The sequence below is a fragment of the Drosophila takahashii genome, chromosome 3R (assembly GCF_030179915.1).
Source record: "Drosophila takahashii strain IR98-3 E-12201 chromosome 3R, DtakHiC1v2, whole genome shotgun sequence".
Classification (NCBI taxonomy): domain Eukaryota; kingdom Metazoa; phylum Arthropoda; class Insecta; order Diptera; family Drosophilidae; genus Drosophila; species Drosophila takahashii.
Window position 1 is genome coordinate 4435052 of NC_091681.1, and position 288064 is coordinate 4723115.

General features: G+C 39.3%; 4 protein-coding genes and 3 long non-coding RNA genes across 10 annotated transcripts; 4 read left to right on the forward strand and 3 right to left on the reverse strand.

Moving 5' to 3' along the window:
* The first annotated feature begins 7209 nt into the window (after positions 1-7209).
* Positions 7210-7548, forward strand: LOC138913611 (uncharacterized). Its single transcript, XR_011419404.1, has 2 exons — positions 7210-7434; positions 7487-7548. It is a non-coding gene; the product is annotated as an uncharacterized lncRNA (long non-coding RNA).
* Positions 7549-11821: 4273 nt separating this feature from the next.
* LOC138913606 (uncharacterized) lies at positions 11822-12160 on the forward strand. The gene is made up of 2 exons (XR_011419401.1): positions 11822-12046; positions 12099-12160. It is a non-coding gene; the product is annotated as an uncharacterized lncRNA (long non-coding RNA).
* Positions 12161-21143: 8983 nt separating this feature from the next.
* Positions 21144-214150, reverse strand: lovit (loss of visual transmission). 4 transcript variants are annotated; one of them, XM_070216226.1, is made up of 8 exons: positions 214127-214143; positions 213833-214036; positions 200009-200271; positions 117249-117596; positions 116995-117194; positions 88521-88945; positions 88274-88448; positions 21144-21409 (listed from the first exon to the last, which is right to left on the reverse strand). In XM_070216226.1, the coding sequence occupies exons 2-8, from the start codon at positions 214006-214008 to the stop codon at positions 21179-21181; spliced, it is 1818 nt and encodes a 605-aa protein (XP_070072327.1). In that variant the 5' UTR covers positions 214009-214036; positions 214127-214143; the 3' UTR covers positions 21144-21178. The 4 variants fall into 4 exon arrangements, with proteins under 4 accessions (XP_070072327.1, XP_070072326.1, XP_070072328.1 ...); XM_070216225.1 differs by having other exon boundaries at positions 213833-214150; XM_070216227.1 differs by lacking the exons at positions 88274-88448; positions 88521-88945 and having other exon boundaries at positions 213833-214150.
* Positions 128192-130196, reverse strand: LOC138913649 (uncharacterized). The gene is made up of 2 exons (XM_070217811.1): positions 128789-130196; positions 128192-128724 (listed from the first exon to the last, which is right to left on the reverse strand). Exons 1-2 carry the CDS (start codon positions 129923-129925, stop codon positions 128707-128709), a joined length of 1155 nt encoding a protein of 384 aa, XP_070073912.1. The 5' UTR covers positions 129926-130196; the 3' UTR covers positions 128192-128706.
* LOC138913599 (uncharacterized) lies at positions 138413-140501 on the reverse strand. The gene is made up of 2 exons (XR_011419394.1): positions 139823-140501; positions 138413-139757 (listed from the first exon to the last, which is right to left on the reverse strand). It is a non-coding gene; the product is annotated as an uncharacterized lncRNA (long non-coding RNA).
* Positions 214151-227068: 12918 nt separating the features above from the next.
* On the forward strand, positions 227069-227799 carry LOC138913240 (uncharacterized). The gene is made up of 2 exons (XM_070216090.1): positions 227069-227416; positions 227545-227799. The coding sequence occupies exons 1-2, from the start codon at positions 227069-227071 to the stop codon at positions 227797-227799; spliced, it is 603 nt and encodes a 200-aa protein (XP_070072191.1).
* A 1114-nt stretch (positions 227800-228913) lies between these two features.
* Positions 228914-229591, forward strand: LOC138913241 (uncharacterized). The gene has a single exon (XM_070216091.1). The coding sequence runs from the start codon at positions 228914-228916 to the stop codon at positions 229589-229591; it is 678 nt and encodes a 225-aa protein (XP_070072192.1).
* Positions 229592-288064: the final 58473 nt, after the last annotated feature.

Genomic DNA, 288064 nt, shown 5'->3' on the forward strand with positions numbered 1-288064 from the left:
AAACCCGGGAATGCTTCAGGCATTAAAAATGTTTTATTCCAATGCTTCGATTGTAAATATTATCAATAAATTCACAAACAAATATTACAAAAAAAAGATTTTTATTGTGGAAAATCAGATACTGCAAAGCAGTACAAAACCAAAACTGCGAGGGTCTGGAAAAACCAAAACTGAGAGGGTGCGGAAAAGCAGACATTGCAAGTAGAGGAAAACCATAACTGGGTACGTGTGGAAAATCTATAATGCGGGAAGTCGAAAAACCAGTGGATTTTGTCCTGCATTCTTCTGCCAGAGATCCAGATAGAAACCTCATTTCCCCCTTACTTTTTGTGTCACCCCATCTATTTTGAAACCAGAGATGGAAGACATGTAAGGGGTGAATGAGGTTTTGTCCCTTCCGCTTGTATGGAGAAACCTCATGAAAATATGTTATTTTCCAGAGGAATTTTCCCGGTGGGAGCCTTGTGCTTTCTTGGACAACTGCGTTCCATATACATATACATACGTGCAAGGGCTATTTCTGGAAATTTAACTAATCCAAGAATATGAATTGTATAAAGACATTAATACTATTAAATTTATAACTATACTAAAATACTTGTTTTACTAAAATAATGTGCACATTTTTGTATGTACAGTACATTGTACTCACATACATATTCTAATCGAGTCAAATAAAATTATATTAACAGATCAAAGTTCTGTTACTGCCGAGCAAATGTTAACTTTTACAAGGGCTTCTATTCAAAATTGTTTTAATCTATGTTAAACATATGAGGATTTTCTTAGAATCTTGACCAAATTCCATTTGAGGTGTAAACTCGAAATGAAAAATGAAATAGAAAATGGAATCTATTCCCAGGGTTTGAAAATGCTGTGAATGCTTCCTATGTTTTGCTTTTACTGTGCTACTGCTATGAAAGTTTTTGGAAGTCGGAAGCAAAGCCGAAGCAAAATCAACGACAGCCAAAGTCGACTGTTAAAATTTCGTCGGAAGCAATGTTATAGCAGCATTTACATTTGAAAGCAGCAGTTTTACATTTGAAAGCTGGAGCTTACATTTGAAAGCAGGGACCGTAATCATTATAAGTTAAATAATAAAAATTAATTTGTAAAATTAAAATTCACTTTTTATATTTTTCTTAGAGCATAACATTTATTTTTGATCAACAAAAATAAGACTCAAAAATAATGATTAAACTCATCCGATTCGAGGCGTTGAAAAAAGTACTTTACGGCGAGTGTGTGTGCGCTGCACATTTTATCGACTGAATGGGATCAATATTAATATTCATTAACAGCCTTTCATCTTCAAAATCGTCAGCAAAACCGTCATCGTCCTCGGCTAGGTATCCACTGCCTTGATCATGTTACGACCGTTGGACTCAATTTGTGGGCATACATTTTGGGATGTGTTCGACTTTTTTAGCTCTATCAGGCCTAATGTTTTAATGTATATTTTTCCTTCCGCTATGAATTGGACATTTCTATTATAAGTGGCCGATTTCTTTGTTTAAAGGAATAATAATAATGATTATTTTCGGACCCTATTTGAAAGCATTTGAAACAAAACATAAAATGTACACTTGAAAAATTTTCATTTACATTTATATATCAAGCTTGATACATAAATGCAAATGAAAATTTTTCAAGTGTACATTTTGAGTATTGTTTATTTTGATATGCGTAAACTTAAATTTCGTCGCTAAACATATAGAGTTCGCAAATTGCTTTGTCCAAATAATCTGAGTTCAAATTTACAATTTATATGTTTTCTAATGCTTCAGAAGACAGCCGGTTGCGGTTTTCGGTTAATATGAGCTTTAACTGCGAAATAGCTCTATCTATTGTAACCTGAAAAAGAGTATTTAATATTGGTACTTTTAATTAAATAATACAATTTTTCGTTACCTGCGTTGGTGGTATCGCGAATATATTGCTAATATTTCTAAGCAAATAAAGCTCTGGTTCGGAATGTTTTCGCTCAGACCAAAATTTCAAAATATCATTATTACTCCTTATAAAGGGAAGGTGAAGATTTTGAATTTTCGCGTTAACATCTGTATTATTGAAATTTTCAATGCACTGGATTTGGTTTGTCAGGAACGCATCTAACATTTCCTCTGCTTCATCTGAAATGGACGCATTTGTTTCAGAAGAACTGCTATCAGGTCCAACCGGTAGGTGAATAGGAGACTCTATTTGTAACTTTTTCCAAAGATTCACAAGGTAAACTAATGCATCATCTCCTTTTTGCCCAGTAATGATGTGGTGAAATATTGGATCCAAAAATAGGCACACATTTAGGCCCTCATTGTTTAGCAAATTTTTTGATCGTTTCTCAATACTTTCCAACAAAACAGTTCCAATTTTCTGTACAACAATTTTCCTAGAATTTCAATTCACAATTTCTCCGACAACCATTTTACATTTAAGCCACTGGGCATAAAAATTCCCATAATGTAGGCTCTCTGACTGAAACTTTATTATGGTTTCTTGAAGAGGTGCAAACACTTCCATGAATTCCCAAAGATTTTTATTGATGTCAAAGTTTTCATCCGAGCTTTTGTTTTTTATAGACTCTATTGCAATTAAGGCATCTTTTGCATCCAGTACGGATTTGATCATATTATAAGTTGATCCCCATCTAGTGAAACAGTCCAGTTGAGGCACCTTAGCATTTCTTAATACAAATCCGTCCCTGAATCCATTTGATGGTTTTCTAATAAATTTAGTTAGATTTCGGCAGCTTAGTAAGAACCGCTTAATTTCCGCATCCTTGGTAACGTCCAGTGCACATAGCTGAGCAGTATGTGCAGCGCACCGGCAAATCTGGATATTTCCGACCCTTATGTTGGGCTCCCTTTCGAAATTGGTAATATTGTTTAAATACTCGTCATTTAGTTCTTCTTCTTGGCTTTCTTCATTGGAACATACTGTTGATAAAAATTTTTGCCTTAATCATGTTTGCACCGTTATCTGAAGTAATTGTTAAAATCCGGGATAATTTAATGTCATATTTTTCTAGTGTTTGTACTGTATTTCCAAAGCAAAATTTTTGGAGTTACTTGACCCAACTCCTTTCAGCTCAATAAATTGAGCACTGATACCAAATATGTTACGGCAGAGCCTTGTTCCGCTATCAATTTTGAGGGATAGGAGCCGTTGGGATAACTCCAATTTGTTATCATTTCTTATATTATCAGCCACTTTGCATACCGCCGCTCGAACATTACTTGCGTTAAGCACAAAGCGTTTGCCTGTTTTTTCTTGAAATCCACAGCAGATGGGATCAATAATATTTCTTAAATTACTTGAATTTAATACATTAAATGGAATATTGTCCTCTGTTACCAAACCGATATACGAACGAATTAATTGATTTTTATTCAATTTTACCTGAATAGACTGGGTTTTTGTGGAAAACGCCTTTTTCACCCATCCATCTTCGATTTTAATTGTTTCGTCTTCGATTCCGTGTACTTTCCATAGGTGGCTTTTCAAATTGTAGGTCCGGCATTCTTCATTAAAACTTTGCACAATGTGCAAATAGCTTTTTCGAGGTCACTTGTATTTTCAAAGTATTTCCAGACAAAAGAAAATTTTGTGTTTCTGGCAGCCATTTCGATCAGGTGATTTTTATACCCTTGTAGAGGGTATTATAATTTCAGTCAGATGTTTGCAACGCAGTGAAGGAGACGTTTCCGACCACATAAAGTATATATATTCTTGATCAGCACCAATAGCCGAGTCTATCTAGCCATGTCCGTCTGTCCGTCTATACGAACTCCGTTTCTATGCGAACTAGTCTCTCAGTTTTAAAGCTATCGCGATTCTTTCTATTGCAGGTAGTACATATGTCGGAGCGATCCGGATCGGACCACTATATCTTAAGGCTCCCATAGGAATATTCAAACAAATATAAGAAAATTCATTGTAACTTTTTAGGAAGTAGGCGTTTTTTTGATTCTTGACTACTTAAAAACAAAATTTAAATAAATAGAACCGTTGAATCTGGGATCCCTGGAACTGCACCGAGTGAGTGTTCTTTTATCTGCGAGGGTAAATAAGCTTCGGCTGGCCGAAGGTAGCTTCCTTTCTTGTTTTGAATGATAAAGTTGCTTTCAGAGTGCTGACAGCAACACGAAAGCAATGCTTTTTGCTTTTAGAAGTCTGTAGTACTGTTAATGTTGCTGTGCTTCCAAAAGCCAAAACAAAGCAAATGTTAAACTATTTTGACATTTCATATTTTTGCTTTTGCTTTGCTTTCCTATAAAAATTTGTTTGATCTCACAGTAACAGCAAAGCATAAATATAAGTGCTTTTGCTTCTCAGCTCACAGTTTTTGAAACCCTGTCTATTCCATCTCCGATTTTGAAATTTGATTCGATTCCATGTCACATTCCATCTGAATTGTAAAGAGGCCTTTACATAGGAAATTCCTTTGTAAAAAGACAAGGGAAATTCAGGGGGTCGCATTCGGGCATGAAAAAAGTTGATAATCTAACTAGAGAACTTAGAACTGGAAACTGGAAATACATAAACGAAAAACACAAATTATAGAATTCTTATAAGTTTACTTACTCGTGCGCATTATGTATATACTGAGCACTTTCAGAATTTAAGAATAAGATAAGTTAAGAATTTAACTGCTGTTTAAGTGACAGGAATTGTTCCCCTGAAACATTCCTATGGAATTTCCCCTGAAAACCACCTGAAAAAGTTCAGAAAAGTTCACATGGTGAAAACCCCTGAAATTTTACGTAGAAATTTATTGTGGAATGTATTTGTATTGTATTTGTTGTTTTTCTTCGTTGTTAGGGTGTTCCACTTGAGTGTTTAATTGTTGGCCGCCTGGTCGTTCTGCACATGCAGTTTAAGTTTAAGTATTGGTGGGCTCGTGGAGAGAACTCTTCTGCCTGTAACGGTTCTTCGAGGTACAAGTTTGAATCTGGTCTGAGTTTTTGCAGACTTCGAAATAAGCGGATCGTGCGATTGCGGTGCATAAGCCGCCTATTATGGAAATTAGATTATCCATATTCGTGGTTTCATATATATATAGTCTCCCTCCATGAAATTTACTGGGAGCGGTACTCGCATTTTGGTATATTGTGGCAGGGTATGTCCTTGGGTTAGCCCTTGTGAGGATTGGGATGGCGGTTTCTGGTGTTTCTAATTTGGAGTCGGCCAAGTTTATTTTTAGCATTTAGGGCAGATAGGAAATCCATGCCTAGGAGACCATTGAGGTGGGGGTGGAAATTGAACAGTAAGAACTTAAAATTGGGCATTTTATCGAATTGTTTAAAATTTACTCTATCTGTATATTCCACAATTTGGAATATACTGACTACAGTGTGGATATTAATATCGGAGGTTAGTTTTTTGATGTTTTTGTGGCAGTGTAAAGCGACCATTATTGTCATTGCTGGTGTTGTTGGCGTTGTTGCCATTATTATAGTTCTGTTGTCGTGGTACGTAGCGGCTATTAAAGTCACTATTGGTTGGTTTCGCGTATGGGTGATTCCTGTATATCGAGCTGTGGCGTCGTAGGTTTTCTTGATTTTTATTCAAGTTTCTAGAAAAGCCCGATCTGCCCGTACTCGTAGCCTATGCGATTGTCCCTGGCCTTTGGTTTCTAATGGGTGACCTAAGGGGTCATTAATTCCAACAAAGAATATATTCAGGCAGAATCTGTCATATTGGTCAAGTTTGGCCGTAAGGGAGTGTCCACTAGGGTCTGCATCTCTGGCCAGTGATTAATTCCCTTCACACAAAAAAATTTGCCTGGTAAAATTGACCAACAAAAATAAATACGTAACTATTAAAATATTTACGTGTACTTTGTTTTTGCTTTGGGTTTGTGTCTTTGCTAATTGTGTGTATTTTGTTGTTGTGAAATGACTATTTATTATTGACTAGTAGAATTGACAATTTTGCTGGTTGGGGCCTGTTTGACAATTATTACAGTTGATTTTACCAAGTTTCCTCTGGAAAATAACATATTCTCATCAGGTTTCTCCATACAAGCGAAAGGGACAAAACCTTATTCACCCCTTATATTTCTTCCATTTCTGGTTTCAAAATACACGGGGGTGACACAAAAAGTATGGGGGAAATGAGGTTCTTATCTGGATCTCTGGCAGTAGAATGAAGGCCAAAATCCACTGGTTTTTCGACCTCCCTCATTATAGATTTTCCACACGTAGATTTTCCTACCCTCGCAGTTTTAGTTTTCCACTGTTTTGCAGTATCTGATTTCCCACAATAGTCCCTCAGTTTTAAAGCTATCGCGATAGAACTTTATCAAAAGTCTTCTTTCTATTGCAGGTAGTACATATGTCGAACGAGCCGGATCGGACCACTATATCGTATGGCTCCCATAGAAATAATCAAAAAAATAATAGAAAAACCATTGTTACTTTGTAGAAAGTAGGCGTTTTGATTTTTGACAATGTAAAAACAACATTTTAAGTAGGCATACCTGCAAGGGTATATAAACTTCGGCTGGCCGAAGCTAACTTCCTTGCTTGTTTCCCCTATAATAACCGAAAGTTCTCTCTTAAGAGATTTAACAACAACAACGCCAACTTATTCTCCCGGTCCGGATGGACTTCCTGGGTGTGTGCTAAAGTTTAGTGCATCAACCATTTGCAAACCTATTCTTAAAATCTTTCATTTGTCTATTTCATCATCAGTTTTTGTAACTATCTGGAAGGACTCTTTCATTATTCCACTTCACAAAAAGGGTGCGAAGGCGGATGCCCATAATTATAGCGGTATTTCTAAATTGTCGGCAATTCCAAAAGTCTTTGAACGTATCATCACATCTCATTTGCAACATTTATGTTCCTCACTAATATCAGTATCATATCAGTATCATATCAGTCAAGCTTTTGACTTTGTTAACCACTCTCTTCTTTTATTCAAACTAGACTTGCTTGGGTTTCCATGTAATCTTTTAACTTGGATTTCAAGTTATTTGAATGGGAGGACTCAGAGGGTTATATTTAAGAACGCTGTTTCTAAAATGATCCACGTGACATCTGGAGTGCCCCAGGGTAGTCATCTGGGCCCTTTTCTGTTTACTTTGTTTATTAACGATCTTCCCTGTAACAAATTCTCGTGTACTAATGTATGCTGATGATGTTAAGCTTTGTTTGACATACAATAATATAGAGTCTGGTTTCTGGATTGTAATCTGACTGTTGCCGAAATCGACGACGGCTGAAGCACCCCAGTGAGAACATGTTCGCGGAGTTGCCAACTCTATTCATTTTTATCCTATTCCCCTTTGCTCACGGCTCGTCCAGCTGTTAATCGCTGAGTCGCTCTTACTCACCACGCTTGCAGAGCTTACATACATACACACAAGTGGGGTGAGATTGCCGATTCTATTTTGTGGTTCAGTTGTGAATAGAAAAGCGAAGGGCTAGGGTAAGAAAATCTACGTAAATTTAAGATCACATGTAAAACCTTGCATTTGCAGAAATTTTAAGCGTCACAGCGTCACCACGAAGAGGGACAGCTGAAATAAATACTAGACTTGCATTGGAGTTTAATTTATTGTACGGCGCTGTAAAAACCAGCTTATTTTCGCAACACTGACATTGATAATTTTCAAGTATGGTGTGAGTATAACCTCTTAAATTTGAACTGCCTCAAATGTAACGTGATGACCTTTCATAGGGGAACTCCTACGTTTATAAGTTATTTGCTTCAGAATTTGCCACTTGACCGTATATATTCAGTAAATGATTTAGGCGTTCTTCTGGACCCGAAGCTTAAACTTGACTGATACTTGAAAGCTATGAGTGTTTTTGTCTTTATAAAGCGTTGGTCAAAAGAATTTGACGACCCTTATATAACCGAATTACTATTTACCTCCCTTGTCCGTCCTATATTGGAATATTGTTCTTCAGTTTGGAGCCCACATTACCAAGTGCACATTAACCGTACATTAAACGTAAGGCTACCTTCCTTCCCGTTAGACTAACACGTAATTATTATCCTCTTAGTTTGCCCCGATGTACATAAAATTTTGGTCTGCACGAGCCGTTTCGCGCTCTATGTAATAATTAGAAACAAATATTTCAGCTCATTTACTTCGCACCTAATTGTTTCTTTATTTTCATTATGTGTCCCGTCTTTATTTGTTTTATGTATTCTACCTCGCGAACTCGCATTCTTGTCCAAATTTATAAAACGGTCCCGTGCGTAACAAGCACGTGCTTGGTATCGTTGGGTCACTTGTTTGTACTGTCTATCCAGCCAGTTCTTAGAAATAAAATAAAATAAGTGAAATACGGACGCGACAAAAATAGAACTGCAATATTGAAAACTTTAGAAAAGCCTTAAATTCTGCGAAACTGGAGGGAGTATTATTCTGGTTTTTTTTTTCAGAATACTTGCTGAGTAATAGAACACATCAAAGCAAGTTCGGTGGCAAAACATTCAGCGGTCTTTTTATACCCTTGCAGAGGGTATTATGATTTCAGTCAGAAGTTTGCAACGCAGTGAAGGAGACGTTTCCGACCCCATAAAGTATATATATTCTTGATCAGCATCACAAGACGAGTCGATCTAGCCATGTCCGTCTGTCCGTCTGTCTGTTTCTACGCAAACTAGTCTCTCAGTTTTTGAGCTATCGGTACAAAACTTTCGCAAAAGTCTTCTTTCTATTGCAGGTAGTATATATGTCGGAGCCGACCGGATCGGACAACTATATCTTATAGCTCCCATAGGAACAATCGGAAAAAAAAAACTTTAAAAAATTCTAGCTTCGGTGTTTTTTGAAATATTACCTTCTACTTTTGGGGATGTTATTTTTTAAATATTTCTGAATTTCGAATTAATTATTTTAAAAATCGGACTACTATATCATATAGCTGCCATAGGAACGATCGGAAAATTAATGGAAAAGTAATAGGAAATAAATTCTAGCTTCTTTGGTTTTTATTGTATTATCTTCTACTCTAGGATATGACTCTTTTTAAATATTTCCGAATTTCAATTTTAATTTGATCTAAATCGGACGACTATATCATATAGCTGCCATAGGAACGATCGGAAAATTAATGAGAAATATTAGAAAATTAAACATTTTTGCGATTTGTTAATTAATAGGAATGATCTGCAAGGGTATATAAGCTTCGACTGGCCGAAGCTAGCTTCCTTTCTTGTTTTTAATGCTAGTGCAAGAATACGGACGCGACATTTACGGACGCAACATGTTGTTACTTAACAAAATATTACAACTTTTTATTTTGTTAAAATGTTGCAAAGCTATTATACGTGTTACTAAAGTTCGTACTGTAAAGTTTGGTTAAATTATTTTAGCCTTATTCACCTCTTTTTATAAAAACATAGTTTTTATATAGCTCGTTCTATGAAAATTATATGACAAAGTGGTTAGAGTTTAATTAAAATTCAGCAGTAAGTGCAGAAATTTAGCCAAAGTACAACTGTTAAAAAATATATCCCTTTTTAAAAAAAGTTAATCTTAGAAATATGTTGCACGAATAGAGTATTTTATAAAATTATGGTTTTAGTTGGAAAGGCTGTAAGGCCCATACAAATTTCGAATTGTCTGGTAATGGATGCATGGTGTTTAAATTGTATTTAAATTGTAGTGGTAATAAAAATTCCACCACTTCATTGGCGCGGAATGTAAAGAAGCTTTATTATCGAGCATATGGGCCGTTCTTTTACAAACCAAACAGATTTGGCAAAAAAAAAAATTTCACATTTTTGATTTGCCTGAAACTTTTTTTACACGCACTATTCGGAAAATAAGTAAACACGTGTATCAGGATTTGACCGAAAAAAAAATTATTTTTTAGTTAGAATTTTTTTAATTTTGCCAAAAATTGTCAAATTTGAAAAAGTACCCTCTCATTGAAAATCGGTATCTCCGGATATATGAATCTGATTGACTTCATGTCTTTTGCATTAATTCCTCTAAAAACAAATTAAGATTTAAAAAAACTTTTAAACCATTGCCCCCACAAAAAAAATAATTTTTTTTCTTTTAATACTTGCGCCATGTTGTTAGAATTTGTTTTAACAAGGCCTCGGCTTTTTTCAATGAAAAAACGTCGCAGCATGTAGGTCTACTCTCTCACTCTAATCGGATCCTTATGGAATTCAGGTTTCCTCATTGTTCACTAGTCCTTTAACAATTCTTAATGATTAAAAGTTAACTTTTAAGTTTTTTGACAATTTCTGAATGACAAAAAGTAAAAAGTCATTTTTTAATCTATTGAAAACTTAAAATTATTTATTTAACCGTCCATTTAATAAACAAAAATTTTAAAATTTTGTTTTGTATTATTTTTTTGTATTATGTAATTTATTAAACATTTTTAAATATTTTTTTTTAATTTTTTAATAAAAATAAAAATTATAAAATGTAATAATTTTTTTGTAAAAAATGAATAAAAAAATTTAATAAATTACGTAATACAGAAAAATAATAAATAAAAAAATTATAAAATTATTGTTGTCCATGGGGATTTAACTCATTGGACAGGTCCTTTCAAGCAGTGGTCACAAGAATGCGGACGCCCTGAGTAAATCCTTTGGCAATGTCGATATTATCGCGAATGAATCGGAAGAATATGGTGTCTTGCGCTGGTGACCTATGTTTACACCTGAAAATTAGCAACGCTTATTAGTTTAAATTAATAATAAACAACAATTTTGTACTTTTTTACTTACGTGGGTTCTTTTTCTTCACAGCCGGCGTTTTATCTGGCAAAAATAGAGCATTTTCACGACAGTGATGCCAACTTTTTGCAAAGGCGTCCTTTTTTTACTAATTTCTCAATAACTACAACTTATTTTACCATGAAATGTTTAGCAGAAATAAGTTTCATTCTTAACTACAATACTAAGTACCTTTGAATAAATGATTCGTTAACACAACATTTCGATAACACTGTGCAGTAGGGTGGGTCGATTTGGAGGTCAAAAAATCGTAGGGGGGGAACGTATTCTATAGACTATTCTAAGCAACATTGCCAAAGAAACTATGCCTTGGAAACCACGTTTAACCCTCCGCATTTGCAAGAGAACAATACTGGTTTTTTGATGAAAAATATCTCAGTAGCCTTGACTTTGGAACATTTGTATGGACGCGAAAAAAGATATAAATCGTTTGGGGGGAATATAATCAATGGACCATTCTAAGACATATTGGCCAAGAAACTATATGCCTAAAACCACGTTTGACCCTCCGCATTTTTAAAAGAAAAATACTGATATTTCACTTAATTTTTGAGAAAAGTATCATAGTAGCCGTTATTAATATACAAAATAACAGTATTAAAAAAATGCTTTAAAGAGAACAACACATTTTTAACAAAGGGGAGAATTTAAAATTGACAAATATTTCACGGCTACTATGATATTTTACTCAAAAGTAAAACGAAATACCAGTATTTTTCTCTTGCAAATGCGGAGGGCCAAACGTGGTTTATGGCATATAGTTTCTTGGGCAATATGGCTTAGAAATGCCCAGAGATTGTTTTCCGCCCAAACGATTAGACTTGCTTGGGTTTCCATGTAATCTTTTAACTTGGATTTCAAGTTATTTGAATGGGAGGACTCAGAGGGTTATATTTAAGAACGCTGTTTCTAAAATGATCCACGTGACATCTGGAGTGCCCCAGGGTAGTCATCTGGGCCCTTTTCTGTTTACTTTGTTTATTAACGATCTTCCCTGTAACAAATTCTCGTGTACTAATGTATGCTGATGATGTTAAGCTTTGTTTGACATACAATAATATAGAGTCTGGTTTCTGGATTGTAATCTGACTGTTGCCGAAATCGACGACGGCTGAAGCACCCCAGTGAGAACATGTTCGCGGAGTTGCCAACTCTATTCATTTTTATCCTATTCCCCTTTGCTCACGGCTCGTCCAGCTGTTAATCGCTGAGTCGCTCTTACTCACCACGCTTGCAGAGCTTACATACATACACACAAGTGGGGTGAGATTGCCGATTCTATTTTGTGGTTCAGTTGTGAATAGAAAAGCGAAGGGCTAGGGTAAGAAAATCTACGTAAATTTAAGATCACATGTAAAACCTTGCATTTGCAGAAATTTTAAGCGTCACAGCGTCACCACGAAGAGGGACAGCTGAAATAAATACTAGACTTGCATTGGAGTTTAATTTATTGTACGGCGCTGTAAAAACCAGCTTATTTTCGCAACACTGACATTGATAATTTTCAAGTAACGGTGTGAGTATAACCTCTTAAATTTGAACTGCCTCAAATGTAACGTGATGACCTTTCATAGGGGAACTCCTACGTTTATAAGTTATTTGCTTCAGAATTTGCCACTTGACCGTATATATTCAGTAAATGATTTAGGCGTTCTTCTGGACCCGAAGCTTAAACTTGACTGATACTTGAAAGCTATGAGTGTTTTTGTCTTTATAAAGCGTTGGTCAAAAGAATTTGACGACCCTTATATAACCGAATTACTATTTACCTCCCTTGTCCGTCCTATATTGGAATATTGTTCTTCAGTTTGGAGCCCACATTACCAAGTGCACATTAACCGTACATTAAACGTAAGGCTACCTTCCTTCCCGTTAGACTAACACGTAATTATTATCCTCTTAGTTTGCCCCGATGTACATAAAATTTTGGTCTGCACGAGCCGTTTCGCGCTCTATGTAATAATTAGAAACAAATATTTCAGCTCATTTACTTCGCACCTAATTGTTTCTTTATTTTCATTATGTGTCCCGTCTTTATTTGTTTTATGCTTGCACGCACGGTCCCGTGCGTAACAAGCACGTGCTTGGTATCGTTGGGTCACTTGTTTGTACTGTCTATCCAGCCAGTTCTTAGAAATAAAATAAAATAAGTGAAATACGGACGCGACAAAAATAGAACTGCAATATTGAAAACTTTAGAAAAGCCTTAAATTCTGCGAAACTGGAGGGAGTATTATTCTGGTTTTTTTTTTCAGAATACTTGCTGAGTAATAGAACACATCAAAGCAAGTTCGGTGGCAAAACATTCAGCGGTCTTTTTATACCCTTGCAGAGGGTATTATGATTTCAGTCAGAAGTTTGCAACGCAGTGAAGGAGACGTTTCCGACCCCATAAAGTATATATATTCTTGATCAGCATCACAAGACGAGTCGATCTAGCCATGTCCGTCTGTCCGTCTGTCTGTTTCTACGCAAACTAGTCTCTCAGTTTTTGAGCTATCGGTACAAAACTTTCGCAAAAGTCTTCTTTCTATTGCAGGTAGTATATATGTCGGAGCCGACCGGATCGGACAACTATATCTTATAGCTCCCATAGGAACAATCGGAAAAAAAAAACTTTAAAAAATTCTAGCTTCGGTGTTTTTTGAAATATTACCTTCTACTTTTGGGGATGTTATTTTTTAAATATTTCTGAATTTCGAATTAATTATTTTAAAAATCGGACTACTATATCATATAGCTGCCATAGGAACGATCGGAAAATTAATGGAAAAGTAATAGGAAATAAATTCTAGCTTCTTTGGTTTTTATTGTATTATCTTCTACTCTAGGATATGACTCTTTTTAAATATTTCCGAATTTCAATTTTAATTTGATCTAAATCGGACGACTATATCATATAGCTGCCATAGGAACGATCGGAAAATTAATGAGAAATATTAGAAAATTAAACATTTTTGCGATTTGTTAATTAATAGGAATGATCTGCAAGGGTATATAAGCTTCGACTGGCCGAAGCTAGCTTCCTTTCTTGTTTTTAATGCTAGTGCAAGAATACGGACGCGACATTTACGGACGCAACATGTTGTTACTTAACAAAATATTACAACTTTTTATTTTGTTAAAATGTTGCAAAGCTATTATACGTGTTACTAAAGTTCGTACTGTAAAGTTTGGTTAAATTATTTTAGCCTTATTCACCTCTTTTTATAAAAACATAGTTTTTATATAGCTCGTTCTATGAAAATTATATGACAAAGTGGTTAGAGTTTAATTAAAATTCAGCAGTAAGTGCAGAAATTTAGCCAAAGTACAACTGTTAAAAAATATATCCCTTTTTAAAAAAAGTTAATCTTAGAAATATGTTGCACGAATAGAGTATTTTATAAAATTATGGTTTTAGTTGGAAAGGCTGTAAGGCCCATACAAATTTCGAATTGTCTGGTAATGGATGCATGGTGTATTTTGGATTCTGTGCAACACTTTTACATTTAAATTGTAGTGGTAATAAAAATTCCACCACTTCATTGGCGCGGAATGTAAAGAAGCTTTATTATCGAGCATATGGGCCGTTCTTTTACAAACCAAACAGATTTGGCAAAAAAAAAAATTTCACATTTTTGATTTGCCTGAAACTTTTTTTACACGCACTATTCGGAAAATAAGTAAACACGTGTATCAGGATTTGACCGAAAAAAAAATTATTTTTTAGTTAGAATTTTTTTAATTTTGCCAAAAATCGTCAAATTTGAAAAAGTACCCTCTCATTGAAAATCGGTATCTCCGGATATATGAATCTGATTGACTTCATGTCTTTTGCATTAATTCCTCTAAAAACAAATTAAGATTTAAAAAAACTTTTAAACCATTGCCCCCACAAAAAAAATTATTTTTTTTCTTTTAATACTTGCGCCATGTTGTTAGAATTTGTTTTAACAAGGCCTCGGCTTTTTTCAATGAAAAAACGTCGCAGCATGTAGGTCTACTCTCTCACTCTAATCGGATCCTTATGGAATTCAGGTTTCCTCATTGTTCACTAGTCCTTTAACAATTCTTAATGATTAAAAGTTAACTTTTAAGTTTTTTGACAATTTCTGAATGACAAAAAGTAAAAAGTCATTTTTTAATCTATTGAAAACTTAAAATTATTTATTTAACCGGCCATTTAATAAACAAAAATTTTAAAATTTTGTTTTGTATTATTTTTTTGTATTATGTAATTTATTAAACATTTTTAAATATTTTTTTTTAATTTTTTAATAAAAATAAAAATTATAAAATGTAATAATTTTTTTGTAAAAAATGAATAAAAAAATTTAATAAATTACGTAATACAGAAAAATAATAAATAAAAAAATTATAAAATTATTGTTGTCCATGGGGATTTAACTCATTGGACAGGTTCTTTCAAGCAGTGGTCACAAGAATGCGGACGCCCTGAGTAAATCCTTTGGCAATGTCGATATTATCGCGAATGAATCGGAAGAATATGGTGTCTTGCGCTGGTGACCTATGTTTACACCTGAAAATTAGCAACGCTTATTAGTTTAAATTAATAATAAACAACAATTTTGTACTTTTTTACTTACGTGGGTTCTTTTTCTTCACAGCCGGCGTTTTATCTGGCAAAAATAGAGCATTTTCACGACAGTGATGCCAACTTTTTGCAAAGGCGTCCTTTTTTTACTAATTTCTCAATAACTACAACTTATTTTACCATGAAATGTTTAGCAGAAATAAGTTTCATTCTTAACTACAATACTAAGTACCTTTGAATAAATGATTCGTTAACACAACATTTCGATAACACTGTGCAGTAGGGTGGGTCGATTTGGAGGTCAAAAAATCGTAGGGGGGGAACGTATTCTATAGACTATTCTAAGCAACATTGCCAAAGAAACTATGCCTTGGAAACCACGTTTAACCCTCCGCATTTGCAAGAGAACAATACTGGTTTTTTGATGAAAAATATCTCAGTAGCCTTGACTTTGGAACATTTGTATGGACGCGAAAAAAGATATAAATCGTTTGGGGGGAATATAATCAATGGACCATTCTAAGACATATTGGCCAAGAAACTATATGCCTAAAACCACGTTTGACCCTCCGCATTTTTAAAAGAAAAATACTGATATTTCACTTAATTTTTGAGAAAAGTATCATAGTAGCCGTTATTAATATACAAAATAACAGTATTAAAAAAATGCTTTAAAGAGAACAACACATTTTTAACAAAGGGGAGAATTTAAAATTGACAAATATTTCACGGCTACTATGATATTTTACTCAAAAGTAAAACGAAATACCAGTATTTTTCTCTTGCAAATGCGGAGGGCCAAACGTGGTTTATGGCATATAGTTTCTTGGGCAATATGGCTTAGAAATGCCCAGAGATTGTTTTCCGCCCAAACGATTTTTTACGTTGTTAGAATTTGTTTTAACAAGGCCTCGGCTTTTTTCAATGAAAAAACGTCGCAGCATGTAGGTCTACTCTCTCACTCTAATCGGATCCTTATGGAATTCAGGTTTCCTCATTGTTCACTTGTCCTTTAACAATTCTTAATGATTAAAAGTTAACTTTTAAGTTTTTTGACAATTTCTGAATGACAAAAAGTAAAAAGTCATTTTTTAATCTATTGAAAACTTAAAATTATTTATTTAACCGTCCATTTAATAAACAAAAATTTTAAAATTTTGTTTTGTATTATTTTTTTGTATTATGTAATTTATTAAACATTTTTAAATATTTTTTTTTAATTTTTTAATAAAAATAAAAATTATAAAATGTAATAATTTTTTTGTAAAAAATGAATAAAAAAATTTAATAAATTACGTAATACAGAAAAATAATAAATAAAAAAATTATAAAACAAGAGAGAACGCTATAGTCGGGTTGGTGTCCCGACTATCTAATACCCGTCACTCAGCTAAAGGGAATGCGAACGCTGTGTCGGGTTGGTGTCCCGACTAATAATCGTAACTCAGCTAAAGGGAGTGCGAGGGAGATAGATATATGTTGACATTTTATAAAGCGTATAACTTTTTAATGAATGGTCCGATTTGAAAAATGTCTTCTACATTTCGATAGGTATAAATATACACAATAAAATTGCATTTATACTTCTCGAAAATCTTTAAAGATGTGGGCGCAGGACCCATTTTAAAATCGTTAGTGGGCGATTGTGGGCGTTAGAGGGGGCGTGGCGCTCGGCTAAAATAAACTTGCGCTGCGTAGGAAGCCAAAGAATATGTGTGGGAAATCTCAACCTTCTAGCTTTTGTAGTTTCCGAGATCTCAGCGTTCATACAGACAGACAGACGGACAGACAGACGGACAGACGGACAGACGGACAGACGGACAGACGGACAGACGGACAGACGGACATGGCTAGATCGACTCGGCTAGTGACCCTGATCAAGAATATATATACTTTATGGGGTCGGAAACGCTTCCTTCTAGCTGTTACATACTTTTGCACGAATCTAGTATACCCTTTTACTCTACGAGTAACGGGTATAATTATTGTTGTCCATGGGGATTTAACTCATTGGACAGGTCCTTTCAAGCAGTGGTCACAAGAATGCGGACGCCCTGAGTAAATCCTTTGGCAATGTCGATATTATCGCGAATGAATCGGAAGAATATGGTGTCTTGCGCTGGTGACCTATGTTTACACCTGAAAATTAGCAACGCTTATTAGTTTAAATTAATAATAAACAACAATTTTGTACTTTTTTACTTACGTGGGTTCTTTTTCTTCACAGCCGGCGTTTTATCTGGCAAAAATAGAGCATTTTCACGACAGTGATGCCAACTTTTTGCAAAGGCGTCCTTTTTTTACTAATTTCTCAATAACTACAACTTATTTTACCATGAAATGTTTAGCAGAAATAAGTTTCATTCTTAACTACAATACTAAGTACCTTTGAATAAATGATTCGTTAACACAACATTTCGATAACACTGTGCAGTAGGGTGGGTCGATTTGGAGGTCAAAAAATCGTAGGGGGGGAACGTATTCTATAGACTATTCTAAGCAACATTGCCAAAGAAACTATGCCTTGGAAACCACGTTTAACCCTCCGCATTTGCAAGAGAACAATACTGGTTTTTTGATGAAAAATATCTCAGTAGCCTTGACTTTGGAACATTTGTATGGACGCGAAAAAAGATATAAATCGTTTGGGGGGAATATAATCAATGGACCATTCTAAGACATATTGGCCAAGAAACTATATGCCTAAAACCACGTTTGACCCTCCGCATTTTTAAAAGAAAAATACTGATATTTCACTTAATTTTTGAGAAAAGTATCATAGTAGCCGTTATTAATATACAAAATAACAGTATTAAAAAAATGCTTTAAAGAGAACAACACATTTTTAACAAAGGGGAGAATTTAAAATTGACAAATATTTCACGGCTACTATGATATTTTACTCAAAAGTAAAACGAAATACCAGTATTTTTCTCTTGCAAATGCGGAGGGCCAAACGTGGTTTATGGCATATAGTTTCTTGGGCAATATGGCTTAGAAATGCCCAGAGATTGTTTTCCGCCCAAACGATTTTTTACGTTTTTCAGGCCCATTCTAGTGTAGAAATTGTAGGGCTACTGTGATATTTTTCATCAAATACTGGGTTTTTATACCCTTGCAGAGGGTATTATGATTTCAGTCAGAAGTTTGCAACGCAGTGAAGGAGACGATTCCGACCCCATAAAGTATATATATTCTTGATCAGCATCACTAGACGAGTCGATCTAGCCATGTCCGTCTGTCCGTCTGTCTGTTTCTACGCAAACTAGTCTCTCAGTTTTTGAGCTATCGGGATGAAACTTTCCCAAAAGTCTTCTTTCTGATGCAGGTAGTATATATGTCGGAACCGACCGGATCGGACAACTATATCTTATAGCTCCCATAGGAACAATCGGAAAAGAAAACGTTAAAAAAATTCTAGCTTCGGTGTTTTTTGAAATATTACCTTCTACTTTTGGGGATGTTATTTTTTAAATATTTCTGAATTTCGAATTAAATATTCAAAAAATCGGACTAATATATCATATAGCTGCCATAGGAACAATCGGAAAATAATGGAAAAGTAATAGGAAATAAATTCTAGCTTCTTTGGTTTTTATTGTATTATCTTCTACTCTAGGATATGAATCTTTTTAAATATTTCCGAATTTCAATTTTAATTTGATAAAAATCGGACGACTATATCATATAGCTGCCATAGGAACGATCGGAAAATTAATGAGATTAATGAAATTAATTGAACATTTTTGCGATTTGTTAATTAATAGGAATGATCTGCAAGGGTATTTAAGCTTCGGCTGGCCGAAGCTAGCTTCCTTTCTTGTTTTCATTTGCAAATGCGGAGGGTCAAACGTGGTTTTCAAGATATAGTTTCTATTGCAATATTGCTTAGAATTCTTCCTAGATTGCGTTCCCCCCCTACGATTTATCACTTTTTTTTCCCATACAAATCGACCCAGTCTACTGTGCAGCATTTTTAGCGCTTTTTAAATTTACCTCGATGGATGCTATATTTTTGGATTCGTTACGAATTCCCAAGTTAAACTGCATTTTCCAAAAAGTTCCCCGACGCAAGGATTCTTAGCCAAAGGACTTCAAAGTTTGAAAAATGCTGAAATTGGACAACTTTCCAGAGCTCTCAGAGACAAACGGATGCGTTGTTTGATTCGATGTTAAAGTTTTTTAAAAGACACACCCTTTATCTTTCAAACCCCATACTTAGAATAATTTTAGGATTTGTATTAAGGGAGAAACAAATTTTAGAAAACATAGTCAAAAAACACAACAGCATACAGCTGCGGTCAAAATAGTAGTAGTGTTCCCGCCCTGTGTTTTTAAAGGTTTGTTGTTGTAATTTATCTTCTCCTGGTAATATTGTATTGATTATAATTGTACTAATAGACTAATTGGATAAGAAAAGTGACAACAAAAAACTTTTAAAAACACAGGGCGGCAACACTACTACTATTTTTACCCCAGCTGTAAGTTTTTTAGTTTTTTGACTATGTTTTCTGGAATTTATTTCTGCCTTAAAAAAAATCCTAAAATTATTCTAAGTATGGGGTTTGAAAGATAAAGAGTGTATCTTTTAAAAAACTTTAACATCGAATCAAACCTTGCATCCATTTGCCTCTGAGAGCACTGGAAAGTAGGCCAATTTCACCATTTTTTCGAACTTTGAGGTCCTTTTGCTAAGAATCCTTGCGTCGGGGAACTTTTTGGAAAACGCAGTTTAACTTGGGAATTCGTAACGAATCCAAAAATATAGCATCCATCGAGGTCAATTTTTGATGCTGCATAGTATAATTAACTCCGAAATTTTGACAAATTTTGTATTTTAAAGTTCTAGGTAATTGGTAACACTGTCAGGTAGACGGTTTGCCGACGGATTTTTATACCCGTTACTCGTAGAGTAAAAGGGTATACTAGATTCGTGCAAAAGTATGTAACAGCTAGAAGGAAGCGTTTCCGACCCCATAAAGTATATATATTCTTGATCAGGGTCACTAGCCGAGTCGATCTAGCCATGTCCGTCTGTCCGTCTGTCTGTCTGTCCGTCTGTCCGTCTGTCCGTCTGTATGAACGCTGAGATCTCAGAAACTACAAAAGCTAGAAGGTTGAGATTTCCCCCACATATTCTTTGGCTTCCTACGCAGCGCAAGTTTATTTTAGCCGAGCGCCACGCCCCCTCTAACGCCCACAATCGCCCACTAACGATTTTAAAATGGGTCCTGCGCCCACATCTTTAAAGATTTCCGAAAAGTATAAATGCAATTTTGTTGTGTATATTTATACCTATCGAAATGTAGAAGACATTTTTCAAATCGGACCATTCATTAAAAAGTTATACGCAATCAAAAATTATATATCTATCTCCCTCGCACTCCCTTTAGCTGAGTTACGCTTATTAGTCGGGACACCAACCCGACACAGCGTTCGCACTCCCTTTAGCTGAGTGACGGGTATTAGATAGTCGGGACAACAACCCGACTATAGCGTTCTCTCTTGTTTTAGCTAATTTTTTTCGAGAGGTTTTTTAAAAAGCATATTTTTTAATATAAATATATTATATATTTTTTTTTCATAAAATTCATTAGAGTTGTCTTAAATAAAGTTATATTTTTGGGAAACATTTGTAAGTTGGGTAATTTTATCAAAACGTCCGGCAAATTACGGGGGACTTAGAAACCATCAAAAATGACGTCTGTGACACCGAGATTTGCTATTCGGGGAAAATTCGGTTGGAATGGTTTTCTGTGACACCCTCAAATGACCTTTTTGCGGCTTAGCTCGCAGTTGGATTTTATAGCGAAAGCCAATGAATTAAAATCGAAGAAAATGCTTTTGCACAATTCATAAACCACATAATTTAAGTTCATTTCTTAACATAATATTTTATTTATTTTTTTTAAAAGCTTATAGATCTAAATACATTATCCTGGTTGCTGACAAAGCTCCACAAAAACTCAAAAAACTGGCGGTACTTATAACAGCTGTAGTGGTTCCAGACATTTTTATAATTGTGCCCATACACAAAGATAATATGAATTGGGCTAAAAAGACCATACTACTTATGATAGCAATATCAGTTCCCAATCCTCGTAGTCCTGATCCAAGTTTTGGAGCACCATTTTCATCTAATTCAAACTGAAAGAAAAGATAATAAGGAATTTTAAACAGGTAAACTTTAATAAGAAGAAACACTACAGTCGAGTGTCTCGACTATCAGATACAAGATATATTAGATACGATATAGGCAGATACCCCGACTATCAGATACCCGTTACTTAGCGAAGGAAAGTGTGAGGGAGACGGAGGTATGCATGCAGCAGAGCGACTGCCTGTATACTTGCTTAAAGATTCTACATTTCAATAGGTATAAATCTCCAAAAATGTGGGCGCCAGACACCTTTTAAAATCGTTTATGGGGTATTGTGGGCGTTACCTCAAACGGGCGGGGCGCAAGGGTGAAATACACTTGCACTGCGTAGAAATCTCAAGGATATGTGTAAGAAATCCCTATTTTCTAGCTTTTTAGTTTCCGAGATCTTAGCGTTCATCCATGGACATGGCTATATCGACTAGGCTAGTGACCCTGATCAAGAATATATACACTTTAACCCTGCAAGCAAACGGGCGATATATCTATCGCCTATCGTCCAGAAGTCACTTCTTAGTAACTTCTGGAAGATCGAAACACGACAGAACACATTTTACAAAAACAAAATATACATCTATCGCGAAGAAGTCACTTCTTGGTTACTTCTGGACGATTAAAATACGATAGAACACATTTTACAAAAACAAAAAGGTTCACTATCGTGGAGAAGTAACTTCTAAGACACTTCTAGGCGATAGAAAGACGATAGAACACATTTTACAAAAACAAAAAGGGTTCAAATCGCAAGGAAGTAACTTCTGAGGCACTTCTGGGCGATAGAATGGCGATAAAACACATTTGACTACCTAAAAAGGGTTCAAATCGCGAAGAAGTAACTTCTGAGGCCTTCTGGACGATAGAATGGCGATAGATCACATTTGACTACCTAAAAAGGCTTGCGATCGCGAAGAAGTAACTTCTGAGACACTTTTGGGCGATGAAAAGGAGATAGAACACATTTTACAAAAACAAAACCAATGGGAAAAAACATCTTCCAATTCACTTCTGGAAGATAAATTGAAGATAGAAAGGAATTTGGTTTTATTTTTTTGAAGTCATTTGGGGTACAGTCCGCTATTGGCTCTCTCTTTATACCTGAAAACTACCCTTTTTTCTCTTTGACCTACGCACTTTGTATTTTGAATTCGAGCGTCAGTTCGTTACGAGATTTTTTTGTGATCAGTGCGATTTATTCTAAATTTCTGTGTTTGTGATGAAATGCGGAGTGAACCCGTTATTTTTTAAATATTACATACCGGTGGAATATAAATAAAATACAATATTTATTTACATCAAAAATTAAAGTGATTGGAAAAATCGAGATTTAAGCGTGTACAAGGTTGTCCTGCGAAAGCAAAAGGAATTACTTGGCGTGAAACTCTAGGCAAACCGAAAACTTAACTATACTCCACTTATTTAATTATAAAAGGTAAATACCTCCTCCGATTTTTTTATGACACAATATTAATTATTTTTTTGTTGTTTTAAGCATTTTCATAGACGGAACACGGAACTGGAATTAAATAAAATAATACAACACCATTTCCTACAAGCTTATGGACCGTGCTTACATGCCGCAATGCTTTTGTAACTATATATTTCAATAAATGTGTTGAAAGAATAAACATGAAGAATGAGCACAAAAAACATATTTTCCAATTGGGAAAGAGTCTTCTAGGTATCGTCTACAAGTGTCTTCTGAGTAACTTCCAGAAGTGACTTCGGCGACACTTCTACAAGTGACTTGCACGATATCGCATTCGGATCGCCGAAGTCACCCCCGTCGGGAAGAACTGTTCCACCAAGGCGGCACTTCTAGAAGTGTCGCCTAAGTCACTTCTGGAAGTGACTTCCGCGATATCGCATTCGGATCGCCGAAGTCACCCCCGTCGGGAAGAAATGTTCCACTACGGCGACACTTCTAGAAGCGTCGCCGAAGTCACTTCTAGAAAATGCTTGCAGGGTGATGGTGTATACAAATTTAACAAGCCAAGCGGGTAGAAAATATTCCAAATATTCTCCTTTCCCATCTGATTCACTTAATATTTTAAGTATATTTTGAATATTTTAAGTATAAACATAAATGCCAACGAAAATAACATTCCAAACTAATTCCAAATATTCAATTTTTTATTCGAGGTGTTTCACTAAAATTTAGATTGCAGTTTATGCAATGGTACGAACCATCCAGCCAAAGATAGGCATATCTTACCTATGTCGGAAAAGGAGACGGACACAAATAAAATAATGTGTATGACAAAAATGGCGAGGAAAGAAGTGCGTTCGAACCAACTTTCCAGGCTTAAAGAAAAATGAAAAATAATGGTTCTGAAGTGTCAAATTTCTCACAATATACAAATAACATAAATAATACAAATCAGGGAATAAAACCAGAACCGGAACCGAAATAAACCGATTCCTAATAGGGATCCGGAACCGGTACCGAGACCGAAATAAAAATTTAATTTCGAACCGATTACCGTATTGCTGGTACCGGTACGGTTTTGGTACTCATTTACTAAATTCTTTAAAAATCCTGAATAAAAAAATACCCATATGTATGTATGTATCAGCTCCCATTTTCCGATAATCGACTTCTTCCTTTTCGTCCCTTTTTAGCAGATGTATTGCTCATGTAAAAAAATATCGCTGTAGCAAAAACATTCTTTGTCTAAACAAGTTAAAAATCTGTCATTTTTGGCACCATTCTACGCGTCTTTTTAAGAAGCTAATAACCCTATTTCTTCTTAGAAATAAAAAAGTTAAAAATTTAATTAAAATCATACTTTGTATTAAAGTTGAAAGTTTTTTTCAAAATAACACTCACATAAATCATTTCAAAGTATTAATTAAAATTTTTCTTACTGTACCGGTACCAGAACCGGAACCAAAACATCAATACCAAAATGGAACATAACATTCAGTCAACTTAATATAATAAGAATCATCATGAATTCTTTCTTAACAATAAAATACCAAACATTACATCTTTGCCTGAAGTGTTTTCACATGACTTATCCCTTAGAAGCTAGCTAACTAAAATCTTATTAAGCATGGAGATGGTGTTGTAGCAATTGCGTACAATAATTATATTAAAGTTAAAAAATACAAATAAGAAACGGACATGTCCGGACAGTGATATAATCATAGGGAGTAGATCCAAAATTAATACTAGCATGAGGAGAATTGAGATCATCAAACTAATCGAAAAACTTGATATTTTTTACAAAAACAAACTTTTGAAAACACAGAGCGGCAACACTACTACAGTTTTGACCGCAGCTGTATACTTTTATATTTTTTGACTACACCCAGAAAATAATATGGACTTAAAACTCAAAAAATGGACTTAAACTAAGGTAATATGGACTAATTTTGGAAGTAAGGATTCTTAGACTTGTTTTAAGTCCATTGTTGGACTTAACACACTGTCTTGTTTTAAAGCCATGATGGTCTTAAAAAAGTTTATATTACCAAAAAATGTTAGAATTTAGATATCCATCTAGCATCTAAGCCTTCAAAGACAACGATTTTAGTTCATAAAACTTGCTGCTGTCCATATATTAGATAATTACCAAATGATAACTGTAGTGCAAAAAAAAAATGTTGTGTGAAGAATTGAAAGCAAATATTAAAAAAACTTAAACGAGTTTCAAATGCTGCGTGAATTTCCAAATCAGAGCTTAATTCTAAAATGATTTATGATTAATGATTTATGATTAAGACAAATTGTCTTGAAAATATAAAAATAAAAGTATTTTTGTCTATATACCCATACATGGGTAATTTATTAATAAGTACCAAGATCGTAACATTCCTCCAAAAATAAAAAATTATTAGTTTTTAGTTTTTTTTATTAAAAAAAAATGTTTTTTTGGGATTTTTTATGGGCATGGACTATTTTTTAGGTAGTGTACTATTTTTCACGCTATTAATTCCCTAAAATTTACGGGCTTAAATTGAAATTATTGAAATGATATGGCCATTTTTACTATTTTTAAGTCCAAAATAAATATAGGAATTATTTTTCTAAGTGTATGTTTTCTTGTTTGTTTTTCCTTAAAAAAATCCTATTCTATGTATGGGGTTGAAAGATAAAGAGTGTATCTTAAAAAAAATTTTAACATCAAAACAAACCATGAATTTGTTTGCCTCTGAGACCTCCGGAAAGTTGGCCAATTTCAGCAGTTTTCGAACTTTGGAGTCTTTGTGCTAAGAATCCTTGCGTCGGGAAACTTTTTGGAAAGCACAGTTTAATGGGGGATATACATATAAAACTTAAATTTTTAATTTTTTACCAATAAGGAATTGTGCTGGGATTTCGTAACTTGGCATGTTGATTACATTGTTCTTATATAATTTTAACCAATTTTTATTTTGCTTTTATCTTTCAAAATCGCGGCCGTGGGAATTTTTATGTCAGGCTATATTAAAAAACAAGAGAGAACGCTATAGTCGGGTTGTTGTCCCGACTATCTAATACCCGTCACTCAGCTAAAGGGAGTGCGAACGCTGTGTCGGGTTGGTGTCCCGACTAATAATCGTAACTCAGCTAAAGGGAGTGCGAGGGAGATAGATATATAATTTTGATTGCGTATAACTTTTTAATGAATGGTCCGATTTGAAAAATGTCTTCTACATTTCGATAGGTATAAATATACACAACAAAATTGCATTTATACTTCTCGGAAATCTTTAAAGATGTGGGCGCAGGACCCATTTTAAAATCGTTAGTGGGCGATTGTGGGCGTTAGAGGGGGCGTGGCGCTCGGCTAAAATAAACTTGCGCTGCGTATGAAGCCAAAGAATATGTGTGGGAAATCTCAACCTTCTAGCTTTTGTAGTTTCTGAGATCTCAGCGTTCATACAGACGGACAGACAGACAGACAGACAGACAGACAGACGGACAGACGGACAGACGGACAGACGGACAGACGGACAGACGGACATGGCTAGATCGACTCGGCTAGTGACCCTGATCAAGAATATATATACTTTATGGGGTCGGAAACGCTTCCTTTTAGCTGTTACATACTTTTGCACGAATCTAGTATACCCTTTTACTCTACGAGTAACGGGTATAAAAAGTAGGCCAGCTGCGGATTGTCCACAGGTCGCTGTGTAGATCCGATTTTTATGAAACTAAGTTTATTTTGTTAGGAAATAATGTAGAAACTGTCTGAACCTAACTTACAAAGAATATCTCAAAAACTATGGTTGTGGCACTCTTTCAAAGTTAAAAATCTATTTTTAAACCCTTGCAGACGGTATTATGATTTCATTCAGAAGTTTGCAACGCAGTGAAGAAGACCTTTCCGACTCTACAAAGTATATATAAATTATACTTTTAGTATGCGGCCCAGTGGCGGTATAGTTCCTGCACGGGCCGGGGTTGGAAGGGCACCAGTAAGGTGGTTGCTGGATATAGATCGAGGGGGCACCGAAGGGGTGCTTGCTGGATGTAGATCGAGGGAGCACCGACCGTGCGCTCGCTGGATGCAGGGGGTACCGGCAGGGTACTTGTTGGAGGCTGCTGCTGAAGCCCGCTCGGTAGTGCGGGGGAAGAAGGTGCCTTAATTTGATTCTCGTAGAGATTGGTGATCCCCCACTGCAGTCAGAGCCGGATGGCTGTACCTTTTACAATTGATGATTAGGTTGATTTACGTTGGGAGGTAACTGCCTCCTTCGCCTGCTGGCCTAGAGACTCAGACAGTGCAAAAATAACAAGAGATATTGACGGCGATGGCCGGAGTAATGTTCACGAGCAGTGTGCTCTTTATTCAAGATATCAAACAGAACTGAACTTAAGGGCTAAACTTAAAGCTAACAAAGCTCACAGCGGCCACGCAAATATGCAGTCACTTCCAGAAGTGACTTCGGCGACGCTTCTAGAAGTGCCGCCGTCGTGGAACAGTTCTTCCCGACGGGGGTGACTTCGGCGATCCGAATGCGATATCGCGGAAGTCACTTCCAGAAGTGACTTAGGCGACACATCTAGAAGTGCCGCCGTCGTGGAACAGTTCTTCCCGACGGGGGTGACTTCGGCGATCCGAATGCGATATCGTGCAAGTCACTTGTAGAAGTGTCGCCGAAGTCACTTCTGGAAGTTACTCAGAAGACACTTGTAGAAGATACCTAGAAGACCCTTTCCCAATTGGAAAATATGTTTTTTGTGCTCATTCTTCATGTTTATTCTTTCAACACATTTATTGAAATATATAGTTGCAAAAGCATTGCGGCATGTAAGCACGGTCCATAAGCTTGTAGGAAATGGTGTTGTATTATTTTATTTAATTCCAGTTCCGTCTATGAAAATGCTTAAAACAACAAAAAAATAATTAATATTGTGCCATATAAAAATCGGAGGAGGTATTTACCTTTTACAATTAAATCACTTTAATTTTTGATGTAAATAAATATTGTATTTTAGGTATGTAATATTTAAAAAATAACGGGTTCACTCCGCATTTCATCACAAACACAGAAACTTAGAATAAATCACACTGATCACAAAGAAATCTCGAAACGAACTGACGCTCGAATTCAAAATACAAAGTGCGTAGGTCGAAGAGAAAAAAACTTCAAAAAAATAAAACCAAATTCCTTTCTATCTTCAATTTAACTTCCAGAAGTGAATTGGAAGATGTTTTTTTCCCATTGGTTTTGTTTTTGTAAAATGTGCTCTATCGCCTTTTCATCGCCCAAAAGTGTCTCAGAAGTTACTTCTTCGCGATCGCAAGCCTTTTTAGGTAGTCAAATGTGATCTATCGCCATTCTATCGTCCAGAAGTGCCTCAGAAGTTACTTCTTCGCGATTTGAACCCTTTTTAGGTAGTCAAATGTGTTCTATCGCCATTTTATCGCCCAGAAGTGCCTCAGAAGTTACTTCCTCGCGATTTGAACCCTTTTTGTTTTTGTAAAATGTGTTCTATCGTCTTTCTATCGCCTAGAAGTGTCTTAGAAGTTACTTCTCCACGATCATGACCCTTTTTGTTTTTGTAAAATGTGTTCTATCGTATTTTAATCGTCCAGAAGTGACTTTTTCGACTTTTGTAAAATGTGTTCTGTCGTGTCTCGATCTTCCAGAAGTTACTAAGAAGTGACTTGTGGACGATAGGCGATAGAAATATCGCCCGTTTGCTTGCAGGGTTTTTACGGAAAAGGATGTTAAGTGCTGGGTATATGAAAGCTAATAATGGTAGCAACCCCTCCAAAATTAAAATTGATTTGGCAGATGGATCTGTTCTATATATGACAAGCAATAAACAGGCTATTTAAAAATCTAAAAATCATAGAGTTAAGTAGAAACCAGGGACCGTAAATACCAGTTATTTGAGAGTTTTATTTTGAAAGGCCTACTGAGATTTGTTCAATTTTTTATCAACAATTTTACTGGTTTTTATGCACTATATAGACATGGACAAATAACAGTTAATTTGCTTTCCAGATTTGTTGAAGTGCATATGCTTTGTGGACAAGAGTAAAAAGAGTGTTATTTTTGACGTTTAAAACAAAATATCACAGTAGTCTTTTTAAAATAAAAGTCTCAAATGACTGTTATTTACGGTCCCTGGTAGAAACATTGAGAACTTAATCAAAAAGATAACAGACGAGAATGCGTTCAACGAATATGTCAAAAATAAAAAAAAAACTTGTACAAAACTATCGTATCAAAAAAGAGGCTGTAAATCTAAAGATCAAGTGGAAAAAGGCTGTAAAAATGGCTAAGAAAACGAGCTACTTAAGAACCGGTTTCTCGAGTCCCTGTCAAAGTCCCTGATAGCTATCTGTTCGAAAAACTTAAATACCAGATAAACTGTTCGTCAAAGCAAATCCGCTTTCTCGACTACTTTAATTTATCTGAACGAGAAACAATTACAGAGTGCTGTTAACGCACAGCAATGTGCTGTGAAGCGCAAATAATGGCTTGCTTCGATTATTTCATCAGCTGTTTGGGTATAATTCAAAGGAAAAGTCAGCTGTGATTTCGTTTCTTCTTCATAGTTGGCTTTGGGAAATCAGCTGTCATTCTATTGAGCCGAAAACGCTTAACAGGGACTCCGAGTCCCTGTCAAAGGTAGCTCTCACATTTATGCTCGAGAAAGCCAAAATGCCTTAGCAGGGACTTTATCTGTTCGAGAAATGTTAGCGAAACCGGCCCTAAGTAAGATAGATCAAGGCCAACACAAATAAAGCGTGGAGATTTCTACAAAATCTGAAAAACCGCCAGAAAGGAGAAGTAGACGGCAAAAGAGTGATGATAGTGCTAAAATAGGTATGAGGATAAATATTGGAAGCAATGTACTTTGCAATCAAGTTGGTACTGTGCACTTAAAAAACTTAAAAAAATAATTGGGGTGGCCGTGTTGTAGAAAATGTCCCACAAAACTACTTGAAATCTAGTTTTTCCTTTCTTTGACACTGTTGCACCACCTATAAAATTATGATTTTTTTTATAAATTCGATGGTTAAAAGACACAGGAACTGTAAAAAATTGGTGAGGTTGCCAAAACTTGAAAGTGGTCCAACATTTTTTTTAATTTTAATCGCGGTTTTCTGCACTTTTAAAAAGTCTTAAAAATGCAAAGCTTCTTTAGCGAGGATCTATTTCTTATCCCTTTGATTTCTCATCACAAATTTTCAGTTAAGCGTTTCCGTTGGTCAGATATAAGCTTAAATACATTTTTGGATTGCAGACGATTACTCCTCAGCCAAATGTCCAATAGCTTTGAAAATTGGTTTCCATATTCTTCTTCTAATTATCTACCATCGCTGATTCAAAATTTTTAAAAATCGCTGGGGCCGTTTTCCCTAGGTAAGTCTGCTATGCCCTTTGATTTAGGCACGTTTTCTCGTCCTTTTGTTTAATTTAAGGAAGGTTTAAACTCCGATATCTCAACAAAATTTTAAGGTTTAACCCGTACTTTAAACTTAACAAATTTACCAGAAAGCGGGCCTTAGACAGATCAAGCTTGTAACTTGAATATCTTAAGGTTCAGACTCCAGCTATAAACAGAGCTGCGGATGATGAATTGTTTGCCTTAAAAGAGAATTATAATCCTGTTTTCAGTTTGAATGATTTAGACAGAGTTCTTGGTCGAAACAAGATAACTATTGGGGGCGTAGATAAAATTACTAAACAAATGCTAGAATCGTTTAAAACAACTGCAAAACAGGAATTAGTCGCTTTCTACAATGATAAAGTGTCCAAATGGAGAACAAAGACCTAAGTGACATCCATTTATGTCATATGCATATTGAAAGAACAACTCAGCAGCGATGTAAACAATTTTACGCTTTACGGAAAAAGGAAAAAAAAATCAATTTTAATGGCTGTTGTTGATCGTAACAATGCCTATAATTGTGGTAATCTGAAATTTTGTAAGTGAGTAGAACACGTCAAAGGAGAATTAAAAAAATGAAAAAAGGTTTGTTTACAACAACAATTAGGTACGGCTTTATAAACCTTTGTAAGATCCAAGCAAGAATATGCCCTCACTAGCTTTGCTGACTTACCTATGTCAGTTGCCAGCGAGGACATGGAAATTGAGAAAGCATGGACTTTAAGGAGGTGTGTAGGTGTTCCACCTGGTACAAGCAAATATGAAATATTTGTTCTGGCAGGAGTTATGCCACCTGCTTTCCGTGCGAAAATCAGAATCCCACACTCTTTGAAGAGTTCAATTGCTTTCAAGCAATAACTAGCTATACAAATGTAATTAAAAAGTTTCAACACTTATTTGATAGTACTACGATATGTCAAACCTTTTTATTAGAGCCCTGCACAAGTAACCTGACTACTTTGTCAGACCTTAAATCCAATCGATCTACTTGAAACCCATTTGATTTGGGTCGTTTGGGTTTGGGTATTTGGGTAAATGAGTCAATTTTTACCCAAGCCCAAATACCCAAACCCAAATAACCCAAGTCAACTGGATTTCAAGTAGATCAGTACAGGTTTAGGGTTACCCAAAAAAAAAAAAAATTTTTTAATAAGACGATGATCACAATTATCACAGTTCATCGACCCGTCGCGAATTCTTAAGGTCAAGATGGTTATTTGTGTATAATATTTAAAACTTAAGGATATGATATATCGACATTTTTTTCCCCGAGCAGGGTAATGCATTGTCGCTTGTTCTGCCCGGGGCAATGCAGTGTCTAGCTAAGGCAAGTGGTTCAACGCCCCTGAATCAGTAGACATGGTTGGAGGTGCCTGGCGGTAGGCATAAAACGCAAGTGGGTGGTTCTCCGGAAAAACAAACCAGTATGGACGGAGATAAGGAGCAAATCAGGGCTGGGATGTCAGCCCAAACGTCGGCGGAAAGTACGATTGCTACCATCGGCGGGCACGGCTGCGTGTCGCCATCGGTTGAACCCCTGGGATGACGGGAGAAGGTCATTCCAGCGGCAATGTTACTGGCATAACATCTCAGGCAAAGTTAAGCCGCACGGGTGCCGAAGTTGTAGTAGACTCGGACTCGGAGAGCGTGCTACACGAAGCCAAAACAAGCCGTATCAAGAGCCGGCTCCAGCACAAGGCGGACCTTTCCCAGGAGGAGAGGGAAAAGCTAGCCTGTGCAGAGCAAAGGATTGAGGAAGAAAGGCTGCACTTCGCAAGCAAACCCGCGATGCCCACAAAAGGCAACGCTCACGCGAAAGTGCCGCCAAGGACATTTCGGTGAGCAAGTGGAATCGCGGGCCCAATGTGACAGGCCCTCCGCCACCTAAAGCAGCACAGAAGCCCAATAAGAGGGTTAAAATCAGTGATGTAGTCAACCGACACTTGATCGTGGCACTCATTGACAGGACCGACGAAAATGGGAAGATGACGGAGGCGCGCTGGAAGATCGTCCATGCGTGACTGATCGAGTCTCTCTTTGCACGGATAGAAGAATCACCCACAGCCCCCATGCCCACATTCGATGGTGCAGGGTTGTTAAACGGCGTAAAAATCCTGAAGTGCAACGATGATCCGACCAGGAAGTGGCTGACGCAAACGGTCTGCCGACTGGAAACGCTGTGGGAGGGCGCCAAGATGGAAGTTGTGGACAGGGATTTAATCCCATCCATACCAAAGGCGAAAGAGCTCTTCCACGTCGCAATCCAAGGGGATCTGGCGCTGAAGCTGCTTCAGCGGCAGAATCCAGACGTCCCAACGGCGAATTGGAAGATTCTGCACATGGCCAGCCCTCTACCCAACGAGGGGGGGCCAAAGTGTGGTTCTCCAAATCAACAAGGAGGCGGAGGATCTGCTGTACCCAAGATTCGGGAAGATGGCGTGGGGCATGGGTAGTGTCTACCTGCGCCTCAAGAAGCGACACCCCGACGACAAAGGCAGACACATCCTGTAGGCAGGCGAGGTGGAGTAGGACCAGGAACTTGCTCTGAACGACTCGGAAGACGAAGAGGACGATGACCTGACTGTAATAGCCAACCCGTCGAGCGGAGATGAGCCTGCCATCCATGACACTGAGGGTACTGCAGCTCAATCTTCATAAAAGCAGACTTGCATCGGCGGACGCGCCTTGGTTCAAGAGCCATAAATTGCCTTAGTGGAGCTAGGCTCGAAGGATGACCAACTCCAATGCACACCACTGCGTGTGTGGAAGCTCAGACATCAACGACAGAGGTGAGTCACTCTTAGACTTTATTCTATCTACTAATCTAAATATAGCAAACGTTGGGGAGGAGCACACCTTCGTAGGTCCCACCTCGTCAAACGTGCTAGATATAACACTTGTAAAGGGACAGAGTACTTTGGTCTCCGAATGGAGGGTCCTAAAAACGCCATCCTTTTCGGACCATAGCACAGTGGGCGATTTGGTCTCGCTAGCGGCATTTAATTCAAATTTTCAAAGTTAAAAAAGCGTTAGTATTTTCTCACAAGCCGATAACAGATACATTGATTAGATTTATGGAAGCTTTTTAAAAAATCTACGATCAGCTGATCATCAGCTGTGAACGGTCAAACACACCATATGATTTTGCAAAAAGCTTTACAAAATTCTTTCTTTTTGCGCGCATTAATTTCAAATTCCTCGGAAATTTACAATTTTTATTGAATTTATCAAAGGTTTGGCTTTTTATTATCTTCAAGGTATGTACTACAAATAAAATCTATGTTTGTGACCGGTCTATAAATGTGTAGCTCATAAAACGTAGTGGTAATTCAGTGTATTAACAACGAGCCCGGATAAGCGTACACCTGTCTTTCGTGGAGTCGAACTTACCGGATTCAAGTGGATTCAGTCTAACTCTTTTATTAGCCGAAAGTGTGAATCAGTGGCGTCCAAAATGTGTAATATCAACTGCTATTACCTGCTAGCCTTTAAACTATGGTACTTTTTAGGAACAATGTCAGTAGCAAAAAGGGATCTTTTTTTAGTATGGCACTCAGAAGTAATCCCAACCAAGAAGTTTGTTGCCATGGAAAACTTTGTATTTAATACTGTTGTAAAAAACATTACATATACTTTGGAGGAGCAGTGCGAGATTGGCAAAAAGTTGCGAAATTTTACTAGTAGGCTGATAGTAAAGTGGAAAGAATGTGGAAGAAATAAGGATTTTTTCGAGACCAAAAACGAGGAGTGGCTAGATACGCCGCTGGTATTAATGACAATCTCATCTTCAAAAAATGTTGGACGTCCACAAAAAGTTTTTTCGGATTGTTGCAAAAAAACGCAAGTGAACAAATTGTCAGACCTAACTGAAGATGTCCCATCAGATGCATTGTTGGTAGCTGCAAGCTGCAGCTTGTATAAAGCTGGAAAACGCAGTGCTTCACAATTGGTCTCAATGATAAACGACGCCGACGAAGAGTTTTGCGGTAATATAACAAAAACGATGACTACCCCACAGCCTCTACCGTCAAAATTTTCTGATGAAAAGCACTGGCCCTATTTGTAGATGTTGGACATACCAAGTACACATGGAATTTGTCAAAGAGAGCCGCCAAAGGACAAAACGCTGATATATATCCATGCTACGATAAACTGCGTTGTGCGAAAAAAAAATGCTATCCCAGTGTCATCACGGTCACAGATCATTTCGCTGAAGTAGCATTACAAAGCTTAGTGGACCATACGATTGCTAGGATTATTGAAGCACACCCAGAAAGTTTTCCAACCCATATTGAAAACAATAATAACACCCAATTAACTGCTACATACAAATGGGGCTGTGATGGCAGCAGCGGCCATTCAACGTACAGGCAAAAATTTGATGATTTTGATGGAAACATGATAGATCAATATTTATTTTCAATTTGTATGGTGCCATTAACAGTGCAGAACGAACCAATAGTTTTATGGAAAAACAATAGACCTTCTTCTTCTCGATATTGTCGACCCATTAAGATACTTTGCGAGAAAGAATCGGCAGACTTAATTCGCAGAGAAAGTGAAAATATTAAAAGCCAAATATCAAATATTTTACCAACATTAGTGAGTGGCTTTAGAATTGATACCCAATTTCATATGACCATGCTTGATGGCAAAACGTTCAGTGTCATGTCGGAATCTTCTTCGCAAACTTGCGGAATCTGTAACGCAACTCCAAGGAATATGAACGATCTGAATTTGGTGAAGAGCTTGTCTATTAATGAAAAGCTCTTTGAATATGGCTTATCAAGTCTTCACGCCTGGATTAGGTTTTTCGAGTGTGTTTTGCACATTGCATATAGAATTCCTATACAAAAGTGGCAAGCTCGAGGTGTTGACAAGGTTGTTGTTGAAGAAAATAAAAAAAGTATTCAGCAGAAGCTGAGGGAAGAAATGCATTTGCTGGTAGATATACCAATTGCTACTCCTGGCAGTACGAACAACGGAAACACTGCAAGGAGGTTTTTCGAACAACCAAATTTGGCTGCTCGTATAACAGGAGTAGGCTATAATTTAATACATCGATTCAGCGTAGTCTTACAAGCACTGGCATGTTGCTACGAAATAAATTCGGAGGCATTCCGGTCTTACGCATTGGAAACAGCTGAATTGTCTGTGAATTCATATCCCTGGTTTTATATGCCATCGTCTGTTCACAGAATTTTAATTCATGGAGCATACATTATAAACCATATTTGCCTTCCAATTGGTATGATGTCCGAGGAAGCTCTTGAAGCCAGAAACAAGGACTTCCGAAACGTACGCGAGAGCAATACAAGAAAAAATTGCAGGAAAAATACCATGGAAGATGTGATAAATGCCCTATTAGTTTCTTCCGACCCTTTGATAACTTCATTGTCAAATGGGTCTGCAATTACGTCTACAGAAACAATTATTATGGACGATGATGTTAAGAGTTTGCTTCTAATAACGCATCTGGATATGCCTCTCTCAGATTCCGATGATTCCGAATAACATTCTAGCCTTTTTTGTATAAAGTTTATTTATGAAATATATTAATTAAAATAAAAAAAAATTAAAAGTAAAAAAAAATGTATTTCTAAAAAATTGTTGTTTTTTTAAAATAAAAAAAAATTTTTTTACTTTTAAAATTCTATGATTTTTTTCTGATCAGTGGAAAAAAACCGATTGAAGACATCTATTTTCGTTTAGAAGTTATTAATTTAATGCCGCTAGCGAGACCAAATCGCCCACTGTGCATAGGTATATTCAGTTCAGATATGATTTTAAAAGCACTCGAAAGGTAGCTGTCTATAGAAACCCCCGGAACACGAACTGGGAAAAGTTTACAAGGACAGTGACCTCGAAACTCGTGACTAGCCCAGGCGTAGTAAAATCTGAGAGAGACATTGAAAGGTCCCTAGAGACCCTGTCCAAGAAATTACCGGATGCGTATCACGCATCATGCCCGACTTCAAAAACATGGAAGAAGACCAGGCCACCATGGTAGAACGGGAACTAACACTCCAAAGAGTCAAAAAGGCAGACGATGAGATCATCAACGAGGAAACCAAAAAACCTACTTAGGGGTTACAAGAAGAAAACTCGCAGGGCACAAAAAAGCACGTGGAGAAACTTCTGCTCTAGCATCGAGAATGTCCCGGAAACAGCTAGACTCCGGAAGCTGCTTTCAAAGCAATCTACCATACAGTGGACTGAGGGCAGCACGCACCAAGACATAGCAACTGGCAAAGAACGCCCCCCAAACGATCTAATAACAACTACGAAAATCAACTGGGCCATAGACTCCTTTGAGGGCTACAAGGCATCAGAACTAGATGGAGTATATTCAGCTATGTTACAGGCGGCAAAGGAAAGGAAATATACTCTGCATGTCTAAGCACGGGCTATACCCCGGTAGGATGATGTAGGGAGGCTCATGTCATCCTACCAGCACGCCTACACCAAGGGGAAATCTGTGGAAACGGCACTACACTCGCTAGTAGAGAGAGAGAGAGAGAGAGCCCTACACATTAAGGAATAAGCTCTTGGAGTATTCGTAGATATATCCGGACCATCCAACAATGTCAAGACGGATGCTATCATGGATCGCCTAGAAGCAACCAACACGCATCCCGCAATAAGCCTGTGGATAAGAAACCTGCTTAGCTGCAGGCGAGTGCATTCCGAGTGGGGCACTGCTTCCATGGTAAAGGGGGCACACAGAGGCACACCACAAGGTGGGGTCCTCTCGCCTCTCCTATGGAATTTGGTGGTCGACGATCTAATTAAGAGATTCGAGAGTAGAGCCCCAAAAATAACAGCCTACGACATAGGCATAATTATTACTGGGGTTTGTCCATCGACTCTCAGCTCTATAATGGAATCAACACTCAGGGAGATATGTGAGTGGGCGAAAAAGGTGGAACTCAGTATCAATGCGGACAAGACGGACCTCATTCTTTTACTCAGAGATACAAGGAACCAAAATGGACCCTCCCTGAAAATCAGAGCAACCAGGCTGACCCCAAAAACACAGGTCAAGGTCCTAGGCACAGTACTGGACTGCAAGCTGGCATGGGGACCCAATGTAGTGGAAAGGGAGAAAAAGGCCACCATTGCGCTATATGCATCCAAGAAGATGCTTAGCAGCACATGGGGCCTGTCACCTGCTCTGATGCACTGGATCTACATCTCGGTGGTGCGTCCGACTCTGCTGTGTGGAGCCTTAGTGTGGTGGCAAGCCACTGAAAAGACGACGTACACCGAGCTTATAGAGAGAATTTAGCGGCAGGCATTGGTCTGCATAACGGGGGCGCTGAAATCAACCCCAACTAAAGCTCTAGAAACGATCCTCGGAGTCGACCCCATAGACAACTGACTGTAGGAAAGGCAGCACAACGTCTAGTTGCATCAGGTAACATGACGGCGCAAAGCTTCGGGCATAGTTCAATCGGCCGAAGCATGATCAACAAAACGGACCATATGACCCCAGAACATGCCCGGAGGTTAAAACAACCTCGTTCATGTACTCGTACGGACCCTGAAGGAAGGCTGTCCTTTAAGCTACCCAACGACTGCAGCATATTCCAGGCGGAAGTCTCCGTCTCCAGTCGTCAACAGTCAGTTCAAAAAATGTGATGGCGAGCAGGGAGGCATTAGACAACCTTAGCACGACAAAGTCAGTGCGGGTCTATTGGGTTCCCAGTCACCAGGGCATCGATGGCAACGAAACAGCTGACGTTCTTGCAAAGGAGGGCGTTGAGCTGGCGATCGACAGAACGGAGAACGTGCCTGGCGGACAGGCAAGCAAAAAGCAGGTGGAGGAATACCAAGACTTGCCGAATCTCAAGAACTATGTGCAAAGAGCGCAACGACAAACTCAGCCAGTATGTACTGCGTCTACCACGGTAAGACTGCAGACTGTTAGTGGGAATCCTTACAGGCCACTGTCTGGCCGCATAACACGCAACAACACTCGTAATACTCAACAGTCGCACCTGCAGGAAATGTGAGGAATCGGGGCTATCGAAACCCTGGAACATCTTAACTGCAACTGCCCGGCTCTCTCAAGAGCGAGAAGAAGATACCTCGGTGCCCCAGTACTGGCATCACTAGAATACTCCTCCAGCAGGGAACCAGGAGAACTACTGGTCTTCGCCAAAAACACCTCGATCCTTATGGACATAAAAACCTCTTAACTTGTCTCAAGGTTCATAAGTATCAACCGGACAACTAAGGTCCATATTGGCCTCTGCGTGGTCCCGTGAGGGCCCTCCGGGATAACCTAACCTAATCTCCAACCGGCGAGTTCTTAAGAACAGGAGGATCTTCAGATTGGTTGGACCGTTTTCGTCTAAGCTAAAGCACTATTGCTTATACTTGCCTCTATAATTATTGATTCTCCTAAAACCGCGAATTCTTAGGATTAAGAGGGTATAGTTGTGTGGATCATACATAACTTAACTAAAGAAACCTAATGATATATTCTCTATCGATTTTTCAAAGACCGCGAATTCTTAGGAACAAGAGGATTTATTTGTGTGGATCATACATAACTTAACTATGAAACCTTATGATATATTTATTATTTTTCAAAACCCGTGAATTCTTTAGAGCAAGAGAATAAATTTTTGTGGATCATGCATCTGTAATATTTGAAGACCACAAGAATTCGCATGGGCGGAAGAAGTGGAAACAAATGTCGATATATCGTATCCTTTAATTTTAAATATTATACAAAAATAACCATCTTGACCTTAAGAATTCGCGACGGGTCGATGAGCTGTGAAAATTGTGATCATCGTCTTATTTAAAAATTATTTTTATACCCTTGCAGAGGGTATTATAATTTCAGTCAGATGTTTGCAACGCAGTGAAGGAGACGTTTCCGACCACATAAAGTATATATATTCTTGATCAGCATCAATATCCGAGTCTATCTAGCCATGTCCGTCTGTCCGTTTCTATGCGAACTAGTCCCTCAGTGTTTAAGTTATCGCGATGAAACTTTCTTAAAAGTCTTCTTTCTATTGCAGGTAGTACCTGTGCCGGATCGGACCACTAGAAAGAAGGTTTTTGATTTTTGACATTGTAAAAACAACATTTTAAGTAGCCATACCTGGAAGGGTAAATAAACTTCAGCAGGCCAAAGCTAACTTCCTTTCTTGTTTTTCTTTGGGTAACCTTAAACCTGAACTGATCTACTTGAAACCCATTTTAATTGGGGAATTTGGTACAATTTTACCCAAGCCCAAACGACCCGAAAATTTTGGGGTCAGGTTGGGTAGGTAATATTTTAAAAGAAAGCCTGACCTACTTGACCTGAAATTTGGTTTGGGTACCCAAATAATCCATTTTGTATACCCATGCAGGGCTTTTCTTGAATTTTTGTTGTATCATAGTATGCCATGAAATTTTTGATTTGTTTAATTCAATTCTATGTGAAATAAATTTAATGTTTTTCTAATTCATTTCGAATTGAATGAATGAATAAATAATTTTAATGAATTTTTTGAACTTGCCAGTTTTTTTTGTTCCTTGTTTTAAGAACTAGAAGTGGAGAATTTTTAACAAATCTATGTTAACTGCACAGTAAATAAAATTCAGGCAAATTAAATCACAAAACAAAAGATAACGCTATAGTCGGGTTGGTGTCCCGACTATCTAATACCCGTCACTCAGCTAAAGGGATTGTGTGGGAGATTTTTTTGATTGCGCATAACCTTTTAATGAATGGTCCGATTTGAAAAAATGCCTTCTACATTTCGATAGGTATAAATATACACAACAAAGTTTCATTTATAGAATATGTGGGCGGTTCTTTTACAAACCGAACACCTTTTCTTGGGTCACATTTTTGATTTGCCTGAAACATTTAATACGTGTACTATTCGGAAAATAAGTAAACACGTGTACCAGGATTTGGCCGAAAAAAAATGATTTTTTTAGAATTTTTTTAGTTTGCCAAAAAACGTGAATTTTGAAAAAGTACGCTCTCATTAAATATGATGGACTTTGATGCACTACGAGCAGTACAAACAAGTGTCCCAACGATACCAAGCACGTGCTTGTTACGCGCGGGACCCTTTATCAATTAGGGCAAAAATGCGAGTTCGCGGGAAAAATACATGAAACAAATTGAGACAGGATACATTAAGATTATAATGGCTAAAGCTAAGATTTTGGTTTTTAATATAGCGTTAGATGTTGAAGTGCAAATTAAATGATAAAGATTGTTATAATTTGTACATAGAACGTGAAAGGGCTATGCAGAGTACAATTTGATGAACATCGAGGCAAATTAAGAGGGTAATAATTTGGTGTTAGTCTAACGGGAATACTAAAAGTTAAACGGTTTACCAGTTCTACAGAATCGATATCACCTGTTATAAGATTGTGCATAAAAATAAACGAAGGGCAAAAAGAAGAAATTTTTTTTGCACCGACTCAATACGGTCGATGTGCACTTGATATTGTGGACTCCAAACTGAAGAACAATATTCCAAAATAGGACGGACAAGGGAGGTATATAATAATCTGGTTGTATAAGGGTCATAAAATTCCTTTAACCAACGCTTTATAAACCCAAAAACACTCATAGCTTTATTGACAGTGGCCATAAATCATCTTAGAAACAGCGCTCTTAAATATAACCCTCTGAGTCCTACCATTCAAGTTAAATTAAATTAAATCCAAGTTAATAGATTACATGGAAACCCCAGCTGATCTAATTTGAATAAAAGGTTAACAGAGTGGTTAACAGAGTGGTTAACGGAGTCAAAGGTCTACTAAAATCTGTATATATTACGTCAGTCTGCATTTTATTCTTAAAACCATTTATTACAATAGATGACAATTCAATAAGATTGGTGGCGGTCGATCTTCGCTTAACAAAACCATGCTGACACGGTGATATAAGCGAGGAACAGAAATGTTGCACATGAGAAGTAATAATACGTTCGAATGCTTTAGGAATTGCCGACAATTTAGAAATACCTCTATAATTATGGGCATCCACCTTCGCACCCTTTTTGTGGAGTGGAATAATGAAAGAGTCCTTCCAGATAGTTGGAAAAACTGATGATGAAATAGACAAATGAAAAAGTTTAAGAATCGGTTTACAAATGGTTGAAGCACAAAACTTAAGCACACACCCAGGGAGTCCATCTGGACCGGGAGAATACGTTGGCGTTGTTGTTGCTAAATCCTTTAAGAGAGAACTTTCTGTAATTACAGGGGTGAAAATACAATTTGTTCTATTTAAGGGGTTAGGATAGATAGAATTTGACCAGCCGCCGAACTATAAGTAGTTTGGTTTTCGGCAAATAAATCCGCAATTTTAGAATCCGACGATGCTGTTTATACCCGTTACTCGTAGAGTAAAAGGGTATATTAGATTCGTGCAAAAGTATGTAACAGAAGCGTTTCCGACCCTATAACCTATATATATTCTTGATCAGGATCACTAGCCGAGTCGATCTAGCCATGTCCGTCTGTCCGTCTGTCTGTCTGTATGAACGCTGAGATCTCGGAAACTATAAAAGCTAGAAGATTGACATTTTGCATGCAGATTCTAGGAGTTCCTACGCAGCGCAAGTTTGTTTCAAAAGGGTGCCACGCCCCCTCTAACGCCCACAATCGCATATATACGATTTTAGAAATTTCAATATTTCGGAAAACTTAAAATGCAGTTTTATTGTGTTTATGAATACCTACCGAAATGTAGAAGAAATTTTTTAAATCGGAGCTGAGTAACGGGTATCTGATAATCGGGGCACCCGACTATAGCGTTCTCTCTTGTTTTGAGTTTAAACGTACCGATGAAGGCAAAGACGAAGACTTACGCTTGGCATTAACAAAGTTATAAAACTGCTTCGGATCATTTGAAAATTCGAATTTACATTTATTTAAATACATAGAATAGCAATGACTGTTAAGAACATTAAAATCTGAACGAGCCACCACATATTTCGAAAAATCAGATGGCTTACCCGATTTTTTATACTTTTTATAAGTGTTGGATTTAAGATTTTTAAGTCTTTGAAGCGCATTGTTAAACCAAGAAGGCCTGTTAAGCTGTGGAGGAAGCCTGTCAGGAACGCATTCGTCAAGAAAAGTGTTTAAAACGCTATAGAAAACTTCAATTGCACTTTCAATATCCATGCAATTGTACAAATCAGTCCAATTATATTGCGAAATCATGTAATTTAATTTATTAAAGTCACATTTTCGAAAGCATCTCGTTTTAGTTTGAGGAACTAAAGGAGAAAGGGTATCAGTATAGGGAAGGCCAATTGTCAATTCCAATGTTGGAGGATATCGGTCTTCAGGTACAACAAATTCTAGATACCATAACTTCATGCGGATCTAAAACAAATACTAGATCTAATTGTCTATTTAAAGAATTTCGTATAAAGCTTACTTGCTGTAACGATAATTCTAAAAGGACATCCACAAAGTCATGGGAAGATAAAGGTGTAGCTACAAGTGAGTCAGAGGGAAGAGACCAAGACATATTAGGGAGATTAAAGTCAACCAAAACAATCAAAAGGTCTCTGTTGGAGAGGAAGGATAGAACAGATTTTATAGCAGACAGATGGTGTTCATAAATGATTAAATCAGAGCCAGGAGGAATATAAGAGCAGGTTACAAAAATAGATAAGGATTGCAGGGAAACTTTGACACTAACAAATTCAATTTCGTTAGGGATATAAAAGTTAAGTCTCTCCGATGTTAAAGTAGAGGTAACGGCAATCAGTACGCCACCCCCCCTACGCGAGGAGCGATCGGTCCTGTAGGTGTTAAAGTTATTTGACAGAACTTCAGAGTCAGATATCTCTGGTTTCAGCCAAGTTTCCGTAAAAGCCAAAATATCTTCAGTAAATGCAGAGGAGTCAGCAAAAAGCTTTGGTAGCTTCATATTTAGTCCTCTAACATTTTGATAAGCCAAAAATAAACTTATTAGTTTTTTGGCACAGTGGAAGGCCTGTTATTTGGCACAGTAGAAAGCCGTTTATTAGGCACAGTGGGAGGCTTGTAATTTGTTCTCGGTTTATTGGGAACAAATTCATTGATTACCAAATCATCATTAAGCCAAAAGCTTTCAGAAAGTAGTACATTAAACACATCAGGCGGAGCGAATATTTTAAAAGACGATATCCTGCGGTCGTACGAAAATCGAAATTGTTCCACTGCAATGTCCTCGGATGGGAATTTTTCTCGTATAAATTCCAAAACATCCTCAGATTTGGTATCTGGGGTGAACCCAGGAAGAAATAATTGCTTCCTATGTGGAAAAAGCAGCAGTCTGAACCTCACTCGGCTGCGAACCAGAAACGGTACCTACTGTACCTATGGGTACGGTCGGCCCCGAATTTGGTAACTCCGCCGGCTCTGAAGATTTTTTCACAACATGACTTCCGGAAACAGGGACACCACCGGACCCAGCGGTATCCATGGACCCAGTTGCTGAGTCAACAGAAATTGCTGCAGTTACTAAGCTCGGATTTGGGGTAGGTGCCACAACTTTATTTACTGCCGTTGCGCTTGCCTTTTTGCGTTTGGGCGACTCGCTTAGTAATTTTTTATTACTAAATTGGGAACAAACGGAATCAAACCCTTCATTGAGCTTTTTAATAGCTCCCGAAAGATTTAAAAGGCCGCCTCGAGTCTGCCTCATAAAGCTGGTCAACACACTTACCAATTTCCTGCAGGACTCACATGCCCACATGAGACCGGCACGCTGCTCAAAAAAGTCTCTAATTCTGCCATTAAATCCTGCACATTTAACATGCATGATCGTTTCGCAGAACCAGCAGAAGATAAAATCTTCATTAGGTGAAGAAGAAAGAATACACTTTTTCATTGAACAGATAAGAACCATTAAATGAAAATTAAAGAAAATAAAATAAAATATGAAAAACACCTCATGTAAATTTGGCACTGGGATCTAATTCCAAAACCGCAAAGACACAAAGCACAAAAAATAAATGGGAAAAGTATGCTAGGGACGAGTCACCTTCGGGTCTCCATTAAGAATTCACTATACTTTCCCAAAATTGTAATGCAAAATGTAGACAGACTAGAGAAAATTCAACATACATTTTAAAAAACGTATGCTGAGTTGTAATGCTGTTCATTTAGGAAAACAAAAAATATTCTTTCCTCATGTAGGAATTGAACATGGGTATTATTGTATAATGGATGGAAAGGCTAACCGCTCGGCTATTGTCTGTGCTTTTTTAGTTCGTTAAACTATACTTAGAATGGATGCTGTTGTTATTAAAGTTCCGAAGCTCAAACGTGACGGAGGGGAAACGAAAACCGAACACATAGGCAATAATTTGTAGATGTGTTTGTGATTTTTGATAAAAGGAAATCGTTAACGAACAAAAATACGAAGTCATAGGAGCTCTGATTACAACTTCACTGTCGAAAAACAGCGATCGTAATCGATTACAATGTCTACACTTGTAATGCATTTTTTCTCCAGACCCCATTCACATGTTCGCCGAGTTTCGGCAAATAAGGAGAGTGCAAATTACACTAACAAAGCAACGATATTAATCAAATCTAATGGAAAAGTTAAAATAAACTATAACCACGTACCCGTTAAATGGGGGATCTATTTAAAAACACTAACACGATTGTTAGGCTAAACTTTGTTGATAAACAAACACAAGACACTTGCAAAAAGATCACGAAATAAACAGAAACTCAGAGCACAATGGTAAACACAACCGTTCACAAGCGACGCTTCTGTCAATATATATATATACTAGCAATACCCGAAGCGTTGTTGCTGATTAAACCCGTTACTCGTAGAGTAAAAGGGTATATTGTATTCGTGCAAAAGTATGTAACAGCTAGAAGGAAGCATTTGCGACCCTATAAAGTGTATATATTCTTGATCAGGGTCACTAGCCGAGTCGATATAGCCATGTCCGTCTGTCTGTCCGTATGAACGCTGAGATCTCGGAAACTATAAAAGCTAGAAGATTGACATTTTGCATTCAGATTCTAGGAGTTCCTACGCAGCGAAAGTTTGTTTCAAAGGGGTGCCACGCCTCCTCTAATGCCCACAATCGCTAATATACGATTTGAAACATTTCAATATTTTGGAAAATGTAGAAGAAATTTTTTAAATCGGACCATTCGTTAAAAAGTTACGGCGGATCAAAGTTTTTATCTCCATCTCCTTCGCAATCCCTTTAGCTGAGTAACGGGTATCTGATTGTCTGGGCACCCGACTATGGCGTTCTCTCTTGTTTTTACATATATTCAAATTCAAATTAATATCAAAGTAAAATCCCGCGTAACCTTAGCTAACCCACCTAAAGCGCACTAATATTCTAATCCTTCTAACCATAACATACATACCTTACCTTAAAACCGCATTAACCCTAATATTACCTCACTTATACCCCACCTATTTTACACACTTTTTTAGCACCTTAATGCTGTTTTCACTATTTCCTCGTCTTAGCCCACCTTAGCACCAGTTTTTCCTCTTCTTAGTTAACCTAACTTTAGTCTCACCTGAAAAAAATTTTCCTTACTATACTTACTCACTTTTTCTTAGTAAAACTTTTTTGTCACCTTGACCTTATCCTCACTAAAGTCTAAACGAACCTTACCTTTCTCACCTTCACCCTTCCCTTGCATTACTTTTACCCTAACCTATGTAACACCTCCTTAATCGCAACTTAACCCCTAACCTCACCTTATTCCCACCTTAACTCCACCGTTCTGGTAGCCTAATTATATCATTTAGGTTACCTAAGCGAATGCAGAGAAAAACTCTTACCCTTTTTTACCGTTTACTTCGAACAGATCTAAACCCCAAAAACCTTAAAAACTTAAAAAAGAATATATAAAATATAACACACAAATACCTATGAAAGGGTACGGCCAAAATGCTTTGAACGAAAAACGGATCCGCTCGCAAGATCGGTAGGTAAACAAAAAAAGAAGTGCCCCAATGTCGGCTGGGGATCAACAGCTGGAGTTAAATATTTCCGGAAATTAGGTGTTGCGAGATTTGAATTTGTACTTGAAGTTTGAAGTTTAGTGTAAGTTAGTTTAGGACGAAGGCGGGTGCACAATAAAGGTCTCTCTCGCTCTCTGCGAATTCGCCCCGTCTTCGTCAACTGTCGTTAAGCTAGGCTCTAAGAACTTTGTTAAAATATAGTCGGGCATTCGTTGAAATTGATTTAGATCGACCACACGTATTTCTCATTCTCGTTTTTCGCTTTGCCTAAAATTAAAGTTTATCGCCACCAAAGTATTTTTCGGTTTTCTTATTTGGAAAAACTATTCTAAATTTTCATGGCGCTCCCGAGTGGACTTTAAACTATTAATAATTAAAGGCAACAAGTGACAGTGACACAGTGAAAACACAACAAGTGATAGCAAACTTGATTTGCATTTAAAATTAATAACAAAACCCACAAAATCGTTGCCCGCGGCGAGTAAAAAGTTAAATACATACATAGCAGCTTTGCTCAATTTATCGTGCCGGTCGCGAAATACCCTGTTAATCCGCCAGTACTGCCGCTGCCAAGGGATGCCCTGTGATTGCTCGATGTGTAAAAGGAAAGTGGAAGCTGGATTAAAAGACCCCAACGCAGAACCCGAGGGATTTGTGCAAAAAATTGAAAGCTAGAGTTGTTAACAAAACAATTTATTTGTTTCTTGTCTTGTGCTGAAAAATTGCACCTCGCTTTCAATTCTTGGCACAGACGTATCGATATAGTAGAGCTAGTTGTGCATGCATTATTTAATTAAATTAAATAAAAAGGAAAAATTGCAAACTTACACATATACAGAAAAAATAAATAAAATTTATATTATATTTATTATATACATATACACATATACACATACACATTACATAACCCATTTGAACCGCCCTTGGATGCAACATTTAATTTGTGTTTTCTTACGAAAATTATTGCAATCACTGTCGCCCCCCCCCACTACATTGTGTTAAAACTCGAAAAATTAATAGTTGGGAAAATTCATCCCAGCCGCTATACATAACCAATACATAGGCCCTCATATACAAGCAGCTGCAGCGGTGAATTTTTTCGTTTTCGCTTTCGCTTGTCCGCCGCTAGCAAAGTTGTTATTGTTGTAGGATTTGGTTTGGCGCGCTGACGATTAGCTGACCGTTAAGTGACGCGCTACCCTGCATTCGGTCGGGTATACTGATTTGCCGTCACCACTATTAATTTGATACTACGTGGTTTGATTTAATTAAATATTTTCGTCGCTTTTGTTGTGAATAATACAACATTTGGTAACAACATTTTTCGAACAAATTTAATAATTATAAACAAAAATTATTAACTCTCGTTGTTTGTTTCGAAATTTATTTTCATCACTTATACTTTTTAAATTAAATTTATTCAATTTAATAAATTGTTGCTGGATATAATTTATTCTACATAATTATTTATATATAATTTTTTCGTGGCCTATATATATTTAAATTAATATAAAAATGAGTCCAGATAAGCCAAAAAGTATTGAACTTCTTGCTGACCTTAAAAACAAGCTCAAAAAGCCAGTAAATAGCATCCGCCGATTAAATAATCGGCTAGAAGCCGGCCAGATTCCGATTCTGGAAGACGAATTAAAATGTAGGCTAGAAAATTTAAATGATGTAATTAACAAGGCAAATCAATTACAAGAAAAGATAGAAGATTTAGATGATGGCGATGAGTTTGGAGAAGAGTTGGAAGAGCTTTCCATAACAACCAAGGCAAAAGTATTGTCCCTTATCTCGGCCTTGAAGACAGCTAGCGATACCAAAACTCTTGGGTCAGCTTCTGTAGTCCCAACTCGAGCTCGACTTCCGAATTTGGCATTGCCGAAATTCAGCGGCAAATACTCGGAGTTTAAAAATTTCATGAGCCTTTTTGAAACTCTAGTTCATCAAGACGATAACATTCCCGTTATTGAAAAATTTAATCACTTAATCTCTTGCCTTTCTGGTGAAGCTTTGGGGACTATCAAGGCCTACCAAGTTACAGAGAGCAATTATGAGAAAGCTTTGGTCAGCTTGAAAAAAGTGTATGATAACGAATGTTTAATTTTTATGAATAATATTTCAACATTGTTTAGTCTTCCGAAAATATCGCAACAGTCTGCGTCGTCTCTAAGGAATCTTATCGATACCGTGTCATCGATATACGGTTCATTGTTATCGATAGGAGACGATACCAAGATTTCAAATGCAATGTTGATCTATCTCGTCTTGAACAGAGTCGACCCAGTGACCAAACAAAAATGGGAAGAACAGTTAGATTATGAAAGATTACCTCTTTGGTCCGATTTTGAAAAAATGTTAAATCGCAGATATCAGCATTTATCTGCTGAAGAATCGACGAAACCAAAGCTAGATAAAGTTACGTCGAGCAAGCCACATAATCGTAGCTCATTTACATGTTCTTCGTCCAACAGTAAATCCCAGCAAGGTTGTAGCTATTGCAATGCAGACGACCATATCCTAGCGAACTGTGGTCCGTTTGGTCGTCTTTCCGTTATGCAAAGGTTTGACTTTGTAAAATCTGCTTCATTATGCATCAATTGTATGCGAAAGGGTCACACTGTCTCGAAATGCAAATTTAACAAATGTCGAGTTTGTGGACGCTCGCATCACGTTTTACTGCATAGATATACAGTTTCCGAGAACAGTTTAGCGTTGCCACCACCCCAAGAGATTCTTACTCCTCCTTTAAATCAAGATCAGCCTTCCACGTCACATGTTATGCATGCGACATCATCGGAGAGGGTGATTTTGGCCACGTCGATCGTAAGTGTACGAACCAAAAACGGTGAATATATTTTGGCCCGAGCACTTCTTGACTCTGGGTCCCAAACTAACTTTATAACAGAGGACCTTGCTCACCGCTTACAGATCCGTAAAGAGGAGTCGTGTATCAACTTACTTGGTATTGGCGAGTCCAATTCTCAAGTTAAGAAAAAGGTACATACAGTGGTGAAGTCGCGTATAAATGGTAGTGAGTTCTCATTCGATTTTTGGATTTTAAAATCAATATCAGGATACCATCCTGACCAGTCTGTTAATATCAATGACTGGAAAATTCCAAAGAACCTACCCTTAGCGGACCCATATTTCTACAAGCCACAAAGAATAGATATGTTAATAGGAGCAGAATCTTTTTTCGAATTATTAGCTGTTGGACAAATTAGACAAGGTCCCGACTTTCCAACTTTGCAGAAAACCCTCCTAGGATGGGTTGTATCAGGAAGATATAAGGCATCTTCCCCTACAGAAGTTGTGAAAAGTTTTAGTTGTAGTGAAGAGCTGTTAGTATCTATTGACAGCACACTACAGAAGTTTTGGTCACTGGAAGAAATGACATCTCTAAAGAAAATTCTGTCGCCTGAGCAAAAGTTATGTGAAGAACACTACCGGAAGACTACTCAGGTTTTGCCATCAGGTCGGTTTGAAGTAAGGCTGCCGTTTAAATCTGATCCAAATGGGTTGGGCAACTCCTTTGAAGTTGCAAAACGGCGGTTTTTGTCGCTTGAAAGAAGGTTGTCTCGAGACCCTGACATGAAGAAAATGTATTTAGAATTTATGGAAGAGTACCTTTCCTTAGGTCATATGTCTCCTACAGATAAAATTCCTTCTGCTCCACATTATGTTATCCCACACCAATGCGTTCTGAGACCCCAAAGTACGTCAACCAAGTTACGTGTCGTTTTCGATGCCTCTTGTAAATCGTCAACTCAGATCTCTCTAAATGATATTTTGATGGTTGGGCCGACAATCCAAGATGAGTTGTACTCAACGCTACTTCGCTTCCGGCTGCATAGGTTCGCCTTGACCGCCGATGTAAAGAAAATGTATCGCCAAGTGATGGTAAATGAAGCGGATAGGCAGTTTCAACTTATAGTGTGGAGAAGAGACCCCTCTGAGTCCTTGAGATTATATAAGCTCAACACCGTAACATATGGGACTGGACCAGCCCCATTTCTGGCAATTCGGTGTTTAAAAAGGTTAAGCGAGTCTGCCAAACTTTCTTTTCCTAGAGCTGCTGAAGTTATTGGATCCGACTTTTATGTCGATGACATGTTAACTGGTGCTGCATGCGTAGAGGAGTTAAAGACTATTAAGTCTGAAGTGTCTCAGGTTCTTCAAACTGCAGGTTTTGAATTGACAAAGTGGTTTTCAAACTCACCTGACGTCACCGCATCTGAGAGCACAGCTAAATCCATACCCATCTCGGACTCAGAGTCTACAAAGGCGTTAGGAATATCGTGGTTGCCCAACGAAGATGCCTTTAAGTTCCAAATTGACAATGCTGTCATGGGTCTCCGAGCGACAAAACGGAACATACTATCGGTGACATCGAAGCTGTTTGACCCCCTCGGCTTATTAAGTCCAATAGTAATTAGAGGAAAGATCCTGTTGCAGGAACTCTGGCTCAATAAGTTAGATTGGGATGAGTCGATTCCAATGCATTTGGAAACAGAATGGAATATGATAAAAAATACACTGTCTAATTTAGAAGAAATATCAATTCCTCGGTTTGTGCATACCGATCCGATGTCACCGGTCCAATTACATGCCTTTGCCGACGCATCCTTAAGAGCTTACGGAGCTTGCGTCTACATTCGTAGCAAAACTGCAGAAGGTTATAAAGTATCCTTGTTGACGTCAAAGTCAAAAGTAGCGCCGCTCAAGACTAAGACTCTTCCAAGACTTGAGTTATGTGCCGCTCACCTTCTCGCAGATCTCTGTCACAGAATCAAGCCCCTATTAAAGGTACCTATCGAACAAATTGTTTATTGGTCGGACTCTGAAGTTACGCTTCATTGGATCCGGTCTCATCCGTCTTCGTTGTCCACATTTGTATCGAATAGAGTTGCGGAGATTCAAGAGTGGTCAGGTGAAGCTACATGGCGGCATGTCCCCACGAAACAGAACCCAGCAGATATCGTATCAAGAGGTTGTGACGTCGACGAAATCATACAGTCGATATGGTTTACTGGACCAGCGTATCTAACGGAAGAAGAAGAAAACTGGCCCCAAAATGCACACTTTGACCTAGATGAACAAGTCCTACTGCAAGAATCGAGGAAGACTGTGGTCGGGCTGACCGCTGCTGTACAAAATTCGGACTTGATAGATGTCATCGAGGGATTTTCGTCACACCTTAAACTGCTTAGGGTATTCGTTTATATATTCCGCTTCATTAGAAAATGCAAAGACAAAAGTAAAGTATTTGAAAAAACTTTGTCACCCACTGAATATAATGAAGCCTTTTTAAAAATTGTCGAGGTATTACAAAAACACGAGTATCACGAAGAAAGGGAAAAAGTCCGTAAAGGCTCCAGAGTTGGCCCAAGTCTTCAGCGATTGAATCCATTCATTCATGAAGAAAAGGGGACTTGGTGTCACTTTTCGTTGTTGCGAGTTGGGGGGCGACTAGCTAACGCTCCTATATCATACGATGCCAAGTTTCCATTGTTGTTGACGAAACGCTCCCAATTTGTGCAGAGCTATGTCCGGCATCTGCACCATTCTAATTTTCATGTTGGTCCACGAGCACTTGTGAGTCTCCTTCGACAGCGAATTTGGATCGTAAACGCTCAGGAGGTCTGCAGTCAGACAGTTCGATCGTGTATCCGCTGCTTCAAGTGCAAGCCTCGACTGATGACGCAAATTATGGGAAATTTACCCGCAGATCGTCTCCGTGCTCTCCGCCCATTTGCTATATGTGGCGTTGATTTTTGTGGCCCTGTCTATACAACACTGAAAATTCGTGGTAGGCCTCCGTATAAGTCCTACATTGCGCTCTTTGTTTGTTTCGCGTCCAAGGCGGTTCATCTAGAAGTTGTTTCAGATTTAACCACAGATTCCTTTTTATTGGCTTTTCAAAGGTTCGTTGGGCGCCGAGGATGTCCCCAAGTCGTCCATTGCGACAACGGGACGAACTTCGTCGGAGCCAGTCGCCACTTCCAGGCCCTTCGAGAGCGGATCGAGGAGGAAGCCGACGCGATACGCGAATTCGCATCAAGAAGCGGATGCGAGTTTGCGTTCACACCGCCTCGGGCTCCGCACATGGGCGGACTATGGGAGGCAAGTGTCAAAACTGCCAAGAACCTACTCCTACGGGCGGTGGGCAGCGCGCTCCTAAGCGCAGAAGAGCTGGCGACAGTGCTCGTGGGAATCGAGGCGGTGATGAACTCCCGCCCGCTCGGAGCGATCAGCCAGGACCCAAGCGACGGAGAGGCGCTAACTCCCGGGCACCTGCTGACAGGCGGGCCGCTGCTCGCCACACCAGCACTCCGGACCCCGGACCAGGAGGGTCTCAGCTGCTTACGGCGATGGCGGCTTGTCTCGTCAGTCAGGCAAATGTTCTGGCGGCGATGGTCCCGGGAATATGTCCTGGGCCTACAAATTCGGGGCAAGTGGCACCAGGAGCAGCCGAACATCAGCGAGGGAGATCTCGTCGTCGTGGCCGAGGACAACCTTCCGCCCCAACAATGGCTCCTGGGGAGAATCATCGCCAGGCACGCAGGGGAGGACGGCATGGTCAGGGTCGTCGACGTTAGGACGGGCGCAGGAGGCGTTTTTCGGCGAGCCATCCATAAATTGGCGCCGCTTCCCATTTGTTGAAGCCTGAAGCGTTCAACGGGGCCGGTGTTGCGAGATTTGAATTTGTACTTGAAGTTTGAAGTTTAGTGTAAGTTAGTTTAGGACGAAGGCGGGTGCACAATAAAGGTCTCTCTCGCTCTCTGCGAATTCGCCCCGTCTTCGTCAACTGTCGTTAAGCTAGGCTCTAAGAACTTTGTTAAAATATAGTCGGGCATTCGTTGAAATTGATTTAGATCGACCACACGTATTTCTCATTCTCGTTTTTCGCTTTGCCTAAAATTAAAGTTTATCGCCACCAAAGTATTTTTCGGTTTTCTTATTTGGAAAAAATATTCTAAATTTTCATTAGGAAAATTAAAAAAAGCATCTAAAGCTCCAACACTTTTGGGTGAAAATAGTAGGTGTAACTTTGGAGACGAAATTTACCAACAATTTTCTTCGTGCGCCCCTCGTCTTTAACATAGTTTAAATTTTTGCAAAGTATATGATTTAGAATGGCATGCATTGGGTGATCCGTTCTTTATCCTAATTTAATCATTACATACTTATGTACATGCCAATTTATCGATGTGTGTGTGTGTCATTGCATGCTTGTACGCACATGCAAATGTGACGACTGAAAGTTTTTCCCTGCTCTCCCCTTGAAACCCAATCCAACATTTTTTTAAGATCAAAACAAAAATTCTTTATGCATTTAATGGGTTGGCTACACACTTTGGCTTAGAATTGCATCCATAAGATAATCCGTTCTGGTATCCAAATAGTACACATTTTATCAGGTGTTTCTAAGGGCCGGTTTCTCGAGTGCCGGCTAACTTTTCTCGAACAGATAAAGTCCCTGCTAAGGCATTTTGACTTTCTCGAGCACCAATGTGAGAGCTAACTTTGACAGGGACTCGAAGTCCCAGTTAAGCGTTTTCGGCTCGATAGAATGACAGCTGATTTCCCAAAGCCAACTATGAAGAAGAAACGAAATCACAGCTGACTTTTCCTTTGAATTATACCCAAACAGCTGATGAAATAATCGAAGCACGCCATTTTTTGTGCTTCACAGCACAATTCTGTGCGTTAACAGCACTCTGTAATTGTTTCTCGTTCAGATAAATTAAAGTAGTCGAGAAAGCGAATTTGCTTTTACGAACAGTTTATCTGGTATTTAAGTTTTTCGAACAGATAGCTATCAGGGACTTTGACAGGGACTCGAGAAACCGGCCCTTAGCCAGAAAAAAAACATTGGCCGCCTCTCTTTCGCTTTAAATGACTCTCTCTCTGCTCACTACTCTCTAGCTCTGCCTTTGCTGACGTTCGTGAGTGCTGCGAAAAACAAAAACAACGTGCTGCCAAAGAGGGCCCCCGCAACCCCCGCAAACAAAAAAATCTTACAAAAATCAACCGTGGGTCCAAAAAAAAATAAAAATACCTTACTAATTGTATGGCATAGCTCCGTACTGTAAACCAAAAACGGATCCGATCGCATAATCGGTGCGGAAAAATTAATTAAGTGCCCCAACCGGAAGTCGGTGGGGGTTCATCTTCTGGGCTTTCAAAGATTTCCACACATAAAGCTTAAAAAAAAAACAAAAAGGAAGTTAACTTCGGTCAGCCGAAGTTTATATACCCTTGCAGGTATGCCTTGTAACGCCCTAAACCAAGGGCGTACAAATCTTGTAAATCGTGCCGAGGATTATCGGAGTCACCCCTAGTAGTATTTAGTTTTGTAAGTAGCTATAAGTGTAAGTAGCTATAAGTTTGGACACGAAGTCCCCATGTCATGAATGGAAATAATAGTAATTAAGGAAACTAAGTCAGCTGGTGGTTAAATTTGAAGCCAAGACACACACCATGGACGGAACCCCCTTAACCCGTTATCGCACTCGCGGGGGCGGCGATCGATAACACCATCGATAACAGGGAACTAGTTCAGGGAACACGACGCCAGCTGTAGTGCGATCTCTAGGAATCTGACTCGCTCTCTTTCGTTTCGACCTTTCGCCGCGAGTGGACGTGTGCTGGAGAACCTCTCCGACACACGAGTACCGAGACATAGAGATAGCCTTACAAGCCGAGAATCTACGCCAGACGCTGTACCCCCTCATTCGCAGTGCCCCGCATCTCCACTACACTGCCACCAGCGTTACACGTAAGCAAGAAACAGTGATTGTGAGGGCTGCAGCCATAATAACTATCAAATATAGCACTGAAATCGAAGAACTACAACTCCGCGTGTTATTTCTTAATTGGTACACTCTTCCTCTTTCTATAAAGTTTTTTCTATTACTTTGTTAATTATTCCTATGGCAGCCATCACTATGGACGGCAGTCCATGTAGTGACGAAGCGCACCAGGAGAGTGTGCAAAGGCGACTACTATTATATAGCCGCAAAATTGAAAATCTGCTGTGATAGTCCGATCGTAATGTGTAATACATCAATCGAAAGGTATTGCAAAAACTTAAAGGATTGCATACCAAGACTTTAAGAAAATCAATTGGCTTGGGAGAGAGAGTAGTGAAAGTGAAAATTTCGAATTTTGGAGCTGTTGGGGCCGGTGGGGATAAAAGCCCCCTCGCAATGTTTTAGTTGTATTCCTTTTGAAAATACCCGTCGAATGAGGGGTCATATGTCAAAATCCGACGCTCCGTTCAAAAGTTATAGCCAAAATAAGATTTTCTTCTTCTTCCCAAAATGAAAATTTAATTCTGTTTGTCAGTTTGTCAGTTTGTCCAAAACATGTTTTTTAAGTTTTGAAAATTTGATATGACGTTCATCACATCGATATAAAAAACTTTTGTTCTACCACTTTTGGAAAAACTAGCTAGTTTAGCGGGAAAACAGCTATAAATAGCTAAAATTCGGAAAGCCGTAACTTCTATACTACTAAAGCTACCGACTTGTGCTGCATCTCGTTTGAAAGGTATTTTTAAATGCTGTATACGCCTTCTGTGTGCAATTTGTGTAAATGTAATAGTTAAAAAGATATGAACAAAAGAAAATTTGTTTAAACTTTTTTTTTAGCTTTTTTTTAATTTTCTCAAAAACGGCTCTAACGATTTTCCTTACAACTCTAAACTGTATAGCCCTTGAGATTCCTTAAATTTTGGTATATATCATGTTTATGTAAAAAATCGCGTTTAAAAGTTATTCAGAAACGAAAATAGCCACTTTTGCCAGCTCAGAACAACTAACGCTTCCTGAGTGTTTAATTTTGTGCGTGGGTATCCAAACTGTATTTTAGGCTCATAGAATCATTTCAATTGTTTTAAGGAGTTCCAAATAGGAAACTTTTGTTTTACGACTTTTGGAAAAACCCGCTGCTTTAGCGGAAAAAAAGCTAGAAATAGCTAAATTTCGTTAGTTTGTAAGTTCTACACTACTGAAGCTACAGACATGTGCTATACCTCGTTTAAAAGGTATTTTGAAATACTTAAACGGTTTTTAACTTAATTTGTTTAAATACAATGGTTTACAAATTATGATTGACCAATTTAAATTTAAATGTATATACCAGCTCCTATGAGAGCAAATATAAACAAATAAAAACTTCTGATATCAAATAAAAACACCTCTTAACGAGGTAAAAAACTAGTGACGATCGCACCTTCAACATACAAAAGTTCTGATATCAACATTTGTGACGAAAAATTATTACACTCGTCATTAAATACACTTTCTAAGATTTTCTCATTCGGCACGCAGCAATAGAAAATGCCTATGAAGGTAAAAAGGCTAAAATAGTATGCTAGGGCGGGCCGAATGAGAAAATATTAGAAAGTGTATTTAATGACGAGTGTAATAATTTTTCGTCACAAATGTTGATATCAGAACTTTTGTATGTTGAAGGTGCGATCGTCACTAGTTTTTTACCTCGTTAAGAGGTGTTTTTATTTGATAAGATATAGTGGTCCGATCCGGCTCGTTCCGATATGTACTACCTGCAAAAGAAATAAGACTTTTGGGAAAGTTTCATCGCGATAGCTTTAAAACTGAAAGACTAGTTCACATAGAAACGGACAGACGGACATGGCTAGATGGACTCGGCTATTGATGCTGATCAAGAATATATATACTTTATGTGGTCGGAAACGTCTCCTTCACTGCGTTGCAAACATCTGACTGAAATTATAATACCCTCTGCAAGGGTATAAAAATTAAAAATGACCAAAAACGTTTTTACAATTTAAATAAAATTTACACCATACAAAAACGCTTTGCCTCTAAAGCAATCCGAAATGTCTGTCTGTCCGTATGAACGCTGAGATCTCGGAAACTATAAAAGCTAGAAGATTGACATTTTGCATTCAGATTCTAGGAGTTCCTACGCAGCGAAAGTTTGTTTCAAAGGGGTGCCACGCCTCCTCTAATGCCCACAATCGCTAATATACGATTTGAAACATTTCAATATTTTGGAAAATGTAGAAGAAATTTTTTAAATCGGACCATTCGTTAAAAAGTTACGGCGGATCAAAGTTTTTATCTCCATCTCCTTCGCAATCCCTTTAGCTGAGTAACGGGTATCTGATAGTCTGGGCACCCGACTATGGCGTTCTCTCTTGTTTTTACATATATTCAAATTCAAATTAATATCAAAGTAAAATCCCGCGTAACCTTAGCTAACCCACCTAAAGCGCACTAATATTCTAATCCTTCTAACCATAACATACATACCTTACCTTAACACCGCATTAACCCTAATATTACCTCACTTTTACTCCACCTATTTTACACACTTTTTTAGCACCTTAATGCTGTTTTCACTATTTCCTCGTCTTAGCCCGCCTTAGCACCAGTTTTTCCTCTTCTTAGCTAACCTAACTTTAGTCTCACCTGAAAAAAATTTTCCTTACTATACTTACTCACTTTTTCTTAGTAACACTTTTTTGTCACCTTGACCTTATCCTCACTAAAGTCTAAACGAACCTTACCTTTCTCACATTCACCCTTCCCTTGCATTACTTTTACCCTAACCTATGTAATACCTCCTTAATCGCAACTTAACCCCTAACCTCACCTTATTCCCACCTTAACTCCACCGTTCTGGTAGCCTAATTATATCATTTAGGTTACCTAAGCGAATGCAGAGAAAAACTCTTACCCTTTTTTACCGTTTACTTCGAACAGATCTAAACCCCAAAAACCTTAAAAACTTAAAAAAGAATATATAAAATATAACACACAAATACCTATGAAAGGGTACGGCCAAAATGCTTTGAACGAAAAACGGATCCGCTCGCAAGATCGGTAGGTAAACAAAAAAAGAAGTGCCCCAATGTCGGCTGGGATCAACAGCTGGAGTTAAATATTTCCGGAAATTAGGAAAATTAAAAAAAGCATCTAAAGCTCCAACTCTTTTGGGTGAAAATAGTAGGTGTAACTTTGGAGACGAAATTTGCCAACAATTTTCTTCGTGCGCCCCTCGTCTTTAACATAGTTTAAATTTTTGCAAAGTATTTGATTTAGAATGGCATGCATTGGGTGATCCGTTCTTTATCCTAATTTAATCATTACATACTTATGTACATGCCAATTTATCGATGTGTGTGTGTGTCATTGCATGCTTGTACGCACATGCAAATGTGACGACTGAAAGTTTTTCCCTGCTCTCCCCTTGAAACCCAATCCAACATTTTTTAAGATCAAAACAAAAATTCTTTATGCATTTAATGGGTTGGCTACACACTTTGGCTTAGAATTGCATCCATAAGATAATCCGTTCTGGTATCCAAATAGTACAAATTTTATCAGGTGTTTCTAAGGGCCGGTTTCTCGAGTGCCGGCTAACTTTTCTCGAACAGATAAAGTCCCTGCTAAGGCATTTTGACTTTCTCGAGCACCAATGTGAGAGCTAACTTTGACAGGGACTCGAAGTCCCAGTTAAGCGTTTTCGGCTCGATAGAATGACAGCTGATTTCCCAAAGCCAACTATGAAGAAGAAACGAAATCACAGCTGACTTTTCCTTTGAATTATACCCAAACAGCTGATGAAATAATCGAAGCACGCCATTTTTTGTGCCTCACAGCACAATTCTGTGCGTTAACAGCACTCTGTAATTGTTTCTCGTTCAGATAAATTAAAGTAGTCGAGAAAGCGAATTTGCTTTTACGAACAGTTTATCTGGTATTTAAGTTTTTCGAACAGATAGCTATCAGGGACTTTGACAGGGACTCGAGAAACCGGCCCTTAGCCAGAAAAAAAACATTGGCCGCCTCTCTTTCGCTTTAAATGACTCTCTCTCTGCTCACTACTCTCTAGCTCTGCCTTTGCTGACGTTCGTGAGTGCTGCGAAAAACAAAAACAACGTGCTGCCAAAGAGGGCCCCCGCAACCCCCGCAAACAAAAAAATCTTACAAAAATCAACCGTGGGTCCAAAAAAAAATAAAAATACCTTACTAATTGTATGGCATAGCTCCGTACTGTAAACCAAAAACGGATCCGATCGCATAATCGGTGCGGAAAAATTAATTAAGTGCCCCAACCGGAAGTCGGTGGGGGTTCATCTTCTGGGCTTTCAAAGATTTCCACACATAAAGCCTAAAAAAAAACAAAAAGGAAGTTAACTTCGGTCAGCCGAAGTTTATATACCCTTGCAGGTATGCCTACCTAAAATGTTGTTTTTACATTGTTAAAAATAAAAAAGCCTACTTTCTATAAAGTTTTTTCTATTACTTTGTTAATTATTCCTATGGCAGCCATAAGATATAGTGGTCCGATCCGGCTCGTTCCGACATCTACTACCTGCAATAGAAATAAGACTTTTGGGAAAGTTTCATCGCGATAGCTTTAAAACTGAGGGACTAGTTCGCATTGAAAACGGACAGACGGACATGGCTAGATGGACTCGGCTATTGATGCTGATCAAGAATATATATACTTTATGTGGTCGGAAACGTCTCCATCACTGCGTTGCAAACATCTGACTGAAATTATAATACCCTCTGCAAGGGTATAAAAATTAAAAATGACCAAAAACGTTTTTACAATTTAAATAAAATTTACACCATACAAAAACGCTTTGCCTCTAAAGCAATCCGAAATGATATCGGTGTCCTCGACAGCCTTCTCGGCGGAGGCATTGGTTCCGACCAATTCGTTATCATCGGACTTGCTAGTGATAAGCTTCTCTGGGATTTTCAAAGAATTTAATATTCATTATTTATTTATAATATCTAACTGAACGTACTGCGATTTACGCACAGCATGTGTTAAAATACAGCTCACCTTATAATTTTAAACACAATTTTTCTTAAAATTTAACCGCAATTAGTTTAATAAATCATAATTAACAATACAATTATTACACAGGCCGACAAAATGTGACATGGGTCGGTGTCCAGGCCTGCCACCATTTTATTTCGATAAATGAGGCATTTCTAAGCATAAGTTTCCACTACGTCTATAGTCCATCAGCTCTGGTATTTGCGGTATCTTTAAAATAAGAAAATCACAAATTTTCATCGTCTTTTGGGATATATTTTCAAGAGTGGTCAACCAATTTTGGTAATCTTTTCGGAATTAAATAGTTACATGTCTCTTTTATACGGTCGTTTTGGAAAATTCAATCTAACTCAACCACACGTGGACGTGGGCGCATTCAAAATTTTAAAGTCACAGCAAAGTTTAAAAATCTTCATTTGTGAACAGCGTTTAAAAATTAAATAAAAATATTTTCTTCTACAATGCATTTTTGATCCAAAGACACCTTATGTCCTTAATTTTTAAGACACTCATCAGGTTTTTGTGAATTGTTTTGGAGTTTTTAAAATTGCTTTTCTTTACAAATATTTATACATGGGCGTAAGTTAAAAGCTGGAGGGGGATTACGCTTCAAGCATTTCAGCCCCCAAAGATTAGTAGGCTACGCTCATGTGGTTATACTCAAAGCAAAACTACTTAGATCGTTTAGAATTATGAAATATAAAATTGTGACAGGTTTGGGCACTGTTTGTGAATCGTCACTGTGAAGGAAGTAAGAAAAACAATTTTAAAAACTCCAAAACAATTCACAAAAACCTGATGAGTGTCTTAAAAATTAAGGACATAAGGTGTCTTTGGATCAAAAATGCATTGTAGAAGAAAATATTTTTATTTAATTTTTAAACGCTGTTCACAAATGAAGATTTTTAAACTTTGCTGTGACTTTAAAATTTTGAATGCGCCCACGTCCACGTGTGGTTGAGTTAGATTGAATTTTCCAAAACGACCGTATAAAAGAGACATGTAACTATTTAATTCCGAAAAGATTACCAAAATTGGTTAACCACTCTTGAAAATATATCCCAAAAGACGATGAAAATTTGTGATTTTCTTATTTTAAAGATACCGCAAATACCAGAGCTGATGGACTATAGACGTAGTGAAAACTTATGCTTAGAAATGCCTCATTTATCGAAATAAAATGGTGGCAGGCCTGGACACCGACCCATGTCACATTTTGTCGGCCTGTGTTATTTGTTTGGGTTTCACCATAAATATTAAACAGATATATTTAGATTAAAAGGGTTTTAAACTTTCAAATTTAATTAGAACCTAAAAAGTAGGGCAAATGTTGCAAAAATTTACATTTTTAGGCAGTAAATGCCCTAAAAAAGAAGATTATGAAGGACCTGAAATGTTGTTCATAATTTTTCTGGGTGTAGTAGCTCAAGATTTACCCAATGTGATATTCAGGACAGTGTTTCATTATTTTTAAGCTTCGAACAGGGAGACGCTAATCACTGGCTTTCTGAATTCGATGTCGTTGCAATTACCCTTAGCTGGAATAATTTGCAGAAATTTATTTATGCCAAGCAACTTCTGATTGGAGCAGCAAAGCTTTACATCAAAAGTACAAAAGAAGTTAGGGTTGGATTGAGCTGAAAAACGCGTTGAAGGAAGAATTAGTTAAAAAAAAATATGTTCAGCAGAGATACACAAGATTTTGTGCCAAAGGCAAGAACAATCAAAAGAGCCATGCATCGAGTATCTCGATCAGCAAGCCAATAAATCTTGATAACGAAAGTCTAGTATCTTACTTCGTAGATGGCATTCCAGATAGCAAGGTCAGCAAGGCAGGGTTGTATCGAGCGAAACCCATTAGGGAACTCAAAGCAGAAGTATGCATTTACGAAAAGATTAAGGGTAAGGGGAATACTAAAGACAATTTTATTATTATTATTTATTATTATGGACGTTGATGCACTACGAGCAGTACAAACAAGTGGCCAAACGATACCAAGCACGTGCTTGTTACGCGCGGGACCCTTTTATAAATTTGGGTAAGATAGTTGGAAAAACTGATGATGAAATAGACAAATGAAAGAATTTAAGAATAGGTTTGCAAATGGTTGATGCACAAAACTTAAGCACACACCCAGGAAGTCCATCCGGACCGGAAGAATAAGTTGGCGTTGTTATTGTTAAATCTCTTAAGAGAGAATTTCCGGTTATTATAGGGGAAAAATAAAATTTTCCCTATTTAAGAAATTAGGGTAGTTTGATTTAGACCATGAAGAGGACCTATAAGTAGTTTGCATAAAGTCGGCAAATAAATCAGCAATTTCAGATTCAGTCGATGCCTCCATTGAGTTAAAACGAACCGATGAAGGCAAAGCTGATGACTTACGCTTGGCGTTGACAAAGTTATAAAACTGCTTCGGATCATTTGTAAATTTAAATTTACAACGATTTAAATACATGGAATAGCAATGACTGTAAAGAACATTAAAATCAGATAAAAATATCATTAAAATTTTATAAGGGCCTGTTTAAAGATTTTTTAGTCTTTGAAGCGCATTTGTAAACCAGGGGGGTCTGTTCGGCTGTGGAGGAAGCCTATCAGGAACGCATTCATTAAAAAAAGTGTTTAGAACGCTATAGAAAAGTTCAGTTGCACTTTTGATGTCCACACAGTTATAAAGGTCTGTCCAATTATATTGCGAAATCATTAAGTTAAGTTTATTATAGTCACATTTCCGAAAGCATCTCATTTTAGTTGGAGAAACTAAAGGAAAGGTGGTATCAAGGTAGGGGAGGCAAAGTGTCAATTCCATAGTTGGGTGGTATCGGTCTTCTGGTACCACAAGAGCGTCAATTTTAGATACTGTGACTTTAGACGGCTCTGAAACAAACACGAGATCTAATTGTCTATTTAATGAATTTCGTATAAAGCTAACTTGCTGTAACGATAATACAGAAAGGCCATCCACAAAAGCATGAGAGGATAGTAGGAGGAGACCAAAAAATATCAGGGAGATTGAAGTCACCCAAAACAATCAACAGGTCTCGGTTGGAAAGAGAGGATAGAATAGTTTTGATAGCAGATAGATGTTGCTCATAAACTTTTAAGTCAGAGCCAGGTGGAATGTAAGAACATGTAACAAAAATAGACAAGGATTGGAGGGAAACTTTTACGCTAACAAATTCTATGTCGTTAGGGACATGAGAGTGAATTCTCTCAGAATTTAGTAGAGGTAACGGCGATAAGAACACCCCCTCCCCTACGGGGAAGGCGATCGGTTCTGTAGGGATTAAAATGGTTTTGTTTCTGTAAAAGCCAAAATATCGTCTGTAAATGCCGAGGAGTCAGCATAAAGCTTGGGTAGCTTCATGTTAAGTCCTCTAACATTTTGGTAAGCCAAGAATAAACTTTTCAGTTTTTTGGCACCATGAAGGACCTGTTATTTGTTCTCGGTTTATTTGGAACAAATTCTTTTATAACCAAATCATCATTAAGCCAAATGCTTTCAGAAAGCAGTACTTTAAGCACATCAGGCGGGTCAAATTTTTTAAAAGACGATATCCTACAAGCGTAAGAAAAACGAAATTGTTCAACAGCGATGTCCTCAAATGGGAATTTTTAGCGAATAAATTCCAAGACATCCTCGGATGTGGTATCAGGGGTAAATCTAGAAACGAATAGTTGCTTCCTTTGTGGAACAACCGACAGTCTATTTCGTCCACCAGCAGGAATCTGAACCCCGCTCGGCTGGTATCCAGAAGCGGTTCCTACTGTATATAGGGTCAGCACCGAATTCTGTGCCTCAGGTTGGCATCCAGAAACAGGGTCACCTCCGGTACTGCCTGTTTCCATAGGCACAGGTGGCTCGCTTACCCCTGTGCCGACAGGAACTGCTGCAGCTACCGAGTTCAGTATTTTGTTTTGTTTCACGGTCTTATTAACTGCCCCTGAGCTGGCTTTTTTGCGTTTAGGCGATTCGGTTAATAATAATTTTTATACCCTTGCAGATGGTATTATGATTTCAGTCAGAAGTTTGCAACGCAGTGAAGGAGACGTTTCCGACCCCATAAAGTATATATATTCTTGATCAGCATCACAAGACGAGTCGATCTAGCCATGTCCGTCTGTCCGTCTGTCCGTCCGTCTGTCCATCTGTCCGTCTGTCCGTCTGTCTGTTTCTACGCAAACTAGTCTCTCAGTTTTTGAGCTATCGGGATAAAACTTTTCCAAAAGTCTTCTTTCTATTGCAGGTAGTATATATGTCGGAGCCGACCGGATCGGACAACTATATCTTATAGCTCCCATAGGAAGGATCGGAAAAAAAAACTTTAAAAAATTCTAGCTTCGGTGTTTTTTGAAATATTACCTTCTACTTTTGGGGATGTTATTTTTTAAATATTTCTGAATTTCGAATTAATTATTTAAAAAATCGGACTACTATATCATATAGCTGCCATAGGAACGATCGGAAAATTAATGGAAAAGTAATAGGAAATAAATTCTAGCTTCTTAGGTTTTTATTGTATTATCTTCTACTCTAGGATATGACTCTTTTTAAATATTTCCGAATTTCAATTTTAATTGGATCAAAATCGGACGACTATATCATATAGCTGCCATAGGAACGATCGGAAAATTAATGAGAAATATTAGAAAATTGAACATTTTTGCAATTTGTTAATTAATAGGAATGATCTGCAAGGGTATATAAGCTTCGGCTGGCCGAAGCTAGCTTCCTTTCTTGTTTATTATTAAATTGGTCACAAACGGAGTTGAACCCGTCATTGAGCTGTTTAAAAACTCGTGAAAGGTTCAATAAGCCGTCTCGAGTCTGCCTCATAAAGCCGCTCATTTCGACTGTCATTTCCTTGCAGGACTCACATGCCCACATGAGACCGGTATGCATTTCAATGAAGTCTTTAACTCTGCCAGTTAATCCCGCACATTTGACGTGCACGACCGATTTGCAGAGCCAACAGATTATAAAAGAATCTTTAGTGGAAAATATACCTCAAGTAAATTTGGCGCTGGGATCAAAATCGCAAAATCGCAAAGACACAAAACATCGAAAAGTATAAGAGCGCAAGATCGCGAGTTTAATTAGAAACAAAAGAGCGCGAGAGAAAAAAGTACTATCGACTAAGCGTGGCTTGTGGGGCACCAACAACTATACACACGAGCAGTAACAAATGTCAAGCAAGAAAGTGAGAGAGAAATTAGAAGTACTGCAAGTTCAGAGAGAGTGAGAGTGGGAGAGTAGAAGAGAGACTACAAGAGTTTTAGCAAGTTTAGAGCGTGTAAATTACACTAACAAAGACAATCGATTAAACAAATCAAAATTGAAATGTAAAAAAACTAAAACAATGCACCCGGTTATTGGGAGATTTGGTTAGAAATACTAACACAATTGTAAGGCTACGCTTTCTTTAAAATCAAACCCAAAACACTCGCAAGAATCACTAAAAAACACAAATAACTCAGAGCACAAAAGTAAACACAAACGTTCACAAGCGACGCTAAATCGATTGATGAACGATCAAGTGTAAGAGGAAGGGCCATATTCCTGAGGATTGCCAAGGCGAAGTATATGACATATCTATAACAAGAAGGGAAGCTACCTTCGGCCAGCCGAAGCTTATATACCCTTGTAGATTAAAGAACGCTTACTCGGTGCAGTTTTAGGGATTCCAGATTCAGCGTTTCTATTTATTTAAATTTTGTTTTTAAGTAGTCAAGAATCAAAACGCCTAAGTTACAATGAATTTTCTTATATTTGTTTGAATATTCCTATGAGAGCCTTAAGATATAGTGGTCCGGTCCGGCTCGCTCCGACATATGTACAACCTGCAATAGAAAGAAGACTTTTGGGAAAGTTTCATCGCGATAGCTTTAAAACTGGGAGACTAGTTCGCATAGAAACGGACAGACGGACAGGCGGACATGGCTAGATGGACTCGGCTATTGGTGCTGATTAAGAATATATATATTCTTTATGTGGTCGGAAACGTCTCCTTCACTGCGTTGCAAACATCTGACTGAAATTATAATACCCTCTACAAGGGTATAAAAATTGTGATGAGAATAAAGTAACTATTTTCGTTAGGAAAGAGCTTGCAAACGTACTGGAAGTGAAAGCTGTGAAGGGACTCAATATAAAAAGATGAAAGCTGAGGGAGTGACATTCATAGCTATGATTGATTTGGGATTGATTTCGACTTCGATCTTGAAGCTTATGGTGTATGCTTCTCGGTTACTTTCCTTGTCGCCAAACAGAATTAACTCAAGTACGCTGCGATTGTTGGAAACGATGTTCTACAACAAATCGAAGTAATGTTCAGGGAAAAAGAGAACGACTTTGCATTGACAACAAAGGTAATGTGTGGCACGGAGATAGTAGATGAAAGTTCTGCCCTTGATACAATTAATTTATTTGAAATGGACAACAACCAAATGCATAAGGTACATCATCTTGTTGCAGATTACAAGCCAATAATATTAATAGAGTCACCAGTAAGCATGAGAAGGGCAGTTCGCATTTACCCATGTACGGTTCGGTATCTCAAATTCTCCTGCTGCGTTCTGCCGATATGTCACGTCTCTTTGAGGGACTCAATCAAACGTCATGGATCGTGGTCTATATTGACGATGTAATCGTGCCAAGCAAGTTAAAAAGGAAGGACTGAAGACGTTGGAGAAAGGAATGAGCTTAGCTTCAAGGGCTGGATTACGAATCAAGTGGGAAAAAAAACAATTTCTCAAGAGCAAAATCGATTTTTTAGGCTACATGATTGAGAACGGAACCATAGCACCCACCAACAAGAAGATTAAAGCAGTAGTCAATTTTCCAACTCGTCAAAAAAGACAAGCTTTGCAGCGATACTTGGGTCTGACTTCTTGGCTTCAGCACTACTCAAACTGTTCGATCCGTTAGCTATAGCCGAAGTGCATACAGAAGCAAGCAAGTATGGCTTCGGAGGCGTTTTAATGCAGGGGTGCTCAAAATTGGCTTACGGCAGTGCCCTTACCAACACAATTAAAAGAAAATCACACGCACGCAAGTAACGACTCAGACACAGTCATGAAAAAGACAACAACACTTTGCACTGTGAGTTGAGGAGAAAATAAAAGTTCAATGAAATTTGTTGTTGGCTTGGCTCGCTCTTATCTATTGCGGACAGCGACACAAAGAGGACTCGGGGCGTGCATAGGCAAGCATGTCGAGTGCACTACCGTATGCTTAGTGCTATTACAAAAACAATTGTGCTCGTGTGCCATAGGACTGAGCACCCCTGTTTTAATGCATAGGGACTCGGTGGATCAGCAGTTTTATCCTGTTGAGTTCATGAGCAGGAAATCAAACGGTTGTGAAAAAAGTACAGTTCCTACGAGCTCGAGGTTATAGCAAACATAAATGCGTTGAAAAAGTGGCGGGTTTACCTCCTTGGTAAGCCTTGGTAGCCTGAGAGTTCTGGACCGGATTTCTGGATACAAAAGTGGAAGGGGAAGTTAATAATTATGCTAATTAGGGTAATAAATCCGGTCAAGGTGACAGGTGTGGGGTAAATAAAGTTAATGGGTGCGTGACGAGTGATCGTTAATTATATCCAAAAATCATATCCAGAAATCCTCTTAGAAATCAAATCCAGAAATCCGGGATTCTGCTTAAGTGGTTGACGAGTAGGTTGTCGGGATCGAACGTGGGAGAAGTTAGAAAAATAGGGTGAAACGAGGGGAGGGTATCCTAATTAAGCGGGGGAGAAATTACTGGGATGTGACGGGTGTCCTTTGCTTATCTAGGATAATATAATTAATCGCGGGAGAAGTTAGTGGGTTGTGACAGGTGATCATAGCGTATTAAGCGGAGGAGTAGTAACTGGGGTGAGACGGGTGTCCTTTGCTTATATCTACAAATGGGGTGAAACGAGGGGGAAGAAAGTGTGACGGGTGTCTTTGCTTATCTAGGATGTTCTAATTAATCGGGGGAGAAGTAAGTGGGGTGGGACAGGTGACCGTTGCTTATATCTACAAATGGGGTGAAGCGAGGGGGATGAAAGTGCGGTGTGGCATTCATTTAATAAGCATAACCTCTAAATGTCACGGGCTCCTGACACGATTACATGTTGACGATCACTTAATTACTATACTGGAATGGGATATTGGGTTCAGACAGACAAACAAGTTGTTGAGAGCAACCGACACAAGCATCCTTTAATAGGGGATCCCTTAGCTTGCCATTGAGAAACAAACACCCTTGGGGGTGGAATATGTAAATTTAAATTTAACTCATGTTTATTTGGAATTTTGTAACAGGCTTTTCTTATACACTAAATATGAAGACATTAGTTTTAAGGCTGTATCTAAAATATATGAAAGAGTTCTTAATATAGTCCCCAAATTAGCAACATTAATTAGGGAAATGGGTTATGAGAGTTGGCAGGTGATGTTTACTTACTTACTTACTTAGATTAAAAAAATACGACGGGAGGGAAATCGATTCTTGTTAGCAAGCGACCCTTTTAGTGGATGAGTGACCTTTTAATTAGCATAAGCACTAGAAAATGTCACGGGCTGTTTACACGTTCAAACGTGGTCACTTAATTGGTATAAACAAGAACAACCTTGAACAGGGGTCCCTTTGCTTGGCACTGAAAACATATTTAGAATTTTTTTTAACTGAAAAGAATCAGATTAAAACAAACACCCATCCCCCAAACAAAAGAAGATATAAATTTGAATTTAAAATATATTTTTATTTTATTATTTTTTTAATTTGCTTTTACAAATATATATATATACCAATATATAGATTTTTTTAAAATTATTTCTTTTTCAAATTTAAGGTTAAGTTTACAATATTTGTTTATTAATTCATTAGCTTTTAGTTTAAGGTATGGTGCCTGGTGAAATTGGCAACTAACCGGGCCCTCTCTCACATCATCGTCGCACAGTGGCGCCTATTTACTTTTTTTGGTAATAAATCATTACTTTTGAAGAAGAAGATAATTGAATGATGTAAATGGCAAATGATAGATAATTGATCCACCTTTCAAATTATTGCTTAAGACAGGGAGTGGGCGTGGCAGAGGCGTACTTACAAATCGGTAAAGTCAGAATTTAAAAACAAATCCATTTTTTTCCAAAAAAAAAAAAAAAACTTTTTCTTTTTTGTTATTTTTAGTTTCTGTTTTTATGTTGTAATTTTTAAAAATTATTAAAAAAAAAAAATGGGGTTTAAAAAAAAAAATTTATTATACCCTTGCAGAGGGTATTATAATTTCAGTCAGATGTTTGCAACGCAGTGAAGGAGACGTTTCCGACCACATAATGTATATATATTCTTGATCAGCATCAATAGCCGAGTCGATCTAGCCATGTCCGTCTGTCCGTCTGTCAGTCTGTCCGTCTGTCCGTTTCTATGCGAACTAGTCCCTCAGTTTTAAAGCTATCGCGATGAAACTTTACCAAAAGTCTTCCTTCTATTGCAGGTAGTACATATGTCGGAACGAGCCGGAACGGACCACTATATCTTATGGCTCCCATAGGAATAATCAAAAAATAATAGAAAAACTATTGTAACTTTGTAGAAAGTAGGCGTTTTGATTTTTGACAATGTAAAAACAACATTTTAAGTAGGCATACCTGAAAGGGTATATAAACTTCGGGTGGCCGAAGTTACCTTCCTTTCTTATTTTTTTTAATGTTGTTTTGTTTAGTTTCTTTTTTTATGTTTTAATTTTTAAAAACTAAAAAACAAAAAAAAAATTAAAGTTTTTTAAAAAAATTTTTTTGTTTATATTTCATGTTTTTTGAAATAATGGTCACAATTTAGTAAACTTGGTAAATCCAATAGACCTAACATTTCTGGACTATAATTACTAGATTCTAACTCTGTGACAAGGTTGTAATTCCATGGCCTTAAAATACAGTTTGGATTTGGACATACCTTTCAAACGAGATACAGCTCAAGTCTGTAGCTTCAGTAGTTTAGAAGTTACGGCCTTCCGTATTTTAGCTATTTATAGCTGTTTTTCCGCTAAACTAGCGGGTATTTTCGAAAAGTGGTAGAACTAAAGTTTCTTATATCGAGCTGTTGAACATAATATCAAATTTTCACTTTGTAATAGTGGATCAATTACCTGTCGATTGGTATGGGTCGCAACTTTTTAGGACAAAGTCGAAAAAGTGATTTATTGCACCTTTTTTTGCCCAAGGCGCCACTGTGCGTCGGCCCAGAGACATGATAGCATATGAATGCCATATCTCTGGCATCTGTTGAAGATTGGAGAAAATCATCTCCAGGGGTTTCAGGAAAGGGATAGTGGGTGGGCCCTAGTCCGCATAATTCGATTGGAAATGAATTTCAATCAGTATAAACCGCTTTCTGGCTCCTCATATATCACAACACCAGACAAGCTTGCTTCGAAAAAAGAAATAATAAATGTCCAAAATAAGAATGACTCATACTGTTTTAAATGGACTTGGATTTCGGCACTTATAAATACAACAGGCAACGTTAGTATGTGCTACACATATATAGTTGATATAAGGGCCGACAGAATTGTATTACCATCTGGAGTAAATTTCGATTTCAGTGTGTTGACATTCCCACTAAAAATAAAGGACATAAACATTTTCATCCAAAAAACGTTACATTACGTTTTTTGATACGACGAGGAAAGTGAAAGTATAATTGGACCGCTTTATCAATCTGGAGTTGAAAGGCCGACGTACATAAATATACTCTTCCTGGAAGAAAACGGATTCGGTCACTACACATGCATAAAAAATATTTTAAGGTATGAATTTTACTCGTTATAGATCTACTTTTACTTATTATGTTACATTACTTGTTTTATGTTCTTTTATTTAATAGACTAATGACTTCACAAAGAGGATCACATAATGGACGGAAATGGTTTTGCAATACTTACCTAAATTTTTCATCAAGTTCAAGTCGCGCCCTTCGTCACAAGGAGCTTTGCAGTGGAAAGGTGGCCACTCTCCCAACCCCGTATAAATCGACATTGAAGTATACGGCACTGCGTCATCAACTAAAATTTCCGTTTGCAGTGTATGCAGATTTCGAGTGCATACTTCGTTGTAAAAATATTAATGTAAGTCCTAAACTACTTAATGTAAATAAACATGTAACAATTTCATATGCTACTATGCATATGATTCTAGTTTAGATAAATTCATAATGGAAACGGGAGGTAATTCAACTATAAATTTTGTTAATTCCCTTGTAAATAACCTAACTATTCATACATAATATTTGAGTAAAGTTGTTCCCATAGTAATGAGTCTGTGGCGGTCCAGACTAAGAAGCCACCCAGCGGATGGAAGCGATACTAATCCAAAATCCTAAATTGTATGGAACTCGAATATTTGCCTACACACTAAAACAGTCACTTTCTCTTTGCCGACTCCAAGCTTCTACGACAAAGGGGTGTAGTTGTGAAACTCTGTCAACTGATCAAAAACGAATACAACTTTTAAATCAAATCAGTGGTAACTGACCTATGTTACCATAGTGGTGACCAAGAACTTGAACAGACTGCCAATACTCCTTAATTGCGCCAAAATTAGGCAAAATTAAAAGTTGCACAGAACTTCAGTCTTTCAGTCACACACACACAAAGCCGGGCGACGCCACCAACACATTAAAAAGTGTATGCCCGCCGAACACCGATACAATCTGCGCTCGCTTGTTCCTCGAAGGTTAATCTTTGACAACGACGCCACCCTCAACACGACCGACGAGTCGCAACAATTGCAGGACACGATCAGAGATCTGCAAGCCCAATCAGAGGCATTTCAGGCTAATTCCTCTTTAGCGCAGACGGCTAATACGGCTCCAACGGCACGAGCAACAATTCGCCTACCAAAATTCACAAGCAACAATCCGCAATTATGGTTCGCCCAAGTTGAGCGATCTTTTCGCTTGCACGGCATCAACAAGGATGACGACAAATTCGACTACATTACCGTCAACTTGGATCCAGACGTTGTTTTGACCGTAGAGGATTTAGTTACTCACCCGCCGGCGGCTAACAAATACGATACTCTAAAGGACCGGTTGCTCGATAAGTTGGCAGAGTCAGCCGAGGAGGAACTGCTGTCTGAAGCCTTCACAAATTCTGGCTCATATGAGTCGTCTGGCTCCTGAGTCAAGCAGCGACTCAATAATCCGCACACTGTTCCTCGCCGAGATGCCCCAAAACATTCGCCCTATTTTATTGATATGGGAAGAAAATGATATCGAGAAACTTGCAAAAGGAGCAGACAAAATGCCAGAAACCATGGGTTCTGTCAGCAACTTTGCCATTGACTCAAGCAACGTAACCGCTGGCGGTGACGCCGCCGTCAAGAGTATCACCGAATCTTTACGTCAACTGGCCAAAAAGGTCGACACAATCCAAGGGGAGCTCAAACGTCAAGCCAGAGACCGATCTGTCAGCCAGACAGCGACGCACTTAATCTCCGAATGACAACTGTTCCCAGTCACAGCAGGTCAGTCACAGCTGGTCATCTAGCAAGAGATTTGTTATTACCATCGTCGCTTTGGAAGTGAAATCCGTCTTCACATTACCGATCGCGTCTCACACCGCAGATTCCTCCTAGACTCGGGCTCTGTGGTCTCAGTCATGCCACGCTCACGAGCTAAGCAAAATGTTAAACAAAGCGATCTCACATTGTATGCAGCAAATGGGACTGTCATCCACACCTACGGCAGCGTGATGGTTGACCTAAACATTGGCCTTCGCCATTCCTTCATGTGGCCTTTTATCGTAGCTGACACCAAGATAGCTATTATAGGCGCTGATTTCTTTCAAGCTGCTCATCGACGTCAAAGGAATAAAATTGATTGATGCAATTTGTCGAGCCCGGCTTTGCTTTCGAACGCGAAACATCACTCTGTGTCCACCGTTAATGGTAAATGCAGATTTCAAAGCCTACTGCAGGAATTCGTGGTCGTCACCATACCAGCACATAGGACAAGCAACCGACACGATGTAATTTTTAACTGGAAACGACCACAGCCCAAACTGTAGAGCTAGAGCAGCCAAATTTTGAGTTTGTAGAGTACAAGGAGAGAGAGTACAAAACCAAAAAGAGTTTGGAGAGATTGCGTGAGAACGTCAGAACGAGAGCGCAGGCGTGCCATGAGCGAGGAAAGAATGGTACAGCGCCGCTCTTTGCACTTTAGTGTGGTGCTGTGCGCAGGGGTCGAAAGGTAAAACCGCGGACTTTGGACCGTGGATTGGAAAGAAGAAAAGGAGAGGCCGAGGATTAACGGGACCCGAAGGCCTATATAAGCGGTCCCAGCGCTAAAGTCGGGACCAGTCATCGAGCATCAAATCGAGAGTGAGCAACGTCTAGTAAAAATCAAAGTCAAGGATATACAACCGTGAAACCCAGCCAGGATCAAGATCGCTACGTCGAGACGTTCGGGACCAAGCAAGTCACCGAATTAAGACACAGAAAGCTGAGGTCCTAAAAGGCAATACATGGATAAGTCTGCAGAACGTCAAAGTTATCTGTAACACCGACCATCCCGACTACATTGGGGGCTGTCCATATATTACATAATCACCTAGGGGGGGAGGGGGTCATTGAAATGATTATGTTTGATTACATAGGGAGGGGGGGTCTTGCACAATGATTACGTAATCATTTTATATGTATTTTTTTATTTAAAGAATTTTTTTTAAAAACTTTTTTTCTTTAAATATATTTGCAAACTTAGATAGGAAAGCAGAGAAAAATTTTTTTTTAGGGGCTGGGCGGCGAGAAAGGGAAGGTTTAGTGGTTCAATCACACGAAGAATGCGAAGACCTGGAATGGCTTGACGAAGAGTATGTTGGAGATAATTTCAGCGTATACGAACCGAATGTGTCATACCAAACTCCATTTATAAACATTATTAAAGATTGGGTTGCATCTCTGTTTGAATCCACATATTAAAACAAAAAAATTTTATTCTTAGGATTACGTAATCATTGGGGGGGGGGGGTTTCTATTGAAAGATTACGTTTGATCACCAAGGGGGGGAGGGGGTCAAAAATCAGCAAAAACGTGATTACGTAATATATGGACAGCCCCTTGGCTGCAATACCGATTAGTCCGGCTACGTTGGCTATGATATTTATTACATTAAAAGTTAGCAAATATCTGCCAACATAAACATAGTACCCAACTCACGTCAAGTGGACAGGCAAGTTAGGATGTTTGTTACAATTAAATTAACAGAGCATTCAGAAAATATCAAAAAATACAGTTCATAATATTGCGAACATAAAACGCGAAATGGATCATGTAACTGAAAGTGCGTTTTACAAAGATCGAGGGCAATAGGTCGAAAGTGCCGAGTAGCCCTTACAGAGATTGAGATCTGTATTTGACCAAATAGATAGCTTTAATTTACAAGTCCAGTCATTAATTTGTGCAAGAGCATAACACCATGGCAGGTCCGACGATCTTTGAGGGAGGGCAGGTTAAGTAGACGCAGTCTATCCACGTACGATGGCAGGTGACGATGTGTTTCCCAGTTTAAACCACGTAGAGCAAACAAAAGGAACTGTTTCTGTACTGATTCGATAAGGTCCTGATAATTGGTATATTCAAGAATTGTTCGAACCAAGGAAATATAAAAATGTGTTGTGGTGTAGGGGTCCTCAAATTAATTCGACCAACATTTAACAAAGGCAAAAACCCCTTTTGCTTTACTTACTATAATACCAATCAGATTAGAGAAATTTAAGTTGTGATTGAATAACACTCCAAAGTCTGTAACGGAATTTATGCGTTCAAGTTCCTTCGACCCAATACAATATCTAGCGATAAGAAGCTTCTTCCGATAAAAGGACTTAAAGTTATATTTAGAGTTGTTCAAATACAACAAATTCTAGATGCACCAACAATACAGATTGTTCAGATCAGCTTGCAAAAATGGCGGGGAATCGGGATTCGATAACGGCAAACAGAGTTTTACGTCTTCAGCATACATCATAACATGAGCAGAGATAACAACTTGGGGCAAGTCATTTATGAAAATTCCAAACAGTTGGTCACGTGAACAAGGCTAGAGACTGTGCTTTAAAAAGGAATTTTCTGAGTACGGTTCGTCAGGTAAGCTGAGATCCACTTAGTCAGAGTGATCAGGAATTCAAATAGTATTAGTTTTTTCAGTAATAATTGATGGTTCACGGAATCTAAAGCTTTACTGAAGTCCGTAAAATTAACATCGGATTGATTATTATTTCAAAAATGTTTAAACTCAAGAAGATTTGTTGTCGTTGATCTTCGTTTCATAAAGCCATGCTGAGTTGGGGACATTACTGAGCTGCATTGGTGCTGTAGCTGTTAGCTGTTAGTTTTGCAATAACACGGTAGTTTTTAATGTCCGACTTGCTTCCCTTTTTATGAAGTGGAATGATAAAAGATTCCTTCCAAACTTAAGGAAAATATCAGTGAAGAAGGTATATCTGAAAAAGTTTAGATAACGGCTTGCACAAAGCATCGTCACATTTTTGTATGATACAGCTCGGTACAAGATCAGACGTCTTGATTGTTTGCAAATTTTGTAAAACATCATCCTCACTAATTAGGGGTGTGAAAAAACAGTTGAAGGGAGGAAGAGGGAAAGGGAAGGAAGAGGTGTTATCGTAACTAAAAGACGAGTACTTGGGCTGAAAAAATCTTGCGAATAAGCAGTAACACGCGTTTCCAGTGGGAAATGAGGGAACGAACGTATCGAAAGCAGAATATAGTAAACCATAAAACTGTTCTACAATATGCGAGGGATCATCATTTGAATCCATAAAAGACCAATCGATTTCGGATAAATGCCTTTTCATTTCATCAAATTTACCTCTTCGAAAACAGCGAAAAGTTTCTGGTTCGATTTTGGGACATGACAGTAATAGAGCTGATGTACTAATACCGTGCAGTTTAGCTGCGTTGGCTGTAAATACCGCTGTGCCGGCTGTAATACCGACTAGTCCGTCTACATTGGCTGTAATACCGATTAGTCTAACTGCGTTCAACTAAGTGGGCTGTAATACCGACCAGTCCTGCCACATTGGCTGTAATACCGATTAGTCTAACTGAGTTAGACTAAGTTGGCTGTCATACCGACTGGATCGGATACATTAGATGTAATACCGAATAGTCCAGCTACTTAGAAACGTTCGAACGTTCGTCTCCGCAAGAGACGGAAGGCTGTGGCTAGCAGGACGAATGTCTTGGAAGCGTGGTGCCTGCTCAGCCTACGGTCCAACTTCACGCCCTCGTCTACGAGTGGCAGCGAAAGTACGCGGAGCGGCCAGTCCACCAGCAGCGAGGAATCACCGAGCGGCGTCGCAGGAGTATCACCAGCACGAGTCACATATAATCATAGTAAATCAGAATAATCCATGAACCGAATTCTTAAATGTGGTCACTGTTAACCGGGCAGTCACGTTTATATAAATTTGGTAGGACGAACACACAATCTACTGAGCTAGCCTAACGATCTTCGTAGCTACCAAACGGTAAAAATCAGTTGGTTACAGCTGGCGTCTAAAACGTGATTGTCCCGGCAGTAAAAACACAAAATACCAGAATGAGGAGAAGTTGGATCTACCGCCTCAAGAAGGAGGATTTCACCTACGTAGCAAAAAGGCTGCGCATTTGCCTGACGGGTAGATCCGAAGACATGCGAAAAGCATTGGTGGAATACTACAACGCAGGGACCGTAAATAATCATTATTTATTTTTTAAAACAAAAAAATAAAGGTCATAGAAAAATCCAAGAAAAAAAACCTATATCAGTACAAAACAAGAGAGAACGCTATAGTCGAGTTCTTCGACTATTAAATACTGTAACGAACTGTTTTCAACTGTTGGATCGCTACGTAAACGCCGCGACTAGCTCAGAGATATTGCGTGTTCGTGCCACCAAATTTTTATTGCGTGACTGCCCGTGACCCAAGAAAACGCAGGGATATCCGATTGGGACAAATCGGAAAACTTTATTAAGTTTTTCTTTTCGCTGGAATTGGTTTCTTCGTCAGCTGGCTGTTGCGACTTGCCGGGTCGGCGACGTGCCTTCCTCGGCTCAGGATTCACTCTGTGCGTTTCTCGGCGGCGCTCCTCGACGGCGTCGCTGCTCTCGTCTCCCTTCGTGGTGCTTGTGGACTCCTGCGGCGTCGTTCTCCAACGGCGTCTCTCCCGTTCCGCCCGGCCTGTAGGACTCAAGAAGTCTGCACAACCTTCCTTTCGGGTCCGACCAGAATGATCCTGGGATCACCTGCTTCGTCGTGTTCCCTGGGGTCGGTCTGGCTCTAGCCTGAGAAACAAATGTCCCGACAGGTCAAATCCGAGGATTCAGCCTTATCGTCAGTCCACCGTAACCCCGACGCCTGGCACAAACTCTTGATCCGCGCTTACCCTGCCGGTAGCTCGACCTTCTCTCGACTCTGCTCCTGTCCTGCACTCGTCTCCACTCCAATCTTTGTGTCCTGCAGATCTCGCCGTTGCAGTCTCAGCCTTGGCTTAGCGTCTTGACTCTGGTATCTTGATCTGGGTGTTGAGCACTCGGTTTCTACGGTACTCTCACGGCCACGCAATCGATAGAATCCTCGCACTTGTATCTTGATCTTGATCTCTGGTTCGTTGGTTGCACTTGTACTTTCGCTCGCGTATCTTGGTTGTCTGTCTCCTGTACTCCGGCTGCCAGCGTCGCGTCTTCCGACCGACACGTCCCGTGCCTCCTGGCTGCATGAACTGCGGCGCTTACTGCACTGACTGTCGCGCGAACTCCAACTGACTGCCTCGGCGGGGTCCCGTTATTTCCCTTTTTGCACACGGCTCGCTAGGGTCCAATGTTCAAGTGTGTCCCGTTAGTTCCCTTTGCACTCGGCACGCATCGGGTCCAAGGTCCAAGATGCCCCGTTAGTTCACGGTGCATCCTCTTTGTGCTGGTCCGAAGTCCACGGATTCACCATTCGACCTCATTGCCCTCTGGCGGCGTGGGTCCAAGGTCCAGCGCGGTACCGTTACTTCACGGTCTCTCCGCTTTAGCCGGGTCCAAGGTCCAGTATTTACCAGTGGACATGGATGCCCTCGGATTCTGCCGCATTCTCGCTGCCTTCGCTGTTGCTAGGGGCTCTCCTGCCTCGAGATTTGTGGGTAGTTTTACGACTCCTCACAATACCCGTTACGCAACTTAACAACTTTAATATAAATATGCCTTCTTGTATGTTTTTTTGCGCGCCTCATTTCAAATAATTTACGCGAATGCAAAATGTATTCCAAATTAGAGTGACCAGCTTTTATCCAGCACCAGCTGGAGTGTTGAACACGCGGCGACTGCGCCATCTATGGCACGGAATATGTACTGTTTATACAGAAAACTGCGGGTGCCACGGCTTTTTGCGGTTTGTAGGCGTTAGAGTGGGCGTGGCAGGGAGCCCAAGAATATCTGTGGGAACTCCCAACCTTCTAGTTTTTGTAGTTGCCGAGATCTCAGCGTTCATCCAGACAGACAGACAGACAGACAGACGGACAGACGGACATGGCTAGATCGACTCGGCTAGTGATCCTGATCAAGAATATATATACTTTATTGGATCGGAAACGCTTCCTTTTAGCTGTTACATACTTTTGCACGAATATAATATACCCTTTTACTCTACGAGTAACGGGTATAACAACGAAGCAATAATTTTTATCGTATTAATTTGCATTTAATTTTCCGATCGTTCCTTTGGCAGCTATATGATATAGTGTCCCGATTTTTTAAATATTTTATTCGAAATTCATAAATATTTAAAAAATAACTATTCCAAGAGTAGAAGTTAATATTTCAAAAAACACCGAAGCTAGACTTTTTTTACGTTTCTTTTTTTCGATCTTTCCTATGGGAGCTATAAGATATAGTTGTCGGATCCGGCCGGTTCCGACTTATATACTACCTGCAATAGAAAGAAGACTTTTGGGAAAGTTTCATCCCGATAGTTTAAAAACTAAGAGACTAGTTTGCGTAGAAACAGACAGACGGATGGACAGACGGACAGACGGACATGGCTAGATAGACTCGTCTAGTGATGCTGATCAAGAATCCAATACTTTATGGGGTCGGAAACATCTCCTTCACTGCGTTGCAAACTTCTGACTGAAATCATAATACCCTTTGCAAGGGTATAAAAATTATCAGGGACCGTAAATAATGATTATTGATCTTTCTTTGAACCAAAAAATCAAGCACTTAGGATCGACGTACCCAAAAAATGAAAACACCATTTTAATCCTCTTTGGTTAATCTATCCATTTTCACCATGACTTTTATCTAAAAAATAATGAAATAATTCGAGTCTCAGAAATATTTAAAACTTAATATCCCCAAGAGTAGAAGGTTATATTTTTAAAAACACCGTGCACATCAGCGATCTAAAACAGCAAGGAACGGCGGACGAAGCAAGCTAAACGACGAAGCACAGCTGATAGAACAGAGCGAGACAAAACGGTCCGGAAATACACACAGCAATGGCCAACCGTTTAATCGTCAGGACAAAGCCGGAAAGCCGGAGTTGGGCGAACAGGAAACCAATCGCTTAATCGTCAAGCGAATACAGAACAACCATTTTCCAAGACCACATGAGTACATCCGTTTAATCTTCAGACAAAAAGTCGGAGTCAACGAAGCTCGCCACACAGAAAAACGCTAATCATTCTAGCAAATACCCGAGTCAACGACGAACAAACAAACAGGATTACAAGAAGCCGTTTAATCGTCAGGACAAGGCCGGACACAACGGAAAGTGGATAGGGGCAGACAGGAAAGCTATCGTTTAATCGTCAAGCGAATCCAGAACCACCAGTTTCCAAGACCGCACTAGACTGTAGCAACAGTCGTAAAAACGGGCAATCCAGATTTTGAACCACAACTCTGTGCCAAAAGCTACGATACAAGGACTCACTCGTCATCCGAAGAAAGGAAAAAATCTTGCCGAAAGCTGAAAGAAAAGCAGTGTGAAACAGGTTAACCGCGAGTACCAACTCACCACTGCCAAACAAACTTACGGGCAGAGTAACAACCAACCAGATAAACAAGACTACAACCAGCAAAGGCCTTGACTCAAAGGATACACAGGATAAGAGACCAACAACGAGAATTTCTACGGCAATGGGAAAAACTTCTAAGAATGGAACCGGGGAATGTGAGGAGTTAAATAACTCCTCACAAATAACGCCAGGAATAACGGCAACAAAACCAGCCAGCATAAAAATCAGTTCGTTACAGTCGCTAGTTTCTTACCTGGCACCTGGGACGCAAAACACAAAAATCTGCCCTAATTCAGCAGAGCCCTAATGTGACCATCTTTTGATAAGATAGATAGATTTGTTAAGAGCAAAAAACTTCATTAGGAAACCTTTTTTAATAAAATGTTGTTTTTAATTAAAAATACTAAACTTATTCTAGATTTCGTAATACTGTTTTTAATTTAACTTGATTTAAAAAAAAGTATTCAAATCGGTCAACTATATCTTATAGCTGTCATATAGAAAGGTAATTAAACGGTTAATTTTCAATAAATCGGTATAATTTTTAGTGTATACCTGTTTAAGAATTAATGCAGTAATTGCAAACTTTGTTGTTTTTATTTCCATCCGATATTTCCCGCTAATGAATAGGGAATACCTGTAATGCTTTGTATCGATATATCGTAAGTTAAGTAGGCGATAACTATGTATCTCTACTGCTCATCCCTAAGAACACACACACATACTTTGAAACCATTGAAATATACACGTGAGGTTAAGCGCCGAAACTTTGGAGGTTTTACCAGTCCAAATAAAAGATTAAATACAGTCCACTCTTTGTCTTATTCGCAAACATTTTGGTCCTTCGAGCCGGATGCATCGGTCTCGTTTAGTTTTCTAACAAATTAGTGGTAAAATTCTCGTTCCTAAACTTCACATTTTGGTGAAATCGGGCTTAACCTCAATCATTGAAATGTCGCTGCAAGCAGTGAAAACACAACTTGGGTTTTGCAAGTCGCAAATCACACGTGCACATGGTCGGGCCTCGGAGTTCATATCGACCGTAACAGCTTTGGACACTTTGGAACATCATCTTCGCCGTATCATGGTCACGTTCGATCAACTTCTAAAGCTGTCGGCGGAAACTTACTCCCTCTCTGAAGACGAGGATTTGGCCGAACCCGATGATCTACTCGAGTACGAAACCAAGTACTACGAATTGCACGCTTTGTTATCAGATGCCATAGCAGAAAGGAAAAAGACAAACCCACATTCATCTACCCTAATCGCCAACGGGGAGGACCCACTTGAACGACTGGCTACCTCGCAGGCACAGCTGGTGGCTTCGCAGACACAGTTCTTGGAGCAGGTTCGGGAATCACATACACACACGGACTTGAGGTTTGAAAAGATCAAGATTCCAACTTTTAGAGGCAACTACGAAGATTGGCCTCAATTTTGTGATCTCTTTCTGGGATCGGTTGATCGACGAGAAAACCTAACAAGCTGCCAGAAATTCCACTACTTGAAGTCTTATTTGGATGGAGATGCTCTCAACTTGGTGAAACACATTGCCGTCACCGAGGAGAACTATGCGGAAGCCTGGGATAAACTCGTCCATCGGTACGACAAAAAGGCACTTATAACGCGCTCGTTTATTGCGGGATTTTTGTCGTTACCCAACGTTGCAGCTTCGGGAGTGGCTGCCCTGCGCAAGCTGGCCGATACAGCAGACGAATCTATTCGAGGACTACACGCACTTGGATGTGATCAGCGGGACCCATGGCTAATCCACATACTACTAGGCAAATTGGATATGGACACACGCCAATCATGGGCGGAACGGCAAGAAGGCTGCTCGAACGACGTGAAGATCGGGACCTTCTTGGAATTCTTGTTCTCCAGATGCGACGCTCTGGAATCTTGTCAATCAACTCCCAAGGCATACGGGAGGCGCACCGCCAACGTACACATCGCTGGCGAAGCTTCAAAACCATCACAAAAACTTTGTATTGTCTGCACCCAACCACACTCGATAATGGCTTGCACTCAATTTCTATCAATGGAAATACCGGATCGGCGATCATTCGTAAAGCTTCACAAATTGTGCTTTAATTGTTTGAGTCGCAACCATGTCGCTAGGCAGTGCACTTCGAAATTCAGATGTCGGCTCTGCAAAGGATCACATCATACATTGGTACATCAAGAATCACACGGGGAACGTGAGCCCCCAGCCGCTAACTCATCGGACAGCAGCGGCACAAGAACCGAAGCTCTACCAACCGGAATATCGAACTTCTCCGTAGAGACTGCATTTCTTGCTCGAGCGCAGACCATGATGCCCACCATACTAGCTTATGTGGTGGACAGATGTGGTACACGGACGCTGTGCCGAATTCTTTTGGATTCGGGATCAACCATTACATTGGCCACGGAGGCATTCATTCAACGCATTGGCGCACCTCGTACCCACGCGCGCATTTCGGTAATGGGTCTTTCTGCTCAAGCCGCAGGTACAACTCGAGGATGTGCAACAATTCAACTGCAATCAAGAGTCTCGCAGGACGTCCAGGAGATTAAAGTTCTAATTATGAGTTCTTTAACTGCATCTGTACCAGCCGAAGAGGTACAAATACACAATTGGCGAGACATACAAGGATTAGATTTGGCTGACCCCACGTTCGCCACCCCTGGAGACATTGATGTCATTATCGGATCGGACCAGCTATGGAGCTTCTTTACGGGCCAACGAAAACTGTTAAGTAAACCTAATTTATTCGCACTTAACACGTTCTTTGGTTGGGTAATTGCAGGTTCCGGGGACTTACAACAGGTAACTGAAAAACCGGAACAGACGCATCATGCTCAGGTCGATTTGGACGAGGCGGTGAGGGCATTCATGGAAATGGACACTATTCAGCCCAGTCAGGCAACTATCGATGCATGTGATCCCGTGGAGCAGCTCTTTGTCGACACCCACAAACGAGATCAGGACGGCGTATACATTGTGGAGTACCCGTTCAAGAAGGACATGCCGACAATTCAGGACCCTTCCCTGCGTCAGGCTTTGAATCGATTTGCAATGCTGGAAATCAAATTTCGCCGGAACCCAGCATTGAAAAATCAATATTGTGAATTTATGAAGGATTATTTACAACGGGGCCACATGGAAGTGCTGGATAAACCCCAGCTCAACGTGCCAGAGAAAAATTGCTTTTATCTAGCTCACCATGCCGTCCTCAAAGCGGAAAGTTCCACAACCAAATGTCGTGTGGTATTTGATGGATCCGGTAAGGATATCACCGGCCATTCTCTCAACGATCGCTTACACATCGGCCCGCCGATTCAACGAGATCTCTTCGGAGTTTGTTTGAGATTCCGACAATATCGATATGTGGTTTGTACGGACATTGAGAAAATGTTCCGGGGCATAAAGATAGCTCCCGAACATTCTGATTATCAACGGATTGTTTGGCGAGAGGAGGAAAAGGACCCGCTTCAGCACTATCGGCTGCTAACTGTAACTTACGGGCTAGCACCATCACCTTTTCTGGCAGTAAGAGTTCTCAAACAATTGGCAGACGACTATCATCACCGATATCCACTGGCAGCTTCCTCACTATTAACGGATGCATACGTTGACGATATATCAACAGGTGCGGATACAGAGGACGGACTCATAAAGCTGCAGAAGGAACTTGTCGGGCTGCTGGCGGAGGCCAAATTCAACTTGCGAAAGTGGAGTTCCAATTGCAAAACACTTATGGATTCCTTACCAAAGGAGGATTGCGCTTTCCAAGCAGGCACCACTCAATCGAACAATGTGAAAATATTGGGTCTACTTTGGAATCCCGATACGGACACATTTTCTACGTCTCCACGATCAATAATTGTCACCCAATTGCCCACCAAGCGGACCTTACTATCAGAGCTCTCCAAGATATATGATCCATTGGGTATTGTATCCCCAGCTACAGTTATGATGAAGATACTCTTTCAAGAATGTTGGCTCTGTTCTCTAAGCTGGGATGAACCTTTGACTGAAAACATTGCCAGGAGATGGAGCATATTAGCAGGCGAGCTGTCAATGTTGGCACAATGTCCAATCCCTCGATACTTGGCCAGGCCCTCGCAAGCTATCGAGCTGCATGGATTTGCGGATGCCTCTTCACAAGCAGTCGGAGCCGTTGTATACAGTCGAGTTACAACAGGGATGGAAACGATTGTCACGCTAATCGCAGCCAAGACTCGGGTAGCTCCTATCAAAGCTATTTCGATACCGCGACTGGAACTCACAGCAGCTCATCTACTAGCGAAACTACTAACGCTCGTCAAGTCGTCTTTGTCAATCCCGATTACCGGAACCTTTTGTTGGACGGACTCTGAAGTCGTTCTTCACTGGCTGTCAGCCCCACCTCGACTATGGAACACCTTCGTATGCAACCGGACGGCTGAAATATTGACAGAGTATCCCAGAAGCTGCTGGAACCATGCACGTTCGGAGGACAACCCAGCGGATTGCGCGTCCCGCGGTCTGCTCCCCTCCACATTGCGGGATCATACTCTATGGTGGACAGGACCTACCTGGTTAGCAGAATCGCCGTCTTTGTGGCCCACTGGCAAAAAAGGGCAGAATCGAAAGCTGCCTGTAGAGGCACTTTGTGAAGAAAAACCGGACAAGCAACTCAATTTCTCACTGGAAGCTACTCATCAGGATATTCTCGATGGTTTAAGTCACAAACTTTCGAGTTGGATTCAGCTTTTGCGAGTTGTTAGTTACGTTTTCCGCTTCATAAGCAAAGTGCGCTCCAAGGTGAATGCACGTCTTACCAAAAACTCGGATCTCTAGAGGTCATCGCAACAAGCTGTTTCACATAGCGGATTCTTGACAACTAAAGACTTGCAGTACGCTCGGAAGAAATTGTTAAAACACATGCAAATCACTTCATTTCCGTTGGACTACGACGCAGTCAAGCATGGTCAATGCCTGCCCAGAAAATCAAAGTTGTTGAGGCTCAAACCGTTTTTAGATGAGTCTGGATTGTTACGCATCGGTGGACGTATCGACCGATCAGTATTGCCGTTCAACGCAAAACACCCGATTATCGTATCAAAGGAATCTCCGCTGGCACTACTCATCATACGCTATTTTCACAAGGCTAATTTACACACGGGAGTAGATGCCACCTTCCACCACGTTCGTCAGCAATTCTGGATTTTGGGAGCCAGAAACCTGACTCGTAAAGTAGTTTTCCGCTGTAAATCCTGCTTTATGAACCGACGCTTGACGCAACACCAGATCTTGGCCGATTTACCGATACCACGAATCCAACAAAATCCTTGCTTCAGTCACACTGGCCTTGACTACGCTGGACCCATCGCTATTAAGGAAACGAAAGGTCGCTCTCCTCGCATCGGCAAAGCTTGGTTCGCCATATTTGTTTGCCTGGCCACCAAGGCGATGCACCTAGAAGTCGTCAGCGATCTCACCACAAAAGCGTTCATTGCTGCGTTCAAACGGTTTTGTGCACGTCGGAAAACCCCCACCGATTTGTATTCCGACAATGGAACTACGTTTCATGGAGCAAGACGAGAGCTGGAGGAGATGCGGAAGTTAGTTCAAGATCATGCTAAGGACGAGGAGTTGGCTGATTTTTTCTCGACTGAAGGCTTGAATTGGCATTTCATACCCCCCTCCGCGCCCCACTTTGGCGGATTGTGGGAATCGGGAGTGCGGTCGGTAAAGCTGCACCTACGCCGAGTTGTGGGAGCAGCCGCCCTAACCTTTGAAGAATTGTCAACAGTGCTCGCACAAATCGAAGCTATTCTCAACTCGCGACCACTGGCCCAGGTCAGCGATCACACTGTCGATCCACTTACGCCAGCTCATTTTTTGATTGGCCAGCCATATACAGCGGTACCTGAGCCTTCTTTACTGGACACGCAGATGAATCGATTGGACCGGTGGAATCAACTTCAAGCCATGGTGCAGGGATTTTGGAAGCGATGGCACACCGAATACCTGACTTCTCTACAGTCACGCGGCAAGTGGCAAGAAGGGACGACTAATTTAGAAGTAGGCACTCTTGTTGTACTCAAGGAGCCCAACCTACCACCGGCGAAATGGATACTTGGTCGCATCCAGGAAGTACACCCAGGACAGGACTCAAAGGTCAGAGTGGTCACCGTCAAGACAGCACATACAACCTACAAACGCCCTATCACCAAGATCGCAGTACTTCCCCTTAACTGAACGCGTCGTTCAGGGGGGCCGGTATGTTTAAGAATTAATGCAGTAATTGCAAACTTTGTTGTTTTTATTTCCATCCGATATTTGCCGCTAAGGAATAGGGAATACCTGTAATGCTTTGTATCGATATATCGTAAGTTAAGTAGGCGATAACTATGTATCTCTACTGCTCATCCCTAAGAACACACACACATACTTTGAAACCATTGAAATATACACGTGAGGTTAAGCGCCGAAACTTTGGAGGTTTTACCAGTCCAAATAAAAGATTAAATACAGTCCACTCTTTGTCTTATTCGCAAACAATACCTATATTTCATTACGTCGGTGTATTAGCGCCCAGTCCTGAGATGGGGGCGAGGGAGTTGCGGAAAGTTCTGAAGGTTCAAGCGATGCTAAGCTCCAGCTAACTGCTGAAAACCATTAATGGCCAATGGTCAACCGAACAACAAAGGGAAGTTTGATTCCGCATAATTCTTTAACGAATGGTCCGAATGGAAAATGAAAAGGGAATGGTAACATTGATGACCAAAATAAAACTGCATTTTTAATTTTCCGTAATCTTTAAAGGTGTGGGCGCCAGACACCTTTTAAAAATCCTTCAAAAACAGTCATTGGAGTAGACTCATTCCAAGGTTTCACATTGTCTTCAAATTGTTGGGAAGTGACCTATCAAATAGTGTGTTTAGACTACTAAAATCATTTTCGACTATTCAAAAATATTGCCAGGCAATTGCGGCATTTAGCATTAACTATGCAGCATCAAAAATTAACCTCGATGAATGCTATATTTTTGGATTCGTTACGAATTCCCAAGTGAAACTGCGTTTTCCAAAGAGTTCCCCGACGCAAGGATTCTTAGCAAAAGGACCTCAAAGTTCGAAAAATGCTGAAATTGACCAACTTGGCGGAGCTCTCAGAGGCAAATGGATGCATGGCTTGGTTCGAAGTTAAAGTTTTTTAAAAGATACACCCATTATCTTTCAAACCCCATACATAAAATAATTTTAGGATTTTTTTTAAGGCAGAAATAAATTCCAAAAAACATAGTCAAAAAACTGAAAAACATACATACATACTGCGGTCAAAATAGTAGCAGTGTTGCCGCCTTGTGTTTTTAAAAGTTTGATGTTGTAATTTTTTCTTATCCAATTAGTCTAATAGTAAAATTATGATCAATACAATATTACCAGGAAAAGATCAATTACAACAACAAACTTTTAAATACACAGGGCGGCAACACTACTACCATTTTGACCGCTGCTGTATACTTTTATGTTTTTTGACTATGTTTTCTAGAATTTGTTTCTGCCTTAAAAAAAATCTAAACAATTTTTTAAGTATGGGGTTTAAAAGATAAGGGGTATATCTTTTAAAAAACTTTAACATCGAATCAAACCATGCATCCATTTGCCTCTGAGAGCTCCGCAAAGTTGGCCAATTTCAGAATTTTTGGAACTTTGAGGTCCTTTTGCTAAGAATCCTTGCGTCGGGGAACTTTTTGGAAAACGCAGTTTAACTTGGGAATTCGTAACGAATCCAAAAATATAGCATCCATCGAGGTAAATTTAAAAAGCACTAAAAATGCTGCACAGTGTAATTGTTATTTTTCTATATTGCTTAAAATTGCCCCAAGATTGTGTCCGCTTCGGGGGTAGTCAAGTCGTACGGAGAGTCAGTGAGACGCCGACTCGCCCGTTAACACTGACATTGATAATGTTTGATATGTAGGGTGTGCCGGTGTGTTGAGCAAAATTGGGTGCAAACAATATTATAGATTATATTTAAAATTGGCAAAATAAATTTATTATTGCAAATATAGTTAGTATGCAATAGAAAATAGGTTTGCTGCGTACACAAATTTATTTGCAATACTTACTGTTGAAACATTATGGTAGTGAGCAATCAGAAGATATGGCATAGTGAATAACGTAGAGTACATAATACCTGCTGTCCAACTAAATACTAAGACGCTTAGCTTTGCTCGAGTTAATGCCATTAAGGCCATTCCTGTACAATAAAATAAAAGTCCTCCAACGTATACCGACTTAGCCCTTTAAAAATATAAAAAGAATTAACAAATATTTAGGGTACATTTTCTCAAGTTGTAAAATTAAAAGGCTTACTTAAAACGTTGAATTAATTTTTCAATAATAAGGGAATAAACGGAGCATGATAGGGAGTACATTGCCATGCCCCAACATCCAAATCGTACACCTTCTTCATATCGCAGCTGGAGCACAGATCCTAGGGTAGCCTTGGGGTCACCTTTAAAAACTGCCTCTCCCACAAAATCAGTAAAATATAGCGAGTAACAGACATGCGCCATCCAGCAAAAAAGGTTTGTCACGCAAATCATCCTCAAAGATAACGGCATGTATACAATAGAAAGCAAATAGTGATGAAGGGATTCTATTTTTTTAGTAGGCATTAAGTCTTCATTTTGTGCATCTGAATTTTCTTGTACGATGTCAGGACTTTCGATAAAACAGGTTTCATTAACCATACTGTCAGTTAAGGTGATGTTTGTTGGTTGCTCCCCAGTTTGTACCTACCGAAAAAAGACAAATTTTAATTTATAACAATTTATAAAGGTTATTATTAGATATGTGCGAGCTATATATCTAATTACATTTATTGTAATATAATGTTGATGAATAGTGTGTACAAGGAATGAATGTGATTTGCGAGATCGATCAGAACAACCCGTTGACTGCTGACGTGTGACTGACGAATGCAGTGTGTATATGCTGCTGGCATACACAACACCCCTTAACACCTGGATGATTGGTAAAATTGTGTCGCCACTCTATGACGACTTGATCGGCGTAGATCCGGTGAATTCAAGGCCAGAGCAGATGGCAGTGGTGGTTCGCATAGGTCAGTGGTAACCATTGGTACTGGATCTTCTTGTAATTCAACGATATTAGGGTTCACGATAATCGGTTCGGCTTCGTCATCCGATGAACTCGCACCTAGTGATTCTGCTTCGCCCTCCATTGAAGAAGCTGGTTCGCGACTTCGCAACTGGTCGAGATGTCTCCTGATCACTCTTGCGTCGTTTAAACGGGCATTATATGAAATTGGTCCCGTTTGGGCAGTTATCAAACCTTCCACCCACTTGGGTCCAGCCGCGTAATTACGGGCCCACACTGTACTGCCTGTAATGAAAGGTTTAATAGTTGCCGGATTTTCGACCGTACCAAACGACATCTCTTGAGGTTGAAGCTTATGAAAATTGTTTTCAATTCTCGGATAAACATTAATTCAGATGGCGAACGATTAGTAATTGCATGTTGCGTCGTGTGTTGGCTAAAAAGGAATCTTGATAGGTTGAGGTCGATATTTGTATTGCTGCCCATTTTCTTGAGATAGTTCTTTGTATTTTGAACCATTCTCTCGGCCTGTCCATTTGTGGCCGGGTGAATAGGCGCAGACTTTATGTGACCAGTTCCATTATCCGACGCCAGCTCGTCTGGTAGACCATGAGTCGACCACCAAGCAGAAGATTTTGCCCTGGAACGGTCCAGCGAATTCGATGTGGATACGAGACCAAGGGTACTTGGCAGACTCCCATCGGTGTGTTGCAGTCGGATCTCGGACTGCTTGAGGAATTACAGCTCGATTTCCCCAAACCAATACGCCTCTGTTGGCGGATAGCTCCTCCCGTCGTGAATAGTATGGAAATAGCTCATTTGACCTCTCTATTTTGGTGCAACACCCAGTTGAAAATTTTCGACAGTACTGCATCTTTAGAAGTAAGGAGTGCTAGCCGTTGAGCACTCACAGCTGGGACACCAGCCAGTTCGATCATCATTATTTCTTCGGCAGGTTTAACTTCTCCGGATGATGAAATTGGGCAACGTCTAAGAAAATCTGCGTTGCTAATCTTTGATCCAGCAAGATGAATCAAATCGTAGCATTTGATTCGAAATAACATAATGCGGTTATTCCACTACATCGTTCGGATCATTCATTAGTACAATTTTTTCTCAGCCCATACGATTTTACGTAGGTGCGAGCAAGATCCGATTTACAGTAGCTCTAATAAATGAGCAAAATTGTACTTTTTAGATTCAATTTTGCTCATACAAAAAAAAATAAAATGGTGGCCTTCGGTTTTTAAAATTTTGCTCATTAATTGCTCATTGCAGCTGACATATATCTGTCTTGCTCGCACCTACGTAAAATCGTATAGGCTGAGAAAAAATTGTTCTAATGAATGAGCCGACCAATGTAGTGGAATAACCGCATTAGGGACTGGTTTTGCAGCAGAAAGAATTCCTAATAACGGGCGATGATCCGTAACCAGTGTGAAAACATTGCCATACAAGTAGTCGTGGAACTTTTTAACTCCGGCCACCAGGGCGACGGCTTCTCGATCGATCTGGGCATAGTTACGTTCAGCTTTTGACAATGTGCGCGAGTAAAATGCAATGGGCCTCTCCGATCCATTCGGCATCTTGTGGCTAAGTACTGCCCCGAGCCCATATGGAGAAGCATCACATGTCAATACTAATGGCAATCGTGCGTCATAATGAATTAAAAGGTCGTCTGAAGTAATAAGTTGCTTTAACAAGATGAAAGCCTTTTCATGTTTTTGATTCCAAGACCAGTGCGCGCTTTTGTCTAAAAGTCTGTGTAACGGCTCTGCTACCGTGGCCTTGTGTGGTAGAAATGCATGGTAGAAATTGACCAGTCCGAGAAATCCTTGTAATACTTTTTTATCTTTCGGTTTTGGTGCGTTTTGAATCGCCTCGACTTTAGAAATTGACGGTCGAATCCCCAAGGCATCGATCTTGAAACTCAAAGACTCCACAGATGGTACGCCGAATTCGCATTTGTCTTTTCGGAGGCGCAGTCCAGCCTGATCCAAGTACGGCAGCACTCCAGGAATATTTTGCAGAATACTTTCAATTAGACTTTGAAAAATTCCCGGTGCTGATGAGATTCCGAACTGAAGTCGTGTGACCTTAAACGCTGCTTTATGAGTGGATATTGTTTGGAGTAACGCTGAATCATCATCAACTACGAGTTGTTGGTAGGCTTGTGCGAGGTCAATTTATGCAAATATCGATCAGCCTTCGATCGAAGCTAGTAATTGGTTAGTAGCTGGGATCTGATGACAGTGTGGCTGAATTGCTTTATTTACAGTTGATTTGTAGACTCCGCAGATTCGAATTGACCCGTCTTTTTTTATGACGAGAACTGTTGGCGTTGCCCATTTCGAATATTGTACTGGTTGTAGAATGCCTTGACTGCATAGACGATTAATTTCTTCTTCGTAAAGATTTTTAATGGCGAAAGGAATTCTTCGTGGGGGAAGTCTTTTGGGCGGAACAGTTGTGTCTATGCGTAGGGACACAGGCGGTCCTGTATAACAACCCAGTTCGTTTGAAAATAGATGTTCGAATTTGTCTAACACGACCTTGATACTGATGTGTCTGTTAAGGGTATGGATACCCTCTAAACGAATTCCCATAGGTTCAAAACAGTTAAATTTGCCCCGCCGCACAGTGTAAGATTTTGCCAATCTAGGGGGACTTAAATCAGTAGGAGTCGTATTTTTAAAGATATCGGCTTCAAATTTTGAGTGAATATTCTAGTAAGCCCAACGATTATGTTGGACATAAAAAAATTGGGCGTGGCACTTTTAGGGGCGTTAAAAATTGAAAAAAAACTGTTTTTTTTTAAGATAAAAACCTCAAAAAAAATATTTAAAAAAATGTTCGACATTTTTAACTATTTTCTTATTTTTTGTTATAATTTTCGCCAACTTAAAAAATTTTGTTTTTAATTTTTGGAGACCACTTTTTTTTCTTTTTTTTTGAAAAATGTTGAATTTTGGTTATATGCTCATGTTTTTAGCTGTAACTTCGATGTTATAAGCTGAGCAGCTGCAAATAAGGTTTTATATTAAAGATAATTGATAACAAAAACAAAAAAACTTTGGTCTATATTTTTAAGATTTTTTTTTATTAAATGGCAACAATTCAAACTTCATGTGTACATCGTCTAGTGGAGACAGTGACTCAAAAATGTCTTCTTGAGCACTTATCAGCCGTTTTACGGTATGATCAATAAGGGATTGTAAACTTATTTCAGCATAGGATTCTCTTACTTTTATACCAGTAGGATAGCATAACATTTTTGGCTCCTTAACGGGATCAGAACATGGATATAATTTTGGACAGACAATTTTTGTGGTATTGTACTTCTATTTCTACAGAAGGGCAAGTGCTTGATCTGCTGAAAGGTGTTTTGCAGTGCTATTAGAAGATAATTTAGCTTTCTTAATTATAGTCCCCGTGGACGGGGGAGCATTTGGTAATTCATTAATTAATTTAGGTGAATCCCGTTTTCCTTCTGCCCGCAAAGCCTGCTCTGCAGCTGATAGCAATTGATCCTCATCTATCGTAGGCAACAATTCTTGGCTTTTTCTTTTTTGTGTTTTAGGAAATCACTCAAAAAGACTTTTTGTGACCTCCCTCTTGTACTTGAGGTGGAAGCAATGACATCAATGCGACAGTCTTCGCCATTTAATGTGACCTGAAGGCCACTTGCATTATGAGCAAAAAACCTGGCTTTACCTCTCCTAGATTTCTCAAATCGGTTTTGAAACTCAAAAGACAGTGTAATTTCAATTTGGAGTGGTCAATGTCATTGCCAAACACCATCACTGCGTGCTTTACAAGAGCGTCTCGCGGAGTGGTTTTTATGTTTTTCGACCAAACCTCGAAAAATGCAGCACGGCTTATTTCACTCGTTTCTAAATAGAAGGTCTTTGGGCAAAATATGGGCAAGATTTTATTTTAGATTCTGAATCAGAATGAATGCATGCGAATGATGTATGTTCTGGTTGGATAGAATACGATAGAATAATATAATATTTTTTCCACCAAAAACCAGAAATATGAAAAAATACACTTACTTTTTGGCACTTTTTTCAAAAAATGGAAAAAAAAATTTTTGGTCCCAAAAAAATTTGTTTGTTTTTAAAAGTGGAATAAGAATTGTCTAAAGTTTCTGGGAAAAATAATTTTTGGCTGATCACGCGATGCAATTGATAAGACTAAACTTTGTCAACTGTTGCTCGCTTCCCAGTGCAATTTTGCATGCATTTCTAAAGTCCAGCTTTAAAAACCGTTATCTCCCAAAAAAAATTATTTGTTTTGTTTTGTGCCTGTTTTTGTAATAGTTGAACATTTCTAAAAGTGTTGCTAAAAGCTCATCGACCTCAAAAATAGTTCAACTTTTGCTAAAAGTCCCGCTAGATTGCACACTGGGCCAGAAAGTTAATTTTTTGGCCAAAAATCTGTAATTTCTTTCCTAGGACAGTTAGAAGGATGCAGTTTTTTGCGTTTTTTTCTTAAAAGATTGAACTTTCCAACGAACTAAAAGTAAAATTTCTTGGAATTTTATATGATATAGATAATCCAGACCAAAGTCGGAAAATTTTACGTACTTTTCGGTTTTTTATTTTTAAAAAAATAACTAGAAGACGCACTTCTTCCATTTTCGAAAACAATAAAGTATGAGATAAAACAAACTAAAAAAAATTAACATCACTAAAAAATATTATGTCATTTAAGATTTATGAACCGTTAAAAAGTGCAACTTTCGGAGGCTCCCACATCAACGTTTATCAAACAATCGATTTAAAAAAAATTTCTATTTTTTTGTTCTTGTTACCTTTTAAGTTTTATATAATCAAATTATGTAAAAAAAATTGTTTAAAAATATTGTTTTTTGATTTGTTTAATGTTAATTTGACATATTCTGAAGTCATCACAAAAGTATGCTACATTTTTATTTACATAGTCCTGATTAAATAGGTTTGGAAAATACCATAATCGATTAGTGTACGTAAAAAGTAGATTTTAGATGTTAGTCACACTAAAATCAAATTTTTGAGCGCAAAATGTTCACCAAAACCGGAAGAAATAAAGTATGGCATACTCTTGGGCTCTCTTAGCTAAGCTCTTCAAAATAGCTCGACTTCGAGTTAAGCCTTCAATTAAAACTTAAATTACCAAAAACTAAGGCAAAACCGCATCGAGTCGGTGGGCTACGCTTTTAGTAAATTGATCAACGAATTTTTTTTTGAAGGAATGAACTAATTTGGGGATGGCACTCGAAGGCACTCGAAAAGCAAAGTACTCATTTGCTGAAAAAAAGCGTAAAAATTAACAATTACATTTATTTTAGCAAACAAGTAAGACTTACGAGCTATATTATATTTTTTACTTGTTGAAAATAATCCCTTCTGCAAGTTTCGGAAAGAAGTCGAACAGCAACATCAGCATCTTTGACTTCTAAATTTTTTTTCATTTCCATCAATATTTTATGAATTTTTCACTTTGAAAATATGGTAAAAGAAAACTACTTGCCCGAATTCTTTGAAACTTTGGCATAAATTAGTTTAATGTATTATAAAAAGGATCCCAAACTCAATTTGGTCATTTTCTTAAAAAAGAAAAACGTATTTTTGGCCAAAAATCTGATCGGCTGGCCCAGTGTGGATTGGCAAAATCTTACACTGTGCGCCGCCAGATGTAATTATTAATGGCAGATTACACAGGTACACAGCCAAAAATTTCCACGAACCATTTCTAGTTTTCCATGATAATTGGGTGCTCCTGAGTAAAAGTCCCATACAAACTTATGTCCTATCACCTACAGGTTCCGCGGTATAGCTAAGAATACAAAAAACCGATGTTTGCCGACATATTGAATTACGTGGCCTATATAATTGGACTAACCTTTATTATTTTCGGTAGGACCTACTCTCAATACATCACGGCATTCCTAAAAAATAGTCCCCATTGTGAACCATTGCCCATGTCTTTGGAATTCGACGCCAAAGTTGAAAATCCCAAAATTGTAGAGATTTTTCTGATGGAAAAACAATTCTGAGGATTAAATCTTGAATGGAAGTAATTTTAACTATTCCTTATATCTATTGTTCATTGTATGCTTTAATTTCGGTTTAAAGCATTTTTATGAGGACATTTTATTGGATTTCTTATACTAATAAAACCAATTTTTTGATTTCATTATCTACTCCTAAATGTTGTCAAATTTTGAATAAGTCATGGCAACCTCTAGAACTAAGAAACTAAGATACGTTCACTGAACATTAGGGTGGACTTCTTTAAGGTCAACTGAGCTCAGCATCTTAAATGGTAGGTTTCTGTGTCCAATAAATTTATGCGAAAACAGAAAAATTGTATTTCATCGTTTAGGCGGTGCGCAATGGCCCTAAAGTTTCGCTGAAAATTAAGTGTAAAACTAGGAATTTACCCCATTCCATTTCTTGTCAGATTTTATCATGTCAACTTTTTGGTTTCGCTCGAATAAAAGAATCAAGTAGAAATTTATTTCATGAATATTAACAGTTGGACGTAGCCTAGCCAGTAGAGCTTCTGTCTCCGGACAAAAAAAACCGAGTTCGATCCCCGACTCATCATTTTTTTTTGTGACTCACAATAAAATAGAGATTCTATTTTACAATTTTGAAGATTAACTATCACTTTTGCGTTCGCCAATAAAAATTTTCGTCAAAAAAGAAAACCAGCATTTAGGATACAACGATATTGACTCTTATTTTTCAGAGACCGTAATATTTATAAGTTTTACTCTAAAAGTCCTTGATTATTCGTTATTAATGTTATTTTTAAGTTGTAATTGTCTCCCAGGGACTCGAATTTTATCAACGACTTCATCCCTTGTTAAAAAGCTCGGGAATGTGATTAAGATACTTTTTAAAATACTGTCAAAGTATAAAATTAAGTCTACGGCATCTAGATGAATCTGAAATATGCGTAATAAACTTTAAAGCCGTTGCGCACCGCCTAAAACTAATTATTTTTTACTTTTTCTTTCTTTAATGGATTAAGGATACAAAAATGCTATATATGAAGGGGTGAGAGCATGGCCTTAGAAATTTCATACAAAATAAGTCCACCCTACTGAACATACATAGAGAAATGTAAATGTTTACTCCCATTCTGTAGGATGCCTTGACTTTTTTAAAATTTGACAACATTTAGGACTGCCGTATAGCCAAAGCGCTGTTTGAGGCGGCTTCACTGGTAATAGCACGCTCTAAAACCTTTTGAACGGTAAGATCAACTTCAGCTAGGAAACTTTTTTGCAAGGACGCATCCCTCATTCCGTACACAAATCGATCGCGTAGCATGCGATCCAAGGATGAGCCAAAATTGCAGTCCAACGCCAGGGTGCGTAGTGCATGTAGTTGTTGACTGACTCGTCCACTTGTTGGTCACGTTTATGAAAATGGAAAAATGAGGCAATCTCCGACGGGCGTGGAGACAAATGATCAGTCAACAATTTAAAAATGTCTGATAACTCCAATGTACTGACCTTCGTTGGAGATGCCAATGATGTCAAGAGTTCGAAGAGTGGCGCACCGGCCAGTGTGAGAAAAACGGCTTTTTTCCGTCCTTCCTCTTTGACATTATTGGCCACTAAGTATATGTCGCAACGCTCTTTATACGAAGTCCATTTGTGTGGTTCATCCAAATCAAACGGCTCCAAACTGCCCACCGTTGACATAATTTTAATTTTTGCACTCGATTTTGTAGTTTTGTCCGTGGCTGCTGGAGCAGCGGCGCTGTATGTAGCTTGATCGCAGTCCACTCAATTTTTGGTCGTTTTCGTTTTGACCTTTCATTCGCAAGGAGAACTAATCGTTTAACTGGAGCTGCGGTGCTATGTATGTATGTCTAGCTTAATCGCACTCCCTTTTGCTCTGAACTTTCTGCCTCTGCGGCAATTCCACGTGCATTTGTCGCTTTACTTCTATGCGTACGCAGAACAGAAGGAGTCACGATTAACGGCAACTATGTATGTACGAGTACACATACGCGTCTGGCGCGACTGTTGTTTATTGTTTTAACTTCTTAACTTTTTACAGAATTGCTCGCGAACTTAGTATCCCATCCTCGTCGCCAATATTAGATATGTGCGAGCTATATATCTAATTACATTTATTGTAATATAATGTTGATGAACAGTGTGTACAAGGAATGAATGTGATTTGCGAGATCGATGTTGTTCTCCGTTGACTGCTGACGTGTGACTGACGAATGCAGTGTGTATATGCTGCTGGCATACACAACAGTTATACTTGTCTGGGCGATATGAGTGCTGATTAACATTAAAATGGCATACAATTTGTATGTACGACTCTTAAAATAATTCTCCTACTTTCTTAATTCCCGTCATTTCTATTCAGTCGATATTTTTTAAAATTCTGACTGACCAAGAAAGCTTAATATTGCAAGTTACGCTTTCAAGAAAGAACGTTATAGGCGTGTGCTCCGACTATCAACCCCGTTACTCAGCTTAAGTAGTTCGAGTGAAATGGAGATTTTCAAGCATCAAGGTGACAAAAAGGCAAAAAGACACCTAGCGCCAAAAACTTTGATTGCTTAAAATAAATGCTTACTACTAACTTACTATGTTCATGCTATGAAAGGTTTTAAAAACTTATTGAATTTATACCATAAAAATTATGTTTTTTCTTTTTTATCCGTTAAAAACAAGAACGAAGCTAGCTTCGGCCAGCCGACAACAATCAAAATTTTAGCGGCTTTCGTAATATTTTCGCATTAATTTTGTGATCCTTCCTATGGCAGCTATTAATATAGACGTCCGAATTTTGTATAATTTAATTTGAATTTTGAAATGTTAAAGAAAATGTATATCACAGAGAAACAGATTTTGTAAAAAAAGGGTCGTTCCACGTGAAACGTGACAGGCAAATTAAGGTCAAATCTCAAAAATGATTGAAACTTTTTTTCGATAGAGGATTAAAATATAAGGATGGGTTTTTGTTTTTTATCTCTTACCGTTTATTTTTAAACATTATTTTTAGAATTACGCTCCGTTTTTTAATTTATGCAGCACTTGAGACTCGTTTGAGTTATTTTAATATCTGGTATGCAACTTTGTGGGACATCTTTATATCTTTTAGAAAAATATCTTTAAAAAATTTTAATTTTTAAATTAAGAATTTTTTAAAAGATTTTAAAATTAAAAAAATTTTGTACTCGGTACACGCGGTTTTCGAATGAAAAAATTTTCCTCATATTAACAAAGTGGTAAAATAAAATTTTTGTCGTCGGTGATTAGAGCTGCCCAGTCCGTCGGCGAAGGGATCGAAGATCCAGCCGTCGGTCTCCTTTGCCGAGATCACCGATGATCGGGTCCAACTTGGACAGGGGAAATCCGGAGGCCAGGATCCCCAGAAACAAATGGAAGGCGGTTGAGTCCCAGCTGTCTTTTATATGCCTGCGTATGGTACGCGAGAAGCCCGGTTCATCGCCTTGCTGTATGGACGCGGGCTGGTACCAGGGCAGTGGTGGCCTGCGACAATCAGCGATCAGCTTACCTATATAAACAGGCGACGGCAAAACTCGGAGCGGTGTACGAAGGGGCGAACATAGTCGCACTAGATTGGTGTGACGTTCCCAGTAGACCCCGAGCCAGAATTTGGCTCCCAGCAGCAAGTAAATCACAGGAGGACATCCAATACATGTTGCAAGAATGCAACCAACATCTCCCCACAAAAGACTGGAAAGTCGTAAGGGTAGAGGAGCATGCTGGTGACGTGAATCAAGCGATCGTGGTGCTGAATAAGGAATCGCTCGCTCCAATAGACTCTGCTCGGGGAGTACTTAATTTCGGAGTCAGCGCAATACACATCAAAATGTATAAAGGGGACTCTAATTCCACGGAAAGCCCTGCCGGCAACCCAGCTGAGAAGGTGCTTGCGGAGGAATTGGAGGCCCCTGGTGTGCCGAAGGACGGCTACTCAACCGACTCGTCGCTGAGCAGAGAGATGCGAGCGCTGGGACCGGCAATCGATGAAGTGGATCTGTGCGATTCAAAGGCCGACGTTACTGTGGTGGAGGTTGCAGCTGGAGATGTCGCTAGGACTCCTGCAGATCAACCTACACCACAGTAAAGCAGCGTCCGCTGCCCTATTGCTTCGCCTGGCCAAAGGCGAAGCCGACGTGATCTTAGTTCAGGAACCTTGGATAGCAGGAGGCAAGGTTGCTGGACTAGGAACAAAAGAATAAAGCTTATACTTGACCCCAAAGAAGGTAAAATTCGAACCTGCATTTTAGCCAAACGGCACCTTAGTACATTTCTGCTTCGCAATTACAGCAACGGAGACAACACTGCAATAAGCCTGGAGCTGCAAAACGGCTCTATAAGTTTGCTATCGGCCTACTTGGCTTTTAAAAAGGTAGACCACCAGACGCGTTAGTCAGAGGTTTGGTACAGGAATGCGAATAGCTTAAGAAAGGTTAACGCCCATCATACTCAGTGGGGTTGCCCTATTAACAACGACAGAAGTGAGTCTTTATTTGATTTCATTATAAATTCGAACTTATTTCTTTGTAATAGGGGTAATACCCCTACCTTTATAACAAAAACGTGCCAAACGATCCTAGATCTAACCTTGGTATCAGATTCACTCATAAGCAAAGTTGCAAACTGGGCTGACTCCGACGAGCACTCTTTCTCAGATCACAGGTTCATAAAGACAACTTTGTCCCTAGAGTCACCTACGCCGGTCAACTTCGCCAGCCCCAGGCGGGCAAACTGGAATAAGTACAAAGAAATACTGTCGAGCTTCCTCCCCATGGAGCCGCCAGAAAACACTTTTTGTCCTCAGGAGCTATATAATATAAAAAAATAAAATAAATTCACAGAAGCATGCAACGCGGCATTTACAGCTGCATGCCCTTTAGGAAAACCAAGAGGAGAGAAAAATCCCCTTGGTGGACCCAGCAATTCTCAATCCTCAGAACCAAATGCAGAAGCCTGATCAACAGAAGCCTGATCAAATGAGGACATAAACTGGAAAAGCTACAAAAAGCTTTTCCACATAGAAACAGGCCATCAGGAAGGAGAAGAGAACTGTATGACAGAACTTCTGCTCAGATATTGAAAAGGCAACTGATGCCGCAAGGCTCAGAAAGATACTTTCTAAGACAATACGGCTGTAAGACATTAGGCTATCTTCAAAAGGCTGACGGATCATGGTCAGACTCTAGAGAAAAGTCCCTAAATCTACTCCTAGACGCTCACTTCCCAGGGAGCCTGCAAACAGGACATCCCCCAGGAAGACACATTGGAGAAGGAATAAACTTAAATCTCCTGCTATCAATCCGAAATATATATACTGGTCCATTCATAGTTTCAAACCATACAAATCGCCGGGACCGGAAAATATAACACCGGCACATATTCATCAAGCAGGACAGCTAGCTATAAACTGTCTCACAGTGGGTCGAAAAAGCCAAAAGTCTGTCTTAAATCAGCGGAGCCCTATAGCTTTTGATGAGGTATTGTTAAAGGCAAGTAAGTATATAAAAAAACATCATTAACTTTTTTAGTGAAAATTTTTTCTTGTAGGAAATTTTTAAGAAAAAAAAAATTGTTTTTCTAAGAAAACAAATACAAAAAAATTACTTACAGGGTTCTAAGTTTCGCAAAATTTTTTTAAATTTAACTTGATTTTTGAAAAAAAAAAAATTTTTTAAATTGGTCAACTATTTTTATAGCTGCCATATAAACGCTTATTGCAAACGGGAATATCTCGGTTCTTTTTCAATATTGGTTCATATAAATCGGGATTAAGTCATTAGTTATCATTTTAACTCTAAGCTTAACTTTTTTTTATTAAATTGGTCAATGATATCTTATAGGTGTCATAGAATCAATCAAGGAAATACAGCATATTTTCAAAAAAAATCTGGTAGAAATCGGTTTTTATTTCATATCTATATTTTTAGTAAAATAACATAATTTTAATTTTAAAACCGAAATTTGTGTATTAATTTATCATTATCTTCATCAAAACCTTCATATAAGTAAAATATCTTTATGATGTTAGGACGCGCGGATGAACCAGGGCTGACGATATTTCAAATTATGAACATTTCTTGCTTTTTTCTTTTTTTCTTTTTTTTTCAAAAATCAAGTTAAATTTAAAAAAATTTTGCGAAACTTAGAACCCTGTAAGTAATTTTTTTGTATTTGTTTTCTTAGAAAAACAATTTTTTTTTCTTAAAAATTTCCTACAACAAAAAATTTTCACTAAAAAAGTTAATGATGTTTTTTATATACTTAATTGCCTTTAACAATACCTCATCAAAAGCTATAGGGCTCCGCTGATTTAAGACAGACTTTTGGCTTTTTCGACCCACTGTGAGACAGTTTATAGCTAGCTGTCCTGCTTGATGAATATGTGCCGGTGTTATATTTTCCGGTCCCGGCGATTTGTATGGTTTGAAACTATGAATGGACCAGTATATATATTTCGGATTGATAGCAGGAGATTTAAGTTTATTCCTTCTCCAATGTGTCTTCCTGGGGGATGTCCTGTTTGCAGGCTCCCTGGGAAGTGAGCGTCTAGGAGTAGATTTAGGGACTTTTCTCTAGAGTCTGACCATGATCCGTCAGCCTTTTGAAGATAGCCTAATGTCTTACAGCCGTATTGTCTTAGAAAGTATCTTTCTGAGCCTTGCGGCATCAGTTGCCTTTTCAATATCTGAGCAGAAGTTCTGCCATACAGTTCTCTTCTCCTTCCTGATGGCCTGTTTCTATGTGGAAAAGCTTTTTGTAGCTTTTCCAGTTTATGTCCTCATTTGATCAGGCTTCTGCGGTTAAACTGCGGTTTTTCAGAAGAGGCACAAAAGGGCAGGCTAATTTTCTCAGAATTTCTAGTTAAATATATAAACTTCTTTTAAAAAAGAATTAAACGGGAATCTAGGGTATAACACTACTTTACGTCCAAGAATAGGCAAAAAAAACCCCACTTTTTTGGACCACAAAAAAATAAAAAAAATAGTAATTATGCACTTAAAATTTATATCTTTTTTTTTAATATTCTAAGAATTGGTTGCTCTTAAAATTTTAATCGTTACATATACAACTTAGGCCCTGAGGCGCTTTCAGGAAAATTTCGAAAATGTATAAAAATACTTTTTTTCTTATTGGCTACAATTCTATTTCGAAAAATCAACTTTAAAAATCTTTAGTGGAAAAACCATTCATGACAGATCACATTTTCTTTTTGATTTGTATAGAGAATTCAATTGTTTTTAAAGTTGCATTGAAACATTTTGGAAAATCTTACAAAAAAAAACCATTTTGGCAGGCTTTTTTTTCTAGACGCCCCACAGTGTGTCTGAGAGAAATTTTCCAGTCTATTCTTGCAGTAGGAGAACTACCAACAGCGTAGAGGGAAACGAAAGTCGTTGTCATCCCCAAGGCAGGGAAGGCCACCCATACTACAGCGAAGGATTTTAGACCGATAAGTCTGACATCATTCCTGCTAAAGATCTTAGAAAGACTGATAGGTCTACACATAAGAGACATAATTGACCCGACGCAGATATCAGAGGCGCAACACGCATACACCAAAGGTAAGTCGACTGAATCGGCGCTACACTTGGTAGTAAGCAACATCGAGAAATCACTCAAAATACAGGAATACACTTTGACCTTTCTTGACATAGAAGGAGCCTTCAACAACGTGCTTCCCACGACAATAACAGAATCCCTCACAGAACTAGGGGTTGAGTCACCGTTGGTGGGGCTGATCCACAAATTGCTGATAAGCAGACTGGTCACGGCCACACTAGGGACCTCAACCCAGACTAGACTAGTGAACAAAGGCACTCTGCAAGGAAGTGTACTATCACCTCTCCTGTGGAATATTGCGGTAAATAAACTACTTCGGATTCTTAAAGGAGGAGGCTGTAAAATAGTGGCATACGCAGACGATGTCGCTATCATCTTTAATGGTAAGTATCCACAAACGCTATGCAATCTTATGACCGCAAAACTAAAAACACTATCGGTATGGACGATAAAAAACGGTCTTGGGGTAAATCCCTCAAAAACGGAACTAGTCCTTTTTACAAATAGATACAAAGTCCAAAACTCAACCCACGAACTCTAAACAAATCGATCCCGCCAAAAACGGATCTATGTAAAATCCGTGAATACGGTCGCACACCCTTCGAAGCTCTGAACCCATGTAGGGAAGAATGGGATCAGGGCCGACCGGGCTCAATAGACGAAATCTGTTTATATACAGACGGACCCGAACTAGACTAACACGTAGGTGGAGGTATATACTCCGAACAATTAGAGTTCAGGCAGTTTTTCAGACTTCCTGACCACTGCAGTGTCTTCCAAGCGGAAGTGCATGCTATAAGAGAAGCACTCGTCTGTTTAAGGGACATAAACACCCAAGACAGACACATAAACATATAGTGATAGCCAAGCGGCTATTAAATCAATCTAATCGACTAATACAAACCCTTAAACAATAGCAGGATGTCGCAAATCTCTCCACGAGATGGCTAGTCAGTTTACTGTCAGCCTTATATGGGTTCCGGGTCACCGGGATATCGTAGGTAACTGCATAGCGGACGAGCTAGCTAGGCAAGGCACCACCATACCTCTCCTTCCAGGAAAGGAAAATGTTGGCATGCCTATGGCTACGTGCTAGCTAATAATTAAAAGCCAATGTAACAAATTACTGAACACACATTGGCAAAATACACCACAGTTCCGAATCTCTCACCAGACATGGCCTGCAATAAACAATAAAAAACATCGGAACTACTTAAATTCAGCCGCACGGAGTGTGGCATGCTTATTCGAGTTCTCGTTGGCTCGTTGGCGCACACGCCGGCAGGCTAAAAGCCCCAAAAAATGATTTCTGTAGAAGCTGCAGGGATGAGGAAGAAGAGGAAACGGTGGAACACCTACTCTGTTCTTGCCCAGCCCTATGCAGGCTTAGACTGAAACACTTAGGGACCCAAAAAAGGAGATCATACGGTACCACAATGGACCCACAGAGGTCTAAGTGTGCCAGGCTGTAGTCTGGCAGCCGTTCTAACCTAAACCTGAACCTTACCGCGTGTATTCCGGCGTACAGAATTTTTTTAATTGAAAATTCCCTTAAGAAATATTTAATTAATAAATATTTTTCTGAAAGATATTAGGATGTCCCACAAAGTTGCATACCAGATATTAAAATAACTCAAATGAGTCTCAAGCGCTGCATAAATTTAAATACGGATCTTAATTCTAAAAAAAAAAGTTTAAAAATAAACGGTAAGAGATAAAAAAAAGACAAAAGCCCATCCTTATATTTCGATCATTTCTGAGATTTGACCTTAATTGGCCTGTCACGTTTCACGTGGAATTTGCCAAAAACAAAAATAAAAATGGGTGTGTCCAATATCGTCAAAAAGCTAAAAATTTATTTGGAAAAGATTTTTTTAAATTACACAGACCGACAGAGTTTTTGGTGCAGCCCTATGAGCATTAAATTGTGTTAATATAGACTTATATAAGCATATCTGCGTACTTAGTTTTCGCGTTTAACGGGTGGTATTTGTGCAATCGCGGTTTGAAAAAATAGCAACATTTTATGTTTTGATTTTAGATATCTTCTAGGGTGTGTGCTCAATTGTATTAACACCAAAAATGGGTTAGATGTCCTTCTATATAATTGCATTTAAGGTTCCATCATTATTTGAGTCAATCAAAGCCCATGAGCCATTGAAGTAATTTGTTCACCTCTATTTACAACCAACTTGATGCGGTAAACAGGCTTGAAAAAATACAAGGAAAAAGAAGAAAGGAAGCTAGCCTCGGCCAGCCGAAGCTTGTATTCCCTTGCCGATCATTCCTATTAACTTACTAATCGCAAAAATATTAAATTTCGTATTATTTTGACATTATTATAACCTTGTAGAGGGTATTATAATTTCAGTCAGATGTTTGCAACGCAGTGAAGGAGACGTTTCCGACCACATAATGGATATATATTCTTGATCAGCACCAATAGCCGAGTCTATCTAGCCATGTCTGTCTGTCCGTCTGTCCGTTTCTATGCGAACTAGTCTCTCAGTTTTAAAGCTATCGCGATGAAACTTTCCCGAAAGTCTTCTTTCTATTGCAGGTAGTACATATGTCGGAGCGAGCCGGATCGGACCACTATATCTTAAGGCTTCCATAGGAATATTCAAACAAATATAAGAAAATTCATTGTAACTTTGTAGAAAGTGGGCGTTTTGATTCTTGACTACTTAAAAACAAACTTGAAATAGAAACGCTAAATCTGGAATCCCTGGAATTGCACCGAGTGAGCATTACTTTATCTGCAAGGGTATATAAGCTTCGACTGGCCGAAGGTAGCTTACTTTCTTGTTTTTTCTATCCTTCCCTATGGCATCTATATAATATAGTCGTCCGATTTTTGTTAAATTTAATTCGAAACTCGGAAATATTAAAAAAAATGCGTGTGTCAAGCATACGCACGACAGAAGTGAAACTTGTAGTATTCCCTCGTTTATCATTTCATAATCTCTTTTTTTCTGTCTAAGGTTAGTTTGAAGATTATAGGTTAAATAATTCAAGGACGTACATGGATTTGGTTTATTTCATATTTATTTACAAGTATACAATATTACATAAATAACAATATTACAATTAAAAATTACCAGGGACCGTAAATAATGATTATTGATCTTTCTTTGAACCAAAAAATCAAGCACTTAGGATCGACGTACGCAAAAAAAAGAAAACACCATAGTAATCCTCTTTGGTTAATCTATCCATTTTTACCATTATTTTTATTTTTTAAGTTTTTTTTTAATATTCCTCCAAAATAATGATTATTTCATCAAAATAATCATTATTTTTGATCGGAAAAAATAAAACTCAAAAATAATGATTGTTGTTGATTTTTTGATCAAAAATAAAACTCACTTGGACGCCACAGGTTTTCTATACCGATTTTGGGCGTTCTTTTTACATACATAGTCCTATGAACAGAATGCAGACGTACCACTGTCAAAAAGAAGCTTGAACTTGGCCTCTGCATCCCGTTAAATGGTCTTTTAATTTTAGTCAGTAAAGGAGAGTCTTCCAGCCTTTGTTTTTGTTTATGTATTAAAACATGGATTTCAGTCGAAATGCTCTTTATATATATATACTTATTTCTCTTCGCTCTGAGCCCGCTCGCACATGGTGCAATATATACATATATACACATAAATACACATACAATTTAAATATATATATATATATATATCTTCTTTCCTGATTTCGCTTTGAGCGCTCAACAACAACAACAATTTGGTACCAAGGACTATACAAAAATTAGACGTCTCAACGCCAAGTCACCACAGAGGAACGGAGGTGTGAAGAAGACTTTCGTCAAGACTATCGACAGCCCAACGGGAAATTTATAGTCCGCTTACCACTGAAATCCTAGTTGGACCCGTCAGAAGTTCTAGGCCGATCAAAACAAAGACGAAAATAGTCTCTTGCAAATCAACATAAATGGGAAGCTCGGCGTCTTCTGCAGCTCGATCCCACACCATTCAGTCCTAAAGAAGGACAGTCTGACTACTTAACTTAGGATATTATCCTTGAAATGGATAATAAAGACAGTATAAAAACTGATAGCCAAACTCTGACGTCTACGGATTCAAAATCAATTTCGCGATCAATCTCACACTTTCGAAATGGTCTCTTTAATCAATAGTGGCGCGGCTCTTCAATCCATTACAATTTTTAGCACCCGTGATAGTCATGTTTAAGATTCTCCTTAAGGACGTATGGAGGTTCCGTATGCAGAAAACAGATGGCACTTACTGTGCATTCGATTGGGATGACATGTTACCTGAGTCCTTGGCCGATCGTTGGTAGCGAATAGCTTGGCCCAAGGTAACTCCTTCATCTCCAAGTCCGATCACAATCTGTGAAGAACAGGCAGCAAAGGTTATACACGCTCAGACTTGTTCATCCACTGACTCATTCGTCGAGTCATTTTCGTTATACTACTGTGGTCAAAAAGTAAGGTACTTTTTTTGAAAAATGAAAAATCTTTATTTATTCTCAAAAATCCCCCATCGATCAGTTTTGGATCATTAATGGCAAGCAAGTGGTAAAAAGAGTTTTCGGATAGTGTGTGGCTTGCTTTCAGCATCGGCCTAAACCCTCTCGACAGTTAATGGGAGATTTTCTATATCATCGTTCGTACGCATTGCAGGTGAAACAAGAGAGAACGCTATAGTCGGGTGCCCCGACTATCAGATACAAATTACTCTGCTAAAGGGAGTGCGAGAAGAAGATGGAGATATAAAACTTTAATCCAGCATAATTTTTTATCGAATGAAAAATGTCTGCTACATTTCCCTAGCTATAAATAAACACAAAAAATTGCATTTATGTTTTTCCAAAATATTTAAAAATGTGGGCGCCAGACACATTTTTAAATCGTTTGTGGGCGATTATGGGCGAAAGAGGGGGCGTGCCGCTCGGCTGAAATAAACTTGCTCTGCGTAGGAAGCCCAATAATATGTGTGGGTTATCCTGAGATCTCAGTGTTCATACAGACAGACAAATAGACAGACGGACAGACAGACATGGCTATATCGAGTCGATAATGAAATATTTTTCACTAGCATTACTTTTCTCAAAAGTAATGTATTGAATATTCATTAGCATTATATTTGTCAAAAATAGTGAATTGAAAAAACTGGTTTCACTAACATTACATTGCTTTAATGCTAATGAAATTGCTAATTCATTACAAATTTAATGCATTAGTCACAACTCTGATATCGACGAATATATATAGGGGAGTGTAGGGTAAGGTGACGAACGATTCGTTTTTTGAATGTAACTTTTGTAAAAATCAATATTTTTGAAAAGTGTAAACGCAGAAAGTTGCTTACATCTTCTGAGCATATCCCTGTAAAATTCGAAATTCCAATGCAGCTAAATCCCACAGCGTTTGGCGTGAACCCTACTTTTTTTGCACTTTCAAAAGTTGTAGGGTAAGGTGACGAACGATTTGTTCTTTAATGTAACTTCTCCAAAAATCAATATTTTTTAAAAGTGTAAAAGCAGAAAGTTGCTTACATTTACTGAGCATATTTCTAAAAAAATTGGGATTTGAAATTTCAACGTAGCCAAATCCCACAGCGTTTGGTGTAAACCATCCTTTTTACAAACAAAAAAATACATTTTTTTAAATATTATTTACGGAAAGGTTATTTTCGATACGGAAAAGAAAAAAGTAATAAGATAATACCGAAACTTACAAAAAAAAAAATGGTCAAAGTGTAAATTTTTTTTTAAATTCAATAAACTGACGTCACTATTAAAAACAACAATAAAACTGCAGCAGTAAATGTTATCTGGTATTATTATATTTTTTTTACAAATAATCAACGATAACAGTTAAAATTCTTGAATAAAAAAAGTTCGTCACAATACCCTACAAAAAGTTCGTCACGATACCCTACAAGGTAGACTTGGAGCAAAAACGGTGTCACTCTCAAACGGCGCAAAAGAAAAAAACGCGATGTACCAAAAACTGTTGATAAAGATCTCATGTATACGTGCATATATTTGCCTGATTTTATTTTCCACTCATCTTTGCTCTGGCACTGCTGAAACACAAGTAAATTGAATGGGTTTGCTAGTTTGCGCACCACATTTTTAGCGAAAATTACCTCACGAACAAATTACGGGACTTCTTATTAATGTTACTGTAAATACATTGTCGACACGATAAGGGGAGACGACTACATTTATTTGAAATTTTTGGCGTGACGTCATATATGAGATTCGACGAGTTCGTCACATTACCCTACTCGTCAAATTACCCTACACTCCCCTACTTTATAGCGTCGGAAACCCTTCCTTCTTCCTGTTACATACCTTTGCACGAATGCAATATACCCTTTTCCTCTGCAAGTAACGGGTATTAAAACCATCTTCCAGGGTTTCTTGTCTTCTGACACCAGGCTCAAATTAAAGCTCTTGATTAGCACTAAAATACGTGATAGGGCTGACTTTAAACCACTAATCGTTTTTAAGATATATAAAAAAACCAAGACTTTCGCACGCGACACCTATAGAAATGAATTTTTTGATTACCAGCTCAACTTTCGACTGTAGCGAAACGTAAAGGAATGTTTTTATGCAGTTAATTCTCTAGTGTTCCTAATTTTTTTTTCTTAAAATGTATTTGGTTTGGTTGAAAAATATGTAGGGGAGTATAGGGTAATTTGACGAGTAGGGTAATGTGACGTACTCGTCGAATCTCACATATGACGTCACGTTAAAAATTCCAAATAAATGTAGTCGTCTCCTCTCATCGTGTCGACAATGTTTTTACAGTAATATTATTAAGAAGTCCCGTAATTTGTTTGTGTGGTAATTTTTTCTAAAAAGATGGTGCACAAACTAGCAAACCTATTCAATTTATTTGTGTTTCAGCAGTGCCAGAGCGAAGATAAGTGAATAATAAAATCAGATAAATATATGTACAAATGAGATCTTAGTCAACAGTTTTTGGTACTTGGCGTTTTTTTTGTTTGCGCCGTTTGAGAGTGACACCGTTTTTGCACCAAGTCTACCTGGTAGGGTATCGTGACGAATCTTTTATATTGTATGGTGACAAATATTTTTTATTCACAAATTTTAATTGTTATTGTTGATTTTGTGTAAAAAACTCTAATATTACCTGATAACATTAAATGCTGCAGTTTTATTGTAGTTTTGTATTGATTTTAGTCGTGCCGTACGTTGCTTTTACTTTTTTGAAAAATATTGATTTTTGTAAAAATTACATTAAAAAATCGAATCGGTCGTCACCTTACCCTAGTGGTTATTTTTTTATTTGCATTGAAGTGACTGTCACACGCTATATGTCGCACGCAACAGTTTTTTTCGTGGTTTTCTCGTTAACGTTAAAAAAAAAACGTTTAAAAGCAACTTTAAAAATTGCCGAAAAAATACTAAAAAATGGCTTTTTGTCCATATTATAGGTATTAACCTGCAAAATTATCCAGGGATACTGAAATTACCTAGCTTAGTTGAGGATCCATCAAGTTTCAAGCTTTCTGGCTTGGTTGACATCCTCACAGAATTACAATTTGGTCCAAAAGAACATATTTTAATTTGGTCAAAATTACCATATAACAATTTGGACCCATACACCATATTACAATTACGTCCCAAGGCCCACATTACATTACATTAGGACACAAAGACCATATTGCAATATTGCCCCATAGAACATTTTTCAATTTGTTCAAAAATACCATATTAAAATTTGGACCCAATGACCATATTACAATTTAGTCCCGAAGACCACATTGCAATTTTTCCAAAGACCATATTACAATAAGGTCCCAAAGACAATGTTAGAATTAGGACCCAAGGACCACATGACATTTTGGTCCCAAAGACCAATTTACACTTAGGTCACAAAATTCCGACAGACAGACCAATGGAAAAATGTACATGGTTACATCGACTTGGCTAGTGATCCTGATAAAGAATATATCCGGCCTGTTCCAGTTTTCACTCGGAAGCATAGCTCGCAAATAACTGTTGACCGATTCGTGCGGTCCCCAAATAACTGTTTTTGTTTGAGACTTTGAGCAAACAATTAGAGAGCAACCGATTGAATTGTTCGTACAGAAATTTTGCTCGCACTCAGCCGACGAGCAGTTTTTTCGGCTTTCTTTTGCTCGGCTCGCTTACAGACCGATTGCTCCTGAACGACGTTTCAAAAAGTCTTTTGCGCATGTGTTAACGTTAACGTGCTTGGGCGATATTGCTCTCCCTTTCACTCGCACTTACTTTCAAAGGGAATACATTGTATAGTTGTATTAGTGAAAAGACTTTTTGCGATGACTTTTTCAGTCAATCGGTCTTTTAATAAGTCTCCCTGTGCGAGCGACATTCGTATCTCTCATTGAACGAGGTTCGTAACAGAGCGTCTCACGAACAGCTCAACGTAAAAGGCTCAACCGAAAACCAAATCGAAAGGAAACGAAGTGTGCTGCGCAGAGAGAGAACGAGGGGCATGCTATTTTTCGGTTGTTCTCGGGAGTAGAGCGTAAGGAAAAAAACGGTTAACAGTTATTTGCATGCTTTGCTCGGAAGTGAATTTGTTAACATTATCGGATTTCCCGTTAACAGTACTAAATTTCCCTTATTTGTTAGGGTCATTACATATTATTTCCCTTTGCAGTTTTGCAAGGCTCCCGACAGAATAGTATTAAAAATCAGTATGGGGAAACACAGTGTTGCAAACTGCTAGAGCATACAGAGATGCCAAAGTCGAAAAACAAAGTCCCTATCAAATGTCCCCGTTCAAATTTCACACGAAATAATGTGGTATTCCGAGCCAAAACACTTATTTCGTTAATTAGGATAAATTATCTTTCTTATAAATAAACCATGAACCTTATCGGATAAGTTTAGAATAAGTCCCAACAAAATACTTACTTATATCCGTACCGTGACAACTCTAGGCCATTTTTACCAAATCCGAGCGAAATTTAGAACAAGGGCGGCGGATTTCATTAATTGTCAAGGCTAGAGTTTACCGGGTTTTAAGGTGCAACCACAAAATAATTATTAATAAGTCATATATGCAAATAATTTCGATTCCGATGATGCAATTAGGAACATAAAACATCAAGGAATATCATAAAAATATTATTGACTTATAAAGTTATCGCGGAGTTTATTTAAAAATTTAATTTTTATACTGCCGAATTTAAATCCGCCTGTCATATGCTTGGCGGAAAGTTTCCGTGTGAATTTTTCGGAAGTTAACCGAGTAACAACAGAGGGAAATTCGATTTCATGCAGTTCTTTCGGAAGTGAGTCTTGGAACAGGTCTGGGAAATTCGAATCCGTGTGAATCTTTCGGAAGTGAAAACTAGAACAGGGCCGTATATACTTTACTTTATTTTATATATACAGTATACCCTTGTACTCGATGAGTAACGGGTATAAATAAACCCTATTGTAATCCATTGCTCAAACTATAAATGGTTTGCGCAAATTTTAGACTGTGTAAGTGTGTAATAGATTCCGGCTTGTGATTTATCATCATGACACAACTATTTTATTCAAATTAGAAAAATGAACAGGAATATTGCATTGCATAAAAAATTGTGGACATAGCTAAGTATTTTTATTTCCTATGTATACACAAGTTATATTATAAATTAATTATCGGCTACCTTTTACCTTATTTAGGTACAGATTTTACTGTGCCTTTAGGAGTACTGAGGTATTTTCATATGTAAGTATTAAAAAATAATTGTTGAATTTGTTTAAATACTTATCTCCTCAATGCCCTTTTAGGAAATAGCTATGTCCGACTGCAACATTAATAAAAGCAACTTCAAACAATTTTCCTTCAGCGAGAGTTTAAAAAAGTGCGAGTGAGACAGGTATAATATGAAATCACGCCTTTATTAGCACTCTCCCAAATTAATTGACGTTAAAAGTTGAATGTGTCATCTCACCCTAAATAAAGAGAATTCATTTAAGGAATTACAATGGATTTAAAAAACTTTATTACCTTATTACATTACATTATTGTATTAATATACCTATTATATTATTATACCCGTTGCTCGTAGAGTAAAATGGTATATTCGGGGATGTCACAGAAACCGTCGACGGATTTAGGGACGGTTGGTTTAGAAACCAACCGACCAAAACCGTTGGTGTCACAGGAATTCGAGAGATTTCCTTTTCTCGGAAAATTTACCGAAAAACGTCCAGGGCTGGATTGTTACACTAAATATCGAATATTTAGTAATTATCGAATTTAAACTTAATTTATGTTTTTCTTGCAAAATTACAAAAAGAATATATGTTTAAAGCGCATATTGTACACAATAAAAGAAAAACATTAAAAATTTGAATTACCCGCCAGGCTACACATTGCAGCCCTGAACAACGGTTTGCCGCGGCTGCGTTGGTTTATTTTCATTTCTAAGTCTCGCATAAACTGCGAGAGGCTAGGACGCAGAGGAGATCCTTACAAACGGTTTTACATGGTAGTCCATGGAGATTTAACTCATTGGCCATGTCCTTTCACAAGAATGCGGCCGCCCTGAGTAAATCCTTTGGCAATGTTGATATTATCGCGAATGAATCGGAAGAATATGTTGTCTTGCGCTGGTGACCTATGTTTACCCCTGAAAATTAGCAAAGCTTATTAGTTTAAATTAATAATAAAAAAAATGTTGTACTTTTTTACATGTATGGGTTCTTCTTCTTCACAGCCGGCGTTTTACCCGGCAAAAATAGGACATTTTTCACGACAGTAATGCCAAATTTTTCAATGGCGGCCTGTTTTTATTAATTTCTCAATGACTACAACTTCTTTTACCCTGAAATTTTTACCAGAAATAAGTTTCATTTTTAACTACAATACTAAGTACCCTTAAATACTCCGAAATTTGGACAAATTAGGTATTTTAAAGTTCTAGCTAATTGTCAGCTAGACGGTTTGCCGACGGATTTTTTTTAGCTAATTTTTTCGAGTGGTTTTTTAAAAAGCATATTTTTAAGTATAACCGAAGTAGGTATAAAGATCGTAGTATGCAGGTAGTTCATAAAATTCATTAGAGTTGTTTTAAATATAGTTATATTTTTGGGAAACATTTGTAATTTGGGTAATTTTAACAAAACGTCTGGCAAAATACGGGAGATTTATAAACCGTCAAAAATGACGTCTGAGACACCGAGATTTGCTATTGGGGGGAAATTCGGTTGGAATGGTTTTCTGTGACACCCCCGATTGTATTCGTGCTAAAGTATGTAACAGGGAGAAGGAAGCGTTTCCGACCCTATAAAGTATATATATTCTAGCCATGTCCGTCTGTCTGTCTGCCCGTCTCTCTGTCTATCCGTCTGTCTGTCTGTCTGTCTGTCCGTCCGTATGAACGCTGGGATCTCAGAAACAACAAAAGCTAGAAGGTAGATATTTTCGCGCCCCCCCCTCTCTAACGCCCACAATCGCCCTCAAAAGATTTTAAGATGTGTCTGGCGCCCACATTTTTAAAGATTTCGGAGAAGTATAAATGAAATTTTGTTGTGTTTGTTTGAACCTATCGAAATTTTTCAAATCGGACCATTTGTTCAAATTTGATCAAAGTTTTATATATCTATCTCCCGCGCACTTCCTTTAGCTGAGTAACGTGTATCTGATAGTCGGGGCACCCGACTATAGCGTTCTCTCTTGTTTTAGTCTGAAGTTGGTACCGTACTGAAAGATACGTTTTCGTCTAGAGCTAGAGGTGATGGACTATAGGTGTAGTGGCAAAATATGCATAGAAAAGCCTCTTTTATCGAAATAAAATGGTGACAAGCCTGGACAAAACTTCTGTTAGCCTGTACAATTAATAAGGTTCACTAAACATAGAAAAACATACATGTGTGCAAGCATTCTTTAGGTTGCCTGGACAACATTTGCGAATTATTATAAAATAGCGGCTTTTTGGTATAATTATAATTATGTTTCTTTATGTTCAGTGAACGTTATTCATTTATTATAAATGGTTGTAACGAACTGATTTTGAATGTCTGCTCGCTACGATATTCGTGCGGCTAGCATAGAGAAGTTGTGTGTTCGTCCCACCAAATTTATATAAACGTGAAAGCACAGAACTCAATTGGGTTTATTGCGGGTGCAACTTTACAGCGGGCCTTATGGCTTGGTTGGCCTTGGTATCGCCACTCGTGGGCTTGGGTGTCTCCGACTCCTCCTTGTGATGCTCGTCTCTGCACGATAATGCATCGCCTCGGGGATCGTCTGCCTCGCTGATTCCGTGCTCCTGTCCTGTAGCTCCTTGAAAATGCGATGCTCGTCTCTGCTGCGTGGACTCGACTACTACTAGTAGCGCCTTGGACTCGCAAGGGAAGCGTCACCGTTCTCAGGCTATGGTGAACAGGTGCTGCGTTTTACAGGACAACGCCTGTCGACACGCAACCGCCTGTCCCTTGCTCTGTCCCGGATGGTCCCACTAGGGTCTTGCTCGAATCGCGCTGACAGTTCAGGTGACACCTGGAAGCTGCCTCACCCTCTTGCTCGTTGACCTTGTCGTTTCCGCGTTGTCCTTTGGGGCTGGTGTTGTATCTAACGACGTCCTGCACTCTGCTCCTATATGTCCTCGTTGTGAGGTTGGACGTAGCGTGGATTCTGGTACTCGGAGTTCCGGTTATACGGCGATCCGGGCGCGTACAACCCTTGGGTCTCTTCAGGACAAAGCGTTTTAAAAACAACAGTCCTTCTGGCTCGTCGCGCCAGGACCTGTTCAATTTCCACTTAACGGACTGGGCTCACGCCGGGACACGCCAAAGTAGTGTTTGCAACAAGGTAACAGGAGTAGAAACAGTTCGCCTTGACTTAACCGTGGTATGCCCTTAGGACCTCAGCTACCTGTGTCTCAATTCGGAGATTCCTGATGATCCAATCCCGAACGTCGCGACATAACGACTTGTGTTTAACTTGTAGATTAGTTGGCACTGGTTGATTAACTTGTTCACTTTGATATCTTGACTGATCTTGACGGATTGAATTCTCGTGATCGACTGATATAAAGCCTTGTGGCTTTATATGGGGCCTCCGGGAACCGTTAATAAATTTTTTGCATTCATCCACTTTAGGTCCAAAGTCCGTTTGAGCCTGTTGTTTTTCCTCGCACGGCTTCGATCTGGGGTCCATGTGTTGCTGCCGTCCCGCTAATTCTCCTGGTGCCTGTGGTACGACTGTATGCCGCTCCGTTGCTGAAATGTGGCACTTAACCTCCTGGTCAAAAGTTCACGGCAAAGTCCAAAGTCCGGTGCAGTTCTGTTATTTCCATTTGCACACTCCACTCTCTCATTCTCCGCCATAACTCTCCTACCTCTCATTGTCAGAGTTCTCTCTCTCAACCTCGTAGTTTCCACTCTCTCACACTACACTTCTTGGTCTCTAAACTCTCTTCGACTGGTAAGCGGCCGGACATCCGTTAGTCTTGCTGCTGCTCTTTGTGGAGAGTATCCTTTTAAAGTTGCAATGATTTATTTTAAATTTGACAACATTTAAGAGCTATTAATAAAACCAAAAAAGTTTTGATTGGTAAAATAAATCAAATAAAATATCCTCGTGAAAACGCCTTAAACCGAAAATAAAGCATATATTGGACAGTACATTCCATGAATAATAAAAATTAGTTCTATTTAAGATTCAATAATTCCAAGTGTCGGTAAACACAGATGTTTTGTATTCTTAGCTAAACTGAAGAACCTGTAATCGATGGAACATATGTTTGTATGGGACTTTTACCCACGGAGCACTTAAATATCCTGACAAACAAGATTTGCTTCGTGGAAAATTCACAAAGTTTAATCTTGTGTTCATTTGTTTAATTTTAAGATTTGTACAAAAACAACAACAAATATTTTTCGAATTTAGAAAAAAGGTTGTAAAAATTAAAATTACCCGTATGGTCCATACGAAATTTTCTGGTATAAGTATTTATTATATATAATTATTTTCAGTTCCTGCCAAGAACATAATAAACACTAAAATATTCACATTTATATTTGTCAGGTCCAACACAAAAAATAACAGAATTTTAGCTCGATAAAAAAAGTTTATCATGTAGCTTATTATAATATTAATTAATTAATAATTATTTTAAATATTACCTGCTCATCATCACCTTCACAAGCACCGTATGATTTGAATTTTGCCGGTAACGTTTCGCCCGTACAATTATTTGAATCCACGTTTGCTAGTACCCAAAGAGGAATTTCTGCAAAACTGGTTATTGTAAATGCCACACATGTTATAAAAATAATTGTTATTATTGAAAAAACGGCCTTCACGTGTCCACCCAATCGCCGTCCTATAATAATAATATTAGTAAAACCAAGAGGAATTTAAATTGAAATCATCTTACCGATTTCGGTTTCGTCCCAGTTTAGGCCTCCCATTGAATATCCAAAAAATCCTCCTAAGCCTGCCATAATAGTAAATGTCGAAAGACCTCTCGCATGATCTTCTGGCAAACATACGTCTAAAAGATATGCTCTAGCTGGACTTTGACAAGCATCAGCGTCAAAGTCAAGAAGCACGGTTCCCAAAACAGTAAAAAATATACCCCAGGTGTGGGATGTCTTCGGAGCCGTTGTATGATTATATGTGATATTTTTTAAATTGTTTATCTGTGTAAATGCATCTGGAGGGTCTGCACTTTCATCTCCAAACCAATTTCCTAACGTCTCGCCGTTTGGAACCAAAAGTAATCCTTGAAAATAAATAGAGGTCAAAGTTAGCAGATCGCTTGTAAATAGCACCGGTTTACAAAATAAAATAGGCTTATGCCGCATCGAAGACAACCTTGGTTTTCCGGTAAGGTACATCTCCCGGATTAAGAAATGGACGCTTAAAATTTTTTGTATGGTGTTAATTTGTTTTTAAATGTAAAAAACGTTTTTGGGCCATTTTTATTTTCTATCTTGAGTTCTGGTAAACCGATTTCGGTCATCAAAGACTCATAAAACTCTCCTATACACAGCATCCAATCAGGGATCGTAATGATTACACTAGCTTACAGACAATATGCTCCAAAGCAATTGGTGGCTGTTAGTGTTGGAGCCCTGGATCACGAAAATACCACTAATTTTTATACCCTTGCAGAGGGTATTATAATTTCAGTCAGAAGTTTGCAACGCAGTGAAGGAGACGTTTCCGACACCATTAAGTATATATATTCTTGATCAGCATCACTAGACGAGCCGACCTAGCCATGTCCGTCTGTCCGTCCTTTTGTCTGTTTCTACGCAAACTAGTCTCTCAGTTTTTGAGCAATCGGGATAAAACTTTCCCAAAAGTCTTCTTTCTATTGCAGGTAGTATATATGTCGAAACTGACCGGATCGGACAACTATATCTTATAGCTCCCATAGGAAGGATCGGAAAAAAAAATTCTAGCTGGTCGACGCCTGGGATAAATCCTAAATTTGAACTCTGTCGACCTCTGTAAATTCAATTTTCTATGGATTTGGGCCGTACCGGGCTTGTTTAATTTGGTAGGATGTAAACTTAAAGATTGTACCCATTTTGATTTTTCAACAGATTTATTTCGAGTTTTCACAATATATACAGACGACTTACAGTGGACCAAAAAACACATTTTCCATCTTTGTCGAGCTGCTACGCTGCCATTTATTATACAATCATATTGATCTGTATGGAAAAGTTAAGCTCTGATCTATTGACTTTAAAATGAAACGATGACTGGTCCAATTGGGTGGATATGTGCCAGGATATAGGAAGAAATTTAAAAAAAGGCCAAACATTTAACATTTTAAAAAAAATCTTTAAAAAAAACTGTGCCATCTAAAAACGAGGACGGAAGCTAACTTCGGCAAGCCGAAGTTTTAATACCCTTGCAGATTTTAAGAATTAAAACTTGACTAGACTAGCAACATGAATTAATAAACAACAAAATATTTTATAATTGAAAAAATAAAATTTTAAAATTTTTCACCCTATTGTTCCTATGGAAGCTATAGGATATAGACGTCCGATCGGCACGCGCTTTTACCCTGATCAAGGTACGCACAAAAAAATACGATTTGAAAAGATTCATGTCAATAGCTCTTACACTGAGCGAAATATCTTCATTTTGTGAAAGCTATATTCGATTGTTCCTATGGGAGCTATAGGATGTTGACGTCCGATCGGGTCGGCTTTCAAACTTGATCTACACATGTTTTAGGACGACTGTGAATGTTTCAAGGCGCTAGCTTTTAAACTGAGCTCGCAAACGGTATTGAAACAGACATACAGACGGACAGACGGACATGGCTATATCGACTCCCCTATTGATCCTGATCAAGAATATATATACTTTATGGGGTCGGAAACGTCTCCTTCACTGCGTTACAAACTTCTGACCAAAATTATAATACCCTCTGCAAGGGTATAAAAATGTGTTGTATTTTCGTGATCTACGGCCCTTACATTAAACAATAATCCATAAATTAACTGATTTTAATGGGTTTAGAATCTAGAATCTAAACTTTAGATGTCATAAAAAGGTCACGATCATGTTCCAACAATATTGATCATGTATCCTTTTTCCTGATTATGATCAACTATAGTCAACAGGTAAGAAAAGGTTGCTTCCCTTCCGACACCCACACATCCCCATGTAATAATACTGATCACGTTAAACTCACCTCATTATGAGTAATTAATATTTAACTTGGCTTTCTATGTACGTGAGAAAGGCCGCACACCCAAAGTATCCAAAGATTGTTATCTAAGACAAACATGTTTGATCATATTGGGAAGGATGTATCCCATGATAATAAAATAAATTTCACAAGTAAATGATTCACAGATATGGAAATATTTTCAAACAACGATTTTTCTTTCCGCCCCAGAACGTGTTAAACTGATTCCAAGATTCTTTCCTTTCCACAAATGGCCCATAAACATGTCATAAAAGGGACTCGCACAAGAGGTAATCGAAACCGCACACCTGTTCCAGAACCCGACCGCAATAAAAGGGACATGCACAAGCCTCGAGTCGCGCGAGTTAAGTCGCGTCTTATCAATGAGATCGTGAAACTCACGCCAATGCCCAAGCTAACACGTGCCATTATAGGGGTTGAAACTATGATCCCCCAAATAAAACATTCTCCGTACCTGCAATCTTAACTCCAAATTAAAAGTTAGTGTTTAATTTGTAACGCAATAATATATTTAGGGTCGCTTTCTCGTCCGTACTTTAAAGTAAAAGGCATCCAATTTTTTCTAAAATTGAATTCCCGAGCTATTTATCTTCAAACTCTGTAGGATATTGTCGAATTGTCTAAAAGGCGAACCTATCGGCGCAGATATCAAGGCCAAAGAAATTACTTCGAGTATTACAGTGATGAAAAATTTGTTAACAGGTTTCGCTTTTGTAAAAGTAAAGTAAAGAAAGTAACTGCATTCATTTGGTGTGAGATTTCAATCTCCCGGTGGCGATTCCAAAGACACCAGTTCTACAAGAATTGTCTCCTGTTCATCGGTATAATTTTTACGCCGACTTTTTATGTGAGGTTGCCATCTAGTCTCAAATTAGTGCGCCTTTTATTTGAATTTTTAAACGACCGACGAGAAAACGAAAACCGTTTTACCGCCTGGATAAATTTAATCTTCCATTAGCTAAATTCTACTTTGCAGGACGGACAAGAAAACGGCCCTTATTCATTTATTTTGATAGTCTGAACATGTTTCATTATATATTGAAATTAGTTTTCTGTCTCTATACCGACGATTTGCAGGCTCATGTTGCTGGTGTCAATTTGGGATTATGTAAAGTGTTCACCATAATTCGTAGTTCCAAAAATTTCTGAAGAAATCGTTCCTTTTCCACACCTTTACAAATAATGTGTTTTTCGTTTTTAATTGACCTTAGATACTTTCGAGTTTGAGGAAAACTATTTTCTCCATCGTTCCAAAAAGTGTATGATGTTTATTGGTTAACCAAATTGTACTCTTTCGATATTTTGTGTTTAGTAAAGTGAGATCATATGGTGGTTCTATTACAAAACTATTATTTAAATTAGGACTTTGTCCAAATACTATTCCCATTTCCTTTAGGCTTAGTACTCAACCCAACAAAAAGTCGTCCAAAACAAAAAACTTCATATGAAAGACAACGTCAAAAAATTTTGTTTCATATGAAGTTTTTGTTTTGGACGACTTTTTGTTGGGTTGAGTACTAGCCCTTAGAATAAAGTTATTGTTATTATCAAAGAAGCCTTGCACATCAACTGAAACCATTGGGGTATTCAATTGCATTGCAAAAGTGCAACATTTGTAAGTTTGCCGGACAAAAATTTTGAACGACCTTTTGTCAAAAGTCTGCAAGATATTGATGTTCAAGAAAAGGCTAACTTTTTTTATATTGCTTGAGGAAAAAATAAATGCAAGGGAGGCTTTGCCTAAAATAAGATTGACATTTGTAAATAACAAGAAAGGAAGCTAGCTTCGGCCAGCCGAAGCTTATATACCCTTGCAGATCATTCCTATTAATTAACAAATCGCAAAAATGTTCAATTTTCTAATATTTCTCATTAATTTTCCGATCGTTCCTATGGCAGCTATATGATATAGTCGTCCGATTTTGATCAAATTAAAATTGAAATTCGGAAATATTTAAAAAGAGTCATATCCTAGAGTAGAAGATAATACAATAAAAACCAAAGAAGCTAGAATTTATTTCCTATTACTTTTCCATTAATTTTCCGATCGTTCCTATGGCAGCTATATGATATAGTCGTCCGATTTTGATTAAATTAAAATTGAAATTCGGAAATATTTAAAAAGAGTCATATCCTAGAGTAGAAGATAATACAATAAAAACCAAAGAAGCTTGAATTTATTTCCTATTACTTTTCCATTAATATTCCGATCGTTCCTATGGCAGCTATATGATATAGTAGTCTGATTTTTAAAATAATTAATTTGAAATTCAGAAATATTTAAAAAATAACATCCCCAAAAGTAGAAGGTAATATTTCAAAAAACACCGAAGCTAGAATTTTTTTAAGTTTTTTTTTTCCGATTGTTCCTATGGGAGCTATAAGATATAGTTGTCCGATCCGGTCGGCTCCGACATATATACTACCTGTATACTACCTTTTTTCTATTGCAGGTAGTATATATGTCGGATCCAACCGGATCGGACAACTATATCTTATAGCTCCCATAGGAAGGATCGGAAAAGAAAACGTTAAAAAAATTCTAGCTTCGGTGTTTTTTGAAATATTACCTTCTACTTTTGGGGATGTTATTTTTTAAATATTTCTGAATTTCGAATCAAATATTTAAAAAATCGGACTACTATATCATATAGCTGCCATAGGAACGATCGGTAAATTAATGGAAAAGTAATAGGAAATAAATTCTAGCTTCTTTGGTTTTTATTGTATTATCTTCTACTCTAGGATATGACTCTTTTTAAATATTTCCGAATTTCCATTTTAATTAGATCAAAATCGAACGACTATATCATATAGCTGCCATAGGAACGATCGGAAAATTAATGAGAAATATTAGAAAATTTAACATTTTTGCGATTTGTTAATTAATAGGAATGATCTGCAAGGGTATATAAGCTTCGTCTGGCCGAAGCTAGCTTCCTTTCTTGTTTTATATTGCTTGAGGAAAAAATAAATGCAAGGGAGGCTTTGCCTAAAATAAGATTGACATTTGTAAATAAAAATGTCCCCCTCTTAACTTTATAGTAGAAGTCCGCGTCTTCTTAGGCGTTAAATGTCTAGAGACGGACATTTAAGTTGATTACATGTGTTGAATTCATTCTTATTTGGTTTCACTAAAAAGTTGGTTAAAGCGCGAGTTCTTCAGCTGATTGGGTGACCAACTTCTTGGTCAAGAAGGTCATTTAAATATCCAAAAAACCGAAAATAAAACCGCGAACTCTTTGTCATATGGGTGCTATATATGCATGGTTTAACAATAGCATTTACCAAATAAACAAACATTGGTCGCCAAAGGGAGAGCAACAAAATCTATACCCGAATTCTGAAGTGTTAATCAGCTTTTAGGTTGACATTACCATAGACTCAAACACGTCTTTTTAGTATTTTTGTAGTATTTTAAACCTCTATTTTAAACCCAATATTTCTACACAAGTAAAGCAGATTTGTATACATAGGCTGGGGTGTTGTAGGCCTTGAAAACTATTTTGTATAGAAATTGTTGTTGGAACTGCTTACACTTTTCAACATTTTCCTAATTTTAAGCAACTCTTTGGACTAGTCCGTTTGAAGGGTTATATTCATCTAAACGATCATGTATGACGAGACAATAAGCTTGGGTATTTTCATGACTTGGTGTCCTCAATTCTGTTGAAATTCTCACATTTTGATATGAAAGATCAATAAAAATGATAGGGGCTTTCAATTTAAATTTATTTGGTGTCAAAAATGGTTCTGATTCACGGTTATACAAACTAGCTTGAAATCTTGTATACATTTCGTATAGTTGAGCATACTGATTCTTACTAAAATCGACATTTATATAACACTAGTTTACAAAATTATATTCTTGGAGTGCTCCACAGCAATTTAAAATTTTGTTAGTGCTAGAGCCCTAGGTCACGTTTTTATACCCTTGCAGAGGGTATTATAATTTCATTCAGAAGTTTGCAACGCAGTGAAGGAGACGTTTCCGACCCTATAAAATATATATATTCTTGATCAGCATCACAAGTCGAGTCGATCTAGCCATGTCCGTCTGTCTGTTTCTACGCAAACTAGTCTCTCAGTTTTTGAGCTATCGGGATAAAACTTTCCCAAAAGTGTTTTTTCTATTGCAGGTAGTATATAAGTCGGAACCAACCGGATCGGACAACTATATCTTATAGCTCCCATAGGAAGGATAAAAAAAAACGTAAAAAAATTCTAGCTCCGGTGTTTTTTGAAATTTTACCTTCTACTCTTAAAAATATTTTTTTTCATATATTTCTGAATTTTGGTTTTTTTGTTTTTTAAATCGGATCACTATATCATATAGCTGCCATAGGAACGGTCGAAAAATTATATCTTTGTTGGTTTTTATTACATTCCCTTCTTCTCTGGGATATGACTATTTTGAAATATTTCCTAATTTCGATTTTAATTTTTAAAAGATCGAACTACTATATCATATAGCTGTGATAGAAACGATCGAAAAACAAGAGAGAACGCTATAGTCGGGTTGTTGTCCCGACTATCTAATACCCGTCACTCGGCTAAAGGGAGTGCGAACTCTGTGTCGGGTTGGTGTCCCGACTAATAATCGTAACTAAGCTAAAAGGAGTGCGAGGGAGATAGATATATAATTTTTGATTGCGTATAACTTTTTAATGAATGGTCCGATTTGAAAAATGTCTTCTACATTTCGATAGGTATAAATATACACAACAAAATTGCATTTATACTTCTCGGAAATCTTTAAAGATGTGGGCGCAGGACCCATTTTAAAATCGTTAGTGGGCGATTGTGGGCGTTAGAGGGGGCGTGGCGCTCGGCCAAAATAAACTTGCGCTGCGTAGGAAGCCAAAGAATATGTGTGGGAAATCTCAACCTTCTAGCTTTTGTAGTTTCTGAGATCTCAGCGTTCATACAGACGGACAGACGGACAGAAGGACATGGCTAGATCGACTCGGCTAGTGACCCTGATCAAGAATATATATACTTTATGGGGTCGGAAACGCTTCCTTCTAGCTGTTACATACTTTTGCACGAATCTAGTATACCCTTTTACTCTACGAGTAACGGGTATAATTAATGTGAAATAATAAGAAATTTAACATTTTTACGATTTGTAAATTAATATAATGATCTGCAAGGGTATATAAGCTTCGGCTTGCCGAAGCTAGCTTCCTTTCTTGTTAAAGATATTTTAAAGTTGAAAATCTTAAATTTCAAATTTGTTCGAATTTCTTCCTATATCCCGACACATATCCACCCATTTGGACCAGTTTTCATTTAATTTTAAAGTCAATAGATCAGAGCTTAACTTTGCCATACAGATCAAAATGATCAATATGCGCTGCCATTGGCAGCGCAGCCGCACGACAAATATGAAAAATGTGTTTATTGGTCGACTGTCGGCTGTATATATCTTAAAAACACGAAATAAATGCGTTGAAAAATCATAATGGTGTAATCACCTTTATTTATTCGATTTTAAAAAGCCACTAGGATGGGCTTCGTTTTATTTAATTAGTTTTTCGCTCTACAAAGCGTGTTCTCTTTTTAGAAACCGGTCAAAAAGTGACCGTTCTCTTATTTCCTTTTAAATCCTAAAAAGTGACATTTATGTGTGACCATTTATCACATCATTTATCGATTATAAATATATACACAATTCACACTTAAAGCTAATATTAACTAGATGTTTACATTCGGGCAACCTGACATTTGATCGGCCTCGATCATCACACACACAATCCTATAGTCTTAGTACACACTTGCATCCACGGTTTCAGTCTAGCAGCTTCAAGGATTCCTTTATAAGGCAGTTGTGTGAGCTGACAATCCTCAATATCGGTTACTTCGTAGCGATCGTTGGGGAGTACTCGGCTAACTTGGTATGGCCCACGGTATTTGGGTGCGAATTTCTTACAATGTCCAGGCCTCACATCAACATTGCGAATAGCAACAAAGTCATTAACATTATAGGTCATAGGAGCTTTGTGTCTTAGCTTATATATGGATTCATTACGAGTTTGTGACCGTTTTATTCTGTCGTTAGCTTCGTCTCTCTCACTCCTAAGGCAACGCGGCTTTTCGGAACTAAATTTGTCTTCAAGATACTCCGTAAGCTCATCCACAACTGGGCCACGCTGATTGCAACCAAACAGCAGCATACTGGGTGTCTTGCCTGTACTGCACTGAACTGAGTTATTTATAGCGAATTCCACTCGATTTAGTAACTTATACCAGTCTGCTTGATTTAGGGGCTCGGATAACTTCCCTAACATAGGAGTTAAAACACGGTTGACACGCTCGACTTGCCCGTTAGCCTGCGGGGCAGCAGTAGCTACCTTGATGTGATCAATATTTCTTGCTTCGAGGAATGCAGAAAATTCAAAGGACGTGAAGCAAGTACCCCTGTCCGATATGATTCTACGGGGACGACTGTAATATTCAAAGTATTTTTCTAAGGAAGAGTTCACTTCCTTGGTGCTGGTGGAGTTAACGGGGTATAATTTTACAAATTTTGTAAATGCATCAATTGTTACTAGTAAGTGTTTTCTCTTCGAATTTATAGAAGGAAGGGGACCTAGGTGATCTATGTGAATTGTATCGAAGGGAACCGGTATTTTGGGTATGCTATGGAGAGCCCTATCATGAATACTCTTCGGCACAGAATGTAGAATGCACGGCAAACAGTTCTTTATAAATAAATCCACTTTACTTTTCATTGCAGGAAACCAATATTTTTCTTTCAACTTATTTACGCATTTATCTGAGGCAAAATGACCCAATTTCTCGTGGCATTTTCTTATTAATTCCTCTTGCATTCGGTTTGGAGCATACATACACAGTTTATCATTATCATTCAACCTATACACTACACCATCCATTAAAACAAAACGCCCTACCTCTCCTTTCTCCAATTTCTGTCGCAAAGATCGCACCTCATCATCCCTCATCTGCTCCGTCTGCAAAAGCAAATCAATGTCGCACGGGTCTGCTCCAACAATTCCAACAAGTTTATCAACTTCGGGAAGTACTTTCACGGATTCAATCGGGTTTTCAGGTGTACAAGGTTCAATCGGTTTTTCAGATCCACAAGGTACCTTAGGTTCAATCGGGTTTTCAGGTGTACAAGGTTCAATCGGTTTTTCAGGTCCACAAGGTACCTTAGGTTCAATCGGGTTTTCAGGTGTACAAGGTTCAAACGGTTTTTTAATCATAGAGGTTGTCACACACGGATCGGAAACTTCTTCAACCAAGTCATTAGATAACAACTCCGTCTGCCTACTCAGCGCATCGACATGAGCCATACTTGAACCCGGTCTATGGGCTATAGAATAATTAAAACTTTCTAACTCAAGGGACCAACGGGCAATACGAGGATTGATGGATTTTTTACTCAAGGTTTGAACCAAGGAACTGCAGTCTGTTACAATTAGAAAAGGCTTGTGTTCCAAGTATATACGGAAGCGACGTAAAGCATATATAATTGCCAATGTTTCAAGTTCGAAGCTGTGGTAACGAGACTCGGCTGCGGTGGCTTTTCTTGAGTAAAAGAAAACGGGGTGAAGCTTTTTATCTAACTGTTTCTGCAATAATACCGCCCCAAACCCATGAGAGCTTGCATCCGTATGCAATTCCGTTTCGTAATGGGGGTTGAAAATTGACAGGACTGGCGGATTCGACAATGCTGTTCTTAACTCCAGAAAAGCATTTCTTTCGGCATCTGGCATTGGAAAGGGCCCTCCTTTTTTTAATAGGTCGGTTAAGGGCTTTGCCACGCGCGAGAAATTAGGGACAAACTTACGAAAATACGAAAATAAACCGAGACAAGAATGCAACGCTTTGCTGTTGAGTGGTTCCGGATATAGTTTGATCGCTCTCAAATGAGTATCGTTAGGCAAAATTCCCTGAGCGCTAACATCGTAACCTAAGTAATCAATACGTTTTTGCATGAAGCTACTTTTTTTAAAATTTATTTCGAGGCTAAACTTAACAAGAATACTCAGCAATGTAGCTAGTACCTTTTGATGCTCATCTACGGTATTCGATGCCAGAATTATATCATCCATATACACAACAATTTGACGACTTCTAACCAGATCGATTAATACGTCAGATATAAACCTTTGAAATACAGCCGGACCATTTTTGAGCCCGAAAGGCATCCTTAAATACTCAAACTGCCCGTCCGGAGTCACAAAGGCAGTATATTTCACGGATTCTTCTTCAACACCTATGTGGTGGAAACCACTCTTAAGATCTATAACGGAAAAGACAGATTTACCTTCGAGGTATTCTAAGCAATCTTCTATAAGCGGTAAAGGAAAATTGTCACGAACTGTCTTCTTATTCAACCCACGGTAGTCAACACACATTCTTATATTTCCATCTTTCTTTTTAACTAGTACCACAGCCGAAGCATATGGGGAATTACTTGGGCGAATTATTTTGTCGGCCAATAAATTATTAACTGTATTAGAAACAATCTCCCTTTCATGATATGACAATCTTCTAGGGGCACAGTGAAACGGGGTTGTTTCAGTAAGACGAATGGACATTTTGAATCTTGGCGAGCTACAACCTTTCGAAAACTTATTAACGTAATGGCTTGCTATAATATCCCGGCACTCCTGCATTCGAACACAACCAAACTCATCGCCTACGATTGCAACACTATCAGTTGACACCACCAAGTTCGCAAATTCGTTCATCCATTCATGAAACACCTCAGTCTTCACCGGGGATGCAATTGTGTTTACAACTAAACATTTATCTTTTTGCTTATTTAAACTATTGCAAGGTATGTTTTTAAAGTTTGACTTCTTAGTAAATAGGGATGCACAGTATAAATTGGAAGCCACCGCAACAGTATTGCTTAGTGAGTTATTATTTTCATAATTTGGTACAGTTTTACGTATTACTAACTTAAGTGACAATAGTTTCAATACATCTCTGCCTAATAACAACGGCGTCGGTAATATAAGACTAGGAATAACAAAAGCTTCAATTCTGTAGTATTTTTCTTTAAACATAAGTATCAATTTAACTTTTCCAATTATCATAATGTTTTGTCCGCTAAGGCCACGGAAACGACTATCCTCTAGGTTTTCATAATCAGTAGCTTGCGGGATAACTTCTTTACTTATAAAACTTCCGGTATCTAGTAATGCAAAAATTTTATCAATATCAATGCATCCCTGTTTACTAGGTAATTTAATGCTTACTAGTTGAATAAACGAAGTTCCGCCGACAGAATCGTCTTCCTCTTCCTTCTCGTCACTGGTACACAACGCAGCTGTTCGTATACGCTTCGGGCACTCCCGGAACTGGTGCCCAGTCTCAAAGCAATGGAAGCATCCTCCCTCTGGCCGCCTTGGTTTCTTGCATTGATTGCTGAAATGTCCCATTGAGCGGCAATTAAAGCACCTTATGTTGGCGTCTGCATTTCGAGCATCGGAAATGTTTGCGGAAGATGACTGCCGCAAAGGTACAGCCGTGCGTGAGACTTGTGGTTTTCGTTTAAACTCGGCCTGTACGATCTGATAACGCATCATTTTCTCACGCAGCTCATCGAGAGAAACACAGTAATACAACGGTGCTGCGCAGCCGGTGTGATCCTGCAAGCCATCCACAATGTATTTTATAACGTCCATGTCCTCGAACGTCCCTTGTCCAGCAATATTACGCATAGCAATAAAATATTGTAGCAGCGATTCGCCTTTAAGGATTGAGCGACTCTGCAACTGCTTTGCAACCTCATGGTTCGTCATTTGGAACCCAAAAACTTTTAGTAGGCACTCGCTCAGTTCCTTCCAGGTGGTGGTTTTTTCGTACATCGTGTATGAACGGGCCGACCCCTGCAGCTTGCGATTACCCAGTAGCCAACGCTGGGAGTCGCTCAAACCGTGTGTGGCAGCAGCCAAGTCCATCTCACGGATCCATGCATGAACGCCAACGTGATCATCTCCAGAGAAATTTTGCAAGGTTGATTCTATGTCCTTTATGTCAATGGTGAGTTTTCGGTCCACGGTGCCGCTCTCCAAAGCGGCCACTTGCACTTTCAACTCGGCAAGTTCTTTCCGGGCTTTGTACAGGGTCATCTGGTTCAGAATTTCGGCCATTTCTTCCATTTCGTCGGGATTGCGGTCGTCCCCTCCTGGCACACTCTCAGCTGCATTATCGGCATCCTCATCCGATTTCTCAGTAACATTGTCCAACTCCATGGTAGATGATGGCTGTAAGGCTTTTACCATCGCCCGCAGCTGCTGTATGGCCTCTGTGCCGGTCACTGGTACATTTTTTGCAATTAGCACGCTCATTAGTTCATCCTTTGTCAGGATCAATATATCCGAATATTTCATCTCGATAAGATCTGGGGCAAACCCCACACCTGATTTGTAATCACCTTTATTTATTCGATTTTAAAAAGCCACTAGGATGGGCTTCGTTTTATTTAATTAGTTTTTCGCTCTACAAAGCGTGTTCTCTTTTTAGAAACCGGTCAAAAAGTGACCGTTCTCTTATTTCCTTTTAAATCCTAAAAAGTGACATTTATGTGTGACCATTTATCACATCATTTATCGATTATAAATATATACACAATTCACACTTAAAGCTAATATTAACTAGATGTTTACAATGGGTACAAACTTAAAGTTTACGTTCTACCGAATGAAATAAGCCGGATATAACCCAAACTTTTTTCGGTTGACAGAGTCCAAATTTAAGTTTTATCATAGGCGACGAGAGGTAAACAAAAATAAGTGGTGATGGCAATTGGGTCAAAAATAACTAGCTTTAGGAGCTAGAAAATTATAAAAATCAATTTAGTTTCTAAAAATTCCTTGAAAAATATAAAATTGATTGCGCTATGACTCTCAGTATTTTTTAATAAGTAATATCCATATACATAACCCATTTTTATAAAAAAGTTAACCTTAATTTCAAAAAATACATTCACTTTTATAATTTTCTAGCTTTTAAATATCTGATAAGAGTATTTTTGACCCGGATGCCATTACCACTCATTTTTGTTTACATGTCGCCGCCTATAATAAAACAATTTAGACTCTGTCAACCGAAAAAAGTTGAAAAATCCGTACTTTAAAATGATTCTAGTAAAATCCATTGTAGCTAAAGAAGTAGAGGTCGCCCAACTTGGTGATTGGAAACTGTTGAAGTTAAAGGTTCAAAGTACCATTTCCGCTAAATTGTGATTCTGGGCTACCTAAAAATAAACAAGAAAGGAAACTAGCTTCGGCCAGCCGAATCTTATATACCCTTGCAGATCATTCCAATTAATTTACAATTCGCAAAATTGTTCAATTTCCTATTATTATACCCTTGAAGAGGGTATTATATTTTCAGTCAGATGTTTGTAGTATAGTATATATATTCTTGATCAGCATCAATAGCCGAGTCCATCTAGCCATGTCCCTCTGTCCGTCTGTCCGTTTCTATGCGAACTAGTCCCTCATTTTTAAAGCTATGAAACTATGAAACTTTCCCAAAAGTCTTCTTTCTATTGCAGGTAGTACATATGTCGGAACGATTCGGACCACTATATCTTATGGCTCCCATAGCCAAAAAATAATAGAAAAACTATTGTAACTTTGTAGAAAGTAGGTGTTTTGATTTTTGACAATGTAAAAACAATATTTTAAGTAGGCATACCTGCAAGGGTATGCCAGCCGAAGTTAACTTTCTTTCTTGTTTCTCATTAATTTTCCGATCGTTCCTATGGCAGCTATATGATATACACTCATAAACTCGGCCCGACAGTTGTGAAAAAAATTCGTAAGTGATGGACGTGATTCTCAAGCGGATAAGAGGTGAAGCCTTTTTCCAAATATTCAAAGGTATGTACATATGCATATAAATACCCTTGCAGAGGGTATTATAATTTTGGTCAGAAGTTTGTAACGCAGTGAAGGAGACGTTTCCGACCCCATAAAGTATATATATTCTTGATCAGGATCAATAGGGGAGTCGATATAGCCATGTCCGTCTTTCCGTCTGTTTTAATACCGTTTGCGAGCTCAGTTTAAAAGCTAGCGCCTTGAAACATTCACAGTCGTCCTAAAACATGTGTACGCAGATCAAGTTTGAAAGCCGACCCGATCGGACGTCTATATCCTATAGCTCCCATAGGAACAATCGGATATAGCTTTCACAAAATGAAGATATTTCGCTCAGTGTAAGAGCTATTGACAACAATCTTTCTAAATCTTATTATTTTACGCATACCTTGATCAGGGTAAAAGCGCGTGCCGATCGGACATCTATATCCTATAGCTCCCATAGAAACAATCGGATATAGCTTTCACAAAATGAAGATATTTCGCTCAGTGTAAGAGCTATTTACAAGAATCTTTCTAAGGGCCGGTTTCTCGAGTCCCTGTCAAAGTCCCTGATAGCTATCTGTTCGAAAAACTTAAATACCAGATAAACTGTTCGTAAAAGCAAATCCGCTTTCTCTACTGCTTTAATTTATCTGAACGAGAAACAATTGCAAAGTGCTGTCAACGCACTGTAAAGTGCAAAAAATGGCATGCTTCGATTATTTCATCAACGCTTAACAGGGACTCCGAGTCCCTGTCAATGTTAGCTCTTACATTTATGCTCGAGAAAGCCAAAATGCCTTAGCAGGGACTTTATCTGTTCGAGAAATGTTAGCCGGCACTCGAGAAACCGGCCCTAAATCTTATTATTTTACGCATACCTTGATCAGGGTAAATGCGCGTGCCGATCGGGCGTCTATATCTTATAGCTCCCATAGGAACAATAGATGAAATCGGTCAAAATTTGTCGTTTTTCAGGATATTTCGCGCAGAATATAAGCTATTCCCATAAAACTTTCCAAATCGTATTTTTTTGTGCGTACCTCGATCAGGGTAAAAGCGCGTGCCGATCGAACGTCTATATCTCATACTTTCCATATTAACAATAGTTAAATGCTGTAAAAATATCCCTTTTTTATATTTTTACCAGGGGTGTCACAGAAACCGTCGACGGTTTTGGGGACGGTTGGTTTAGAAACCAACCGAACAAAACCGTTGGTGTCACAGGAATTCGAGAGATTTCCTTTTTTCGGAAAATTTACCGAAAAACGACCAGGGCTGGACGCATACACTAAATATCGAATATTGAATAATTATCGAATTTTATTTGACTTATTTGGACTACTTTCCAATAAGTTTTAAACTTAATTTATGTTTTTCTTGCAAAATTACAAAAAGAATATATGTTTAAAGCGCATATTGTACACAATAAAAGAAAAACATTAAAAATTTGAATTACCCGCCAGGCTACACATTGCAGCCCTGAACAACGGTTTGCCGCGGCTGCGTTGGTTTATTTTCATTTCTAAGTCTCGCATAAACTGCGAGAGGCTAGGACGCAGAGGAGATCCTTACAAACGGTTTTACATGGTAGTCCATGGAGATTTAACTCATTGGCCATGTCCTTTCACAAGAATGCGGCCGCCCTGAGTAAATCCTTTGGCAATGTTGATATTATCGCGAATGAATCGGAAGAATATGTTGTCTTGCGCTGGTGACCTATGTTTACCCCTGAAAATTAGCAAAGCTTATTAGTTTAAATTAATAATAAAAAAAATGTTGTACTTTTTTACATGTATGGGTTCTTCTTCTTCACAGCCAGCGTTTTACCTGGCAAAAATAGGGCATTTTTTCACGACAGTGATGCCAACTTTTTGCAAAGGCGGCATGTTTTTATTAATTTCTCAATAACTACAACTTCTTTTACCATAAAATTTTTACCAGAAATAAGTTTCATTTTTAACTACAATACTAAGTACTATTGAATAAATAATTCGTTAACAAAACATTTCGATAACTAACTCCGAAATATGGACAAATTTGGTATTTTAAAGTGCTAGCTAATTGGTAACACCGCCAGGTAGACGGTTTGCCGACGGATTTTTTTAGCTAATTTTTTCATGAGGTTTTATAAAAAGCATATTTTAAAATATAACCCGAAGTAGTTAAGAAATCGTAGTATGCAGGTAGTTCATAAAATTCATTATAGTTGTCTTAAATAAAGTTATATTTATGGGAAACATTTGTAAGTTGGGTAATTTTATCAAAACGTCCGGCAAAATACGGGGGATTTAGAAACCGTCAAAAATGACGTCTGTGACACCGAGTTTTGCTATTCGGGAGAAATTCGGTTGGAATGGTTTTTTGTGACACCCCCGTACATGACATTTTTGCAGTAGGGACTCTCTCGTCAGCATTTTTTCAAAGCTACTTTTTGTTCATCTTGAGACACGTTATCATTTTTCTATTTTTATTGTTGAATGCGGTTTTATAAAAAATTAAAAATTAAAACCAATATACTGGGGCAATCTCGCCACACAGGGGGGTAAAATCACCACACCACCGGGGCAATTTCGTCACCTGAAAAATGTAGGGAGTTTAACGCCTGTAAATATGCTGATCAAGCGTACCATTTTTGTTGACGTCCTATATTTGTTGCTGCTGCTGGTAGTCTGTTCGTTAGCCAGCTCGTCAAATATAAAAATATGTATTTAAAATAGGTGCGAATTTACCCTTAGCGTAGGGTGGCGAAATTTCCCCAGACAGTACTTCTTTAGAAATAATTATTTTTCTTCTGAAATTAGGCGCGAAGTTAAAAATCACTAACGCAGAAATGCACATTATAGCACTGTGTATTATACAAAAAAACCTGTATCTTATCCCTTTTCAATTGTGGCATACAGAAAAAATTTCGTCGAGAACTAAATGTAGCTTTTGAACTATTAAAACACATTTAATATTATAGCTTAATTATCTTGGCCTTCTGTGCAAAAAAAACGCATTGGTTGTGTCTGACCGTCTTGAAGGACTAAAACAAAAAAATTATAAATTTTTACGACTTATGGATTTCGAGATATTGCAGGTGACGAAATTGCCCCTGTGACGAAATTCCACCACTCTCCCTTACTAAAGCTACTGACATGAAACTATGCAAATCTAATTTATTTATGTATACCTTGCTCAGGGTAATTGTTCTTGCCAATCAGACAACTGTATACTAAAGCTGCCATTTAATAATTAAATTGGTTACATATACGAAAAAATATTTTTTTTATATATTATTAAGTTAAGTTTTTTTTTTTATATATTATTGCACAAAGTTAAGCATTTTTTTTAAATATTATTACACAAACTTAAGTTTTTTTATATATTACTACATAAAGTTTAATTTTTTTTTTATAGGGGAGTGTAGGGTAAGGTGACGAACGATTCGTTTTTTGAATGTAACTTTTGTAAAAATCACTATTTTTCAAAAGTGTAAACGCAGAAAGTTGCTTACATCTACTGAGCATATTCCTGTAAAATTCGAAATTCGAAATTCCAATGCAGCTAAATCCCACAGCGTTTGGCGTGAACCCTACTTTTTTTGCACTTTCAAAAGTTGTAGGGTAATGTGACGAACGATTTGTTCTTTAATGTAACTTCTCCAAAAATCAATATTTTTTAAAAGTGTAAAAGCAGAAAGTTGCTTACATTTACTGAGCATATTTCTAAAAAAATTTGGATTCGAAATTTCAACGTAGCCAAATCCCACAGCGTTTGGTGTAAACCATCCTTTTTACAAACAAAAAAATACATTTTTTTAAATATTATTTACGGAAAGATTATTTTCGATACGGAAAAGAAAAAAGTAATAAGATAATACCCAAACTTACAAAAAAAAATGGTCAAAGTGCAAATTTTTTTTTAAATTAAATTAAACTGACGTCACTATTAAAAACAACAATAAAACTGCAGCAGTAAATGTTATATGGTATTATTATATTTTTTTTACAAATAATCAACGATAACAGTTAAAATTCTTGAATAAAAAAAGTTCGTCACAATACCCTACAAAAAGTTCGTCACGATACCCTACAAGGTAGACTTGGAGCCAAAACGGTGTCACTCTCAAACGGCGCAAAAGAAAAAAACGCGAGGGACCAAAAACTGTTGATAAAGATCTCATGTATACGTGCATATATTTGCCTGATTTTATTTTCCACTCATCTTTGCTCTGGCACTGCTGAAACACAAGTAAATTGAATGGGTTTGCTAGTTTGCGCACCACATTTTTAGCGAAAATTACCTCACGAACAAATTACGGGACTTCTTATTAATATTACTGTAAATACATTGTCGACACGATAAGGGGAGACGACTACATTTATTTGGAATTTTTGTCGTGACGTCATATGTGAGATTCGACGAGTTCCTCACATTACCCTACTCGTCAAATTACCCTACACTCCCCTATATTATTACACAAAGTTTCTTTTTTTCAATAGTACAGCGCTGGTCTCCTCGATTCTCATAATTTTTGACCATGAACTTTTTTGATGCTACAGGTGCTCTCCTCCTCGATTCTTATAAAAGCGTTGTGTATGGGCCATGCATTTAAAACCTGAAAGAATTGTCAAATTTTTTACCATCATAATTGAACTTGTTTTAAAAACGCTCTGATCTCGGAAGCTATAGACGCTAGAGGCTTGTACTTTTAGATTTAGATTCCTTTACTTTCTATTCGGCGCAATTTTGTTATGCTTATGTGCCACGCCCACTCCAACGCCCACACTCGCTATAAGATCTAGATGTTTGGGATTTTAGATTTAGATTTCTTCGCTTTCTATTCTGAGCAAGTTTGTTATGCTTATGTGCCACGCCCACTCTAACGCCCACATTCGCTTTAAGAGCTAGAGGGTTGGCGTTTTAGATTTAGTTTCCTTTGCTTTCCATTCAGCGCAAGTTTATTATGCGTATGTGCCACGCCAACTCTACAGCGCTGTCCTCCTCGATTCTCACAATTTTTGACCATGAACTTTTTTGATGCTACAGGTGCTCTCCTCCTCGATTCTCATAAAAGCGTTGTGTATGGGCCATGCATTTAAAACCTGAAGGAATTGTCAAATTTTTTACCATCATAATTGAACTTTTTTTAAAAACGCTCTGATCTCGGAAGCTATAAGAGCTAGAGGCTTGTACTTTTAGATTTAGATTCCATTACTTTCTATTCAGCGCAAGTTTGTTATGCGTATGTGCCACGCCCACTCCAACGCCCACACTCGCTATAAGATCTAGATGTTTGGGATTTTAGATTTAGATTTCTTCGCTTTCTATTCTGAGCAAGTTTGTTATGCTTATGTGCCACGCCCACTCTAACGCCCACATTCGCTCTAAGAGCTAGAGGGTTGGCGTTTTAGATTTAGTTTCCTTTGCTTTCCATTTAGCGCAAGTTTATTAAGCGTGTGTGCCACGCCAACTCTACAGCGCTGTCCTCCCCGATTCTCATAATTTTTGACCATGAACTTTTTTGATGCTACGTGTGCTCTCCTCCTCGATTCTCAAAGAAACGTAGAGAGTTGAGTAATAAATTGTTTATTTAAGTGCTGCGTCACTCGCTTTTCAGCTTTTTCTTAGCGTATCTTTTGTGGTGAAGTGGTTTTGGTGATTTTCAGTCTTTTTAAAGACTTAATCGTAAACTGGATTGGATTGGATTTGAATTTGGATTTGGACTTGGAATTCGATTTGGACTTGGACTTTGACTTCATCACCCTCTGATTGGATTCGGATTTGGATTTGGATTACGATTTGGACTTTGATTTGGATTGGCACTTGGACTTCTTCACCATCAAAAGATACGTTTTCTTTTTAAATATTCGCATTTTCTAACTTTGTATTTGTATTTTTCTAACTTAATATTTGTATTTGTAGATTACACAGGTCAACAAAATGGACTTTATTAAAAGGTGCAGGCCTATGGGCATTAAAGTATGTTAATATAGACGAATATAAGCATATCTGCATACTTCGTTTTCGCGTTTAACGAGTGGTATTTGTGCAATCGAGGTTTGAAAAAAATAGCAACATTTAATGTTTTGATTTAAGATATCTTCGACGATCTTTGCCCAACTGTATTAAAACCTATGCCAAAAAATGGCTTAGATGCCCATCTACATAATTGCATTTAAGGTTCCATTATTATTTGAGTCAATCAAAGCCTATGAGCCATTGAATTAATTTGTTCACCTCTATTCACAACCAACTTGATGCGGTGAACAGTCTTAAAAAAATACAAGGAAAAATATGTGCCGTAAAATATTTGACAGGCATCTAGAGACGACTTTTCCCGAATTTTTGAGATAAAACCCACTATTGTACTTCGAAGGATGGAATTTATAGAATTTTTTCCGTAAGAACGGGAAAAGTAACAAGTATTTTGAAATTCCATTTTACATAAATTGTAGTAGACAGCACCCCGAAAGTGAAGGATTGGCATACACACTCGGATGCTGTTACTAAAATTAATATAAGATGTAGCCGGCAGCAACGGTCTGGAGCCTCGGGTTGCCTCTTGGTTCTAGACCTACGCTCACTAAGTTATGGGAAACCTAGTGTATAGAAAGATTCGGTTTCGTGCACTTCTAGCATTGCTCTGTGCTAAGCTCGTCGGATTGTCGTGGGTCTTCCTCGTCTTTTCTATAACGCGTGCTGTACTACGTGAAAAAGTTTTAAGTGCACTAAACGGTATCTACAAGGCTCAACAAAAATGAATGGGTGTATACGGACTATGGGTACACGGACGGACATTGTAGGCAAACGCTGATCAAGAAATACTGGAAGTTAGGGTGGCTTGATGTTATTCGCCCCCTTTCTGTACCCTCCCTACCATGATAACGCGTGAGATATTGTTGACGGTTATCCCTTATTCAATGTTTATTGGTTCATTACATTTTCAATTCATATAGCTCCAGCATTGTGTGTTCAATCACGAACCTAGATTTACAAAACTATTCAAACATAGTTGAAATATTTACCATAATTAACAAAAGATCATTTAATTCAATCATAATTTCAATACAACTTCAATTCCCTCTTTTCAATACCAAACTCAATTCCGAATTACAGATAATTGCTACACTGACTTCATAACCTTCCGTCTAATATGCACACACAATAATAATACCATTCAAATATATCGGTAAAAGTCAGGAAATCAATATAGTGGTTTATAGTTCTCACTTACGCAAAACTCCGGCGATGCAGGTTCGTTGGGCCCATCGAAGACGCTGTGCTAGGGTGCTTTTAGACAAATTTACATATTAATTTCTGACGAGATTAATTGCGTGGCTTACACGGGTGGTCATTGTCAGAAAACTAATAAGAATTTCTACTGAATCAATACAAAGGTACGCTACGTAAGCAAGTACCGTAAATTTACTCTACAAAAACGTGAAGCTTGACTTTAAAATAGGCAAACACTAATCTAGCAAACGTCGCCGCGAGTGATTCCCATCCTCGATCCACTACTGCTTCTCCTGTGCGGTTCCTGATCAGCTTACTACACACGAAGGGATCTGCGTCTTCGCATGTCAGACAACAGGTCTGTTCCTCTGGGTTGTCCTTCCTTTAAATCATCAGCCTTTTGCGAGGTTTATTCCATCGGCAAGCCGCACGTGGCCAGTACGGGTGAAGTGCCGAGTTGCTGCGCTACGACTCGCCTTCCAAAATATCGGCTCTATGGGCTAGCCAGAGCTGGGTGCTTCGTTGCCGCGCGTGGCGCGTGTTGGTGGGGCGATGTAGGCGCGTAGCAGGTGTCACATCCGGTAGTCGCTCACTTCCTCATCCGATCAACTTCCAGAAGATCGCTCGATGGTCAAACCAAAGCTGCGTGTTTACATGCCGCGCGTGGCGCGGGTTGGTGAGGTGATCATCAATGGTCGGAGTGATGTTAAGTCCTGGTACAATAACCTTCCACGTTGTCGCTCTATGGCTTCGCCAGAGCTGGGTAGGTGGATGCCGCGCGTGGCGCGTGCTGGTGAGGTTATGCACTTCTTCAAGTCGTCCTTCAGGTGGTTGATCTTTGAGGTGATTCTAGGCCGCACGTGGCATGCGGTTGGTGAGGAGCCGAGCTACAGATTTGCGTAGTTGGTGGGCAAACTGCAGCCTCGGTCACCTTCCAGAATACGGGCGCCTTTTGCGGACCAAAGCTGCGCTCCGCGAGGCACGTGTCCGCAGGTGGCAACTCCGCCGTGGCAAATTGGCTCCAAAATCTCTCAGAAAATCTCGTCTTGGCCGATGAAATTACAAACGGCGTGATTACGCCGAGCTGGCGCTGATGTTGCCGGCCGGCTTCGACGGAATCTTCTCTCTTTTCCTATTAAAAAAAAATACTGTTCTATTTACACTGCCTATACGGTTACGCTGGGTGCTAATATTTACCAGTAGTTGGGCATTAAAATAACAATGATCCTCTCTCAATAAATCACTTCACAAGTTCAAAGGAAAACTAGAACACGTGGTGAGTACTTTTACGTTCTTACTCTTGATCTTACGACAGTCGTATGTCTGTACTCATTCAGAGTTTGAAAAGAAGTGAACGAGACTTTCGTCGCGTGAAGCTGGCTGTACGCGGCGGCGTTGCCAAACTTCACGTAACGGGATCGTTCCAGATTCAGTTAGCGTTTTTGCCTTCACACGTTTTTCTTCGGTGCGCGCGATAGAGAGAGCGCTATGCCGGTACGCTAGTTGTGCGAGCGGTTCAGCTAGACGATGTTCGATGCTCTTCAGCTATACCCTGCGCTTAGCTTTTGGGCATCTACGAATTTACATGAATAATGACTTTTCTCTACCTCTGAAAACAAATTTATAATTTCGTTTTTCGACTGGCCCCCACACCACAGTTAACTCAGCAAGAGATTGAACTCGCCGAGGGGTTAACTGAAAGAAAAACAAGGGTCAGTAAACACCATATTATCTACAATTCAGGTTCTAATGTCTTTCAAATGGTATACGCCTAAGGACTTATTTGCTTCATTTGCTAACTCGTAATATGTTGGGCTGATCTTCTTTGTTACCGTTGCTTTGATAAAAACAGGTGCGAGTTTGCTATTAAACTTTTTCCCCGCATTACTTTGAGCGAAACTGCGTGCGAATACGGTGTCTCCGACCTTCAGGTGAACGGTTCGGCTGCGCAAGTTATATACCCTAGCATTTGCTGCGTGTGATTCTGCAATCTTCTTTTTAGCCTCCTGACGCACTATTTGCAACATGTCAGCTGTTTTAAGCGGTACATCGTCGGTTAACAAATTCAAATTTCTGAGCAACTCATAATCCTGTCCGTTGGCTATCATGTTCTGACCAAAACAAAGAAAATACGGAGAAAATCCTGTACTTCGGTGTATGCTAGATCTCAAGGATGCGCTTATCGCGTCTATGTTTGTATCCCAATTCGTATGGTCAGTACCGATATAAGCTCTAATTGCAGCTAGTATCGATCTATTCACTCGCTCACTTGCGTTAGCTTGTGGTGAATAAATCGCTGTGCAAATATGCTTGACTCCAAATTTCGTTAGAAAAGCTCTAAAATACCCTGATTTGAATTGCGACCCGTTGTCCGTCAGTATGGACTCTGGTGTGCCGAAGGTATAAAAAACGTGCTTTTCGAGAAAATCACAAATCCTTTCGGAAGTAAATTTCCGCAACGGCTGTAAGAAGTGAAACTTCGAACAATGGTCTACAATTATCAAAAGTCCTATATTTCCTTTCTTGGACCGTGGATATGGGCCAAGAAGATCCATATAAAGCCTCTGAAATGGACGATCCGAATTTGTGGGTCTCCCCATGGGTGGTCTAAGAACTTTGTTAGGGCTCTTTGTTGACTTGCAAATAGAACAATCTGAGACAAAGCTGCGAATTTGAGTAAGTTAACTGTAAAGGACGTAATCGTTTGGTTGAACGTCTAGGTTTAGAAATGCGACTGCAAGAACTGACGTCTCCGAAGATTCGTTGTCTTGCGGCTGCATATCTTGCTGCTCTAATGTGATATGGCTGGGGATATTTGACATTACTGGTTAAAGATTCGTCTGGGTGGTTGACTGACTTGTCCGGAGTTAATACTACTAATTGTTCTGTTTGGGTACCACTGTCGGATTTTACTGCCTCGGATGCGACGTGTGGTTCTTGACCGACGCATCCAACGCGTAGTTTTCCGAAGGGTTGCACTTTTGGCATTTGGGCTTGTACATATTTTTCGCTCCACATCCGTAGCAAAAGATGGTTCGAGCTTCGAAACACTCGTCAAAACGATGACCAAGCTTGTCGCAGTTCCAACACTTAAGTTGCTTGCGTTGTAGCGCCGCTACTTCAGCTGATTCGCTGTCGTCAAAATCTTCTTCTAACTGAGAAACGAAAGAGCGTTGATGAAAACTACCATTCATCGGTTGCGCTTTCATTTGCCTGCAAAACTGTTCGTGAGTTCGGACTTCTTCCCTGAGCTGAGCTAAGGTGTCTATATGCAAATGCATAAGTTCGTACCGTAGAGATGGCTTTGAATGCCGTATGAGAAGCCTAACTAACGATTCTTCTGAGATCGGAGTGTTCAAGCGAGATGCGAGCTTTTCCACTTGGAATTGGTAATCCTCAAAAGGTTCTTTTTCGGCTTGCCGCCTGTTGTTTATGGACTCCCAAATGTCCATGTCAGACTCACTTTCCTTGAACTTATTACGAAACTCTCTACAAAACTCTATCCAACTAAACTGATGGCACGAACGATGGAACTTCCAGTACCATTCGCTCGCTTTGCCAACGAAAAATAAATGCAAATGGTCGCATAGAAGCTGACGATCTCCATTTAAATTCTGTTGAGCTAATGCCTGTACTCGATAAAGGAACTCCTCAGACTGTAAACCGTCTTTGGATCCATCAAACTTGATGTGCCAGCTTTGAATAATGTTCGGCACTTTTTCTGGCTGCACTGTGGAATCTGATCTGTTGACGCGCTGAGCATTTAGGCGAATATCGTGATAAACTGTTCCTGCAGACTGAGCTTCCCCTGACTGATCTTGCCTTTCGTTCATTCTCCTATTTGGAGTTTGAGCAGAACTACCAATCTGTAGGCTTGCTACCTGCGCACGAATAAAATCAGAAAGTTCTTGTCTAAGGCTACTTTGTTGTGCTTGCATGGTTGTTCGCACTACTCTCTCAATATCTTCTAGATTCTCTGCCCTAGAAGTGTCTACAATCGAATCTGTGTCCAGACTACGTTCGTGATGATCCTCTGGATTATTGCGATTCGACCTCAGTGTCATTCCTGTACGTTGTCCAGCGCCTCTGCGTTGACCTGAGTTTCTACCTCTTCTCCCGCTTCCTCGGCCTCTGTTGGCGTTATTATTTGCGTTACTGCTGGCCGGTAAGTCATTGTTGGCAGGATTAGCTTCTCCTGTCCTTCGATCAGCAGCTGACAATTCCGCTAACAAATTGTTGTTTGACAAAGATAATTGTTGTACGGGGCACTCCCGATTGCACACTGGGCATCTATTTGAATCAAGTATGTAATCCCTGATGCACTGATGATGGAATGTATGACCGCATGGGGTGGATGATGTTAAAACGTTTGCGATTAATGGTTGTGTACAAATCGTACATGATGTAATCTCGCCGCCTACTGCGGCTGGTAGATCAAGATTGCTGTGACGCAAAGACATATCGACAAAATACTAAATGCTTTGTGTTTGTTATTTACGAATTTAATTGGTCCGTGATTGATATTACTACAATGCTTGCTCGCTATATGAATTCAACTTCCTAATGTTTCTTGATTGCTTGCCAAAGTAAACTAAAAATAACAAAAAAAATGTTTTGAAGGCTTGTTCTTTTGAATTACGCTTTCTAAACCGGTCAAAGATCGAATTTCCTCCAACACTTTGCAGTTCCGTTGGACAGATGGTCGTAATCTAAAAACAAGTTTACCGAAATTCCGTAGAATTGGGATATCATTGATATTACTACAATGCTTGCTCGCTATATGAATTCAACTTCCTAATGTTTCTTGATTGCTTACCAAAGTAAACTAAAAATAACAAAAAAAATGTTTTGAAGGCTTGTTCTTTTGAATTACGCTTTCTGAACCGGTCAAAGATCGAATTTCGTCCAACACTTTGCAGTTCCGTTGGACAGATGGTCGTAATCTAAAAACAAGTTTACCGAAATTCCGTAGAATTGGGATATCAAGTAAACTGTTGGTTCCGGTCGATTATTCCGTAAAAAGCTCGAAATACAATCGCGATTCCTAGACACCTGATTTACCGTCATCCAAATCTACAAATATTTTCTAATTGTGTTTACTTCCTAACTCTACAAGCTTACATGGTCCCTTGAACTGAATGGTCGACCCAATCCGTAGATTCTCGAATCGCGGTCGCTGTTCCGGCTTCGAATTACAAGTGATCATTAATTAAACTGAGGGAAAGAAAATAAACGTCAGCAGACTCTAACACAAATCTATTTGAAAACTAATAAAGCAATACGTGAAGCTATACCTCCTCCTAGTAGCCTGCACTTAGAAATCAACCGATTTCTAGGCGGTTTCGGTTCCTATGGACGTAAACTAAGGTTTGGCCCCACGTTAGTGGAGATTATGCCCCGCGTTAGTGGAGATTCTGCCCCACGTTGGGCGCCATTTTTCTTTCTTATATGTAGTAGACAGCACCACGAAAGTGAAGGATTGGCATACACACTCGGATGTTGTTACTAAAATTAATATAAGATGTAGCCGGCAGCAACGGTCTGGAGCCTCGGGTTGCCTCTTGGTTCTAGACCTACGCTCACTAAGTTATGGGAAACCTAGTGTATAGAAAGATTCGGTTTCGTGCACTTCTAGCATTGCTCTGTGCTAAGCTCGTCGGATTGTCGTGGGTCTTCCTCGTCTTTTCTATAACGCGTGCTGTACTACGTGAAAAAGTTTTAAGTGCACTAAACGGTATCTACAAGGCTCAACAAAAATGAATGGGTGTATACGGACTATGGGTACACGGACGGACATTGTAGGCAAACGCTGATCAAGAAATACTGGAAGTTAGGGTGGCTTGATGTTATTCGCCCCCTTTCTGTACCCTCCCTACCATGATAACGCGTGAGATATTGTTGACGGTTATCCCTTATTCAATGTTTATTGGTTCATTACATTTTCAATTCATATAGCTCCAGCATTGTGTGTTCAATCACGAACCTAGATTTACAAAACTATTCAAACATAGTTGAAATATTTACCATAATTAACAAAAGATCATTAAATTCAATCATAATTTCAATACAACTTCAATTCTCTCTTTTCAATACCAAACTCAATTCCGAATTACAGATAATTGCTACACTGACTTCATAACCTTCCGTCTAATATGCACACACAATAATAATACCATTCAAATATATCGGTAAAAGTCAGGAAATCAATATAGTGGTTTATAGTTCTCACTTACGCAAAACTCCGGCGATGCAGGTTCGTTGGGCCCATCGAAGACGCTGTGCTAGGGTGCTTTTAGACAAATTTACATATTAATTTCTGACAAGATTAATTGCGTGGCTTACACGGGTGGTCATTGTCAGAAAACTAATAAGAATTTCTACTGAATCAATACAAAGGTACGCTACGTAAGCAAGTACCGTAAATTTACTCTACAAAAACGTGAAGCTTGACTTTAAAATAGGCAAACACTAATCTAGCAAACGTCGCCGCGAGTGATTCCCATCCTCGATCCACTACTGCTTCTCCTGTGCGGTTCCTGATCAGCTTACTACACACGAAGGGATCTGCGTCTTCGCATGTCAGACAACAGGTCTGTTCCTCTGGGTTGTCCTTCCTTTAAATCATCAGCCTTTTGCGAGGTTTATTCCATCGGCAAGCCGCACGTGGCCAGTACGGGTGAAGTGCCGAGTTGCTGCGCTACGACTCGCCTTCCAAAATATCGGCTCTATGGGCTAGCCAGAGCTGGGTGCTTCGTTGCCGCGCGTGGCGCGTGTTGGTGGGGCGATGTAGGCGCGTAGCAGGTGTCACATCCGGTAGTCGCTCACTTCCTCATCCGATCAACTTCCAGAAGATCGCTCGATGGTCAAACCAAAGCTGCGTGTTTACATGCCGCGCGTGGCGCGGGTTGGTGAGGTGATCATCAATGGTCGGAGTGATGTTAAGTCCTGGTACAATAACCTTCCACGTTGTCGCTCTATGGCTTCGCCAGAGCTGGGTAGGTGGATGCCGCGCGTGGCGCGTGCTGGTGAGGTTATGCACTTCTTCAAGTCGTCCTTCAGGTGGTTGATCTTTGAGGTGATTCTAGGCCGCACGTGGCATGCGGTTGGTGAGGAGCCGAGCTACAGATTTGCGTAGTTGGTGGGCAAACTGCAGCCTCGGTCACCTTCCAGAATACGGGCGCCTTTTGCGGACCAAAGCTGCGCTCCGCGAGGCACGTGTCCGCAGGTGGCAACTCCGCCGTGGCAAATTGGCTCCAAAATCTCTCAGAAAATCTCGTCTTGGCCGATGAAATTACAAACGGCGTGATTACGCCGAGCTGGCGCTGATGTTGCCGGCCGGCTTCGACGGAATCTTCTCTCTTTTCCTATTAAAAAAAAATACTGTTCTATTTACACTGCCTATACGGTTACGCTGGGTGCTAATATTTACCAGTAGTTGGGCATTAAAATAACAATGATCCTCTCTCAATAAATCACTTCACAAGTTCAAAGGAAAACTAGAACACGTGGTGAGTACTTTTACGTTCTTACTCTTGATCTTACGACAGTCGTATGTCTGTACTCATTCAGAGTTTGAAAAGAAGTGAACGAGACTTTCGTCGCGTGAAGCTGGCTGTACGCGGCGGCGTTGCCAAACTTCACGTAACGGGATCGTTCCAGATTCAGTTTGCGTTTTTGCCTTCACACGTTTTTCTTCGGTGCGCGCGATAGAGAGAGCGCTATGCCGGTACGCTAGTTGTGCGAGCGGTTCAGCTAGACGATGTTCGATGCTCTTCAGCTATACCCTGCGCTTAGCTTTTGGGCATCTACGAATTTAAATGAATAATGACTTTTCTCTACCTCTGAAAACAAATTTATAATTTCGTTTTTCGACTGGCCCCCACAAAATATCTGACACATTTGTAGAAATTTGCCTTTCAATTTGTTTAGCAGTAGGCGCCGAACATCGAAAATTTGTATTTTCAAGGGGTTAGTATGCCTGTTAAATATCTCCCCCCACAATTTTAAGGCTACGCCACTGTTATCTTTGCAAAACCTACTGTGTGAAGTCACGACCAACTCGTTACGTAATAGTTACTTAAAAATACTTGTTACTTTTTACGTTCTTATGAAAAAAATTCTATAAATTTCATCCTTCGACGTATAATGGTCTTATTTATCTTAAAAATTCGGTGAAAGACTCCTCTAGATGCCTGTCAAATATTTTAGGGCACATATTTTTCCTTGTATTTTTTTAAGCCTGTTCACCGCATCAAGTTGATTGGGAATGGAGGTGAACAAATTACTTCAATGGCTTATAGGCTTTGATTGACTCAAATTATGATGGAACCTTAAATGCAAAAATCTAAGCAATTTTTTGGCATAGGTTTTATTACAACTAAGCACAGACCCTCGAGGATATCTTAAATCAAAACCATTAATGTTGCTATTTTTTTCAAACCGCGATTGCACAAATACCACCCGTTAAACGCGAAAACTAAGTATGCAGAAATGCTTATACCCGTCTATATTAACACAACTTAATGCTTAAAGGGCTGCACCAAAAACACTGTCGGCCTGTGTTAGTATTACATATTTCTTTTTCAGGTGTATTTTATATGCATATATATCTTTTTCAGGGTTTTCAGGTTTATTTTATGAGCATATATATCTTATCTATTACATACATTTCATATTTTAAATCTTTATCTTAAACTTGACAAACATTTCGGACGAATTACACAGGCCGACAAAATGTGACATGGGTCGGTGTCCAGGCCTGCCACCATTTTATTTCAATAAATGAGGCTTTTCTAAGCATAAGTTGCCACTACGCCTGTAGTCCATCAGCTCTGGTATTTGCGGTATCTTTAATTTAAGAAAATCACAAATTTTCTTCGTCTTTTGGAATATATCTTCAAGAGTGGTCAACCAATTTTGGTAATCTTTTCGGAATTAAATAGTTACATGTCTCTTTTATACGGTCGTTTTGGAAAATTCAATCTAACTGAACCACAAGAGAAGGTGGGCGCATTTAAAATTTTAAAGTCACAGCAAAGTTTAAAAATCGTCATTTGTGAACAGCGTTTAAAAATTAAATAAAAATATTTTCTTTTACAATGCATTTTTGATCCAAAGACACCTTATGTCCCTAATTTTTAGGACACTCATCAGGTTTTTGTGTATTGTTTTGGAATTTTTAAAATTGTTTTTCTTCCTTCCTTCACAGTGATAATTCACAAACAGTGCAGAATCGGAATACCGTGGAGCACGCCATAAGAAGGGAAAATACGACCTATAGAGAGGCTGAGCGCGAAATTGATACTGCGCGCCACGCTCTGATCCGCTCTTCGGAGGACTACAGAACAATTGAACAGGAAAGAAATACTATAGAGCACGCCATAAGAAGGGAAAATACGACCTATAAAGATTCTGAGCGCCAAGCGCTCCTTCGAGGACTATAGACTAATTGAACAGGAAAGAAATACTATAGAGCACGCCATAAGAAGGGAAAATACGACCTATAGAGAGGCTGAGCGCGAAATTGATTCTGCGCGCCACGCTCTGATGCGCTTTTTGGAGGTCTACAGAACAATTGAAAAGTACTGCTTATAGAAAAGACTACCGTCAGCGAGATGCAGAATACCATCGGACGGCAAGGAGTGATCTTGCAAGGAGAAGCCAGCAGCAAAGGATAAATTCTTCGCAAAGAAGAATGACCCATCAGCAAACCCGCATAATGGTAGAGCAAGTCCGGGAAATGAATGAGGCTCGAGTTATAAACTATCGAAATAATTCTCAAAATCGCGCAGCAGAATCTCAAAGACAATCCCAGCGAAATATTGATGCGAGACATAGATTGTCTCCTGAAGAGCAGATTGAACAAAGAGAGCTACAAGGGCAAATAAGACGATCTGGAGCACGTAATACCTATTTAAATAATATAAAGATGGGTCCTAGTAAAATATGTACAAGTTGTGGAGGACTATGGTTTCCCTTTTCAGGTTAAAGCGCTAAACAAAAGGATTATAATATCTAAATATACTCAACTTGATGTTTCAAACGCCTTTTACTTATCTGAAAAGTTTCCTAATTCATTTGACCGTTATTTCTTCTGCAATGTCACGCAAGGATTTCCAAAGGTAAAATACCAAACTTATGCTTATCACAGGGCTTCGACCTACCTGAAGTCCCTCCTTGCTTAAAGGATCTAACATGCCTGGAAGAAAGATTGATTTCACCGAGAATACCGTTTATGCGAATTGTTTCATTGGGATATGAGAGGCAATGCGCAGTAAGAGGAGCCGTTATTAATATTCCCATTTCGGTGTCCGAGACTGTCACTGCCCTGCCGCGCACTTTTGAGAATACACATGTGGTTCAAGTGCATCTAAAACGAAAATTGGAGTATCGGCATAGTTTTATAACTGAAACTATTAGACCAGGCAAAGTTATGGAAGCGATGCGTTACTTGGTCAATACGGAATTATACCAGAAGCATAATTTCTTTGTATCTCAAAACTGGCTCGATGAATTTCGAGGTAATAATGAAGTTGCGTTTATTGCTGACAACAGGGATCTCCCAATTGTGGAGGAACTTTTAAATGAGCAAATGGAAGTCAACCCTGCTCCACAGATCAGCACTGATGAAGACAATTTAAATCCTGGAGGACAGGAAACTTTATTAAAAACGATCCAGTAAAAAACCATCAAATAATAGCAATGGCTCCCGGCGAAGGTCGTCGACCGGTATACATGACAACGGATGAAGATGCTGAGGAACTATCCTTTTCCACCATTTCGTGTGGAGAAATCTTTAAATGCAAAACAACATATGGCCGCAAAGTTAAGTCTCAAATTCGGTTTTACGATCGACGGTGTGCAAAAGTTCCAAAAATTTTATATATGTATAAATGCTATGAACTTACACGTATCAAAGACGCAATCTCAATTTGCTTAAGGAAATAGTCTGGAAATTCACATGTTACCGCTTCAAATATGATGGATGAAAGCTTTGTGAAAGGCTTAACATCCTCTCCAGCTCATTGGGAAGCTGAGAAAAAAAAGGTATTGGCAATGATTCGGCAATTTGAATTACCCACTTTTTTTATAACGCTCTCGGCCGCTGAGACCAACTAGAATGAGCTTCTTGTGAATTTAAGTCTAATTTTGGATAACAGAACCATCACCGAAGAAGAAGCAGGCAATCTTTCTAGTACGGATAAAGCTAGATTGATTATATCGGACCCGGTTACTTGCGCAAGATACTTTGATTACCGACTACGTCAATTGATGAAAAAAATCCAGAGTGACATTGTTCCCGGTAATTTAGAGGAGGTAATAGCTTTTATTGACCGATTTATTTCAACTAATGGAGATAATATTGACCTGCAGGACATCATTAAATATCAGTTGCATAGGCACACAGCTACTTGCAAAAGGGAATTCAACCGAGAAGGAAAATGTCGTTTTAATATGCCGTTTCCGCCGATGCCCGAAACAAAAATTCTATATCCATTTTCCGATGAAGAAAGAATTACAGAAAGGCTAAAAAAACACATGGAGAAAAATTCAAGAGCTATTGGACGATAAACGAATCATTACCGAAGTTGAAGTTCAACATTTAAACCAATTTGAAAATATCCTCAACAAACTAGAGGTCGACTACCAAGACTATATTTTAGCTATTCGATCAACTTTAAAGAAGCCGCAAATATTTCTGCGAAGAAAATTCTCGGATAGAATGCTAAATGCTTACAATGAGGACATATTAAAACTTCACCGAGCCAACATGGACATTCAATACATTTTAGACGCGTACGGTTGTTGTAGCTATATCATAAACTACATCAACAAATCAAATAGAGGAGTTTCAAGATAGCTTAGAGAAGCCATGGAAGAAATAACAGAAGGAGGACATCGCGATAGATCTGTAAAGGAGAAACTGCAGCATCTTGGAAATAAGTTCATAAATGGAACCGAAATATCAGCTCAGGAAGCTGTTTACAATATTTTGGGGCTGCATTTGTCAGAAACTAGTAACGGAAGCAAGTTCATAAATACATCACTTACTGAGCAAAGAGTCCGAATGGTCAAGTCAAAAAAGGAGTTGGAGCGACTGCCCTCAGACTCTACAGATATATACGTCGCAGGATTAAATGACTATTATACACTTAGGCCGGAAAGTATGGAGCAAGTATGTCTCGCGGATTTTGTCGCACTCTACGATCGAAAAGTCCGCAAAACCAGAAATGAAGAAGATGAATATGCGGAGCATGATGAGGAAGATGAAGAGGAGAATATTGCAGCGGAAAACCTAATTATGCTGAATAATTCGGGTACTCTTAAGAAACGAAGTAAGCCGTATATTTTGAGGTGGAGACGGTTTAGTAAAAATTCCTCAAGATCGGATTATTATCGAGAACTGGTAATGCTTTTTTATCCTTGGCGAAATGAGCAATTGGATATCCTGGAAAAAAATAATGAAGACACGTATAATCTCAACAAAATCTTAATTGAAACTAATAGAAAGAACTACGACAAAATAAATGAAGAAGACTTTGAGGACATAATAAGAGAAATACAACAAAACAACAATGATGATCCCGAAGAAAATGACATTCTCGCAACACAACTTTTGGATGATGAATTTCGGGGATTTGCCATTCCCGAAGTGGAACGGAATCCGAATGTGTTTCAAGAAAACCCTACTGATCCCAGTTCTGATGAAGACGGTCCAAGAGTCTTAAAATTGCCTCCATTGATTCCAGTTGATGACGTTTGTAGTTTAGTGCGATCTCTTAATAGTAAACAACGTCAATATTATGCCCATTTAATGCATAATATGAATCAAAAGAATATTTTTTATGAGTATATGGAGGCGGCGCAGGAGTTGGAAAGAGTCGATTAATTTCGACCATTTATCAGTCACTTATGTTAAGATTTAACACTTTGGCTGGAAGTAATCCAGATTCGGCTAAAGTTTTACTTTGCGCTCCAACAGGTAAAGCGGCCTTTGGAATAAAAGGACATACATTGCATTCATTGTTTTCTTTACCCGTAAACCAGTCTTCTGCTGGATTAAAGCCATTAAGCGCCGATACGTTGAATACTACACATTCCAAACTTATGGATGTAAAATTAATTATAATTAATGCAATATCACTGGTGGGAGCTAGAGTGCTATCATATTTGGATTGTCGGTTAAAACAAATTTTCAGAACAAACCAATATTTTGGAGGAATTTCCATAATAGTTTTTGGAGACCTTAAACAGCTTCAGCCTGTTGGTGACAAATGGATATTTAAACCCAACACAAGAGACGCATATAGCGCGATTATAGGAACACCACTATGGGATTTGTTTAAATTTTTTGAATTGACGGAGATAATGAGACAACGTGAAGACTTTGATTTTGCTGTAGCCTTAAATAATATGTCGAAGGGAAATATGACAGATGCCGACATTGCTTTAATAAAGGAGAGAGAGATTCATTCAAGAGATTTGGAATCAATTCCAAGATAGGCGATTCGACTATTCTGTTCAAACGCAAAAGTAAACGCATATAATTACTTAAGACTGGAGCAAATTGATACACAAGAGTTTATATCAACAGCAAAGGATACGGTAAAAGCCGCTTCGGATTCAACAGAAAATAAATTTAGGATTTTGGATTTTGGACGTCGGATACTCAAGGACTCCCATATTCATTAACATTAAAAACTTCTGCTAAATATATGATAACAGTGAATATTGACACCAGTGATGGATTAGTAAATGAAGCAAGTGGTGAACTTATGCAGATTGACCAAACACCAAGCGGATCGATATCGACTCTTTGGATACAATTTACAGAGTCATCAATTGGATCCGAAGCTCGAACAAAAAAAGCAAACAGATCACACCCGGATGGTACTCCAATAGAGCGAATTCTAAGAACATTTCAATACGGTAATAGTAACCGAACTATGATAGAGCGCTTCCAGTTTCCAGTAGTACCTGCTGATGCCATAACGATACACAAGAGTCAAGGAGCGACATATAGTGAAGTGGTTGTGAATGTGGAAAATCGAATAAGCCGAGCTGCCCTTTACGTTGCCTGCAGCCGAGCTAAAGCTTCTGGCTTATATATTATTGGACAATTTTCTGCCCCCAGGAAAATGGAAGAAACAGATTTAGTTTATATTGAGCTAAAAAGCCTCAGAACTGAGAAGAATCTTATACCATTTCATAAGCAATACGACATTTTTATAAAATCAGCAGACATCTTGTGCTTTGTCGAAAGTGGGACTCTTAACGAAGAGGATTAATGGATTTAATAAAGTCGCTCAAATCAATGGTATAAACCAAGGAAACAGAAGGGCTCACAATGGAGTAATTGTATTTGCAAAGCCACACATTTTCCAAAACATTGAACTTATTTTTCACCGAACTATTGAAACGGGAAACATTCTATGCCAAATTATTGCATTTAAGCACCTCCAAATCATATATATTATTATACAGAAATCCTTCAGTGTCAAGGTTAAGGAATGCAGTTGTAGACTGCTTAGAGCAGGAATTGGGCGTAAGAAATCAAATAGTCATTTTGGGTGACGCTCAACCAGTAAATCTGTAATGGAAAGGAAGCTAAATGAACTAGACTTCTCGGCGCTTTTGGAACGAGTTTCAACAACGAAACAAAACACTAGCATAGATTGGGTATTTTCAAATTTTTCTTTACCAAGAGCTTTCGTGTATGAGACTCCTTACAGTCATCACGACGGAATTTTTCTCTCCCTGTGATAAATGTATAACATATAATTAGTAAGTAGGGAAATACTATATGATTAAACCAAGTATTAATATTTGACAAGTTATATAAAATATAACTTAACGTATGGCGTATAAATCTGGAACAAGGACTTTTGGACGGCAATGGAATTATTTCTAACCGACGAACTAGTCAAAAAGGAACACCATAACATGAGTGGAATGTGTATATGTATATATATTACTTATTGTTGACCGATTTTTATAAACGATACCTCATTTTGTTGGTTGTTTTATGCACTTTAAGACAACAAATTAAAGCGCCCTGAAAGTGGGACTCGAAAAGAACTTTTGGTACCAAGAGGACAACGAACCTAAACATTTCGCCCACAAAACAAAGCTTTTATGTGTAAAACAGCTACATTCGCCATCAAAATAGTATATCTCAATCCCGTAAAGCATTTTTGTGATGTCCTGGAGGGCAGGACTCGCCTTCACACCCTTGCATCCAAGGATATCCTGAAAAAACTCAATGTCGATGAATGGAAGTAAATAACAGCGAAGGATGCAAGGACATTGGTCCAATCGATGCCAAATATGTAGACTGAAGTTATAAAACATAAAGGGTATCAAACTCCGTACTAAACTCGACGTACTTTGCCCAAAATATGGCTTTTTCTAATACTATATGCATTTGTACGCATACTTTTTCTGATGCGCAATCCGGCCAATTTGTACATTTTTGTTTATATTAGGAAAAGTAAAGGTGCTAGAAATTAATGAGTTACGTCAAATTAAAGCCTAATATGTGTACTAAATGTTAAAATTAAAATGACATTTTTACGAATTTTTTTAAGACGTTTTTTTAAGCTCTAAAGTTGCGGAAAATATTTGTACGCATACTTTTTCTGGCAAGTGTATATACCCTTGTAGATAAAAGAATGCTCACTCGGTGCAGTTCCAGGGATTCCAGATTCAGCGTTTCTATTTATTTAAATTTTGTTTTTAAGTAGTCAAGAATCAAAACGCCTACTTCCTACAAAGTTACAATGAATTTATATATATATATATATATTATATATGTTTGAATATTCCTATGGGAGCCTTAAGATATAGTGGTCCGATCCGGCTCTCTTCGACATATGTACTACCTGCAATAGAAAGAAGACTTTCGGGAAAGTTTCATCGCGATAGCTTTAAAAGTGAGAGACTAGTTCGCATAGAAACGGTCAGACGGACAGACAGAAAGACGGACAGACGGAAATGGCTAGATAGACTCGGCTATTGGTGCTGATCAAGAATATATATACTTTATGTGGTCGGAAACGTCTCCTTCACTGCGTTGCAAACATCTGAGTGAAGTTGTAATACCCTCTACAAGGGTATAAAAATATGTTGAATTTGTTTGACATACCTAGACATGTAAATATGTATGCATGTACGCGGCTCACCCGAACTGAAACCCGCGTCGCGGCTTTTCTCTCTTCTCTAAATTGTACCATGATCTGACCTGCTTATATTTGGGCTCCCTTCGCTCAAAGGCCTGTTTATAAATATGAATGTATGTACGTGTCTCTCCCGGTTCTCTCTCTCTCTAAAATTTGATTTTCAACCCTTCCATACTTGTGTTCTACCTGTCTTGCTCCTCTCTCTGTCTTTTAACCAACGTGATTGTATTTTGGCTATGATTAACATTACATTGATTCAAAAAATGTTGTTTATCTTAAACCAATTATTTGATATCCCAATAATTCTATATTTTCCAGATGTGGGAAGGCGAAGAAAATGGTTTTTGACCTGCAACTACATACTGAGTTTTGAAATCACCTTATGTCATATGAAGTTTAACAGACCTTGTGTTATACAATATTAAATTATGTGAATTAAATACACAACCAATAATAGCTCGTATGCTTAATAATAAATGTTTTCTTAAGTCAAAAGTGTGTTATTTAAAAATGTTTAAGTGTTAAATGTTTGAAAAGTAATAAAATATAATATAAAAAAAAAACGAAGTTACATTTTGCTTTCAGGGTTTGTAAAACATCCTTTCAAGAAATATTATTTCTTAAATCAAGAATTGCTTTTCTTGCTTGAAGAAATATAATTTCTTGTTTTTAGAAATATAATTTCTTGAAACAAGAAAGAAGCCACCTTTGAAACAAGAATCGCCTTTCTTGTTTCCAGAAATATTTTTTTTTTTTTTATGGTGGCTTTCTAAAAAACCGTTTCTTGTTTTAAGAAATTTAATTTCTTGTTTCAAGAAATATTTTTTCTTGTTTTAATGGTGCCTTTCAAAAAACCATTTCTTTCTTACCTTTTAAGGAAATTCTTCGATTTTTTTTATGAGTGTAGTAGTTTAATTTTAATAAAATTAAAACCGAAATTCGGAAATATTTAAAAAGAGTCATATCCCAGAGTTGAAGTTGAACAATAAAAAACAACGAAACAATAATTTTTTTCCTATTAATTTGCATTTAATATTCCGATTGTTCCTATGGCAGCTATATGATATAGTGTCCCGATTTTTTTAATATTTTATTCGAGATTCATAAATATTTAAAAAATAACATTTCCAAGAGTAGAAGGTAATATTTCAAAAACACCGAAACTAGAATTTTTTTTTACATTTTCATACCAATGCAGAGGGTATTATGATTTCAGTCAGAAGTTTGCAACGCTGTAAAGGAGACGTTTCCGACCCCATAAAGTATATATATTCTTGATCAGCATCACCAGACGAGTCGATCTAGCCATGTCCGTCTGTCCGTCCGTCTGTCCGTCTGTCTGTCCGTCCGTTTCTACGCAAACTAGTCTCTCAGTTTTGAAGCTATCGGCTTGAAACTTTTCCAAAAGTCTTCTTTCTATTGCAGGTAGTATATAAGTCGGAACCGACTGGATCGGACAACTATATCTTATAGCTCCCATAGGAAGGATCGGAAAAGAAAACTTTAAAAAAATTCTAGCTTCGGTGTTTTTTGAAATATTACCTTCTACTCGTGGGGATGTTATTTTTTAAATATTTCTGAATTTCGAATTAAATATTTAAAAAATCGGACGATTATATCATATAGCTGCCATAGGAACGATCGGAAAATAATGGAAAAGTAATAAGAAATAAATTCTAACCTCCTTGGTTTTTATTGTATTTTCTTCTACTCTAGGATATGACTCTTTTTAAATATTTCCGAATTTAAATTTTAATTTGATCAAAATCGGACGACTATATCATATAGTTGCCATAGGAATGATCTACAAATTAATGGGAAATTAATTGGAAACAAATTATAGCTCCGTTGATTTTTATTGTATTCTCTTTTACTCTAGGATATGATTTTTTTAATATTTCGGAATCTCGATTTTCGGAATTTAACAAAAATCGGATGACTATATTATACAGCTACCACATGGAAGGAAAGCAAAATTAATGTCAAAACAATACGAAATTTAAAATATTTGCGATTTGCAAGTTAATAGGAATGAACTGAGAGACTAGTTTGCGTAGAAACAGACAGACGGATACACAGAATATACAACCCTAGTCAAAAGTATTTTCTCAAATTTGAATGTTAACTGTACTCATATTTTGAACTTATAATATAAACATTTTGGCACCTATGGAAACAGCACTTTAATTCCGTTTAAATGACAAAAAAATGTTCTTAACCCATTAAGCACCCTTTGAAAAGTGAGCAAATCAGACAATTTTTTAATTAAAAAAATATTTGTCCTTGTATTTTTTATGATTTTTTGAAAATGGCTATTTTTGCCGGTTTTTCTTCCTTTTAATACAAAATTTTACTGAGAGGTCTCCATTCAAAAAATCATAAAAAATACAAGGAAAAATATTTTGAAAATTTTTTTTTTGCAGTTATTATTAATTTTGATTGGGGAACAACTTTGCATCAAAACATTTTTGTTGTAAGCCCCAGGAAAAAAGTTGAAAATTTGACTTTCGCAAAATTTGACTTCGTGTCCTTTGCATTAATTCCTGTACAACCTCTTCTTAAAAAAAAAAAATGTAAAAAAAAATTAGTTTTTAATTTCTTAAAAATAAAAACAAATTAAGATTTAAAAAATGTTTTAACGGGTTTTTTATTTATGTCAAAAAGGTTGAGCCATGTTTAGTTTTTAAAATATCGGATTTCTTTTAACAGGGCCTCTGCTTTTTTCTATGAAAAAACGTTGCAGCATGTAGGTCTACTCTCTCACTCTTATCGGATCCTTATGGAATTCATGTTTTGTCATCGTTTACTAGTCCTTTGACAATTTTTAATGATTAAAAGTTAACTGTTAAGTGTTTTGACAATTTCTGAATGACAAAAAGTAAAAAGTAATTTTTTAATATATTAAAAACTTAAAATTATTTATTTAACCATCCATTTAATGAACAATAATTTTAACATTTTTTTATTTATTATTTTTGTTTTTTGTGATTTATTAAACATTTTTAATTTTTTATAAACATTTATTTTTATTGTTTAATAAATTACAGAAAAAAACAAATGACAATTTCTGAATGACAAAAAGTAAAAAGTCATTTTGTAATATATTAAAAAACTACAATTATTTTTTTAACCATCCATTTAATGAACAATAATTTGAAAGTTTTTTTATTTATTGTTTTTGTTTTTTGTGATTTATTAAACATTTTTAATTTTTTAAAAATATTTATTTTTATTGTTTAATAAATTACAGAAAAAAAAATAAATAAATTTTAAAATTATTGTTGATTAAATGGATGGGTCAATAAAGAATTGTGCGTTTTTGATAGATTAAAAAATGACTTTTTACTTTTTGTTAAATATGTTTAAAAAAACATTTTTTTTGTGGGGAACCCGTTAAAAATTTTTTTTTAAATCTTAATTAGGTTTTATTTTTAAGAAATTAAAAACTAATTTTTTTAAAAATTTTTTTTTTTAAGAAGAGGTTGTATAGGATTTAATGCAAAAGACACGAAGTCAATCGGATTACTACAACCGGAGATACAGATTTTCAATAAGAGGGTACTTTTTCAAAATTCACGTTTTTTTGCAAACTAAAAGAATTTCTAAAAAAAAAAATTTTTTTTCGGTTAAATCCTGATACACGTGTTTACTTATTTTCCAAATAGTACACGTAAATAAAAAGTTGCAGGCAAATCAAAAATGTGAAATTTTTTTTTTTGTTTTAATCCGTTCGGTTTGTAAAAGAACGGCCCATATACTTTATGGGGTCGGAAACATCTCCTTTACTGCGTTGCAAACTTCTGACTGAAATCATAATACCCTCTGCAGGGGTATACAAATTTGGAACTTTGACCACGGTATTCTCAAAACTGTGACGTGATAGAATTAAAAAAATCTACATCTAAAATCCTTTCAGGTTTTGCAGCGTTTTGTCTTAGGTTTTTTTTGTCGACCTGTGTTATTTGTAATAAGTATTCCATCTAGTGTAGTTTAAGTATAGTATTAGTAGTATAACTAGTATAATTCTTTATTTATAAAAAAATATTAAGTAAACGGTGTCAAAACTGCCAGTGTACTACACCTGACTTCCCGGGTTCTCCCCATATATCAGATCGTTCCACCAATCAGTTTAACAACTAGAAGAGCTAACGCAGCGTGTTGGATCTAAAAAAAATTAAGTATTTAAAACTTTTCCATTAAAATATTATTACGGTACTGCAGAGCATGGTTGATGTGGTTGTAGAGAGTTGACCAGCACTGCCTATTCAGCAAATCGTTTACAGCACCGGTTTCAGCTGAGCCTTTCCAAAATGCAGCAGGTGATCTCCCGCAAAATGGGGCAGTGTCCTATAAAGTGCACGATGTTTTCCTGCTCCCTCATATTGTCTGTTACATTTGGGATGTAGCTTAGTGGGAGGATTTCTCCCCTGCACACTGCACACTGGTCCCAATGCCCAATATTCTTGCATAAACGAAATTTTGTGCCGATCGGGCCACGCCTTCCTTTCCGGCCTATAGAAACCTATGCACCCTCGAACAAAAATCTACAAATATCCATTCAAATTGGGCCAATATATACAATAAATTTGAAATATAGAGGAGAGGTCTGTAGGTTGATACACCTTTTATTTTTAATCTTCCATTTCGACATTCACTTATGAAACTTTACGCATTAGGTATTAATCGAAAGGTTATTCTATTAGCTTAATAAAAAACAAAAAAAAATATTTTTTTTCCTTAGGGAACACTGAAAAATTATTTTTTTTTAAAAGTGCCAAAAAACGACATTTTGAAAAAGAGGTCTGTAAGTTGAGACACTTTTAAAAGTCAATAATAATCACACAAAAAGTACTCCAAACTATAAGGAACTATTTATTTATGTTAATTTAATCAATTTTAGTTCGTCCTAAATTATTTCCCATCAATTTTTTAAAAACTTAGACCAAATAACAATTAAAATCAAAAGGCTCTTCGAACATTCACTTTTCCCCTAATATTAAAGAAACGTACTAGGCAGAAAGCGACCTCTGTTGGCCTAAGGCCTTTTTGTATGAAAAACGGGTGTCTCAACTTACACGCTCAAAGTGTCCCAACTTACTCAAAATGGGATGTTTCGGGAAAAAATTAATAGATTTTTTTCTGACTGTCACATTAAGCTGATACTACTGTTTTTAATCTCTTACCAAGTTAATTTAAGGACGTTATTAATTTTAAATTGAATTTTGAAAAAAGTAGACAAAAACTTTTTTGGTGAAAAATGGTACACGACTCTCACAGCTTAAATCTGGCTAGAGCCTGGCTTATAATGTTTTTCCCAAAAGTTTTGTCACTAAAAAGGACTAAAAAAAAAAATAAAAACAATTTTTTTAGTGGATAAGTTTTGAGAAAAATGATTGTCTCAACTTACAGACCCTCCCAACCTACAGACCTCTCCCCTATATAAAATAAATTTAGTTAATATCCCCTATTCCCTCCCGTCCCTCAAATCTTAAACTTCTAAACTAAATAATGCATCTTAAACAGCATCTTAAATTATAACATATTTTTAATCACTTTATCTATCTAAATTAAAGAAATAGGCATCAATACATTCAAATGTATGTAGGAAAACCAGAAGAGCAAATAGGACGACAAACACGTAGTGGTCGGCGTTTCTAGAATAGTCGATCGAGAGTACAAAAAGCGAGTAAAGTTCAAAGGAAGTCAGTCGGTGTCAAGATCTCGTTCATACCAGACACAAATATCATTGCAGCGTGGAATACCCTTATTTAAAACCATAATTAAACTTGTAATCGCTAGCCTAAATATCAATAATACATATTCGGGGGTGTCACAGAAAACCATTGCAACCGAATTTCTTCCGAATAGCAAATCTCGGTGTCACAGACGTCATTTCTGACGGTTTCTAAATCCCCGTATTTTGCCGGACGTTTTGATAAAATTACCCGACTTACAAATGTTTCCCAAAAATATAACTTTATTTAAGACAACTATAATGAATTTTATGAACTACCTGCATACTACGATTTCTTAACTACTTCGGATTATATTTAAAAATATGCTTTTTATAAAACCTCATGAAAAAATTAGCTAAAAAAAATCCGTCGGCAAACCGTCTACCTGGCAGTGTTACCAATTACCTAGAACTTTAAAATACCAAATTTGTCAAAATTTCGGAGTTAGTTATCGAATTGTTTTGTTAACGAATTATTTATTCAAAGGTACTTAGTATTGTAATTAAAAATGAAGCTTATTTCTGGTAAAAATTTCATTGTGAAAGAAGTTGTAGTTATTGAGAAATTACCACCAAATTAGACACCATATTCTTCGGATCCATTTGCGATAATATCGACATTGCCAAAAAATTTACTCAGGTCGGCCGCATTCTTGTGACCACCGCTGTTCAGGGCTGCAATATGTAGCCTGGCGGGTAATTCAAATTTTTAATTTTTTTCTTTTATTGTGTACAAGAAAGACACACACAAGTCAAAGACAAAACATCGAAGCAGAGGAAAACCACGCAAGGACACCTAGGACACACAGGACATCAAGGATCAGGACGAAGGACTCTAGTGAGTAGAGTGCGAGAGAGATAGGGGGAGACAGGGAAAGAAAATAGTGCGGCTACGGAAAATATACATTTAGAAAAGAGGAAGAAAAGCCCAAAAGATACCCAAGAGAAATAAAACAAAACACAGACAATAAGAACAGCGAACACACACCGAGTAGGATTTATTTCTTCCCTGACCCAAGCCCCAAGTAACCCACGCCCCAAGTAACCCAAACCCGACCCGCGTGTGCCAAACTGTGGCCCAAGCCAAGCCGGTTGCGTTTTCGAGAAGATTCCTCTGCGCAACTAGACTTTGGTGGCAACCACGTGAACAGACGTGAAGGCGTGCAAGTACGGGGTTTTCTTTCCGCTTGCATAGCTTTCCGTCTCGAACAGTGGGAGCCTGTCCCAAAACTGGGAGCGCTGACTTCTGTCCATGTTTAGAGACGATTCCTCTGCGTGGGCGTAAAACAGCGCCCCAGGCGGCGGGAGTTGACACAGTGGTACGGGCCAATCCCCCCCCACTGTGCCCCCTCCGGCGCGCACGTGACGGCTTTCACTCGTTCGCGTCTGGCTAAATCCGAGTTGATAATATTGCTCACAGTATGCAGATTATAGGTTAAATTCATTTTTTTGAATATATGTGTTATGTGTTTATATTGTTAATCGTTTTTGTATTGTCTTAAAGTAGTATATTTGTAACAAAAGTGTCCGTGTTTTTGTAGAATATAACTAATCTGCTATGACTCACAAGACAAAAGTAAGTATGAAACAGTATTTTTAAATATGTATATTATAGGCATTCATTAATTGTATTTGCCCGTTCCTGCCCGATTTATCTTTCCCCTCCAGCTAAAGACAAGGTTAAGTTCAGCCATAGAACTCTGCTCGACATTTGGTATCGCAATAACCTGAGTAAAGGCTATATTTAAGCAGTGGAAAATTAAAATTGTAAATATTGCTATGTAACTTACTAAAATATAATTGTTTTCTAATATTAAAAAGAAAAAAACGTTTCTTTTACTCTTTTAGTTAACACTACGCTTTGCAAAATAGTTTGATAGTTTGTATATATCTTTATTATGATCTTTCTATCAAATGTGTCAATCTAGCGATCTATGAAGATTTTAGGGATTTATACAAAAAAATGGTAATTTCGCCCAGTGTGCCCTGGCCATAAAAATGGTAAGGATCTTCTCCACAGTAAAAGCGTCTGCAAAATAGTTATTGACTCACAGATCGTATTCAAGAGACCTATGTGTCAGGCGAGTTGCGCTTCTCCTTGATTCCGTCTCGAACTGAGTCCTATATGATTCTTGCCTATGATCTAGTATACGTTGCGCCTATTGCGACCATTGAAAAGGGTCTCCTAACTGCAGCCTCTTTCCGTAGGTCTCGGCAAGCGTCTCCCATGACCCAATGCTTACGTTTCTGAACCGAATAGTTAGCTTAAATTCGTGGCAGCCTACGTTCGGGCATGGATACCACTTTCTGGATATATCTGAAATGCATTTCGGCTGTGAAAATATGCAGCGACGACAGTCCTGTTTCAAGATATAGCATCCAATTCGGGATAAATCTGGGTAGACGAAAAATCTTCTTTAGGAATTGTTCAGTCGCAGCAATAGTTATAAGTCAGCGCTTGTGAGGGTGAGAATAGTTTATCATTATATTTAGTGTGGGAGAGTAAACGCAGTCACGAGTAAAAGCTTATCTAGTATATATCCGTTGGTATCTATCGATGCTAATCAGCTGATCCAATGCACCTGTCAAGCTGAGCTTACATTTTACACCCACGTTTCCGTTCTAACCCCGTTCTCATTCTCTCGATACCGGTGGCAAAGATAAGTTTATCTCAAAGTATCCCGTGGCGACAAATTTAAATATAAAACACGTGTGAAACTGGAAATAACTTTGCCAATAAAATATATTCGAATATAATTAAAATATATTAAAAATATATTAAATATAATTAATAATTAATATAATTATTTTTCCTCCGAATTTGTTGCCGCATCGGATTTGTCGATTTATTGGAATATACGGGATCTCCCGCCGCAACTTTCATCGAGATTCATCAGCACTTATTCAAACCCATTTGATGTGCTTCTAAACGACTTGGAATTTCTGTATAAAACAACTATAACCCTATTTTGTATTAATATTGATTATTTTGAATATATATCCTTTTTTTTTTTTTTTTAGTTTAAATTAATTTAATTTACCCTTTTACTTATAATATCCTTTTGCATTACATGTGTTGCTGACGAGCTGAAACTTTTCATATACCTTTTAAACTTACCCATTATCTGCAAGGTCAAAACGTCGTCTACAGGCCTATCGACATCGGAGAACCTGGTCGTAAGTACGGCATAGCCGAGAATACCTCACAAATTTATATGCTATTGTCAGCACACAGGGTAAACCTCTTTAAACTATACTCGCGATCATTATTTGAAGTCCCTAAAATCTTGAAGTCAATATAAATGAATACAAATTCACTGAAATTTATATGTATTATCCTAGTTTTAGACACGTATTGTATAAAAATTCTTGAATTATAACCTGAATGAAATCATGAGTTGCTAAATTCTTTATTTAGGCACCTTAAGTAATCATCACCTCGGGGGTACTTCTACACCGTATTATAAAGGGAATAATTCCATCCTAAATTCTCCAATTGATCTTGCCTGGTTCCGCATTTATTTTCATACTTTCTATAATTCCCTATTGCATTTGCTACTGTCTGTCTACAAATTATTCGAGTAACGGCTGCATCCTAAGAGGCACAAGAACCACCCCATTTTCCCTGAGCTTAGCTGGACACCTACGTTAGACAGAGAGTGCCTCGAAAGATTTAATCAAACGACACGTTACAGAAATGGCGCCCAACGTGGGGCAAGACTAGGTTTAAAACCGATTTAAAGGAACACATAAAAAAAAATAAAGCTAAATATTATTTATGTGCCAAAGGTCAAGCTTCAAAATATATTTCCATATTATCTTTTATTGAATTTTGTAGGAATTTGGCTCTGTCAAAAAGACGAAGACTACACCACGTAATTTAATTTTAAATACCCTTTCAAATCGTTGTAAAATTGAGAAGCGTTCATGCTTTTTATTTTTTGGGCATGTTCCTCTTTTACACGAAGTGGAATTCAAAAGCTATTTATATTTAAATCAGTAACGGAACACCAGGCATGCAGATATTAACTTGAACACATAAATCAGAAATACTCTGAGGTGATATTACTTAAGGATAAGCCCTACCAAAAATATAAAAATCTTATTATCATCAAATCAAAAAAAAAATAAAAAAATTTCTCCGACTTATTAAGGTAACAAATTTCTTAAAAAAAAACAACAAAAAGATTAAAAAAAAAATATATATATATAATAGAGAAAAAAAAAATCATTAAATATATTATAATAATAAAAGAAAATACAATACTAAAATTAATTCTCAAAATATGGCTGTTAGGCGTAGTGTTGAAAACCTCGTTGCATTGGTATCAGCCAATGAACCATTTTTCTGTACAATTTGTAATGAGGCTAACAATGACGCCGAACGTATAACAACCCCATGCAGACACCAGTACCATAAATCGTGTCTTTTAACTTGGTTAGAAACTAACGAGACCTGTCCATTGTGCCGACAGAATTGAACTCGGGCGGCAGTATTAAATCAAGAGTCTGTACCACTACCCATAGAACCAAGGGTTCAGATTGTTCAAGGGCCAAGTGCAACGACGGGTAGTTTAAGAACAGGTACCGTACCAAGACCCCGACCACCAACCAGGAATAGTTCACGGAATGTACAAAACACTTCTCATCTCCCAAGGTCAGCACGAAATACAACAACAATTCGCTAGCCAAGTCGTCAAAGTATAGATCCAAATCCGCAAGGCTTGTCCGAAGAACGAGTTCAACAAATAATAGCTGTTTCTTTAGAAACCCATAGGGCGAGCTTGGTGGCAACAATTGGAGATCAAATTAGTGAATCTTTAGCAAATTTAAACCTGGGCTCACACATTCGAAACGCTCGCGCAGAGGCACAGCTGGAATGGGACCACGATAACTTGCCGCGATTGAGTAACTTCAGAGACAATAATTCGAGACGTTTTTCTTCTAATCATCAAGCGAATGTAAATGACTATTCGGCAGAAAGACCAGATAGGGTTTCGAGTGTAATTTCCAATTGGCATCTTAAATTCAGCGGCTCTAGTACTGACATTCCTATCGAAGATTTTATATATCGGGTTAACTGCTTGACAACGCAGTGCCTTAATGGAAACTTTGATCTGTTGTTTCAGTTTGCTAATCTCTTATTTTCGGGATCAGCATTGACTTTTTATTGGCGTGTGCATCGAAGCTCAGATATGATGACTTGGTTTAGTTTGTGCGATCGCGATAGGTACCGAGACCAACGAACTGATCGGGACATCAAGAATGCCTTACGGCGGCGAAAACAAGGTACCACTGAATCGTTCGATGAATTTCTAGACGCGATGTTGATGATCGCGGATGCCCTTAGGGAACCTTTATCCGAATCAGATATAACGACAGAAGTACGGTACAATTTACGACCCGAGTTGAAACATGAGCTCTTACACGTTCCCACTCCCAGTCTAGCTGTTCTACGGAAAGAGTGTCATAGGCATGAGGAAAAATGAGGAGCTCCCGGTCCAGGCCTAATGCCCGTCCGGCTCTCAGAAATTCTGTTAATGCTATTCAGGCTGAAGAAGAGATTATAGACAGCGAGGAAGATGAGTCTATTCCCTCCCCGGAGGAGGTGTGTGTAATTCGTTCTTCCGACAAAATTAAGTGTTGGAACTGTGATGAGATAGGGCACCGATGTCAAGACTCTCTAAAGTCTAGGCGCGTATTTTGCTACGGTTGTGGCCTAGTTAACACATACAGGCCCAACTGCCTAAAATGCAATCCATCGCCGGAAAACTTAGTACGGGATATTCGTCGCCTCCCTTAGTCGAATGTCCACAAAAAAAAGTTCGAGCAGTGGCCGAATTTCCAGCGCCTAAGACTCAACGCCAGCTTCGAAGGTTTTTAGGAATGACCGGTTGGTACCAGCGCTTTATATCGCAGTACTCCACGGTCATTTTTCCACTGACGGAGCTTCTGGGCAAGAAACCCTTCTGTTGGAATGATTGCACTCAGTCGGCTTTTGAAGAAATAAAATCTCGGCTCTGCTCCGCACCTTTGTTAGTACACCCAGATTACGAAAAATCCTTCATCGTGCAATGCGACGCATCCCTTCATGGAGTGGGTGCGGTCTTATCGCAGTGTGACGAAGCAGGCATCGAAAGACCTATTGCGTACATGTCAAAAAAATTGACTAAAGCGCAAAGGAACTTCACGGTAACGAAACTTGAATCGCACCTGTTTTGCTACTTCAGAAAACCAGGATGAATGCTGGAAATTATTTGTTCCATCGGAACTTCGCCTGGAAGTAATCCGTTCTAATCACGACCAGCCCGCCTCGGCACACTGTGGCGTGGCCAAATGCTTAGAGAAAATACGGCGTAGCTTTTACTGGCCAAAAATGGCTGCAGAGGTCCGCGAATACATTGCTAAGTGTGAGCTGTGCCGTACATCAAAACATCCAACGGCTATTCTAAAACCTCCAATGGGGAGTCAGGTGATCAGCGAACGACCGTTTTAGCGGCTGTACATTGATTTTATTGGGCCTTTTCCACGATCGAAAAAGGGTAACATTGGCATTCTGATCGTCCTAGACCACTTCTCAAAGTTCACGTTTTTAAAAGCTGTTCGCAAATTCACGTCGAAGGTGGTAATTGAATACCTAGGAGATAATTTGTTTCCTTGTTTCGGCGTTCCACAAATTGTTGTGAGTGATAATGGAACCCAGTTCAAAAGTCACGAATTCTCGGGTTTTCTTTTAAAACATGGTATTCAACACTTGTGTACAGGAGCTTATGCCCCGCAATTAAATGCTGCCGAACGGGTTAACCGCTCCATTAATGTAGCCCTCCGATCTTATGTCCGAACGGATCAACGGGAATGGGATACCTTTCTTAGTGCTATCAATTGCGCCCTCCGAAACTCCATACACCAATCCGTCGGAATGGTTCCCTATTTCATTGTGTTTGGGCAACATATGATTACCCACGGCGAGGACTACAAGTTGCTAAAAACACTCGGAATATTAAATGAGAGCACAGCCAGATTAAATCGAGAGGACGAATTCTCAAAGTTACGTTCCGACATAGGCAAGAACCTAGAAAAAGCTTACATGAAGAATCAGCACACTTATAACTTGAGAAGTAAACCTCGAACTTTTGATATTGGTGATGAAGTTATAAAAAGAAATTTTCAACTCAGTAACTTAGCTTCCCATTTTAAAGCCAAACTTGCACTCGTAGGAATAAAGGCTAGAATCAAGAGAAAGTTAGGTCAAAACATCTATAGCTTGGAAGATACTAACGGAAAATTTTTGGGAAATTTCCACGCGAAAGATATTTGGAAAGCATAATTCTAATTTTGGTATCACCCTTTTTCAGCTTTTATCATTACCAGTACGGTAAAGATCAAAACTGTGGTGTGAGGGTGAGAATAGTTTATCATTATATTTAGTGTGGAAGAGTAAACGCAGTCACGAGTAAAAGCTTATCTAGTATATATCCGTTGGTATACTAATCAGCTGATCCAATGCACCTGTCAAGCTGAGCTTACATTTCACACCCACGTTTCCGTTCTAACCCCGTTCTCATTCTCTCGATACCGGTGGCAAAGATAAGTTTATCTCAAAGTATCCCGTGGCGACAAATTTAAATATAAAACACGTGTGAAACTGGAAATAACTTTGCCAATAAAATATATTCGAATATAATTAAAATATATTAAAAATATATTAAATATAATTAACTACCCCCCCCCCCCCCCCCCTCAGTTGTGTGTAGTGGTTCCAGCCCCCGAGTACCTACTTGGCTAGGGTAAGAATTAGTGAAAAGTGTGTGACCAGAATATAACCTCAACCTGTTTCTGTAGGGCCTCTCCAGCATCAAGCCCAGGTTGGGCATTAATTATTCCGAAGAAAAACCTCGTTGTCTGGATGACCAACCGCCCGCCAAATTAAACCGTTCTTGGTGGCCAATAATCGCACTTTTGGGGCCAAATTCGCTCGCCACCCTACGCATGCATTGGCGGCAGCGCGGGAAAAACGGTCTAACAGCCTTATTTTGAGAGACGATTGCAAGTTATTTTTCCTCCGAATTTGTTGCCATCGGATTTGTCGATTTTTTTGAATATACGGGATCTCCCGCCGCAACTTTCATCGAGATTCATCAGCACTTATTCAAACCCCTTGATGTGCTTCTAAACGACTTGGATTTTTTGTATAAAACAACTATAACCCTATTTTGTATTAATATTGATTATTTTGAATATATATCCTTTTTTTTATTTTTACTTTAAATTAATTTAATTTACCCTTTTACTTATAATATCCTTTTGCATTACATGTGTTGCTGACGAGCTGAAACTTTTCATATACCTTTTAAACTTACCCATTATCTGCAAGGTCAAAACGTCGTCTACAGGCCTGTCGACATCGGAGAACCTGGTCGTAAGTACGGCATAGCCGAGAATACCTCACAAATTTATATGCTATTGTCAGCACACAGGGTAAACCTCTTTAAACTATACTCGCGATCATTATTTGAAGTCCCTAAAATCTTGAAGTCAATATAAATGAATACAAATTCACTGAAATTTATATGTATTATCCTAGTTTTAGACACGTATTGTATAAAAATTCTTGAATTATAACCTGAATGAAATCATGAGTTGCTAAATTCTTTATTTAGGCACCTTAAGTAATCATCACCTCGGGGGTACTTCTACACCGTATTATAAAGGGAATAATTCCATCCTAAATTCTCCAATTGATCTTGCCTGGTTCCGCATTTACTTTCATAATTTCTATAATTCCCTATTGCACTTGCTACACTCTGTCTACAAATTATTCGAGTAACGGCTGCATCCTAAGAGGCACAAGAACCACCCCATTTTCCCTGAGCTTAGCTGGACACCTACGTTAGACAGAGAGTGCCTCGAAGGATTTAATCAAACGACACGTTACACGCTCTGAAGTATCATATATCGGGTCATGCCGTTAGCAACATTATCAATGACCCTCTTATTGGCACAAGCTTATTCTGCTGAATTGTAACTGGGTTTGCTCTCATTGCCAATAATGCATAATAACCGACACTTTGCTTTATTCCTATCCAATATCAGATTCTATTAAGCGCGCTCTGAAAGAGTATTCAGGTACGGGAAAGACCGTAACCAGTGATTTGATAAAATCACTATGGGCGCAAACGCAAGAGATCCATTTCTCGGTACATGAAGTATTCGATGATCCAAGCAAGGGAGGATATAACATGAAATCCTTCCTCAAACTTCAAAAGGAAATTCAAGATATCTTAGGAGCAAAATCAAACTCCTCCAGCGATGAAGATTTGCATTTGCCCAGAGTCAGCATCCCCAAATTCGATGGGGATCTACTCAAATGGACTCAGTTTTTATACCCTTGTAGAGGGTATTATAATTTCAGTCAGATGTTTGCAACGCAGTGAAGGAGACGTTTCCGACCACATAAAGTATATATATTCTTGATCAGCACCAATAGCCGAGTCTATCTAGCCATGTCCGTCTGTCCGTCTGTCCGTCTGTCCGTTTCTATGCAAACTAGTCTCTCAGTTTTAAAGCTATCGCGATGGAACTTTCCCGAAAGTCTTCTTTCTATTGCAGGTAGTACATATGTCGGAGCCAGCTGGATCGGACCACTATATCTTAAGGCTCCCATAGGAATATTCAAACATATATAAGAAAATTCATTGTTACTTTGTAGGAAGTAGGCGTTTTAATTCTTGACTACTTAAAAACAAAATTCAAAAATAGAAACGCTGAATCTGGAATCCCTGGAACTGCACCGAGTGAGTATTACTTTATCTGCAAGGGTATATAAGCTTCGGCTGGCCGAAGGTAGCTTCCTTTCTTGTTTTATTTATTCAAATGCATGGTCCATGATACTAACATGCCGACGGTACGGAAAATGTGGTACCTAAAAACCACCGTAACTGGTGAGGCTGAAAGATTGATAAGACACATCGATCTTAAGGAAGAAAATTACCTCAGCGCCTAGGGCATATTAGTCGATTCTTACAACAATCCTCGTCATGTGGCAGACACGATTCTCAATCGTTTTCTGCATCAAAACATAGTTAGTGACGATCCAAGGTCATTAAAAGAGTTGTACATTACAACTATCGAGTCTCTAGCATCATTAAAGGGACTGGGCATCGATGTATCAAGTTGGGATACAATATTAATTGCCATCATCAAGCAAAAATTGGATCTTGCTAGCAGAGCCCTATACGAGAGGTCGTTAGATGGGTCCCGAGAGTTACAGGGTCGACACACTGCTCAGCTTTCTGGTCCAGCGCATCCGAGTTCTTGGAACAGGAAAAAAGGGACAACAATCAAGAAAGGAACAGAATGGTCCAACATGCTCATCAGCCAGTACTGGAAAAGGACCATGGTGTCAATTTTGCAAAAGGAATCACTGGCTCTATAAATGATGACTTCCGCAGCAAAACAATACCCGAACGAGTTAATTGGTTACAAAAACAAAGACTGTGTGTCAACTGCTTCAGCAATGACCATAAGGCAAAGGATTGCCGAGGTCACCCGTGTTTTAAGTGCGACAAGAAACATCATACTTTGTTGCATCTGGAAACCACATCAGGTGCATCATCCAATCAACATTCACCTACTGTAGGTGCAGCAAGCAACAAGAATTATAACATGCTGGCTACAGTCAAAGTATCAGTGAAGGCTAGCAATGCACTATGGGAAAAAAGTCTATTTTTTTGGCATAAACTCTAGTTTTAGAGATACAATTTAGAAATTTTGTATATATACTATTAAGATAAAGCTGTAATTTCGGTTTTTGTTGCTTTTTGAATCGGACCATTGTTTTCATCCACCGCCCACGCCGCATATTCAAATTAATTGGCAGGGATTTTAAAAAATTTGTATTTGTATTGGTAAGACGGTAAAATAATTTCGGTTTACGTTAATTTTTAAAATTTGTCAAAAAAAAAAATTGGTGTCATGTACAAGAAAAGTGAAATATTATCTTAGAGCAGATGCCAATTTTAGCTTTAACGGGGGTCCAGCTTCTTTATATTTGAGTCCTTTGCAGCCAGGATTTTCACTTGACTTGTCCCTTTCCATGAATTCAATTTTTAAGATTAATGAAAGCCACTTAGATTGTTTTTTTATTTAAAAAAATATTTTTTTTATGTTTATAAGTTGCTGGATTTAAGTCATTTTTTTTAAGAAACGTGCAAAAAGTTGCAAAAATGATTAGTTTTGCGATATTACCGATACATTTGGTAATAACTTTGCGTTTTTACCTTTTTGCAACTTTGTGCCATTTATAAGTTGTACACCACGGAACACAAACAAACTTGTTAGTTTTAAGCTAAAAAGATACACATTTAAAACAGTTCACAGTTGGACAACAAGCCACAATAATCAAAACATGTAATCTAAGATACATTTATAAATACCTTTGCTACGATTTGACATGATCAGAAATAATAAACCATTTTGTTGCTCCACAAAATAAGCACTGAAAGTTTGCAAAGATTTTTCACTTATTTACGCACACAACAAAGTCAATCAAACAGCTGACTTTGTTCGTTTATCAACCTTATAGTGTTGCTAGTAAAAAATCTTAGATAACTGTTCTTGGCTAATTAGGGTATGTAAATTCACAAAATATATTTTATTTTTAAAAATAATTTGTAAAATAAGTTGATTTTATGCCAAAAAAATTGACTTTTTTCCCATAGTGCAATGGTCAAGGTGCTACCTTCACAAATAAAACTGATTTCCGAACGAATGGCTTCAGTACTATCAGTGAAACTTCATGGAACTTCTCTATGGATCGAGGGCATTGGAGGCAATCCAAAAACCAGTAGAGCAAGAGCAAATGTTCAAATAAAATCAATGCATAACGCCTTCACTCAAGAAGTTGAAGCCTTTGTCCTACCATACATGATAGCTGATCAACCGGCGCATCAGTTAAATTCGGCAAGCCTACAAATCCCAAGCAACATAGCTCTAGCCGATCCAAATTTTGATAAGCCAGGAAAGATTGACATGCTTTTCGGAACAGAGCACTACTATTCATTGCTGCTGCCAAACCAGACTATACTAAAGGCAGTTCTTCAGAATACAAAACTTGGATTGATCATTGCCGGACGGATCTCCTCGGATCACGATTCAGCGGCGGTTTGTGCCGCCGCAGCTACAGACGAAGAAGTCAACACACTATTGGAACGATTCTGGACTCTATAAAATCTTGAAACCGAGGAAAGGCATCGATTACCAATAGAGGCTCATTGCGAAATGCACTTCGTAGGAAACTTGGGAGTGGCAAAGGATGGCAAATTTGTTGTGAAACTCCCATTTTCTGAACTGTCTTCAGCCCTGGGGGCATCACAGAAAACAGCCACGAATAGATTTCTGGCTCTGGAAAGAAAAACGTCACCTGAAGTCTGGAAATGCTACTTGGACTTCATGGATGAATACTAAGCACTCGGACACATGAAACAAGTGCACCAAACAGATATACCCGCTAATCACTACTTCATTCCACACCACTGTGTGCTAAAGCCGGAAAGCAGTACAGGGTACAGTTGAGGGTAGTATTCGACGCTTCATGCAAAACCACAAGCAAAAAGTCTTTGAACGACATACTCTATGCTGGACCCACTGTGCAAAGCGAGCTATTTGCAATTCTATTACGCGTCCGAACTCATAAATACGTGTTTACAGCAGACAACTAGTCGTCAGGAGAAAGAATCCATCAGATTATCTTAAATATTACCGGCTCAAAACCGTCACATACGGTACAACGTCAGCCCCAATTCCAGCAACAAAATGCTTAGATTACTTGTCCGAGAAGGCAAAGGATCAATTCCCGCTTGGATCGTCTGTTCTAAAGCACGATTTCTACGTAGATGACTGTCTCACTGGAGCAAACAGCGTTGCGGAAGCAGTCTAAATTCAAAAGGAATTAAATAAATTACCATCCTGTTTCAAGCTCCGAAAATGGTGCTCCAATAATGGGCAAATTCCAACAGACGTTCCCGAAGCAGACACCATCAATACCGTCAAGCTAGACGAAACATTGAAACACTACAGTGTCAAGACGTTGGGTTTGGTATGGATGCCACAAAGGGATCAACTGTGTGGTAGAAAAAGCGAGGCGTCAATCATCACCAAACGCGTTGTAAGTTCCGAGTCAGCACAAATTTTTGACCCACTTGGACTATTTGCCGCGATGGCAGTAAAGGCAAAAATATTTATCCAAACGCTTTGGGCACTGAACCTGAGTTGGGACGATGAGCTTCAAAATGATTGGAAGAACTATCGACCGGATCTGCAAACATTAAACAGTATGCAAATCCTAGGCATATCTATAATGGAAAGGTTCCATTCCATCAAGAAGTACACACATTTGTGGATGCATCAGAGCGTGCGTACGGAGCAGCAGTGTATATAAGAGCTACCTACAAAAACAATCAAATTTCGGTACGACTTCTTTGCTCCAAGTAACAAGTGGCTCCATTCGCGAAAGAAACTTTGCCCCTCCTTGAACTATGTGCTGCGCTGTTGGGCGCGGAACTAACACACAGAGTAAGAAAGGATTTGCGATTACCGATCGAAAGGGCTTCTGGATACTTCTGGACTGGCTCAACTGTAGTTTTGTCCTGGATAAACGCATCGTCGGCCGCATACCACACTTTTGTCCCGAATCGTATAGCAAAAATCCAAGCTGTCTCAGATCCATCTCAATGGCGACACATGTCCTCGGCAAACAATCCAGCAGATGTGCTTTTAAGAGGAATTGCAGCCAGCAAATTATCAGAACATATCCTCTGGCTGTATGGACCATTTTTTCTACACTGTTCAAGTGACAAATGGATGTCAGGATCAGACAGGGGAAGAACTCTATAATTGCAACCATAGCAATAGTTTTTAAAAACTACGAAGAATTGTGGCATATATGATGCGTTTCTGTTACAAAACAATGATCCAATAGTTTGAATGCTGTTGCGAGAAATGCATGAAGAGAACATGCATTGCGGTGCGCAGGCGTTAAGAGCCATTGCCAGACAGCAATATTGGATTATCAATGATAAAACAAAAGCGAGAAGCATTATACACTGTTGTGTCAAGTGTACAAAGTCACGGCCCAAACTAATGCAACAAATCATGGGCAATCTGCCAGTCGGCCGAGTAACACAAGCTCGACCATTCTTTAATTCTGGTGTTGATTACTGCGGGCCAATTTGGATTCACCATAAACTCCCTGGAAAGAGACCAGACAAGGCGTATATTGCAGTTTTCTGCTGTTTCGCTACGAAGGCAGTACATCTAGAGTTGGTAAGCGACCTAACAACAGATGCATTCTTTGGTGCTCTTCAACGGTTCTTGAGTCGACGTGGAAGGTGTCAGACCATCCACTGCGATAATGCAACCAACAATAAACTAAGGGCCTTAAAGAAGCGATCTTCACGGATAAGGCACAAGCCAAGATCATACCGAGCTCCATCCATCGGCGGGCTGTGGGAAGCTGCAGTAAAATCTGCAGCTTCAGTCACACCCACAGCATCATTGACATTTGAGGAGCTCAACACTGTAATAGTGGAAGTCGAAGCAATTCTTATTTCTGGACCTAATACACCCATGTCGTCCGATCCTACGGATGTGTGTGCATTAACCCCAGGCCATTTTCTGATTGGTGAGCCTCTAACGGCCCCACCCGATGTAAATCTCTCCCCAACCAATAGAACACTGGTAAAAAGATGGGAATTAGTGTCCAGACTTAAGCACGCATTTTGGAAGCAGTGGTCAATGGAATACCTTCAAGAGCTTCAAATGCGCATCAAATGGAAGACCATGTCGCAGAACGTCAAAGAAGGGCTACTTGTATTAATAAAAGAAGATAACCTGCCGGTGATGAGTTGGCCGATGGGAAAAATAGTAAAGACATATCCTGGCAAAGATAATTACGTTCGTGTAGTAGACGTAAAAACTGCGTCTCGCGTAGTTCAGCGACCAATCACGCAATAAAGAAGAAGTATCGACAAAGCGGTCTAACTTTTCCATCGAAGGAGCAATAGTTTCAAAAGAGGTCCCAAAAAGGAAGAAAGTAAAAATTCCAGTTCTACCAACGTTACTAGCAATGCTTCTTATTCTTCCGCTCGCAGTGGGACAGCCAACAAAGGTAACTCAGTTCGCCAATCAGCCCGGAATATTCTATGAACGACTCGGCACTGCAAGAACGGCAGTTTCGGTTTGAAACCATATTGGAGCGATTTAAACATATTGTCCACTGGGACTAAGGAACTTAGGAACGCATGCAACTCGATATTTGAGCATTTTCAACATGTATATGGCGAGCTACAAGAAGAAAGTTATCTGATCAACCATTCCCGACAGCGAAGATCACCACTCTATCTAAGTAGGTAACGTGGCTAAGACGACATGGCCAAGGTTATAAATGAGGTGAAATCCAAAGAAGATGTGTTGATGATGCTGCTTAAGAATCAAACGTCGATCTTGGATTCTAATATAAACGTAGTTAGGAAAAGCAAGTCATCTACTGATAACCGCATCAGAAATGTGGAGCATCAACTGGCAACCATCAACAAGGAACGAGGCAGATATAAAGGCGACCACTTACAGCAAGCATTTGTGATCTTAACTGCCCAGCTAACGCTGTTGGCTACTGGAATGCAGCGGATGCAAGCGGAAATTGCCAGCGTTCTTACCGATGTTCGTCATCGAACCATCAGTCCCATGCTGGTAACTCCTAAGCAGCTAAGAGACCAATTAGACAAAATTCGGGATCATCTACTTCCGGATCAGATGTTTCCGGTCTCGTCGGAAAATGTAATGGAACTCTATAAAATCATGCTCGCCGAGGGAACAACAACTACAGATCATGTTATATTCAAAATGACAGTGCCTCTGTTATCAACAGCACAGCAGGAAGTCTTCAGAATCATCCCCATCCCGACGTGGCACTCAGGAGGCTGGAATCGTTTTGACATTAAGACACCTATCATCGCTGTAAATTCCCATAGAGATCAATTCATTGGTCTTACTGAGGATGAGTTCGAGCAATGTCTAGTACTATCCAACAACGAACACATTTGCTTTAACCAGCAAGCCGCATTCAACGGTGTGAATTTCAGCTATTCAACAACAAATCTGAAACACTCTTTGAGATTATTAAGTCAAAAGCATACTTGATTTGGTTAAAACCGCATCAACGAAACAGATGGATGTTTGCGACCCACAACCAAGTAGAACTTCAAGCTGTATGCAAGGGAATGCCCTCCACCATTAACCTTAATGGATCGGGCTTATTATCTCTGTCCTCAGGCTGCACCGCACGAAACGTGAACATTAGCATTTAGCGTACATTTGTTTTGGTAATATAACAAAGCCCAATGTGGAAGATACATCACAGTCAGCTCGAGAGACTGCAACCCAACCATCTGAGTCAGACAAACTGGATCGTTTACAACAAAGGCTGTCTAAGCTAAAGGATACAGCATGGTCAAATCAATTTACCACTGTGCAGCATCATCAAGTAGCCACGTATGCTGCGTTAGCAATATCAATAATATTGATCATTGCATATAGTCTCCGGAGGCGATTCGTCAACTGGAAGCCACGACAACCAACCTGCACCAACCAAGAGAACGACGAGCAGCCATCACCTGAACCTACCCCACAAAGTTTTGCGTTCAGCACTAGCGATGGTTGAACACTTGTTCAACGGCCGGGAGAATGTTCAGTCGCAGCAATAGTTATAAGTCAGCGCTCTAAAGTATCATATATCGGGTCAAGCCGTCAGCAACATTATCAATGACCCACTTATTGGCACAAGCTTATTCTGCTGAATTGTAACTGGGTTTGCTCGCATTGCCAATAATGCATAATAACCGACACTTTGCTTTATACCTATTCTGTTAGCCTATGCACTTTTTACCTATAAATACCGTTAAGTTTAAATAATTAAATCAGTACAAAATTTGACTCCTACAATCAAGTTTTACTCATTTTGCATTCAACAGAGGCTGTCGCTCTAGTCTTCAGATCCTCAATACTTAGTCCAACTGGTTCAAGTTCTAGTTGCGACGACTTTAGGCAGACAGTTTATGTACTGTATGCCAGGCATCTAAGCCAAGCAATAAACAGGAAAAATCTTAGAAGGCTTTAAACTTCTTCATAAGTTGAGATAACCCAGAGCTGTGCGCCGTAAAATAAGATTGACCGCGTTGCTGCACTAAACAGATTGTACTTGCTACTCATTGGGACATACTTTTTCCCTAGCAGCGATTTCCATGTGCAATTTATGGGCAGTTTTGCATTTCGAAGTTTCTCCTGTAAGTGGTTGGTTAATGTACATTTGGATACGAGCATTTTAACAAGTTAGCTTGTATGCGGCGTTGGCTTCATGATACATTACCACCGCACTTGCTAAATTTGTGGATTTAACCCGCCTTAGTTAAAATGTTAAAAGAAAGCATTCGAGCTGCCTCACACTGCTCCGTGTACCACTCTTGTTTAAAGTCTCTGGGCTTTTGTCGACCTCGTGTATTAACGGCTTTGGTAGTACAGTCTGTAAGAAACCCTTCAATTTCACCAGGGTTTCTCAAATCTGCCCCACAACATGTTGCCAGGTTTCGGTCCAAATCATACTTGGTAGAAGTCAAAGTGGCGCTGTGACTGCGGTCGAAGTTGTGGTGAGAGTGACTGTAACTTCCAGCGGAAGATGGTCAGAAAATATTTGACTGCTCACTTCCAAGTCTTTGATGGTTTTTACCCACGTGCCGCGTGCCATACAAAGGTCGATTGCAGACCGAGCTTCACCTCTCATAAAGGTGTAATCGCCCAAAGGATCGCCTGACGACCTTCCATTGACCACCCTGAGGGAACTTGCTCTAAACTGTTGGTCAGATCCGAGAAGTTGCGCTTCTCCCAACCTTGCGTTACAATCTCCTATGATCAGTGCACTTTCATTTAATCGAACATGGTTTAAAACCTCATATAACATTCCCGAATCTATTTTTGTAAAAAAGGTATGTGGCGCCCTCCAACGGTGGCCGCTACGGGATAGGTTTTACAATTCTTGTACTGTTGAGCGCAGCGGCAAACCACTCCAACTAAAGAGAGAGTCAGAATCACTCATTTCTAAGCGGCTGCTCTTATCTCTCTATTAATGGGACTTGTCAGTCTGAGCCCGCCTCTCAACGCCTACGGTCCGTCGCCAGCGCATACATTTCATTGTTGTTGTAGATTGCAAGCTGCGGTGTTCGCAAAGCCCGTAGCCCTTGCACATTCATAAAGCTAATAAACTGAAGTATTGAATTGAATTTATCTCGCCTTGTGATTTATTTAAAATAGCTGGCAAAAAGGCTTGTTAGCTCAACATTTGGAGGCCCCGGCGAGATCATTAAATTCGTTTGTGCAAAAGAAACAGTGCACAAAGAAGACAACAAAACAACAGTTACATTAGGCTGGTTCCGCTTTAAGCTGGTCCTAATAAAATACCGTATGTTATATAATTGCATAAATATCGGCATATTTTGCAAGGGCTTATATACATATAGTGCGGTAGTATTTCGTTTGATATCATAGTTCGTTAATACACAGTGCCTCGCCAACTGGTTACTGTACTTTCTTGCCGTTACAACAAAAACAAAGACTTCTGAAACTGTAAACTCCCGAGTTGTGCAGTTCGTTTCGGTTTGCTTTATATAATATACACGCAGATGAATTCCGACGAAGGCAACACAGTGGCAGACCATAATAGTATGTCGGCTGAAAATAAAGTGCGGTTTTTGAAGTGGAAGGCCGAATCGGTGTACAATAGCTTAAGGCGCCTGGATATTTCGCTAGCTAAAGACGCGATTTGTCTGCTCGGGTCCGCGGAGTTGACAGTTCGGCTAGAACTTCTTGACCATACTCAAGCCTCCTTCAGGCTTGCCCACAATGCGCTGGAGGAGCTAGACTATTCGGAAATCGGCAGTGAGCTTTGCGACAATTTTGAAATGCTCATGGTAACGGTCAAGTCACGGCTAAGACTGCAACTTTAAAACAGTCAGCTTCGAATGCCAACATCTTCCACTATGCGCCTTGATCCCAGCCTGGATCAGTCAACTGTCATGGTTGATCGAGGGCATAGGACTCGCCTGCCCGAAGTAAAACTGCCTACATTCTCCAGTGGATACACCGAATACTCTGACTTCCTCTCCATGTTTACCTCGGTGATAGATAAGGACCCCTACTTGGCTGACATAGAAAAGCTTCAACACTTGCGGTCATGCTTAGCTGGAGCTGCGCTGGAGTCGGTTCGATCACTAGAAATATGTGGTGCCAATTATCGTGCGGCACTAGAAATCCTAAATAAGCGCTTTAATAATAAACGTCTTGTTTTCCAGGCACACATCAATGAAATTCTTGGGCTCAAGAGGCTCGAGTATGCGTCTGCTGTGGCATTGCGGGACTTTTCGGACAAAATTATTGGGCATATGCGAGCGCTTAAGGCCTTGGGAGATTTAAAGCAAATCTCAGGCTGCATGGTTGTATACATGATTGTGCAAAAGTTGGATGCAGCAACCCAAGCTAACTGGGAAGAAAGTTTGTCAACGGATAGGATTCCAAGCGAGGAGGATTTGCTCTCGTACCTTGAAGGGCGATGCCAGAAACTGGAGAGCGTTCAGCATGCCTTGGCTTCTAACATGGCCCATGACCATACCGCTTCAAGGCCTGCCAGAAGGGCGTTACTTGGTGCCCAGGTCAGCTGCCTCTTTTGTGATACTCCTGGTCATGGAATATACTCCTGTGGCTCCTTCTCCGATCTGTCTCCTAGTCTACGGCAAGGGGAAGTAAAAAGACTTTCATTGTGTTTCAATTGCCTAAAGAAGGGGCACTACACTCGAACGTGCAACTCCGGCTATTGCCGCACATGCGGTGGAAAACACCACACGCTGCTCCATCTGCGCCCTGATGATTCACCGTCGCAAGTTCCTGCTCATCAAATAAACGATACATGGTCTCCCGCCCCCTCGCAGCCATCTGCCTCGCTTGCGGCCCAAGGATTTCATTCTGATGTTGTGCTTTTGGCCACCGCTATAGTTCTTGTGAAGAACAGAGCCGGTTCCCTGGTGCCTTGCCGAGTCCTATTAGATTCTGGATCTCAACTACACCTAATTCCATCTCGCATCGCCCAGGAGTTGCAGTTAAAAAAAATATCGGTCAGCAGCAACGGTAACTGGCCTTGGTGATACAGCTGTTTCTTCTGAAGGATCTATAGTCAACATCTCCCTCCAGTCGCGTTCTTCTGAATACTCTGTTGCTCTAACGGCGCTTGTTGTGCCAACGATTACGGACAGTCAGCCTAGTTACATTATTGACATCGCTGATTGGAATATGCCGTCTAACATACAGTTGGCGGACCCTGCATTCAACTGTCCCCAGCGCGTTGACATGCTACTTGGTGCTGGCCTATTTTATGACCTGTTATGCGTGGGCCAAATTAAGCTGGTTCATGGGTTGCCTCTACTGCAGAAGACTCGTCTTGGCTGGATCGTGACTGGTGGTGGAGATAGGCTTCGCGGCAATACATCTCTTTTGGCATCCCAAGGCTTGGAAATGGAGCTACACTGCATAATGTCCGGTTGGAGGATCTGGTTAGGCGATTTTGGGAAGTCGAAAATCTCGACAGTGGAATCATAATAGCCAGCAAGGAAGAGCTGGAGTGTGAGGATCATTTTATCAAAAACTTCCATCGTCTTCCCTCTGGCGCTTACTCCGTTCGTTTGCCGTTGAAGCAACATGCTAAAGCCCTTGGCGATTCCTACACACAGGCACACCGGAGATTTCTTAACCTTGAACGCACGCTGCAAAGGAATCCCCATTTAAAGCGTCAATATGTGGCCTTTATTAAGGAATACTTGGAGTTAAACCACATGTCCCGAGTCAGCCCCGAGGCTGTGGTCCTTTGCAAGTATTTCCTGCCGCACCATTGTGTTCTAAAGGAGGATAGCACAACAACCAAGCTTCGCGTTGTTTTCGATGGATCGGCTTTAGCCTCCTCCGGGTCGTCTCTTAATGATGTCCTAAAGGCCGGGCCCGTTATACAGCCAAGGCTGTTTAACATTTTGATAAAATTTCGTACTTATCAGGTGGCTCTGACTGGAGACATTTGCAAGATGTATCGGTGCGTAAGGGTGAGTGAACCCGATAACTACTTGCAATGCATTTTATGGCGAGACGAGCCGGACAAAGAGCTCGAAGCTTACAAACTGTATACAGTGACCTACGGAACCAAGCCTGCCTCGTTCCTTTCTGTTCGAGCAATGCACCAGCTGGCCATTGATGAGAGGGATTCCTTCCCTGCTGGCTCAGTTGCTCTGCAACAAGATTTCTATGTCGATGATTTCATCTCCGGTGGTAGCTCTGTTGGTGAGGCGATCGAGAAAATGCGACAGACCACTGAGATACTAGCTCGAGGTGACTTCAAGTTACGAAAGTGGTGCACCAGCCACCCCGAGGTTTTGAAGGATGTGTCAGATGATGACAAAACTCTTGGTCTTGCTTGGGATCCGGCAACAGACGAGCTGCTGTTCTCTTTATCGTCTCTAGATCCCGGCTCCAAGGCCTGCCGACGATCTGTTCTGGCCACCATTGCTCGTTTCTATGACCCTCTAGGCCTTCTTGGCCCAGTAATCACAAAGGCCAAGGTGTTTCTTCAACAACTCTGCAAGGACAAATTGGATTGGGATGAAAGTTTGCCCTTGGCCCGTAACACCTGCTGGATCGAAATGTGCATCAGTTCTCAAAGCGTCCATCGCATATCATTCCCAAGATTTTTGCTTCCTTCAGAAACTGATGTTGAAATTCATGGTTTCTGCGATGCCAGCGAGGAAGCTTACGGAGCTTGCGTATATGTGGTGTCTAGGGGCACTTCTCCAGCCAGCAGCCATCTCTTATGTTCCAAATCCCGAGTAGCGCATCTCAAAACATTATCTGTACCTAAGCTGGAGTTATGTGGCGCCCTGCTATTAGCCAAGCTAATCAATAAAGTTATTAAAATGGGTATCTTCAATGGTCCTTTTTACTGCTGGTGTGATTCCTCTGTGGCGCTATCCTGGATCGGTAATGAGCCTTTCAAATTCAACGTCTTCGTGGCAAACCGAGTGGTATCTGATGTGCAACGTGGGACATATATGCTCTGGCGAGGTGTCCAACTTGCTCATTTATGGGAGGATATAAAGGAGCTTCGTTCAAATGGCATTGTTAAGATATCAAGTTCAATTGCTTCGCTCTTGCCCTTCATAGATGCATGTGGCCTTCTTCGAGTTGGTGGACGCCTCGAAAATTCAACACTTGCGTATGAGGCTCGCCATCCAATAATAGTGCCACGTCGTCACCAACTCACCTTAGCGCTCATCATGCACTTCCACTGTTGGCAAGCATCCGGCTACAATACTGGCCTATTGGAGGACTGCGAACTGTCTCCAATGTCGTGAAAGGCTGTGTGGAGTGCTTCCGGGCCAGGCCCAAATTTCTGGAACCAATCATGGCCAATCTTCCGAAGGAACGTTTGGAGTGCGTACGGGCCTTTGCAGTTTCTGGCGTCGACTATTGTGGACCTTTCTTCCACAAATCAGAAGTTCGCACCAGGTCTCCCATCAAGTGCTACGTATGCGTGTTCATCTGCTTTACAAGCAAGGCTGTGCACTTAGAGCTTGTCAAGGATCTAACAACTGCTTCGTTTTCAAGTGCTTTGAAAAGATTCATTTCTACACGTGGAAAGCCTAGTCAAATTTGGTCGGACAATGCTACCAACTTTGTAGGAGCAAAAAATGAGTTGGCGGATTTGAAGCGGCTGCTGCTTAGCGATTCCCATATGCAGTCTGTTTATAAACCTTGCTTGGCGGAGGGAATCGACTGGCAATTTATTCCGCCTCGCTCACCACACTTTGGCGGATTGTGGGAGGCAGCAGTCAAGACGGCCAAACATCATTTCTACCGCTCTGCTGGCCGCCAAACGCTGAGTTTTGATAAGCTTCGCACTTTGGTTTGTCAGATTGCGTCAATCATTAACTCTCGCCCCTTGCTATCCATTTCAGAGAATCCAGATGATCTCGATGTTTTGACTCCTGCCCACCTACTTTTTGGTGGCCCTTCTACTACTATCATTGAGCCCGATCTAACCAAGCTCAATTATAACCGCTTGGATGGCTGGCAGCGTGTAACATATCTGCAGCAACTATTTTGGTCCCGATGGGAGAAGGAGTACCTTACTCTTCTGCAACAACGCACCAAATGGCGGTCTCCTGAACGAATGCTGAAGGTCAACGACGTAGTTCTGATAAAGGATGAAAATCTACCTCCCATGAGGTGGCCCTTAGCTAGGGTGAGCGCACTTATTCCTGGACGAGATGGCGTTTGCCGAGTTGCTGATCTGAAGACGTCCACTTGTGACATCAGGAGAGCTGTCAATAAGTTGTGCCTGCTGCCCATCAATGATGAAGTTGAAAGACAGGCTTCCAACGGGGGGAGTATGTTGAGCGCAGCGGCAAACCACTCCAACTAAAGAGAGAGTCAGAATCACTCATTTCTAAGCGGCTCCTCTTATCTCTCTATTAATGGGACTTGTCAGTCTGAGCCCGCCTCTCAACGCCTACGGTCCGTCGCCAGCGCATACATTTCATTGTTGTTGTAGATTGCAAGCTGCGGTGTTCGCAAAGCCCGTAGCCCTTGCACATTCATTAAGCTAATAAACTGAAGTATTGAATTGAATTTATCTCGCCTTGTGATTTATTTAAAATAGCTGGCAAAAAGGTTTGTTAGCTCAACATGTACAGTGTTAGGCAACTTACTGCGTCTGCGACCAACAGACGGTTACCACCTCTAGTCTTGTTTACTTTTCCCACGCCGGTTCAACTCGTCTGCGTTTTCCTGCCTTTCCCCGGTTTTTTGCAGCTTTTGCCGAAAAAAATTAGTGAAGAAATAGTTCAGCTCCTTGGAAAGCAAAGTGCTAATTTTCATGAAGTGCGTTGCTCCACGGTCAGTGAGCCGTGCGTCGTCGTTTGGCCGTAAGTTTGTGTTTTTAATGGTGAGGGTGTGTTGATATGAGACACTTTTCTCGGAGCCTGATTGAAAAACTCAACTACACAGCTTTTATCTTCTTCTTCTTGTCAATCAAATGTATATTTTCGTATTAAAAATATCGAAAAATGTATCCCAAACTTACAGAATTTATTGAGCAAGGACCCAGTTCTCAACTATCCATGATCAAACGCTTCTTACGAATGAATTAAGTGGGACTGTTTCGGATTCCAAGAACTTGTTGAATGCAGTGACAAGGCTGGATGTGAATTGAGGTATAGCGTACTTAATGAATTCCGATGGTATCCTATCTGGCCGGGTGCTTTTCTTTTTTTTATCATTGCCATTATATTTTCCACTACTTGCCGTGTTACATACCCATCTAAAATCTGATTTTGTACCCACGGCATTGCAAAGTGCAGGATGCGTCCAGTCAGGAGGGGCTAGAAGATTACGGAAATGGATTCCTAGATTATTTGCATTAACTTCCATTGATTTTACAAATTAACTTTATTCACGCCAAAAGGGCGTTTAATTTCGGGATGGAGTGTCGAGCGGCAGTTTTCTCCAGATGTCCCTCTCCAACTCTTCCGCAACTCTCCGCTCCGCTCTGGAGCTTCTAAAATAAGCTAGGCTTAACCAATTCCTATTTACAAGTGTAACAATAAACAGCCGCACGTCGCGCAGAACCCCGAAAGTTTTTCACATTGTTTTCGACATTATTTCTGATCGGTTTCTCGCCGCTTTTTCCCTGGAACTCATCATATCCTACAATATCCACCCCCGCCCCAACAAACTTCAAATGAGGTTTTTAAAAGTACTCCAATGTAAATGTAAAATCGTATCCGAGAATTTTGACAAGTTAACTTATATGCGGCGTTGGTTTCATGATACATTACCGCTGCTGTTGCTGAATTTGTTGATTTAACCTGCCTTAGCATGTTAAAAGAAAGCATTTGAGCTGCCTCACAATGCTCCACTTTTGTTTAAAGTCTCTGGGCTTTCTTCGACCTCGTGTATTAGCGGCTTTAAAATTGCAATCTTTAAGAAACCCTTCAATTTTATCAGGGGTTTTCAAATCTGCCACACAACTTGATGCCAGGTTTCGGTCCAACATTGTCCTATAGTTCTCCTTTTCTCCATTTCGCCAAGTCAGACTTGGTAGAAGTCCAAGCGGCGCTGTGACTGCGGTCAATGTTGTGGAGAGAGTGACTGTAACTTCCAGCTGCAGATGGTCAGACAATATTTGACTGCTCACTTACTTTGATGGTTTTTATCCATGTGCCGCGTGCCATACATCGGTCGATTGTAGACCGAGCTTCATTTCTTATAAAGGTGTAATCGCCCAAAGGATCGCCTGACGTCCTTCCATTGACCACCGTGAAGCCGAACAGCTCAATCAAGTCCATTAGGTGCCGGCCATTAACGTCTGTTCCTTTGTCTTTGGCATTACGGGCTTCATTAAGGCTTCTCCCAACCTTGTGTTACAATCTCCAATGCACTTTCATTTAATCGGGCATGGTTTAAAACAATATATTATCGTCCAGAATCTTATTCCCAATGATTACAAATAGTATATACTGGCAGTAGGTGCAGGTTTTCATTTTCTACATTCCTCAGTTGGATAATAATGTATTTGTATTTGTATTTTTTGTATTTTTATTTATTTTTTATTTTTTTGTATTTTTATTTGTACCATATATCATTACACAACTTGCTCGTCCTCTGGAGCTGGTTCGGATGGCAGGCACCCATCTAGCAAATTCCACCCAGAAAGGATTGACATAAAAATCTAAAAAAATCACATTAATTACTAAAATAATTAAGAGCCGCGTAAGAGGTACAAATTTGAACAAAAAACCAGGGCCCGAAAATAACTGTTATTTTCAAAAACTGAAATCAAACAAGAAAGGAAGCTAACTTCGTCCGTCCGAAGCTTATATACCCTTGCAGATTAAGTAAATACCTATAGTTTGATGCTCACTCGGTGCAGTTCCAGGGATTCCAGATTCAGCGTGTCTATTTAAATTTTGTTTTTAAGTTGTCAAAAAATCAAAACGCCTTCTTCCTACCAAGTTACAATGAATTTTCTTGTATTTGTTTGAATATTCCTATGGGAGCCTTAAGATATAGTGGTCCGATCCGGCTCGCACCGACATATGTACTACCTGCAATAGAAATATGACTTTCGGGAAAGCTTCATCGCGATAACTTTAAAACTGAGAGATTCGCATTGAAACGGACAGACGGACATGGCTAGATAGGTTTTTTTTTAAGGCAGAAATGAATTCTAGAAAACATAGTCAAAAATCATAAAAGTATACAGCTGCGGTTAAAAAAGTAATAGTGCCGCCCTGTGTATTTAAAAGTTTGTAGTTGTAATTGATATTTTCCTGGTAATATTGTATTGATTATAATTTTACTATTAGACTAATTGGATAAAAAAAGTTACAACATCAAACTTTTAAAAACACAGGGCGGCAACACTACTACTATTTTGACCGCAGCTGTATGTTTTTAAGTTTTTTGACTATGTTTTCTGAAATTTATTTCTGCCTTAAAAAAATCCTAAAATTATTCTAAGTATGGGGTTTGAAAGATAAAGAGTGTATCTTTTAAAAAACTTTAACATCGAACCAAAACATGCATCCATTTGCCTTTGAGAGCTCTGGAAAGTAGGCCAATTTCAGCATTTTTCGAACTTTGAGGTCCTTTTGCTAAGAATCCTTGCGTCGGGGAACTTTTTGGAAAACGCAGTTTAACTTGGGAATTCGTAACGAATCCAAAAATATAGCATCCATCGAGGTAAATTTAAAAAGCAGTAAAAATGATGCACAGTGTAATTATTTTAAATTGTTTGTCTGTAACGAATAACGTTAATTTAGGCCGATGGAAAAACTCTCCGATGCAACGCACGCTTTTGTCTATCGGCTGTGCTCGTCGGCTTGAGGGGTGGATTAATGGTGTTGCACCGAAAAGGCCTATGCGTTGTCAGCCTATCATAAAATTAGCGTGCTGCGACAACTTCGTCTTTCAGATACATATAGACATGTCAAAACATAACTACGAACTTGAAACCTGACGTTCTAAGACATACACATTTTACATACAACCACTGATTTTGTTGTGGTGGATAGCCCACCCTACCTTGGCCGTTTCTTCGTTTGAAAGACTTCCTTCAACGGCCCCTTCACATCCTACCTGCGCTGCCCCAGCCCGAGTTCAACTACTATAATTTCCTTTAGCAATACATTATAATTTATTTACTAAAAACTAATAAGGGGGACGTAATTAAAAAAAATATCAATTAACATTTAAACATTAACTCAAAATATATTCTAAATTGGTTGTGCCATAGATTGCATTCGCAAATCTTAATCAGCAAATTTCGCGACCGCAGGCCGAGCTGCCAAACATATAAAACCAATTAAATACGACAACAAAACAGAAACCATACGCGCATCCGCTAGAACGAAAACATCGTCAGCAGGCCGAGATAAAACTACCAGGCGCGCATGCGTGCTTGCTAGCGAACGTTGACGCCGCTGCTCATGCGCCCAAGTGTTGGCGAGGGGAAAAGGGAGGGATGTTAGCGCGCAATGTTCTTCTCTCTTCCTTGCTTCGCTTTTAGTTGTCGCGATGCATTGCGCCTGTGCTCTTTGGCCTATTTTTGACTCGCAAAATTTTTAGAGTTAAATTGTTTAAGTAGTATAAGTTTGACTCACTTTATTACCAGTGCCGCATCCTACGTTGAAAGCGCTTCCATACGAGGCTACCGCATCTGTGGAGTAAAAGATATTTAAAAGCAAATTTCGCCTGCCTCCCTTTGTTTGTTTTGCTCGCGCCACGTTCGACTTTTGTTCTGGTTTTGTTTTAAAGCCTTTTGTTTATCGTTTTTTTTTGGTTTTAAATAAAAGTAATAAAAAAAAGAAAAGTTAACTTAATCAACTAAAATCTGATGTTATAAATTCCGATGGATTGGGAGCTCCGATTTAGGAGGAAAAAGAAATGGTCGGAAAAGAAAGCTGTGTCTGCAGGAAAATTCCGGAAGCTGCGCCCTTTCCTATGCGTCTGGCCGATGTATGGCTCGTCTGGCTTCGATGACGCGGTTATGCAATTCTCTTTGGGTGGCGCTTAAAAGCGCCGTTGTCCAATAGTGGCGACTCGCGCCTCAGATGCCACTAGTTGAGACGCCCTGTGGTAGTACCGCTTCTCAGTGGATTCTGCCTCGAAGCGTTCGTTGGTCCTGTGCCACAAAGCCTAAATTAGCGGTCTAGCCACCCTCAAATCGCAATCTTTCACTCACCTTTCGCGAGCCACTGCAGTTGCAAGTGGCCAAAAAATCACACAAACGTTATTGGAAGTGAACGCTAAAGCTAGGTTGAAGCTGCATCTTTTCTTTTACCCACTTTTACTTTCACACACTTGCAAATTCACTTTGTTTATGGCTGTTATGGCCGCCAGTGGACCGCCTTATATATGGGCCGCCATGACGCCGCCAAGCCGCTATTCCACCACTCCATTCAGCAACGGAGAGGCGCGAAATTTTTTGCAACTCCTTGCTCTCGATCAACCTACACAGCCACAGTTTTCCCGGACCTATTAGGAGCGCAGCATGTTGCTCTACTTCTCCCAAATGTTTCTAAGCCCAAATGTTGCTAGGCATCCGCAAAGAAAATGTTGCTAAGCTTCGCCGGTGCAGGTCTGGGCGAATCATTGACATGCGACGCAAAGTAGAATGTTCTGATTTTTTTTGCATAGGAACCCTGTGGATAGAAGAGAAAATTTTCTCGAATGTTCGACGAAGGTTCGAAAATTTACTAGAAAATGTAAAGGAATACAAAAGTAACGTCCGACTTTTATGTAATTTTTCTTCAAATTCGTATGATTTAAGGCCGCATCTATAATTATAATCTAAACGACTTGCATCAAAAATGATTCTAGTAGTCTAAATACACTATAAGCCTCAGAATTTTAGGTACCTATCTGGTACACGCGCCCTTACAAATTCCCCTTGCCAAAATCAAGCTGGGGATTGCAGAATAACCAGGACTGATTCCGCGTGTAGCCAGCTATTGCCGTATGTCCTTGGCGTGATATTTGCCCAAAAACTTCCCCTGCATATCTTCCAGAGCATAGTAAGCTTCGCCTAACTTTTCCTAACTCGGGCTTTAAGAAATCTTGGGCCCAGCTTGGCGTTGTAGCCTTCAGCAAAGTTGTTTTGCTTGAATGTTTCGTTCCCGAGGTAATCATTTGCTGCCCAAAGGCCATATAGTACGGACTAGTACCTACACTGGAATGCACTGCTGACCTCAAAGCGCAGCATATATGTGACAAATACTTGTCCCATTCTTTCTGGTCGTCCTTAACATATTAGCGGTTAGCCGCGACCACCGAACGATTTACTCGTTCTGCAGAATTCCCTTGCGGAGCATGAACAGCCGTAAAAGCGTGATTGACTTTGTACTCATCTAAAAGTTTCTTAAATGTCTGCGACCGGAACTAAGATCCATTGTCCGAAATTATCACATCCGGAACGACGAATACGTGAAATAATTCTGTCTGCAGATATTTCACCACAACGTCCGCAGTAATCTTCTTCACAGGTTGCAAAAACACAAATTTGGACAGATAATCAAGGACTATAAATATGCCAATGTTTTCGTTTCGCGATCTAGGATAAGGTCCAAGGAAATCTATATATAGCTTCTGGAAAAATCGTTCGGATTCTGAGGGCTTGGCTAGTGGGGATCTTAGCGGATAATTGGGTGCTTTAGAAGCCTTGCAAGTTTCACAACAGTTCACATATTTCTTAACACCTGCACTCAAAAAAAAATTTTAGAAAATCGCCTATGGATTTGCTTTACTGGCGATTTTTTTCTATATTTCTGGAATATTTCTTGAATTTAATGAATTTTGATTAATTGGAAGAAAATTTTCTTTACCAGTAGAAAATTTTTTTATTTTAAAGAAAAAAATCGCCAGTGAAGCAAATCCATAGGCGATTTTCTAAAATTCAGGGCGATTCATTTTCTGAGTGTGGAACTAGTCCAGGCCAAAAATAAAACTGCCGAGTCCGCTCAATTGTTTTGTGAATTCCCCCATGAGCTGCTAAAGGATCATCATGCTCTTTTCAGCAGGGACCGTAAATAACAGTTATTTGTGATTTTTATTTTAAAAAGACTACTGTGATATTTGGTTTTAAACGTCAAAAATAACGTTAGTTAACGTAGTTATTTTAACAATTTCCATTAGATTTGTTTAATATCTTGGCTTTGTTGGTGTTATTTGCACTCTCTAAATTTGCTCTTGTATTCTCTCTCTTTCTCTCTCTCTCTTCTCCGCTCTATTATAACTGTAATTTCGCTCTCTCGGAACCTGCCAAATTTCTTGTAGACTCTTGGGTGCTTTTCTCATAGTCTCTCTCTCACTTGCTTAACATTGTGACTGTTCGTGCGTTTAGTTGTTGGTGCCCCATAAGCCACGCTCAGTCGATTGAACACTCTTCTCTCGCGCTCTCGTGCTCTCGACTTAATTCGCGATCTCGCGCTCTTAAAATTTCGTGTTTTGTGTTTTTGTGGTTTTGGAATTTGATCCCAGTGCCAAATTTACTCGTGGTATTTTTCACATTTTCAAATTTTAATTTTTTGTACTCTTTTTAATTACTTTGTTTCTTATAATGGCTCTCGTCTGTTCTAAGAAAAATTGTACTCTTTCGACGACACCTAAAGGCTCTTTTATTTTCTGTTGGCTCTGCGAAGGGATGATGCACGTTAAATGTGCAGGTTTTACCGGCAGAGTAAGAGACTACATTGAACTGCGTACTGGTCTCATGTGGACATGTGGGTCCTGCAGGGAATTGACAACTGAGATGGGCAGCTTTATGGGGCAGACTCGAGACGGCCTATTGAACCTTTCACGAGTTTTTAAACAGCTTAATGACGGGTTCAATTCCGTTTGCGACCAATTTAATAACAAAAAACTTTTAACCGAGTCGCCCAAACGAAAAAAGCTAGCTCAACGACAGTAAATGCGAATGTAGAAGCCACCTTAAATCCTAACCTGGTAGCTGCAGCCGCTTCTGCTGACACAGGGGTAGGTGAACCACCTGTGCCAATAGACTCAGCTAGTTCCGGTGTAATCCCTATATCTGAAAGTCAGGCTCCAATAAAATCCTCAGAGCCGGCGGAGTCAATCAATTCGGTGCCGACCATGCCCACAGGTTCAGTAGGTGCTGTTTCTGTCTCTCAGCCGAGTGACGTACAGACTGCCGCTTTGGGGCGGAAGAAACTCCCAGTTGTATCCAAACGAGGCGTTTCTGGCTTACAGCTGGGAAATGTTCAGACCGCTGCTGGGGGGCGTAAGATACTCTCAGTTGTCCCACATAGGAAGCAATTGTTTGTTTCAAGATTTACGCCTGATACCACATCTGAGGATGTTATGGAATTTATTCGTGAAAAATTCCCATCCGAGGATATTGCGGTGGAACAATTTAGAATTTCATATGCCCGTAGGATATCGTCCTTCAAAATTTTTGCCCCGCCTGATGTGTTTAATATACTACTTTCTGAAAGCTTTTGGCTTAATGATGATCTAGTAATCAAAGAATTTGTTCCAAATAAACCGAGAACAAATAACAGGCCTTCCACGGCGCCAAAAAACTAAAAAGTTTATTTTTGGCTTACCAAAATGTTAGAGGACTTAACATGAAGCTACCCAAGCTTTATGCTGACTCCTCGGCATTTACGGACGATATCTTGGCTTTTACTGAAACTTTGCTGAAACCAGAGATAACCGACTCTGAAGTTCTGTCTAACAATTTTAATACCTACAGAACCGATTTCCCGTAGGGGGGGCGGCGTTGTAATTGCCGTCACCTCCACCATAAGTTCTGAGAGAATTCACTCTCATGCCTCTAATGACATTGAATTTGTTTGTGTGAAAGTTTCCCTGCAAGCCTTGTCTATTTTTATTACATGTTCGTATATTCCGCCTGGCTCTGACCTAATAATTTATGAGCAACATCTATCTGCTATTAAATCTATTCTATCCTTCTTTTCCAATAGAGACCTTTTCATTGTTTTGGGTGACTTTAATCTCCCTGATATGTCTTGGACCCCCCCTTCTGACTCACTTGTCGATTTACCTTTATCCACCCATGATTTTGTGGATGGCCTTTTAGAATTATCGTTACAGCAGGTTAGCTTTATACGAAATTCATTAAATAGACAATTAGATCTTGTGTTTGTTTCAGAGCCGTCTGAAGTCACAGTATCTAGAATTGACGCTCTTGTGGTACCAGAAGACCGATACCATCCAACTATGGAATTGACAATTTGCCTCCCCTACCTTGATACCCTCTCTCCTTTAGTTTCTCCAACTAAAATGAGATGCTTTCGGAAATGTGACTATAATAAACTTAATTTAATGATTTCGCAATACGATTGGAAAGATCTTTAAAACTGTGTGGACATCGAAAGTGCAACTGAACTTTTCTATAGCGTTCTAAACACTTTTTTTAATGAATGCGTTCCTGATAGGCTTCCTCCAAAGCCGAATAGGCCCCCCTGGTTTACAAATGCGCTTCAAAGACTAAAAAATCTTAAAACAAACACTTATAAAAAGAATAAAAAATCGGGTAAGCCATCTGATTTTTCGAAATATGTGGTGGCTCGATCTGATTTTAATGTCCTTAACAGTCATTGCTATTCTATGCATTTGAATCGTTGTAAATTTAAATTTACAAATGATCCGAAGCAGTTTTAAAACTTTGTCAACGCAAAGCGTAAGTCATCAGCTTTGCCTTCATCGGTTCGATTTAACTCAATGGAGGCATCGACTGACTCTGAAATTGCTGATTTATTTTCCGACTTTTTCCAAACTACTTATTGCTCTTCTTCATGGTCAGAATCAAACTACCGTAATCCCTTAAAAGGGGCAAATTGTATTTTTTCACCTATAATTACCGAAAGTTCTCTCTTAAGAGATTTAACAACAACAACGCCAACTTACTCTGCCGGTCCTGATGGACTTCTTGGGTGTGTGCTTAAGTTCTGTGCATCAACCATTTGCAAACCTATTCTTAAACTCTTTCATTTATCTATTTCATCATCAGTTTTTCCAACTATCTGGAAGGACTCTTTTATTATTCCACTTCACAAAAAGGGTGCGAAGGCGGATGCCCAGAATTATAGAGGTATTTCTAAACTGTCGGCAATTCCAAAAGCCTTTGAACGTCTCATCACATCCCATTTGCAACATTTATGTTCCTCGCTAATATTACCGTGTCAGCATGGTTTCGTTAGGCAAAGATCGACTACCACCAACCTACTTGAATTGTCATCTATTGTAATTAATGGATTTAACAATAAAATGCAGACCGACGTTATATATACAGACTTCAGTAAAGCCTTTGACTCCGTTAACCAATCTCTTCTTTTATTCAAACTAGACTTGCTTGGGTTTCCATGAAATCTTTTAACTTGGATTTCAAGTTATTTAAATGGGAGGACTCAGAGGGTTATATTTAAGAACGCTGTTTCTAAAATGATCCGCGTGACATCTGGAGTGCCCCAGGGTAATCATCTAGGCCCTTTGCTGTTTACTTTGTTTATTAACGATCTTCCCTCTATCATAACAAATTCTCGCGTACTAATGTATGCTGATGATGTTAAGCTTTGTTTGACATACAATAATATAGAGTCTGGTTTCGGCTTACAATCAGACATTGAATAATTTTCAAGTATGGTGTGAGTATAACCTCTTAAATTTGAACTGCCTGAAATGTAACGTAATGACCTTTCATAGGGGTACTCCTACGTTTATAAGTTATTTGCTTCAGAACTTGCCACTTGACCGTATATATTCAGTAAATGATTTAGGCGTTCTTCTGGACCCGAAGCTTAAATTTGACTGCCACATAATGCTGACTGTCAACAAAGCCATGAGTGTTTTTGGGTTTATAAAGCGTTGGTCGAAAGAATTGGACGACCCTTATATAACCAAATTACTATTTACCTCCCTTGTCCGTCCTATATTGGAATATTGTTCTTCGGTTTGGATATCAAGTGCACATTGACCGTATAGAGTCGGTACAAAAAAAATTTCTTATTTTTGCTCTTCGTAGTTTGAACTGGGATCAAAACGTAAGGCTACCTTCTTACCAAAGTAGATTACTATTGCTTAATTTACCTACACTTGACAAACCGTAGAATAATGCTTGGTACTATTTTTATGCAAGATCTTATAAGAGGTGATATTGATTCTGTAGAATTGGTAAACCGTTTAACTTTTAATGTTCCCGTTAGACTAACACGAAATTATTACCCTCTTAATTTGCCTCGATGTACATCAAATGTTACTCTGCATGAGCCCTAAAATTTTATCTCATTTGCTTCAATCTTAGTTCATAATCTTCATAATCTTTATATGTCCCGTCTCTATTTGTCTCATGTATTTTCCTCGCGAACTCGCATTTTTGCCCAAATTGATAAAGGGTCCCGCGCGTAACAAGCACGTGCTTGGTATCGTTGGGTCACTTGTTTGTACTGCTCGTAGTGCATCAACGTCCATCATATATATGTAAAAAACAGTTGATTATTTCTAGCTGTCTCAAAATAACTCTCACTTTGGGACCCTTTGAGCAAATAGTCACATAGAAACTGTTTATCTCCTTTCAAAGGGTTTTCGGTCTTTGCTCAACCAGTAAGCGATTTTTATACCCTTGCAGAGGGTATTATGATTTCAGTCAGAAGTTTGCAACGCAGTGAAGGAGACGTTTCCGACCCCATAAAGTATATATATTCTTGATCAGCATTACTAGACGAGTCGATCTAGCCATGTCCGTCTGTCTGTTTCTACGCAAACTAGTCTCTCAGTTTTTGAGCTATCGGTATGAAACTTTCCCAAAAGTCTTCTTTCTATTGCAGGTAGTATATATGTCGGAACCAACCGGATCGGACAACTATATCTTATAGCTCCCATAGAAAAGATCGGAAAAGAAAACGTTAAAAAAATTCTAGCTTCGGTGTTTTTTGAAATATCACCTTCTGCTTTTGGGGATGTTATTTTTTAAATATTTCTGAATTTCGAATTAATTATTTAAAAAATCGGACTACTATATCATATAGCTGCCATAGGAACGATCGGAAAATTAATAGAAAAGTAATAGGAAATAAATTCTAGCTTCTTTGGTTTTTATTGTATTATCTTCTACTCTAGGATATGACTCTTTTTAAATATTTCCGAATTTCAATTTTAATTTGATCAAAATCGGACGACTATATCATATAGCTGCCATAGGAACGATCGGAAAATTAATGAGAAATATTAGAAAATTGAACATTTTTGCGATTTGTTAATTAATAGGAATGATCTGCAAGGGTATATAAGCTTCGGCTGGCCGAAGCTAGCTTCCTTTCTTGTTTTGTTTCAAAATGGTTTCGGTTGATTAAAGACCGTTTGAACTGAACTGAGAAGAAAAACGGTCTTGTGACTTTTTATACCTATGTGTTTAAACACAGAAGATGTTCTATTATAATTTGAGTCAGATGTTTGCAACGCAGTGAAGGAGACGTTTCCGACCACATAAAGTATATATATTCTTGATCAGCATCAATAGCCGAGTCCATCTAGCCATGTCCGTCTGTCCGTTTCTATGCGAACTAGTTCCTCAGTTTTAAGGCTATCGGTATGAAACTTTCCCAAAAGTCTTCTTTCTATGGCAGGTAGTACATATGTCGGAACGAGCCGGATTGGACTACTATATCTCATGGCTGCCATAGGAATAATTAACAAAACAATAGAAAAAACTTTATAGAAAGTAGGCTTTTTGATTTTTGACAATGTAAAAACAACATTTTAGGTAGGCATACCTGCAAGGGTATATTAACTTCGGCTGGCCGAAATTCTTTCTTGTTCTAAATCATCTTGTTGACCAAGCGCGTTACAAAGATGTCAGAGAACAACAGACGGGCAACGCGACTGGAACTTTGAAATCTCAGGTGATTATTCCACTTACCCCTGATGAAGTATTTGCATTTTTGTTGGAAAAAGGACTTACAAAATGTGGATTTGGACTCTGGCGATGATTCTGATGAAAACCTAAGTATAATACTAGATAATGAAGAAAAAGAGACATATCTATAGATAAAGTTTTACAACATAACCTTAAAAATCGTTGTTTTATAACAATATAACAATTAAACATTTCCAGGGACCGTAAATAATGATTATTGATCTATTTTTTGAACCAAAAAATCAAGCACTTTGGATCGACGTATGAAAAAAAGGAAAACACCATAGCAAACCTCTTTGGATAATCTATGCATTTTCACCATTTATTTTTTTTAAAGATTTTTATGATTATTTTCCTGAAAATAATAATTATTTCTGATCGGAAAAAATAAAACTCAAAAATAATGACTATTGTTCATTTTAATTTTTTTTTATTAAAAATAAAACTTACTTGAACGCCACGGGGTTTCTAAACCGATTCTTAGCGTTCTTTTTACATAGTCCTATGAAACTAATGCAGATGTACCACCTCTGATAACAAGAAACTTGAACTTGGCCTCTACATCCCGTTAAATGATATTTCAATTTTAGTCAGTAAAGGAAAGACTTCCAGCCTTTGTTTTTATACCCTTGCAGAGGGTATTATAATTTCAGTCAGATGTTTGCAACGCAGACATAAAGCAAACACCTATAGTTTAATGCTCACTCGGTGCAGTTCCAGGGATTCCAGATTCAGTGTGCCTATTACTTAAATTTAGTTTTTAAGTTGTCAAAAATCAAAACGCCTACTTCCTACAAAGTTACAATGAATTTTATTATATTTGTTTAAATATTCCTATGGGAGCCTTAAGATATAGTGGTCTGACCCGGCTTGCTCCGACATATGTACTACCTGCAATAGAAAGTTTCATCGCGATAGCTTTAAAACTGAGAGACTAGTTCGCATAGACGGACATGGCTAGATGGACTCGGCTATTGATGCTGATCAAGAATATATAAACTTTATGTGGTCGGAAACGTCTCCTTCACTGCGTTGCAAACATCTGACTGAAATTATAATACCCTCTGCAAGGGTATAAAAATACGAAATTCTACATTAACATTTTACATTCTTATGCCAAATTTGAAGCCTCTAGCTTTAAAACTAGACTTTATGCGTAAATTTCTGCCTTTTTGCCCCTTGTGCATTGAACACTAACAGAATTTGTCATTAATTGCTGTGGAGCACTCAAAGAATATTATTTTGTAAGCTAGTGTAATCAAAACACAATAAAAAAAACATGAGAGAAACGCGACTTTCAGACATTAATAGAAGTGTGAGGGAGACAGAGATATGCATGCAGCAGAGCGACTGCTTGCACTGCACAATGGGCATAAATAACTTAGTTTTGGCCTTCCCATTTTAGTTGGAGATAGATCCTTAAGCTGTTATTTTCAATATTTACAAATTGTTTTTACTTTTACGAAAAAGGCGCAGGATAGATGCAATTATTTATTTATGTAACTTTAGACAGACAGACAGACAGACAGACAGACAGACAGACAGACAGACAGACAGACAGACAGACAGACAGACAGACAGACAGACAGACAGACAGACAGACAGACAGACAGACAGACAGACAGACAGACAGACAGACAGACAGACAGACAGACAGACAGACAGACAGACAGACAGACAGACAGACAGACAGACAGACAGACAGACAGACAGACAGACAGACAGACAGACAGACAGCCAGACAGACAGGCGGACAGACAGACAGACAGACAGACAGACAGACAGACAGACAGACAGACAGACAGACAGACAGACAGACAGACAGACAGACAGACAGACAGACAGACAGACAGACAGACAGACAGACAGACAGACAGACAGACAGACAGACAGACAGACAGACAGACAGACAGACAGACAGACAGACAGACAGACAGACAGACAGACAGACAGACAGACAGACAGACAGACAGACAGACAGACAGACAGACAGACAGACAGACAGACAGACAGACATACAGACAGACAGACAGACAGACAGACAGACAGGCAGACAGACAGGCGGACAGACAGACAGACAGACAGACAGACAGACAGACAGACAGACAGACAGACAGACAGACAGACAGACAGACAGACAGACAGACAGACAGACAGACAGACAGACAGACAGACAGACAGACAGACAGACAGACAGACAGACAGACAGACAGACAGACAGACAGACAGACAGACAGACAGACAGACAGACAGACAGACAGACAGACAGACAGACAGACAGACAGACAGACAGACAGACAGACAGACAGACAGACAGACAGACAGACAGACAGACAGACAGACAGACAGACAGACAGACAGACAGACAGACAGACAGACAGACAGACAGACAGACAGACAGACAGACAGACAGACAGACAGACAGACAGACAGACAGACAGACAGACAGACAGACAGACAGACAGACAGACAGACAGACAGACAGACAGACAGACAGACAGACAGACAGACAGACAGACAGACAGACAGACAGACAGACAGACAGACAGACAGACAGACAGACAGACAGACAGACAGACAGACAGACAGACAGACAGACAGACAGACAGACAGACAGACAGACAGACAGACAGACAGACAGACAGACAGACAGACAGACAGACAGACAGACAGACAGACAGACAGACAGACAGACAGACAGACAGACAGACAGACAGACAGACAGACAGACAGACAGACAGACAGACAGACAGACAGACAGACAGACAGACAGACAGACAGACAGACAGACAGACAGACAGACAGACAGACAGACAGACAGACAGACAGACAGACAGACAGACAGACAGACAGACAGACAGACAGACAGACAGACAGACAGACAGACAGACAGACAGACAGACAGACAGACAGACAGACAGACAGACAGACAGACAGACAGACAGACAGACAGACAGACAGACAGACAGACAGACAGACAGACAGACAGACAGACAGACAGACAGACAGACAGACAGACAGACAGACAGACAGACAGACAGACAGACAGACAGACAGACAGACAGACAGACAGACAGACAGACAGACAGACAGACAGACAGACAGACAGACAGACAGACAGACAGACAGACAGACAGACAGACAGACAGACAGACAGACAGACAGACAGACAGACAGACAGACAGACAGACAGACAGACAGACAGACAGACAGACAGACAGACAGACAGACAGACAGACAGACAGACAGACAGACAGACAGACAGACAGACAGACAGACAGACAGACAGACAGACAGACAGAAGAGATTTTACTAGACCTTAAAGTAATTCTTCGCTTTTTTATGATCTTTATATATTTTATAATATATTTAATAGTTACCGATAATGACTCCTATAGACAATAGAAGAATAAATGGTCGCCGACGTCCCATATTCAGTTTGCATCGATCAGATAAAGATCCCAAAATGGGACAAAGAAAGAAACCAACCAAAGGAGACAATGCCCACACCAATGTCATATGCTGATGCTCAACTCCAATTTTTAAAAGTGTTGGTGAAACAAACGCTGTTTCGGCTGCGTATGAAAACTCGATACCCATAACAGCAGCAGAAACTCGAATTAATTCTGCTCTTGTCTTCGTTCTGTAACAATCAATAAAAGTAATTTAAAATTAGTACAATTTAATATACTTACAACACAATTTTTAAAATTAAGAAATATATATTAGTGTTACCTTTCGGGACCCACTGTGGGGCCTTCGGCGAAAAATAAATAATAAATCAAATTCGTATGTAGGTCTAGAATTTTATAACGCACATCAATCGACCATTACAAATATCAGAATAAAAATATATTTGCTTCTTCAAAGTTTATAAATTGTTCAATTAAAAACAAGAAGGGTTGGTGTCCCGACTATCTAATACCCGTCACTCAGCTAAAGGGAGTGCGAGGGAGATAGATATATAAATTTTGATTGCGTATAACTTTTTAATGAATGGTCCGATTTGAAAAATGTCTTCTACATTTCGATAGGTATAAATATACACAACAAAATTGCATTTATACTTCTCGGAAATCTTTAAAGATGTGGGCGCAGGACCCATTTTAAAATCGTTAGTGGGCGATTGTGGGCGTTAGAGGGGGCGTGGCGCTCGGCCAAAATAAACTTGCGCTGCGTAGGAAGCCAAAGAATATGTGTGGGAAATCTCAACCTTCTAGCTTTTGTAGTTTCTGAGATCTCAGCGTTCATACAGACGGACAGACGGACAGACGGAGAGACGGACAGACGGACATGGCTAGATCGACTCGGCTAGTGCCCCTGATCAAGAATATATATACTTTATGGGGTCGGAAACGCTTCCTTCTAGGTGTTACATACTTTTGCACGAATCTAAAATACCCTTTTACTCTACGAGTAACGGGTATAAAAATAGAAATAGAAAATGTAGAACGAGGTAGCAAGGCCAATATCAACAGGATTTGTTTTAAGGGACCGATGAAAGAAAAATAAGCCTAAAATTATCCTATCTCTGGCATTCATTTTTTTAAAATAAGAATTGGAGACATTAATTTTTTTTAATTGTCGAAGGATAAACATCCCATCACATTTTGAAGCGGTTGTAACATTTCAAGGCGAACTTAAATTAAAAATATTCCCTCACATTTTTTTAAATCTTTATCAAAATTATTATATTGGTTGTTGGAGAGCTATGTAAAACTTTTAGCAATTTTTTTTAAGAATACAAGTTTTTTTCCAGAGTTAAACGCTAATCGATTTGGAATTGAATTACATACTTAACGCGGCGTGATAATCCATATTTTGGCAGTTTTTTGCTTTGTTTTCGATAAAGTACTGCTTTGAAATTCATATTTTTGCACTCTTAATTCATACAAAAAAATGCATAAATTTATCTGGGTAAGAGCGGGACAGCAATAGTCAAAACTCTCCGAAATTGAAAAAGAGTTTAATATTTTAAACATGTAAATTTAATCAAATTCGTATCCTATCTATTTATACCCGTTACTCTTAGAGTAAAAGGGTATACTAGATTCGTGCAAAAGTATGTAACAGCTAGAAGGAAGCGTTTCCGACCCCATAAAGTATATATATTCTTGATCAGGGTCACTAGCCGAGTCGATCTAGCCATGTCCGTCTGTCCGTCTGTCTGTCTGTCTGTCTGTCTGTCTGTCTGTCTGTCTGTCTGTCTGTCTGTCCGTCTGTCCGTCTGTCCGTCTGTATGAACGCTGAGATCTCAGAAACTACAAAAGCTAGAAGGTTGAGATTTCCCACACATATTCTTTGGCTTCCTACGCAGCGCAAGTTTATTTTAGCCGAGCGCCACGCCCCCTCTAACGCCCACAATCGCCCACTAACGATTTTAAAATGGGTCCTGCGCCCACATCTTTAAAGATTTCCGAGAAGTATACATGCAATTTTGTTGTGTATATTTATACCTATCGAAATGTAGAAGACATTTTTCAAATCGGACCATTCATTAAAAAGTTATACGCAATCAAAAATTATATATCTATCTCCCTCGCACTCCCTTTAGCTGAGTTACGATTATTAGTCGGGACACCAACCCGACACAGCGTTCGCACTCCCTTTAGCTGAGTGACGGGTATTAGATAGTCGGGACAACAACCCGACTATAGCGTTCTCCCTTGTTTTTTCTTAAAGACATTTTTTTTCAAATAATGATTCTAGGCTTTAATGGCAATGGATTGGGAATTTAATTACATGCTCAACGCAGTATGACGTTCTATATTTAAATAATATGTTTTGGACAAAATACTAATGTTTTGAATGAAATTAGTGTAAGGATTTGTGTCGAAAAAGGAATCTGTTAGTTTCTGTTTTGTCCATCTGTTAACTTATGCAAACAATCCATAATAATTCTTAAAAGATTTAAAAAAGACACATGTTTTTTTAAGTAGTTTTTAAAGGACAAAATATTTTTGTTTTTACGGATATCAAGGGAAAAAGTTCTGATAAAATCTTTTCTCGGTTTATAGAATAAAAATGAGGAATTTTTTAAATTTAAAATAAGTACCAAAGATAAAGCAATGCTTAATTTTCAATTTTAATTTCCGCAGGCGAAGCTGCGGGCTACAGACCCTGCTAGTATAATATATGCGTCCGATTTTTGTTAAATTTAGGGTCGGTTTCTTGAGTCCCTGTCAAGGTCCCTGATAGCTATCTGTTTGAAAAACTTAAATTCCAGATAAACTGTTCGTAAAAGCAAATCCGCTTTCTCGACTGCTTTAATTTATCTGAACGAGAAACAATTACAGAGTGCTGTTAACGCACAGAATTGTGCTGTAAAACGCAATAAATTGCGTGCTTCGATTATTTTATCAGCTGTTTGGGTTTAGTTCAAAGGAAAAGTCAGCTGTGATTTCGTTTCTTCTTCTTAGTAGGCTTTGGGAAATCAGATGTCATTCTATCGAGCCGAAATCGCTTTACAGGGACTCCGAGTCCCTGTCAAAGTTAGCTCTCACGTTGATGCTGGAGAAAGCCAAAAGAGACTTTATCTGTTCGAGAAATGTTGGCCGGCACTTAAGAAACCGGCCCTTAATCAGAAAAATTACAAAAAGTCATATCCTAGAGTAGAACAAAATACAATAAAAACTAACGAAGCTATAATTTATTATACCCGTTACTCGTAGAGTAAAAGGTTATATTGTATTCGTGCAAAAGTATGTAACAGCTAGAACAAAGCATTTCCGACCCTATAAAGTTTTTATATTCTTGATCAGGGTCACTAGCCGAGTCGATATAGCCATGTCCGTCAGTCAGTCTGTCCGTCCGTATGAACGCTGAGATCTCGGAAACTATAAAAGCTAGAGGATTGGTATTTAGCATGAAGATTCTTGGAGTTCTTACGCAGCGCAAATTTGTTTCAAGAAGGTGCCACGCCCCCTCTAACGCCCACAATCGCCTATATACGATTTAAAAAATTTAAATATTTCGAAAAAGTAAAAATGCAGTTTTACTGTGTTTATAAATACCTATCGAAATGTAGACTAAATTTTTCAAATCGGACCATTCGTTTAAATGTTATGCGTGATCAAAGCTTTCTATCTCCATTTCCCTCGCACTCCCTTTACCTGAGTAACGGGTATCTGATAGTCGGGGCACCCGACTATAACGTTCTCTCTTGTTTTTTATTATTTTCCCATTCATTTTTCGATCGTTCCTATGGGAGCTATAAGATATAGTCGTTCGTTTTTACATTTAATCCGAAGCTCAGAAATATTTAAAAAATATTATTCCCAACATTTTGAAAAACACTAGAGCTAGAATTTTTTTATATTATTTTTCCGATTAGAGAGACAGCTATGTGATATAGTTGTCCGATCCGACTGGTTCCGATCCATATACTATCTGCATTTGAAAGAAGACTTTTGTGAAATTTTCATTCCGATAGCTTTAAAACTGAGAGACTAGTTTGCGTAGAAACAGACAGTCGGACGTACAGACGGACATGGCTAGATCGACTCGTCTAGTGATGCTGATCAATAATATCGAGTATTACTATAAAAGAGTAGATGTCAATTTGCGTCATGTTCCCCCAGCCCAAACCATAAGACCTAAAATTCTGGAAAAAATTGGGTCTGAATCGTGTGTTAGAGGAGGTGTGCACTAAGAAAGGATTTTTTAAAATTCGGCTCCTAAGGACTCCCAGGACTCTCGAAAAATGCAAAATTGGTTGATTAAAACATCAACCATTCCCACAGTTTTCAACCAAACAAGTTGATATTTTTTTAAGCTTTGTTTGTGGAAATCTTTGAAAGCCCAGAAGATGAGCCCCCACCGACTTCCGGTTTGGGCATTTAATTAATTTTTCCGCACCGATTATGCGATCGCATCCGTTTTTGGTTTAAAGTGTGGAGCTATGCCATACAATTAGTAAGGAATTTTTTTTTTTGTTTGACCCACGGTTGATTTTATATGAATCTTTTCGTTTGCGGGGGTTGTGGGGGTCCTCTTTGGCAGCACGTTGTTTTTGAGAGAGAGTCATTTGAAGCGAAAGAGAGGCGGCCAATGTTTTTTTTTTCTGGTTTATAAACACCTGATAAAATTTGTACTATTTGGATACCAGAACGGATTATCTTATGGATGCAATTCTAAGTCAAAGTGTGTAGCCAACCCATTAAATGCATAGGAAATTTTTGTTTTGATTTAAAAAAAAATTTGGATTGGTTTTCAAGGGGAGAGCAGGGAAAAACTTTCAGTCGTCACATTTTATAATACTAATTCATTTTCGGTCGCGTGTAGACGTGTTTTCTTAACGCTCCGGAAAAACAAAAGAAAAACAATCTTTCACCCAGTTGAAAACGTTCGAAAATTTAGAACAGCGTGGTCTTGCGTTTCGCGATGCTAATCGCATATTGTAAATTAAAGTTTTAATTAATTAATTAATTAATCTTTACGCACTAACAATAAGCAAATTATTAAGAACGTAGATCAGCGCACTCAACGCCAAAAACAACAAGACGAAGCCCGTGAAAAAATTCATAGAGAGCAAGACAAACGTCGTCTTTCTTTGGCCCGCAACAATGCTTATTTCTCTTTTACGAATAATACCCTAGAACCGAAAGTGCAAGAAAATGCAACTTTACTGACCACCGAAAACCAGAGAGCTAGTTCTTGCTCTCCCGCCCTGCTGCTCAACGCTCAAACGCCATGGAGTGAGCAATGCAAAACTCCAACCGAGCTTCAGCCACCTGGTGCAACAACAACAGCAGCTACTACGTCAACTACAACGGCCTCTGTCGCAAACATTGCAATAACGACTCCACTCTCTTCTTCTGCAGCGGGTAAAGCAACAACACTATTAAGTGCAAAAATCGGGTCAAACGGCAAAAACAAAGCTACGGTTGAAAAAATGACAAATCCGCAAGCGGGTTCGGCCATGCAGACAGGCATGGATCGCTACATAAATATTTCCAAGCGCAAGCTAACGCCCTCAAAAAATGCTGACGGCAATAAGCCCAAAGTAAACCGTACCAGCAAAGGCCCTGAAAACCTCGGGCCACTAAATGAAAATAGATTTTCCATTTTGGCGGAGCACGAAACAGAGTCTGAACAATTAGAACCAAGGAAACTGAAGCCGCCACCTATCTTTATTCGGGAGAAGACCTCGAATGCCCTAGTCAACAAAATAGTTGAGCTAGTCGGAAAAGATAGCTTTCATGTTATTTCGCTTATGAAAGGGAATATAAGTGAAACTAAACCGCAAACCAGAACTGAAGACGATTTCCGAGCAGTGTCAAAGTACTTAAACGATGCCAAAAAGAATTACTACACGTACCAGCTAAAAAGCTGCAAAGGCTTGCAAGTTGTGCTTAAGGGAATAGAACCCGATGTGACCCCCTACGAAATTACAGAGGCTTTAAAAGAAAACGGTTTCTGTGCAAAAAATGTTATAAACATTATGAACAAAAACAAGAAGCCGCAACCACTATTCAAGGTCGAGCTGGAGCCAGACAGCAGAACTTTGAAAAAAAAACACAGTGCACCCGATCTACAAGTTGCAGTACCTGCTGCATCGTAGGATCACAGTAGAAGAGCCGCACAAACGGAACGGGCCAGTGCAATGCACGAACTGCCAGGAATACGGACACACCAGGGGTTACTGCACCCTCAGGTCAGTATGTGTAGCTTGTGGAAACATCCACGACTCCGAGCCCTGCCCTGCCAACAAGGAAGACTCTCTCACTAAAAAGTGTGTAAACTGCCAAGGAAACCACACAGCAAACTACAGAGGCTGTCCAGTCTACATGGAGATGAAAAGTCGGATGCAACGAACGACACACAGAACAATTACATGAGATCACAACCAGTGTTGGGACATACCTAGATACTTTTACCTAGGTATGTACCTAGGTACAATTTAGTGGTATTTTTTACCTTACCTAGGTATAAAAATAATTGAGTACCTTTTACCTTACCTAGCTACAGATTTTTATATACCTTTGGAATTATGAAGGTACTTACATAGGTATTAAACATTGCTCTGATTTAAAATAGCCAAATCTGACTGCGACACTGTAGTATCGTTCCATTGTATCGTTTCGTTTCGAAATTGTAATAGTCGGAACGCAGCATTAAAAGTCATTGGAATTCAGCCGTTCTATTGTTTGTTTTGTTAAGTTAAAACTAATCGCAGTTTTATTTTATATCATTTTGTGCACGTATGTATGTTCCCATCACTACATCAATTTATTTATGAAACCAAAGTGTATTTGGCGCGCAAAAATGCCGTATGTATGTACGTAAACAAACGGCATATACATATACATAGTGAATGTTTCTACATACGGAATTTTTGCGCGCCAAATATGTACATGAGTGTTTCATAAATACATTAATGAAGTGATACGTGCATACAATTATTCATGCCGCGTGTTTTAAAAATATATGCACAAAATTAAAACATTTAAATTTAAATGAAATGAAAAGATATTGTTTGATTAAGTCGACTAAAAACTGAAAACTAGTCTTATTTTAAGTTTAAATGATTACATTGAACAAAACAAAAAAATTATACAAAAATAAAAAAAAACAATATATTTACCTTATACCTTTACGTAGGTACTGGGAAATTGAAGTACCTTTACCTTACCTAGGTATTTATTTTTGCCCAATACCTTTTACCTTACCTAGGTAAAAAAACACAGTACCTTTCCCAACACTAATCACAACCGACACCGGAAGTTTTCTTCGCAAAAGCAGCCAGGTCTTCATTTGGCCCTTCAATTACCACCAACGGCATTTCTTACGCCAGTGCTCTAAAATCAGGCACAGCTCACATAGAACCGAAAATGGATAACATCCCGCAGGCCATGGGACATCCCCAAAGTGACATGAAAACTATGATGATCACTTTGCAACATAATATGATGGAATTTATGTCCTTCATGAAAACCACCATGCAAACCCTTGTGCAAACCCAAAACATTTTGTTAAAAATACTCGCAGCTCAGCAGTCCAAATAAACTATGCCTAGTCTTCGAATAACTCTGTGGAACGCCAACGGTGTTTCACGGCATAAACCTGAAATAAGTCAGTTTCTGAACGAAAACCACATCGACGTTATGTTGCTGGCAGAAACGCATCTCACCAGCAAATATAATTTTCAAATACGGGGATACACGTTGTACAGCACAGATCATCCAGATGGTAAAGCACATGGCGGAACCGGCATCTTAATAAGAGACCGCATCAATCACCACTTTCACCAAAGGTTTGCAAAAAGTTATTTGCAAGCTAAATCGATAAAATTACAGTTGGGCAACTGTAACCTTGCCATTGCCGCTGTTTACTGCTATGCCGATGCACTGGAGTCTGTACTCGTCGCAGCAGCCAAAGTCTCTACACCGCAAGGGAGGGATGGGCGCACACACCAACACAAAACTAACTTGGAAATCGAACAGCTTGTTTTGAAGAAAAGACGTTTGAGGCGTGCTTGGCAAACCAGCAGATCGCCATCCTCGAAACAAAGTCTTAAGCAAGCTGGTCGCAGACTTACCAGGGCCCTAAGGCACGAAGAAGTAGAAGCACAACGCCAGTACATTGAGAAACTTTCACCCACCAGCACCAAGCATCCCTTGTGGAAGGCCCACCCAAATCTAAATGCGCCGTCCGAAACAGTAATCCCCATAAGAGACTCTTCAGGCAGCTGGGCCAGAAGCGACAAAGACAGAGCTTGTACATTTGCTTTACACCTTCGAAATGTCTTTCAGCCAAATCCTGTAACAAATTCATTCGCACTACCGTCGCCGCCAATTCGAATCGAAACTGAGACGGACCCAATTCAGGTTCAACCAAACGAAGTTGCAAAAGTCATCAGCGAGCAATTAAAACCAAAAAACGCCCCAGGCGGTGATCTAATAACTGCGAAAATGCTAATTGAACTCCCAAACTGTGCAGTTGAGGTCATTTGTAAACTCTTTAACGGGATTACACGACTTGGCTACTTTCCAAAAAAAATGGAAAAAATCGGTAATCATAATGATCCCAAAGCCAGGAAAAGATCACACAATACCAGCTTCATACAGACCGATAAGTTTACTCTCGTGTCTGTCAAAACTGCTCGAAAAATGCCTTTTGACGCGCATAATCCCATATCTGAAAGAGCACAACGTTATTCCGGCACATCAATTTGGCTTTCGAGAAAGCCATGGAACAATAGAGCAAGTCAACAGATTAACAACGGAAATACGGTCTGCATTCGAATATCGAGAATACTGCAGTGCGGTATTCCTTGATGTTGCACAGGCTTTCGATCGAGTCTGGCTTGATGGCCTTATACACAAAATCAGAACTATTCTGCCGGAAAACACTCACATGATACTTGAATCGTACCTTTACAACAGAGAATTCGCCGTGAGATGCAACACTACAACATTACACTATAGAGGCTGGAGTTCCCCAAGGTAGCGCCCTTGGTCCAACTCTATTTCTCTTTACACCGCAGACATTCCCACGAACGTCCGGCTAACTACTTCCACATTCGCAGACGATACCGCGATCATAAGTCGGTCCAAATTCAGGCAACAGCAGTACTAGCTGATCACTTCGTGGTTGTGGAGAGGTGGTTCTCAGACTGGCGTATACAAATAAATGCGCAAAAGTGTAAACACATAACGTTTACTCTTAACATACAAACGTGTCCCCCGCTAACTCTGAATAACACGCCACTTCCACAAGCTGACGATATAACGTACCTGGGCGTTCACCTAGACGGGAGACTTACATGGAGGAAACATATCGAAACTAAGAAAATTAATCTAAGAGATCTTGGCATTCTGCCCGTAAAAGACGAAATATTAAAACAAAAAGCGTCCTACCTCACCAAGCTAACTTCTCATCCAAACCAACTCGCCAGGGGGCTAGCCAGGATCTCATACCGGACCCGATTTCAACGAAATGACCTTCCAGCTCAGCAATAGTTATTAGAGCCCTTTAATCTCGCGTCAGTCATCATGACTGTTAGATAGTTTTTTAATTTAAGATTTTATATACTTATTGTTAGTCTCAATTCAGAGAAGATCCAATGAATAAAATACATACGTAATAAAAAAAAAAAAAAAAAAAAAAACATTTGCATGTGAGAAACGCAATGACACATACATGTGAGAAACGCAATGACACATACACATCGAAAAATTGGCATGTACATAAAATAACGGATCACCCAATGCATGCCATTCTAAGTCAAATATTTTGCAAAAATTAAAATGATGTTAAAGACGAGGGGCGCACGAAGAAAATTGTTGGCAAATTTCGTCTCCAAACTTACTCCATTCAACCATTCCCACAGTTTTCAACCAAACAAGTTTATATTTTTTTTAAGCTTTATTTGTGGAAATCTTTGAAAGCCCAGAAGATGAGCCCCAACCTACTTCCGGTTTGCATTTTGGCCGTAGCCATTCATAGGTATTTGTGTGTTATATTTTATATATTCTTTTTTATGTTTTTAAGGTTTTTGGGGGTTAGATCTGTTCGAAATAAGCGGTAAAAAAGAGTAAGAGTTTTTCTCTGCATTCGCTTAGGTAACCAAAATGATATAATTAGGCTACCAGAACGGTGGAGTTAAGGTGGGAATAAGGTGAGGTTAGGGGTTAAGTTGCGATTAAGGAGGTATTACATAGGTTAGGGTAAAAGTAATGCAAGGGAAGGGTGAAGGTGAGAAAGGTAAGGCTCGTTTAGACTTTAGTGAGGATAAGGTCAAGGCAAAGATATTATAAACACTAAGATGTGTAACGAGGAGCAAGAAAATGTACGGAGGCAGCGTCATTTTTGTCAAATGCGACTCACACGTATTCAGTCTATTTTTAGAATGCCGTTTCTTGACTTCTCTCTCTCTCGCTCACTTGCTCTCTCGCTCTCAAAACTCCGCGCTGCAGAAAAGTCAAATTCAATTTTTGTCTCATTTGTTGATTCTTGAATTATGTTGCCGAAAAGAAATCGTCCTAAAAGGCACATTGCGCACAACATTTCAAAAAGGGCTGTGGCGCATTGCGTTAGTTGGTGGCCCGCGAATAATGCGGTTGAGGTTCGAGTCCACTCTGAGGCGAAGTGGTTTCATTTTATCTTAATTTTTTTTTTATTTTTTTTCCTTTGTTTTTTTTTAATTTGTTTGTTAATTTTTTTTTTAGTTTTTTTTTTGTTTTTATTTTTTTTTGTTTTTTTTTGTTTGTTTTTAAGTTTTTTTTGTAGTTTTTTGTTTGTTTTGAATTTTTTTGTAGTTTTTTGTTTGTTTTTAAGTTTATTTGTAGTTTTTGGTTTGTTTTTAAGTTTTTTTTTAATTTTTTGGTTTGTTTTTTAGTTTTTTTGTAGTTGTTTTGTTTGTTTTTGTTTTTATTTATGGCTAAGAATATTGAGCTTGTTGGTACTTTTACATTTATCTGGGGAGTCTACCCACGTGCAATGTTTGTACAACAAAACTTTAATCAATTTATCTAACATGTTAATTTTATGTGAATAGCTCTCATCATCGAACCACGATAAAAATTCGCTTTCTCGAGTACACGTTACGCATTGATTTATTATAAATTGTTTAATGTTTTCTTGTCTTTTATTGTTATTGAAAATATTTTCAAAAACCTTGATATGTATTTTACACACATTGAAAAATATATCTGAAGGAGCAATTAACTTTTCAAAGTCCGAATCGTTGGAACAATTTTTTTCTGTAATAAATATTTTGGAAGGCGAAGTCAACATTTCTTCCTTTTTTAAAATAATTAATTCACATTTTTTGCAGTTTGATCCCTTAGCAATATATCCTACAAAATAACGGCTTGAAGTCAATTCAATGGGTATATTGGTGCAAAGAAAATCATCTGCGGAGCTATCGAAGTAATCATAATTTTCCTTCACGATTTCCGAATATGAAACAGAGCTTTCATCATTGCTCACAAGTTTATTTTCATTGGGCTCGTAAATTATCGAGTCCAGCTCGACAGGAAGCATTATATCGGAATCATATATTCAATATATTCAATGAACAATGATTAAAAAAAAAAAAATACTTTTGACCGCACCTGTATGTTTTTAAGTTTTTTGACTATGTTTACTGGAATTTATTTCGGCCTTAAAAAAAATCCTAAAATTATTCTAAGTATGGGGCTTGAAAGATAACGAGTGTATCCTTTTAAAAACTTTAACATCGAATCAAACTATGAATCCGTTTGCCTCTGAGGGCTCCGGAGAGTTGGCCAATTTCTGCATTTTTCAAACTTTGAGGTTGTTTTGCTAAGAATCCTTCCGTCGGGGAACTTTTTGGAAAACGCAGTTTAACTTGGGAATTCGTAACGAATCCTAAAACATAGCATCCATCGAGGTAAATTTAAAAAGCACTAAAAATGCTGCACAGTGTTATTAGTGCGTTTTAGGTGGGTTTACTGTTTAGCTAAGGTTACGCGGGATTTTACTCTGATATTAATTTGAATTTAAATGTATGTAAAAACAAGAGAGAACGCTATAGTCGGGTGCCCCGACTATCAGATACCCGTTACTCAGCTAAAGGGATTGCGAAGGAGATGGAGATAAAAACTTTGATCCGCGGTAACTTTTTAACGAATGGTCCGATTGAAAAAATTTTGATAGGTATTGATAAATACCATAAAACTGCATTTTTACTTTTCCAAAATATTGAAATTTTTCAAATCGTATACAAGCGATTGCGGACGATAGAGGTGGCGTGGCACCCCTTTAAAACAAACTTGCGCTGCGTAGGAACTCCTAGAATCTGCATGCAAAATGTCAATCTTCTAGCTTTTATAGTTTCCGAGATCTCAGCGTTCATACGGACAGACAGACAGACAGACGGACAGTCGGACATGGCTATATCGACTCGGCTAGTGACCCTGATCAAGAATATATATACTTTATAGGGTACACTATATACACTCATGCCTGCATGAGTGTACTTGAAAGTCAATTTCTAAAATCAGTTAACTTGGATCACGTTTTTTATTTGATTTTTTCATAAGGAAAAACAAGTGATTTAAATTAAAAAAAAGATATAAAATAATTTCGAATCACCTAAATAATTTGCTTAGTAATTTTATAACTCCCACTCACTTTTATTCTGTGCTTGTATCACTTGTTTTTCCTTGCGAGTGATCAAGTGAAGCAAGTGATCCAAGTTAACTCACTTGAACTCACTCACTCTATTTTCAAAAAATTGACTTGTTTGTCAATTCAAGTGTACTCATGCAGGACTCTAATCTTTATGTGTCCTGTCTCTATTTGTTTCATGTATTTTCCCCGCGATGTCGCATTTTTGCCCTAATTGATAAAGGGTCCCGCGCGTAACAAGCACGTGCTTGGTATCGTTGGGCCACTTGTTTGTACTGCTCGTAGTGCATCAACGTCCATCATCACATATATATATATTATGGGGTTGGAAACGTCTCCTTCACTGCGTTGCAAACTACTTCAAGGGTATATAAACCAGAGCTATTTTGAAACAAAAAAAAAACATTTTCCGTCAACTTTTAAGTTTTGGGGCTTGGTTGACTTTTTCCTGGAACTGCCCATATCTCTCTCACACTCATTTAGCTTGATAACGCGTGTTCGACCTTTAATTATTTTATAAAGAAGGAAAATCTGAAAAATACGTACAATTATAATAACGAAGTATTTATACCCGTTACTCGTACAGTAAAAGGCTATATTGTATGCGTGCAAAAGTATGTTAAGTATGTTATACGCAATTAAAATTGTTTATATATCTATCTCCCTCGCACTCCCTTTAGCTGAGTGACGGGTATTAGATATTCGGGACACCAACCCGACTATAGCGTTCTCTCTTGTTTTTTTTTTCGATGGTGCCACAGAAATGTCGCAGAGCTAAGGGGGGCTATATCACTATAAATTTTACTCCACTCCATTTCACGTCACTTCCACTTTATTACCCCCCAATTTTTAGTTCCGCGAAACTAAAAAAATTGTTTTAATACATTTTATAGAGACAAGAAAATGCTTAAACCATTCTGACATGTGTGAAACCATTTCCTAAACGCGCGCAAAGTCGCGGCGGGAAAGCTAGAATTAAAATAAACTTAATAAGCACGACAATTAATTTGGTGGTAAAATAAAAATGTAGGTGTAAGAAAAACATGCGAAAAAACCTATAAATACCTTTTTATCGAAACATTTTTGTAATATTCTTACTCGCTTACCTAAAAACGTGGGAAAAGTCTTTATTGGCACTTGCGTTACCTTTAAGTTGACTTTTAACTGTGGCAACTAAATTTGTAGAATTGTTTTCTTGAAAGTTTTCGTATATTTCTTTAATGTTATCTCTCCATTGATGAAATCGACCTGTTATTCCTTGATAATCATGTAGCTTCTCCATTTTTTCAAAGAAGTTTAATAATTATGCACTAAGTGGATATAGTCCTTTTTTAATACGTTTTATTTGATGTCGCTAAAAATTACAATATCACACAAACTTGTAAGTTTTAAATTCGTACAACAGTTACTTAATTCAAAATGAAACGAACGGTGCTGATTTCAAATTGAACATAAATCATTTACACTACATTTAATTTTACCTCTATATTTATGTGAGCATGCGCCAAGTAGAGACATATGCAATCTAAGATATGTATATATGTACAGAGTATTCTTTCAAATTAATAAACAAACATTAGTTTTGCTAACTGAAGTTGGTAAAATACTCTCCGTACTGCGTACTTGTTCAATTAAGCTGGCTATAAGTTTTTCTGTTTGCGTTTTAAAATATTTAAAACAAAATTACATTGACTTTTTACATTTTCGATCTTCTTAACTGCTTCCAGCCGCATACAATTTAATGGTTATTTTACAATCAAAACACAATATTATGAGCTTTTGTTTAAATTCAAAACATTTTTATGTCAATATATCAAAAAGATAAACCTTGAGACCAATTTGTTTCGTTTTATTTTGAGTCGCTATTACGCTGAACAAATAAGAACCAAGAGAGAACGCTATTGTCGGGTGGCCCGACTGTCAGATACCCGTTACTCACCTAAAGGGAGTGCGAGGGAGATGGAGATATAAAACTTTGATCGGGCATAACTTTTTAATGAATGGTCCGATTTAAAAAAATTTCTTCTACATTTCGATAGGTATAAACAAACGCAACAAAATTGCATTTATACTTTTTTGAAATCTTTAAAAATTTGGGCGCAAGAGACCTTTTTAAATCGATTGTGGGCGATTGTGGGCGTTAGAGAAGGCGTGGCGCTCGGCTGAAGCAAACTAGCGCTGCGTGGGAAGCCAAAGGATATTGAATCCCTACTTTCTAGCTTTTGTAGTTTCCGAGATCTCAGCGTTTATCCGGATATGGCTAGATCGACTCGGCTAGTGACCCTGATCAAGAATATATATACTTTATAGGGTCGGATACTTTTCCTTCTACCTCTTACATACTTACATACGACTACAATATACCCTTTTACACTACCAGTAACGGGTATAAAGATTTCCAAAGATCCGTTCTGAAAAAAAGGCTTTGGGAAATCAGCTGTCATTCTATCGAGCCGAAAACGCTTAACAGGGACTCCGAGTCCCTGTCAAAGTTAGCTCTCACATTGATGATCGAGATAGCCAAAATGCCTTAGCAGGGACTTTATTTGTTCGAGAAATGTTAGCCGGTATTCGAGAAACCGGCCCTTAATCAGAAAAATTAAAAAAAGTCATATCCTAGAGTAGAACACAATACAATTAAAACTAACGAAGCTCTAACTTATTTTTATACCCTTGTAGAGGGTATTATAATTTCAGTCAGATGTTTGCAACGCAGTGAAGGAGACGTTTCCGACCACATAAAGTATATATATTCTTGATCAGCACCAATCGCCGAGTCCATCTAGCCATGTCCGTCTGTCCGTTTCTATGCGAACTAGTCTCTCAGTTTTAAAGCTATCGCGATGAAACTTTACCGAAAGCCTTCTTTCTATTGCAGGTAGTACATATGTCGGAGAGAGCCGGATCGGACCACTATATCTTAAGGCTCCCATAGGAATATTCAAACAAATATAAGAAAATTCATTGTTACTTTGTAGGAAGTTGGGGTTTGATTCTTGACTACTTCAAAACAAAATTTAAATAAATAGAAACGCTGAATCTGGAATCCCTGGAACTGCACCGAGTAAGCATTCTTTAATCTTCAAGGGTATATAAGCTTCGTTCGTTTTTACTTTTAATTTTAAGAAACACCAGAGCTAGAATTTTTTTTTTATTATTTTTCCGATTATTTTTATGAGAGCTATAGGATATAGTTGTCCGATCCGACTGGTTCCGATCCATATACTACCTGCATTAGAAAGAAGACTTTTGTGAAATTTTCATTCCGATAGCTTTAAAACTGAGAGACTAGTTTGCGTAGAAACAGACAGGCGGACGGAAAGACGGACATGGCTAGATCGACTCGTCTAGTGATGCTGATCAATAAGATATATACTTTCTTCATTGTTTATGCAATTCAATTTAATTATGCAAGGGACAATTATTTATAAATTTTTAGAAGTGAAACCAAAACTGACTTTTAAAATTCTTATGTTTTTGTTGTCCTAAAATCTAATCAATATTTGTCTTTATCTGTTATAAATGTTGTTAAAATGGTTTAAAAATGTAATGTTCATAATCTTATGGCATACCCGCAAATAACTGTATTTAATTTTTTTGTAAATTCAGCCTCCTTTACCAAGTCCCCAATATTTCCAAATTGGGTTGCGCCATTCGGACGTCACGGCCTTCACATATGTATGTATGCATGTTTTTCTGGCGCACTTTCCCGACGAGAAAATTCCTCTGTAAAAAAACATATTTTCATGAGGTTTCTCCATACAATCAGAAGGGACAAAACCTCATCCACCCCTTAAATTTCTTCCATCTCTCGTTTCAAAATACACACAAAAAGTAAGGGGGAAATGAGGTTTCCATCTGGATCTCTGGCAGTAGGCCAAAATCCACTGGTTTTTCGACTTCCCGCATTATAGATTTTCCACACGTACCCAGTTATGGTTTTCCTCCACTTGCAATGTCTGCTTTTCCGCACCCTCTCAGCTTTGGTTTTTCCAGACCCTCGCAGTGGTTTTGCACTGCTTTGCAGTATCTGATTTTCCACAATAAAAATCATTTTTTTTGTAATATTTGTTTGTGTATTTATTAATAATATTTACAATCGAAGCATTGGAATTAAAAATTTTTAATGCCAGAAGCATTTTCGGTTTTTGCTTGGTCGAATGCAGTTCTTAGGTATCCATGTCTTGTCTGTCTTTTGAAAATATCAAAAATAATTAGATATGAATGTAAGACCAGGAATAATAATCAGGGGTGTCACAGAAACCGTCGACGGATTTGTGGACGGTTGGTTTAGAAACCAACCGACCAAAACCGTTGGTGTCACAGGAATCCGAGAGATTTAATTTTTTCGGAAAATTTACTGAAAAGCGGCCAGGGGGGATGCATACACTAAATATCAAATATTCAATAATTATCGAATTTTATTTGACTTATTTGGACTATTTTCCAATAAGTTTTAAACATAATTTATGTTTTTCTTGCAAAATTACAAAAATAATATATGTTTAAAGCGCATATTGTACATAATAAAAGAAAAATATGAAAAATTTGAATTACCCGCCAGGCTACATATTGCAGCCCTGAACAGCGGTTTGCCACGGCTGCGTTGGTTTATTTTCATTTCTAAGTTGGCAAGAATTTTAAAAGCGAACCAAAATGCCGTCTGCCCTAGAGTACTTGCGAAGGCATAAACTGCGAGAGGCTAGGTCGCAGAGGAGATCGTTACAATCGGTTTTACGTGGTATTTAACTCATTGGCCAGGTCCTTTCAAGCAGTGGTCACAAGAATGCGGCCGCCCTGAGTAAATCCTTTGGCAATGTCGATATTATCGCGAATGAATCGGAAGAATATGGTATCTTGCGCTGGTGACCTATGTTTACCCCTGAAAATTAGCAACGCTTATTAGTTTAAATTAATAATAAACAAAAACTTTGTACTTTTTCACTTACATGTCTTCTTCTTTACAGCCAGCGTTATACCTGGCAAAAATAGGACATTTTTTTACGACAGTGATGCCAACTTTTTGCAAAGGCAAACTGTTTTTATTAAATTCTCAATAACTACAACTTGTTTTACCATGAAATTTTTACCAGAAATAAGTTTAGTTTTTAACTACAATACTAAGTACCTTTGAATAAATAATTCGTTAACAAAACATTTCGATAACTGACTCCGAAATTTGGACAAATTTGGTATTTTAAAGTTCAAGCTAATTGGTAACACTGCCAGGTAGACGGTTTGCCGACGGATTTTTTTTAGCTAATTTTTTCGAGAGGTTTTATAAAAAGCATATTTTTAAATATAAACCGCAGTAGGTATAAAAATCGTAGTATGCAGGTAGTTCATAAAATTCATTAGAGTTGTCTTAAATAAAGTTATATTTTTGGGAAACATTTGTAAGTTGGGTAATTTTTATCAAAACGTCCGGCAAAATACGAGGGATTTAAAACCCGTCAGAAATGACGTCTGGGACACCGAGATTTGCTATTCGGGGGGAATTCGGTTGGAATGGTTTTCTGTGACACCCCCAAATATGAGTAATTACTATTACTACGTCTCCGCACAAAAGTAAAGGATCTCTGCAGAAATTAGGCCTGGTTTGCCATGGCCGATCATTTCCCCTCTGATCAGCTGTTCTATGACGTGTATCTATATCAAAAACTATGAGAAGAAAAAAGTAAAATATGACAAACGCAGGCGCAACACTTCTGGTCCCAAGAAGTCTCAATCGGCCTGGCTGAAAGAAATTGGGAAACAGATTGTTTCCAAACAGACAACGAATATAGCTTTAACTCACTTTAGAAGTTTAGCGACGAAGCTTTGACGTAAGTCACACCTATAAGTTTGTAATGCATAATTACAAATTCCTAGATGTGGTATAAATAGAAGTTTCGACGCTCAGCTCACATCCTCTTCTCTGGCTGATGAGGTAGCGTTGACGACCTACCGAAATTTGCAAAACCCAGAAAGTCCGAGGTTCACTCCTCACCGAGTGCAGTGTGTTGAAATGCTATACTGTAAAATTATAAACTCAACTTCTAAAAATGACCTCGAGTCCGCTAACGCACTAAATAGTAAACATAGGTCGATTAAATCACTAATTAAATGTAATATATTTTTTAAGTTAAACAACGAAGTACTATTCATATAATCATTTAATGAACACCGAACACCATTTACGACTGGTGAATACTAAAAACATTTCAAGTGACACTGAAATGCAGAATTTGTGTTGAAGATAGCATCTGGAGGCCTAAATTTTTTAATGGCGAAAATATCTGTGGTACTTATCTAAAGCTGAAATAAAGATTATTAAAGACAAAATTTATCACTCACCTTTTTATTGTTTTTATTCCCGTTACTCCTAGAGTAAAAGGGTATGTTGTATTCGTGCAAAAGGATGTAACAGGGAGAAGGAAGAGTTTCCGACTCTATAAAGTATCAAATAAAAACACCTCTTAACGAGGTAAAAAACTAGTGACGATCGCACCTTCAACATACAAAAGTTCTGATATCAACATTTGTGACGAAAAATTATTACACTCGTCATTAAATACACTTTCTAATATTTTCTCATTCGGCCCGCCCTAGCATACTATTTTAGCCTTTTTACCTTCATAGGCATTTTCTATTGCTGCGTGCCGAATGAGAAAATCTTAGAAAGTGTATTTAATGACGAGTGTAATAATTTTTCGTCACAAATGTTGATATCAGAACTTTTGTATGTTGAAGGTGCGATCGTCACTAGTTTTTTACCTCGTTAAGAGGTGTTTTTATTTGATATCAGAAGTTTTTGTTTGTTTATATTTGCTCTCATAGGAGCTGGTATATACATTTAAATTTAAATTGGTCAATCATAATTTGTAAACCATTGTATTTAAACAAATTAAGTTAAAAACCGTTTAAGTATTTCAAAATACCTTTTAAACGAGGTATAGCACATGTCTGTAGCTTCAGTAGTGTAGAACTTACAAACTAACGAAATTTAGCTATTTCTAGCTTTTTTTCCGCTAAAGCAGCGGGTTTTTCCAAAAGTCGTAAAACAAAAGTTTCCTATTTGGAACTCCTTAAAACAATTGAAATGATTCTATGAGCCTAAAATACAGTTTGGATACCCACGCACAAAATTAAACACTCAGGAAGCGTTAGTTGTTCTGAGCTGGCTATTTTCGTTTCTGAATAACTTTTAAACGCGATTTTTTACATAAACATGATATATACCAAAATTTAAGGAATCTCAAGGGCTATACAGTTTAAAGTTGTAAGGAAAATCGTTACAGCCGTTTTTGAGAAAATTAAAAAAAAGCTAAAAAAAAAGTTTAAACAAATTTTCTTTTGTTCATATCTTTTTAACTATTACATTTACACAAATTGAGAAGGCGTATACAGCATTTAAAAATACCTTTCAAACGAGATGCAGCACAAGTCGGTAGCTTTAGTAGTATAGAAGTTACGGCTTTCCGAATTTTAGCTATTTATAGCTGTTTTCCCGCTAAACTAGCTAGTTTTTCCAAAAGTGGTAGAACAAAAGTTTTTTATATCGATGTGATGAACGTCATATCAAATTTTCAAAACTTAAAAAACATGTTTTGGACAAACTGACAAACTGACAAACAGAATTAAATTTTCATTTTGGGAAGAAGAAGAAAATCTTATTTTGGCTATAACTTTTGAACGGAGCGTCGGACGGGTATTTTCAAAAGGAATACAACTAAAACATTGCGAGGGGGCTTTTATCCCCACCGGCCCCAACAGCTCCAAAATTCGAAATTTTCACTTTTTCACTTTCACTACTCTTTCTCCCAAGCCAATTGATTTTCTTAAAGTCTTGGTATGCAATCCTTTAAGTTTTTGCAATACCTTTCGATTGATGTATTACACATTACGATCGGACTATCACAGCAGATTTTCAATTTTGCGGCTATATAATAGTAGTCGCCTTTGCACACTCTCCTGGTGCGCTTCGTCACTACATGGACTGCCGTCCATAGTGATATATATTTTTGATCAGGGTCACTAGCCGAGTCGATATAGCCATGTCCGTCTCTCCGTCTGTCCGTCTGTCCGTCTGTCCATCCGTCTGTCCGTCCGTATGAACGCTGAGATCTCGAAAACTACAAAAGCTAGAAGGTTGAGATTTTCCACACATATTCTTGGGCTTCCTTAGCAGCGCAAGTTTATTTCAGCCGAGCGCCACGCCCCCTCTAACGCCCACAATCGCCCACTAACAATTTTAAAATGTGTCTGGCGCCCACACCTTTAAAGATTTCCGAGAAGTGTAAATACAATTTTGTTGGTTATAATTATACCTATCGAAATGTAGAAGACATTTTTCAAATCGGACCATTCAATAAAAAGTTATACGCAATCAAAAAAAATTGTATATATACATCTCCCTCGCACTCCCTTTAGCCGAGTGACGGGTCTTAGATAGTCGGGACAACAACCCGACTATAGCGTTTTCTCTTGTTTAGATTAGAATGAACTATTTTCACTTTTACCAACAAATTTTAAATTGATGTAACCCTGCATCATATATTTGATAAATCCAACATGCCAAAGGCAGATAAAATTTGGTCATAATTTTGTAGTAAGTTAAGGTTACGCGCGAATAAATCTTTCGTTTTAACAATTTTTTTTCAGGTGCCGTTATCATTAAAGGTTACGCATATTATAGGTATATTAGGCATTCTTCGTGTTATCAAACTTAAAACACTTAAAATGGCTTGGGCCACGATCTGACGATCAAATTTTTTTATTTCACAGAAAATGTTTAAAAGTGTAAAAAACAATAATAGTTTTCTTTGTAATTTAATGTAATTCCTTTAAAAATGTGATCAAATATTTTAATCGTCTTACCGTGGCTTTTCTCTATAATTTTGTTGAATCACACATTCATTCTTATTATTATTTGTAAAAATTTTGAGTAAAATAAATTAATATTATGATTATAAACATTATGATAATAGGTATATAGTTTAATTTATTTGATTAACAATTATTAATATTTTTCTACCAATTTTTAAAATAACTAAAAATTAAAACTAAATGTGAGAACAAGTCTTTTGGTTTTGGTGTAAATCATAGGATTTTTGAATATTATAAGTTGGTGATTTCTTTGTTAAAAAATATTATAATCGTAGTGCCATAGAAATCACACAGCGCATAAGTGGCCTGATATTGATGCTACTCAGAATCCCACACCCATTTAACGCTCAGAAATTATCTATCCCCACACCGCCGCCTGCAAAAAGGAGCAGGATTTTAAGAACACAAAAACCAACTTATCACTTTCCCGCTGGGTTGCATAAAGTCGAACATGTCTGTATGTATGTCCTAGTGATGTAAAAAAACATCGATGCATCGAGCATCGATGTTTTTTGGCCGATGTTTTCCGATGTTTTTCGATGTTTTATGTTATGCCGATGTTTATCGATGCATCGATGTTTAACGTCGATGTTTAAGCACATATGGTTTCAGTGCCGCACGGAAAAAATTCGGGGTTTTTTGCTTTATTTGTGTTTGCAATGCCAAAGTAAGTATATTGTGAAGAATATATATAATACATATAGTTATTTGCAATTACAAATGTATTTAATACAGAATAACAACAAAGACAAGCTTTTGCTGGAAGCACTTTACAAAAATTGACGGAAATAGCGCAAAATGCAACATCTGCGCCAAAGTTCTAAAGACTGCGGGTAACACGACCAACATGAAGGACCACCTGCGTTCCCTTCATAAAATTGTTCAACATGTTGCAGTACCTGATTCTAGCTTTGTAAAATTGAATTAGGAAAAATAACATAATGGGTCGAAAACATCGATGCATCGATGTTTCGAGCCGATGTTCCACACAACATCGATGTTTCATTTTGCAAACAACGATGAACATCGACATCGAAGTTTCGGCCCAAATTTACATCACTAGTATGTCCTTCTGTAGCACTTTTAGTGTAACAGCGCAAGGGAAAAATGAAAATACTACAGTCATAACACATTTAAAATGGGCGTTTAAAAAATCGATTATATCGCAAATCCTTTTTTTGCGCCTTTTATTTAGGTAAACGTTAAATTTTAAAATATTGATAGACTTACAGAAATCATATTAAACTGAAATTTACAGTCGAAATTTTCCTAAAAATTGCTTTTACTTTAAAAATGCAAAAACCCGATCAGCAAACTATTTGTTAGTTTTCAAACATGCACACAAATATGGACGAAATATATATAAGACACAAAATTAGTTTTTTGCAAATACAATATTTAGATATGTGCGTGTGTGTGCATTGCAGCTGACTAAGGAAGTGAGATTCGCTTAGATTCAAATTCATGATAGTAGGGGAGAAGGAGGCTCAAATAGTCCAAGGTCATCAATAGAATGTTGCCATAACGGCCAAACGGCTCGTTTAAATTGCGCGTTGTGTTTACTAAAGGTTCCTTAGAACCAGGGCTGTGAACCCATATTATTTTTGCATGGGTTCGGTTCGGGGTTCAAACCTAATCGACAGATAATGTTCCGGCTTGCGAACCGGTTCAATGATGAGCCGGAGCAGGGTTCAGGTTCGAACCAGGCTTCAAAAAAATAAATTTTTTTTAATGAAATAATAAATTCAACATTTATTTCCATGTATTTTCATTGAAATATGTACCATAACATTAAGACTTATAGGTAAAGTTACTAGATTTATGATTTATAAAGTGTTTACAAGTTAAGGCAAAGAGTATACTCTTTGCTTTAATCATGTAATTTTAATGTGGGCATACTGCGAAAAGTTTTGGAAGATGATAGTTATATATTATTAGATTGTTTGAGTTAGATGCAGTCATTGCATAGCCAAAAAAATTTGCGCATTTTTATTTCCCTTAGTAAATAAACTCTATGTTAATATGATCAGAAAACCCCCACACTGCACTATGGGAAAAAAGTCAATTTTTTTGGCATAAAATCAACTTATTTTACAAATTATTTTTAAAAATAAAATATATTTTGTGAATTTACATACCCTAATTAGCCAAGAACAGTTATCTAAGATTTTTTACTAGCAACACTATAAGGTTGATAAACGAACAAAGTCAGCTGTTTGATTGACTTTGTTGTGTGCGTAAATTAGTGAAAAATCTTTGCAAACTTTCAGTGCTTATTTTGTGGAGCAACAAAATGGTTTATTATTTCTGATCATGTCAAATCGTAGCAAAGGTATTTATAAATGTATCTTAAATTAGATGTTTTGATTATTATGGCTTGTTGTCCAACAGTGAACTGTTTTAAAGGTGTATCTTTTTAGCTTAAAACTAACAAGTTTGTTTGTGTTCCGTGGTGTACAACTTATAAATGGCACAAAGTTGCAAAAAGGTAAAAACGCAAAGTTATTACCAAATGTATCCTTAAAATCGCAAAACTAATAATTTTTGCAACTTTTTGAAAGTTTTTTCAAAAAAAGGACTTAAATCCAGCTACTTATAAACGTAAAATTTTTTTTTTAAATAAAAAAACAATCTAAGTGGCTTTCATTAATCTTAAAAATTGAATTTATGGAAAGGGACAAGTCAAGTGAAAATCCTGGCTGCAAAGGGCTCAAATATAAAGAAGCTGGACCCCCGTTAAAGCTAAAATTGGCATCTGCTCTTAGATAAAATTTTTTCACTTTTCTTGTACATGTCACCAATTTTTTTTGACAAATTTTAAAAATTAACGTAAACCGAAATTATTTTACCGTCTTACCAATACAAATACAAATTTTTTAAAATCCCTGCCAATTAATTTGAATATGCGGCGTGGGCGGTGGATGAAAACAATGGTCCGATTCAAAAAGCAACAAAAACCGAAATTACAGCTCTATCTTAATCAAATAAAAACACCTCTTAACGAGGTAAAAAACTAGTGACGATCGCACCTTCAACATACAAAAGTTCTGATATCAACATTTGTGACGAAAAATTATTACACTCGTCATTAAATACACTTTCTAATATTTTCTCATTCGTCACTAGTTTTTTACCTCGTTAAGAGGTGTTTTTATTTGATATCAGAAGTTTTTGTTTGTTTATATTTGCTCTCATAGGAGCTGGTATATACATTTAAATTTAAATTGGTCAATCATAATTTGTAAACCATTGTATTTAAACAAATTAAGTTAAAAACCGTTTAAGTATTTCAAAATACCTTTTAAACGAGGTATAGCACATGTCTGTAGCTTCAGTAGTGTAGAACTTACAAACTAACGAAATTTAGCTATTTCTAGCTTTTTTTCCGCTAAAGCAGCGGGTTTTTCCAAAAGTCGTAAAACAAAAGTTTCCTATTTGGAACTCCTTAAAACAATTGAAATGATTCTATGAGCCTAAAATACAGTTTGGATACCCACGCACAAAATTAAACACTCAGGAAGCGTTAGTTGTTCTGAGCTGGCTATTTTCGTTTCTGAATAACTTTTAAACGCGATTTTTTACATAAACATGATATATACCAAAATTTAAGGAATCTCAAGGGCTATACAGTTTAAAGTTGTAAGGAAAATCGTTAGAGCCGTTTTTGAGAAAATTAAAAAAAAGCTAAAAAAAAAGTTTAAACAAATTTTCTTTTGTTCATATCTTTTTAACTATTATTTGCACACAGAAGGCGTATACAGCATTTAAAAATACCTTTCAAACGAGATGCAGCACAAGTCGGTAGCTTTAGTAGTATAGAAGTTACGGCTTTCCGAATTTTAGCTATTTATAGCTGTTTTCCCGCTAAACTAGCTAGTTTTTCCAAAAGTGGTAGAACAAAAGTTTTTTATATCGATGTGATGAACGTCATATCAAATTTTCAAAACTTAAAAAACATGTTTTGGACAAACTGACAAACTGACAAACAGAATTAAATTTTCATTTTGGGAAGAAGAAGAAAATCTTATTTTGGCTATAACTTTTGAACGGAGCGTCGGACGGGTATTTTCAAAAGAAATACAACTAAAACATTGCGAGGGGGCTTTTATCCCCACCGGCCCCAACAGCTCCAAAATTCGAAATTTTCACTTTTTCACTTTCACTACTCTCTCTCCCAAGCCAATTGATTTTCTTAAAGTCTTGGTATGCAATCCTTTAAGTTTTTGCAATACCTTTCGATTGATGTATTACACATTACGATCGGACTATCACAGCAGATTTTCAATTTTGCGGCTATATAATAGTAGTCGCCTTTGCACACTCTCCTGGTGCGCTTCGTCACTACATGGACTGCCGTCCATAGTGATAGTATATATACAAAATTTCTAAATTGTATTTCTGCGCTTCGTCACTACATGGACTGCCGTCCATAGTGATAGTATATATACAAAATTTCTAAATTGTATTTCTAAAACTAGAGTTTATGCCAAAAAAATAGACTTTTTTCCCATAGTGCACTCTTGAATAAAAAAACACGAACACACAAAACAAATTTTACGTGAACCGACCCGAATATAAAAAAAAAAAAGTTCCGGTTCAATTATAAAACAATTCGGCGCTCCGGTTTACGGTTCGGTTCGTTTTCTAAAAAAAGGGAACCACTCCGGTTCGGAGTGGTTCAGCTCCGGAATGGTTCACAGCCCTGCTTAGAACACCATAGGGGTTCATTAAAAATTTGAGTTTAAGGCGCCATCAGTTGAAGAAATTACGAACCAATTTCCGTTAATGTCAAATTCTTGAAAATCGTCTCATTCTGTTTGGGACACTTTATTGGACATTGGTCGCTCGAGAGATTTTTAGAAAAATTATGTTTTGAAGGCAAATTTCATGCCCAACGCGTTTTCTTTACTAAATATTTTGTTGGTCTTCAATCTTCGTGGTATTTAGCCAAACTTCAAAAATTATAAGATAACACATGGTCTTTAATTTATTTCGTATGACTTCTGCAGGTTAGTAGAACTATTGGTTGGTAGAACTAGTGGTCATAGTCGCAGTATTGGTTGTGCTCATGGCCGATTGCAGTCAAACTGAACAAAATTGCCTAAGTAGCGGTTAGGGGCGGCAAAAAAATTTGGCAACGCGTATTAGTGTCCAAAGAGTCCAATAAAATTTTATGAAAATATCTTGTTGAGGAACCCTATAACTAATCATTATAATTTGGTATATTTTATAGCATGTAAGATATTCCCTCTTGAGATGGTCTGGTCACGCTATTTTTCTGTCTCTTGTTTCTGACCACGAGCTGTCGACATGAAATAAAGCGTTCATTCTTATTGTGAAATAATTGTGTATTATTCGATCAACCCAATTCGAAAGTGGTCTTACAAACCATTTAGCGTGATCAATTCACCATCATTGTCTGGTCCTTCGAGAGCCGGAATACTTCCGCATCTTTATAATTGAATCTGCACACCATGGAGCAACAGACGCTTAAACGTCTTATCCAAGCACGTGGTCGGCTAAAGGCTACCATAACTCGCTTGGTGAATTACATCGAGAATCCACCTCCACAAAGCACTTACTCCGGAGTCGATTCAATGCTGGAACGGCTAAATCAAGCATTCAAGAGCCTTGAGAAGGTCACCGACGAAATGCACTTGTACGATAACGTTGAGGGTTTCGAGGATCCTACCGAAGACTTCCAAAAGTATGAGGAGAAGTACCTGCACGCGCTTACCTTATTCGCGTCGTTAAAGAGCGACCTTCAGCCAAGCGCCATACCGCAAGCGGATCACAAGTTGGCACATTGCTGCGACAGCAAAGTGAATTTTTTCAGCGACTTTCTTAGAACGGAACATCTACCTTGGTCACGCCGCCGCCTGCTGCAGTTTCTTTAACTGAAAATCCGTTGCCGAAAATCCACATAAAACTCTTTGGTGGAGACTACAAGGAATGGCCAGCCTTTAAGGACATTTACGAGAGCACCGTCCACAACAAGACTCATTTGGGAAAGATTCAAAAGTTTCACTACCTTAAATCTTTCATAGTTGGTGAAGCAGCCAATCTTCTCAGGCACATGTGCATTACGGAATCAGCTTATGATTCAGCATGGGAACGCCTCAATGAATGCTATGACCGCCCAAGGCATATCGTGAACTCCCTACTGGACACCTTCATGGAACTGGTTGCTGCCCGAACTTACTGACGAACTTACTACTGGCGCCAATGAAATAATTCGTGGGCTAGATGCAGTTGGGGAGACCAGCTGTGACTGCTGGGTGATTCATCTTGTACTGGTTAAAATTGATCCCGACTCTAGAAGGAAGGGGATAGAGGATACCAGAGGCGCTGCGACGCCAACCGTTACAGACTTGTTTAAATTCCTTGATGATCGCTGCGAGGATTTGGAATTAAGCCAAGCTACATCGGCAATCAAACTCGATCCTGGCAGCCACACAGACAAACCTGCCAAAGCGAAGCGCGCACTTATTGCAGTGAACAGTGGCAATTGTGGTAAGTGTGTGGTATATAGATGCTCTCAATTTCAAAATCTGAACATCGAACATCGGCGCTCCTTTGTAAAAGGAAAGTCGCTTTGCTTCAATTGCCTACGATCGGCCACCGATCTTCGCAATGTAAATCGAAACATTCGTGCAAGCACTGCAATGGCCGTCATCATTCTCTTGTACATCCTGAAAACATGGATTCCATGACAAATGCTTCTACGGACACTGCACAGGCCAGTTCTCAAACTTCTGGATGTAGCTCAACTTTGGTCGCCCAGACGCAAAACAGCATATCATTAACACAGTCACCGGGACTCAAAAGAAGCACATTGCCCACAGCTTTGGTGTATGTCCAAAACACTAAAGGTTCTTACACAATTTGCCGTGTGCTTTTGGATAGCGGTTCTGAGCTGTCATACGTTTCTGAACGATGCGTCAACACACTTGGGGTTTGCACGTTCACCCTCAATAATACTAGTTTCCGGAATATCTTCCGTCAAGGCCGAAACTACTAGAGGATTGGCAACGCTGCATATCAAATCTATGGTGTCACTGCCTACGATTGTTGTCGCAGCCCATGTGCTGGGCAAAATCACATCATCACTTCAATGGGACGACATTGACAAAACAGCTTTAAGGATCTACGATAGACTCCAGTTAGCCGATACATCGATTAACAAATCTTCACCAGTAGACATTTTACTGGGAAATGAACAAATTTGGTCCGTTCTGTCAGGTGATAAAAAATATGACGCCGATGGAAATATTATTGCCATCAGCTCGATTTTTGGATGGATAATCACTTCCGTTGCAATGCCGCATCCATTAACCGCCAACACGCTTGTGACTACTGTTGACATAAACGCCTCTCTTCAACGCTTTTGGGAGATCGAGGATAACACTGACCACAAACAACAAGACCCTTCGCACGAAAAGGTGGAGCAGCACTTTTTGACCACACGTTCCCGAGACCCAGACGGGTCATTTGAAGACGTAAACGGCCACGCTCTAAATGATGCCTTACACTTTGGGCTTAGCATTCGACGTAACCTTTTTCACGTATGCTTTCGCTTTCGAATGTACAAGTTTGTGTTTTCGGCGGACATAGTCAAAATGTTTCGCCAGATCTGGGTTGCCCCTAAGCACCGCAACTTTCAACACTTTCAACTCTGCACAGTTACCTATGGAACAAGCTGTGCACCGTTTCTTGCTGTCAGGGTACTGGAACAACTAGCGCGAGACCACCAGGATGAGTTTCCCACAGCATCAAAAATTGTGCTTGAGGACTTTTACGTAGACGATGTCCTTACTGGCGCAGAAACTGGAGACGAATTACTTAGCCGCCGCGACGAACTCATCCAGCTGATGTCCAAGGCTAAGCTTGAGCTTGGCAAATGGGTGTCCAACAGCAGCCGCCTCAGCCGCCTCAGCCGCACCAGACAAGGGGAGCTTCCAATAACCAGTGCGGTGAAGGTTTTAGGAATGCACTGAAATCCCCAAGACGACGTCCTGTCCTACAAGACTTCACTTTCCACGGGACCAGAAGCTACTAAGCGGCAAGTATTGTCAGATGTCTCACGAATTTTCGATCCTCTATGTATTCTGGCGCCTGTGGTAGTACAGTTCAAAATCCTTTTCCAAGAACTTTGGCTACTCGACCTGGACTGGGATTCAAAACTCCCTCCGAAGCTGGCTGAGTGATGGCAGACCTGTCGCGACGATATTAACTGCATAATAAACCTAAGGATTCCACGTTTTGTACCCAGCGAATCGGGAAAAACCTATTACATGGATTTTCAGACGCGTCTATAAAGGCATATGCCGCTGTCGTATACAGCTGTCATAAGCAACGCAGACGGCACCTGCTTGGTGTCACTTATGGCAGCCAAAACACGGGTTGCGCCACTAAAGCAACAAAGTCTTCCTCGGCTGGAACTCTGTGGAGCGCTATTGCTCACTCGCCTTCTCCGAGCTGTTAAGGAGGGGTTACATCACAAGGACATTATTGTGCATGCTTGGTGCGATTCCACGATTGTCCTTTCGTGGCTGTCGCACACCCCATCAAAGCTGAAAACCTTTATTGCCAACCGTACTTCGGAGATCCTGGATGTCATACCACGCAGCGCATGGCATCACGTTGGCTCAAAGGATAACCCTACCGATTGCGCATCGAGGGAAATGCTAGCAGCCAATCTCATGAGCTATGAGCTGTGGTGGAAGGGTCCACATTGGCTACGCCATAACGATCTGCTTGCTTCAAAGCTGCGTAGTGGCAACAATCCCAACACAATTTTGGACACTCCCATAATGGATGGGCTGAAATCCTCTTCACTATGCAGCCGTATTGAATCTAAACCTGAAGCGTCCCCGATATAGTGTCTATCGCTTCGAGTTTCTTCCTGGATCAAGCTGATTTGCTGCACTGCTTATGTTCTTCGCTTTATGAATCGAAGCAGAATGAAGAAGCGGATTCCGTCAAGCCTCACACTCAAGTTTGAGGAAATCAGCGAGGCCCGCATTTATTGTCTAATTCACGCTCAAGAAGGCTTCTCATCCGATATACACCAGTTGCAAAGGGGAAAGGCTGTTGCAAATTCGTCAAAACTTCGAACACTTTCACCCATGGTTTGCAAGAACGGCCTGCTTCGTGTAGGTGGACGCCTCTCAAACTCGCTACTACCGGAGGAAGTCAAGCATCCAATTATTCTGCCAAAAGGTCATCGCATTTCTCTGCTTATTTTGGAGCACGAGCACAGGATACATCTTCATCCAGGTGTGACAGCACTTTTTGTCATCCTTCGGCAACAATATTGGATAGTTGGCGCACGCAACATGATTCGCAAGCTTACACATTCTTGTCACAAATGTTTTCGCCAAACGCCACAAAACAGCTGATCAATACATGGCGGACTTGCCAGCTGTTTGAGTACGTCAAGCATATCCATTTGAAAATTCTGGTGCAAGGTGCACAAGGGATGGAATCCACGAAAGGAAAAGGGATACATCTGCCTATTTGTCTGCCTTGTGACCTCCGCAGCACGGAGACATTTCTCGCTGCACTTCGTCGTTTTATCTCCCGTCGAGGTACCCACATCTTTAGCGACAACGGTCGCAACTTTGTGGGAGCTAAGAAGGTGTTAGACGACATGTATAAGCTCATCCTATCACAGCAGCATAACACTCAAGTATCTCATTCGTTGGCCAGCGAGGGTATCAAATGGAGTTTTATACCACCGCACGCACCCCACTGGGGCGCTCCGTAAAGCTTCATCTGCGTCGTGTCATCGGGAATTCCATCCTCACATTTGAGCAGATGCACACCCTTCTGGCTCAAATTGAGTCCGTCGTCAATTCACGCCCTCTCTTCGCTACGTCAGACACCGAGGTTTCTTACTTGTCACCCGCACACCTGCTGATTGGACGCCCTTATACATCAGTTCCAGAGGGCGATCTTGGCCACATATCAGTTAAACGACTGGATTACTGGCAAAATGTACAGGCAATGCTACAATGCTTTTGGAAGAGATGGCATCAGGAGTACCTCACTACACTTCAACAGCGCCATAAGTGAAATACGGAGAGGAAGAACGTTGCTACTGGGGATATGGCGATCATCAAGGATTCAAATACACCCCCCGCCGCTTGGGCTTTGGCGCGTAATTGAAGTCTATCCAGGCAAGGACGGGCTGGTACGCTGGTAAAGCTGCGAACTTCATCAGGAGAACTTGTTAGACCCATTTCTAAAATTGCCATTCTGCCTAATTCAGAAACTTAGTTTCAGGGTGGGCCGGGATGTTGAGGAACCCTATAACTAATCATAATAATTTGGTATATTTTATAGCATGTTCCCTCTTGAGATGGTCTGGTCACGATATTTTTCTCCCTCTCTCTTGTTTCTGACCACGAACTGTCGACATGAAATAATGCGTTCATTCTTATTGTGAAGTAATTGTGTATTATTCGATCAACCCAATTCGAAAGTGGTCTTACAAACCCTTTAGCGTGATCTATTCACCATCATATATCTTTTACTCTATACCGTTAACAGCGAAAGTAAGTTTTGAACTTATATTACCCCAGAATTGGGGATATACCAGTTTTAAAAGTATATTGACATTTTGCAACGTTCCTCGAAGGCTTTTCAATTGAGTTCAAAGTGATGTAGGAAAAAGTTGAAGCCAGATTTAAAACATTTTCTAACATATTTTTGTGTTTTAAAATTCAAATCGCATTTAAGTATATACAAAAAACAATATTCAATTAAAAATTATTCTCTTGCTCTTCCTTACACGTACCTCATATTGTTTAAACAAATAAAAATGTTTAAACAATTTGGTTCACGGCATCCCCTTCCACCACATTATTCTAATCATGGTGAAAAATTAATGAAACATAACTTACAGAAATTCCATTAGGCTGAATTTTACAGTCGAAATTTTCCTAAAAATTGCTTTTATTTTAAAAATGCAAAAACCCGATCAGCAAATTATAAGATATAATATAATAATTTGTGTTCGTCTACCCGGAACCTTAAATGTTAGGCGGCTTACAAGTTCTACAGAATCAATATCACCTCTTATACGATTATGCACAAAAATAGTACGAAGCATTATTCTACGATTTGCAAGTTTTGGTAAATTAAGCAATAATAATCTACTCTGGTAGGAAGGTAGCCTTACAAATTACGAAGAGCAAAAAGAAGAAATTTTTTTGTACCGACTCTATACGGTTAATGAGCACTTGGTATTGTGGGCTCCAAACCGAAGAACAATATTCCAATATAGGACGGACAAGGGAGGTAAATAGTAATTTGGTTATATAAGGGTCGTCAAATTCTTTTGACCAACGCTTTATAAACCCAAAAACACTCATGGCTTTGTTGACAGTCAGCATTATGTGGCAGTCAAAGTTAAGCTTCGGATCCAGAAGAACGCCTAAATCATTTACTGAATATATACGGTCAAGTGGCAAATTCTGAAGCAAATAACTTATACACGTAGAAGAACCCCTATGAAAGGTCATTACATTACATTTCAGGCAGTTCAAATTTAAGAGGTTATACTCACACCATACTTGAAAATTATCAATGTCTAATTGTAAACTGAAACCAGACTCTATATTATTGTATGTCAAACAAAGCTTAACATCATCAGTATACATTAGTACTCGAGAATTTGTTATGATAGAGGGAAGATCGTTAATAAACAAAGTCAACAGCAAAGGGCCCAGATGACTACTCAAGATGTCACATGGATCATTTCAGAAACAGCGTTCTTAGATATAACCTTCTAAGTCCTCCTATTCAAATAAATTGAAATCCAAGTTAAAAGATTACATGGAAACCCAAGCAAGTCTAGTTTGAATAAAAGAAGAGAGTGCTTAACGGAATCAAAGGCTTTACTGAAATCTGTATATATAACGTCGGTCTGCAATTTATTGTTAAATCCATTTATTACAATATTAATTACAATTTATTACAAATTCAAGTAGGTTGGTGGTAGTCGATCTTGGCTTAACGAAACCATGCTGACACGGTGATATTAGTGAGGAACATAAATGTTGCAAATGAGATGATACGTTCAAAGACTTTTGGAATTGCCGACAAGTTAGAAAGTGGAATAATGAAATAGTCCTTCCAGATAGTTGGAAAAACTGATGATGAAATAGACAAATGAAAGAGTTTAAGAATAGGTTTGCAAATGGTTGATGCACTAAACTTAAGCACACACCCAGGAAGTCCATCCGGACCGGGAGAATAAGTTGGCGTTGTTGTTGTTAAATCTCTTAAGAGAGAACTTTCGGTTATTATAGGGGAAACAAGAAAGGAAGTTAACTTCGGCCAGCCGAAGTTTATATACCCTTGCAGCTATGCCTACTTAAAATGTTGTTTTTACATTGTAAAAAATCAAAACGCCTACTATCTACAAAGTTACAATAGTTTTTCTATTATTTTTTGATTATTCCTATGAGAGCCATAAGATATAGTGGTCCGATCCCGCTCGTTCCGACATATGTACTACCTGCAATAGAAAGAAGACTTTTGATAAAGTTTTGTCGCGATAGCTTTAAAACTGAGGGACTATTGTGGGAAATCAGATACTGCAAAACAGTGGAAAACTAAAACTGCGAGGGTGTGGAAAAGCAGATATTCCAAGGAGTGGAAAACCAAAACTGGGTTGGTGTAGAAAGTTGAAATAAATATACAACAACTAATACGGTCATACATAGGACTCGTTACGGAAAACCATATACCTTTTAATATATTAGACTCAAAAAACATGAAAAATATAATTGAACCTATTTGTCAAGGCCTTAACACTAAGAGTGGAAAACAGTTAGCTTTTAATAGTCAAAATTTTAAAAATGTGCTGGGTAAGGTTGCCAAAAATATTCGAACACATATAACAGAAGAACTAGGAAATCGTATACTTTCGCTTAAAATTGATAGTGCAACAAGATTAAATCGAAATATTTTTGGAATTAGTGCACAATTTATACAAAACAATGAAATACAATCAAGAATTTTAGGAATGACACAGCTAAAAGGACAAAATTCTAGTACTTCAAGAAACTTAGCCAAGGAAATACTATGCACTTTAAGAAAGTTCGACGTTAAGATAACACAATTAATTTCTATAACATCTGACAATGGAGCCAATATGATAAAGACTACAAAAATACTTTCACATCAAAGTACTAATAATTTTGAGGATGAACATGTTGTTGAAGAAAATAACGCGAAATACTTAGAAAACCTTGATAACTTTGAAAACACTGAAGACGTGTACGTAGGTGGTATACAAATCTGTCGATGCGCAGCACACACGGCACAATTGTGTGCGATTGATGTCACAAAAAATACAAACATAAACAAATTTTTATTGCAATGCCGAAACATTACTAACCAAATACGGAAGGCTTCAAATGGATACAGTGAACTCTTTGACATAAAAAAACTGAAGTTGCCTCAATTAGATTGCCCAACTAGATGGGGCTCAACATATAAAATGATAGAAAGACTTAACCAAGCAAAGGACATTTTAATAACAATACAATCAATAAACAACAAGACAGACGAAGAAAATTTTAATTTTAATGACGCACTTTTGGATTTTATTTCTGGCTACACTACACCCCTTACAAAAGACTATAATTCAATTTCAATCGGAACAACTACACTATGGAAACTTTTACGCACTATGGCTTACTTGCAAACTGCAAACAGAACAAATTGTGGCATCGAACGCTCACAATGCAATTATTACTTTGATTGGGCGGAGCCTTTTAATCAGTATAAACACAAGAAATAAGAAATTGCTTGAAAACGATGGAATGCTGGCAAGCCTTTACCTGGATCCTAGATTTCACCATATATTAAACGCTGAACAAAAACAGAATGGTACAGAATTTTTGAAGACATTATGGAAGAAGATAATTAATCATGATCCAAAATTAAGCAGTAAACAAGAAAATGCAAGTTACACAATTATTTAAGCTCCCATTTACCAGAGACTCCTCCTACTGCAGCAACAGATGTTAATAGAAAAATTGAGACTTTAAATCTATCGTACAGGAAAATTAGCAATGTATTAAACTTTTGGCTCGAAAGAAAGTCAATTGATCCAGAATTATATGAACTCAGCCAAATATGCTTTGCTATGCCACCAACACAGATATACATTTTGTAATTTATTCTATACAATAATCTGTACAACCTGTATCTTTCATAGGTCACCATAGAAAGAGCATTTTCATCCTTAAAAATAATATTGGCGGACAACAGAAACAGGATGAGTCAAAATACATTGGAAAACATACTGCTGGTCAAACTTAATTCAAATCATTTAGATGAAGCTATTCAAAATCTTCCGTTATTTGAAGACAATGATTCCGACACAGGAGACTCAGATGCAGAGGCATAATTTAATTAGGATTCCCAATTTTTCCAAATTCTGAAGTTTTTTTCTTACTCCAACTCTACTGGTTTGAAAGTGGATCGTAGTCTGATTGCCAATTTCATTGAAAAGCGTGATGGCTGCATCGGCAGCGATTTGCATGACATTTACCTCAAGAACTCCTTCGAATTCGAGCTGGTGACCAACAAGTGGTCAGATTCCTGTTTGCCTCGAATGCGAAGTGGCTACATAGAGGTTTCTTAAGTTTTAACCTTTTTTCTAAGACTCCAAAATCCATTTTTTTATAATAATCAATCCGTTTTAAATATTAAAATATGTTTCTATTGTTCCACAAAATCAATCGAATGCCTAGCATTTTATTCTATTAAAATTTTCCAAGTAAAAATGCTATAAGATATTTACTATAGTTACTATAGCACTGCTGAGAGCAGTAGCTGTAGTAATATAGAATGCTCTGCTCAAAAAAAAAAACAAGAGAGAACGCTATAGTCGGGTTGGTGTCCCGACTATTTAATACCCGTCACTCAGCTAAAGCGAACGCTGTACTCGGGTTGGTGTCCCGACTATAATCGTAACTCAGCTAAAGGGAGTGCGAGGGAGATAGATATATAAATTTTGATTGCGTATAACTTTTTAATGAACGGTCCGATTTGAAAAATGTCTTTTACATTTCAATAGGTATAAATATACACAACAAAATTGCATTTATATTTTTCGGAAATCTTTAAAGATGTGGGCGCAGGACCCATTTTAAAATCGTTAGTGGGCGATTGTGGGTGTTAGAGGGGGCGTGGCGCTCTGCTAAAATAAACTTGCGCTGCGTAGGAAGCCAAAGAATATGTGTGGGAAATCTCAACCTTCTAGCTTTTGTAGTTTCCGAGATCTCAGCGTTCATACAGACGGACAGACGGACAGACGGACAGACGGACAGACGGAGAGACTGACAGACGGACATGGCTAGATCGACTCGGCTAGTGACCCTGATCAAGAATATATATACTTTATGGGGTCGGAAACGCTTCCTTCTAGCTGTTACATACTTTTGCACGAATACAATATACCCTTTTACTCTACGAGTAACGGGTATAACTATAGTTTTTATTATTTCTGCGGCTTCATATAGTATTCTGACTGTAGCATTTCAAAAATGCTTTGCTCCAGGCTTCATAGAAATAACTCTCGTAGCAATAGCAAATAGTAAAAACTACAAATATAGCATAGCATTTTGAACCCTGCCTGCAATAGAAAGAAGACTTTTGGGAAAGTTTCATTGCGATAGCTTTAAAACTGAGGGACTAGTTCGCATAGAAACGGACAGACGGACAGACTGACAGACGGACTGACGGACATATGGACATGGCTATATAAAATATATATACTTTATGTGGTCGGAAACGTCTCCTTCACTGCGTTACAAACATCTGACTGAAATTATAATACTCTCTGCAAGGGTATAAAAATACAATTTGCCCTATCTAAGGAATTAGGGTAGTTTGATGTAGACCATGAAGAGGAGCTATAAGTAGTTTCGAAAAATTCGGCAAATAAATCAGCAATTTCAGATTCAGTCGATGCCTCCATTGAGTTAAAACGAACCGATGAAGGCAAAGCTGATGACTTACGCTTGGCGTTGACAAAGTTATAAAATTGCTTCGGATCATTTAAAAATTTAAATTTACAACGATTTAAATACATGGAATAGCAATGACTGTTAAGAACTTTAAAATCAGATAAAAAGAACATTAAAATTTCTGGTACCACAAGAGCGTCAATTCTAGATACTGTGACTTCAGACGGCTCTGAAACAAATACAAGATCTAATTGTCTATTGCTCATGATGTTGCTCATAAATTATTAAGTCAGAGCCAGGTGGAATATAAGAACATGTAACAAAAATAGACAAGGATTGTAGGGAAACTTTTACGCTAACAAATTCTATGTGACTAGGGACATGAGAGTGAATTGTCTCAGAATTTAGAGTAGAGGTAACGGCGATCAGAGCACCCCCTCCCCTACGAAAAAGGCGATCGGTTCTGTAGGTATTAAAATTGTTTGACAGAACTTCAGAGTCGATTATCTCTAGTTTCTGCCAAGTTTCTGTAAAAGCCAAAATATCGTCTGTAAATGCCGAGGAGTCAGCATAAAGCTTGGGTAGCTTCGTGTTAAGTCATCTAACATTTTGGTAAGCCAAAAATAAACTTTTTAGTTTTTTGGCTCCGTGGAAGGCCTGTTATTTGTTCTCGGTTTATTAGGAACAAATTCTTTGATTACAATCTTGAGATATTAACAGATTGTTGATTTGTAAAAAGCATTCATTCGCTCTGCTGCACACAAACATGGACGAAATATATATAAGCCACAAAATTGGTTTTTTACAAACACAATCCTTAGATATGTGAGATTCGCTTAGATTTAAATTCATCATAGTACTGATATCCTTTTGTAAAAGAATATTTCATTTACATTTCCACAACAGACTTAAACTATTTTCTAACAGATTTTTGTGCTTTAAAATTCAAATCGCATTAAAAGTATTAAAAAAAACAATATTCAAATCAATTGGTTCTCTTGCTCTTCCTTACACGTGCCTCATATAGTTTAAACAAATGGAAATGTTTAAACAATTTGCTTAACGGCACCCCTTCCACCTGCCTTCCTTATTATTAAAATTTTTCTAATTGTTTGATCCCAAGCGTGGCTTGTAGACCAATATAAGTTGGTATAAGGAACTCGGTCCTTATAGTGACGAGGCCTCTTCCCGGAGGTCAAAAAGTAGAACCACGGAGTTATAAGATGAAGTGATAACTGATTTATTGTGAGGTTGGTACATGGTTATATACTACTTGGAGATACGGAAGTTAAGTATCAATAATATTGGAATGAGTTGTGTTCTGGAGTAGGTCAGTATGATTTGACTATATCAGCGGTTAGCGTAGTTGGGTCGGCATACACTGCAGAATGTGCTGACCGCTTAGCGGTCAGTAAAGATATCTTCTTAAGCAGCTGATATTCGAAATATAGTCTATTTTTCGGCTATGTGCGATTGTTTCATAATTATACGACACCATCGATTTTTTCCGGTTTCAATGATCCAACTTAACCGAATTTTTTTTTCTGGTTAAATATAAACTAAAATGTTCCATTTTGAGAGTGATCCAGCCCAAAGGTCCTTCCAATCTTCAACCCATACATAAATATTGAATACGGGTCTCTACACCTTAAAAAAGTAGGTTTTCGAAGTCATATCCCGCAATTCGTCTTAACTTTTGTCTGGTCAATATTCCTAACAACTTTAAATCAAACAAAAATCTTGTTTAGTTCATTACGTGCGCGAAACAGACCTTCAAAATAATTTATTAAAAAACTGTCCGTTTGGAACAAAACCTGTTTTATTCCAAAAATATTTGTTTTTGGGTGATACTTCCTGTCAAAATGCAACAATTTGTTCTTCAAAACCTTAAGAAACTTTCCACATTTCACGATGGGAACATTTCAAATGCGATCCAAAAATATTTGATTTTGGGCGATACTTCCTGTTAAAATGCAAAAAAATGTTCTTCAAAACCTTAATAAACTTTCCACATTTTACGATTGGAACACTTGAAATGCGATGATTGAATCTGCGCCACTTTGAAGTTTTTTCGAAATTTTTTCATACGAATTTGAGTGTTTTCTCTATGGGATTTCATTCATTCGCTTCTCGTTCGGTTACGCTGTAGATCCTTTGGTCTCGGGTTAAATTTTTCGACATAAAGGATATTAGTTTTTTTCCATTTCGTCAGACAGCTTAATCAGAACGGCACCAATTACATACTGGCGTCGCAGTGAAGGTAAAACTTTCGGTCAAAGTCAGGGTTTTGCAGGATAGGTGCCGATGTCAACAGCGTCTTTTAGTTGTCCATCGCTATTTGTGCCTCCTCAGTCACAACGAATTTTTTCTTTGTTGACAATCGGGGGTGTCACAGAAACCGTCGACGGATTTGGGGACGGTTGGTTTAGAAACCAACCGACCAAAACCGTTAGTGTTACAAGAATTCGAGAGATTTCCTTTTTTCGGAAAATTTACCGAAAAACGACCAGGCCTGGATGCATACACTAAATATCGAGTATTCAATAATTATCGAATTTTATTTTACTTATTTGGACTATTTTCCAATAAATTTTAAACTTAATTTATGTTTTTATTGCAAAATTACAAAAAGAATATATGTTTAAAGCGCATACAGGCTACATATTGCAGCCCTGAACAGTGGTTTGCCGCGGATGCGTTGGTTTATTTACATATGTGAGTTGCGAAGGCATAAACTGCAAGAGGCTAGGACGCAGAGGACTCATTGGGCAGGTCCTTTTAAGCAGTGGTCACAAGAATGCGGCCGCCCTGAGTAAATCCTTTGGCAATGTCGATATTATCGCTCATGAATCGGAAGAATAGGGTGTTTTGCGCTGGTAAACTATGTTTACCCTGAAAATTAGCAACGCCTATCAGTTTAAATTATTAATAAACAAAAATTGTGTACTTTTTTACTTACATGTCTTCTTCTTCTTGACAGTCGGCGTTTTACCTGTCAAAAATTTGATATTTTTCACGACAGTGATGCCAACTTTTTGCAAAGGCGGCCTGTTTTTATTAATTTCTTAATAACTACATCTTCTTTTACCATGCAATTTTGACCAGAAATAAGTTTCATTTTTAACTACACTACTAAGTACCTTTGAATAAATAATTCGTTAACACAACATTTCGATAACTAACTCCGAAATTTGGACAAATTTGGTATTTTAAAGCTCTAGCTAATTGGTAACACTGTCAGGTAGACTGTCTACTACTGTCGTAGTATGCAGGTAGTTCATAAAATTCTTTAGAGTTGTCTTAAATAAAGTTATATTTTTGGGAAACATTTCTTAGTTGGGTAATTGTATCAAAACGTCCGGCAAAATACGGGGGATTTAGAAACCGTCAAAAATGACGTCTGTAACACCGACATTTGCTATTCGGGGAAATTCTGTTGGAATGGCTTTCTGTGACACCCCCGAATACTTCGGTGATAGGAACCGTGAGCGTTGAAAAATTGTGTATAAAATGCCTATACCAACCACAAATACCTTAGAATCCGCGTAGCAATTTTATATTCTTTGGCGGAGGCTAGGATACACGAGATTTTAGGTCGATCAGTACAGATTCCACCACTACCTTTCACGTAGCCCAGATATTGGACGCTTGTTACGCAAAAATGGCTCTTATCTATATTAAGCATCAAATTAGCTTTTCTAAACTCCTCAGCTAAGCAAAATGCGAAGATAAATCATCAGACACGATACAGACGTCATCCAGGTAGCCGAAAACGCAGTGGCGTAAATCAGGAGGGATAATAGGGGAGTAGGAGGCTCAAATAGTACAAGGGCAACAATAGCATGTGGACCTAGCGGTCAAACGGCTCGTTTACTGAAGGTTCCTTAGAACATCAGACGGCTGCATTAAAAATTTGAACTTAAAACGCCATCAGTTGAAGAAATTTCGAACCAATTTCCGTCAAAGTCAAATTCCTGAAAATCGTCTCATTCCGTTCGGGACACTTTATTAGACATTTGTCGCTCGCGAAATTTGTTGAAAAAATTTTTTTCTGAAGGCCAACATTATGCCCAACGCGTTTCTCCCACTAAATATTTTGTTGGTCTTCAATCTTCGTGGTATTTAGCAAAACTTCCATCATTCCTACTGGGGTGGAAATAGTAGATGGTTCTACATGATAACACATGGTCTTTATTTTATTTCTTATGACTTCTGGAGGTTGGTAGAACTATTGGTCATAGTCGCAGTATTGGTTGCGCTCATGGTCGAATTTGTAGGAGAGAGTTTGATAAGCTAGATTGCAGTCAAACTGAGCAAAATGACCTAAGTAGCGGTTAAGGGCGGCAAAACAAAAAATTGACAACGCGAAATTTTAAAGGTATAATGGAATTCTAGAAATCAAGGAAGAAAAATAAAACAAGAGAGAACGCTATAGTCGGGTTGGTGTCCCGACTATTTACTACCCGTCACTCAGCTAAAGGGAGTGCGAGGGAGATAGATATATAAACAATTTTAATTGCGTATAACATTTTAATGAATGGTCCGATTGAAAAATGTCTTCTACATTTCGATAGGTATAAATGCTTCCTTCTAGCTGTTACATACTTTTCCACGCATAAAATATACCCTTTTCTGTACGAGTAACAGGTATAAATACTTCGTTATTATAATTATACGTATTTTTCGAATTTTTCTTCTTTATGAAATAATTAAAGGTCGAATACGCGTTATCAAGCTAAATGAGTGTGAGAGAGATATGCGCAGTTCCAGGGAAAAGTCAACCAAGCCACAAAACTTAAAAGTTGACGGAAAATGTTTTTTTTTTTTTGGTTTCAAAATAGCATTGGTTTATATATTTATTCCCTTGAAGTAGTTTGCAACGCAGTGAAGGAGACGTTTCCAACCCCATAAAGTATATATATTATTGATCAGCATCACTATATGAGTCGGTCTAGCCATGTCCGTCTGTCCGTCCGTCTGTCTGTTTCTGCGCAAACTAGTCTCTCAGTTTTAAAGCTATCGGAATGAAAATTTCACAAAAGTCTTCTTTCTAATGCAGGTAGTATATGGATCGGAACCAGTCGGATCGGAAAACTATATCCTATAGCTCTCATAAAAATAATCGGAAAAATAATAAAAAATAAATTCTAGCTCTGGTGTTTCTTAAAATGTAGGGAATAATATTACTTAAATATTTCTGAGCTTCGGATTAAATTTAAAAACGAACGACTATATCTTAAAGCTGCCATAGGAACGATCGGAAAATTAATGGGAAAATAATAAAAAACAAGAGAGAACGTTATAGTCGGGTGCCCCGACTTTCAGATACCCGTCACTCAGTAAAAGGGAGTGCGAGGGAGATGGAGATAGAAAACTTTGATCACGCATAACTTTAAACGAATGGTCCGATTGGAAAAATTTCTTCTACATTTCGATAGGTATTGATAAACGCAGTAACTGCATTTTTACTTTTCCGCATTATTTAAATTTTTAAAATCGTATATAAGGGATCGTGGGCGTTAGAGGGGGCGTGGCACCTTCTTGAAACAAACTTGCGCTGCGTAAGAACTCTAAGAATCTTCATGCCACATACCAATCCACTAGCTTTTATAGTTTCTGAGATCTCAGCGTTCATACGGACGGACAGACGGACATGGCTATATCGACTCGGCTGGTGACCCTGATCAAGAATATATATACTGCGAAAGTAAGTTTCGTACTGTTATTACCCCAGTATTGGGGCTAGACCCGTTTAAAAAGTATATTGACATTTTACAACGTTCCTCGAAGGCTTTGCAATTGTCTACAAAATGATGTAGGAAAAAGCTATAGCCAAAAGAACAGCCTTTCCGATGATATCAGTCTCATTCCAATGTCTCTTTACTTATAACTGCTATGTCTAACAAAACTTTTCCTCCTATTAGTGCCCCCTTCTCCCCTAGATGCCACAATGATGATTCGGCATAACGACAAGTCTCATTGGTGAGCTCCAAGCGCTGGTCGAGGGTTCTATCACATCGAGAGCTAACATACGATCGATCTCTGCAAATAAAAATGGTTCGACTGCTGGACTAACTGGATAAAATCGTTGTTTCACTGGTGGAGCATTTTCGGTGTCTATGTGGTGCTTAATCAACGAAGTTCGCCACAGACCTTGTTAACTATTGGGAAAAAGCTGCTTAACAGCCTCTAGCTGTTGCTGCTGAACATTAGTTTGCGGAAAGGATGTGCCCTGATTTTCACTTATAGTGGGAGGATTTACTTCAAATGCACTGATAATCCTCCCCACCAAACTCACACTTGGGGTAACCACAAGAGTGAGCCGCGCCTAAAAGGATTACTGTTTTATGTCCCCTGCTGTAAACTTTTTCACGGCTTTCAGGAAATGGAATTTCGAAAAATGGCCTAAAACTACAAAGATGCCAATGTGGTCGTAGAGCTTGGTTGGGATGTTTCATGCTTTTACAAATACTGCAGCTGTTAACATATTCTTTCACTTCCACGACTAAGTGTGGCCAATAGAAATAGCGACAAACTTTTTCGAGGGTCTTGTTAATACCACTGTGTGCAGATAAAGGATCATCATAATGCTCTTTCAGAAGACCAACTACAAGCGGTTTGGGTACCCACAATTTCCAGCAAACGCCGGCGGGTAATTGTTCTTCTGGTGCATGCTCTGCTCGCCTATAAATATACTGAACAATGACCTTGACATATGCCATTCGAGATCGATTTTTAACTATCTTTGTTTTGATGTCTTTATATTCCCCCGAATTAAAGTGCTCAGATTGTAAATTGATAAATTTATCTATCTCTATAGCGGACAAATCTTTGGTGTAAACGCGAGAAAGTCAAACCCTTGCAACTTAAGAGCCCATAGAGCTAGTCGGGAGCTTAGGTCTGACTGAGACATCAGCCATTTTAACGAAGCGTGCCTGTTAGAACCGAGAATTGTGAAATCTGAACTTATGATACCATCCTGTCATTCCAGGAAAACGACGACTTGCTTTACGGACCGCGGAACTGGGAATTCTTCAAATTCCATAACCAATAACATGACCAAGATACTTCACTTCTTTAAGACAGAATTTGCTTTTGTCAACGGTAATAGTCAGACTGGCCTGTTTTAAGCGATTTGCTAGTGATTTTAATACTTGCAGATGCCTAGAGAATGTATCCGAAATAACGAACAGGTCGTCTAAATAAATAAAAATTTCATTACGAAGTTCGGATGGTATTACTTTTTTATTTGAGGGGAATTGGCCAATAGGCATCCTTAAGGTCAATGCTCGAAATATATTGGGCTTTCGGCAGTTGACTCACGATTCCCTCAATCAAAGACATAAGGTAGGCATTTTTCACCGTTACTTCGTTAACTTTCCTGCAGTCGATGCCTAATCGAACTTTACCAGGCTTACTACGGGCGAAGACCAAGGACTATTTGACTCCTCAATGACCCCTAGAGCTATCATCCTATCCCATTCTAGGTACATCAACTCTTTAATTGCTGGGGAGACTGCATAATGCCGCTGCTTGGTGCGTTTCGCTTCCTTCGAGGTGTCCACCACTGAGGATAGAATGGCTCTTCGATTAAGGTTGTATCTTTCTCTAAACGCGATTTTACGTGAATGTTTTCTATTTGGGCTTGTCTGGGTAAGATCTATTTCCTGGTGGGTCTGCATTCTTTGATGCAATGGTAAAGCTGGTAAATTTTGTACGTCCGGTGTTGAATTTTGTGAGTAACAGTCCGTTACTCGGTATTCGTTGCTTGGTTCATTTTCCGTTTGCGTGCATTGGTTAACAGTAAGATTGTAAGCGTTTTTTTATCCGTTACATTTGCTGCAGTTTGGTTTATACGTCTCTGGTTTCCATAACCATATCAGAAAACCCTTCTGCCCTGCGATCCCACAGTTCCAACAGGATAATGTCATAGCTGCTATTTCCTCATCATCAATATCACATTCTTCTACCTCAATTTCTGATTCGTTGGAGGCAATAACTTCATGAATTTGCCGCCGAGGAATGGGTCGAACATTACCTGCGCTACCTCTTGCTACAGACTGCAGAAATCGCTCTCGTGTTCTGACTACTTGTCGCAATTGAGCTATAGTCGAAATCGGTACGTATAGGATTTCATGTTGGATTTCCGGTTGGAAATTTGGCCTCAGAACTTCTATTATAGACTAGCTATACCCGGAGCGACTTCGTTCGCTCAAAATTAGTTTGCAGTTAGGAAATTAGGTTGTCAGGAATTTCTTATATCTTATTTGCGCGTTTGTTGAAACCCTTTGCGTAAACATCCTTTTTAGAAGATTCTTCAAGAGAGAGAATCCGAAGGCTACTGGTAGAGCAATATAATAAATGAATGCGATTTAAGTAAAAGTAGTGAATTTTTATACCTTCTATCAGTTACAATGTTATCAATGCAATTTTAATTTGCGCGCAAATGTACACTTGTTTGTAAATTGGAATTTGTTGTTTTTAAATTTGTTGTTTTGAATTGACGCTGTAGTTCGCCGGGACTGGTCCCGAACTAGCGAAATCGCCATACACCACCTATCGGTTCCCTTTGTGGCGAAAAGGGGTATAAAATGGGACCACCTATCGGTCCATTTTGTGAAGAAAAGGGGTATGAAATGGGGTTGGTGTTTTCAATACCAAAAAAGCTGAATGCTATGAAACGTCCCAAGAAAAAATACTTTTTGTTAAATCCATTTATTGTATTATAAGTAGACAATTTTTCTATTTTTATACCCGTTACTCGTAGAGTAAAAGGGTATATTGTATTCGTGCAAAAGTATGTAACAGCTAGAAGGAAGCGTTTCCGACCTCATAAAGTATATATATTATTGATCAGGGTCACTAGCCGAGTCAATCTAGCTATGTCCGTCTGTCCGTCTGTCCGTCTATCTGTCCGTCTGTCTGTCTGTCTGTCTGTCTGTCTGTCTGTCCGTATGAACGCTGAGATCTCAGAAACTACAAAAGCTATAAGGTTGAGATTTTGCACACATATTCTTGGGCTTTCTACGCAGCGCAAGTTTATTTCAGACGAGCGCCACGCCCATCTAACGCCCACAATCGCCCACTAACGATTTTAAAATGTGTCTGGCGGCCACACCTTTAAAGATTTCCGAGAAGTATAAATGCAATTTTGTTGTGTATATTTATACCTATCGAAATGTAGAATACATTTTTCAAATCGGACCATTCATTAAAAAAGTTATACGCAATCCAAAAATATATATCCATCTCCCTCGCACTCCCTTTAGCCGTGTGACGGGTATTAGATAGTCGGGACACGAACCCGACTATAGCGTTCTCTCTTGTTTTAATTTAAATTTATTGACCAAATTCCTCTGCTGACACGTTTTTGATGAGTTTCTCATTGTTGTTGTTATTTGATTTGGATTTATTTTTATAAAATCGTTTCTTTTGCAATTGAATTGCCTTGGGAATAAATATTTCTGCATTACCAGATTCTGAAACAATATCTAAAAAAAAATAAGATTTTAGTGTTTTAAAATAAAATGAGAACAGAAACTAACTTCGGCAAGCCAAAGTTTTAATACCCTTGCAGCTTTCAGGAATAAAATTGTGACTAGAAAAGCATAAATATAAAATAAGAATAACCAACAAATAAATGTAGACTTATTTCACGCTTTTGAAACTTGAACCGACAGACAGACGGACATGGTTAAATGGATTTACTTTATAGGTTTGAAAAGGTCTCCTTTACTGCGTAACAAACTTCTGGACTAAATTATAATTCCCTCTGCAACCATGTTTTAAAAGTGAAAAGCAGAAAAAGACAGAAAGAAATAGGATTAAAGACAGATGGCATTCTAAGTAAATAGATTGAAATTTAATCAAGAAATTAAGTGTATTATAAAAAATACAGTTATAAAAATAACCTACCTTGAAGTGCACCATAGAAATGTGTAAAGGAGTTTAAGGCTTTTTTTTCCAGAAAGGCCTTTAACATTAAATCCCAAAACAAACTCATCTGTGAGATCCCTCCGCAAGTTTTTTAAACCCCCTTCTGGCAGCAACAACAATCTCATGGCTTTAATCTAAAAAGGAAGAAAATTTTACTAAGATATTTATATCAAAGACAAAAGACTTACGTAGGAGTCCTTTGCACCACTATTTCTCCTTCTCTTCTTTAACAAATCGACGAATGTGCCTGTTGCTGTTCATGGCTGAATATCACACATTATTAGGTATTTCACTTGCACAACTCATGGTGTTACTCACCTGTTGACGACACTTCAGATCACAACAAAATATACCACTTTAAATGTACAACAAGAGAGAACGCTATAGTCGGGTTCGTGTCCCGACTATCTAATACCCATCACTCGGCTAAAGGGAGTGCGAGGGAGATGGATATATATTTTTGGATTGCGTATAACTTTTTAATGAATGGTCCGATTTGAAAAATGTATTCTACATTTCGATAGGTATAAATATACACAACAAAATTGCATTTATACTTCTCGGAAATCTTTAAAGGTGTGGCCGCCAGACACATTTTAAAATCGTTAGTGGGCGATTGTGGGCGTTAGAGGGGGCGTGGCGCTCGGCTAAAATAAACTTGCGCTGCGTAGGAAGCCAAAGAATATGTGTGCAAAATCTCAACCTTATAGCTTTTGTAGTTTCTAAGATCTCAGCGTTCATACGGACAGACAGACAGACAGACAGACAGACAGACAGACAGACAGACAGACAGACAGACAGACAGACAGACAGACAGACAGACAGACAGACAGACAGACAGACAGACAGACAGACAGACAGACAGACAGACAGACAGACAGACAGACAGACAGACAGACAGACAGACAGACAGACAGACAGACAGACAGACAGACAGACAGACAGACAGACAGACAGACAGACAGACAGACAGACAGACAGACAGACAGACAGACAGACAGACAGACAGACAGACAGACAGACAGACAGACAGACAGACAGACAGACAGACAGACAGACAGACAGACAGACAGACAGACAGACAGACAGACAGACAGACAGACAGACAGACAGACAGACAGACAGACAGACAGACAGACAGACAGACAGACAGACAGACAGACAGACAGACAGACAGACAGACAGACAGACAGACAGACAGACAGACAGACAGACAGACAGACAGACAGACAGACAGACAGACAGACAGACAGACAGACAGACAGACAGACAGACAGACAGACAGACAGACAGACAGACAGACAGACAGACAGACAGACAGACAGACAGACAGACAGACAGACAGACAGACAGACAGACAGACAGACAGACAGACAGACAGACAGACAGACAGACAGACAGACAGACAGACAGACAGACAGACAGACAGACAGACAGACAGACAGACAGACAGACAGACAGACAGACAGACAGACAGACAGACAGACAGACAGACAGACAGACAGACAGACAGACAGACAGACAGCCAGAGAGACAGACAGACAGACAGACAGACAGACAGACAGACAGACAGACAGACAGACAGACAGACAGACAGACAGACCGCTTGTTATGGAAGGAAAGAAAACGTTTTGCTACTGAACCACCGCAAAGTGCGAAGTAACTTATTCTTTTGCGATTCCACATTTGATTGATAATTATTAATTTTAAACTCTGCCAATTTTGCATTGGCTGAAAGGAAATGAATAATTTAATTTATATTTAAGCACATTATCGATTTTCAAGTAGAAACATAAACGCACATTGTGTGTATGTATTGTATTTTACATGTATTGCACAAATCAAAACATATCCAAATATGCATATGTACATACGTATTCGGTCAAAGGTTCGAGTCTTAAGATTAATATTTGACTTGGAAACATTTTGGCTTTGTTTACAGAATTTGTAGTAATTTTGTATCTTCTTCCATGGTGAAAATTAAAAAAGGCTCTTACTTCTGCTACAAAATGAAAAATATTTTTTGAAAAATAAAACCTAAGCATTTGATCCAAAGGACTGACTATTGATCGAAATTCATATTGATAGGGACAGCAGTTTAACTTTTTAAAATTCAAAACAAATTTTAACTTAAATTGCCCTTTTCCCCTCCCCCTTCCACACAGCACTACCCTCCCCCTCGCCAATTTTCTTGGCTGCTGCTCTCTCGGCCGTCGCTCTCTTGCCATCCGCTCTCTGGGTTTCGCTCTCTCGGCAGGCTCCCACAAAATGCAACGCAAAAACTTAGAAAATCTAAATAAATTCATTCATAAATCGAAAATTTAATTTTAAATGTAGGCCCCCAAATTATGGGGGATATTGAAATTTCTCTTAGATTTCTAATTAGGCCTATTCAAGACCTAAAATTCAGCAAAATCCAAATTTCAAAATTGCAACCACTTTAGACGTTAAGCTTAAGTAAATCTAATGTTTTTTTGCTCTAAATATGGATAATGGAGCTGTTTGGGGCCACTGGGGGGACATGTCGGACCTTAGTGGTCGCCTACGCCCCCAATGGAATACTGTGAAAAAATTTGGCCTCTCTAGCTCTTACGGTTTGGGCTGTGGTCGTATCCCCTTAAAAATCGGTCTTTCATTTTATTATCTTTAGAGATGATTCAGTCAACGGTTGCACTAGTTTATCGGCCATAGAAGTGATAGTTTCATGTAGGCTTTCAAAAGATTCATTAGGCTTTTGCTTTCGTTGAGACATAGACGCCCAAATCTCAAGATCACTTCCACCGTCCTTAAACTGAGCACGAAGTGCTAACTTTAACCCTGGCCAATTTACCACTGTAACAATTTTGTGATAACGCCAAAACCACTTATTAGCGCTTCCCTCGAATAAATTGCTAGCAAACCGCGCTACTAGTGCGAGATTTCTATCTAGGGATTGCAACGTAAGTGCTTCTACGCGGTAGATAAATTCGTCGACTGGGACGGCTGAATGTCCTGAAAATCTTATTTTCAAATTTGCTTTTATTTGTCTTATTCGATCAGGTCTTAGGTCCTGAGCAGGTTGGGAGTCAGAATGCGTGAACAACTCTCGACCCATGGTTCCCTGCCTACGCTCGTCTGCCCCAGGTATCGGTGTCTGGTTAAAACAGTGCTGCACTGCGTCCTGTATATTAAAAAATCGATCGCCCTCCGATCGCACGTTTAATCCTTGAAAATTTGATTCAAAATTAAGTGTTGCATTTGATCTTCGAGAGCCCCAGCGATTGCGTTGCCAATCACGCGTTGCATGTTTGCGGCTAGTGATTCCGGATTGTTATTGATGGACGTTGATGCACTACGAACAGTACAAACAAAGTGGCCCAACGACACCAAGCACGTGCTTGTTACGCGCGGGACCCTTTTATCAATTTGGCAAGAATGCGAGTTCGCGAGGAAGAATACATAAAACAAATAAAGACGGGACACATAATAAGCGTAACGAAGCAATTAGGAGTGAAGCAGATGAGCTAAAATATTAGTTTTTAATACCGGGATAGAAGTTAAGATGCAAATTAAATGATAAAGGATGTTATAATTATTACAAAGAACGCGAAAGGGCTCATGCAGACTAAAATTTGATGTACAACGAAGTAAATTAAGAGGATGGTAATTTCGTGTTCGTCTAAAGGAAACATTAAAAGTTAGGCGGCTTACAAGTTCTAGAGAATCAATATCACCTCTTATAAGAATATGCATAAAAATAGTACCAAGCATTATTCTACGATTTGCAAGTGTTGGTAAATTAAGCAATAATAATCTACTCTGGTAGGAGGGTAGCCTTACGTTTTGATCGCAGTTCAAATTACGAAGAGCAAAAAGAAGACATTTTTTTTGAACCGACTCTATACGGTTTGTTCACAAACGGAATTTAATCCATCATTGAGCTGTTTAAAAACTCGTGAAAGATTACATAGGCCGTCTCGAGTCTGCCTCCTAAAGCTGCTCAACTCAATTGCCAATTCCCTGCAGGACTCACATACCCACATGAGACCAACCCGCAGTTCAATGAAGTCTTTAACTCTGCCAGCGAATCCTTAATAAAACCTCTCATTTGCTGTTGCTGATTATTTCGAGTACTAGTTTCTCCAACCCCTTCTGTTCCTTGCCCACTGGTATTAGCTGCACCACCCTCGTCTACTAGACTCATGGTTGAAGTCTGCAAAGTCTGCATATGGGACAAGTTTTCTGGTTTCCTAACCGAGTTGCAAAGCATACGCGATGGAACGCGTGGTTGCACGATGTTAAATAAGGTTGTCAAAAAAGTCCTGCGGTATTTTTATTATATTATTTTTATATGGTTTATAACGGGTTATAACGGCTTGATGACTTAAGCCAAGCTCTTGACCGATGCAACGGCTACTACTTTGCCGGTTTTTTCGGAATTTTCTACGACAGGCCTTCCTTCTTTGACCACCTCTGCACCAAAACGAAAACGTTGAAGCCATCGTTGTGCCGTGGAAATGGAAACTATATCGTGTCGTGAAAAGACAATCAATCAAACACGTGCTAGCGCACGAAATGAGCTTTCCAAAAAGGTATAGCATGAACCGATGCGACGAATAAAACAAGAACTGCGCGCTTGCAGCGACAGCTAGCAAAAATACCGCAAGACTTTTTTGACAACCTAATATACAGCTGCGCTTGGAACTCTATAGTTTGGGCACAAATATTACACTTATGCCGCCCATCTCCTGCTGCTATCTTCTGGAGTGTGTCTTATCGGCATTGTTTTTATGTTTTATTTATTTTCTTTTGCTGTTTGAAAAGGTTTTTTTTTTCTACTGAGTTAATATTATCTACCACTCCGAGAAATTTATTTATTTTAATTTAATTTAAATATATAGATATATATATTCAATTTATTTATTTATTATTATTTCATATATTGTTATTTGAAAACGATTTTAATTATACTGAGTTAATATGATTTACCAACCCGAGTAATTTATTTATTTTAATTTAATTGAATTATATAGATATATATTTTCTATTTAATTTTTATAGCCGTTACTCGTAGAGTAAAAGTGTATATTGTATTCGGGCAAAAGTATGTAACAGGGAGATGGAAGCGTTTCCGACCCTATAAAGTATGTATATTCTTGATCAGGGTCACTAGCCGAGTCGATCTAGCCATGTCCGTCTGTCTGTCTGTCTGTCTGTATGAACGCTGAGATCTCGGAAACTACAAAACCTTCCTACGCAGCGCAAGTTTATTCCAGGCGGGAGCCACGCCCCCTCTAACGCCCACTATCACACACTAACGATTTTCAAATGTGTCTGGTGCCCAAACCTTTAAAGACAGAAGAAATTTTTCAAATTAAGACTATTCATTAAAAGGTTATGCGTAATTAAAAGGTTATGCGTAATCAAAAAAATGTTGTGTATCCATCTCCCTCGCGTTCCCTTAAGGTGAGTGACGGGTACACCAACCGGGGCACCAACCCGACTATAGTGTTCTCACTTATTTTATTTTTATTTTTAGACCTGATATAAACTTGCGCCAGTAATATTTAAAAATAATTTTTTCTAATAATGTAAATAGTGAAAAGAATCGGAATAGGTACACTAAAAGCTAGTTTCTCTGGTTTGAATAAGCTATATAGGCCGTAGAATTTACCCACGTAATAACCCAGGCTCAAGCTCACCTCACTGCTAGACGTTGTCACTAGATACCAGCGATTTTCCCAAAGGCACGGCTGCAGAATAAATCCACAATAACCTGTCTCCATTGGTAGCTGAATTGCCGAATATACGAGAAGAATATTATACCTAATCTTTTAATCACCTGGACTCAAATCATGTTTAAGGCCCGAACCCCTTATACATAAATAGCAAGTCTAGCAATACAAAAAAAAACAAGTTGAAACAAAAACAACCATCTTAAAAGTCTGGACCGTATCCATTTTTAGTCAATGTAGTTGGTTATGCAAAGAACATAAAATTTCTTTCGTCTTGCTGTTGTTTTGACATGTGCTTCTCGGTCGGTTGGTTTAGGCCAGCCGAATAGGGCCCTACGTTGGGCGCCAATAAATCTGTATTGTAACATACAACGTGTAAAAGGAAGAAGTGCAGATGGTTAACTGAGAGAGAACAGCGGAGCACGCGCTGGTTCCGGCTATGTAGTTCGGTAGTATGGGTGTGGGAATAGAAATTCAAATTCGCGTTCTTGTAGTAGTAACTAGTGTCGTAATAAATAGTAGGAAGAAAGAATATAAAATGGGATTGGAAACCGGAAATTAGAAAGGAAATATTCTGATATTAAAAAAGTGAGAACAGAGAAGATAGTTTTCAGACATTTTAGTTGCAGACAATGAAATGGGGAGACTGTGGTGATAGTAGTCCCCCATTTCCCCACCCTGCCATGATCGCCTTTAGGCACAGCATACAGCTTCCAACTATAACACTTTAGTTTCGGTTCATAGCCAGATATTTATTCTCCATATTAATATTTAGTAATTTTCGAAATAAACGAGAAAAAATCAGTGCTTGCAAATAACTGTCAATTTTCCTAAGGCAGTTTAATCTCGACAAAACCGAAAAAAATGTTGCTCACAAACTCTCTCTCTGAGCGGAACCCTTTTTTAGTTTTGCTTGTCGGTTTCGGTCCGACCGTTCGGCTCAACCGAACAAAGCAATCGGGCTTTCAATAACCACTCGGTGAGACCCTTTTAAGTTAACAGTCACCTAAAAGGGTTTCTGAAAGACTACTGTTAAATATAAGTCAGAAAAATGGGTTTTCTCTCGAAAGGAAAAAGTATAGGCCTGCTGTGATATGTGCATAAATTTTACATAGGAAATCAAGATAATTATAAAATTGCATTGTACAATGTACATATAAATGTATATAAAATTGTATTCTGAATTTAGGTTAGCTGCTATTTTTTTGTTTGCTTCAATATATTTATTGACTATATAAGGAACTATCTTTAATAAGAAATGCCATAAAGAAACGAATTACCTTTCAAATGAGCTATACCATAAGAATAAATGAGAACTACCATAAGTCTTAAGATAAAAAATGGCTCAAAGTATACCAACCAAGCCTATTTCTAAAAATGGATGGCGCGTTCCTTCAAATCTTTCGAAATATTTTGAATAAAACCAAATAATGTTGTGAAGATATTCTTAAATAGTTAGGAATTGATTTAAAGCTGCCAAAGGAGGTTTAACCTGTTAAAAAGCTCTAATTTTTCTTGCAGCTTAAAAGATTCGCTTCTTATTACGTGGATTTGGTTATTAATTACTACATAAGAAAGATATGCCAAAAGTGGAGTTTTGGGATCGTAAATTATTTAAAATATGTAGAATATTGGAATTTAATGGTAAATGGGCTAATCTTACAGATTCAGCTTTAGAAAGTACACATTACGTATTTTTCCTTACCCTTTTGAATTTTAATAATCAAAAAGCAATGTTACGACTGAAGCATTACTGAACAGGTCACACATACACACTCATACATTCACAAAAGACCGTTTTCCTTAACAGACCGAGCAAAGTAGTCAGTAGAAACCGAAACCGAAATAACTCTGAAAAAAAAGGGTTTTGCTCTGAGCGTAACATCTGTTAAGCAAAAACCCTTTTAAGGGGTTAGCTCACTCCCAGTTCTCATAGGGTTTTTTTTGACAGGTTTTTTCCTAACACTTTGAAAAGGTTGACCGAACCTTGCAAGCTCTGGAAAAAATTATCATTTCCAACTAAAATTTAACGATATTTATTAAACATTATTAATTCAGATAAGTGACAAAAAGATTCCGAAAGAAAAACTGCTGTGGAAGTAAAGGCTTAAATATATATACATAGGTGTACATAATATAATATAGTAAATAATATAATATACTTCAATCATAGATAACACAGGTCAACAAAATGGACTTTATTAAAAGGTGCAGGCCTATTGGCATTAAAATATGTTAATATAGACGTATATAAGCATATCAGCATACTTAGTTTTCTCGTTTAACGGGAGGTATTTGGGCAATCGCAGTTTGAAAAAAATAGCAACATTTAATGTTTTGATTTAAGATATCTTCGAGGGTCTGTGCTTAATTATAATAAAACCTATTCCAAAAAATTGCTTAGATGCCCTTTTACATTTTCGATATGCTAAACAAAAAGTTTATTGGAGGGTGTTATGTGGAACTCAATTCACTTTCACCCATGGTAAAAATAACAAAAGTAGTGAATAAAAAAAAAAGGGTTATTACAAAAATTTAACAGTGTTGCAGACTATGCGTCTAAGTCTGGAATAAGTCTTCCACAAGCGTTCCGTCCAAGTATCCAATTGTCTGATGGGTGCAATCTCTTTAGTCTTCTTCTGTTCATAGGTCTGGAAAGTCTGAAAGTCTGTGGGAGACGAGTCTTGATCTGTATCGAATGACCTTATTGGTGATAGATTTACAAACAGGATTAATTTTGAGATTTTGAAAAATAGTAGTGTTTCTTGTATAGTATGGGACGTTTATCATATGTCTTAAAATTTTGGATTGGCAGGACTCAATTCTTTTTATAGAAGTGTTACAGGCAGTGCCCCAGAAGTGTATACCCCAATGTAGACTAGGCATCAAGGTTGCTTTGAAGAGCCGGGTTTTCGCCGTGATCGACAATCCACTGCCCGGTCGAAGAAGCCATCTCATTTTCCCCGCTTTTTGCCTTACTGAAGCACAGGTTGCCACAATGTGCTGCTTCCAGGTAAGTAGCCTGTCCAGACTCCTGAAACCAAACTGATGATTTGGAATTGCATTCTGGAACATATGAACACTAAAAAGCCTTTTTAGTAAGATTCGCTCAAAAATTTTAGAGAAGGTTGGCAATAGGCTTATAGGCCGAAAAGAATCTGCACAGCGGGATGTAACGCCTTTTTTGGGGATCATAACAACATTCGCATGCTTCCACTGCTCCGGATAATATGAAAGAACAATCATAGCATTAAAGATACGCGTTAGGAATGAAATAGCTGCTACTGGCAAAGCTTTAGCTACTTTTCCGTCAATGCTGTCATGGCCAGGGACTTTGTTAGTCTTCAGTCGCTTTATTTGGTCTTTAACTTCTTCTGCATCAATAGGTGAAATTTGAGAAGCTGGACCAGAGGGAACGTCATTAAAAGCTTCTGTAACAGCAGCCTCATCATCTGTGACCAAATCAAAAGGCTTAAATCTTTCTTCCAAAGAATCAGCGAACTCCTTAGCTATTTCATCATCATCAGCAAGGGAAACTTCTGGAGAGGCTGCCGTTTAAGCCCGCGAGTGCATTTCCACAGTTCGAAGCCTCGATCAGCATCCGGATCGATAGCACTAAGTTTCCGGACGAAGAATTCGGACTTAGCATCATAAAGTGCTTTTCTTAATAAAGTATCAGCTCTTTTCAATATTGCTAAGTCTTGCGGATGACGCGTTTGCATCCAGCGTCGCCGGAGTGATCTCTTCTGCCTAACCAGCGTCGTTACTCTGATGTTTAAAAGGGCATTATTTGGCTGTGGAACAGCAGAGCGATTACCGATAGCAGTGGATGCGGCAGCGGCAGATTGAATCTTTAGAGTCAGGTCACTAACAGCTGTATCAATATCCAGAGGACAGTTCAGATCAGCAGATTCATCATTCTCAATAAGGATTGTAAGGTAATCCTTAAAACGTCCAATGTTAGCCCGACGAGACAGCAGCCTTGGTGTTGTAAGTCGGGGTGAAGTAGTAGCGCATAAAAGTATTTCAAGCGGAATATGATCAGAGCTAAGTTCATGAGATTCATGTACAGACAGAAAGTTGGACGAGATACCCTTGTAAATAGCAAAATCGAATGCCGTTGGATTTCGCCTAGCATCAGAAGGAAAGTGAGTTGGTCCTCCTGTAGCTAAGACTTGCAGACTTGAAGACGTAATATGATCTAAAAGCTGAGCACCTCTTGGTGAAGAGCGGATACAACCCCAAAATTGAAAATGTTTATTGGGGGCGCCGCAAATCGTTTCTTCTAGGGTTGAAGGCAGCTTCCGGAGGCGTTGCGGCTTGTTGCAATAGCCGGTGGCAAGCTGTGGGGGGGAAGAAAAAACACTTTGCGATCGCGAAGCGCGAGAGAATTGAGAACAACTGAGACTTTTCGTAATTAGCGCGGACCGGCCGGGCGATGTATTTCATGTAGGATTACTATGGTTTTGTCAATAAATGGATATAATACAATTAAGTATTAAGCAGACCACCTTCCAGTGAATAAACAATAACGCAGATTTAAACTGTATGAACCGCACGCTCTCGATGCCAGAATAGAAGTGAAGGAGAATATCGAGAGAGCAAAAGAACGGCAAAAAAATAAGAAGAAAAAGTTATATGAATGTATGCGTGTACATCCATGTAACTTTTGTACATTTGAACATTCAAATTCCAACAATTACAATGAGAACTAAACTTAAAACTAATGAGCGCTGTGCTTCAGAGCGCTGTGGAGAGATCCCGGGCGTGGGAAGGCGGGAGAGCGGGAGAGCCTGGAAGTAGGCATTCCCAACGAGGGAAGAGCGGGCATTGGAAGAGCGGGGGATTTAAGAGCGGGGCAAGCGGCGTAAACAGTGAGCGTTCCAGTCACCAGCTATGATAAAACGGTTTAAAAATTCGCTAAAAAATTTTTTGTTCCTTGTGGAAAACTATAATAATATAATAATTATATTAATGTTTTGATTTAAGATATCTTCGAGGATCTGTGCTCAGTTGTAATAAAACATATGCCAAAAAATTGCTTAGATGCCCTTTTACATAATTGCATTTAAGGTTCCATCGTAATTTGATTCAATCAAAGCCTATGAGCCATTGAAGTAATTTGTTCACCTCTGTTCCCCACCAACTTGATGCAGTGAACTCCGGTTATATGAATCCGATTGACTTCATGTCTTTGGCATTAATTCCTCTAAAACCTCTTCTTTCAAAATAAAATTTCTAAAAAAAAAGTTTTTAATTTCTTAAAAATAAAAACAAATTAGGATCTAAAAAATTTTTTAACCATTGCCCCCACAAAAAAAAAAATTTATTTTTTATTTTTATACTTGTGCCATATTGTTAGTTACAATCGGTTTTTGTAAAAAGTTGGAGCCACTTTTAGTTTTTAGAATATCAAATTTGTTTTAACAAGGGCTAGGCTTTTTTCTATGAAAAAATGTCGCAGCATGTAGATCTACTCTCACAGTCTTATCGAATCCTTATGGAATTCATGTTTTCTCATCGTTTACTAGTCCTTTAACAATTGTTAATGATTAAATGTTAAGTTCTAAGTCTTTTGACAATTTCTGAATGACAAAAAGTAAAAAGTCATTTTTTAATCTATTAAAAACTTACCATTATTTATTTAACCGTCCATAGGGCTGCACCAAAAATACTGTCGGCCTGAGCAATATAAGGCTAGATAATAAGTTTTTAAGAAATTGAGATATATAAATGAATGGGAAAGGACAATTAAAATATTTTTTGATTTTATAAATATTTAACATAATATATATCAAATAATAATGTAAATATTATAAGGTTTTATTTTTATTTCTCTCAGTGGATTGAGAAAACAACAGGGATCAGCATGAATTTGATATTTCGGATAAAATAACTCAATATTGAATTTTTAGTTAAACTGAGCAAGGAATTTCTTGCGGTGTATACCGTCTTACTGAAAGTTTATCCCAGAGTAAGGGAAATGTTCTGAACAATCACAGGCATACACCGACACAACATTGCTGACACTAAAATTCAATTGAATTTACGTACACGGAAATTTAATATATGGGCGGTTCTTTTACAAACCGAACACCTTTTATTGGGTCACATTTTTGATTTGCCTGAAACTTTTTTTACACGTACTAATAGGAAAATAAGTAAACACGTGTATCAGGATTTGACCGAAAATAAAATTTTTTTTTAGGTAGAATATTTTTAAGTTTGCCAAAAATCGTCATATTTGAAAAAGTACCCTCTCATTAAAAATCAATCGGATTCATATAACCGGAGATACAGATTTTCAATGAGAGGGTACGTTTTAAAATTTTGCTGTGCAAAAATTATCACTCGCAAAAACTTTAATTTTTTTCTTATTTTTACAAAATAACAAAAGACAGACAAAAAACGGAAATTGAAGATTCACTTAGCCCTACAAAAACTTTTATGCTTATATCTAAACTGATATAATTGGACCAATAAAAAATGGTCCGTAAATCTAGATCTAGAAAAATCAAATTAATGCTGAAATAATTAGGAGACGCGTGTGGGGTACAAATTAAAACAAAAAACGACCCCAAAGTGCCCCAAAATTCGATTCGTTTTTCTCTGTTATAAATGTTGTTAAAATGGTTTAAAAAATTATGATCATAATCTTATGGCATAGCCGTAACGAATTGCATTTAAATTTTTTGGAAATTCAGCCTCCTTAACCAAGTCTCCAACATTTTTCAATTTGTTTGTGCGCATGTGACGTCACGGTCTGCACATACGTATGTGTGTATGTTCTGCTGGCGCACTTTGCATTAAGTCGTAAATGTGTGTATGTATCATTTTAAGTGTGACCGTGCAGATAAAAATAAAAATACCGCAATCACAAAAAATTTAAAATGCGCGGTTAAAAAATCGATTATATCGCAAATCTTTTTTTTTTGTTTTCAAATGTTGAGTTATCGACAAAATTTTTATTTTTAAAAAACAAAAATAAACAATGATTCGCTCTGCTATGTACACACACACGCACTAAATATATGTATTTAAAAAAAAGCGTATTTTACACACACAGCCTTTGTATATATTGTTACATACCCCCTCTCCCTCAATTTATTTAAGGGAGAAAGATTCGCTTAGACGCACCAACGAATCTCAAGGCAATGGGCCGGGAAGCACTAGAACCGTTGACTCACCGAAACAAGCAAAGAAATGTACAATTTGACGATCTTGATTTGAACGACCGCTATCGACCTACTGGTAACCATACACCGGCAGCTGGAAAAGTGCATCGGTCGTGCGTTGACGCTACAGATAGGGGAAATCATAGGTGGGAACACCTAAATAACCCAGATATCACAGGAGGCTAGAAAAAGCTCTACACTGGTATAAAAGACCGCAGCCAGATAGAGAAAACAGACAGAATTTATTCTAATCTCAGGGCACTATAGTGTAAGCACTATATTCCCCAAAGTCATCGAATACTGGAGCCAAGTCCGAAATACTAGAAGGAAGCCCCTGAGCATTTCATAGGACTGCTATTATGCTTGTAACGAACACGACTGTCTATCTACGCCCGAGAGTCTTTTCTGTCTAACTAACTTGCCGACTAGGTTCAGGGCTGGGGTGGGTCTTTTGACTCTCGATCGCAGTCGTCACATTACCAAAATGTAGACAGAAAGAAAAGGAGCGGAAAGGGATGTATTAGACTTAGTTCAGTAGGGAAAAGCAGCTCCGCAGGCTTAGGAAGAATAAGTTGGTGGCTTCTTCCGTTCTATACCCGCCCTCCTGGAAATTTAGACAAAGGTTAATAATTTCCCCTTTTGTGAAAACCGTTCCTCCCCCAGGTGTCCTTAATCCCGCTTTTCTAGCCGCTCACACTGGGCTATGATTCGTGCCGGTCCTATGCAGATCCGCACGTGGAGTGCAGCAACCGTTGGATCCTGTCCGACGATTGATCCGCAAGTGGACGTCACTTGCAGGTGTTCTATCCGCACGTGGAGTGCAGCGGCCGTTGGATCCTGTCCGCACCAGCTTAGGTTTGTGTGCGTCCGCAGGTACTTCTCCAGCAGATGGTATCCGCGCCGCTCGAAACTGGGTCTTCTCGACAAATTTCGCTGGGGCAGCTGTAGTTGAGGGTGCTCCGCACGTGGGCGGTGGAAATGCTCTGCGGCTGTGGTGCAGCCGCGTACGCGTAGTGTACGTGATACGCTGCTGGCTCAGAAGATTTCCCCCGTGTCTGGCTCACGGCGGGGGCAGCCTGTACCTGAGGGCTACTTCGTTCAAAAGGCCATCACTTAAGGCAGGGCACTTTTTACATACCAAGATTGATAAAACAGAGAATATCTCTCGTCTCTTGTAGAATCGGTGGTCTCCGGCTGTGGCGGGACTTGCTGCACGGTCTTCGGCTAATCGCGAATCACACGCGGTTCAGTTTCACTCGTCTGGCACAAATGGATGAGGGTTACGTCCGCACGCTTTCAGATTTCCATTACAAGAGACCGGATTGACGCCGGAAGCCGTAAAACATGGCCGCCAGCTTCTGACAGTTGCAGAGTTGTATTTCAGGGTGAACTTGCGTTAGGGAATGTTACTTGTTTATCCGGGACATAACCCACTGTGTCGAGTTTTACAGCGATCTCGCTTTAGGAAATGTTAAGTGTTTATCCTAGACACAGGTTACGGGGTTGCCAGATTGGTTAACTCCAATAAGCATTGGTAATCTGGATTTTGACTAGTTCAAATTTTAACCGCCCTTACACCATCAGATTTAAACGCAGTCTAATGGCTCGAGTTTAAAACTGAAAAAAGGGTGGTTAGGTTCGGCATTCCCAAATATCCTTTGCATGAAATGTGCCGAGATCTCTTCCGTTCAGGTCTTCCAGTAAGTACAATGAGTTTCCTATCCGTTTTTTTACTATGGCCTTGTCTCCTAGGGGTGCCAATTTGGCATTGAAGTTTTCACACTTTTTGCTCAGGGAAAAGTTTCGTTTGATTACCAACTGTCCTATTTGAAATGAGCGTGGTCTGGTGCGGAGGTCGTATACTCGCTTGTTCTGATCGTAAGTCTTCTCCATGTGTCGGTGGATATTTGAACGAATCTTATCGAACTCATCGTGACGACTTAGTTGGGCAGTATTATCTTCAAGTAAACGAAGGTTTCTAAGAACCTGGTAATCCTTTCCATTGGTGATCATGTGTTGACCGAACACTACCAGGTATGGTGACTGGCCTATAGATTGATGAATACTATTCCGCAAGGAACAGTTTATGCTGCTGACGTAGCGGTCCCAGTCTCGTTGATCTGATTGAATGTAGGTGCGTAGCGCTGCATTTATAGATCGGTTGACACGTTCGGCGGAATTGCTTTGTGGTGGATAACTTCCAGTAAACATATGAGAGACTCCATAAGAAGACAAAAATGAAGTGAACTCGTGGCTTTTAAATTGAGTGCCATTGTCGCTTATTAAGGTTTCCGGTACTCCAACACAATGGAAAACATCATCTCATAGATATTGAATAACGACCTTTGAATTGAACTTCTTCACTGGCTTGAGGAAGGTAAATTTTGAAAAATGATCTAGGATGATAAAGATTCCAATGTTTCCTTGTTTAGAGCGCGGGAAGGGTCTTATGAAGTCAACATAAAGTCTTTGGAAGGGTCTATGAGTAACAACAGGAGATCCCATCGGTGGTTTCAAGGTTCTAGTGGGGTGTTTTGAAGTCTGGCATAGTTCGCATTTTCCTACAAAGTCTCGCACGTCTACTACCATACGTGGCCAGAATAAATACCTTCGGATACGTTCTAAGGTTTTAGCAATACCACCATGTGCAGCTACTGGTTGACAGTGGGCGGACTTTAAAACGGATTCGCGAAGTTGAACGGGAACGAACAACTTCCACTCTGCTTCGATGTCTCCCTCCTCCGACGTTGGAAACCTGGGGCGATGATATAAATACGTGTCTATAACTTGATAATCCGGAAGGGCAGCTTTCGCAAACTTGTCCTTGAGCTCCAAGTATTCTTTGTCCATGAAGGCTGGCGAGTCTAACTAAATTTCTGGAAGGTTTTCGATCTCTAGAGCGGAGATAGCAGCTTCTTCTTCGTGTGCCCGCGAAAGTGCATCCGCAACTATATTTTGCGATCCTTTTCTGTGTTCTATACAAAAATTAAAACCCTGTAACTTAATGGCCCATCGCGCCAGTCGCCCGTTAAGATCCCGTGACTATTTTAAACGGGTGTCCATCGATGTACATACGGAATTTTTTTATCGCTAATTCCACGGCCAAACATTCTAACTCGGTCACCGAATAGTTCCTCTGAGCATGGTTCAGTTTCTTTGACATATAGGCTATCGACAGCTCATTTCCTTCTTCATCTGACTGAGCCAGTACCGCACCGATGCCGTGTGCAGATGCGTCGCATTGGACTATGAATGGTTGATCGTAGCTAGGATGTTGAAGAAAGGGTGCTGAACAAAGTTTGGTTTTTATCTCCTCAAACGACTCTTGAGCAGCTTCATTCCATTCGAAAACTTTTCCTTTCAATCGGTCTGAGAGTGCGGAAGTCACGGCCGAGTAGTTCGGAATAAATCTTTGGTACCAGCCTGTCATTCCTAGGAATCGACGTAGCTGACGCTTTGTTTGAGGTCTCGAGAACTCTGCTACGGCTCGAACCTTCTCTGGATTGACTTGCAGAGTTCCTTCGCCCACAATATGACCGAGGTATTCTACTTTTGTTAAACCAAACTGGCTTTTTTGAACGTTAATAGTCAATCCCGCCTGTCGTAAGCGGTTGGCTACTTCACGTAGATGGCTTAAATGGTCTTCGAAGGTAGACGACATGACCAACAGGTCGTCTAGATAGACAAACACGTGATCCTTCATTGTGTAGGGCACTACTTGGTCCATGAGTCGACACATCGTGTGCGGTGAGTTACAGAGGCCGAAAGGCATCCGCGTGAATTGATAGAGAGGCCTGTTCGGAATAGTAAATGCTGTCTTTGCTTTGGAAGAGGCTTCGAGGCCGATCTGCCAAAAGGCATCTTTGAGATCGATTTTAGAGATGCAATGTACTGGTGGCAATCTACTAAGCAAACCTTCAAGGCTTGGCATGGGATACGCATCCTTTTTCGTTACTTCATTCACCTTACGTGAGTCTAGACAGAAGCGGTCCTTGCCTGGTTTGACGATTAGTACAGCTGGCGATGACCAGGCCGAACTTGGAGCTTCTTCGATTACGCCTAGGCTCAGCATCCGATCGACTTCTACACATAAGCGCTTTTCCTTGGCTGGTGATATGGGGTAGAACCTTTGTTTAATAGGTTTTGCATCTCCGGTGTCGATCGTGTGTTCAATTAAGGTCGTCTTTCCCAAACCTTCTCGCTCACACGAGGGAAATATGTCCGTCACAGCTTGAAGTTGACGTTGCTGAGCAGCAGTTAGTGGAAGTTGAGGGAAGACCTTTGATTCTGCTGTGAGCATGTTGACCTGAAAACTTAATGTAATATCAAATGTCTTCCAAAAGTCTATGCCACAAATTACATCCTGAGTAATTGTTTCTACGATAAGAAATTGAAAATTTGCTTTGATTGAATTATACTCTATTGGTAAGGATATAATGCCTGAAATTGCCTGCTTCCGACCATCTGCTGTTCTAACGTTTGCTGTTGATTTGGTGAAGGCTATCCCTTGTTCCAGAATTTTTAGGGCTAGTTTACCGCCTATGACACTTTTATTCGCGCCACTATCTAACAAAGCCAAATAGCGGTCGTTCAACAGAGTAATATAAGTGAATGGTCGAATGTCGTCTCCTTGATGAACAAGAGATGAGATTAAAGCCTGGCCTAAGAGGTGTTTTTGTGACCAATATTGTCGCAAACGATTAGTGGACCGGTACTTCGGACTCGATTCGACTTTCTCGGGGAAGATTTCAGCTCGGCGTTTTTCATATTGTTGTAATCGCTGGTGGAAGGGTATAGTATGTCGATTTAAAAGGGTGTCTGATGGGTTTGGAATATCATCTCCGTGGCTTGACTCCGAATTAATACTCCCTTTATCCGATTCGTGATTTAATGACGGACGTCTGGTGTCGGACGGCTTCGGACATCCCGGTTGGAGTTTTCCGATGACGCTTTACAATCCGCACAGCTGGGCTTGTACGTGTCCAGTTTCCCACAACCGTAACAAAACACCCGACGAGGTTTTAGGCAATCATGGTAGCGATGACCAGAGCCGTCGCAATTCCAGCACTTTGTTGAACGAAGGGCGTTCACTTCGATTTCTCGCTCCTCTTCTTGATCGATGTGGTCGTCATCTTCATACATGACCTCTTGAACAAATCGTTTGGGGTTTGGGGTTCTCGACGTGAATTTGTTAGTAACGTGCCAGTAGAATTCTTCGTGTTTATGACATTCGCTACGTAAGGCTGCTAAGCTTGTGATTGGTACATGCAATAGTTCGTGCCTTAGCTCGGGTTTTAAATTTCTTTTAACCGCATCCACTAAATCTGTATCGGACAATCGAATGCGCAGGGTATCGGCTATGGCCAACATTGCATCCAAGAAATCGTCGAAATTTTCATTCGGTTTCTGCTTTCGGCGTCTAATTATATCTTTGATGTCTTCATCCGTACGTTGTTGTTGATATCGTTCGGTGAGTCTGGTGCAAAGTGTGAGCCAACTTCTATCGGTGTAATTACGATGAGATCGCCAATAGAATACCAAGGCTGCTCCTGAGAACAACAGATAGGCGAATTGGTACAGAAGATCAAAGTCACCGTCCAAACAACGAGAAGTTAAACAATTTACCCGGTAAATAAAATCTTCAATAGGCATATCTCCTTGAGATCCGCTAAATTTAAGATGCCAGTTCGCAATCAGGGATGAAGTTTTATCTGGCCTGCCTGCTCTATTTGTACAAATCTCCGGAAATCCCGATCTGAAGGAATTCTGGTGATCCGGAAGAACGTTATCCCATTCAAGTTGGGCTTCCTCATGTCTAGTAACCGGACTTTGGGACGGGAAATTTAAGTTCCTGAAGGCTACTGCAATCTGTTCGGTAATTGAAGCACTGACTGTCTTTTGAAATTGAATTAGGGATTCGCTAATTAGGCTGTGAACTCGTTGTTCGGATACTGCGGCTGTGTTAGTTGACACACTTCCTGTCGAAGCGCATGGTAAACGAGAAACTGCAGGGGCATGAGTGCGCTGTGTTTCATTTGATGGAATCCTTCTTGTGCTGCGCCCGGGTGGTATTGATCTTGTGTTAGATGATCCAGAATTATCGCGAATGTGACTACTTCTGGTATTCGGTCTAGTTCGAGGAATAGTGTCCGTGGCGTTGTTGGCACTACTAGGAATCGACGCTAGTGGAGGCAACTCGTGAGCAATACTCAAGCTATTGGTCGTTGTTGTCAGGTTAAGCTCCGCTAAACTGCAGGCTCGACGACAGTTAGGACAAGTTTCGTTGGTTTGCATCCACTGAGAAATACATTCCCTGTGGAATCTGTGTCGGCATGGGGTTTCAATGAACGGAACTTCGCTAGTTACAGTTTCGTTACAAATGGTACAAATATGATTACTAGCTGCAAGGTTTTCGTTACTCCTAGTGATAGGCATTTTATTAAATAATTTTTCTTAAGATGTCAGAAATACGTTTAAGACGATCAAGGCTTGACCTGAGTTCGGATACGGTTTTCAACAATTAATCAAGCTCGCTGAGTATGCTTTTCCCACTAGTGATACAGAAACTACTCTACTCTCAATTATAATGGAAATATTTGTCTTATTGAAAGAGGATTGAACTGTAATAATACAATATCAAACAATCTCGATTCCAACCAAACGAATACACGCGTTATCAATTGGAAGTTCTAGTCGGTATAGAATTGAAATAATCCATTACTATCATTCCTTACTAGAAACTAATCTATTGATTTCTTAAATCCTTTAGTTTAACATCGCGTCACCCTAAATTTTTATGATGTTATGACCGGTCTGGTTCGACCCCATTCGGACAACTCCAGCAAATCCTTGAACATAAAAATCATAAACTATTTCAACTAATTATTAAGGCTTTTGGTGGGCATCTAATCATGGGAAGGGAAAGGTGTTCGTGGAGCTATCCGGACAATTGGCTGTCAGATCTTTTATAAATAGAGATTAAAAAATCTTTTGGAAAACAGGTCCTTTCGTGCCCCACGTTGGGCACCATTTAGTATGTAACGAACACGACTGTCTATCTACGCCCGAGAGTCTTTTCTGTCTAACTAACTTGCCGACTAGGTTCAGGGCTGGGGTGGGTCTTTTGACTCTCGATCGCAGTCGTCACATTACCAAAATGTAGACAGAAAGAAAAGGAGCGGAAAGGGATGTATTAGACTTAGTTCAGTAGGGAAAAGCAGCTCCGCAGGCTTAGGAAGAATAAGTTGGTGGCTTCTTCCGTTCTATACCCGCCCTCCTGGAAATTTAGACAAAGGTTAATAATTTCCCCTTTTGTGAAAACCGTTCCTCCCCCAGGTGTCCTTAATCCCGCTTTTCTAGCCGCTCACACTGGGCTATGATTCGTGCCGGTCCTATGCAGATCCGCACGTGGAGTGCAGCAACCGTTGGATCCTGTCCGACGATTGATCCGCAAGTGGACGTCACTTGCAGGTGTTCTATCCGCACGTGGAGTGCAGCGGCCGTTGGATCCTGTCCGCACCAGCTTAGGTTTGTGTGCGTCCGCAGGTACAGGGCAGCTGTAGTTGAGGGTGCTCCGCACGTGGGCGGTGGAAATGCTCTGCGGCTGTGGTGCAGCCGCGTACGCGTAGTGTACGTGATACGCTGCTGGCTCAGAAGATTTCCCCCGTGTCTGGCTCACGGCGGGGGCAGCCTGTACCTGAGGGCTACTTCGTTCAAAAGGCCATCACTTAAGGCAGGGCACTTTTTACATACCAAGATTGATAAAACAGAGAATATCTCTCGTCTCTTGTAGAATCGGTGGTCTCCGGCTGTGGCGGGAGATTCGGCTAATCGCGAATCACACGCGGTTCAGTTTCACTCGTCTGGCACAAATGGATGAGGGTTACGTCCGCACGCTTTCAGATTTCCATTACAAGAGACCGGATTGACGCCGGAAGCCGTAAAACATGGCCGCCAGCTTCTGACAGTTGCAGAGTTGTATTTCAGGGTGAACTTGCGTTAGGGAATGTTACTTGTTTATCCGGGACATAACCCACTGTGTCGAGTTTTACAGCGATCTCGCTTTAGGAAATGTTAAGTGTTTATCCTAGACACAGGTTACGGGGTTGCCAGATTGGTTAACTCCAATAAGCATTGGTAATCTGGATTTTGACTAGTTCAAATTTTAACCGCCCTTACATGCTGAAGGAAGTTCTTCCACGAAGTTGCCCACTATTACCACTACATTACATTTGCATCATTACCTTTGTGGCCGTCTTGAAAGTGCTCCAGATGTACAAGCGATCCGTGCAAGGACGAAGGATGTGGTCGGAAACGTCTCCTTCACTGCGTTGCAAACATCTGACTGAAATTATAATACCCTCTGCAAGGGTATAATGAAGCAAGAAAAGAAACAAATTGTGAACTCAGGCGTTTATGAATGCAGGTGCAAAAACAACGAAACCAAGTGTAGTGAGAAAGACATCGGAAACGCCGCTGCCCGCAACCCAACCGGGTGCGGCCTGTGGGCCTTATGACACACTTTTTTTGAGGGCCTTATGACACACAGGAAAGTGTCATAACGCCCTCAGGAAAAAAATATATTTAACTATTTAACTATTTAACTATTTAGTAATTAATGTGATTTTTTTAGATTTTTATGTCCGTTCTGGGTGAAATTTGCTGCTGACCGTTTTTTAGAGTTCCAATTTTATATAAGTTTAGATTATTAATATAAGTAAATAAGTCGTATTCAGGTTGAGCGCGCGCAGTAAACAAAAATTTTCGTGAGTCTCGGGCGGTCACACAATATAAATTAGGTGGGACGAATATATATCTCAGCTAGTCGCAAAGTTTTCGTAGCGATCAGAACGGTTAAAAACAGTTCGGTACAACATTATTACAAATGTTTAACAAGGAAAGACTGCTTTGTTTTTTATTGTTTTATTCCATTATGCAGAGAGTAATGGAGGTCCCATGTCAAAACTTTCAGTGGCCAACAAGGATTAAGTATAGAACGTTATACTATTTTTTATAAAGATTAAAAATGCCGATTTGCAGAAAACCGCGATTGAAAATATTTTTTTTTAAGTTTGGACCATACTTTGCACTGGAACCATTATGGGTGTTATTTTTATCTGAAAGCTTGGCAAAAATAATAATTTTGGAGTATTTTTATTTATGTTTTACCTTACGTAATTTACAGTTATAAATAAAATAAACAAAAATAAAGAATCGCCATATCTTTGCTTCTGTCAAATATATATATTTTTTTACTTTTTTCAAAATCCTATTTAAATGGTGTAATATCGTGATATAAATGAGATATCGTTTTGAGACCATTAAGAAAATCTCGATACGTTTCACAAAGAATCACTCATATAAGGGAGTGTACGGTAAGGTGACGAACGATTTGTTGTTATACCCGTTACTCGTAGAGTAAAAGGGTATATTGTATTCGTGCAAAAGTATGTAAAAGCTAGAAGGAAGCGTTTCCGACCCCATAAAGTATATATATTCTTGATCAGGGGCACTAGCCGAGTCGATCTAGCCATGTCCGTCTGACCGTCTGTCTGTCTGTCTGTATGAACGCTGAGATCTCAGAAACTACAAAAGCTAGAAGGTCGAGATTTCCCACACATATTCTTTGGCTTCCTACGCAGCGCAAGCTTATTTCAGCCGAGCGCCACGCCCCCTCTAGCGCCTACAATCGCCCACTAACGATTTTAAAATGGGTCCTGCTCCCACATCCTTAAAGATTTCGGATAAGTATAAATGCAGTTTTGTTGTGTATATTTATACCTATCGAAATGTAGAAGACATTATTCAAATTGGACCATTCATTAAAAAGTTATACGCAATCAAAATTGTTTATATATCTATCTCCCTCGCACTCATTTTAGCTGAGTTACGATTATTAGTCGGGACACCAACCCGAATACAGCGTTCGCACTCCCTTTAGCTGAGTGACTGGTATTTGATCGGGACACCAACCCGACTATAGCGTTCTCATTTATTTGAATACAACTTTTCCAAAAAGCAATATTGTTTAGAAGTGTAAAAGCAGAAAGTTGCTTACATCTACTGAGCATATTTCTGTAAAAGTACGATTCAAAATTCCAACGAAGCAATATCCCACAGCGTTTGGCGTAAACTATCCTTTTTACGAAAAAAAAATATATAATTTACGGGAAAGTTATTTTGGATACGGAAAACAAAGAAGTAATAAGATAATGGCCAAACTTACTGAAAAAAAATATTGGTCAAAGTGATATTATTTTTTAGATTATATTGACTGACGGCACATCTAATAACAATACAAAACAACAATAAAACTGCAGCATTCAATGTTATATGGTAATATTAGAGTTTTTTTTACATAAAATCAACGATCACAATTAAAATTCTTGAATAAAAAAAGTTCGTCACCATACTGTAACGAACTGATTTTCGTGATTTGCTCGCTACGAAGATCGTGCGGCTAGCTCAGTAGATTTGTGTGTTCGTCCCACCAAATTTATATAAACGTGACCGCCCGGTTAACAGTAAAACATTTCAGAACTCGGTTCAAAGAGGCGTTTATTTACGGCTCTGGTTTACAATAATTGTTGTGACTCGTGCTGACGATGCTCCTGCGACTCCGCTCGGTGGTTCCTCGCTGCAGGTGCTCCGGGATGCTCCGGGATGATCCGGGTACTCTCGCTGCCACTCGTCGACGAGGGCGTGGAGTTGGGTCGTTGGGCTTAGGGAAGCGTCACCGTTCTCAGACTAGGGTGAACAGGCACCACGCTCGCAAGACCTTCGTCCTGCCAGCCGCCGTCTCCTGTCCCTTGCTCTGTCCCGGCCGGTCCCGCTAGACGCCTACTCAGTTTCCTTTGACGCTCCGGTACTACGGCCGGTTTACGCCAGCAGTCCCTGTAGCAAACGCCCAGAGAAAGACGAACGTTCCACCCTAACCTTCCCTCCTGGCTGGTGCGATCGTACCTGATGCCTGGTTCTCGGCACGGTCCCTAGATGCTGGTCCTCGTCGATGTTCTGGGCGACTCGTTGCTGCGTTGTCCTGCGTTGCTCCCTTGAAGTCCGCTGCTCGTGCCCACACTTTGCTGGTGGGGATGCCCGTGCCAAGTCTGCCCACGTTCTGCTCAACTGATCGGTACTACGGCCGACGCAGCTGGACCAATCGGTATTACAGCCAATGTAGTCGGACCAGTCGGTACTACGGCCAACTTAGCCGCACGCAGTTAGACTAATCGGTATTACAGCCAATGTAGCCGGACTAGTCGGTATTACAGCCGCCACAGCTAGCCTGATCGGTATTTACAGCCAATGCAGCCAACTGACCGGTATTACAGCCAACTTAGCCGGACTAATCGGTACCACAGCCAATATAGTCAGACCAATCGGTATCACTGCCAATGTAGTCGGACCAGTCGGTATTACGGCCAACTTAGCCGGACTAATCGGTATCACAGCCGATATGGTCGTGATGGTCGGTACTACGGCCAACCTTGATGTTCTGCAGACTTAGCCGTGCGTTGCCTTGAAGGACCTCAGCTACCTGTGTCGCAATTCGGAGACTTGCTTGGTCCCGAACGTCTTGACGTACCGATCTTGCTCCTTGCTGGGTTTTCACGGCTGTTTCTCCTTGACTTTGACTCTACTAGAAGTTGTTCACTCGCGATTTGATGCTCGATGACTGGTCCCGACTCCAGCGCAGGGCCCGCTTATATAGGCCTCCGGGTCCCGTTAATCCTCGGCCTCTCCTTTTCATCTCTCCAATTCAGGGTCCAAAGTGCACGGTTTTACCGTTCGACCTTTCGCCCTCTGCGCACGGCACCACTCTAGGGTCCAAAGTGCGGCGCTGTACCGTTAATTCCTTGCTCACGGCACGCCTGCGCTCTCTCGTCTCTCCCTCAGGCTAGTGCCGTCTCGTTCTGACGCCTCTCTTTGCTCTCTCTCTCTCTCTGGGTTGATACTCTCCCAACTCTCTCTCCAACTCTCCACTTCAGGGTCCAAAGTGCACGGTTTACCGTTCGACCTTTCGCCCTCTGCACACGGCACTACACTAAAGTCCAAAGTGCGGCCGGTCTCCATGTAGTTCTCCATGTATTTCTTGTGTTTATTTGTGCGGAGTTATTTAACTCCTCACATTCCCCCCTTTCTTCGGGTGACGAAAGTGAGCTTGTTCCTCCTCTCCGGCTGTCATCCTGTGTATCCTGTGTAGCCTTTGAGTCCATTTATTCTTCTTCTTGAATTAGTCCCCCCTCAGATGTTTTCCCCACAGACGTAAGAATTCTCGTTGTTCCTCTCCGGCTTTTATCCTGTGTATCCTCGTCGCCCTTGAGTCTTCCCGATCCTTCCATCGACGCCTACAGCTCCTTCTTGAGTTAGACTGCGCCGATCCGTCTGTCACGATTTTCTCCCACGATTCTCCCTCGTTGATGCAACATTTCTTGATTCCTATTGTTGCCGTTGAAATTTAAATATCCCGCTCTAATATGATTCGCGGTCTTCGGTAGCTCGTCCTGGTCACACTAATCTCTTGCGATCGATAACATGACTCGCCTATCGATATCGCCTTGGGCGGCGTTGCCACCTAAACATCGCGATGTTTATTAGAGTGACCCTCCATATGCCGATATTTCCATTGTCTCGTGCCCATCGATCGGCTGTGCCAATCGACCGCCGACTATCGCTGGCGCCCCCTTCCCAAAGCATGTGGTGAATTGGCAAAAATGACTTGGTAAGTGCAGTTTCTGGATGTTTGTCTTTGTGTTCTAATTTTCCATCCCTTTTCAGCTCCATCCATATTGCCCTTATGTCCTTTGCTGCCCTTGAGATGGGGTCAATGCCCCTACCGGTTGTAGTTGCCTGTTGGTCTGGTTGGTTATTCTCTGTCCATGGGCCGTGGTGAGTTGGCTTTCGTTGCAGACTTGTATTCACCCTCTGCTTTTCTTTCAGCCTTCAGCTTTCGCAAAGATTTTGCTTTCTTAGGTTGCTTGGCAGGCTACAGTATAGCTATTGAGCTTTACTGTCTCCCCCCTTTCTTCAGATGACGAGTGAATCCTTGGATCGTGGCTGTTGGCACAGAGTTGTGGTTTAAAATATGACTTGCGCGCTTCTACGACTGTGTTCAAATGTAGCGGCTTGGCTTGGACCGTTGACTCCGGCTTCGGCCTGACGAAGAAATGGCCGACTTTGCCTCCTGCATCCCTGGACCTAGTTGTTTTCTGTGGTCAAATAGAAACGGCTTCCGCATCTGCCTCCAGCTGGCTACTCCTTCCGTTGTCTCCGGCTGCTGCCTGACGATTAAACGGCTACTTGTAATCCTGTTCCTTTGTTCGTCGTTGACTCAGGTGTGTGCTAGAACGATCAGCGTCTTAGTGTATGGCGTGCTCTGTTGACTCCGGCTTTTGCCTGACGATTAAACGGATGCTGCTGCCTAATGCGGACTTGGACTCTGGTGGTTCTGCATTCGCTTGATGATTAAACGACCTTTTCTGTCTGTCCACCTCCCCTTTCCGTTGACTCCGGCTTGTCCTGACGATTAAACGGCTTCTTGTAATCCCGATCCTGGTTCGTCGTTGACTTAGGTGTGTGCTGGCATGATCAGAGTCCTTGCTCGTGTGTGTCGTGCTCCTTTGACTCCGGCTTTTGCCTGACGATTAAACGGATGCTACTGTCTAACGCGGACTTGGACTCTGGTGGTTCTGCATTCGATTAAACGATCTTTTCTGTCTGTCCACATCCACCTTCCGTTGACTCTAGCGTTGTCCTGGCGATTAAGCGGCTTCTTGTAATCCCGATCCTTCTGCTGCTTGAGACCCGCTCGTATCTCTGTCCTCGATCTTTTCTCCTGCATATTCTTGGTGCTTTAGGTCGCTGATATGCACGGTGCGTTCCTTCTTGTTTCTCTGGTGGCGAATTTTGCAGATAACGGGGGATACAAAATCGACCACCTGATATGGACCATCATATCTTGGCGCTAGTTTGGCCGCGAAACCTTCTGCCGCTTTAAATAAATGGTGCTCCTTGGCCCAGACAATGTCGCCGATCCGTGGATTCCACTGTCTCCTTCTGAGGTTGTAGTGTCTGGCTTGATCCTGCGCTGCCTTCTCTAAATTTCGTCGGACTACTTCGAAGATTTCTTTTAGTTTTTCGGCGTTCCCCTCTGGTGACTCTGTCTGTCTTCCTGTACCCAGTGTTTCTCTATCATACAGCGAGTTTGGCAACCGTGGTTCTCTGCCCTGCGTCAGAAAGGACGGCGAGTATCCTGTGGACTCGGATACGCTTGAGTTTACTGCTAGCATTATTTCCTGCCATTTTTCATCCCAGTTCCTTTGATTTTGTCCGGCAAACTGTGCGATCATGGTTTTTACGGTTCGGTTCGCGTATGCTCTTGCGTCCCTTTGCATTCCTGGCCAGTAGTATCTGGCAGCTAGACGGGCAATCGTCCTCCGGCTTCCTACAGGCCAGGCCACCACATCTTCGTTGCCGGCTCTGTGTGGGATCTGCCTGTACAGCGTTTCGCCATCGAACACGTAGTCTGGGAATTTCTGCGGCTGAGCGTTTATTTTCTCACGCATGTCTCTGATCCAGTTGCATTCCTTAATTGGTACCAATTCTTTTGCTCTCCGGAGGGTTTCCGGCACCGGCTGTCTGGACAGTGCGTCGGCTACCACGTTCAATTTGCCCTTTCTGTACGCAATCTCAAAGTCGTATTGTTGCAACTCAAGGGCCCACCTGGCGATTCTTCCGGATGGGCTTTCAATGCTGTTCAGCCATTTCAGTGCCATGTGATCCGTTACCACCTTGAAGTGGTAGCCTTCCAGGTAGGGCCTTAGTTTTCGAATTGCCCAGACAATGGCCAAGCACTCTTTTTCCGTTGTCGAATAGTTTTTCTCGTCTCCGTTTAACGTTCGACTGGAGTATGAGATAACTTCCTCGCCGTCTTCCGTGTTCTGTGTCAGAATCGCCCCTATGCCGTAGTCGCTGGCGTCCGTTTGCAGGATGAATGTTCTTCCAAAATCTGGACATGCTAGCACTGGGTCAGTTACCAGCCTCGTCTTCACCTCCTCGAATGCCTGTTGATGGTCTTGCGTCCACACCCATTTCACGCCCTTGCGAAGTAGGTCGTTGAGCGGCTTAACGATGCGTGCGAAGTCCGGTACAAATCGTCGGTACCACGATGCCACTCCCAGGCATTGCCTTAGCTCGCGGACGGTTGCAGGTGGTTCTAACTGGGCTATGGCAGCAACCTTCTCTGGGTCTGTGCCAATTCCTTGGCTTGTAACTCGATGTCCCAGGTACAGCAGCTCCTTTTTGGGGGGTTCTCGGGGTTTATTCTCAGGTTCGCCTCCTTCAGACGCCGAAACACTTCTCTAAGATTGTCCTTGTGTTCTTGCTGAGTGCGTCCGATGACGATTATGTCGTCCTGATAGGCAAACGCATGTGGAGACATCTCTGGTCCAATCACTTGGTCCAAGGCCCGTTGAAACGTTGCGGATGCCGAGTGTAATCCGAATGGCATCACTCTCCATTGGAAGAGCCCCTTTCCTGGCACCGTGAACGCCGTGAACTTTCTGCTTGCTTCCTCCAGCGGAATCTGCCAGTATCCATCCTTTAAGTCCAGTCTGCTGATATAGCGTGCTTCTCGTAGTTGGTCCAGGATGTAGTTGATACGTGGCATTGGGTACGCGTCCTTCACCGATTTTGCGTTTATCTGTCGGAAGTCGACGCACAATCTCCACTTGCCGGTTTTTTTCTTCACCATCACTATGGGAGAGCTTTACGGGCTTTTCCAGTGTTCTATGATGCCCATTTCCAGAAGTTCGTCCACCTTTGCATTGATCTCCCCTTGAACTTTGGGGTTTTTAGGGTAGTATCTTTGTTTTATGGGTTTGTCGTCCTTCATGGTGATCTGGTGCTCGGCCACGTTCGAAGTTCCGCTCATGGCTCGGAATTCTGCCAGCTCTGCTTCTAGGAATTGCTCGATGTTTCTCGCGGTTTTCTTGAACAACAGCCACCGACAATTTTTCCTCCAGCCATCCGTTGTGTCTGTTCCTGGCCGGTATGCGGATTTCGTGACCTGCGCACTTTATCTCAGCGCCAACTTGTGTGAGAAAGTTCCATCCCAGCACCAATGCGTCTACTACCCCTGGTAATATCAGCAGGCTCATGGTCAGTCGTTTGTTGCCGAATTCGACTTCTACCTCGAGCTGCGCGCCTACTTCGCTGTACCTTCCGTCTGCCAACCTAACTTGCCGTCTCGTCCGTGTAATCTTTCCCAGAGCAGCCAGATTGTCCGCCAGCTCTTCGCTAATAAAGCTCGCTGTTGGCCCGGTGTCAATTGTGGCGTTGTACGAATTCCCACCAATCGTCACCGCTGCGGACAACTGCTGCTCCTCTTCGATTGGCCTGCCAGTTAGATTGGAGAGGTATCCGCGTGCGACCCCCGCTCGCCTCTCTGCGGCTGGGATCGCTGGCCATTTCCCGCTCTCTGGCAGCATTCCATACATCTCACTCCGACTTTTCCGCATATGCAGCAGAACAATATCCGCTGGTTCCGGCAACCTCGTGCCCAATGGCCGTGTCCTCCACATTTGCGACAGGCCTCTTGTGGATCATTGATGTGGGTTTCGGCTCTGCCTGTTCCTTGTGACCTCTGAGTTGTGATCGGTGGTCTCCATAGGGTGCCGATCGGATGTCCTTGGTGGAGTAAGTTCGGCGGGATCCGCTGGTTGGTGGCTGGAATGTCTTGTCTAGCGTTGTCGTCGCACCTTCTGCACGTGACCTGTTCCGGGAATGTTGTCTTTGTCCTGCTGAATTTGTTCTCATGGGAGAACGCTTCCCGCTCTTTTTCCAGCTCTTCGTACTCGTCGGCCAGGATCATGAGGGCTTCCAGGTTGTCGACTTTGTATGCTCGGAGGGAAATTCTTAGGTCTGGTGTGCTGTTTTCCCTTATGATCTCGAGTATTTTCTCCGGACTATACCCGAGCGGTCTTACCATGGTTTGCATTTCCACCATGTAATCTTTGAACGGCTCCCTGAATCCCTGCTTCCGAGCCTTCACCTGGTCCTCTAGTTTGGCAAAATACCCTCTGGGTAGGAAGAATGTTTGGAAACTCTCCATAAATTCTATCCATGTTTTCCAGTGCCGGTTGTTTGAGATGAACCATTTTAATGCTCTTCCTTGAAGTAGCTCAGGCATCGCTCGAGGTATTAAATTCAAATCCAACCCGTAGGTATTCGAGGACCATTCCACCTGCTCCAGGAATTCGAGTGTTTTCTCTGTGCCATCGAATCTGAAAGACCATTCTCTGACCTGCTTCGCGACTTTGGCATAATCTGGGTTGCTGGGTGTAGAGGTCGGTGTCGGTTCTGTCTTTTGCGTTGCCTTTTGCCTTTCCTGGCTTGGCTCTCTCTTTTGCGCCTCCTTCTGCATGTTTTCGACGCTCAAACTTTCCAATAGATCTTCACCCTCGGCGTTTGTTATCTTTATACTGGTGCCTGGCCTGTCGCCGTATTTTGCTTCAAGCTCGGCCCAGATATCGACTAGCTTGGGGTCGTTCTCAGTCTGTGAATAATATTCGGACAATGCCTTTCTGATGTCTTCCGATCTGCCTTCCAGACTAATGTTTAACCTCTGTGAGACATGGGCAAAGTCCTCTTTCTTCAGACGGTAAATCCAACTCTTCCCCATTCTGATTTTTATTTGTTTTTACTGCCGGGACAATCACGTTGGGCGCCAGAAGTAACGAACTGATTTTCGTGATTTGCTCGCTACGAAGATCGTGCGGCTAGCTCAGTAGATTTGTGTGTTCGTCCCACCAAATTTATATAAACGTGACCGCCCGGTTAACAGTAAAACATTTCAGAACTCGGTTCAAAGAGGCGTTTATTTACGGCTCTGGTTTACAATAATTGTTGTGACTCGTGCTGACGATGCTCCTGCGACTCCGCTCGGTGGTTCCTCGCTGCAGGTGCTCCGGGATGCTCCGGGATGATCCGGGTACTCTCGCTGCCACTCGTCGACGAGGGCGTGGAGTTGGGTCGTTGGGCTTAGGGAAGCGTCACCGTTCTCAGACTAGGGTGAACAGGCACCACGCTCGCAAGACCTTCGTCCTGCCAGCCGCCGTCTCCTGTCCCTTGCTCTGTCCCGGCCGGTCCCGCTAGACGCCTACTCAGTTTCCTTTGACGCTCTGGTACTACGGCCGGTTTACGCCAGCAGTCCCTGTAGCAAACGCCCAGAGAAAGACGAACGTTCCACCCTAACCTTCCCTCCTGGTTGGTGCGATCGTACCTGATGCCTGGTTCTCGGCACGGTCCCTGGATGCTGGTCCTCGTCGATGTCCTGGGCGACTCGTTGCTGCGTTGTCCTGCGTTGCTCCCTTGAAGTCCGCTGCTCGTGTTCACACTCTGCTGGTGGGGATGCCCGTGCCAAGTCTGCCCACGTTCTGCTCAACTGATCGGTACTACGGCCGACGCAGCTGGACCAATCGGTATTACAGCCAATGTAGTCGGACCAGTCGGTACTACGGCCAACTTAGCCGCATGCAGTTAGACTAATCGGTATTACAGCCAATGTAGCCGGACTAGTCGGTATTACAGCCGCCACAGCTAGCCTGATCGGTATTTACAGCCAATGCAGCCAACTGACCGGTATTACAGCCAACTTAGCCGGACTAATCGGTACCACAGCCAATATAGTCAGACCAATCGGTATCACAGCCAATGTAGTCGGACCAGTCGGTATTACGGCCAACTTAGCCGGACTAATCGGTATCACAGCCGATATGGTCGTGATGGTCGGTACTACGGCCAACCTTGATGTTCTGCAGACTTAGCCGTGCGTTGCCTTGAAGGACCTCAGCTACCTGTGTCGCAATTCGGAGACTTGCTTGGTCCCGAACGTCTTGACGTAGCGATCTTGTTCCTTGCTGGTCTTCCACGGCTGTTTCTCCTTGACTTTGACTTTTACTAGACGTTGTTCACTCGCGATTTAATGCTCGATGACTGGGTTCCGACTCCAGCGCAGGGCCCGCTTATATAGGCCTCCGGGTCCCGTTAATCCTCGGCCTCTCCTTTTCATCTCTCCAATTCAGGGTCCAAAGTGGACGGTTTTACCGTTCGACCTATCGCCCTCTGCGCACGGCACCACTCTAGGGTCCAAAGTGCGGCGCTGTACCGTTAATTCCTTGCTCACGGCACGCCTGCGCTCTCCCGTCTCTCCCTCAGGCTAGTGCCGCTCTGACGCCTCTCTTTGCTCTCTCTCTCTCTGGGTTGATACTCTCCCAACTCTCTCTCCAACTCTCCACTTCAGGGTCCAAAGTGCACGGTTTACCGTTCGACCTTTCGCCCTCTGCACACGGCACTACACTAAAGTCCAAAGCGCGGCCGGTCTCCATGTAGTTCTCCATGTATTTCTTGTGTTTATTTGTGCGGAGTTATTTAACTCCTCACAATACCTACAAAAAGTTCGTCACAATACCCTACAAGGTACACGTGGAGCAAAACCGGTGTCACTCTCAAACGGGTCAACCAAAAAAATTGAATAAGTTTGCTAGTTTGCGCACCACCTTTTTAGAAAAAACAAGAGAGAACGCTATAGTCTGGTTGGTGTCCCGACCATCTAATACCCGTCACTCAGCTACAGGGAGTGCGAGGGAGATAGATATATAAATTTTGATTGCGTATAACTTTTTAATAAATGGTCCGATTTGAAAAATGTACAATGTCTACATTTCGATAGGTATAAATATACACAACAAAATTGCATTTATACTTCCCGGAAATCTTTAAAGATGTGGGCGCAGGACCCATTTTAAAATAGTTAGTGGGCGATTGTAGGCGTTAGAGAGGCGTGGCGCTCGGCTAAAATAAATTGCGCTGCGTAGGAAGCCAAAGAATATGTGTGGGAAATCTCAACCTTCTAGCTTTTGTAGTTTCTGAGATCTCAGCGTTCATACAGACGGACAGACGGAGAGACGGACAGACGGACATGGCTAGATCGACTCGGCTAGTGCCCCTGATCAAGAATATATATACTTTATGGAGTCGGAAACGCTTCCTTCTAGCTGTAACATACTTTTGCACGAATCTAATATACCCTTTTACTCTACGAGTAACGGGTATAATTACCTCATGAACAAATTATGGGACTTCTTACTAATATTACTATAAATACATTGTCGACACGATAAAAGGAGACGACTACATTTATTTGGAATTGTTGTCGTGACGTCATATTGAGATTCGTCGAGTTCGAAACATTACCCTACTCGTCAAATTACCCTACACCCCCCATATATATGTATGTTCAGCGACCACTTTGGGGACACAATCATTTTGGGATTTCCGTTATAAAACTGGATAAAAGAGGACACAAGAAGGATCCACAATAAATTTTGGAGCTCTTCAAGCTTTCCCACGCTATTTATTTACATTTGTGTCTATTTCAGGATCACGAAATATATATTGAATTTCGGGTACTTTGTCCTTAAAATAAACTTTTTATTAAATAATAAATTGGGCACTTTTTATATAGGTATAGAATGCTTATTTCGGGGACAAAAGTAGAAGGTTGCCACCTGGTTGAACGAGGACACTCCATCGAGTCCCCAAAATTATATTCATATAGACCCTACGTTATATAAATCAATTGAACTTTTTTTTAATGATTCCAACTCGATAGAGACCCCAAAATTATATTCATATAAACTTTAAGAAAAACAATAAAGGAAGTTAACTTCGGCCAGCCAAAGTTTATATACCCTTGCAGGTATACCTACTTAAAATGTTGTTTTTACAACATTTTCGTTCCTGCGGAAAGAAAGAAGACTTTTGGGAAAGTTTCATCGCGATAGCTTTAAAACTGAGGGACTAGTTCGCATAGAAACGGACAGACGGACATGGCTAGATGGACTCGGCTATTGATGCTGATCAAGAATATATATACTTTATGTGGTCGGAGATGTCTCCTTCAGTGCGTTGCAAACACCTGACTGAAATTATAATACCCTCTGCAAGGGTATAAAAATAAGTTTTTCAACTTTGAGGTCGCTTTTGACAGATCATTGCATTGACAAATTTTTTGGCAACTACATTTAAAAATGGTGATTCGAAGCGTATTCGAGTGTATGACATCCACCGAGGTACTCAAATAAAGGGTTTAAACATGTAACGCCGTGATTTTTTGCAATTTTTTTATCTTTTTATTTTTGAGCGAAAATGAAAAAAATACACTGTTACATTTTTTAAATCATAAAATTAAAAATAACATTCATGAATAACATTTTTTATTATGTAACTTGAAGTTTATATTTAATATTTTTTCTTATTTAGAGAAGATCCAGTCTTGCGCCCTTCAACATTTCTCTGGTTGTCAATCCAAGACTTGACTTGCTGGGGTGTTCTATCCTTAAGATGGGGATTCCTGTTGATTACCTCGATGCATTTTTTTAACGAAGGTGATTTTGAAATTTCACTTGGTTCGCCAATCTTGATGGTCAAGGCGTTAATTTCTTCAGCAGCCCAGCGTTTTCGTTGAATTTTTCCAAAAGAAGATAAAAAAAAAAGATTTTTATTAAAAAATGTTATTCAAAAGCTAAAAATAATATTTAATAATTTTAGCGATTTTAATCATAGAAGGTTTTAGTTTAAATACTTCTAACACTGCAATACATACTCTTTTTTTTGTTGTGAGGTGTTTTAAAAAAATTGAGTGGCTGGTTCCCATTTCGCAACAGAACGAATGCAGCATACAAAAACGTGTAAATGTTTCGGTGCAATGGCGTCTTTGAGCTCTCGAATGTCTTCAGAATTTTTCTTTAATTCCATAACCAATCTGCTAAGCAACCTTATATTCGCTCGAATCATGTCATATTGAAGTTCATTGTGGCGGAAGCATTTTTCATTTGCATATAATATTTGTGAGGAGTTAAAAACCTCCGCACAAATAACCCAAGAAATACATGGAGAACTACATGGAGACCGGCCGCACTTTGGACTTTGGTGTAGTGCCGTGCGCAGAGGGCGAAAGGTCGAACGGTAAAACCGCGGAATCTGGACCCTGATGTGGGACCCGGAGGCCTATATAAGCGGGCCCAGCGCTGGAGTCGGAACCCAGTCATCGAGCATTAAATCGCGAGTGAACAACGTCTAGTAAAAGTCAAAGTCAAGGAGAAACAGCCGTGGAAGACCAGCAAGGAACAAGATCGCTACGTCAAGACGTTCGGGACCAAGCAAGTCTCCGAATTGCGACACAGGTAGCTGAGGTCCTTCAAGGCAACGCACGGCTAAGTCTGCAGAACATCAAGGTTGGCCGTAGTACCGACCATCACGACCATATCGGCTGTGATACCGATTAGTCCGGCTAAGTTGGCCGTAATACCGACTGGTCCGACTACATTGGTTGTAATACCGATTGGTCCAGCTGCGTCGGCCGTAGTACCGATCAGTTGAGCAGAACGTGGGCAGACTTGGCACGGGCATCCCCACCAGCAGAGTGTGGGCACGAGCAGCGGACTTCAAGGGAGCAACGCAGGACAACGCAGCAACGAGTCGCCCAGGACATCGACGAGGACCAGCATCTAGGGACCGTGCCGAGAACCAGGCATCAGGTACGATCGCACCAGCCAGGAGGGAAGGTTAGGGTGGAACGTTCGTCTTTCTCTGGGCGTTTGCTATAGGGACTGCTGGAGTAAACCGGCCGTAGTACCGGAGCGTCAAAAGAAACTGAATAGGCGTCTAGCGGGACCGGCCGGGACAGAGCAAGGGACAGGAGGTTGCGGCTGGCAGGACGAAGGTCTTGCAAGCGTGGTGCCTGTTCACCCTAGCCTGAGAACGGTGACGCTTCCCTAAGCGCAACGGCCTAACTCCACGCCCTCGTCTACGAGTGGCCGCGATAGTATCCTGGGCAGCCAAGGACACCAGTGCGAGGCATCACTGAGCGGCGTCGCAGGAGCATCGTAAACCATGAGATATACACAAGCATTGTAAACCAGAGCCGTAAATAAACGCCTCCTTGAATTCTGAACTGAATTCTGAAGTGTTATTACCAGGGACCGTAATCATTATAAGCGATATTCAAAAAACTCAGAAATAATCATATATAATATATGAGTTTTAAAAATATTTATCAGGAATAATCATTATTTATGAGTTTTATAAATATGTATCAGAAAAAATCATTACATGTAAGCGGAAAAAAATATCGCTCACAAATAATAATTTTTTTGTGAGCGATATTATTTTGCTTAAAAATAAATATCGATTGCTGCCGTAGTAAGCTAAGTTTTGCAAAGATTTAAATGTGTGCTTGTAGGTGGAAGCACGGAGCACATATACAGATACAAAAATGATCGATTTTCTTCGTATAAACCATTTAAAAAGCGGTTTTAAGTTTACAAGAGGTATGTGCGTTAGGGTGGGTCGATATGGAGGTCAACAAATCGTGGGGGGGGAACGTATTCTATAGACTATTCTAAGCAACATTGCCAAAGAAACTATGCCTTGGAAACCACGTTTAACCCTCCGCATTTGCAAGAGAACAATACTGGTTTTTTGATGAAAAATATCTAGGTAGCCTTGACTTTGGAACATTTGTATGGACGCGAATAATATATACTACGGCTACTATGATATTTTACTCAAAAGTAAAACGAAATACCAGTATTTTTCTCTTGCAAATGCGGAGGGCCAAACGTGGTTTATGGCATATAGTTTCTTGGGCAATATGGCTTAGAAATGCCCCGAGGTTGTTTTCCGTCCAAACGATTTTTTACTTTTTTCAGGTCCATTCTAGTGTAGAAATTTTAGGGCTACTGTGATATTTTTCATCAAATACTGGGTTTTTTTCTTTTGCAAATGCGGAGGGTCAAACGTGGTTTTCAAGATATAGTTTCTTTTGAAATATTGCTTAGAATTCTTCCTAGATTGCGTTCCCCCCCTACGATTTATCACTTTTTTTTGCCCATACAAATCGACTCAGTCTAATGTGCGTACCCCATTTTCTGTCAAAAGTAGACTTTAATGTCATTTATGTGTTACTGAAATGGCAAAACAAGAGAGTATGAACTATTCCACCCAGAACTAAGTCGATATGTAGGCTAGGTGTTAGTGTGTTGGTACACAGTGCGGTGAACACAAGTTCGAACCCCACATTTTTTCCCCTTTTATTTAAAATGATATTTTTTTTTGTATCTGTATATGTGCTCCGTGCTTCCACCTACAAGCACACATTTAAATCTCTGCCGAAAAGCGCAGTGCGCTCTGGAATTACAACAATTTCAATTCGACGTACTCTACCGCTGAGGAAAGTGAAACGTGGTGGCTATCGATGGCTTATCCCGGCAGCCGCGTGTAGTGCTGCAGCAAATGACAGAGGACAAGAAGACAAGATACGCGACATTCCCGCAAATTCTCAGATTATACCTTGGAGAATGGACAGCTGTACCGCAACGTGGAGAATAGAGTCGACGACGATGATTACATCCCGTAGAAAATCTGCGTTCCAAGTCCAAATAGAATCCGAGTTATCCGAGAATATCACGACGCTCCTTCGGCTGGGCATCTAGGAAGTCGAAAAACAATCACCCGGCTGGCGCAGAGATACTTTTGGCCGGGTACGTTACGTACACCATTGCGAATCATACCAAAGATTTAAGACTGTCCAGACTAAGGCGGCAGGTAAGATGTTACCGCGAGTGACAGACGAACTCTTTGATATATTGTGCGTGGATTTCGTGGGCCCCTACCGCGGTCAAAACAAGGGAACCCCATGCTCCTCGTTTTTCACGACTCCTTCTCTAAGTGGGTCGAGCTAATACCACTACAAAAAGCTACCGCTGCGCAAGTCCAGAAGGCCCTTTGGGTGAATATCTTCCGAAAATTCGTGTATGATCATGGCACCCAATTTACCAGCCGAGCTCTGAAGGAATTCTTCGCCACGCTCGGAGTTGAAATCCAGTATACGGCTGCATATTGTCCACAAGAAAATCCCACCGAGAGGACAAATTGCACCTGGGATAAATGGTTACCAGAAATAGCGCTTGCCATCAACTCCAGTGTATCAGACTCGGCGGAATATAGTCCTGCTTCCCTAACACAGCGCTGTACGACGAGGTAACCCCCGGATCCACCGTCGAAACTAAGAACCCCGAAGACAAAGCTCGTCAATTAAGTGGAATCTTCGAAATCGTCAGGTCTAACCTGCAGCGAGTGTTGAAGGAGCAAGTGAGACACTATGATCATCGGCGACGGGAGTGGAGGCCAAAACACGGAGACCAGGTATGGGTACGGCAACACCCCCTCTCGAAAGCAGCTGAGGGATTTTTGGATTGGACTCTAAGTAATGGGCCCTACGTTGTCTATATCGCGTAACCTGGTCCTCTTACGACGTCCGGGAGAAAGAAAGCGACGGTCAGCCAACATCGCTCAGCTGAAACCGTACTACTCTGAAAAAGCCATGGAAGAGGAACAGGACGAGACAACGGGAGGCGGAAATACGATTTGTTAAGAAAGAAAAAGGAAATCGTGGTACTTAATAATACTTAATACTTATAAGACGCAAATGTATACACACACAATGTAAAATAACTTTAAGTCTACGATGCACTGCTCCAATAGGTAGAGAGTTATAAAGGTTAGGGGTACCTACCAAAATGTTTGGTCTACGATCTTTCAGATGGAAGAAGTCATCACCTTGTCAGACGATTCCGACGATACCGTGAGTTTCTACCACGATCTCTCTGATCGGGACGTGTGGATCGCAAGAGGGTTTCCGGAAACCGACGAGGATACCGATCCGAATATTGTGCTGAAGGGGACTGTCCTGGGTCAGAAGACGTGCACGGGGTGTTCAACCACGATACTCGTGAGCTCGGGAAACATCACCGATGACCAAGGATCGGAACAGTCTTGTCCATCGCATTTCACCGAATGTCGCGCGAATGCTTTGAGCCCCAGACCCGGCGAGTCACGACGGCCCTACCAGCAGACATCACCATCTCAAACGGCATACCACGTCGAAGACGACTCACACACAGCGAGCGATAACGAGGGACCGTTCGACTTCTCCCATTCAGGAGGTCGCCGCCCAGGGGAGCCTTATTACTCCAACTCACATGCCGGCGACGAATAGCCTTGGACCCGGTAAACGGGTATACCCCCGACTTCTCCTACGACCATCAATACTACCACACTGTCGAAGATCACGTCTCTTTGATAGGCATCGACATTAAGTCGGTCGTATTCTGGGTGCCCGGCGTACGCTCAAAGGGCCCATACGTGGAGGAACCTGCTTCACCCCCACCGCTTCTCGCCTTGGAAGACGTCGTCGCAGGCAACCAGAAACTTCAGGGATCTCCTTTGGACGCTCGGGAATTGCGCGCCAAGTTGGAGGACATGGTTGCAGGAAGGTCCGACGCTCTACTGGTGCCTGGTCCGCAATCTACATCCTTCCGGGATACCCGGACACCAACAGCTACGCCGAAAGGAAGGTCCACCCGACTCCGATGACCTTTGCGAAACGTATTCCACAGCGTGTTTCCCGAGACGTCGATGTCGAACACAACGACCAAAACACCGGGCGTCCGGCAGTAACCAACAACGGCGAGGGCGTGGTTCCGCCGGCCCGAACGGAAACGTGGCAATAAACGGACGAATCAGAACCCGCAGCACCACGTCAATCTCCAGTATGAGCAGTTCCGGATCCCCTAAACGAATGGGAAGACAGGTTCCTCGATCAAGTCTTGGCGGACATGCTGGGATGAGCCTTTTTTGGAGAGGCCGGTCGCACCAACTCTCGCCGCAGGTGACCAAAGAGCGGCCGACATTCCTACGACGCTCGCTGACCGTTGCCCTGGGCCGAAAGGCTTGACCGGTCAAAGGAGGATCCACTAGCTACGTCGACTCTGTACGCAACAACGGCCAGATCTTCATCAGCCCAAGGCAGGAAAGTCAATCTAACGACCGGGACGCCACATCATTCTAAGCAATCAAAAACAGGGACCGAAAATAACTGTTATTGTAAATTTTTCATACAAAATTTTTCATAAAGATTTCCGAGAAGTACACAAAAAAAAAATTGATATGAAATTGCACTCAAGTTAACATTATTTCATATCAAATTTGGGCCGATATTAAATAATGCAACATTGATATTTCGAACATATCAAGGTGATATTTTCTAGAATATCAAGTTGATATTTTTAAATATCAATTCAATCTTAAGAAAGATTAATTTTTAAAATAACATTTGAATTTTGCGCTCTCGATATCAGATAAAAATTGAATAAGAAAAAGAAAATAAAAATTGGGGAATCGGGAATTATCCCTATTGCATAAGTTCCTGTTTCTCAACTTGTTCGTACATAAACTACTTTTAGTTACAGATTTTATCTGAAATAATAACTGAATTTATTGAATAATTATCAAATTATGAATATAAAAATCGAATAACTTACTAACTTGAGAAAAACATCTTGGTCGCTCGTGGGAATCGAATCCCTTGCATCACAGTTTGCAGTCAAACACTCACATGAGGCGCTGTACAAAGTACATTCATATTTTGTTCTCTTGTGTTCGAGGTTTTTACTTTTACTTAGTCAATTATGTGTGTGTTACATAAACTAAATCTCAATTTGTATTAAATATGAATATTATTGAGTAAAAAA

Coding starts and splice junctions, on each gene's coding strand:
- LOC138913649 (XM_070217811.1), bottom strand. CDS start 129,925: ATGAAATATTCGGATATATTGATCCTGACAAAGGATGAACTAATGAGC.
- lovit (XM_070216225.1), bottom strand. CDS start 214,008: ATGGAGAAGCTACATGATTATCAAGGAATAACAGGTCGATTTCATCAA. Junction 117,195..117,248: donor CTGGGACGAAACCGAAATCG/GTAAGATGATTT, acceptor TTATTATTATAG/GACGGCGATTGGGTGGACAC. Junction 88,946..116,994: donor GTGAAGGTGATGATGAGCAG/GTAATATTTAAA, acceptor TTTTTTCGGTAG/GTACAAACTGGGGAGCAACC.
- LOC138913240 (XM_070216090.1), top strand. CDS start 227,069: ATGGAGCAACAGACGCTTAAACGTCTTATCCAAGCACGTGGTCGGCTA. Junction 227,417..227,544: donor CACATTGCTGCGACAGCAAA/GTGAATTTTTTC, acceptor GGAGACTACAAG/GAATGGCCAGCCTTTAAGGA.
- LOC138913241 (XM_070216091.1), top strand. CDS start 228,914: ATGCCGCATCCATTAACCGCCAACACGCTTGTGACTACTGTTGACATA.